We start from the raw sequence: 287,311 nt of genomic DNA, 5'->3' as shown, positions 1-287,311 counted from the left end.
CAGAGACAGCACAGCAAAAGCTGAGCAGTGCTTAGCACTTATTGAGCAGCCACTTATTGGCTCTTCAGGCCAATCAGACACAGAGCCAGACCAGAAAAATGAGGATAAGGTGAGCACTCTTTTCAAGAGTCAGCCCTGCACAGAGGAAAATTTGGCAAACATTTTGGAGATGGTTCAGTGACTGCAACACACAGTACAGCACTGCATTGAGCCATCTGCAAAAATAACCCTAATTACTGGTTAAGGCCTCCTGGGACATGCTTAGAGTAGCAGATGGTGCCATTTCCCAAAAATTTTTATAGACTTGAGCGACTTTGGCAGAGGAACACATCTACTATGGAGTTGCAATGGGTTATAAAGAAGAGCAGGAAAATATTTGTTCTGCAGGACATTTTTGGTGCTAGGGTTTAGAGGGCTATAGCCCAGTGAAAGCTGAGCTTCTGCCTCCACCTCTGGGAGCAGAGGCATCTTAACAGGGAGAGCCAAAATTATAACCAGGACAGTGGAAGGAACTGAACATGCTCCTGAGCATGTCAAATCTATGGCCTATCCTCCTGCCCTGCAGAGAACCAACATGTTTTCAGATCACTTTCCTCTGAAGAATATTAATTCTGAACATACCATTGCTACCACCAGGACAGTTAGGGGTACATAATCAAGGGGCAGATATGGCTGAGTGTCACAGTCTAGCTCAGACTAAAACCATCCCCCATCATGCCCAGAAGCTGCAGCACAAAGGCCTGTCCAAAGCAAGAACCACATGATTCCTCTCCTCCTCATCGACTCTCTAGAAAAATAATGGCTGGAAACTTGAGCCAAAGGTGTTTGGACAAGTCAGGCAAAAGAAATTGCATCCAGTGTTGAGCCTAAAAAAAAAACTGAGAAGCAAACTTTTCTGATAAATTAATATATGTGGTAGATGCACATCATTCTATGCTTTTTCACACCTGTGCTAAAATTTTCATTGCAATAAAAGAGTATTCCCTGTTGACACAGAACAGCCCTCAGCTTCTTCCATATAAAGCTGAGGGAGCTCCATTCCATTGCAGTCAGCCAGTTAATGAAAACAGAAGTAATTAGGAGCAGGGGGGAGGAACAAGATCCAGTAGGTGTCTCAAGTCAGCAGTTTTTGTCAGCTCAGTGAAGCTGAGTGAATTATGTCTTCCATTCTGACTGACAAATGCTTTCCATTCTCTGAAGTTTCTCATTTTCCATTTTAAGAGGCTATAGATTTCCATCTCCTACCCTAGCAACTGTTTTGGTGGCTTATGATTTTTCCAGCCCCTTCTAATTTGCTCAGAAAATACAGATAGGCCATAATAAACTATTGCAGGATGTGCAAAATCTTCACAAGAAATAAACATCTACAATCTCTTCTTGCACCCACAATGAAACATTAAGCATTAAGCAACCTGCCATGTGTGGGTGAGATCTGATTTCTAATCTAAACATCTCTTAAGCTTTCTGAGTGCTGTTTAATAGAACATCAGTTGGCCTCTTCTAGGCATAAAATGTCACTCAGAGACACAGCATTGTTTTGGGATGGCTGAAACCTCCAAAGGATGAGGTCTTGCCTCTCAAAACAAAGTTCCAGTGAACCAAGAGTATAAATTGTGTATTCTACTTTTAAAGACGCGCATGGGCTTTGCTTTTCAGCACTTATTCCTCATCATTTCTCTATTCCCAAAAAGAAGCACTGGAGCCATATTCATCAGCTTATTACACCTGAAACACCCCTAGGCAGCCATCTCCTCTGGCCACTCTCCTGGGAGTTGCCCACTTCATTTGTCAGCAGAACCCATCCTGTCCTGTCAGCCTGATATCCTGCAGACTCCTCATTATACAAATTATCTGTCATTACCAAGCAGATACAAAAATGCAGGCAAATGTTAATAAAAGGCCACATAAAAAAAAGCAAAACACTCCAGATGGACCAACAGCACACTGTTGTCCACCTTTTTGCAACCATTCATGCCAATGCAAAATGATCAGATGGTGTTTCACACAACACTTTGAATGACTTTTAAAGGCTTTTTCTTAAAATCAGCCCCACAGAAAAGCACCCCTGTGATTCAGATGTAAGGGAAGTTGGGAAACATACTAGTGGCTTTGATTTAAGAACTTCTAAACCCAAAGGGCTCCACCACCTGAAGGAAAGTGTGAGACTCACCCAAAACTGCCATGCACCACATTTTCCAATAGTACAACCCATAGCACGTTCAAGCTGAAACTCCTGCAGGAAACTCAGATTAAAGGAAAAAAATAAATTATCTGTTCTGCTAACCTGTTGAAATTGAACCCAACAGACAGGATGATCCTCAACAGCATTCCTCTGCGAGAAATTGCCTCGGCATCTTCCAAGGTGTTGCCAGCCTGGCCAAAAGCAATGACTGTGACGTTACAAATGACAATCAGACATGGCTAAAATCCTCAGAGTTTCTGCTTCTTGCCATGTTTTGGTCGTGCTGAGCTGTTTTAGGGTTCAATGCTTCACCAGGCTTCCAGGATGCAATGTTATTTTGGTGAACAGGCTGATGTTTATAAAAGGAGGAGCAGTCAAGGTTAATGGCCCTCTTCTCTAGAGGAAGCTTTGAACAATAAAAAAGCCCATGTTCATATAATAAATTCTCCATGTGCTCTCTCACAAACATGTAATTCATGATGCAAAACCTTTTCAGGATAGGAGTTGAACATAGAAATAGGAGTGATAATCTGGTAAATATTCTTAAGAAGCACTCTCTCATATCTGCCAGAGAGCAAAGCAAATGCAGCCCTTATTTTTCTCTCCATCCATGAGGAGTCTGTAAACCTCTTAGAAAGAAAGTCAAGCCACAACCATTGCTCAGATTTGTTCAAAGTATATTGAATATTACTGGAGAGACACTGATCAGTAGTTTAGTACCCACACCATGAGAGACTAAGTGCTCTTTTTAACACCTGTCTATTACAAAAAAAAAAAAAAAAAAAAGTAATTCAGTTTGCTAGGGAGCTATGTAAACTTTGGTGTTAAAGGCACAGAGAAAGGGGTACTGTATTAACTAACTACTTGGCCTGGGGAAAGAGACTCAGAGAGTGATGTGGAGAGATTGAAAAAACCCCAAAATAAACCACTTCTAAGTATGTAACTTAACTGGGAATGCCTAGGTTCACTTTCCCCTGTCACCCTGGGAAAGTCACTTATTCCTTGTGTCTATTACCAGCTGTAGGGCCTCTGAAGCAGTAAGTCCCAGCAATGATCTAATGTGGAGAAAGTGTGGTTGTGGAAGCCAGGTAACTCTCAGAAACAAAGCCTCTAGTGCAGGAGAAGTTGGTGGGAAAGGATTGAAAGAAAACAGAAAAACAAGCTGGTTACCAAGCATTAGCGAGCCCATAGTAAATTCCTAGAAGAGATAAGGTGACTGTGTTTTTTACCACAAGATAACTAATGAGGACAACTTGCTCCACTCCACCCATAACTAACCTCACCACCTTCTTCGCTTCACAGGACATGTGGCATTTGCAGTGAGTAACCATATGTAAACTGCAGATAGCATATCCCTAATAGGCTGCTGTGATCTGCATGCTCTTTAACTCAATTATATTAATCTTTTAATTAACATAAAAAGTCTTAACTGATGGTTTTGAAAGCTTCATTTCAAAAGGCTTCATTTTCCTAGGTGTGGATTGGCTCACTTCTCCCATAGACACAGACATACAAAATCAGAACCAGCCTTTGAAATGGCAGATCTCCACTCCCACACACACATTTTCTTAAAAAACGTGAAAACCCAGGGCCGAGCACAGTCTCATTCTCAGCCCCAGCTCCACAGTGGTTTTTCCATATTCTTGAGTCAGTAAGGTCTCACTGGGAGCCTGGTGTCAAAAGGTCGTGCACCACCATTTGCCTGTATGTGGAAGTGGTACAGGCTATGGGGTTTCCCTGTAAGAGCTTGAGAATAGCTTTGCCTATAAGGTTTTCAGGCTTTTTTTAATTTAAAAAAAAAAGGGAAGAAGAAGAAGAACTAAACACCCACTGCTACCAGTTGTGTCATTAATGGGGCCTACCATATCATCTTCTTGTGCTTGAAGCCTGAGGGACAAACCCAGAGCAGAGTTCCTGTGCTGGACCAAGCCCACAAGTGAGGACAGCTCCCCAGGCTTGACTTGTATTTCCCACAGTTCTGCTTCTGCTCCCGCCTGTCCTGCAGGGAGCACTTGTCTGTCTCCTTTCTGGTACGGACACCAGTCTGGACTACCTAAACAATGAGAGGAAAGATTAGTATCATAATTTTGTTTTCAAGTACTAAAAAATATCATGGTATCACAATTCCTTTTTCAAGTGCTAAAAATCCTTCTGAAAGCCATCTGTGTTTTGGCATGGGTGGGGAAGGAGTGTTGTGCACCTCAGCATCCAGGATAGAATTCCCTGTCCCATAGCAAGTTTGACAGAAGGACAGAGAACTTAAGGGTGCCAGGAGCTTCCAGCTCTTCTCATCTATCTTGGAGCTTTCTTGGAGAGCCAGTCCCCAGACCTTGATGGGTGTACCAATCTGACAAGCTGAATTAAGAGGGTAGAGAAAAGTTGCTGTGGTTCAGAGTTGCAGAGAAAAACTCAGGGAAAGAATTCCATGGCACCATTTGTAATTTCTAAAATCCTTTGTGATACTAGGACCTTGCAATTTTGAGTCACAGGACTAACCAGTAAGACAGGACATGTGATTTGGATCACAGATCCTGATGCTGTTTTTGATGTCCAGCAAGACAGCTTGACCAGGTCAAGGTCACCAGAGCCCTGTGCAAGCTCCATTTCCTCCACGACCTGCATCTCACACAGCTCCCTAGCTCAGCCACTCAGGCTGGGAAGCAGCATGAGCTTGTCCTCTCAGAAAGATCTGAACAGCTTTGGAAACCCTGTGTGTTGGACAGGGAAGGCACTGTGGGTGATGCTGGAGGTTCTGCTCTTTGCACAGAGCAGCCAGGCTTGGGTCAGCTGGGGCCAAAGTGGCTGCTACCATGAGAACCAGGACCCTGATTACCTGCTAAAGCTTGACTGGAGCACACACTGCTCCCTCTCCCATCAGCAGCCCTACCTATACTTGAGTCAAGGAACACATCTTTCTCCCTCTCTCTCCTCCTATTCCCATCCCCTGGCCATGGAGCAATCCCCAGGGGCATTTGTCCCTTGGGAAGGTGGGCAGCATGAGAAGAGAAGAGGGATGGCACCAATCCATGAGAGCCTTGGTGCATCCACTTGCCATCAGCAGCAGGTGTCCCACAGCTGGTGTGCCCTGCTCATGGTTCAGCAGATGGGCAATGGGATGTGGCCATGCCCCCTATGGCTGGCTGGCACAGCCACTGTGTGCTGAGAAAAGAAAAATAGAAGAGGTGCTGGAGGTGCTCAGCCAGAGCAGTACCAGGACTTCCCCACCGTGGTCAAAGCTGGGCTGACTGAGGGAGAGGTCACCCTGCAATTTTCCTGGAAGTGACACTGTGACAAGCCTACATCACTTCTGTGGCAGCCCTGGCAGGGGAAAACATGGATTTTCTCATTGCTCAGGTCACAGTGAGGTAGAGAAGGTTCCCTATTTACTGACTGCCAGTTGGAAGAGGACAAGCCACCCGTGATTTACCAGGATCCTTATTTAATGTACCAAATACACATAAACTGTAAACTCAGCCTTGCTGCAGCTCCTAGCTGTGGAACCATAGTTACCACTTCTGCAATTAAGAGAAAAACAGCAGTTTATTAAGCAGAGTTGTGGGAACGTAGTTTCAGTTTTCAGTGGGCTCATCTGAATATTTTTTCCATTTTAGTTCATGTAAGTTCACGCCCTCTGGGTTTCACATAAAGCCGTAGGGTCTGAGAAGCTCAAAAAAATCTCAAAATCAAAATGTCAAGTTGAAACGAAACCATAAAAGGTATTTGGATTTGCATGAAAACGGGCCCAGATTTGCTTCAGGAGTTCCTGAAGCCTGGTAAAGTGTTTGAAGAGCCTAATCTGAGTTTTGTGGTTTCAGTGCAGACAGAAAGCAGTGGAAAAGAGCAGATGGGCTCCTTTCAGGAAGCCAAGGCAGAGGAGAATGATTAAGAAGCTATGAGAACAAGAACCATGGAGCAAGAGGGAAGAGGAGGGGAATCTATAAAAATCTCCAAAACCAGATTGTCAATTGCTGAATGCCTCATATTAGGACCTAAGAGAACATGGGTCAAATAAAGGCACTACAGATAGTGGACAGATCCTGTTTCTGAGGATCAGGCCCTGAATGGGAATACAGAGGTTTGGAGATAAGTCCAGCTACAAAAGTGCCACACACCCTTCTGCCCATACACTGAACATCCCTCTCCCCTCATAAGTAGTCCTCTTCCCACAGTACTCCAGCCACACACGAGGTAGGAAAACAAAAAGAAAATAATCTACCAGGCTTATGCTCTCTGGTTAACACCTATAAACCTGTCCCAACATCAAATATTTTAAATTCTGGCTTTGATCTATTTTTTAAATTAGTTATTTCAATTTCATATGCTCTAAATTTATTCTTATTGCATTCTTTTATTGACATAAAAATAAACATTTCACAGTGACAAGTCAATTTAGTTGCTCCCCTGAAAATATGCAGAATAAATTTAATTGAGAAATTAACTTTTCTTTCCACAAGAAGTCTATACATCTCATTCAATCACACTCTTTACATTAGCATCTTTTACATTGACAGGATGCAGAGGAGGCACTCATTGATTGCTTGAGATTTAGTCTCCTGGCTGAGCAGCTGGGTGTCTTAAAAACAGAAATCTGTCACCATGACCGACATAACAAGGATATACAATGTTATGAACATTGTAAGCAAAACCTGCAACACTTACAAGTATCTTTATTTGAGAGCATTTTTCCTACTAACTACACGAAAATTGAACATCTAACCTGCAAATTAAACTTTCAGTCATCTCTTCCTGCCTTTTCTTGGAAAAAAGATAAAAAGAAATTTTCTTATTTTAACAAAAGAAATTAGAAATTTGGCTGAAACACTGAGTTTTGTTCCCTTCCATCAAAAGGATCCTTACTTTCGTATCTTCTCATGAGTTCATGTTGCCAAAGAAAATAAAATGGCTTTGCATAGCTTCAGCATTTGCTTGAATTCTCATGAACTTGGAGTGCTACTCACATTTTATGTTATACTCCCAGGAGCATGCACTCAGGAGATTTGACACTCCCTGCTGACATTGTCATGCAGCATCACTACAGACTAGCCAGCAGCATTTCCAGCATCTGCCCATTTAATAGCCATGGTTTGCAGAACAGGATAAATCATTACTTTGGTCTCATCTTGCTTTGGTATTTCACCCTCTCACTGGTTTACTTTCATGCAGGCCACTAAACTTATGTAACCTATGAAGCCATTTACTCTCCTTACCCTTTCAGCAGCTTCTTTTGTGATATAAAAGAATTCCCATTGGTTTGGCCTGACCTCACAGCACACACTCTCCCCAGCCCTGTCTCTTTTTGACAATCCATCACAGGTGCTATCTGCGACTGCAGTTCTGCTTTAGATGCCATCTTTCAGACAGGATGTTCTACATCCTCTTAGCTAACACCATACCCTGGCATTCAAAGGATGCTTAGTCAGACCATTTCCATTGAAATCAGTTTTAAGGGCTTAAGAAGGCTTGCAGGCTGGGCCAAACAGTCTTTGTGCCTCATCTAGTAGATCTGAAGACAAACAATACATTCCCACACTGCAAAGATAACGATTAGGTTCATTTGGAAAATTGTAGTAGAGCAGATTTATGATCTGACAACTCAGCCTCAGTTTCAACAATACCCTGGGTCAGGTAATAATGGTTGAAAGGCAAAAGTTTCCATGCCCCAGTCACAGCCAACCAAACTGCTGAGGAATCTTCTTTCCAAATGATGATGTTTCAATACATTTTCTCTTAATTTCATATAAATGGGCTATAGTAAAATATACAACCTTAAGATGCAAACCAAAACCCAAACCATAACAATTTACTTTATCTAAACAAAACTAAGGGGTTTAATTTTCTGTCTTGGCAGGAAAGGTTACAGGAAGTAGTCTGAAGTCTTGTTGTTCGAATAGTTTGGACCTTTGTGCAACAGTTTCAGAAGACACCCCAAATAATAAGAATCCAGATTCCCACAATTTCCACAAGAACACAAGCAGGATTTGAAGGGTCCAGCCTGGCCCTGGGCCAGAGCATGCAGAAGGTGGGCCCAGGCAGCTCTCCACCCTTCATGTCTGGCATCCCAAACAGCTCATTGCCCTCTAGGGTTACTGACCATTTTTTGGTCACTCCTCCCCCTCCAAAGAAGCAGCTGATTCAAAGGAACAGCTGCTGTGGCTTATTTCACAAAATCACGGAATTACTACGTTGGAAGGGACCTACAAGATCATTGAGTCCAACCCAGCATCTCAAGGTCCTTCCCAAACTGAGGGGCCAGAACTGGACACAGCACTCAGGGTGTGGCCCCACCAGTGCCCAGTCCAGGGGAAGGATGACCTCCCTGCTCCTGCTGGCCACACTGTTCCTGACACAGGCCAGGAGCCCTTGGCCTTCTTGGCCAGCAGGGCACACGGCTGGCTCATGTTCATGTCAGCCAGTGCCCCCAGGTCCCTTTCTGCCTGGGCACTGTCCAAACACAGTGTCCCCAGCCTATTGAAGTAGCTTTCACCTGGACTTCAGCCTTTTCCTCAGAGAAAAGAAATAACAAATTGCCCAAAAAGTCAAACTCGTCATTCTATGTCCATGGTCAGCTTGCAGGGTGGAAGAGGAACCACTGCAGATGTTTCTCTCCCTGACGATGTGTATGGACTATGTTAGGGTTACTGAGTGGAAGGGGGCCGTGAGGATGGTCTCAATCATAACTCAATTTTCGCTTCAGAAACTGGGTGACCATTAAACTTGTGACTACAGGGTAGTGAGCAGATGGTTTTGGCAACTTTGCTGCTGGTTTCACAGATTTTCTAGGAGCCATTGCCTTAAAAGCCACCATCCAGATCCCAGCTTCATGTAAATTGTCTTAGCAGCATTGGGTGAAAGAAGAGGTGGTGGTGAAATCTTTAAATCATATTTTAAAAAGAAAAAAAAAAGAATAAAAAGCAGACAAGGAGTCCTTGCATTATCCATCCATCCATCCATCCATCCATCCATCCATCCATCCATCCATCCATCCATCCATCCATCCATCCATCCATCCATCACATTTAAAAGTCACAGCAAAAAAAGAAGGAAATGGGAAATAAAAATATGATACAGGGTAAGGGAAAACACAACAGAACAAAGGTGTGACCCAAAGAGCAGCTGGTCCCCATAAACAGATGCATGCATGAAGCAGTCTTGCTCACTGGCTGGTTGTAGGCGTGGGGAAGACTGCAAGCAGCCAACTGGGCTTGCAGTACTTGCTCTGAAATTTGCCACTGAACCTTGTCCGTGGCCTAAAGCAAAACCAAAAAACAAATAAACAAATAGAAAAGCAGAAAAAGAGTGAAAATGCTACACCACAATGTTATGTAAAAAGAGAAGCACAGCTGGAATCATATAGAGAAGATTTGGGGTTTGTCCTGTGACCAGTTCATCTCTGTGGTTTTTCTCGGTACTAATGCAGTGTGAAAAGTGTACAGCTGTACTTTCCTTCTTAAAAATAAGCATACAGTCCTAAGCAGAAATCACTTCGCACACAAGGGAGCCAATTCTGCCTGATGTTGTCACCTAGCTGTACAGGCAGGAACTTCCCCACAAGTGCCATTACTTTGGTCCCTGTGAGACCACACATAGAAGATGACAGACTGGGATGGTGGGATCTCACCTGGAACTGGGCCATCACACCCTGGGGACAGCTCAGAGCCAGGGAGGCTGGGCCTGAACACAAGACATGAGCCATGGCACCCAAGGAAATGCAGCTCCTGCAGCAGGGTACCAAAATATCTCTGGAGCTCAGCAGTCCAGCAGACACCTAAGCACAGGGCTGGTTTTTCCCATAGCTCAGTACCATGGCCTTTGGAAAATCTGACTCACAACGTTACAAGCAACATCAGCAGCTCAAACCCTGTTATTTATCTGTAGGACAACAATGTCTAGAGGCCCCAGGCGTGGCACAGTATTGCTCTGTCCAGGCACTGCACAATCCTGCTGGCTGTGAGCAGTAGCTCCAGGAGAGCTGACCTGGCACTGGCAACCACCATCAGCTTCCCAGGAAACTTGAGCAGACATGGCTGCCCGCCAGCCGGAAGCCATTCCATTTCTCTTTTCTGATCAATCACAGCACTGCAGAGAGCATTTAGCTTTGAAACCATGGTGCCAGGCTCCAGCAGCTCTGCTGCTGTTGGTGAGGCATCCCAAGCATACATCTCTTGGCTTAACTCCAGCCTATGCAGACTTAGCCCTGCTAGATTTGTACCACAGGCAAGACTGACACAGGCAACCAACATCTTTTTCCAGGGGTCATGTATGTGCTCCCAATCCCTCATCAGCCCTTGGGGGAGAAGCTGCCACTCCCTCCCTGAGCTCATGTTTTCTTCATCAGGAGTTTTCCCCCAGCTTGCACTTAGGAAGGCAGCATGGGTTTTCATCCCTCTTGCTCTCCAAGACTTCCTGAAAAGATCCAGCTGTGACTTCTCCTACACACGGACATTTAATGGGGACTTTGTAAACAAAGCTCATGCCAATGGGGACACAGCCAAAATTCATCTGGCATCAGTTTCATAATGAAAGGAACACAGAGCAAAATAGGGAGGGAGCTTAATCTTTTGGCCAGCACAGGGAGAGGGAGCTGACTGGTAGCCTCCCCTAGCCAGGAGGGGACAGACATGGCTTAGTGACCTGCAACAGTGATTCCACCGTTCAGAAAGCCCCAAGCAGAAAGAAATGCTCTCTGCAAAGGAAGAAGGGAACTTTCTCAAGCAGAGAAGAGATGGAAAGGTGGTGGGTCTGGACCAGTGTAGCATATCAAGATCTAGATTTACTTCTGGTTTTCCCCCCACCCCAAACTTCCCTGTGACTTTAGACAATCTGTCCAAATCTTTGAGAAGTTGTGAGTGTTTTGTGCATGCACAGAAAGGGCCAGGGCTCAGCAGCCTGGCAGACAGGCTGCATGCCCACCTGGTTCCCACTGTTCATGCCAAGGACAGCATGGCACCACAAGGACATGGAAAGGAGCTCTGACCAGAGCAAAACCACAGGCAGAGGCACCTTTTGCCTGAAACATTTCCAAAACCAAAAACATCTCATGTTGCCATCATGAGAGGACTGAAGTCAAGCTCTGAAAACACATAGGAGCTGTCTTTCAGAAATCAAACAGTCCTTCCCCAGTCCCCAAATTTAAATGTACAAGAGAGGAAACTGGTAGCAGTGCTATCAGACATCATAAGTCTTTTCAATCCATCTAGCCCAGAGCAAAATAGACCAGAAGAAGAAAAGCCCTGGCTGAACCATAACTAATAGCATAGCAAATCCCTTTGATCCAGACACGGGCTCTCAGCCCTTTCACCAAAATTATGGGATAGCTCCTTACCCTAATTGAGTCAGCAGGGACATATAGGTTTCTATGGAAAGGAGGAACAGTTCCCAAAGGATAAACATACCTTCATGCTTTTTGGTTAAAAAGTACCAAAATAATAAATACTCATAATAACCTGTTAGCCAGCAACCTGTGCTGGCTATCAAGATATCTGAAAATTGTCCTGCAATTCAACTTTTGGCAGAAAATGAGCAATAGACTAGGTCCTTGTTTCAAACCTACACCTCTAAGACAGGCCTTGGACATTTATTACCAAATGTGAAACTCTTAGCTGAAGCTAAACAATAGAATTAAGGAAGTAATTTGAAGAATTATTTATTATATAAACACTGAAGTTTCAGAATACACAGTTGGGAACAGACACATCTCCAAGGGCTACAGCCTATGGGTAGAGATCCCAAATCAATATTAGCTGTGCACAGCCAGCCACCATCATCTTGCTCATCTTTGCCTTGTGCCCTTCCCAATCTCTAAGGAGCAGACTATAAGAAGAAGCCTGTGCTATCAGATGGAGATTTTTGGCTTCTGTGTTTGGGGGCAGTGAGATTGCCCACCCAACTTCATCTCACTGCAGCACAGGAGCATTTGAAATTTGCTTTTGCCCCACAAACAGGAACAGTTCTCTTCTGATTCACGCTGAAAGCGACAGGGGATTTCAGAATTATCACAACATATCATCACGTCATCTTCCTCTGCTGGCAAGAGGGACTGAAAATGACTGACCTGATTTCATAAAAATATCAGCATGTGTGTGGCGTGTGGTCTGTTACTCTTCCACACTCTTGTGGTTTCTGGGCACACAGCAGCAGCCTGCCTGCTACAGACTGTAAAGCAAAATACAGGTTGGGAAACTGAAAAGGTGGAAGAGGAACAAAACAGAAATGCCTGGACAGATCTGTAGCCACTGTAGAACAGCTAACATTTGAATCAGAACAAAAGTAGTAACTGAATAGGAAAACATTCATTTCCTCTCCTTCTAAAACAGCAATAATGTGAGGCACAGGAAGTACACATGCTCTCATGTTTTGATTTTCAAATAAATGTCAGATGAAATGACATCAAGAAGAGATGGAATAAGTCTGGGAAAGTCCTTTGTTTATTTTTTTTTCCTTTGCTTTCCTTTGCATAGAGGCAAAGTTTTGGCTTATTTCTACATTTGCAGATTCACTGAAATAATTTCAATCGTTCCTGAAATTAAGAATATGTCACTACAGAATATTCAGCAACTGGACTGGAAAATATTTTTATTACTTAAAACCACAGGTTTCTTCAAAATTGAACTGTATCATCTCCTTAGAAGCATTTCAATGAGACAAAAAAATAACCAGTGCAGAGGTATGAATTTCTCCAGTAGAAGCATAAAAATATTTTTTTAAAGTTCTTGTTCCTTACATAATCCACACCCTGCCCTCAGCTCACTTTCATGCTACTGGACCTCAAGGCACCCTTCCAAAGCTCTTCACTACTTTAAAGTGCACTGAATTTAACAGGCTTGGTACAAAGGCATTGTTTTTACATTGTTCCCTTATTTTACTTCAGTTTCTGATTCAGCCTTGGGTGGCTCCCATTTCTTTTCACTCCAATTTAATGTATTCCAGAGTATCATTTCAACTCTAGACATTCAAACGCAGCTTTATGGACCCACTGACCTGTCTCTACTCCACTGTTGGGAAGAGGGAAGGAGCAGAGCCCTCTGGCTGGGAAGGAACCAGCCTTGTGGACAGCAGGCAGTGAATCAGAGGTGAACTCATTCCCAGCAGTTCACACCAAGCAGCAGCTGCTGGAAAGTTTGTTTCACAGGCTTCCTTCTCATGAGTGCTCTGGTCTTGTGGGGTCGTAAGGCTAACACTGAAAAATCCCATTTTGGCACCACGAGGCACAATACAAACACCCCATGGATAGCTGAGGTTGTAACACACATCACCAGAAGCCAGAAATCATCTGATTTATTCCATTCTGCTCAACCTCAGACATATAGCCAGGGTGCACCAAGTGCTCACACTGATAACCATCAGAAAGGATAAGTACAAAAATGTAACACTGATGATAATGTTCCAAAAGTCAGCCTTGCATGTAGAGATCTAGCTCTGCTCAGGAGACACCAGCATTTTGAAGCAAATATTCAGCAGCATCTTGCTCCCTATGTGGACTTCTCTCCAGTGCAGCAGGTTAGGGACCAACTTGTGAAAAACAGATTAAAGGACTCATACCCCAAACCAGGTTCTATCCTAAAAACTAAAACCAAACTCTGGCCAGGTTCACTTTTTGAAAATCAGAATAGGAAATGGGATGGGGCCCATGGTCCTACAGGTTTGTTCCTGGAGAGTTCTTCTCTCTTCCAGGCTGGGGTGGCATCAGTACAGACTGCAGCCAGCCCACACACCAACCAATTTTTCTATCAAAGGATCCCTCTTCAATGTGTTTACTCCCTAGTCAGCACTGAAGCACTGTCAGCTTCTTTACATTCATCAGATGGCAGAGGTGTTATTGCCTTTAAAACTGTGAGCACAGCCCTTGTGCAGGGTTAAAGCCACGGCAGCTCCTCCTGGCCCAGCAGAGCCTTGCAGCAGCAGCAGCCCCGACAATCAGAGTCACTCATCTCTGGGGAAACCCTGATTCATGAACCAGCTATTCTTGAATTACAGTGCAGACACCTTTTGCTTTTAGGAAGCAGCCAAAATGTGCATGTGTCTCACTTATTTCAAGGGACCTTTTTCTGAGTAATTTTTCCCCAAATTAGTTTGCAGCAAGATGTCTCACGAGGGCCTCCTACGTCAGATAGTAGCATGCAGTGATGTCCTTTGTCAGACAGCACTTTCTGTTCTTAGACAGAGAGAAACCAAGAAGATCACTCTCATTCTTCTAAGACACATTTATTGTAAGTGATTTCAGCAGTGTTGTAAGCTAACTTCAGAAAGGCAGGCTGGGTGATTCAACCAAGTATCTTGGTTGTTACTGATTTTCCCTTTGCGCTTGTCACTTCTTCTTTTGGAGGAATTTATTAATTTTAAAAGTGATGGATATTCTTCTATTTTAGAAAGTTGAAGCCAGACAGAATTGTGGTTTTCTTACCCTTTTGTGCAAGTTAAACAGCCTCCAGTGGGTACTGAATTTGAAGAAGCCTGCTGGAGCTGGGGGAAAAAGCATCTTCCAGGAACATGAACATCCTGGTATGAGAGGTGGAACCTGCCTGCACACAAAGCACTTCTCCAGCACATCAAAAACACAAGAGAAAGTGTGAGTTGAAAAGGCAGGGTAAGTGCAATATTGAAAAAATATCCTTGAACCAGTCTCCTTTGGGGTGTACTGCACAGCATCCATAGCAAGGCAGCTGGTGTATGGGCTCTGATCTCTGTCCTTCTCATTTAGGAGCCCATCTAAGCCTTTCAGTGCCTGGCAGTGCCCATATTGGCACCTCACACTCACTCTAGTTCTTCTCCTTCTCCCTGCACTTGCCTGTGTGTCATGCCAGTCTCCTGACCTCAAGCAGAGGCTCGCCAGCAGCCAAGCACTGCCAATGGGACTGACTCAACAGATCTGTGGGGATTGCTCTGCACACCCACAAAAGAACATGGCAAGGCTCATTCCATTGCCAAATCCTGTCTCTCGCTGTCCTCAGCTCAGTGCCTCACTCCTCTCCATGGCAGCACCAAGGAAGTGGCTCTTGTGAGTCAGCAGGCAGCACCTCCAGCACTGGTACAGCAACACAAGCTGGGAGGGAGGATTTGTCACCTCAAGGGTGGAAGCTCCTGCTTGCTATCCACAATGCACCGTGGCAATCTTTTTTTCTAAAAGGAAGTTATAAAAACCCCTTTCCATGCAAGGAAAGAGGAAGAGAAAAGCTTCAAGGTGAGCTGGTAGTTTGAAGCAGGACACAAAGTGACCCTGGTCCACCAGCAGCTCACATGCCAGGCAAAAAGCCAGAGGGTGAAGGGACAGTACTCTACTCCCTGCTCCCACACCATGCAGGTTTCTAGGGCTCCTGGAGCAACTCCAGGCCTTTGTGGGCCTCACTTGACTGCTACTAAAGCAAAGCAGGGGGAAAAAGTGAATAGAAGAGGCCCACAACACCGCTCCTGGGCTTGGGTTGATCTTTCACTTCATGTTGCAGAGGTCTGGCTCCTCTCCCTGCACACCTCCCTGGTGCCACTGTCCTCACCTCATCAGGAGCTGCTACGGCTGCTGCTCCAAGTTTCTCTTCCCTCTCCAGTTATACAACTGCCAAAGCTCTTGAAAAGAGTGTGAAAACTGTTATTGTCTGCCAAACTACTCAGATGTATCTGCTGCAATGATTAAATATTTTGCAAGACCTGATCCCTTTTCTGCGTAAATCTGGTTTAGATGAGAGCATTCTTCACCACCTCTGGGAAGTCAGCAGAACATTCATGGAAACAATTCATCAAGTCAGGGTGAAGTTCTCTGGCCTTACTTCAACCAACGACTCCTGCAAACCACATTATGCATGTCCAGGGAGAGATGAGGTGTCCAACAATCCCACAAACACCATCCCTGTCAGAAACAGTGGAGGGATGAGACTGGTAACCCTCTGGGAATTTTCTTCTTTCCATCCTCTGCTCCTGCCAGAACCCACTCCTCCCTCTCTGCCATGCTGCTGGTACTTCAGCACAGCCTCATGATTCACAGGCACATTGGAGCCACTGAAAGAGCTGTTGAGGGGAATCAAGCCCTGAGCCCTGCTTCAAGGCAGATCTGCATCCAGAGCAGCATGCTGCATTTCAGCCTCTCCACCTGCCAGACTCACAGGTGTGTCTGCAGATTTGGGTGTTTTAGGAGGAAAGTTCATCTTTGAGTCAGAAATTCATTAGGCCAGCGTTGAGATAGTTCAAATTATACCAGTTTGCTATGGCCAGCTTATTTTCTCCCTCAGAAGCAGCCAGGCATGAAAAGTTTTGATTTGAATTCAATTACCAAGGGATATATTTTCCTGCAGTGACAAATGATGACCTTTCATCAAAATGTGCTTTAAAAGTTTGCATTCCAGGCACCTTCTGAAAGGGAAACTCCTTGATATGTGACTTCTGAGTAGAAGACAACAGACTGTAACCATGACATTTTCTGCTGTCTGGAAAGGAATCTCCCACCTGAAGGTTAGTTTCAGATGAGCAAAGAGACCACTGGTTCCTGATTAGCTACTAGCAGAGGGAAATTCCAATGTGCTCCCCTTCTTTGCTCCTGCTAAAACTGAACTGTGAAAGCCTCACCACGAATATCAGTTGGGAGGAAAAGTGCAAGCTGCAGCTGTGGTAGGTCCCAAGTACCTTAGGGTCAGAGAGGGTCAAAGATCAACCCCAGAAATTATATATTCAATAATGAGAAACTACAGACTCTTTGCTCTCCAGCAACACAATTGCTGCTTTCATCACAAACAAGATAAGCAACTCTGAGTTGTGAAACATCTTGTTTGACACCGAAACAAGGAAAATACGTAAGGATCACAGGCAAGAATTAAAATGGCTTTTGTTGGCATTCCTCATAGACTTTTTCACACAGCCCATGGGAATCCAAACATAGACATCAGTGTTGCTTCCCATCAGATGCAAAGTCATTCTGCAAGTTAAAATCTGAAATCTCAGGGTCCTCTTAAACTACCATAGGCACTTGAAGATTTGCTGCCCTTTTTCTCATCCGCCATTTAGAAATAAAAACAGGCACCTTCCTATGGCTGCAGATAGAAGCAGTTTCTCATGTTTCCAGCCCAAAACTGCTTGGGGTACATTCCACTGCTACACACCAGAGTCCACTCTAAGTCTGGAGTATGGAAATACAAGACTTCCATGTCTTGCTGTGTTAGCTCAACAGCCTAGCACTACAACATGCCCATATCCTGCTTTCCTCCTTAACAAACTGCAGCCACAATGGGCTCATTCCAAGAGTTTAAACAGGTAAACAGGGCTGCTTTCATCTCCAGTGGGTTACAGATAACAAGTGGTTTTGCTGGCAGATCAAGTCAGGGCTTCATGTTGTCTTCCTGCCCAGTAGCTTGCCCTGCACCTCATGCTGAGGGCAAGCCCTCAAACCACCAAAGGCAGCTGCTTGCTCCAGGCAGGAAGATTGTGCCTGGGAAATGCTCCCAGGGATCCCACCACGACACACCAGAGAGGGCTGTTGCTCCTGCAGCTTCCCCCCTCTGGCACAGAAGCCAGTGGGCAGGCAAAGGTAATATCTTCCTTTAGCACAGCTGGTTCAAAGTGAACTTGCCTTAAATTATAACTGAGTAAGCAATATTGCTTATCCAGATGTTTTAAGGCAAAAAAGAAGTCTTCCCCTAAGAAGCAATCAATTTATAATCCAGCTCTTTCTTATTCAATTACAGCTTAAAGTTGAGATTAGTAATTTTGAACTTAGAGGTTATTTTGTGCAAGACTGAGATGGAAACACAATATTAGCTTTGAGCTATGAAGTGAATATATTATCTAAGCTAGACAAGACATTGATAAATATCTAAGAGGATGGGGCTTTTGGCAAGCACAATTTCTCTTTTTCCATTGATGCAACAGAAATTGGTTTTAAGTACTGTCTAATATGGTCCAAACTGAACATGCATCTCAGAGCACAATCTTGAGGCACACAGAATAGGTGACCCCTGGTTCCAGGCTTCTCCAGTGATTTGCAGATGCTCCACATGCTCATGACACCCACAAGGTGATCAGTGACTGTCACCAAGTGTGGCATACAAAATTCCATAGTCTCTGCCCTTTGATGAACCATGGGCCAGACTCCACCAGACTCTGTCAGGGAGGCCATTTCAGAGATGTCAGTGCAGGTGGCCAAGTGGCCACCTCCTGAGGCACAGACAGCGCCTAATGTCAGTTCCCCAGGAATGAGCCACTTCACAATACTGACTGCAGGTAAAAAAGCCTTTGCCTGGAAAAAACAGACAACCAAATAAAAAATGTGAGTGAGGGTAAAAAGCAGATGTGTTTGTGAAGGGTTGGGGAGGATCATCACACATTAATCTTGAGCTAATTTTAGGCATCTAATTTAAGTGCTCATATCAGCCCTAGGGAGTCAGCAGAGTATCCAGAAGGTGACTCAGATTGCCAGAACCCATCACAGAGTTGTACCCCCCTGGGTGGTCTGTCTGTCTGCCTGCCTGCACCCCTGGCACAGGGGGCACCTTGGGTGGCTGTGATTCTGCAGAGAAGCTCCCACCCTCTAGAAGAGCATCATGTTAAATGTTGAGGCTGCAGGAAACAACAGGAAAACACCCAGCACCCAGACCCAAAGAAGTTATCATGTGAGCAGACTGGTGACTGCAGACCTAAAAGGCACATTGCTCACAGCCACCTTGTAGCAGAGGATCTGGAAACAGAACCTGGAGTTGCTGAAACCCCTTGAGTCTCTGCTCAGACCCCTCCCTGGCTTGTGCTGGGAGATGTCCTGCTCTGCACTCCACATAGTCTTTCTTTGCTGGCTGGGGACCTCTCCAGGAACGTGCCACCAGCCCATATGTTCAGGTGATTGTCTGAGTGCTGAGACCCTGTTTTCTCAGCAGGGAGCAGCAATACTTGACTCAAAAGCAGCTCCTGGCCAGTCTTGCCCCCTCTGCCAAAGCACAAATGCTCTCATCATGTCGCAGTCTGGAACAAACACTTAAATGGGAGTAGCTTCAGAGGACTACCAGCTACCTGGCTCAACACCTCTTCCAGACACATGAGGTTCTACAGATGGAAAAGTAGCCAAACCAGCATATGCTTCCTCCCAGCTTTACAGGAGGCACTTTTTAGGAGGTGAGACTGAGATATACCTTCATATAACCCCCAGTCACAGTTCCTGTCCAGGATTCACGTGTACCTACCCCAATTTAAGAAACAGTTATCAGATGTTGGACTGCAGCCAGAAAATCATGCTGAAGAGGCTTATTTTCAGGAATAAACATTATTCTCTCTAGGCTGGATTTAAGCTACTCAGTTACAAGAGAGAGATTTATTATCAATGCCCAAAGCACCTACTGGCATGTGCAAGTGTGTTTTTCATCTCTGCTGTGTACACATACACATGGTCACAGCTCCTTTCTCCCACTCCCAGCAGCACCTGCAAGCACAGTTCAGGGGCAGCAGGCACATGCGAGGCAGCTGATCTGTGACTGTCACCCTCAAGCGTGGCACAAAAAAGTGCCACCCCACAGTCTCTGCCATTGGACGAGCCACGAAGCAGACACTGCCAGACTCTGCCAGGGAGAACATTTTAGAGATGTCAATGGAGGTGATCAACTGGCCACCTCCTGAGGCAGACACAGCACTCAGTGTCAGTCACCTTCCCATGGGAAACTCTGCATGGATCCACTGTGTGAGAGAGAGGAGAAGAAGAAAGACATTTGATCTATCTGACTTAGAGACTGTAAGGCAAGAAAGGCTTTTTTGCCATCACAAAGCTGGTCAATGCATGGAAAGCCTTCCTTCCACAGGAAAAACCTCAGCAGAGGTGCAATGCAGGGCTCAGCATTTGGTGTGACTATGAGCCCCAGAGCTCCCTAGTCCAGAGGCAAACTGTTATCCTGACTGGCCTGGACCATCCACACTCTGGGTGAATGTGAAGAGTATGGAAATGCCACAGACCTGCCAGCCCCCTCCCAAAGTGACAGGAAAAAAATTGTGGAGGAACAGTGCACTGATTTGCAACAAGTCACCTGAATTACGCTACAGGCTGCTTAAATAGTGAGATTTCCCCTGGAGCACATGCTGGGTCTCCAAGTGCTCATGAAACAAAAGCCATTGGTGTTTCCTATGTCTTTTGGAACATAGCATGTTCCTGCTGCTATTGTAAAACAAGGGCTGGCAGGAGTCAATGGAGACCTGCCATCTCATATCAGCTGGGAGGAGAGAACCTGAGTTACTGCAGTGCTGTTTTTCTCACATGACTGCTCTATATGATAAAACCTCTAATTAACTGCATAAATGCGATGGGAAGACTCTTTTGCTAATTATTTCTCTGCCTTCAGGCAACAAAATAAAATCAATATGTAGCAAGAAAATGATAGTTAAATAACCTTGGCAACTTGTGCTGCAGGTAAATTAACAGTGTGGCAGCAGATGGGAATGCCTTCACAAATCAGGGTGCTGGTTGAAACCAGGCTTCAGATGTGTGTCACCCACCAAAGCTGCCTCTGCTTCCTTCAGCACAACCTCACAACTCCCTGCAATGGGGTCCTACAGCCCCCTCCTTCACAGCTGCACTGAGGAGCCAAAAGGAGGAGAAATATCTTAGGAGCCATGCAACTGGCACAACATTTCTTCTTATTCCTCACAGGCAAAAATCTTTTGGATTCAGTCATGTTTGTGGAGGGGCTCAAAACAGTGTAATTCTATTACCAGGGCTCAAAACAGTGTAATTCTATTACCCCTTATCAATAGTTACCTCTCCCATATGCAAGAAAAGATGAAATTTTAAGATTTAAACCCAAGGGATTTGTCACTTTGGCCCTCTGTTTTACTGCACTCACTTTCACCATGCTTGAGTGGATCTGTGTTTCCAAGAGCCACTGAAAGTTTACTCAGAGCTGGGCACCCAACCTGAGCACTACGCACATCTGAAAGCTCAAAGCAGAGCAGGCTTCCTACACTTCCTTGTATTGAAAAGTCTATACTACATTTACTTGCTTTAATGCCACCGGAAGAGCCAAAAGGAGAGGAAATATCTTAGGAGCCATGTAACTGGCACAACATTTCTTCTTATTCCTCACAGGCAAAAAAGATTTTGGATTCAGTCATGTTTGTGTAAAACCAGGGCTCAAAACAGTGTAATTCTATTACCCCTCATCAATAGTTACTTCTCCCACATGCAAGGAAAGACAAGATTTTAAGATTTAAACCCAAGGGATTTGTCACTTTGGCCCTCTGCTTTACTGCACCCACTTTCATCATGCTTGAGGGGATCTGTTTCCAGGAGCCACTGAAAGTTTGCTCAGAGCTGGGCACCCGACCTGCCACAGTACGTTAGCTCTGCTTGTCAGCCACAGAGCAGTTCCATGGATCTGGGAGTGAGATAAGGATTTACAAAACAAACCCACAACCACTTGCTAGCTGTGAGTGCCTCCATAGAGGCTGCATTAATTCAGATGTGAGTTAGCCATGGAAATGCAGCCGAGGCACTGGTGCTGCTGGAGCGGCGTTCCCTCGCAGACTGCTCGCATCAAGTCCCATCCTGCCGCATTCCCATGCCAAGCTGGCAGGGCTGGGGCCGGCGGAGCGCGGGAAGGCGCATGCACAGGGCATGCCTGCCAAGCCCTCTCGCATGACTAACGCTGCCTTGCTGCGATAACAGGCTCGGCCACCTACACAACTAGCCCTCGGAACAAACACCGCGCTGCACGGGTTCCCATGAGCGCAGACTGATGGCAGAGCCAGATAAGGCCTCGCTGTCGCTCTCACAAGAGGTTGCTAGGTCTGGGCTATCTTCTGCATCTCACACACAGCTCTCGTAACTCTCTTTGCTATCAGTCATTTTGGTCAGGTCCACTGCTTCACTATCAAGGCACTGCTTTTGTCCATACCAGTATATGGCTCCCAAAAATCCCCCAAGGGCACAAACTGCAGCAGGGCAGACAGGACAGCACAGTGAAACCCCCTCCCATTGAACCACACAAACACATCCAAAAACGTCAGGATCTTAAGCTTGTCAGAGTGACCTCGAGAAGAGTTCGAAAGTCTCTTTTCCCAGCCCGGCACTTGAAGAAGGAGTCAGGGCTCTTCATTTCTCGGTCTCAAGGTTGTTTATTGTTTCTTATGTATAAAATTCTTTCTCCTGGCCTGCTGAGGTCCATCCAGCAGGTTAGTTCCAGGCACACTGCCTGCCCCCGGGGGGGGTTATGTCTTTATACTAAAAACTACATGTACAATGTTTACAATTACTTTCCCATACCTATCACCTATGTTAGACAGTGAGCTTCTACTCTAAACCAGTCTGTAGGTGCCAACATCACAGCAGAAGATGGAGGCCAAGAAGAAGAAGGAGAAAGGCTGGACACCCCCAGTTCCCTCCATCTTGCCTCCTGAACCCCCATACCAGAAACCCCAAAATCTACTTTTTCACCCATGATAACTTGACTATTATTCTACTTAAACCGTTGTGGCTTGCTGGTCTTCGTATAAGGTTGGTAATTTCCTCCACGGGTCATAATCAAAACCACAGGCATTTTGGGCTCTGTGCCAGGGTCTCTGAGACCCCTGGCAAGGGTCTTGGCCGTCCTGGACAGCCAGAGGGATGTTCTGGGTTCCCACATGGTAACTCTGTTTGCTATCAGTCGTTTTGGTCAGGTCCACTGCTTCACTATCAAAGCACTGCTTTTTTCCATACCAGTATATCACTCCCAAAAATCCCCCAAGGGCACAAACTGCAGCAGGGCAGACAGGACAGCGCAGTGAAACCCCCTCCCATTAAACCACACAAACACATCCAAAAAGGCACACAGATTTTTTCAGACCTAGTGCTTAGTGCTCTTCTCTACCTGGTAAATGCATCCTCCCCTTCCATCTTTTCCCTCCTTCCACAATGTCCCATACTGACATATTTTGAAAGGCATATCTCATGAGTTCATACTGTCATTACACACCAGAAAATGCCTTTGCAGCTTCTAAATCTTCAACACCAGAATTTTCTTGGCTTTCAAATATAAGATCTCAGGCTTGTAAACTTAAGAATGAGTTTACATCAAAGCAAGCTGTCAGCAAAATTGCACTAACTGGCACAAATCAGGCACATCCAGCAGTTGGTTTTTCAGTTGGCACCAGTTGTTGCTTCCATTTCCTCCACACTGTGCTCTTGGCAAAGTAAAATTTGTCCCAGGTCCTGAACCCCTTAGGATCATTTCCATAGCCCATGATTGGCTAGCTAGGAATAGCCATGTAAAAATTGCTGCTTCCCACACTGGGGGTCACACCTATGCCAAAGAGGATTTGAAGAGCCCACCCACACCTGATACTGGGAAAGGAAAAAGCAGGGGAGCCCTGCAGAGAGCAAGGATGGAATAAGGAGGAGAGAGGCATTCCATCATCACTGGCATGAAAAGAGCTCGTCCTCCAAAATACATAATGCATTTGGAAAAGCCCACAGGGGTTTGGGACCAGTGGGATCCCAGCATGGACTGGATAGGCAGGAAGATAACCTAAGCAGGGAGACAGATGCAAGGCTGCAGGCAGGGTACACCCAGAAGGACCAGCCCCAGAAAAACTGACTGGTAGAAGGAGATTTTAAGTTGGGTTTTCTAATGCCTGCCATCATTGGGCAATGATTTGCCAGCATCCACTGAGCCGAGGTTCTGTGCAGGAACCAGGGGGACCACCATAAAAATCATGGGCAGTGTTATTTCTCAGGGCCCTGTAAACTAGAATCACTTTTTTTTTTTTTTTTTTTTGAGGAGCCTCCTTGCCCTGATATCTTTAATTAAGAGGGTTGTGTGTTGTTTTTCTTTTACTGTGCGGTAGCTTTTATCTAACAGGTATATGTAAAAAGTGTGCCTGGGGAAAATCATATTCATGGGAACAAACTTAGCAAAGCCACTTTAACCCAGCTGCTTTTTTAAGAAGCACCTGAGGGCAAACCCTTGAAGATATTTATGCTCTATGGTGAGTTAGAGGCTTCTGAAAACTCCCACTAATCCCACTTCCCACTGCTTGTACCCAGGGGAATAAAGGGAAGCGCCACTGTCCCTCTGCTCTCAGTCTAGAACATTCATAAGGAGCTACTTTAAAGCCAGATGATGGGCTCCACCCTATAAATTGCCGAGGGCCCCAGCCCCTCACAGCAAGCTGTGAATGCCCCAGCAGCTCAAGGGGTTTGAATGTGATTGTGAAGCTCATGCAAATCTAAATATCTGCATAAAACATTAATGACAAGCACCTTATGGCTACATCACACAGGCCAGGTACACATCACCAGGCTGGGGGATTTTTGGCCAGAGAAGTTGTCAGTCTGCAGCTGGGATGTCTACATGATGCAACCAGTGCTGGCAAAATGTAGCACAGCCGGTACCAGAGTCACAGAATCACAGGATGGGTAATGTTGGAAGGGACCGCTGGAGGTCATGTGGTCCAACCTCCCTGCTCAATCTGAGTCCCCCGAATGTCTACTCAGGACTGTGTCCAGACACTTGTCCAGCTTTTGAATATCTCCAGTGAGGGAGGCTCCACAACCTCTCTGGTCAACTTCTTCCAGTGCTTGGTCACCCACACAGTGAGGTGAGTTCTTCCTCATATTCAGGTGGAATTTCCTATGTTCCAGTTTCTAACCCTTGCCTCTTGTCCTAGCTTCAAGAGAAACGAAGATTTTTAAATTACAGCTGGAGATTAGAGAAGTACAGGACATTTTTTGCTATGCTTTGTCATTCCCTTTGTGTAATATCAATCTGCAATATCATTTCTAGATTAGACTTTAGTTTTTGTTAAAAAAAACTATACATGCTACCTTAAAAGTTTGATCCAGTTCTTCATTAAGTTCACATGAAAAGGGCTTTCTGAAAGGATCACTCCCTTCCTAAGCAGCTCAGGTCCATGCTTTTGTGGACAAGACCTATCTACATCAAAAGGAGGGGTAGATGTAGTCACAGTGAATAACTCAGTCCTGTTGCCACGTTCACCAGCCTTAAGTATTCAGAAATCAGGGACAAGCCCCCTTCCTCTCACAGCACAGATCTTTCCCACACCAGCTGAAAAAAATCCCCACAAGGCTAGCTTGTAAATTCAGGTCTTCAAGAAAAAAAATTTAGAATAACGAAATCAAAAAAACCAAACATCTGGGCGGTTTACCTCCAGGTGCCTGAGTGTGGGGAGTTTTCCAGCCACAACCCCAAATGCTTTCACCACAAGCCTGGGGGGCCAACAGAGCTCCCACTCAAGAAGCAGAGCAGGGCAGGCAGCTGGTCAGCAGCAGTTCCTGCAGGGTGCCAAAGATGAGCAAACGCAGCCCAGTGCAGCTGCTGTGAACTGTGACCCCATTTACAGAAGCTAGCACAGCTGTGCAGGATGCACCAGCAAGTTTTTTTCCATCTGTGGACAGGAAGCCCTACAGGGAAAGGGAGGGAGAGGGGGAGTCCACTGGGAATTTTTTCTCAGTGGAAGTTGGTGGAGTTAAAAATTGCCAAGAACAGGCCAAAAATAGGGAGGGTTAGGCAACGTAAATTCAGGGTGCATCAGGCAGCAGCTCTGGCACAACCCTCTGTATGGCACTGCCATGGTGTGAGGGCTCCACCAGCCCTGCTGCCATTGGGTTGTACCACCTGCACTGCACCCAGACAGCACAGACCTCAGGAGAAACAGTCCCAAAAGACTTCCAAAAATGCATCCAGGCCCTTGCTGCCAAGCAGGATCACGAGTCTGCCCCATGCCTGTGCCAGCACTAGGCTCAGTGTTCACTGCTGGGGCACGATCCCAATCCACACAAGCCCCACCAGGATAAACTGGCACCTGGCCACAGTACTGGGAGCACAGGGGGAGCAGCAGTGGGGTGCAGGTTGCTCCCTTGAGCTGAGTGTACTGCAGGAGGGGAAGGTTTGACCTCACCATCTTGGTCCCACCACCCCTGCTGTGGGGCTGGGGCAAGTCCCTGAGCCAAGCAAAGCTGTGGTCTGGTCCCTTACACATGTGCCTTGCATTCACATCTCTGGTATAAGACAAGCTCTGATTTTTACATCCCTGCTGAAAATTCCAGGCAGGAACAGGAGTGGTTCCTTCCAGATGACTCCCTTCAGTTGTCTTCTAGTGTCTCCTTTTTCCGTCACCGTGGCACTTTTCCTGCTCTTTCTCTGCTTGTGGCACAGTAAGACTGGAGCAAGAGGGAATGTGCAGAGGTGGGTTTTGCTGCTGACAGGGACACTTCAGACCCTCTCAAGCTGCCAAGTCACTTGGACATGGGCAGGTACCATGCTCTGGCATTCACTCAGTGCATGGCTGCTCTTGCCACATCTGCAGCGCCAACAAAAGCAGAGAAATCCCTGTGCACTGTTGTCATCTCACTGCAAAAGTTCCATACTGCTGTCTCCTATCACAAAAGTTCCATACCTTCTTGGTGTTTCTCATGGGCTGCTCCTCAGAGCACTGACTCCTTCTTCTTCACAAGGCAGCCACTGACTCCAGTTCCCTTCTCAACCAGCCACCCCACTCTTTTATAGCACTCTTCTTCCCACTGGTTACAGCTGTTGTTAAAGTCAGGCCTGCTCCTAATCATTGGTATTTGGCCCAGCTGCAGCTCCTTAGGGGTGAGATTACTTTCTGCACTATCTTTATTTTTCCTATGTTCTATCCCCCCACAATGCACAGTCTGCTTGTGGGAAGTGAGTAGAGGAGCATGAATCTGATAAAATAAAGCCATGGAGCACTCACACTGCTTTCTGTGTCCTCATTTACACTGCAAACATGAACAGCCAAGGCTGGTCTCTTTGACTTTGGATAAGCTAGGAAACAAAAGGAGTCAGGGCCAGAGGCCAAGGGCCAAGGCTTGCTGCCCTGCAGTCAGCCTTCCTCCCCCAGCCAGGAGATTGGGACCCATCTGTGCCACCCTGGGGAACAGCCCCCAAGGATGCACTGCCCCTGCTGCCCCAGGGCCAGGGCTGTTCTCACCAAGGCATCACTCTGGCAGTGAGGCAGGGTGCCTGCCCAGGGGACATGCCCCTGAGCCTCTCTGGCCCTGCTCCTGTGGCTGGTGCAGATATCACTCTTTTCCCTCTGTGTTCGTGCTGGGCATCTCACATAGGAACCTCTGGGGACCACTTTGGGAGCCCTTTGCAGCCTCCATCCCTGTCTGGCAGTTCTGAGCCTGCAGTGTCACCTTTGAGATGATATGCACTTAATTCTTACTGAAACAGGCAGAGTAAAAACTATCCTGTAGACCCCTTTGCATTGCTGACACCAAAGGAAACATCCTGGCAATACAAACAGACTTCACAAGAGGCCTGGAACAACTGCTGATGCCATTCCAGCATCACTTCTCTATGGATTGGACAAGAAGTCTGCTGAGGTTTCCAGACTGGGACACCAAAAGACAAGGATGTGCATATTAACCAGGTTGGGGATTTTGACACAGAAGATGGAACAGGGCTATTTTCATCATTGTTGTAGTTATTGTTTAAAAATTAACCTGTTTCCAGGAGGACTCAGGAGTTTTAGTCTTGCTCTGGACTCTGTATGTGATAGGAGGATGTCCCAAAGAGCTGCTCAGCTCACCCCAGAGCACAAACTAGCAGCTCAAAGTAGCACACATAAAATCACAGCTGCAAGCTTTTGTTTTCTACCCCCAGCCTGGTGAGTCAGGAATGAGCATTGCTGGGCCAAATCTCCTAAAATAGGAACAGGAGCCCTTCTTGAGATGTACTTCTGGTTGCAAACTAAGACGCAGGGGCCTAAATCACATATCCAGGTATATAACACTGTAAAACACCTCCAGCACAATGCTATATGTCAAATGTCAATCCATTGAGAGCTTTCATATCAAAGGGCAAATGCTGATTGAAGAGAAGCAGAGAAGTGCAGCAGAGAAGTAAATAAAAGGAAAGGTCTTAAGAGGCTTACAGCCACCCTGGTATAAAAGAATCATCTTTCAAGCTGATGAAAATATTGTTACATGCTCTGATAAGAATAATCTCTCAGGCTCTGATAAGACTACAATGAGAACAAGCCTTTTACAACACAGCATTAGTGAACCACAACCCCATCCTGCCCAGAAATACCCTTTCTAGTGCCGCTTGGTTTTGTTCTCCAGTGGGGCAAGCACTGAAAAGTGCTACTGTAGCTTTCCTCCCTGTCTAGCAGGGACACAGCCAGGAAAGGACTCTGTGGACTCCACCCTATTGAATATGGAACAATTCACTCCAAAGCAACTAAAGCATGCAAATAATTGCATTGACTTCAAATGAAATTATTCCTGTGTGTAAGTGCTCTACTGAATCAGGGCCAGGGTGCTTAGCACTCTGGAGTATCAAGTCTTAAAAGTTTTGGAAGGCTTTAAGTGAGAGGGAATGGTTTGGGAAATAGGGGGGAGGAAAGTGGATGGGAAGGAGTTCTCCCACTGAATAATAGGTCAATTATCTCTGAAGTCTGTGATGGGTACAACTAGATAGAAGAATGTTGGAAGGTCTGAATCTATTTGGACATTTGTGCTAACCATGACTTAGCATCCCAAATCCACACTGACCCAAAAACTGGCTATATGGTTAGGAATTTGAGTCTGGAAATACATCCTGTCATAGCCTATGCACACAACTTGTCTTCTTTCTTTCCTTATTTCCATCACAATACAAGAACATATCCAGACAGCCTGCTGTTCTTGAAGGCTGGGATGACTTCCACGGCACAAAAAATGGCTGAAGTTCTTCATGTCCCAAGCTGAAGAAGGTAGATACTTTTTCTTGAGTGAAGCTTGAAGTCCATGAAGCTCAATGAAGCCAACTAAGCAGAAGCACCTACTCAGGCACTGTAATGCAGAGGAATAGCTCAACACCTGAGGCCCAGAGCTGTTTTGCTGGGTTAGTCACACTGACAGCAGCAGATACAGGGATGGCTCCCCCAGAGGCGCTGGTTTGGCAGGAGGGAGCAACACAAAAACCCTGTGGAAATGACCTACTGAGCTGAGTGCCAAACAGGCATTTGGCTGCAGATAGCCAAAGCAGCCTGTGGGTAAATTAGGAATAAGGAAAATATGAAGTGAAAATGGAACACCATAACTTGAATTTCCTGCTGAAAGATGAGAAATATTCTTTGCCGTGTTACAGTCATGAAAGGTCTCATCCCAAGAATGTGGACATACCAACCAGTTCATTCCCAAACCTCTCCCAGCATCAGTGGCTTCCTTCTGCCCTAGCAAACACTAGTTGTGTGCACTTCTCAGGTCTGATCCCAGTTTATTCCAAAAACAGCAGATGAAAGGCAGCAAGCATTAAAGTAAATAGGAGTTTTGCTCTCAACCACATTTGGAGCAGAATTTGACCCAGAATTAAGAGGACACTTTTTACTGGGGTTCTAGCAGGTTTCTGATGCTGTTCCAGTAGCTCCAGGAGGCACACCTGCTCTTGGATCTGCATGGCAATTTCTGTGGTTTGGCCACTGAGGAGGGTTTTATATTATTTTTAAACGTTACCATTAAAAACAAGGAGCTATTTTTCTCTTCACTTTTCTTTTTTTTTGAAAAAAAACTTGGACAGGACTGACTAACCACATAGGTGACAAAGCCATACAGAAAATATTCTCAGGGTTGTACACAGAAAATATCTCCCACAGTTGTTCTGGATACTTCACCCAGCCTCAGCCTCTCATGCAAGAGCCCTTCCCTCAGCTGCCTCTCACAACTGACCCCATACAAGCCAACTGCAGCAGAAGACCACTGGTACATCTGGTGTGATTCCAGGGAACCTCCACAGCCTCTGCTCTGTGTTTCTGACTCACTTCTCTCTCATTAATCATGGGAATTGAATGGCAGGTGATGCCAAGCTGATAGACCCCGAAAGCTTTTTAATCCACCCATTTCCATCCCATCTTACATAGGGAGAGCAGGCACAGCCATGTCACAGAGCCAGGCTGGGTAGGGAAGCAAAGGCTGTGGTCTGGTGCTTCCCACCACTAATACCCAGGGTACACCTTATGCTTTGGCCATTGCACAAATGACATGAGATGGCATCTGGTATAAATGACCAAATCAGAAGCGGAAATGTTTATGAAAATGTAGGAAGTGATGTGATACTGAGCTGATAGTGAAGCAGTTTTCCACAAGCGTCACCAATAGTGCAGAAGAAAACTCCAGTTCAATGAGGGCAGCTCACAAGTCCAAGTGAAACAATCTTGCATGATTGATGCTACTGGAGAGTTAGACCAGGAACCTGGACAAAAAGGAGAGTTTTTAAGCTATTTAATATGATTTTAAACAGTTTTGGATAATAGCAGAAGCATGTGAAATTATGCTTAGACAGGCATCCGAAACAATTTCTACGTGAAATGTGGGGGGGGACAAAAAAAGATCCACATATTTAAATCAGAAAAAAAGGCCAGAGCTAAGAGCATTTCACACCAAAAGAAATTAAACCCCCTTTTCAATATAACCTACCTATGGCAGGAGCTCAACACTGGGGGAATTTAGAGGCCTGCCTTTCACCAGGATATGGAGAACAGAAATAGTTGAGCAGGTCATTCCTGCCCGGGAGCCGGCAGCAGGGCTGAAATTGGAGCCAGTCATTTGCGTCATCCTCAAACAATTAGTAACTGCTTCAGGTAACTGGGGCCCCCAGCCAGCGCTTTTGAGAACCTCTGTGACCGGATAAGGACTGTCACATTCCTGATGCCAACACCAAGCCTTTGCAGTGAACTCTGCACCCTCACGTAAGAGCAGCCAGGCTGGTGGACAGAAACACCCTCCCAAAGTAAAGAACTGCTGGTGGAGAGAAACACCCTCCCAAGGCAAAGAACTGCTCCAATCTGTCCTGCTGCCTTAGCAGGGCAGATGTGGGACTGCACAGAAGGAGACGCTGGGCCAGCTCTCTTCCTGCCAGTGTGCAAAGGTTGGGATTTGGTGGGGATTTCCATTGGCAGAGGCTCATAAGGACAGGGAATCACATTCACAGATCAAATCTCCACAGCTTGCTGATGCTCACTTTGGCCAGCAGAAATCATAACACTGGAGGTGCTCCTTTAGCCAGCTTAGTTTTTAGCATTTCACAAATCAAACTTGTTGATAAGCCATTTCTAGAAATGAGGAGAAGAATAACATAGAGAAATTGGTACCAATATGGAAAATACTTTGACATTCTCTGTAATGAGACGTTTTCATGATTCACCCTAGATCCAAAGGGAAAACACTTCCATTATGTGTCACAAGTCAGCCAATTCAAATAGCATCAGTGAGCTGTGACGTGTCTCTCTGCCTCAGCAGCTGTCAGTTATTCATTTCTCCATCATCAGGTAGAGAACCAGAAAAAGCCTGCCAAACCATTGGCTCTGAGGGAGCCATCCCTGCATCTGCTGCTGTCAACATGACAACGAAACATGCAGATCCCAGCTTTAGCCCTACCAAAGAGGCAAGTCTTTCTAAATCATATACCTAGGCAATCTTTTGTACAACTTAAAAAAAAAAAAGGCAGGAAAAGATACTATTACCATCATTTCCATCAGATGTCCCTTTGGAGAGTCTTGGATAGACCAAGTAAGAACCTACCATCTGGACATGGGGAGACATTCAGAGGATTTTAGACTTTTGGCGTGGCAGTGATTTACTACACAGATGCAAAGGCATCACTGTGCATCAAGGACACATGAGACACAGAAGCAGGTGAAGCAGGCTAAGGAGAGCAGCTCTCAGCAGGCTGGATGCAGCAGAATTGACAAACCAGAGCTCTTCAGATATTGCTCTTTTTTGTCCTCAATAACAAAACACCAAATGTTGACTGGTGACTAAATGGTATTTATGTAAAGTTTATTTCACTCCAAATTCACAGTTTTCCATTAAAAATTACATATCACAGGCACTCAGAGATGTTTTGGTGGGAGATAAGAAGCAAAGGATCAACTACCTAGTCCATGTGGATAAAAAGAATAGTCGGAATTACTGCTGTAAAAGCATGGAAGAGTTACTCAGTCTCTGGTTTGGGTCTTATAATAATCCCTATTAGATTATTAGTCATCTGATCTCATAGGCAAGATAATCCCAACTTTCACAGTTTTTGGATTACATCTCTAATAGTTTTTAGGTCCTGGTATCTGCTGTCTTTTTTACAAACAAATCCAAGAAAAAGTGCTCATAAAATATTAAACAAGGCAAAGGAATATAAATACTACAGAGCTGGAAGGAAAACCAACTACTTAGTAACACCACCATTTTCCAGTAATCACTTCCAAATAAAAAAAAAAATTAATAATGTGGACGTATTAATTCCAGATCCCTCATACTTGCAACCCTTAAATGTTTTCTGTGGATTTAGTCCATTGTTGATATAATGGTCTGGAGCCAAGTGGAGCTCACACCTACCATGGTCTGGGTTCCACCTGTTTTAGGTAAACCATGACTTCCTGCTGTTAGGCATATCCGTCTTCCAAGAGCCAGAACAAAAAGATAAACTGTTTGTTTTTATTGCTTTGTCATGGCTGAATTACACTGTCCTAGCACCCAGCCCCAGCTCCAAAAGGCAGCAAAACTGTAGCAAATAGCCTGGGTGGAGAACTGTGGCAACCAGGCTTGCTGGCCCATAGGGTGCAGGTGCAAGAGCATATTTGACAGATAGAAAGGGTGTGTTGTAAGGGTTCAAAAAGTATTTCTGTGCCACATTGGGAAGCTTTAGAGAGAGCAGGGGAGAGAAAGAGAATAGTGAGCTATTGCACTAAGCTATTAGTGCCTTTCTTGCAAGGACCTTGTATCCCTGTTGTTCGCTTCCCATCACAAAAGCCTGTGTTTGGGGAACTCAGAATATAAATCTACATTATTTTCCATCTAAAGAAAAATCTCTCTGCAGGTTAATGGTAGCACTCACCTGCAAGCACAATCTCACAGGGCTCCATGTGTACAAACATCACCTCTAACCCCCAGACTCCCTGGAGTAAAGTGCCACGATAACAGCTAACATAAAGCTGGCTGTAAGAATGAAGTCCATTGCAGCCCTGCCTTGATGCTTGAGACCACTGCAGATGCCTGGAGTCACAAATCAAGGCATTTACAGTAATCAGAGAATACCTATCCAAGCATGGGGAGATCTCTACTTAGCAGGAAGACTTGAGCTGAGCTAATAAAGGGAAATGTATGCCCCTTAGGGAGATCTCTTCAGTAGCAAGTAATGAAATTCATTTGATGCAAATGTAAGCCCCTAGTAAGGAATACAAACCAGACATTGCTTGTGCATTTCCAAAGCAGCACAGCTATTTTTATTTTCATTTTGCATATATCCCCACAGATTTTCAGATGTTTTCAGCTGTCTGGATTTTACTGGTGACTACATCCTTGACATCTTGTCTTTTTATGCATTGATTGGTTTGGTGTCATAAGAAGAAGTACATATGTGCATTCTGCCTCTTCAGGTATACAATGTCTCTATTTTCCATAAGGAACAAATTCCTATTTAACAGTTCAAGCAAACTACCAAGAGAGAAGGATGACCTTCATTTACTCGCAATGTTTTTGCATACTTTCTCTGCTTGCTCTAAGCCGAGAGCTAAGATCTTTCTGGGTAAGTATTTTTCCATCTAAGAAACCTTTTTTTCCATTACAGGGTTACATAAGCTGCTAGCAAACCATGTTTTAATTGGGAATTAAGCCCTGCTGGAAATGAAGAATTGCATGAAATGCTGGGAAAAGGAAGTATCTTTTAAAGGAAAATATCATATCATGAAAAAAAAAATAAAGAAGGGTGAGAGTGGGGGTGGTCAATTGCTTAGCTTAAACTGACTGGAGTACTAGTGAGCATTTGCTGCCTCCTCTTCTACTAGATAAGGTTGCTTACAGACACCAGAGAAAAAGACCATCTAATTGTTTCTCATCAATTTTGTTTTATAGCTCCTGGCCTCAAGGAGGAGGTGGGAGTTAAGGAAAGCAGCAAAATCTTATGGATATCCCACACTGGTGGGCAGAGTGGGCAAAGACCCCCAGAGGTCCCCATCACCTGCACCCAGCATCCATCATCAGGTAGCCAGTAAGAAACAGAAAACAGTGCAATGCCCAGGAGTGGGAATGGGAGCCCACCCAGTGCTCCCTTGACAAGACCTGAAGCACTCCCCAGCCCCACAAACCCTCCCTGTGTGTGGCCCTGGGCCCCCAGCCTGAGCTCTGCCACATGTGAGGCTCCCCGGGGCCAGGCTGTGCACTGGTGTCCAGCCGAAGCCAGCTCTGCCCCCCAGGCAGGGCTGACAACTGTAGCTATGATATTTTCTGAAAAATCTTTTCTTTAAGATTTTTTTTCTCCTGAGAAGCTGAGAGGCCTCAGGAACAAAATGTAAACAATGGTTATCTGCTGCTGTTGAATGCAACAGGTGGATCTGTGATTTGTCTCATGTGGTTGTTTCTAATTAATGGCCAGTCACAGTCAGCTGGCTCGGACTCTCTGTCTGAGACACAAGCCTTTGTTATTCATTCCTTCCTTTTCTATTCTTAGCTAGCCTTCTGATGAAATCCTTTCTTCTATTCTTTTAGTATAGTTTTAATATAATATATATCATAAAATAATAAATCAAGCCTTCTGAAACATGGAGTCAGATCCTCGTCTCTTCTCTCATCCTTGGACCCCTGTGAACACTGTCACAGACCACCACCTTTTCTCTGCTGATGTTGGCTTCCTCATTGCTGGAGCTGAAGTTGTGTATTTGCTACCACTCTTTGTTTCCCAAAAAAACAGAAGCACAGCAATCCAGAAGTTTATATGCTGAAATGGGAAAAAACATAACAAATACAGGAAACAACCAAACAAAAGATCAGTAAAAAAGATAACCAGAAATAGATTGCTCTGTCTTCAGGACAGCAAATGCAAAGAATTAAGTTAAAATCATTACATTTTTATTCTGCAAATAAAAGATCCATTTCTTCCACTTCAGTCCAAACAGTTTATCAAGCCAGCATATCACACACAGTAGCAGCTACACCTCAAGAATTAACAATACAGTTCCACAGATACATGTAAGTGCATATAAACACTTGCATTAGCCAAGGTACAGGTGTAGCTTGGATTATATTGAATTGTGTAATGTTACTTGCTCTTGCTTTCTTTGCCATTCCAGCTGTTAAGCAGAATCCAAATATTTATGTGATTGCATGTTATTTCAGCTAAAGAGCTGTTAGAAACATCCAGCACAGAGCACAGACAGGGCTTCTTTATAATTCATACAAGTTTTTTTTCCCCCGGCTGGAACCCACATGTTGCCCATTTGCAAATGCAGACACTGGATATCAGTTTTGGAAATGGATGTGTAACAAGTTTATCATATTTAAACTCCTAAGGCTCACACTTATTTGTTCTGAATGGGCAGAAATGAGCTAGACTTACACCAGGATAAGAATTCATAAAAGGCATTGATTTGCTTTAAACCAGAGCAATTAGGTCAAACCATCTACTCTCTGATAACTGCATGATCACCCAGCAGCACTGATTTTGACAGTGTGGAAAGAACCTGGGGCAAGATACCATCTGAGCTGTTCAAAACACAGGCTCACTCTGCAAGACAAGGCTGGTGCTTGCACAGCTCCTGCAGCCTGTGATTCACTCCAGCCATGCAGAGTTTCATCTCACACCAAATTATCCTGGCCACCAAATACAACAGTTGTGAACAGCCAGTGGCAGAGCCAACACTGTGACATGACAAAATGGCCTGCCATTGCACTGGTCAGGAGCTCTGGCTTCTGACACAGCTTTATCAAGCCTTAAACTCTCCTGTACATGGCAGGCTTGCTGAGTTTTTCCTGAAAAGCAAAGAGGAAGGCATGCTGATTAGGCAGGAATCCTGCATCTCTAGTCCATGTAAGAACTGGAGCAGGAGATCTCTAAACCTTTAGAAAGCCAAATAGATGCGATTTCCAGCACATTGCCAGGCTGCTTCCTGTCATCCCTCCCAACCTGCAGTGATGTGCCTGCAGACTCATCCAAACTCAGCCTCCACTTGCAGAGGAGCCCTAAGAAAGATGAGTTTGCCACAGCATCAGTATTGAAGTCAGGGAAATACCCAACCTAGCAACAAGAACATCACCCACCTACCAAGAGAAGGATGAATCTCTTACATGAAACCTCCATTGATTTTGACAAGTGGGCTGGGTTCTTCATCTCTGAACAGGCTATGCTGTTCAGGCAAACACCCCCAAGCATCATTTGAGATGTGGAGTGCTGGTGCAGAGCTGCTGAGCTCATTGATGAAAAGGAACTGGCTTCCTCAAGTGTGGTTTTACTCTGAAGAAACTGCCTTGAAAAATTACTATGCCTCCTCAGGCTGTGTCTCTGCAGAGTGAGTCAGAGTGTAATAGATGTCTTGGGTGACCGAGATAACTTTGCATGGCCAGACACAGGCAGCATGCTGAGCACACTCTGCATCCTGAGCTCAGAGCTCAGCCACAGCTGTGGAGCAAGACCACCCACCCAGCCCTGGGACAGGCTCCTTCCTGATGATCCAGGTGGCACAGCTATGCTTCACAGAAGCAGCCTTTCATTTCTGACTACTTTCTATTTAAAGCACCTCCTTCTGGTGCATCCTGATGCTTTTTACCTTGGGACGTTAATCACAAAAGCAGTCACAAACAGCACACCATTAAAATGCAGGAGACCCAATTTCTGCTTCTCACAACACTGGGAAACTAAAATAATTTGTCACTGTGATTCCTTAGGAAGCTGGATGTTCAGTCCTCAAGTGAGAGATTGTAGCAGATATGGAAACACCCTGAGTGTGTCACCTCACATAACTGAGTTATCATGGACTATAAAATTTCCTCTGGTTCTGGTTCCCTCCAGACCCACATCCATGGTCAGTGGCCCCAAGAGATGGATTACTATCACCAAAAGGTATTTTGTTAAAAGCCACCTGGAAGAGGAAGGAAAATGTAAGTTCTCCAGTTAGCTCTTTTTTTGACTTGGATGTCTGGCTCACTTTTCCCCAGAAGGAGAAGTGGTGGGATTCCCCAGCTGGCTTTTGCTGTTAAACACCAGTCTTGTCTGCCACATTTTTTTTCCCTGAAGGCAGCCAAGCTAACAAAAGAAAAAGACTTGCAAAGCAGAAAACAACTGCTTGTTGGAGACCTTGTTTTGCTGCATAGCAAAAATACCTGAAATACTTGGAAAAATGTATTCTTGTTTTAAAAGAAAAAGCTGCAGATTATCCATCAAGGTTCAAGGAAAACTAGTCAATTACTTATTTCTTCATTAAGTTCCTGAACACATTCCAAGGAAATCTACTGATATATGCCGTGTTTTTAATGTAGCCAAGATATGAAAAAGGAGAATACTATCAAGAATAATATCAAGTCAGTAATCTCTTTCTTAAGACAAACTACCACAATCAGGCTGCATCTCAAGAATGTCCTCTTTTATATTTAATTTTAAATTTTAATTAAAGTTACTTTCCTGTAGAATTTCTGAAAGGAAAAGAAATGCTTGAAAGTGGGATGGGGGGATACTCTAAAAGCAGAGGAAAAAGCACTGCTCCAAATTTCCTTCAGATCAAGTCATTCCTCTAAACCCAGATAATCCTGGGTTAATACTGAGCTAGCAAGAGCAGCACTCTCTGTGAAACCATTCACTCTCCATTTATATGTCAGGGTGAGGAAAATGAAATGGGAAAAAAACGCAAGCCTATGTATGAGGTCAGATCTTCTTAAGAAACCAAGAGCTGGGGTGTTTTTTTCCTTTTTTTTGTCTTCCATCTTGCCTTTCTTTTGTTGGGTGCTGCTTTGGAGCACACGTCTACGTTATCCACGCTTGTGGCCCCCACTGGAGGCTCACAAAAATAAATTCAAGCTTTAGTCAATTCACAGATGCAGAGGGAAGCCCAAGCCCATGCTTGAGGGCTTTGATCCATGAAGATTCATCAGCAAGTTCTGTGGCAGTGCCAGATACAGCTGCTGAGCATGCAGATCTCAGGCCTGGAGGAACATCCATCCCTGCAGGAGGGGCAACGAGGGCTTTGGCCAGGGTTTGCACACAGTGCCATGCAGACAGGGGGAAGCCCTGTGAATCAGAATGGGCACTTTCCCAAGGGCTTCTCGGGACATTTACAAGTCTAATTCTAAGTGTAGTTTACTCAAGCATGGCTGCTAGCAGAGCTGCAGGCACACCACTCCCTCGTGCTCCACCTTCCCACGCCTCGGGCCACCATCCCAGCTCCTGGCCATCTCTTGTCCCAGTACACCCACATCCCCAGGCTCCAACCCAGTGCCTCTAAACGCCTCCACTGTCTGGGATCCAGCCCCATCCCTCACTTTTAGGAGCCAGGAGCTGCCCACACAACCCCTTTGCCACCAGCCATGACCCATCTCTGCACCCTGCAAGTGGGGATCTAGTGGAAAGGTAAGATAAAATATAAAATTTGCCCTCGCTTTGTACATGGTGGAAGTGTTGTTGGACCCACCAGTAAGCACATTGATGGACTTCTCTGAGCCACTCGCAATGCTTCAACAGGACTCAACCTTGCTGCCACCCTCTCCTCAGCAGACCAATGTTCCCAGAGCTGCCAAACTCTCAGGAGATAGCTCAGTGCTGTACAGAACTGCAGACAGAGAAAAACATGAGCTCAGAACTACTGGCTGGCACAAAGACAGGTTGGCAATGGTAGGATACCCTGTGCAAGGGGCCCAGCCTGGGCTGTGGGAGGCAAGAGGATGGGGAGAATCCCAAACCAGCACCAGCACATCTACAGGAGAGGGAATCATGGTGCTGAAACCAAGTATCTACATCTTCCACCACAAACTGATCTTCATCAAGAACATTTCTGAGTGAGGAGGAAGTATTCGTATAAAGCATGCTGGTTGGGGAAAAAAATCACCCTGAAAATTTGGGCAGACTAAGCAGAGTATATGAATCTTTTTCTCTGAAAACCCCATCAATGCCATTTGACAGTTTGCTCAGCCCTCCAAATTGTTGCTGACAATTTTGGGTTTTTCAGCAGAATTAATCATGTTGTAAATTGTTGCACTTGAAATGAGAACCACAGTCATCAGTTTATCATACATCTAATTAAAATAAACCTAAGTATTTCACACTATATATACACTGTGGTGTTCATGTGCCAAACATCAAGATACAAAATACTTTGGAGTTCATATTGACGTCAGTTTTCTGCTTCAATCAACATTTACCTTTTAGGTCAATACATGTTTTGTTTGCCATAACAGAAGCTAGAATCAACATGCTTATGCATGTAATTATTTCATTTAACTCTTTCAGTGTTTGAAATAAAGTTTGTAAGGAAAAGGCAAAGCTGAATACAAGTGTGCAGTGGCTCTGCCTGGCCTTTAACTCAGTTAAAATCAGAAAAATACTATTGCAGGGCTGTTATCTGGAAGAATCACCTTGTTCTTTGCCAGTGCTGGCACAAAATATACAATAACATTGCCAGTAATATTAAATACCAGTAATAGCCCACCTGAATAGCCGGGAGACAAACATTCAGTTATTAAAAGCGATGGTACAGAATTGCCTCATTAAGCCCAGTAGCTCACTGTTTACAATGGGCTAGTGCCAAAAGAAGAACACAGTTTTACAGCTTTTATTGCTATTGTTTCAGTGCATTGAAGTATCTGTTTTCAGATAACCTACAAAAAAACCCCAATTTTAATCAACATGAGGTATTTGAACTCTGTGGCCATCATTTGATCCAGCCCTGCTAAGTAGAAGAATGTATACTTATCTGTTTGGTTTATACAACAAGCAAACTACTTATACTCTGCTGCTCTTGCCAGCACTACCAGTGCTGCCTGGAGAGCTGGTGGAGAAAACATCTGCCCAGGGATGGATGATCTGTGTTAAAAGCGCCACAAAGGCTAGCAAACCATGACCACGGGTGCCAATGGCTTCCTCAGCACTGCCATCCCAGCACTGCTTCCTCAGCACTGCCATCTCCAGATAGCCAAGTTTAAAATGGGCTCAGGATAAGAGGAGTGTGTAGGAATGGTATAAAATGTGCAGGCACTAAGTCACATGTGCCCTGCAAGAAGTACACGCACATATTCACATGGGAGGCTTGTTGGCAGGCTCAGTCTCTTGCTTTCTCTCTCACATGTATATGTATATATGCATACATATGTATGTATACATACATATATATGTGTGTGTATGTATATATATTTTTTTTTTCTGGGCCACAAGTCTTCCTGCAAGCCTAGAATTGTCAAACCCCTTTTCACTGGCCTTACTCTAAATTGTTGACAAGAGCAACAGCTGTTCAGGGAAGACATGATCAAAAGACATGTGTGTACAGCAGGGAAGAAAAGGCATTCATGGAGAGAGGGGCAAGAGACCAGAGGAGTTTTCACCCCTCACAGGTAAAGCACATCATTAGGGTTACCCTCTGAACGGGGTAACCAGGAGTTTCTAGGCAGCTCTGCTAGCCTGCCTGCTTTCATTCCAGGAATGGGAACACTCTGCCCAGTTTCTCTCTGCAACGTGGGCACAGGGTGTTTCAGTGGCTGCCCATGTCCAGGACAGAGCCACGAGGCCAACACTGGAACTTCTCTTGTGCAGCACCAGTTCTACACCTCCCTGCACTCATCCCCATCCCAATTACAGCTCCTCAAAGGAGAAGGGAGGAGGAAGGTCAGTGTGCTCCATTGCAGACTGAAAATAAAGATAAAAAAAACATGCAAAATTGTCTATTAGTGCATGAAAGACAAACACTGTTTGCCTCACTCCCCAGTAACTCACTACCTTAATGGCAGAAGATAGACCATTAATGGTGTGGCTTCCGTGTTCAATCACGTTGGGGGCTATGGCTTTAACCCACTTTAAAGAAACTAGGCCAATCATTTTATGAGGCGTGGGAATTGTTAAATTGGGCTACCCCTTCTGCTTTATACAATTGCATGAAGGCTGGTATTGTGGGGAGGCTTTAATGAAAGCCTTATATAGCTCTAGGTCAGGACATTTGCATTTGTGAAGATTACATTGAAGACACAAGAAATGAAACAGCATGAACAAACAGCAGTGTTTTCATCTTAAAAAAAAACAAAAAAAACCCAAAAAACCTCACATTCCATCCGTGGGAATATGGTACAAGGGACTGGGAAACAATAGTTTCTATTTCCAGCTCTGCTGTCAACTTTCAGGAGTCTGACCTTAAGCAAATCATTTTACTCTGGAACCTCATTTATCTGCCTCGGGTGTGTAGAGGCTCATTAGTACTCTTACTAATGAGCTTCATATAATCATATGCAAAGCACAGCATTTTAGTAGATTTTGGAAGAGTAGGATTTGTAAAGCCCTTTGAAATTCATGATGATGTAGATATGTAAAACTCTGCCTCTTGCTTGTTCTCTCTCACATACTCTGTCTCTCTAGGTGATAAAGACAAATTCCATTAAAAAATTTCAATTCCCAAGCACAAACAGTGTAAACCCAAAGTCCAGTTCTTGAAGTTTTATTACTTCTTTGGAATAACAGCACTAACACACTCAGAAGAAACACAAACAACAGCAGGGTACTGGAGCAGTTGATTCTGAGCAAGCAATAAAAACCTATACACAGGTGAACTTTGGATTACATGCCACGTTGAGTTATTGAATTTGACAAGTTAATTTGTTCATTTCTTTGACCTGATTTATACACTCACTGTATACTTGCAGGTCTCCTCTTCTTCAGGTGTTGCTTTTATACTTCTTACCTCATTGTAGCCTCAGTAGTACAGAGGCAGTCACCTGCTCTGAGTGCATGACTGCAAACTGTCTTTTATTAAGCTAATTGGTATAGATAGAAAAAAACCTACTTGTCATGCCTACAGCCCAAAACCAAAGAATTGCCCTATTCCAAAAAGAGTGTCATATTTTTTTGCATTTATAACAGTTGGTTTAATGAAATATTATGTTTTTACCTACAAATCTCATCCATTTTTTGTCCTTTTGTGACAAAATACCAGGATAAAAGCTCTGACTTAGCCTCCTCACTGGAAATCAGAGGTGTACATGTTTTGACTGGGATATTTTCTTCATAGCAGCTCATACAGGGCTGTGTTTCAGATTTGTGACCAAAACAGTGTTGAGAGCACATTAATGTTTTAGTTACAGCTGAGCAGTGTTTACACAGCATCAGGGGCTTTTCTGCTCCTCAGCCTGCCCTGCCCATGAGCGAGCCAGAGGTGTATCAGAAGCTTGGAGGGATCACAGCCAGGACATCTGACTCCAGCTCACCAAAGGGGTGTCCCACACCTTATGCTGCTGTGTGTCCAACACATGGGCACCAAGGAGAGCCAGCTCCACTTCCACTCACTCTCACAGGCAGAGATGAGCCCTTGCTGCTCAGGGAGATGTACTCACACCTAAAATGGAATCCTTTCTTGGGGAAGAAAAAAAAATATTTTCTGTAGGAAAAGTGGCCAGAGCAGCCTTGCATGAGGCCTCAAGGCTCTGGTGAGCCACAGTCACCTTTGCAAGAATATTCCAGCTATTTGAGAGTGAGGAACAGTGCTGGAAGTTAATTGCAATGGTGGGGAAATTGTCCTGGTTTGTTTGGTACAAGCTTGATGCACACTAATTATTTGCTTGGCTGGAGGTTTTGGGTGTTAAAAGTAAAGGGAAATTACATTTTTGAGTGATAGATGAAGCAAAGGTCCCCTTGGCAACTTAGCTTTTGCTAGGGCAAGGAAGCCTCAGGAAGACCACCACTTTGTAGGAGATCAAATCAGGTTTTTATCACTGATCAGTTTTCTACCATTTGTTTTTCATTGAACCTAGTTGCATTACTTTGCATTTATCCTTGGGTAAGGCAAAGTTTAAAAGTAGGCAAGATTCGATTTAACAAAAATTAGGTCAGGCAAGGAGGTTGAAAGGCTTTAATTATAGCCTTGTCTTACCAACTGACTGAGAGTTTTGTTCACCCTCTGCACTTGCTATAACCTCTCAGAAATGCAAGGAAGGCCCTCCACACCCTTCTACAGCCAGTCAAAAACCTCACCTCCCTTCACATCCCCACAAGGCTCTCAGGATTTCACCATATCAGATCTCAAACCACCACCCAGATCCAGCAGGCTTCAGTGCTCCTTGAGCCAGCATCACTTTGCCTTGATGGGCCAAACAATCTCCAGCACAAGCCCCTCACCAAGAAATCTGGGAGAAGGTGACAGCAGCACAGCAGCCATCTTCTTCCACCCATCACCTTCCTCCCTATGCTGCTGCTCTTCCATCCCTATGCTGCAGGGCTTGTGTCTCTTAATAGGACCCCAAAGTTGTCCATGGGATCAAACCTGTGAGCAGACATCGAAGGGGCCCAGGTTAAAAATAACCCCTTAAAAATAAAGTGTGTGGGAAGAGCCACTGAGGCCATTCAACACCTGGCAAAGCCAAGGAGGTGGCAATCAGTGGGAGTGGGCATGAGGAAGGATGGGGCAAACCTTGTGTCTCAACCCTTATCCCTGTCAGAGCAGGGGGTTCATTCCCACCACTTTCTGATGTCGTCTGTCCTCTGGCACCAGTGCTTGGAAGCCTTGGATGGATCAGTGTCAAGCCCTCCTTGGTGGAGAAGGTCTTTCACTAGGGGCTGGGCACTCTGTTCAGAGAAACAGTCTTCAGGACAAGATTTTTTTCTCCCAACCATGTGCAGGCACCTTGCCACCATGTCCCTCCCCAAAACAACACATTATTGACCCACCCCAACACCAGCACCCACAAGAAGCTGTGTATGACTGACACAGCACTGGAGCAGTCACCTGGCGTGCTGCCAAAGGAAGCAGACAAGCCCAAGCATCCAGCACCCAAGAGAGAGGGTGCTGCTGCTTCCAGCACCTCAGCAACCTTTCCCAGAGAGGGAGAGGGGACATGGCAGAGCCTCTGCATCCAGCATTCTGCCAATACTGAGCTACCCCTGCTGTCTGTGGCCTCTCCTGGGAGAGGACTCCCTTACTACATCCATGCCACAAAGGTGACAGCTGATGTCTAAAGAAATGCCAAGAAAGAATTTAAAGGCTCTCATCCCCCCCAGGATAGCTGTGCCAGTGCCACTCCTAATGCTGTAAAATGGATGTGACTGAAATGGAGAGGAGATCACAGCTCCCCTTTGCCCACTGCAGAAAAACATCTCTTTTCTTCCAGACAGGAATGAACCAGTGTGGGGTAGGGCCATCAAAAATCCCCGCATGGCTTGCAATTACCAACACAGTTTTGTTGCCTGCTTCTGGAGCCAGGACTGACGTTGGGGTGTTTCCTAGCTCTCAGGCCCAGACAACAAGCAGGCCCACCCACTCCCTCCTGAAGGGAGGGCTTGTTCCCTGCTGGGTGCATGAGCTGGCTCTGCATGCATTTACATGCCTTCTGATAGCACCCAGAGAGTCACTCTTCCAAAATCCCTACACTAGAGACACTGGGAGTCTGCTGTGATGTGATGATTAACACCAAACTCAGTTCCCATCATGCAGACCTCTATCCCTGTGCCTGCCTCAGGAATTGGCACACAGCTCCAGGCTGGGCTGTGTGTAATGATGAGCTTTCCCTTGCAGAACTAACAGGATGTTTTTGTGTTTTGGCCCTCCCCATGCACTCATGCACACATTTCCATGGACAGCTTTGCAAGAGAGCACTTTGGGATCTGACAGCATCCTCCTGGAGCCAGCATCCCAGGCAAGCTCCTGCATGGACACAGGAAGTGCTTTGCTGCTCCTCTGAGAGTTGGAAAGGGGAAGACAAGAGATTTTAAGAATGAGTCTCTGCTTTCCCCACCGACTAAGATCTCTTTCACTTGCACCACTCTCTCTCCCCCTCCAAAACAAGGTTTGGCTCACCAAAAAGGAAAGAAAAGCAACAAAGAGAATGTGGAACAGGAGCATAGCAGCAGGGAGTGCCAGGGCCCCGGCCTGGCAGGGCAGAAGAGAGCAAGCTGAGCCATGCCACCAAGAGCTCCCAGGTTCCCATCACCTCCCACCTGCTTCCTTGGAGCAGGCGTGCTGCCTGCCCCGCCGCGGTGCCAAGGCCTCTCCCCCCACGCCCGCCCCTCCTGCTCCTCACCCATCCCAGCACACAGCCTGCCAAGGCACAAAGGCACTGGGCTGCAGCCAAACACACATTTTTTGGAGAAAATTCATCCATCTTTTGCTCAGCAGCCCAGTCTCCACTTCTACAGCTAAATGATCAGCCTCACAGCCCATCCTCACCCCAACCAGCACAAGGCACCTCTGGAAAAGGGCACCCTACACTGATGCTATGGGGTTGCTTTCAAGGCTGTTGTGTATCATACAATCAAAATGACCAGGTAGTTCCAAACCTGTTTAGTAGGGACTTATTTTCTGGTTAGGATCTGCCTTGTGGAGAAAAAGCAAAAAGCAATCTTTAACACAGCTGGAGAGCACTGAATGCACTGTGAGAGTGCTGCAGTTGTGCCCTCTGTAAGAGCCAAGCAGGAATTCCTCCCCCACCAGCCCAGGTACTGCCAAGGTGCTATTGAGCTATGCACCAAAAGAGGCTGGTGGTATTAGAAATGGGATACAGGGAAGGCTACAAGAGCTGCAGGGTCCCTCTACATTGCTCTTTCCCTAAGGCACCCTCACTTGGAATGAAATTTCCAGCTGGGTTGACTGACTTGGAAGCTGAACTTCTGTTTAGCAAGAGAATAGGCTAACACAAACTTCCCCACGGGTTTCTGATAAGGACATGACAGTCAGGAGCCACACCTAAGGAAGCTCTTCCCGGGCTTGTTGCAGTCTGCAAGGTCTCTGCCAGCCTTGGCAGAAGATGGTGGCTTTGGGCAGAGAGGGGCTGTGCCACCCCCTCCACAGCAGCACCCTGGGATGTCCCTGGCAACAGCAACCTCCCATCTCCTGGGGTAAGGCTGGGACACCACAGGGAGAGCTGGGCACCACACTCACTCTCAGGCACATTCCTTCACAGAGTGTTTTTCACACGGACATCTTGAGAGCCTGCTGAGATTTATCACTTAGGCACAACACATGGTGCAAGAGGCCCTGTGAGATGTGGCAGGAGCTAGCAGCTGTCATGGCACTATGGAAGGGAAGTCAGAAAGCTGTGTCCCCCATCTGAGGATTCATTCATTCACACAGCATTTCCATACCTTATGTTATGCACCTGATGTGTTTTGAAGGGACAAGCCACCGGCGTACATCCTGGTGATCCAAGATGTTATCACTTTGTTAAGAGAAGGACTGAAGATAGGCAGATATGGACATGCAGGGAATATCTTGCTTTAAAAAAAAAGGAAAGGGGGGGATAAAGTACAACTTTCTGTGGGAAACAGTCTCCCCAGAGGAAGAAGTAGAGGTTTCTTTTAAGTGGGTTCATTATTTTTTTTTTAACATTACAAGAATTTTGTTTTAAAGGAATGGTGTTTCACCTGCAAAACCAGAGTTCATTTTATCTCCTCCCACTCCTCATTAATTAACCTCAAAGAAGGTTTTTACAATAAAGAGATACAATATTAGTTAAACTAATGACTTAGACAGAATCATTCCCGTAATCTTGCCGAATGCTTGGAGCAAGCAGACAGCTCCTGAGAACTGACAGTGCTGGCTGGGGGAAGTGAGACTCTTGAACAAAGATTGCTTTGCAGATGGCTCCCCAGTACCAGCAAAACACCCTGGCCTCACCAGCCTCTGTCAGCTGCATCCATGAGGCACATGGCCTAGGCCATGAAGATGTGGCACAGCAAAGAAAACACTTCCGGGTAAACACAGACAGCATTGGAAATCTTCATGCTCCAGTTTTGGGATAGAAAGGGCAGCACTATGGAAATTGCCGGCCCCTGTGCTGAAAGGCAGGATGGCTGTTCCAGACAAAGCCCCATGTGCAGGAGGGTGAGGTGCAGGCTGTGCCAGTTTTCAACATGGGTGAGCAGAGAGGCACTGGGGCTGCAGGACTTCTGGCACCAGCACATGAGGGAGAGAAGCAGGCACTTGACATTTCAGCAATGGGTTATGAGCAGAGGAATTTGAAAAAGAGACTAAGGTGGGAGAATAGATTAATTCTAGGCTAATTAACAAGGTTTATCTGTTTCTAGGTTTGACCATTTTTCCTTCCTCTTCTCGTCTCCAAAGTTCCAATTCTTTTTCCACAGCAAACACTTTAGTAGTAGCCAACACAAAAGAAATGTGCTGGTGGTGCTACAAAGGAAAGGTGGTAGGATTTGCAGAAGGTAGCAAACAGTCAGGAGAGATGGATAGAGTGGTGATCCTGGAAATGGATTCAGTTCTGCTAACAACAACACAGAGCACAATGCAGAGTGGTGATGGACACTGAATGCTGTAGCAAACTGGTAAACCTAAGCTCCATGGAGGTGGAACACCCAAAGGCACCAGGAGAGGCAGGATCTGACTGCCCAAGCACAGAAACAGTGCTCCAAGCAGGACCCTGAGCAGAAAATGGGAAGAGGTCAGGCTGGATGGGGCTTTGAGCAACTTGCTCTAGTGGAAGTTGTTCTTGCCTATGGCACAGGGGCTGGAACTAGATAATCTTTAAAGTCCCTTCCAACCCAAGCATTCCATAATTATATGGCAAACAAGTACCAGAGCTAGATGTGGTGGACTGAGTACAGTGAGATGGGGGCTTCTGGGAGCTGCTCAACAAAAGGGTCTCCAAAGAGTCACTGGAACTAGCCTTGAGAAAAAACAGTTCTCAAAATAAAGCTTGTCAGCAAAGGGGAGAAGAAAGTTGCAAAGTGCATCCACCAAAGGAATAGGGACACCAGCAGAGAAAAGAAACCAAAACCACTCTCAAAGCAAGAAATAAGAGGGATGAGAGGGATGGGGGAAACTGGACAGACAGATCAAAGAATGCATAAAAGCAAACAGAGAAGAGACAGAAAAAAAAATAAAATAAATTGACCAACATTCTCCAGTGCCCAAAAAAGGATGTAGGTTTTGAAAGAACAAGGCAAGAAGGACCTGGTGGCCAGAGGGTTGCAGTAGGACCATAAAGGCTAACGGGAAAGGACAGGAAAGATGGTCCATAGTATCAATGGAAGATACAAGTGGATGGGGAAGCAGGAGTAAGAAAAGATGAGAGAATCGCCAAGAAAAGCCAGAAGCAAAGCTAATGGATTTAACAAAGGCACAGAAGAGTCTCTACTAGTACGGCAACCCTAATTAAGAGGATGTGGCACCAAGATATGATGGCAGCAAATAATTAAAGGTTGTTAAGAGGAAGTAATTTAAGGCTAATAAGAGACAGTAATTTATCAGGAGCCAACAAGAATAAAGAGTTCAGGAGCAGTAAATACAACAATGGAGTAAAAATAAACAGGCAGAGCAAGAACCAGAGCCACCAGCATGACAACAAGGACAATGCCACAGCAGAGCATCAAGTCTGTACACAAATGGTGAGTGGCTGATGGAGTCCCAGATGGAGCTGTCAGGCCTCCTCCCTCTCCTTATTCAAATCTCCCCCGAACACCCATCTGCACCAGGAGGCCTTTGGGAAGATATCAAGCCAGTGATCAGGGAAGACTCATCTTTTTGAAGTTGGGTCCCTGTTGCACTTGTCCCTGCACCCAGCATCTCAAACAAGAGCTCTTGGGGCAGAGGTTGTCACAAGATCCACACCATATATGGGGTGGACAGAGTGGGAATGGACACAAGGTTGGAGGAGAGCAGCAGCCACCAGTAAATCCCTGAAGCAAAGTGCCATTGTTAGGCTTGCAGAGGGAAGGGCAAGAGGTCTTCATAGCTGCAGCCCCAGCCATGGAGTGACAACCAAGTTCTTGCCTGGGGAGCAAAGGACCATCCTCACATGGGAGCAGGGAAACAGGAGTCCAGGTATCAACCTGGGAGCAGGAAGGCAAAAGGAGCAGGCTACCTTCCCCATAGCTCTTGCTGCATCTTTACACCAGCTTCCTAGAAAGCACACGATGTTTATTAGCCATGTTCCAGGTGCTCCCACTCAGACAAAGAGGAGATGACGGCTACTGTCCCTGCAGCAAGGATACCTCTCACTCACTCATGCCCAGGGTCCAAAGCCAGCCAGACAGAAATGCACACCCATGCCACTGCTCTCCACATCCAAGCAGATCCTGGTCCTGAGCCCAGACTGCTCCACAGGGAGCAAGTGGCCAGCGCCCGCACGCTGGGTTTACTCCAGCGCTCCTTCCCATCGGCTGTCCCGGGCTCAGCCACAGCCCAGCCTGCTCTGCCAGCTGGGGACACGGGGCATGGAAAGGAAGGGCTGGAAAGGAGGGGCTGCCGTGGAACCAAGAGACGCACCTTGAGACATGGATGCAGAGCGTGGGAAAGAGGCTAACGACATTCATGCTCATCAGAAGGCAGATAAAACCACTGCAATAATAAAATTTCATTATGACAGCTAAGGAAGAAGAAACAAAAAGTCTTTGTTTACTGTGTCTATAATAATGTACAAAGGTACCTGCCTTTGCACTACTGGTTGCACAGACAGGTTTCAGCCCTGGGTGAGGACTAGAACTTGCTGGTGCATTCTATGTTGGTTTCCAGGTGGCAGATCAACCCTTTGCAGTGTTAACTAAACACTCTGTGACACAAGGTACATGCAAAACACCTTTCCTGAGGTCCTTCTCCTTATGGTAAAAGAGAGCAGAGATGGCAAGACTTACTATTACACACAAATGTCAAGATTTATGGATTTATCAAGAGGGAGAACATTAGGGTCCTCACAGAGAGCAAAGGAACGAGCTTCATCCTCATTAGGCATAGGAGAGTCTACATTGGCAGTCATTCTCAGGACAGAAAACCATTAGAAACCCAACTTTTATTCTTCATAGAGCTTTGGTTTTCACTAGTGCATTCAATTTGCAAATTTAAGAGAATAGCATGGGAAAAGTTTCTATTTTTAACAAAAGAAGGTAAAAACTTCTAAAGTAATGAATTACTCCTGGATAAAAAGATTCATCTTCTTGAAAGAGTTTTGCTGCCTTATGTACTCCCACACAATACATTTTACATACTTACATTTTGCATGCATATATATACATACAATTCTCCTACAGAATACAAAAATAAATTGATCCATATTATAAACTTACTCTACATATGCATGTATTTTATTCACAGACATGTGTGAGAAAGTTTGAGAAAATGAATAATCATACCAGCCTGAGACTAGAGCCAGGGGCTAGAACAGAAGTGGATAAAAGCTGTGTAAAAATAAACATTTAAAAAAAGAAAAGGATTAAAGCATCCTGTCCTATCTCCTAATTTTTAAATACTTTCTTTCTCCCTCCAATGTTTATTTTTGTTAAGAGAGATCCATCTATCGCAAGCACCAGAGCAGGTGACCCAGTGGCATAGTTATTTCCTGATGAGTCATCCATGTCCTGAGCTCAATCTCCTCACCTCTATCCCAGCAGGAAGACTTGTTTCATATAGCTCCATCACAGCATTCGTGGTGATGTCTTGAACACCATTAAAACCTCAAACCACCAAGACAAATGCTTATTCCTCACTTTGACTCATCTCCCCTTTCATTTTTTAAGAAATCCATTAATGACCAATGATATTTCATGACTAGCTTTTCAAAATTACTTTATGTGATTTTGCCTCACTTAAAAAAGGTTTCCCTAGTTTTGCCTCAAGTGTTCACAAAACGCTCTGAGTCTATTCATGGGTCTAACACAGAGTTCCCTGCCATTGTAGCATACTCAATTTGCTCTGGTGCATTTTTGCCTCATCTGGGTCTGCTTTTTCTCTTCCTGTTCCAGCAATCAGGGCTTAGAAATGTTAAATTTTTCAGGTGAAAAAGCTCATTTTTGAGGCATTGTTCAATGGCTGCTCCAAAAAACCTGGTAATCCTAGCAGCCAGCAAAAGCAGTATCAGAGGCAGGGTCTGCAAAACACAAAACACAAGAACTGAACATGAGTGACCTACAGAAGGATCATGAATAACCAATAGATCAGTCATTACTCATTGTATTATTCGGAAAATTTAGAAAGAGCAGCCATCTAGAAGGATAATTGCAAGCCTGCACAGCCTTTGGATGGAGCTCCTGTGGTTCTTTGAGTCTCTTCAGATGAGCTTCATTCCTTCTCCCTGCTTCAGGTTTCTTATCTAGCCGATGGGACTGGTGATTACTGCTGGCTTTTGAAGCCACCTGGAAATCTACTGATGAATAATGATAATGACACGCTACTATCTTGATGGGTTTTCTCAAACTGCTCCTAAAACACTTCCCCTCAAAATGAGCATGGGCTGGTGACCCAGTTCTTACTCCTACACCATAAATCCAACTGCAGCACAGTGCAAAGGACTCTGTAAGCAGCTCTTGGGATTTTTCATCACTGTGACCTCAAACTTCCAATTCTTCTTATAGAAATGCCAAATTTATTGGCATCACTTACTGGGAAGTTTTTAGTGGAGTGAAAGTCCTTGGGCAAGACCTGTGTTCTGCCTGGGGATAAACAATAAGATGCACATGCTCAGCTCTTCAGGGTTTATTGGCTAGCCATGAATAGCAGTGTTTACAGAGTTCCTGTCCTTTTTTATGGCCAGCCTGGGTCTGAAGATTATGGGGCAGATCTGGGCCTCCCCACAAAAGCCTCAAGATAGACTGAAGGCTATCCTAAGGAGCCATGGACTGAAATGAGCCAAGTTCTATCTCTCTCCCAGGTTGAGTCAATGGGAAGTACTCAGCACTGCTGAAGAAATCTGTTATTTGGGGCCCACAGACAGCATTTGATACCATGACCTACCTTAGGAAAAGATGGTACCCACTGTGGTACCAACAGGTCACCTATGTGGCCCAGATCACCTCAACAGAGCTACAAGCTTTCATTAGGCACGTGCAAAAGCATCTCTGCACTGCCTCCACAAGACAGTTCACTCAGACTCTTCAGTCTGTCTTGCAGCCCAGACACATCTACAGTAGCAATGTGCAACTTCTTTCAATTGTCTGCTCCCTCTTCTAAAACTAAAGCACCACCTTAGTCATCTTCCCCTCAGGCCTTCTGATGAGCAAAGGGGAAGGGAAAAATTTCACCAGAAACTAAGGGGAAAAACACGTGTGAAATACAGGTCAGTTAATACAGCAATCACTTTCTCAAAACACCCTAGATTGCGTTTTCAGAGCTGAGATAAAGAGGTAAAGATTATCAGGTAAAACAAAGATTTATTGAGACAGCCTCAACAACAAAAGCTGAAAACAGACACCAGGAAAACACAGCCCAAGATATTTTACTTTTCTCCAGCAAGACTGAGATAGGTACCTGGAGAAGAAACCAGTGTCTAAATTCCACTATTAGGAGAGACAACCTCGGGTGTAGGACTTCTGCACTAATGTGGTTACCAATTTCATTAGTGCTGCCTTGAGATTTTTTGCTATCAGGAAGCAGATCTAAAGAAATACTGCCAAGAAGAGTCAGGAAATTTTGCCAGGAAAAGAGCTAATCATACAAGCTCTTTCTACAGATGAGCACTTCCTCCCAAGCCATCAGTATCTCAGGCCAAGAATATCACCAAACTCAGGAAAAGTAATAGATATCAATAGAAAGATTTGAATGTGTTGAAATATCAGATCAATTTTTGGCAGATACTTAATTGCAGGAACCTGTTCTTTGTATGTTCACTTTAACCAGCCTCAGCTCTTCCCTTACACAGGAGCATATATATTTTTAAAAGAAAGGCAACCAGACAAGCAAATTGTCAGGTAAGGATTTCATGTTGTATCCTCACAGTCAGTTCTACCACACCCAACCTCTCTAAGAATTAAGTGCTTAGTTCTAAGTACTTCCTGGCTATGTTTTTGTTTCCTGATAAAAATATAAAATGAGCAATAAATGTGGGAAATGCACATTTTCCATCTCCAGAAGCAGAACACATTTCTTGTAAATCATGGATTGCCACCTTCCACAACTCCAGCCAGATGAGTAGCCCACAAAAATCAAGAAGCAGCCCTTTACTGAGGTTTGGCTTACTTAGACAAACAAATCAGAAACATCCTGGGAACAAAGCAGCATGTATCTTAATATTCCTACTTGGAACCAAGCCAGTCTCTTCTGTCTCTACTGCAACCAGTGAAATAAATAGTGAGCCTACATCCACATCAATAAAAGCTATTCAACAGTTCGAAGAATCATAAGTTATCAGGGAAACACTATTAGTGTGCTAAATATTTTGTGTCACTTGGCCTTCAGTAAAAAGGAATTGCTTCGATTAGCTAGTTAAATTGGGTCGGTCAGATATGCCAGACCTTCCCAGGAAAGAAAAATGAGTCAGTTAGAGCAGCTACTGAACTCTCCAGACAATGAAATTACGCTCCAGGCAGATGAAGTAAGTTTTAAACACTAGAGCCTCCCCCTAGGAATTTTCTAACTTGGAGTGCCAGGAGTGCCCCTTCCAGAAGGGCACAAGTGCCACAGAAAGCACCACACTGCTTGCTAAATGCCTCTCACCTACTCTATGCTCAAGCACTGGCTGAACACGTGCCACCCTTACAAGCCCAGGGTATTTGATCCCCATGTGAGATGTCTCAGTCAATGCCACACAGAAAGGAGTGCCAGGCAGTCAGATCAGGCTGATCTGAAGGGCCAGAATATCTCATCAGCAACTCTTTTTCCTGTGTAATCATCTCTTATAAAGAAAATTAAAATTAACTGGAAACAGTACTATCAGGTTCCTTGCACAAATAAAAAATGTTATACCCAAGGGAGGGTCACTTGCAGTGAGAGGTGCAGATGACAGCACCTTCAACACAATCTAGACTCAATTAGCTGTTGACATAGAGGGGCCATTTCACCTTTGCATATCCTAATAAGAAATGCAATTCTGTTTCCTGCTGCCTGTTGTGTGCATGGTACCTTCATCAATAGCTTCCAGCTCTCATGCTGGAAAGGAGAGCGAGTTCATCCCCACTCAGGTTCTCAGGCCTGTTGTGGCTCTGCAGGACTGTCCTCGCTTACTCTGCTGCTCCTTGCAAGGAGGCTCCTCCACACCTCTGGGCCTCTTCAATTCCCACACTTTCACCCTCACCACAAGCAGCAGTAAGGCAGGCTGGCCAGCAGGTTCATAGTTACATAGAAGCCCTCTTGGTTTTCTTCCTTTCCTACAGATCCTAATGCTGCATCCCACTTTCATCTCAACTATTGCCACCTCTCCAGCTCCATCCTCAGTTGGGACAGGCTGTGATGACAGCTCTTGTCCCCCAAAGGGTCACTGCCAGCTCAGAACCACCTCATCACCAGCTGTGAGGCAGATAGCCCATCCCCATGTGTACAGCCCTATTTCCTAACAAAGACTGTCACCTGTGCTAGGGTGACTCTTGTGCCTGAGCTGCCAGAACTGAGGACCAAGGCAGCGAAGTCATGGTGAGACCATAACATTGTCAGAACTGCTATCATTCTTTCCAGTACGCAGGGACACGTGTTCAGGTTCCAACCTGAGGACTATAAATTCAATTTGGGGCACACCTACTCAGTTCCCAGACAACACAAGTGCACAGTGCATGACCCAGAACACCGGCATCAAACAAGAGAAAGAATAACCAGCACAATGGTAAGAATTCATTTCATCTTAGCAAATAGCTTTTCAGCCTTACACTATTACCATGCTAAATCAGTTTTACCTCAAGCTTGACTACATCACTATTTGTATCACACACAGTAACCACCAGAACTGAATGAGCATGTTTATTCAAACACAAGTTACACATAACCCTTCAAGAAATACATTGCAACTAAGCCTTTGCATATCAGATTTTTTCATTTAGCTTGTCTACAAGACATACTTTGCCAAAACAGCATAATCAGACTAATTAAATGGTTACAACAGAGAACTGCATGTGATGAAAAAAAACAGTTTAAGAACAAAGATCATACAGAGAACATATTACTGGATTACAGCCCAGCATGGAACATTCAGAAAAATGACAGGAGGAAGTTTTATCTAACAGAACACAAGTATACAGCATCATTAGTATACATTTTCCATTAATAATTATTAAAAAATAGAAAAACTGTTAACATCAAATATTACTTTGCTAGCCACTATACCTATAAGGTAAAACCATGAATGGACTAACTCTGCTTAGGAGGTGGAAAACTTTAAGTCTCTAGAATTAACTAGAGCCCAATTCAGCAAGCTACTTATGCATGTGCTTAAGCCCCACCAACACTAGGAAGGCTTACACATGTTGAAGTATTATAATTAACATTGAGAGATTTCAGTATGCATCAACAGTGAAGTGCAGCGAAACACTTGCATTGAATCAGGATTAAAAGTACACATTACATACATACTATAAAAATAATGATCCTCCTCTCTCAATCTATTATTCTATCACAAGAAAAACACCTACTGGGTACGAGAAAAACTGACAGTCCCCTGAGGAAGCACAGCTTTTCATGTTTTATTACACAACTCCAAAAGTATGCACAAATCAGTGCCAGGGACAACCTATCATAACTCTACTTTCCAACCTCAGTCTTTTAGAACAACAGAATTAAACCGATGTGCACCAGTGTAGTATTATAACTCTGTATGCAATTTCCAAGTTCAAGATCAAGGAACTTGTTTCTTCAGATCCTTCCCCAAGTGATCAATAGACTCACAGAACTATACAGCTGTACAATAACATCAGTGACTATATACAATCCTGCACAAGATACTGGAACAAAGCCGCAAAGTTACATAAATAAATGTTCAACTTCAAAAATATTTAATTTCTCTTGCATTTAAGTGTTACTAAAAACACAACAACCTCTGCAATTTTGACCTGTATCAGCCCTTGCTAAAATTAAAAGAAAAAAAAACTCCCAAAGAATTGCCCTTGTCTAGAAGTTACCTGTATGGCTGTTTAAATAAAATTAGTCTCACCATAGCTATGAAATACAGAAAATATGGGTAGCCAGGAAAATGTTCCACATACTTGGGAATGAAGCATTCCCTTTTGGTTGGAGGAATTTGATTGCTGGGTTTGGGGCTTTTTTACTCTTATGTAAGCCACTATATAATAGTGAACGAAATACTTTTGTTTCATAGAAACAACTAACATTTGCCCACACCAGGCAAATGCTCTATTTACAGATAGATTAGGACTGCCTGACTGACAGTGAGTGTAAGTTGCTGAACTCCAAGAAACATGGAGTCTAAAACGGCGACACTCTCTGCTGAATCGCCTTCCCTTTGAGGATACGCCTTATCTGGAGAAGAAAGAAAGACAGAAACATCAGTATTCATCATCTTGAAGTAAGTCCTGAAAAAACCCCACCCTAGATCCAGTTTTGCACTCCTTTATCCAAGCCTAGGTCCTGAGTTCAGTCACACCAGAAGTGATCCCACTTTACAGCATTTGAACCAATGAAAGGCAACAGTCAGCAACTCAGCTGTGCTTAAGTTACTAATCTTAGGTCAAGAGTCAGTTTTTTCATCAAGTGGAAAAAAGTGATTTTCTTCCTCTGTTACTCAGGCCTAAGAATTGTCATGACTAATTCTGACAAGAGCAATAAAAGCATGAACTCAGGCCATAGTGAGATGAGCAAGAGAAGGAGTATTGCCTCCAGTACGTTGCAGGGTTACAGAAACAAAGCCTATCTTGACAGGTAAAAGCTTTTAAAATGGAAAAAATAAAAGCTGCACGTGAAACCTAAAATTTCAAGTCTGTATATTCTGCCTGATCTTGGTGTTGAAGCTGAAGATCTAAAGAATAAAATGGTATTTGCTAAATCTTTTCCTTCAAAGCTGCAACTCAAAAGCCCAAAGAAAGTTCTGGAGTGGAACGCAGCTTTTGTGTGGACAGGGACAGAGGGAAGGAGAGGGCTGCTGTCAATTTTTTACCTGTTCCCCTACAAGGCCATCAGGAACCAGATGAACTGGCTGCTCGTTCTCCAGGTTCCTGGCACTGGGATCGGCTCCCTTGCGCATGAGCAGGCGCACGGCATCCAGCTGGCTCACGCGGTACTGCAGGCTGGCCGCCATGTGCAGGGCTGTGTTGCCGTTGTAAGCCTGGGGACCACAAAGCAACTCCATGAAGGAAAAGCGGGGGCATGAGCCTCTCCTTTCTCTATCTGTATTATGGAAAAATCACCATACCTTTGCATTAACAAAAGAGAGATAGTTGGGCAGCTCCAAAAAGAGACGAATGAGCTCCAGGTTTGCTTCTTCTGCTGCCAAATGTAAAGCGGAGCGACCACTTTTGCGATCCTATCAAAAAAAGAAACTGTTTAGTCTTCCCTGCAGGTGCTTCACCTATCCAGGGGGAACATGCAGACAAATAAACATAGAAAGCAAAGTAACTGCAGAGTGTTGAGCAAACATACTTGCACTACAATTCATCAAAAGTGAATCTGAATACATATATTTTAATATCAACATCTATCCAACAATGGAACCTGATCTCATCTGCAAGTAAGCTTACATAATGTAATATTTGATATTTTGGTTAAGTAATGGTCTGGCACGGCACAGACCTGAACTGCACAGGTAAGCAGTTTTTAATTAAAATTTGCAGCTCAAGAACAAGGTGTCATCAGCACCCCACTACTATGGGTACCTCAGAGCGCTCCAAACATACTTTTACAACACTCACTCACTGCAGCCAGCATAGCATCATTCTTAGTCTAGAGATTAGACTGTCAACTCCCTCCTTCCCCAGGTTCGTTTGCATTGATAATACCCTGCTCTGAATAAATGCAGCATGGGAGAAAGGGACACAGTCTGCTTCCACATTCTCTCTGGATCTGGCACTTCAGACCAAGGCCTTTTACTTACTTTCGCTTCAACAGAGGCTCCCATTTGTATCAGGATCTTGATGGTTTCTACCAGGCTCTTGTTTCTCAGCAGAAGCTCCTGGACCTCAGGGGAGTGAGGTGGCTGACAGTTCTGCAGTTCATGCAGCACAGCATTATGGGCCAGAACTGCACAGTGCAATGCTGTCAAACCTAAACATCAAAAAAACACATAAAAATCATCATGAATGAACAAATGCAATACAGAAGTATTGACTGGCTGCTTGTTTCAGAGATTGGATAAAGGAGCTTCTACCCTCATTAAGTCCAGGGGATGGTTCCATATTTGTAGGTGACAGTGACTGGTCTCAAGCAGCTTGAGATCTGGACTGTCCATCAAGAGAACAGTGAGGCAGCAGCCTACTGTGAGCTCTCAGCCAGCAGATGATGAAAGAATCGATTTTTAATATATTTTTGTACAAACTATACATTAGAAAAAGCTATTTTATGGGAAAGGGGTCCAAACAGAAGAGCTTTCTACTGCCAGATTCTGCCTACTGTATCCACTGACACAACGCTGGCACTCCAATGTTTTAACAATGGCCAGTTACAACCTAAGGTCTCCATGCCAAACACAGCAATCACATGGAAGAGGAAAGAGCTCCTGACAGACACAGACTAATCACGTTTTCATCTGACAGATATGTCAACTGCACCTGTAAGTTTCCATCTGAAAAGGAAATATTGCATTTTATTGCATTCCCATCAGTAGCTATAAAACAGTGTACCATCCAGTAACTCTGTAAATCATAAACTCTTAACTACTCACCATCATAGTTTGTTGCCTCAAGGTCCACATACTGATTGCTTCCCATAGCTCCCTTTTGGATTGCCTACAAAAGTGGGAACAGGTACACATTTACATCTTATCCAAATCACATACTGCTTCAAATTTGTTTATTGTCTTACTGCAATAGCTGTTATAAAGTTGCAATAAATAACAGCATCCCTGGAAGTGTTCAAGGCCAGGCTGAATGGGCCTCTGAGCAATCTGGTCTAGTGAAAGGTGTCACTGAGCACAGCAGGGGCATTAAAATCAGAAAATCTGAAGTCCTTTCCAACCCAAACCATTCTATGATCCTATGATTAAGAGGAGACTTACTGTTTTGGTTTGGTAAAATAGAGGATTCCCCCAAAATTACTCAAAAATGTTGATGAGAACCTCATTGAGAAATTCAGTCCCACTTTAAGCTCCATGTGTAGACAGACTCCCAAGGCTACCCAGACAGAAAGATAAAGGAAGGATTTTTTTTGGTGTGGTGGTGTTTCCAGAGTTTCCCCAAGCTAAGGGTAAGAGTCAGTGGCTGGGGCAGAGCTGTGCCTGCCTGGCTCTTACCTGGAGGACCTGGGCATGCCCCTTCTCAGCGCAGACATGCAGCGGCGTCCTGCCCCAGCAGTCTGTGGTGTTCACCTGAGCCCCCAAGCTAACCAGGTCCTGCACAATGAGATGCTGATTGGCAGCCACAGCAACCTGGAAAGCACTCTGCAAACATCAAGAAGAAAATTTAAACTATTAGTCATCTGATCTCTAACAGGAAAGAGCAACTAAAACAAATAAAAACCCCAGCTACCTGGTATTATTTAAGCAGTGATTATGAATACTAGGAAGCCAGGAAAAATGAAGCAGAGCACATAGTTTTACCAGCTCAAGGTGATCCGAAGAAGTATTAATAGCTCAAGGTTAATATTAGTATGCAGGCTAAATCTTGGGGTTAATATTAAATAAGCATTTCACCACATCTTTCCCAGGGTTCAGACATGCAGAAGCACTCAGGTGCAAAAAGCAGGTGCAAAGACTTTTTTCAGAACCTCACCTGGCCATTGTGCTCTTTGATATCCAGCATGTGCAGGGCAGCCATCTTCCTTGCAAGAACATAGGAGAGTGCTCGACGGCCCTGGGCCACAGCAATGTGGAGGAAGCTGCAGAAAAGAGAGGGAACAGAGTTACACCACAAGACACAAACCAGGGCTGAAGACAGCAGAGAACCAAATGTCTAGAAGAGGTACTATGCTGCCAGCTTCAGACCTCCTCTGCATAACTAAGACAGGAACATGGGCATTTTCTTATCAGGGCAATTTAAAGTATCTAAATTAGAATGTTTTACTCCCCTTTTAACCAAGTCTAACAATAAGCTCCTGAAATTAGAAAATACATCTACTCAAATGTGCTGGAGCTCTGCATGGCAGCCATCAGCAACGCCACACCTTTCCCTTGATCAGCCAAACCACTGCACTTGTGACACAAACACAGCTATTGAACTGGTTCACTAAAACCCATAGTCTGCCAAAACCCAAACAGAAACACTCCCCAACCTCCCACAGAAGAAACACCAAGATAAACAGCACTCACGTGTCTCCATCGGCGTCCTTTGCAAGGAGCTGGTCTTGAGAGATGTTAGCCAGTTTGTTCTCCTCCTGTTCCACTTGCCACTGAAAAAATGACTTGCCCAGCTGCGTCGTGCTCCTGGCAACATTTTGGTCAGGCAGCGAGACATTGAGAGTAGCCAGAGAGATGCTGCGCTCCAGACTACCACAGAGGTTGTTGGAGAGCAAGCTGAAATTGGGGGCATGAGGGGCAACCTCAGCCTGGGGGTGGGCACTGCTCAGCGGCTGGAGGGGAGCGGAGATGCTGTCCGAGCCCTCCGAGTCGTTCAGGAGGGAGGAGAAGCTCTGCGACGGGCAGTACGGCAGCTCGTGGCTCTCAAAGGTGCTCTGCTGGTAGGCAGGAGACTGGTCACTGCCAACAAACGGCCTGTAGTCCAGGGAGGAGGCATCTGAGGGATAACTCTGAGGCAAATCTTGGCTCTGGGACGCAGGGAACTGGTAATGCTGTGGTGGATCAAGCATGTGCTGGCTGGTGTGGTCTTGGAATGCTTGGTACTTCTGGGATGGGGAGAACGCCTGTGTTCCCGGGCTGTCCTGGTACTGCTCGGCAGGAGAGCCGTGGCTGGAGACTGAGTGCAACCAGCTCACCTGCACCGTGTTCAGGGAAATGGGGCTCGACTCGTTCTTGATGTTTATAATGTTCTGAAGTAGATCAGAACTGCTCTCGTGCTTTGGGTCAGCTTTATGGGTCTCCTCCATGCTATCCATAGAAGTTGGTGTCTGGGGTGGGGTCTGACAGGTGGGGGAAAAAAACAACACAAGGCAAATCAAAACAAGCCCCAGAAAATTAGAGGTATAATTGTATCTGGTAGTTTATGAGCATACAAAGCAAACTGAAAAATAAAGGCATGGAAAAAAATTACTACAGTCTTACCAGGAGATGAGGGTGAACATTCGCTTGGCGTTTGAAAGGTCCATCAGAAAGGAGTTCAGGAGCCTTCCTTTTGCCACTGTGGCTCAGTATGCTCTTCAGTTCTGATTAAAAGAAAATAAATTCAGAATCCATTTGGAGGTTACTCTTACAATTGATTTAAAATGTTACTGCAGGGTATGTATTAAAAAATGGTCTACCTGTGTATGGTTCGTAGTTCGCCAATCCTCCTTGTGCCTGTTAAGAAAAATCCAAAAACTTCTGTTATTATAGTGTTATTTCTGGGGGAAAACAAACAAACAAATAAACACAAAAAACAATCCACCAAAAAAAACCCCAACAACAACAAGAAGGCAGCCGTGACTTCCTTCTATAAACACAGAATATACCTTAGAATAATTCTAGTACATGGTTGTCTAACCCTAACTTAATTGCTTTTAATTAAGGTTAGAAAATGGAAAGAGTTTAATGAAACTTAAATAAAACCCACTGTTTTTATTTGGGCTTTTCAGGCCATTTGTTATAATACCACAAAATTCCAGAAAATCTAGAGAAATACATTATTCCTTCCAGAGACCAGAGGATTTTTTTGAAACATTAATAACCCAGCCAATTTTACAATTCTTTAATGCCATGAACTTTCCTATGCAAATACCTTCCTCTGAAAACACTTAACTAGGAAGCTTTTAAACACACACTCACAAAAAAGAATCTAATCAAATCAAAAACACTCTTTAATCTTCTCAGAATTTCCTGTAATTTTTTTGTCCTTTCAGACTGAAAGGGTCTACCTTTACACTGTGTGCTTTGCACAGAGAGGCACAACAGTATGACAAACAAATCTGAGAAAAATCCCTAACCCTTCCAATGAATGATCTCATTCCAGCCAACACGGAATTTCTGTGGTTTCGCAACACAAATGTATCTTTATCCAGACTCTCTTTAGAAAATAAAGCTCAGTAAGAACAGGTTTAAATGCTTCCTTCTCTCATGGCAAACCTTCTTTCTGATTTCTTCCCAGCTGCATTTTTCCATTATGCGTTGAAAAGGAAAAACACTGGTTCCATCCACAGCAGATAAAGCTCATTTCTAGCATTACCGCAAAGTGCTTTCTTGCCAGTAACCATTAAAATCAAGCCTGTCAGTGCAGAAAGCTGCCGGTTACCTTGCTTTCCTCGGTGGCAGGACCCGAGGACATCTGCTTGCTGCTCCTGAAGTGCAGCAGGAGCTCTTTCACGGAGTTCTTCACACGGACCCCCTGGAAAGGTCCTCTGTGCTGCTTCCCCCCCCCCATGTGTTGTTCAACTGTGGAGACACGAAAACAGAACCCGAACTTAAGCCACCCGTTTCGTACACGTTTAATAATAAATATAGAAAAAAAGACCCAAACAAACTAGAAGGTCTCGTGGAAAGGCACCTAAAGCCTGGTTTAGCAGAGAGGAGCCAGAGAGCTGCTCCGCGTACCCCTTCGCCATCCCACGGGCGTGCGGCTCCTTCGCTGCCCGGGGACCGCCCTGCCGCTCCCGCTGCCCGGATGGGAGCACCGCGGCACCGGGCACGAAGCGCCGGCCAAACGCGCCCGCCTTTCCCCGCTTCGGCCGCTTATCCCACGCGGGAGGATCGGCGGCCGGCTTCGCCCCCGAGGGGACGGAGCGGGACCCGCGGCTCCGCGCTCTCCCCGCCACCCCCCGGGGCCGGGGCCGCCGCGGGGACCCGCCGTACCTTGCAGAGCGGGGCGGGGGCCGCCCCGGGGGTCCCTCCGGCCGCCGCCGCGGCTGCTCACCGAGAGGTCCGAGTCGGATCCCGGCGAGCCCGGGGCGGAGGAGTGCGCCGGCGAGCAGCTGCCCTCGCTGGAGTGGGGCGAGGCCCCGTAGAAGTAGGCGAGGTTGATGGGGCTGCTGAGGGCGCCGCCGTCGCCGCCATCGGGCGCCGCGTCGCGGCTGCTCTCCACGATCATGGCGGTGCGGCGCGGCGGGCGGCGGCGCGGGGCGGCGGGTGGCGGAGCGAGCGCGGGTACGGCCAGGGCTGGGCGGGCGGCGCGGCGGCTCTGGGGGCGCGGGGCCGCGGCCGCGCTTATACCGGGTCCGCCCCCCGCGGGAGGGGCCCGCCGGGCGGGGCCGCGCTTCCCGTCAGGGCGGCGGGAGGAGCCTGCCCGTGAGGGCCCGGCGCGGAGTCACGGTCCGGGGTGCCGTCGCCTCACGCCTTGTCCGCCAAGCTTCCCCCCGTGGGCTTCGCGGGATAACAGGCTATCCTGAGTTGGAAAAGCTCCATCGGGACCATCGAGTCCGACTCCTGGCCCTGCCCAGGACACCCCAAGAATCCCATTGAGCCTGAGAGCGTTGTCCAGATGCAGCCTGGGCAACCCTCGCTCACAACGCATGCAACCGCAAATTACTACCCGCTTATGGAGCTGCAGAGGTGGGAATGAGCAGAATCTCCCTCGGCCTCCCACCGCTGCTGATGCCACCTCATGTCCCCATTGGAGGCATCCCTCACACTTCTGCTCCAATCCTGCCAGTCCTTGGCTCCAGGATGCAGGTGTGGAAGAACAGAGACTTTTTGGTCATGTGCATCCCATAAGCAGCATCCAGCGAGAAGGGGAGCGTGAGCAGTTACTCACAATTGAGATGAGTCATCTGTGTTGCTCTTACCCGGTGTGGAGTAGGCAGGGGCAGACAGGGAGTGATTTTGGTTGTAGCTTGCACCATAATGTGGTGGCAAGAGCCTCTCTGTCGAGGCCACCTCAACCTTCTTCTTGGGGAGAAGCGGGAAAGCAACACAATGCCAAAACAAAAAGTGGGCGAAACTGTGAGATTACTGTTAACATCACTGAGTTATTACCGATGTTCTCAGGAAGACTTCCTGGGTTTCTACTTTTCAAACAAATATTTCTGCTTTCCCATTTCCACTGAAGTCACCATCTTCTAAAGTACAAGTGAGCAATTTTGCTCACAAGGTTGAGATTAGGATGTTTTTAGCACTGTGGCTGCTCCAATAAATATGTAGTAGAACAACATGGTCTTACATGGTCTTTCTAAAGTATATTATGCAAACTGGAGGTCTATAATTTATATGTTTTAATTGTATTGAATAGCACAGGTCAAGTGCAATATGAAATTATATTAATCAGCCCACGAGGAGGCAGGAGGGAATTGCTTTATATTATTCAAATATTTCTCCCACCATCAAGTGAACAAAGAGTTTTGCTGAGAACTGTCTTGGCCGGTTTCTACTCCAAAAACTGTTGTTTTACACCATAGATTGAATCTATGCAGCCGGAGTGAAATTTGTAAGTAGAACCCATAAAACAAAATCAGATGCCAAGTAGTGGCAGAAATACCCCAATAGAGGTAAAAATTTATTTGCTCCCTGAGCAGAAACTCACCCCCAAGCACACCTTCTCCCTCATTTAACAAAGCATTTTACACACGTGAGGATTTATTAAACCAGGCTGTGTGTTTTAAGCAAGGAGAGGGTTTGATGTTAAGCCTTAGACCTCAGTTATGATACCTTAACCTTAAGCAGATGCTTTTCTCCTCACTGAAAAGCACTTGGTGCTCAGAGATCCTGGAGCCCACAAATGCTCTTTGCACATTCAGTGGCTGTGAGGAGGACCCACAACTCAGCTTTCCAAAGTGGATGCAACTGATGGACTTTTGTGTTCTCGTCCCTACCAGGAAGCCCAGAAAGCCACTCATTTCAATCTCACAGGAGGCTCTGCAAGTCCTACAAAATGCATCTTGTCTTTCAACAAGTGGATGGTAATGCAAATCTGAGAAGTTGATAACCCAGAAAATTAGATTTGTCATCCTTGTTTCCTGCCATTCCCTTTAAAATGTCAAGAGTAAAAGAGATTTCAAACCAAAAGTGATTTTGTCTCATTGCAGTTCTTCTGTGTCGTAGAAGGTTCCTAAACCACATGCAGGCAGGGACAGGCAGCACCTTTATCCTTGCTATTCAATAACAATTTTGGAATGGATTTAATTGGAGATTAGTCTCTACATATGAATGAAAACTCTTCTATAAAACAATTTAATGAGTTTGTGTTTGGTTTTTTCCCTAAAGAGGGCATAGAATTTCTTTTTCTCTTCCACTCCAAACTCTCTACTCCCCTGAAGGTTGAATTGTTGACTTGCTCTCCTTTTACCGAGCAAAATCCATTTCAGGCAACAATTTGATACCTGAGCTCATACTTGTTTCATCAGTGACATCTTATTTATCAGGTCTCCTGGCATAAATCTACTCCCAGGCAAAGCAGATTAAGACAAGTCTAATTCCACCAAGCTCCATAACAAAAGGCTCTTTCAAAAATATACACACACCCATTGGTTGCACAAGATGTGCTGGCTCACAGCAGCCCTGTGTTCTCAAACTGCTTCTCTGAGAGTTACTGGTAAATTATTTCCACATCCACAAGCTGTAATTATTAATGCTGCAGACCTTGAGCATTAATGGGTTTTGGATTTTGGCCCAAACACTACATAACATCTGTGGTGACCAAAACCCTGTGAGGCATCTTCAACCAAAGTAAGTTCCTCTGGGGCAGGGTGGTGACCAAAGAAAAAAGCACTTGTCACCTCTTCTCCTTGGGAAGGCATCCAGCTGGTTTCAGCCTTCTTTGGCCGAGCTGTAATTCAGTGTAACCCACCAACCTCAGATCTGGAGAAGGCTGCGAGGTGAGCACAAGGCAGCCACCTCAGCTCCCCGATGTGCTGTCGGCCCATGTTTTTATTGCACCAGCTCCCTACTGGGATGTATCAATAATGCCAACTAGTGGCCGTCAGCAGCAGCATTTGTCCTGAAACCACTTTTCTATAGACCTGCAAAAAGTGAGATAAACCTATCTTGGTATCTCAAATAACAACAGAAAGGAAACAGAATGCACTTGTTTCTGAAAACTCCATCTCTTCCCTCTCTTCAGAGCACAGCCCAGTATTGTAGCATTAAAAGCAATCAGTCTTGGTTTAGATTAATCCAATATATTTGATTAATGAAATAACTTTTGAGAGTGTGACTTGTGCACACCCATGAACTACTTCATGGGATCTGGAAAAAACTTTTGTTAAGAACAAAACCAAAATCCAGTTGTCTTCAAGCTTGTGCTTGCTGGGTAGGGGTCTCATTAGAGAAAGCAAAGAGGCTGAATACCAGCACCTTAGACTTCAACCACCTGCTAAACATCTAGGCTAACCAAGGTCATGTTTATCCCCTTTGCCATCCTAATCAGAACAAGCACAGAGAAAAGATGCAGTGTGCCTGCACTGCTTGGTCCCCGGGGCACCTACTGGGGTGAGTGCTATAGGGAATGTAGGCTTTAAAGAAATAAATGAATGAATAAAGCAAGCCCAGTAAGTGGAGCTTTGTCTTCCCTGTGGAGCAGCACGTAGTCACTCTGCCAGGCACACTGTACAAGCTCCCTGTGTGAGTGAGGAACATACCAGCTCTCAGAGCAGGCCTTGGTTTGGCAGGTTTGGGAGCAGAATAAATCTCTCCCCTCACTCTGTCTCCTGAGCAGCAGCATGGAGTAAGGGACAGCTTCTAGGTGAAGTGTCAGGGCACAAACTGCTAGAAACAAGAACTTGGTTTTGCAACACATTTCTGGAGCAGCATGACCTTCGTGGTATTTCTTAAACTTGACATAAAAATGGTAGTTTACAACCCAGTTGCTTAATGCAAGTGAATATTTGCTGTGTTGATGTCAAACATGCCCTATCCTCTACTGGGTGTAATTGAGGCTCCTGCTGCACGCTGCGAGCTGAGGTGTGCAAACAGCACTGCCACACCTCTGCACCCCAGCAGCATTTCCAACAGCACACACCTCCCAAACCATGCAGCACAACATTCACCTTGCTTCTAGACTGGCATTGAGAAAAGCAGAGGTAAAATCTCAGGAACTATTTCACTCCTAGAGAGCATCCGGGGTCTGTACCTGCATTTGCTTTAAGGGTTCTGGAGAGCACTTGTCAGCAGGTTGGAAGTGGTCCATGACACGGTTTAACTCTAAAAGCTGGTACAGAGGAGTTAGTGTTTCTCCCCTCTTTGCTATACTTGTATTGCTACATTTTTCCTAGACTTTGGTCTCCAAGACTGACATTCTGGGATTAATCTGAACATCAAAAGGGGGCATGTATAATTCTTCATATTAAGGAAAAACTTAGACTTCTTATTTAACATATTTCTTTTGGGCCTTACTCCTTTGATCCAGAGAATACACTCAATTCGGCTTTTTTTTCTCTCAAGCCATCTGATATTAAAAAAAAAAAAGTAAATTAAAAAAAAAAAAGTAAATTTAAAAAAAAGTGGGTTGCTCCTAAGTAGATCTTTCAACACTGTGTATGTAAACCAGCTGAAATCAGTACAGAAGAAAAGAAACCCTAAACCCAGCAAGTGTTTCAAAGCTGGCAGAGAGGACCTGAGTTCTGTGAAAGCAGTTTCCTTGTATATATACCTCGTGTCTGGGGACATTCTTCCCAACATACTCACTACCCTGGTTAGTCATGTTTTCTCAGCAGCTTACCTGTCTCATTATTCATTAGTGCCTTACACACACCACTGATGTCACAGCGTGTAAACAAGGAGCAGGAGGCCATTTCCCCATAGCAAAGGGCAACGTCATATGTCACCTATCCTAAAGGATACTGTGTGTGCATAGATGAGGTAGAGAGTGCATCTTCTTGCCTCAAAGTATGTGGTTTGTTGTGGTATTCCAGTTTAGAAAGGGAGTTGGCACAGTTTCTCAGTGCTGCTAGGGAGACAGTGTAGGTTTGGAAGGGTCAGCATCAGTTTTCCTTGTTGCTCATGCTGAAGACATTTTTCTTCCTAACCCAGGTGATCCACCTGGGCCAAAATCTGACATTCATAGCTCACATTAATTTCATGTTTTGCTGTCAGATGCAGGAGCATGTGCTGCAAGCACGGTAGATGAACTGGGCTCTAGTGTACTTTGATTTCAATGTTCCTGCCTTCCACAAACAAGGACCACTTCAACCACCTGTAAAACAAAACCACTTTCTAACAGGGACTGCAGAGCTGTCCCAATGCACATTGCAACACTTCAGCACAAGAGTGGGAGGAAAAAAATCTCAAAGTGAGATTTGAACCTAGAAAAACATGATTTTTTGAACTGTTCTCTACCCAGACACTTGCATTCCTAGACTCAGTTTGTGTGTAGTGGCAGGTAACCTATCTAAGATTAAGGTTGCCATATATCCAGGTTTCTCAAACATGCATTTTTCCACTCAAAAACATTGTCTAAGCAGATTTTGAAAATTTGTGCTCTTCTTGGACATGGCAAACCAGTCACATCTACCAGACAGCAGGTCTAACAGCTGACCAGTCCAGAAACCCCAGGCACAATCTCAGTATTTCTACAGCCCGCCTGTGCAGCACTTGCGTGGCGGGATCAACACCTGCAGGAAGCCTCAGCACTGATTTGCACAATCCTACACATCCTGTGTGCATACCATCAGCTCAAGGGTGCAGATTAACGAGAAGGAAAGTCCAGGCAGAAGCAAGACAACCAGTAAAAAACACTTGTAGCATGTTGACGCTGTAGAGTTCATTGAAGGGAATGCCCTCATCTAATGTCTTGAGCTTATTTCACTGTGTTTTCCAGCTGATAGAGTTTAAATGCTTTCAGTTCAGACATCCATTCATTAGAGAAATCCCAGCTTTCAAAATACATGTCTACCTGACCATTGGGAAAGTCCTGAAACTCAGCTATAGAGCTGTCCTCCAGTAGTCAGACAAAAACTCAATGAACAGGAAATTTTCTCATTGAAAAAAGCACCTAATTCAAGGCAGAATAATAAAATTTTGTCATAGTAGGGAAAATGTTAGGTCCCTTCCAAACAGTGACACAAAATTTTTTTTGGTGCTTAGGATGAACTGCATCTACTAAGGCAGGTTTTATCTTCAGTTAAAGTGTGCTGGAACAGCTGGGACAATACCTCTCCTCCCATGGGTCAGAATTTGCTGTCACACAAGTCTCAATCCCAGATGTCTACATAAAATATACAAATATCACAGAAAGGATCCAAATACTCTGTTCTTTCTATTGACTTAACAGCCACCTGCTACAGGTTTAGAAAGAAATCCATGACAGTAATGACAACTTCACAGTAATATGTAAATCGTGCACGAGTTAGCATAAAACATCAAGAAAGCTGGAAATAAACTCTTTGATTTGGTGGGGCACTGTGCAGAGCTCTGTTCCCAGGCGTTGGCTCCCTCCTCCAGTTCCCAGCTGGGAAGAGACACCTTCCAAAGCCAGACACATCCTGTCTGACAGGACGCTGCTCTCCACAGAAGCCAGCCCATGGATGTTTAAGTTTCCTTTTAATTTCCTGCCAATTTCTCAAGAAGAAAGCAAAAGTAAAAGCAGCTCCTTTTTCTGTCTTGCACGTTTTGTCTCAGAAGTTTGTGACTGGCAACACATAAAGTCACACAGGGGTTTCTTAGCAGGGTTTCTTAGCAGCACCACCAGGACTGAGTTTTGCTACTCTTGAAAGTCCAGATGAGTAGCAAAGCCAGGTCAGAGCACCGGGGCAGGAAGCAAAGGGATGGGATTGTTCCTGCCACTCTGCTGCTCTGAGCAGCCCAGGGATGGGAAAGGAAGCTCCCCAGTGCCCAGGACTGCTGCTGCAGACCTGTTCCCAGCAACTGAAGATGACAATGATGATGATGATGATGATGATGATGATGATGATGATGATGATGATGATGATGATGATGATGATATCCCAACCACGACCTCCAGGGTGGCAGGCTACAAGGCTGCCCCAAGCAGCCCAGGGCTTGGCTGGTGCTTGCCCCCCGTGACAGAGGGTATTTCCTCCCTGCACACACCCTGCTCCCACCCTCTGCCACCAAATACAACAGGAAATGTGGCTTGCTGCAAAGAAAGCAAATAGAAGTCTAACGAGCAAAAATAAAAAATCACTTGCTGGAACGTGATCACAGAGCTGATACTGGAGTTTTGTTTGGAGCAGAAATATGACCCCTAGGTGACATTTGTCCCTGACTGCTGGTCACCCAGTCTGGCAGAGGGAGAGCCCAGGGTGTCTCCCTTTCCCTGCCCTCTGTGTGCCTCCAGCAAACCTCCTCGTCTCAGCTGAAATCCCCTGGCTTCCATCTGAAGCACGCGCGAGCTACCCACCCCCAGTAGCACACACATCTCCAATGTCATCACGGCACACACCTGCCCCCAAACATTTGGGGTCTGAAAAGCAGACCCCATTTTATCCTCTGCAAGACTCTTCCTGCTGAGCTGCCCTCGTTGCCTGCTAGAGATGGGCACGGTTAATGAACCGGGTGCTGCATAATCAGCCCCGTGTGGTAAACCAGGGAAACCCTCGCCAGGTGATGAAAAGGAGTTTATGGTTTGGTTTAATAAACCCCGTAGCATAACAAAATTTAAAGTGAATTTTAAGCTCATTAAACTTAATTCTTTTCATTCCCACCGTTTGTTTTTTTTTTTCAATTACAAGAAAGTAGGTGTAGATTCCTATTTTTATATGGTTCCCTGTGTTGTCTCACACTGCACCATGACAGTGTACTCCTGTCCTGTTAAAGCTGACAGGCTGATATGCTGATGGTGCTCTGCTATCCCAAAATTACTGATGAGCTGCCAGGAAAGGATTGTAATTGTAATCAAGATTATACAAAACACCTTTTTCCACTAACAATGTTTCTTCCATTCAATACTCTCCAAGTTAGCTTTCCATCCGTCCATCCATCCATCCATCCATCCATCCATCCATCCATCCTCTGGAAAGCTATTACACCCTCCCCTAAAAATGCAGATTGTTTCAGAGAGAGTCACCCAGAACAGCTAAGCTATTTAGGAGTATTTTGCCACCAGATTCACCAAGGGTTTTCAAAAATCACACCATTCTTTGTGGTTTCTTTGCTCTTGGCTGGCACCCATTACCTTCCCAGAAGCCAACCATTCTTCCATACTCAACCCCAAAACACACAGATTATTACAGCACAAGCCACTTGCAAAGTTATTACAAATTTTAAAAAACTTATTAGAAACCAATATTGTTTCAATCAATTAGGTTTTCTAAGCAATAAATCAAATAAAATTATACCAGCATACCTTCATGTTGGAGTGAAGTTAGGAATAGTTCTATGGAAAACGAGCCAGTTCTTGGCACCCCATTGGCAACTGATCATTCCTTATGGCCATGCCCGTGTGAATGACTGAGAAGTTCCTCTGAGGTTTAAAGGTGTGAAACAGAGAAGCAGTGGTAAGGAAATTTTTCTTCCCCTCCCTCACAAAAGTCCTGCTTACTTTGGCTTTCTGTTCGCAAAAAAAAAAAAAAAAAAAAAAAAAAAAAAAAAGAAGAAAAAAACCACCCCAAAACCCTAAACAACACCCCACAAGTTTCTTTCAGCTTCTGGCTGAGTACCCACAGGGCACCTTTAGTGCAGTGGCTTGCACACCACTTATCTTTTGGCTCTGGTTGACAGGAAGCAGGGATGTTGTGACATGTGAGAGGAAGCAGGGTGGAGGAGGACAGTGGCGCGAGCATGGCTCCCTGGACTTTTTCTGCACGGTGGAATTTCCCAGGTGGGGTAAGCCCTGGTTGAGGACATTCCCCTGCCAAAGAGGCTGGCAGGAAATCCCAGGCTGGTGTAATACTGCCAAAAAAGGGTCTAGAAAATACTGATATGAGATAAGAATAATGAAAAAGTGCTGGGCAACAATTGGGTGAAGAGAAACCTGCAGGTTTCCCAGTGGGGTTTCCTGCCTGCCAGGGTCAGGTTCTCATTGCCCACCTCCTGCCTGCAATGCTGCCTGTGTGGCCACAGGCACTGAGCTGCATCTCACTATCCCTTTTCTGTCTTGGCTAAACTGGATAAGCATAGCATTCACAGAGGAAAAAAGAGAGATCCAGTGTCTCACAGGAAAAAAAATAGCTCCAGCCTTTGGTAGGTGGTGCAGGACAAACACCTCTCCTTGGCAAATGGCTGGCTTTCAGCAGGACTTTGCCCTCAGAAAGGTTGGAATGAGTTTCACAGGGTGTCAGTGTCAAAGCTCCATACAGCCAGGAGCCTGCTTAAAATGGGAAGGGGGTTATATGTAAAATAAAAAAAATAGAAAGGAAAAAAAATTAGTCTCATTTTTCACAGATGTATTAGGTGTGAAATAGTCACCTGCTACAGTAGATAAAAACAACCTTCAGTATAAAAAAGTTGTCCTGGATTTTCCTAAAATGTGAGTAGATCCATCTTAATCATAATCCCTTTTCCTTTCTTCTTTCAGCAGTGGCATGGGCCAGGACTCACCATGCATATCAAACATGGTGAGCAAGGACAGGACACCCAAATCTTTCCAGAGCAAACACCTGTCACTTTCAGTGCCTTGTGCTGCCCCTTCCCAATGCAGCTAACTGATACAATTTCCAGCAGCTGGCACCAACAAGGCAAAAGCACCGGACCACTGGTTCCTCTGCCTGTTGTGTGCCCAGTGCCTCCTGCACTGGAACATAGATGTTAAAAACAAACAGAACATCCTCAGACTTTATCCCCACCCTTGTCCTGCCCCAGCAAGCTGCAGGAGGGAGGTGGGAGAGAACATCTCCATCCCAAAGGTGATACATTCAAAACCTTCCCCCCGCCCCGCAGGCAGGAAACTCTGCGTGGGCTCCATCTTCCTGTTGGCAGATGCATTGTATCACTGGAACATGTTCAACTGATAATCTTGATGGGCTGATACTTCTGTTTGAAATCAGGATGGTTTGTTCCAGCTGGGGCTGCTATTTGTTTGCTCTCTGAAGGCCCGTGCTGCCCTCAGTCTTGTCTAACACGGGTCAGGGCGGGGCCTCATCCAGACCCTTGCCCTGCTCTCTCCTGCAGCAGCTGGGAAGCAAAACCTGCTGCCTTTAGGGACTGAGGGGCTTCTGAGCGCCTCCACAAGGGGTCAAGATCTCTCTTTGCAAAGAGGGGAGGCTGCAGCCCCAAAGAGGCACAGATGGCCCAACACCACAGGCAGTAGGAGCAGCACCTGAAGCACCACGGAGCTCATCCATTCTCCCAGGTGTCACTGCCTTTGGAGTTAGGGCAGCTCAGGTGCTTTGACTCCAGAAATCACAGGGTGTCACAGACATATTTTATGAAAAATCCTTTTGCCAGGATCTTTTCTCCTGAGAAGCTTCAGCTTCTCCATGTTTTGCTGCTTTGGAATGTGATTTGGAGAATTGTTTACCCAGCATGTGAAATAGTTTTTACTTGATGACCAGTGACAGCCACTTGTGTCAAGGCTGTGAGCAGTCACAAGATTTTATTATCATTCCATTCCTTTCCTTTGCTACCCTTTTGATGTCTCCTTTCTCTTTTCTTTTAGTGTAGTCTTAGTATATCATTTTCTTTTAATATAATAGATATCATAAAATAATAAATCAGACTTCTGAAACATGGAGTCAAGATTCTCATCTCTTCCCTCGTCCTGGGACCCCTGTGAACACTGCCACATTTGGTGACCCCGAGTGAGTTGCCACAACAGGGGACATTTTTATGAGCTGAATATGTGATGGAGGTCAGCCCCCTCCTGTGCAAAGAGGTGAGTACCTGCTGCAAAGAAAAGGAAAATCCAAGTCTGACAAGAAAAGAAAGATGTGTAAAATTGCCATGGCTGATGTGTGGCAGGGCAGGATGAAAAGTCATGACTCCAGCCCCAAATGAAAATATCTACTTGTAACAATGTTTGTTGTGCACAAGAACATGGGCAACAGGACATCAGGAAGAAATGTGTTAACACAGGGAACCTACATTTCAACCAGCAGATATGAAACTTCTGGGGTTGGAAGATACACATATGTTGAACACATTTTACAACAATGCAAAGTAATTATAATATCACCTTGTTACTGGAGCACCTGATATTTTTCATTGGATTTTTAAGACAGGGTATTTTTTCAGTAAAGTAACTTTCTTTTTCTAATTTTACTTAGCAAGGGCAAAAGCAAGGCACAGAAAAAGCAAATAATAATAATACTACACAGGGGAAAATACACAAATGTGGAGCAGAAAGATATGAAACCATTAGAAGGAAGAAACAGCTAGAGACAGAAATAGCTGCCTTGCCAAGAGCAAGCGACAATTCCCTGAGAGAAGCTGACTCAGAAAAGAGGGCAGGCAGGACTGGAAAGCATGACTCACCCAGCTCAGGGAAAACCAAAGGGTAGGAAGGAGTGGAAAGAACTGACTGCAGGATGGCAAGAGGGGAAAAACCCTGTAATTTGTCATGGTTCTTTCACTGCAGGTCCTCCTTGTGCCATGCCTCTCACCTACTGCACTCCCACAGGCATGTCCCACCTGGACGCTCTTCCATGAGGTCCTTCAGAGGGAGCTGCCACCCCACAGCAGAGGAATATCATATAAATACTCCTGGTCACTGCAAACAGCCTGCAGCAGAGATTTAGGGAGCAAAGGGACAGCCTTGTACCAAACTGAACCAAAAAACAACAGGTGCCTCCAGAGGGCCCAAGAGCAAGGACAAAGGGTGAAAAGCACTTGTCCATTTTCAGAACTGACCAGGGAAGAAGAGAGTAAAAATTGGAGGGGACAAAATGTTTAATGGATGGCTGACCCAGAGAACACTGACTGCTACAGCATGTCTTGCTCTCAGACCACAGACACTGCTTAATGTTGCGGAAAGAAGTAACTTGAGATATACTATTCTAGACTGGTAAAGTTTACTCCTCTTGATCCTTTTGTGGCTTAGGATAAAAAATCAGATTTAAAATAATATTTTGGGGGAAAAAAATTATCCTCTTCAATCTAAGAGTTATCAAATCTATGTCATTAACTGATTTCACTCACGAACTTCAAATAAAAGAGCCTCAGTGGTATTTGTGACATTTGTTTTCAAAACACAAACTATGGAGGAGTTAGAAAACAAACCACCACCAAGACAAATATGTTGTGGCTTATGTTTTTCATTTGAGAGTCATCCCAGACTCTTTTTCAGTGCCTCAAAGCCCTCTTCTGGCCACATTCATTAAGGGATTAATCTATTAAGCCCAAGCTGACAGAGTTGGGATGTGGGGGAGGGCACATTGCACTTTCACTTAGCTTTAGTGACTTACTCACTCTGCATCTGGGGCTCACAGAAAGTAACTCACACACTCAATTCTCCAGCATTCCCCCACAAAATCCCTCTTTCCCCTTCCAAGCAGAGAAGCTCCTGTACAATTCACCATGATAGACACACAGAGCAGACCAGAAGGTTACTGAATATGCCCACAAGAGGCTAGTAACACCAACAGTGAAGGACACAGTAATTAGGACAGGATTTTGGAATCACTGCCCAAATATAAGCTAGGTTCCCTTACATGAGAGTTCAGATGCAGGTGACAAGCACTGTGATGAATTAAGAATTCAGGAAGACTCAAAGATCCAGGTTCAAGGACATAAAACATTTCCCTGGTTTCAAACACATTGATCTTGCACCGTAAATAGAACAGCTAACATTAAAAGTTGCGTTATATGCTGCTAATATGCAGGGCTAAACCATGGGATGAACACAAGAAACCCCATTCCAACCAGATCAGAAACCATGTAGCTTTGGCTTTTTGCCAGCCCTGGTGAACCTCCTTTCTCTGTGTCTGATGGATGAGGCTCAAGCCCCTGCTCTTGCCAAGCAACCTATGCCATCTCAGGCAAGTTTCATGCCTCTCTGAGTCACCGCAGCCCTGAGGAGCACTTGGCACACAATGAAAACCTGCCTGTGCACTCCTCCTTAGCTTGATTACAAATTCTTTGGGTTTCTTTTAAAAAGTTCCCCAGCTATGATATCTGTCACATCCACAGTCATGTGAGAACATGGTACACATGGCTTCAAACCAACTGCAGGCAGAGTTTGGAACTGTACCTAACATGATTGCTGTGTCATCGCTGTCAGGGGCATAGAGGAAGAGGTGGGTGAGCAGCCTAGGTGGGAAGAACTGTTCCTTTTTTAAAGCATGTGGGACAACACATCTATGTGTATTCTCAGAGGAGTGAGTGTGTCCCACACAATTGTGGTTTCCAAAGGCAATACATCTCCACATGACCAAATCCCTGACCTTCTTCCTCTCCTTGGTGTCACAAAGCAAGACCTTTGTGCGTTGTTTTTCCTTAACTACATCCTACTTTTTTGCTTCCCCTCTCTGTCCTACTCATCACTCTCACTTCCTCTCTGAAGAAGCCTGGGGCCTAACCTAACACCACACTGAAAAACAGCTCATACTTTGCAGCCTCTCACATTCATTTTTGGCTGAGTGAAGGCTGATGTAGGTTGGACATGATGGCAGCACTCTTCAGTACAGTTTCCAGAGCTAAATGCTGGGAAGAAGCTGCTTTGCCTTTGCCCTGTCCCCTCGGGGCTGTTGGGACTGGCCAGAGCAGGCTGGGCCATGGCCCCAGCTCTGTGCTCAGCAGGAAGGTGAGAGCAGCACCCAGATCACACCCCTGGCCCTTGCCCGACCCTGCCCCCTTCAGCAGTCAGCACGGAATGAGAGGGGAACAAAAAGCCGGAACCAATACTTGGCAATACTGCCTCAGCATTCTCTCCTGGCTGTCAGGACTTTGTCATTCAGGGATTTTTAGCCTGCTCAAACAGGATATTTTTGGCTATCTACGTCAGGAATCTGCACAAAGGGCATTGTGCCCTGCTTGCTGCTTTCCCAGCTGCGAACCCTGGCTGCAAGCTAACTCCAAGGCAAGCCAATGGACATCCCCCAAATCCTCCACCCTTGGGCCATCCCAGAGACTCCCCAGTCTGTGCCAGGCAGCCACTCTCTCCCTCTGCCATGACCCTGCACACACAGCCCTTGGGCTCACAGGGCAGTGGACTCACAGCCACCACTGTAGGATGCCCTACAGCTCTTGAACACTCCGACTGACTCACAGGACACATCTCTCCTCATTTTTTCTTCCATTATTTAAGTAAAAACTGTTCATAAGATAGAGAAGCAATGACCATGCTTTATCTGTCTTCACTCTTTTTTTTAAATGAAGTGGTTTAAGGATGTCCTGTGGGTCAATTGGGCTGCAAAAACCCTCAAAGAAGGAAGCCTGGATTGTGTACGAGCTTTTATTGTATGTCAGGCCTGACACACCAACAGAGATAAACATCAGGGTGCTTTAGTGCTAGGTCTCATGTCAGGCACAGATCACCCCTCTCCAAATATAAATAACATTAAAAAATTACTTAGAGTGAATTTAATCTATAAACCATAGCATGAAACTCCTACCTAACACACAACAAAAAATATATGTAAAACTAAGGGAATGCAGCTATAAAAATATAAAGGATGTGTGGTTACAGCAAACAAGATAAACCGAGACTAAATCAGATTAAATGGTTCAAGTAAACTTGCCCTCTTTATTAGGAACTTTTCATTCTCTGAGCTTTTTGGCTATTTAAATTGTTTTTCTGATCGCATCAGGAAACAAGACAGTAGAGCCTTCTGTATATTGTAAGCATTACAATAACATATATATATTAGAAAAAAACAAGTTCTTTCTCTAATATACAGAGTTCCTCACTGCTCCCAACAGAGAGTAAGAGCCTTCCAAACAGTCTAAATATACATTAAATTATCTAGACTTAAGGAGTAAGTGCTTTATACATGAAAAACACATTTGTGACTGAAGTTTTTTGCTATTACTTAAACTGTCATGAATGGAAGAATGTTCTAACCCACACTTCTGCAACAAAACCAAAGCAAAACCCCAGTATCCTCCACCCCTCTAGAAGGCAACATCAAACCTTTGTCTTTGTCATGTACCCATGAAATTGTCACTTGCAGTACATAAAAAGTTGTACAGACACTTGTGGTAAGCTAAGTTTCCATGTTTAATTGCTTACCTATAACAAGTAAAGCAATGAAAAATGGTAATTTAAATCTCATGAAGCAGTGCTACATTTGCAGATGAAATTAGAAGCAACTGAAAACTTGAAAAAAGGGAAGCTTTTGCTTTTCATCCTCCCTTCTCATCAACAATTCAACTAACATTTTTACTAAATTTCTAGAAGGAAGAAATCAGCCTAAGAATATACACATGAAAAACAAGATTCAAAATATTACAGTGCAACACTAATACATATAAAATGGAGTTTACTTACATTATAAATAAATTACTCTGAAATCATCTAATAAAAACAATAAAAGTAGTTTCTTTTACTGAAATTTGAGAGAGCTGGATTTTGAATGAAGAAATTAAAAAATAAATATCTAATAAAGGATTAATAATCAAAATTATCAGTACAAGAATGAAAATATAAAAAATAATACAATGGCTTCCTTTCAAAGGAAGAAAATGCAAAGAAAAGGAAGACAAGGCTTTGAAAACCTTGTGAATTAATTTTTTATATGTTGAGAAAGATACTTAACAGATGCTGAGAAATTCTTTTCCAGTCCTGTTTCACATTAAGTAATTCCAAAAATAACCAACACCTTAACCTAAGTCCCTATTGAAATCCATTTAGAAGTTTAAAGAAACTGATTTAAAAATATTTTATTGCTTCTGTGTTTGCATATCCCATACATAAACAACTGGTAACACGAGGAGATAGATGGTAACAAGATGAGAAGAGAAATGAAAAACCATTAATAGATCACCTGAATGACATCTAAAAGCACAGTGTCCCCAAACACAGGTAAATCCTCAGATTCTTCATTTCTCTTCCCTCTCTATTTCAGAGCCCAAAAAATAAAATCTTGAGCCTCATTCTAAACCAACTGGCAATTTCCCTGAAGTTCATTACCAATAAGTTAATTCATCTGTTGTTAAAAAATTAATCTAATTAATCTAAAGGATGAGGTTCTACCAGAAGGCAATTCAACACCTTTTCTAATAGCAGTTCTGTTCTATTTTGCTCAACTGTCAAAGCACTCAAAATAATATTTTCTTCTCTCTCTGTGCTGGTAGCTAACAGTGATATAAAGCTGCTGTTGAGGAGCAGTAGCAAGCACTACAACACCCAGAGAAGACACATGCAGCCACAACATTTTCACACACAATATGGCTTTATGAGTTAAACCTAATGGTCAGTCCACAAATTCAGTAGTTTCCTTCAAAGAAGTCTGAAGTCCTATTTCCATGAGTATTATTAGGATAGAGTTGTTATTCAGGATGAAAGCCTTTACCTGTTATAAAAATCACAACTGGAAAAGATGAAAGTTCATTTTTCATTGTGGTAGTTTACTTTCCCAGACCTGAATTGGTGTGGCCTCTTTTTAGCAGAGGATAAATTGCCATTACCATATTAAAGTAAGCAACAGTCACCTAACACTAATGTATGGGCAGATGCTGTGTGAGGCAGTTGTCAGTAGGAACCAGCAAATTGGACCTCTTAATTGCTGATTTGAAAAGCTAAGAATGGGTGCCATTTCAGTGTACACAATTCCTCCAGACATGTTTAAACATTTTTAAATTGTAAAGTTTATAGATGGATAGTACTGATGCCTTTTACATGCTAAAATCATTTATACTTGTTTTTAAACCACTTCTCAGATGCTGTTTAAAATGAACACAATAAGAAACACTGTTGCTGTAGCTGGCAGCATTGGTTCACAGGGCTCTGGCAATAGGAGAGCAGCAAACCTAACAAGGAGTGAAACTTTTCTAACATAAAAGATATTTTGATAATTTCACTCTGTGCAACCTGCCAATTTGCCTTATTAACCATCTCAGTTTGCTCACAAAGACTCAACTTGGTTTTGACACAAGCCAGTGTCAAAACTGGCTTTGGCCTGAGTGGGACCAAAGATAAGACAGCATGGAACACTTCTCTGCTGTTTAATTTGGGAGTCGACTTTATCACAAACTGTTTTCAAAGTGCTTCTAGTTAAAACTGTAGACAGGCTCAATCAAGTAAGCAGCAGCAAATGCCAGGCCAGGAGGCAGAGAGCCACCAGCTGTCAGCCCAGCAAACCTGGGTCTGTGCCAAGCAGATACATGAAGGCAACCCTGGGCACGCTCAGCTTTTGGGTGCAGGGTGTGCCACCTTTTATACTTTTATACTGGCAGCAGTGAAGTTCATGAAGAAATGACAGAACTGCCAGACCCTGAAGAGGAGTCATTGTGTAGCCACTGCCAAAGCACACCAGGGGCCCTCGGGTCACTTGGCTCCCTGTCCAGATTCGGGGTATGAAGGACACAGCAGAGGGCAGCCCACCTTTGCAGGACCATAAGGGAATGGCTGCAGCTGGCAGGCAATGGAAACACTTTCATTGGCAAATGAAACCCTTTCACTGGTAAATGAAACACTTTCACTGCCAAATGCTTTAAGCTTCAAGTAGGCAAGCCTGCAACTTGAACTTGCAGAAACTGCCTGAAACAGTGTTTTCGCTGAGGTCATAAAACACACATATCCTCACTAATGATAAATCAAGGAGTAGACAGTTTATCCAAGCTCAAAAGAAACTCAGTAGTACAAGAAACCAAACTAAAATACTGGCTATTTGCACTATTTAGCAGCCATCTGTAAACAACAAAGGTACCTAACTAGAGTGCTCAATTAGATTTCAGCAAATTCTTCATTACTTAATTCTACAGATATTGTGATTGTGCTTCTTTATTGGTGACTTTGGTACACACCCTTTACGTTTCTAATTAGGACTTTGAAACAAGACACTGTGTTTCTCTGACACACAGCTGGAGGAGACATCCCTTAAGCTCTGGAATGCTGAGAGAAAGACCATTCCCAAAATCCTTCCCAGGTTTCACACACTATTCTGAGCAACAAGATCCAGGCAACAGAATCAGTGTCACACAGATTAAATTAGGCATACAGTGCAGATAACTAGTAAAGCTAATAACCCAAATATCTCTTATTGAATCCTGCCAATTTAATTTAAGGTGCTCTCTAATAATCTCAGGTATGAATGATAAGCTTGAAGGAATCAACCCTGCAGGAAGATATGGCCTGAAGAGTCAACTCCTCTTTACCACCCTTTCACAGCTACCCAGACTTTAAGGCCACTCTACTTATCCTGCATGCAAGTACAGTACCCAGAGTTCCTCCATATCATCCAGCCTCATTCCACAGCTCAAAAGAGCAGCTGTACTTGGGCTATAGCAAAAGGCGACATAGGGATACCCATTTGTGCTAAGTTTGCAGAGGGCACACATAAGATAAAAACGCATCTATTTGATTCTTAACAATTATTTCATTAGGGTGCAGGTTATGCGGCAAGTAATGAGCCACAGACATCTCCCAAGCATCCACAAAGTGCACAGCAATTCCTGAGAACATTTTCCTCATGACAGAATCAAGCTGAAAGGAATACCAGTCACTGTTGAAGAGGCTCACTTCCGGCCCAAGCTCCTGAACGTTGGCCGTTCTGATGACGATCGCGGTCTTGGGGCTGCGGTCCAGCAGCTGCAGAACGGCCCTGCGGATGTTCCTGAGGCGGCGGATGTACACCTCCACGGGGAAGGTGCTGAAGTGGGACCAGATGGTGATGGCAATGACGGTGTTCCTGCCGCCCACGATGCTGTTGAGCTCGTTGGCGATGTAGCGCAGCTCGCTGCTGAACACAGTGGAGAAGCGGATGGGCGGCCCGTGGCAGCGGAACTTCAGCAGGATGTTGTGCTTCAGGTCCACCGACATGAAAGGGCCCACGTTCTTCGGGCTGCCCAGGTTAAATTCCACCAGATCTGAAAGGCCAGGAGCAAGCGTTAGCAAAAGACTAAGTGTTGTAGTGCGTTTTTATATTTTGTAATACTTTGAAGTAGCTTTGTTTTGTATCCTCATATTTTTCCCAAATAGTTTATCCCAGACTGTACACCCCTCCCTTTACCTGTGTTATCCCTCTCCCGGGATGAGATCATCCCCAAACCCCCACCCTGGCTCTCTGTCAATCACTCAGCCTCCCATCCCTCCATCCAGAAGTTTCAGTCCAAGTTGTCGAGTGATTAGCCAGAGGCCAGGGGTCAGCCCCCCAAGCCTTGCCCCATATGCTGTCCTATATGTCTATCCCCCAGTACCCATCCCTTAGAGTTACTTATTGGTTGGTAAAATGTTATCTACTTTTGGTTTCCACCTCCCTTTAAATGTGACCTTGGCACATCTCCCGTGGCTCTGGGCAGGAGGCCCCCTGAGGTGCAGGAGCTCCTTTGGGACTCCTAATAAAACCTTGGATTAACCCCTGCTAAGAGTCGGCCCTTTCTCTTCTACCGATGTCTCTGGTGTCTCTTGTGCTGCAAAGGCGCCCAGCCCAGGTGCCCTCAGCACCCTCGGGGCACACACAGAGAGTGTCTGCCCCCAGCCCAGGTGCCCTCAGCACCCTCGGGGCACACACAGAGAGTGTCTCCCTGCCAGCCCAGGTGCCTCAGCACCCTCGGGGCACACACAGAGAGTGTCTCCCCCCAGCCCAGGTGCCCTCAGCACCCTCGGGGCACACACAGAGAGTGTCTCCCCGCTGTCAGCCCAGGTGCCCTCAGTACCCTCGGGGCACACACACAGAGTGTCTCCTGTCAGCCCAGGTGCCCTCAGTACCCTCGGGGCACAGACAGTGTCTCCCTGCCAGCCCAGGTGCCCTCAGCACCCTCGGGGCACACACAGAGAGTGTCTCCCTGCTGTCAGCCAGCCCAGGTGCCCTCAGTACCCTCGGGGCACACACAGAGAGTGTCTCCCTGCCAGCCCAGGTGCCCTCAGTACCCTCGGGGCACACACAGAGAGTGTCTCCCTGCCAGCCCAGGTGCCCTCAGTACCCTCGGGGCACACACAGAGAGTGTCTCCCTGCCAGCCCAGGTGCCCTCAGCACCCTCGGGGCACACACAGTGAGTGTCTCCCTGCTGTCGGGGCCGTGTCGGGGCTGTCCCCGGTGTCTGCTGACTCGGGACTGGCCCAGGGCTCCTGAGAGGCTCACAGAGAGACCGAGACAACTAAGAACTTCAAGCTGTCAACAAGATGCTTGGACCACAGGGCAAAGCAGAAGTAGACAAGGAAACCTGAACATATTTCAAAGAACTCTAAAACTAAACAGAAGGTGAGCATCATTTTTCAGAGTGGAGTTCATGGGTGTTGAAATCTGTAGGACAGCATATTTGGATTTCATAAGGCTGTCAATGCCTTTTCCAAGTTTCCCAAACTATTTCCTTCTCTCTAGCAAAAAATAAATTTTCCAAATACTCATTGTTACTCTTTGAATCCAGGGTTCACAAGAACCCTTCTAGCAATTTTAGGACTCCATTAAATTTAAAGACTATTTCAAGTTGTAGGAATTAAGGCAGCTCAAAGACTGTATTCCAACACAACTGAAGTGGTTCAGAGGAAAGGGATGAGCGAGGCAGAAATATTTAATTTTCTACTGAAATTCTTCTACTTAAGTAACTTGAATAATGAAAAGGGCCCCAAAACCTATAAATAGCAAGGGAGGTAATTTGCTGCTTCATTCAAAAATCTCTCCTGTGACTGGGATGCTGCAAGACCTTACAGAGGCTACCCAAGTGATTTCCTGCTGCCTTAACTCACGAGCACAGCAGCAGTCCTGTTACAAGGACAACTTTGCAGATACCTGGTGGCCCTAGTTACAAGGCCTACATGTTTTCAGTGTCTGCTCAAACATTTGGCTGTCTGCCAGGGCTTCTGATGAGTTTTTGTCTCTCCTCTTCCTTTGTTTTTGTCACTGTCACTCAGTAAAACCAGCTCTGTGTCTGAGATGTGAGAAATAAGGCTTTGTAAAGGCCCTTAAAGCTAAATAACAAAAAATTACCTGGAACAAATGCTGTCAAATATTCAAACCACTGCCTTATTGTAGAGTCTCCAAACAAGTGGATTACTTTTCCTTGTAAGCACTCAGTTATATCCTCTGATTTGTTAAAATTATGGATCCAATGTGTTCTGGACCTCCACTGGTCTTCATAATAATAACCAGAAGGGGAAGCTGTGGGATCTTCAGCTCTCCCCATACTGCTTGAATCTGGAAGAGAAAAATCCTTTGAAATTAATATGCAACCAAAACAGCCTCCATAATCTTCACTGACATGTAGTCAGTGACTGCTGACAAGAGCTGGGTGGCCAATTATAGTTCAACTTGGTTTAAATTAAATGGTATCTCTGCCCCTAATGTAAAAACGTGTCTGCCACCTTTCTCTGCACACTGGAAGCGCTCAGTGGCGTGTGTTTGCCCGGCAGAAGGAGCGGAGGCAGGGGCCCGGCGGAGCATCCTCCCCGTCCCGCCGCAGAAGGAGCGGAGGCAGGAGCCCGGCGGAGCATCCTCCCCGTCCCGCTGCGGATCCAGCGCGGAGGCAGGAGCCCCGCGGAGCATCCTCCCCGTCCCGCCGCAGAAGGAGCGGAGGCAGGAGCCCGGCGGAGCATCCTCCCCGTCCCGCCGCAGAAGGAGCGGAGGCAGGAGCCCGGCGGAGCATCCTCCCCGTCCCGCCGCAGAAGGAGCGGAGGCAGGAGCCCGGCGGAGCATCCTCCCCGTCCCGCCGCAGAAGGAGCGGAGGCAGGAGCCCGGCGGAGCATCCTCCCCGTCCCGCCGCAGAAGGAGCGGAGGCAGGAGCCCGGCGGAGCATCCTCCCCGTCCCGCCGCAGAAGGAGCGGAGGCAGGAGCCCGGCGGAGCATCCTCCCCGTCCCGCCGCAGAAGGAGCGGAGGCAGGAGCCCGGCGGAGCATCCTCCCCGTCCCGCCGCAGAAGGAGCGGAGGCAGGAGCCCGGCGGAGCATCCTCCCCGTCCCGCCGCAGAAGGAGCGGAGGCAGGAGCCCGGCGGAGCATCCTCCCCGTCCCGCCGCAGAAGGAGCGGAGGCAGGAGCCCGGCGGAGCATCCTCCCCGTCCCGCCGCAGAAGGAGCGGAGGCCGCCCTGCCGCGGCGCGCTGCTGCCCTCCAGCGGCCGGTCCGCGCACGGCAGCGCTGCTCGGCGGGGACACCGACCCGCGGGGACAGCCTGGCAACACCCAGAGAAACATCCAACAAACCCGAAACAAACCCACAAAACCCCCAAACAGACCGAAACAAACCCCAGAAAAACTACTCCTACGAAATAACACATACCTCGGCACTCTAGAAGAGCTAAGTCTGAACCATAAGGCCTCCAAAGCTAGAAAATGCCAGAATTGCAGCTATGACCAAAAATGGTGTATGTGCCATTTGAATAGGATAACTAAGAGAGTCCCTAATTCCGTGGATTTCGTATTTTATCTCTGCTATCCAGCCCCCTCCCCATTTACTGCATGGGACAGGCAGCTCCCTGAGGGGCAACTACACATCAGGGAATCTCTGCTCCATAGGATGCCCTTTTAACTTGCAGAAGTTGAGCAATACCTTGCAAAGGTATCAGGATTACAGGAGATTACAGAAAGAGAAACTGCAATCTCATGGTTATGTCAGCCAAATATTGCCATATTTCTCTTAGTAACCAGAGTGATATTGATACCTCAAAGTTCTGTAAGGCTGTTTCAGGTTCCTCCTTTGCCATTTGTGTATTTAAATACCTCAGCTGAACAAGCATGGAGATCTTCCCTGGCACAAACACCAGCTGCATGGAGCAGATACTTCCAGCTGTTTAAACACTTCTACTCACCTTGGTGTGGGGACTGCTAAGAACAGTCCAAGCCCTGTCATAACTTACAGCTGTTTGATAAAGCACACCTTGCCATGGCCAAAATCATGCCAGGGACTGTTTGAATGATGCAAAAGTACAACCACTGGAATTCCAGGGCCCAAAAGCATCCTCTGATAGATCCTTCATTATAACACAGGTAGACCCAACCATAACCATCTTTCCTAATAAGCATTTTTAATTGCTCTTTTTCTATTCAATATCCTCTGCATGTTGTGTTAGAGGATGTTAACCTCCTTAGACCTCACAGGGACACTAAAAAGCAAACTACTATGCAATTACATTTGTATAACACAAATAATATAATCACAATTACCACAGAACAAAGTCATCAGAAAATTCTATCTCTGGATGATTCTTTAAATCTGACCGAAGGAACAAGGAAGAAAACAAACCCCTAGCTAATAATGTGAACTCATCTAATATTTATTAACAGGTGAAAGGAAAAAAAAAAGCCTTCACATGATCATGTAGTTAAAGACTAACTCATAATGTGAATTCCCAACTTGAGTTTGTTAGATTCTAAGCTTTGATGCAAAAGCAATTCAATTATTTACCTTTTAGATGGATACTTTTATATATATAAGAGTGGTACTAGAACAACTTGTTGGTGCCCCATAGTAAATCAAGTCTGTGTATAGTATCATACCAGTTTTGGCCCAGAATTCAGAATTGGTCCTTATTTTATAAAAGAGAACAAAAGCTCCAATCTGAAGTTAAAAAACAAAGATAGAAATAAAAACTTGTATTTCAGAAAAAGAAATGTTTTTAAAAACTTGATTTACATTTACCACCGTACAGAAAAACCTGTACAAAAAGAACACACAAATTCTTTGTTCTGCTGTTGTATCATCAGTCCTAACCAATCCACACATTCACAAACATTATACCAATGAGTTCAGTTTATTTATTCAGAGACTGCTGTACTTGGAAGGAATTTCCCTGAGGAAATGTGCTATGCCTATCAACACTTTTTAACCCAGCATTAATTGTCAGGACATTATAAGCAGGCTTTGATCATTCTTAGCTCCTGGAAGAAGGGTGACAATCAAATTTTGAATTTGCAGCAGTTTCTGCCAGGAACCATACAGGATGAAAAAAGCAACAGAAACATATCAGCTAAAGGATCTGGACAAAGAAAAGAGGTGGAGGGTAAAATGCTGCAAACCTAGTAGCAGAACTGTATTTTTTTAGTGAACAGTAAAACTAAAAGCAAGAAATGCTCTAAGTCGCCTTCTGTTCAGACTTTATTGCTCAGGTCAGTAACTCTACCTTAAAAGTCTCTTATGACCTTATGAAAAACAAATATGAAAAGTTTTCATTTAAGAAATAATTCACTGTGTATCACATTTTATGCAGACTTTTTAGAAGCATGAAAATCTTGCCTTTGGATATGAATGAGATAAAATCTGAGTTAATTTTAGTACAGACTGCCTTTGTTCTGTTCTTAGAAAGGGCACAGAACAATTAAGTTCTGGTACAGAACTGTAAATTCTGACATCCTGTGGTAACACAAATTATAATAATACCTAAATGCAAGTTATCAAAATCTGTTCGACAACATTCTTAACAAAGAAAGAAATTAAGAAACACCACACAGCTGTTTTCATTAGATTGAGAGTTTGGTAAGCAGTTACTCTAAGACATTTTACACTGTGAGTAAATGCTAGGAGAAATAAAAGACATTTTTGGCAAGAGAACAAAGTTCTCTCTTCTTTTGATTTCTTCTTTTGCTAATAATCCCATTTATGTATGTAATTTCAGAAAAAAAAAATCACTATTTCTGAACTTGTATTAAAGTTAACACCCAAAAGCCTTCATCATCTCAATAGAAATCTGATACTGACTTTTTTGCCATGCTAAAAAAACCCCAAATTATTATTTGATGCCTGTCGTTCTTTTTATAAATTTAATTATGAATTACCAAAAAGAATCTTAAGCAGTTCACCTTACCTGTAAATGCCTTGGGCTTTACAATGACTGAATCAGGTCCACTGGAGAGTATTGGCCTTTTGATATTCACGTCACTTCAACAAAAAATGAACACAGCAATATTTGTAAAAGTTACTGTGAAACTTGGAGGTAATATTAATCTTTTTTTTTTCTTACTCCACTTCAAATAAGCACACAGTACTATGAATTTTTACTCTAAGTTTACTCTACTTCCTACAGCTGAATTCATTCCACATTTATTTTGAGACTACCGTTGCTATTCTCGATCCAAATTCAAAATTTCATGGCACTGACACAAATCTTGTGCAAGCTTGTACTGACACAAATCTCAATAAAGCAATCAAGCTGTCAGAGGTCTGCAGGAAGCTTTTGGGGATTTGCCCCAAAGATGTTCCCAGCTTGCAGAACTTGTGGGGACAAACCACTGCAAGGGTACAGGGCTACAGCAGCAGCTCCCAGCTGACTAATACTGAGATTTTGTTCTGTCTTTTGCTACTGTTTTGAAGAGAATCCTTGTCTATTTTTTTCCCTCCATTTAAGAAATAAATTTTTTGGAATTTCTTTAAGCCACTTCAGTCAAGGATCTCAGAGCTGAATGAAACAAACAAACAAATAAACAATCAAAACTAAACCAAGAAAAACACCTTTTCCATTCCCATATGGAAACATCGCCATAATAAATATAAGCTATATTTTACAGATGGATTGGCAGAGACACAAAGTCAAAAGACTCATTTACAAACTTGATATGGAAGAGCCAAAAAAACCCCCACTGATGCTTACTTTTTATTTCTGGTCTTGGTTATGAACATGCACACATACTTTCCTAAATTACACTATTTGGAGCTGCTACCCTAAAATCTTTCCCAATTTAGACATCAAGTGAACATAGTGCCAAAAGACTTCCCTACAACATCTTTGTTGGAGAGCAAGGCATTAGCCTACATCTACAACTCTGACACTACCCAGTAACTAACTATCTAAATCCAGCTGTGCAATTTCATACAGAAGCAGTTCTGTCACACGCAGGCAATAAGAGATGGTTTGAGGTTTTTTTTAATGCTGAATGCAGAAATAAAATATGACTGTGAAACTAATTTAGTTTGACACTTGAAATAACATGCACAGATCATTTCCATTTGCATGGGTATTGCTCAGCAATTTGTTCTACCAGGTGTTTCCTTTATGAAAATTGTTTATAAGATTTGAAAGTTATATTGAGTGACAAGGAACACATTTAAGACAATTTTTGATCAGGACAAAAACAATTGGTAATTTCTGTAAAAATGAGCCTAAAACCCAGATCCTTTTTGGATAGTTTAGATGTGGACAAAAATACTTCTCAAAGCATTGTTTTTAATATTGTAAGTGCAGGTATGGAAACAGAAAATAAGGAAACAGTCCCCCAGCTGTTTCCACCAGCTTTAGACAGCATGCTCTTGTGAAAGGTTGAATTCAAAGCACAGAAAGAGAACTACATGCCAAGTTTAAGATTGCTGTCTAAGATTCTTGCACTGCTGAATGGAGGGGAACAGACTATTCAACAACTAACACCAAACACCTGGTCCTGCAGTTACACTCCTTCTCTAAGGCAATGTGTCATATTTAAGCAATAGGCTAACATTTGTATGAAAAAAAACAAACAAAACTACTTGACTGAATATATATAAATCCAACAACATACAAACCTTTGGAAAAAGAGACTTTCCTCTTGTGTCAGAAGACCTTTCAGATATCCACCTTTGGCATGGTTGATTCGGCTGGCACAGGACAGTTTCCGAGGCTTGTAACAGAACCATGGCTCACCCGTGTAGAGATCTGTGAAGTTACAGACTGGGAGACCTGCAGGCAAGCAAACGTTGCACTCTGTAGTCTCTGAATACCTCCCAGACTTGAAGGAGCTTTTGAAATAGACTCTGTCCGGCCTTTCCTCTCGCAAACGCAGGAGGACTTGGATGGCTTCACTCGGATGGACAAGTGACACAGAAACTTTGACCTCTCCTGGCCAAAGCAAGGTAAAGAAGACTTTGTAAAGGCCATTGTGGCAATCTACAATCCTTCCTGCTGCTCCAGCTTTCAGGCCAGGAGAGTGAATTCGTGCTTGTAAATAGTCTCCACCATACTGCTTGGGTTTTCCTTGGAAGTCCTTCATACGAACGAGTACCTCCAACTGATCACCCACCTTGAAGAACTTGCTGGGTTTCACAATGACAAAGTCACTCTGTGTGGGATCAGTGCTCTGTGCAAAGGGGATTTTACCATCAGGGGGCTTTGGCCACTGTATTGCAGCAAGCAAGGATTCCTGCTCTGCTTGTTCCCGTTTGGACAAGGTCTGCTCCGTGTACCCACAGTAAGGCTTCCTGGTGGTTTTGGCTGTCTGGGACAGAGAATGCTGGACATTGTTTTCTGTTATCCAATTCGATCCTGAAACTGTGTCATCATCCAGGTGCTGGGGAGAAAAAGATTACCTGAAGCTGTGCTGTGAAATGAAACACTGGGAATAATGGATGCTTTGTTGGGAAATGGTCCCAAGAACTGCTTTACAGAGCTTTGAAGCTGACCAAATGAATCAACTTCACTAGAAGACCCAAGTCTGGTACTTTGACCATGAGATTTCTTAGCTGTAGTTATCCTGCTTTGGCAAACAAGCATTTAAAGAGCATACATCCAATGCATGGCAGTGCTTCAGCTACCAGTACACTCTCCAAATATCAGCAATGTGAAAAAAAATGACAAAAGGTGTCACAGACACATTTTATGAAAAATCCTTTTGCTAGGATTTTTTTCTTCTGAGAAGCTGAGAGGCCTCAGAAATGACATGTAAACAATAATTATCTGCTGCTGTGGAATGCAACAGGTGCATCTGTGATTGGTCCATGTGGTTGTTTTTAATTAATGGCCAACCACAGTCAGCTGGCTCAGACTCTCTGAAAGTCATGAGCTTTTATTATTCATTCCTTTCTATTCCTTGCTAGCCTTCTGATGAAATCCTTTCTTCTATTCTTTTAGTATAGTTCTAATATATAATTTTCTTTTAATATAATATATATAATAAAATAATAAATTAGCCTTCTGAAACATGGAGTCAAGATTCTCATCTCTTCCCTCATCCTGGACCCTGTGAACACTCCCACAAAAATAAATTATAACTCATGTTTCCTTTTCTTCTGCAGTAACATTTTAGCCTTGGAGCACCATGGGTTCTAATAGCTGCTCCATGTAATGCAGGGAAATAGGTTTTCTTTGAGATGTTACACTGCAGGTTAAGCTGATGCACCCCTGCACATGCCTTCCAGAGAGGTTTGCTGCATGTGGCAGCTGCACTCATTTATCTGATCACTCTCACATCTCTTCTTGGCTAATTATCTGAAGTGCATGTTTCCCCATTGTGTACACATTAAAAGAAATAAAAGAACAAAAGCCAGATCCTCCAGGGACAATGAATTCATGAGCCAGTTGGCAAGTAGAATAGTGCAGGACAAGCTAGGACTAAACAGGCAAAAAACCTGCTTGTTTATTTAGAAGAGTTTAAAATCTATATACAGCTGCTTCTAGCACCAAATGAAACAGCAAGCAAAGCATCCCCTAATCACACAAGAGTTTATAAATTAAAATACTCAAATACAAATCTAAACTAAGAGAGGGGGCCTGTGCTGCAACTTGATAAAACTGTATTTTGTGCAAAAATATCTGTGTCCAAAGCTGTATTTGCATGCAAATGACTGCAAATACCATCTTCTTTATGATATCACATAATTTTGCAGGTTTGCATTAGGAAAATTTTAAAAATAGCACAGTCTAAGACTCCAGAGGTACCCTAACTTCTAATCAGAAAATTAAGAAAAACTCCTTCAAATACACACAAAATCAGCAGTCAATGACCAATTAATTACCAGGTATATGTAGTAGAACTTATCCATAGTTCTATTTCATAAAGAAGGAAAATAGTCTTTCAAGCAAAGATTAAAATTATATATACAGTGTACCATTCACACAGCATCAGATGATATGCTCATTTAGATTTGAAAGATTGCTAAAAAATCCAAACTACATTATTTGAAATCTTTAAAAATATCATTGTACTTACCAATACCTCAGTGTTTTCCATTTACTTCCTCCTTAACTAACTACTCACCACTAACTACTTTTAAATGTCTTGTACTAAAATCACAACACTCATATTAAAGCCTTATTCATTGTTATAAACCTTTCTTAGGCCATGGAAATATCAGCAGTGTCTTAAAACCATTTGAACCACACAGAGATTCAACATACTTATTCAGAAGAAAGGTAAACCTAACAAGTAATAAAAACATACAGGCTTTTGAAGTCTGTGACATAAATTGGTTTTGATCAGCTTTAGAGCAAAGAGGATGAGCACAGGAGGATGTAGGATGGGTACACAAAAATCTTTGTTTGATATCCAAGTTAACTATAGAACCTGAAACTGTAAATTGCTACACTGTAGCTCTAAAACATAAATTGACATATACCCATCTATACACTAGATGTTAACATCACAATAGAAGCTTTTGCTTCTGTTTTATAGTCCCACCCAGGATTTAATAAATTTTCCCTGAAGGCCATAATTCATAATTATTTTTGTTTTCCATCACAGCAAGTCAAGCTGCAGCAAGCCAAGCTGCAGATATATGGTGCACATTACTTTTATTAGTCCTGTAAATTTCAGCCAAAGCTGAGAGTGAATCTCAGGCACAGTTCTACTTTAAATCTTGCCTACATGCACTCTTGAATTAAGCCAAGTTTCTATTTTTGGATACCTTCACAACTTCTTCCCTTCACTTGCTCATGCATAAATATATACACATATATATATAACAGAAAATACTGCATGGAAATATTTTTAAAAGTTTGCTATATATTTTGATGCATCCAATAAGCCAGCAACAATGTCTCAGCAAAAATATTTATGTATTTTCCTAAAGAGGAGTGGAAAGGGAGAATATGTGTTAGGATTAATTGTTGTTTTCAGTGTAAGTTCCCAAGAGAGAAAGTTTCTGGTTTTCAGTTGGTTTTTCAATGGTTGGTACTTTGGGTTGGCAGACATGGGAAAAACAAATCCTTTCAAATTAAGAAGAGATGGTCATCTAAGACAGCTTAAAAACTGATGTATCCCTAATTTTAATCTTCCATAAATTTCCTCAGGGCTTTTAACCCAGTCTTTCTGTCAGAGACGTAGAGATGCCATTTCTGGCCCAGCTAGGCTTTCTGAAGTCTTTCCAAATGCATACCCATATCTTTCAGTGAGAGAGGGTGCAGAGAACACCAAGCCAAGAAACTCATTCAGAAAACAGAATATGGTTTGATGGCTCCAAATCAGTCCACCTACACAGACTTTTAGCAGAGCATAAGGCCAAAGCTCTTCACTTGTATGCAGCTGAGAACAAGGACATGCACTGTCACTTCAACATCTCCAGGTTATGTCCCCCTAAGCAGAATAGATCATACCACAAATACTTCCTCAGTCTATCTTCAAAGGGCCTGAGGGGGAAGCTCCATGAAGGTAAAAGCAGAGCATCAGCACCCTGAGGAGCATTCTTTCTCCAGCATCTTTGTTCATCTTTACAGCCCTCTTTCAAGCCTAACCAGGACCCTGTATTGTTGCAGAATTATAAGCTTATGTGTGAAAATAACCTAGACCATGTATGCTATTCACAGAATAAAATATTGCACAGATTCTCCCTGCCAGTAAAGGCAGAAAAAGCCTCAGAGTCAATTAATACACCAAAGATCCCTGACTGGAATATAAAAGCTTTCCAAACCATCTTCCTTTCTTAAGTGCTTCCCAGGCTCAGCTCCAAACAAGTACTTAAGTTCTCCAGCCCCTACGGATACACAAGGCCTGCTCTGAGGTAAATAATTAGCTGAGTTTGTCCCCACTTCATTTCCTACTCCCTCTTGGCATTTCCAAGTCTCTCTGGCTCCTCTCTGTCATCATACTGAGACTGTGCAGAATGGAGGGCTTTCTATTGTAGTTAGTAGCTAAACTAAACAAAATTCCTTTATGAAAAGCAGATAGAGAGGATTTCTCAAGAGTGCTCTTCCTTTATGACACATTCTTTTAGTGTTGATTACAGGCTCCATGTTGGATAACATCTGCTTTGCTTATTTCCATGTATACCCCATTCAAGGTGTCATGTATTTTAAGTGCAAACCCATTGTTTGTTGGGTTTGAGCGGTTTTTGTGTGGGAGGAGTTTGTTTAGGTTTTTTGGTTTTTTGGGGATTTTTCCTACCTATCTTTTTTTTTTTTTTTAATTTACTGCATTTTGAAGCTAAGCAGAACCCAAATGTGACCACAAAGTAATTTAATGGCTATCTGCCAAGTAACACAGGCAGGACAGAAGAGATTACATGTCAGTTAAGCACAAATAAATCCACTAGCAGTTCCTGCATTAGAGATGTCATAAAAGGGGAAAAAAAGAAAATGTATTTTTATGAGAATTAATGGAAGTTTCAGCTCATCTCCTCAGCTTTTGGCATTCTCACCATCAACTAATCAAACATTAGGTACACCATATAGATTAACCCAGGCAATAATGCTCTCAAAGATACTCTAGATGAGTCACAGAGTACTTGGGAAGATCTGCAATCAACACCTGTCCTTAGTTAAACACCACAGTGTAGGTGGCTGATGAAAACATTGAGTATTTCCACGGCTGCTGAAAAAGGGGAACTCCCCCTCAAATCCCAGTATCTTCCACCAGCTGTTAACTCCTGCTTTGGCCTCAACAGCTGCTGGAAACCTGCCTAAATCACTGTCACTAGAACAGGAAACAACACAGGAGATTCCCAGGCAACAGGCACAGTGGGGAAATAAAAGCTCCAGTAGACAGCATCTGAATCTGAACAAATACCAATTCCTGAAAGGTCAGTCATCTTATATTCAGTAATTTTATACTCCAGGTACTTTATTTGTTGTCTATGACAGATATGAAATCAGTTCTCTATCATTACCATCTCACAGCACTGAAGGGCTGCTAAACTACTCTAAGTGTCAAAGCCAGTCCTCAAAAGCCATCACCTGACAGTCAAATGTTCCAGAAATAATTGGAATAAGATAAAGTTATCTTCTGTAGGCACCTGCAGTTTAGCAGCAAGAATTTAAAACTTTGTTACACAGTCTTTTGCTCACTTTCAGCTATCTGATTTCATACTCTGTCCTGGCAAGAAACTTACCTTCTCCTCTCTCTTCTAGGTGCTTGTAAGTAAAATAGCACTCACAACCAATCCCAAAGTGGTTCTGTCACCCCAAAGGTCACTGGTACAAATACAGAATCCCTCCTGCATCCTGAGAGCATGATGTTTGGGCAACATCCTGATACTTCACAAAAAATTACTGCACATTTTATCTGTCTGGCTATATTCACAGAAAAAAAATCTAATAAAATAAACACACATTTCTTCTGGTACTGTATGATCAACTATGTGACCTCAAGGAAATAGTTATTCCATTTAAAAAAGCAAAGTAAATAATCAGCAGGCTACCAAACTTTTTGTGGACAGCTTGTTGGGTTTTATAAACACAAGAAAAGTAAAAATCTGACATGGGTATGACTATTGGGAGGATGTCATTAGTAGTTTAAGAAATTAAGAGGAAACATTCCAACATGAAAATATATAAAATCCTAAAACAAAACAGAAGGAAACTAGCTGACAATTGCCTTAGATCTTGAGCTTTAACCAGCTAGGATGATTTAGGGATGAGAAGTATATCTGATGCATTTACAAACACATTCTCAACAGTAACCAACAATAAGCTCTCCTTCCAAAGCCTGAACAGATTTGGTTACAGATATTCTGTGAAAGTGTTATAAGATTTTTTCTGGCTTTGATCTCTGACTGAAAAGAATCAGCATAAATGCCTATATTAGACTGCCTGGAAAACTGAGCCAAGACAAATACAGGAGCAGGTCCATTCAGAAAAGTCATGTCAACAGAAGGGGTTAGAGTTGCATGTTATAGTGTAAAGATTTATCAGGAACACAATACTTAACTGAGGTTAGAATAGCAGATACGTAAAGGGCAGCAAAGCCACAAAGAAACTTATCATGGATAATGGCCAGAAAAAGCACAGAGTGAACACCCAACCTGCATTTTCCATTTCACTCTCAAAGCACTGCCAGACCACTTTTCTCTAAGAAATGTAATTTTAAAATGGAAAGAAAACAGTTTAAGATTCTAAATATCAACACTCCTCAGGCAACATCCTAGGTCAAAACCCAAAACAAAATAAAACCACAAAAAGAAAAAACAAAAGCTACCTCCTACAAACAAAATGGATCATGCTAACTTGAACCGAAAGTCCATCAAACACAATATTTTGATTGCCAATAGTTTCCAACAGCAGGTATATGGGAAAAGAAAACAAACTGAACATGCTCTGCCATTTCCTCCTGTAGACTTAACACACTTTTTAGCCCTTTATGGTTCAGATTTCTTAAACACTAGGGTAAATATCTTAAGATCTAGTACCCCCAATGGAATTTTCTTCTGTGCATTCATCCAGTTTTTGAATATATGCATTTAGTAACTACAAAGACTTACTGCAAAAGCTTCTGCAGCTTTGCTGCAATCCTTAAAAAAATATCCCTGCTTCCTTTAAAATCAGCTGTGGCAGTTTCTATTTAATGTGCCCACAAGTACTGGAATATGTAACACTCATTCTTCAGTTATTGATCCTGAATCACTTGTGGTTTTAGACTTCCCAAACATCTTCCTTACCCTCACATGATCCTCTTCCAATTCAACTGTATTTTGTGTGGAGTGAGGGGGCTTTACAGCCCCTCTTTTGGATCATTTCATTTGGACATCACCAGCCAGGAGGAAGGAAGATTCTGCACACAGCATATACACAACTTAAAAGCATAAAGCACTTACTGACTGGCTGGCATGCATGAAGGACAGCTATAATTTAACAAGGTGTTACCTAATTACCATGCTCATCCACCAAATGCAGCACTGGAATGCCTGGCCATGCAGGCAGCCAGAGGGCAGGGTCAGCCTCCAGGGCTCCTGAAGACAGATCCTCATCCTCCTTGACTTTAATCTGGAGTTACTGACTAAGCAGTTTGAAAGTACCTCTGCACTGAAGCGAGAAGTAAAATGAAGAAATATGCAAGACAGATACAGCAGAGGGGAAAAAGGGAAAGGTAAACAAAAATTGCATCAGACAGGCCGGAGATGAACAAGCTAGTAACAGCTCTGCAGAAAAGACCTAGGGATTCCAGGAGACAGCAAACTCACTGTGTGTCAGCAGCACAGCATTGTGGCAAAGAATTAACAAGTTCCTAACCAGATGATTGAGCAAGGTTAGAGTTCTCCTCAACTTGACCATGGTGAAGCCACACCTAGAACACTGTGTCTGGCTTTTGGACAACCCATGCCAGAGTAAAGCTGGCAAGACTAGTGAAGAACCCTTGAGATGCTTAGGGAACTGGAATGACATTAAGGGAACCAAAGCATCTTTTTTTAATTCTAGAGAAGACCAAAAGGGAACCTAACTGCAGTCTTTCACTAACCACAGGGGAGTCACAGAGGAACTGGAGTTACATTCTAATAGGATAAAAGGTTGCACTTAAGGCAAACATTCTTCCCTCTAAGAGTGATGCAGCATTGCAACAGGCTGCCTAGGTAGGTTGTGAAATATGAGTGTCTTTGAATATGGTCAAAAGTCAAAATACCCTGTTGCAATCCAAGCTAACTCTGATGCCAGTCTGTTTAGGAGGGTGTTGAATTAAATACCTCCAGACATGCCTTCAACTATGAATTTTCTGTGATTCCTATTTATAGCTAAGTGCTGTCAGTCAGACAATTCTAACCTCACACTCAAAAGCCCATAATGTTTCTCAAGCCATCTTGGAGAAGAAACAGGTTCCACTTACCTCTAACTGAAAAAAGTTATGGACCAGCACCACAACAGCCAGCACTGCCATGAGCAGGCAGAAGAGCTGCAGCCTGAACGAGTCACGCCACATGGTCCATCCGTGCCTTTCCCTCCCATGTTACACATTGCCATGGCCTCCATTCGCCGCAAACGTGAATGTCATTTCGTCTCAGCAGGGCACGAGAGAATTCAGCTGGCTTCCACTTCATTCCTGCAAGTGCATTTACAAAACCTGTACTAAGTCTCAGAAAGTTACTAGAACTAGTCAAGTTTTGCACTGAAAGTTTACAAATGGTGGGGCAATAACTAGTACAACAGAACAGTCAACACAGATTATTTTTGTGGAACTACTATGAACAGCATTATCTATCATGTTACATAATTTTCTTGGATCTGCCAAAGCAAACCCTTATCATAAAGCTGGTCTCACCTGCAGTGGATACCAAAAAAAAAGGGCAAAAGAAGAGTGCAAGATTTCATTCTGGCAATCAAAAAGACTAAAACAAATTACCACGATCCTATTTATCTCTTAGGCCACACCATCATCGTCCAGACTGAAACAGAAATTTGTGGGTTTGGACATTTCACATTAACTTTTATAGCAGAAACTTGTGGGTTTAGACTTCTCTCATTTACCTGTTTACATATTCCATTAAGTTGTTATTAAACACTGGTGTCTGAAACAAATTTGGATAAGCAAGGTAAAACTTACTTCCTCCACTTTTCTGCTTGGGAAGAGGGGGAAAATAAATCAACTGTAGCATTAAAGAGGAGATACCTAAGAGATCGAAAGCACTAAAATTTAACTTCATGCACCATCTATAACATTACATTGCATCTTCCCTGTTTTGCTTTTTTATCATTGCTTTTATCTCAGGCACTCTAAAAAATAAAAAAATAAACTTTTGGAAAGAATACAATGTGTTGGGATTTGGTGTTTCTGGTTCTTTAAATCTAATAATAGCACTGTCTTTCATAAACTTTAACTTTCATACAATATCATTCCTTTAAGGTTGCTTGATGACTTATCTGCTATAAAATCACAGACTTTACAGCCACTGATAAAGTTCTCAATGCTTGCTCAGATTGACTCTTAAACCTTCCTTTCTTTCTGAGAAGGACAATTTTGATGCAGTATTTTTGCAAACAAAAAGGGTACTGTTCTTGCAGAAGCTCTAAACTTGGAAACAGAAAACAGATGGCAAGGAGAGACACTCAAAAGACACCAATCTCTCCAAACCAAACATCCTCAAAGCAGCATTACTCATACAACCATGCACCAAGTGCAACAACATAATCAAATGATTACATAAACTGGGTATAACTTTCCATTAATAGTATAACTGAGAATTTATACAATTAAGATATAATACATAGTACCTATAGTTTAAAGACTATATGAAAAATATAGTGTAAATTTAAATGAAACACAATAATACATTAAATATAAAGATTAAAAAATTATTTATCAAATGAATACAGGCTAGAAAACTGAAATACATTACTGGTACAACCAGGACAGCCTCAAAATAGACCACACATCAAATTGCTTTACAAGGATTATAGGGATTATAACTTCAAATGCTTTGCTGAGAATTAGAGAGATTGCATTTCTGACCAATGAACTAGCATTGAAAGAGCAAGACATCTGTTAAAGTGAAAGTATCAAAATGCCAAAAAAAATGCAGCTTTGTTGGAACAGTTCTGCACTAATATGAAATTTGCATAAAACAGCAGCTTGGGTCATAAATTGATACTAAATATACCTAGAGTACATGAAAATGCTAATTTAAGGACATATATGTCCATTTGAGGAAGAAAAACAAATACAATAGACAAAACCAGAATTTTCAATTCTGTTGCTGAGAATTCTTTCCACATGACTGAAAAGCACAAGACATTGAAAATGTAATGTAATTTCATATGCCTAAAATTTCAGATGTAATTTCAGATGCCTAAAAATACCACAAATGCTGTTCCATATATTTTTTCAATATTTTCTCTATTCTGTAGATGCCACATGCCCTAAAACATTTAAATGTACACGTTTAGAGCTTTCTTTATGCTAAAGGCTTACTATACTGCCAGTTTCATCACAGTTGGTGAACAGTTGATCCCGTCCATTTTTTGTATAAGGGAAGCCCATAAATACACCAAAAAGCCTTAGGACTTACCCTACTCCTGAAATGTTCCCTGAAGCCATCCACACAAAAGGCCAACAACCTTGGAAACAATACATTGAAAAATAAATATATTTATAGAAACGCACACAAATATTTCTTAGTAAAATTTATACATTGGTGATTTGCTTACAGTGGCAAAAAATAAAATGGCAGTTACAACTCTTTACCTGTAAAATCACTTTAGTTTCTACAATTACCCAAGGATTTTGTCGAAGTATTTTATTCTATTAAACTTCAATGCTGTGCACTTGAATTTTCTGCTATTTATTGCTAAGTATTACTTCTCTCAGCTTTGTTCCATGTTACCACAAGCCCCATTTTACCCAATGTTAAAAACAAAAACCGATTTAATGACATTTTTATGAATACGTCATTAAATTACGCCGCATGCTCCATTACAGGATTGTTACTTTGGGTTTTTTTACAAGTTGTCAATTACTGTCAGCTCTCTATCCCCACAGCTCTCTATCCAGCAGCGTTACAAACGCAGGTATGAGTGCAACCTCTCCAAATTCTGCCACGCAAATCTCCAAGGCACAGAGGAGCCGCTACCTCTGGCGATGCCCAAACCATATGTCACTGGAGCACAGGGGTTGATGCTCGCCTGGCTGCCAGCACGGAAAAGCAGATTTGCTGCTGTTTTCCGCAGATTCCGCCCTGGTCCCCGGGGCGCGGGGAGCTGGTGGCGGCCAGCGCCGCAGCCCCCGCGGAACACGGGACCGGACACGCACCCCCGGGCCAGGGACGGGGGCAGCGAGCAGGAAGCACCGCTGCCGCCAGTGCGAACCGTACAGCTCCGCTTTATTGCTTCAAAGGTACTTTTAGGATGCCGCGGGACGGGCATCCCAGGGAGCGGCACAAGGCAGTCCCGGCGTGCCCGGGGAGCGGCACAAGGCAGCCCCGGACCGGCAGGAAGCTCCTTCAGCCGCCGCCTCGCTGCGCCCTGAACGGCGCGGGCAGCGCGGCCCTGCGGGCGGGCGGACCCGGCCGCGGCCACGGGGGATCGGAGAAGGGCATCCGTCAACCCCGGGACCCCGCACCCGCCTCCCGCCCCGGGCCTCCCCCAGCGGCCCCGAGCCCGCCGCCCTCCGGCTGCCCCGCCGGGCTTTCCTCCCCCCCGCTCCCCAGACGAGCCGCGCCAGGCCGCGCCGCCCGCGCCCCCTCACCGCAGCCCCAGGCGCTCCCCCGGGCCAGGCGGCGGCCTCGCCCCCGGCCCGGAGGCGCTGGCTGTAAAAGCCCGGCTCCCGCCGCCCCTCCCTCCAGCCCGCCCCTCACACAGCGGCAGCGGCCGCCACGCCTCCTCCCGGCCCGCCCCGATAGCGGCGCTGGCCCCGCCGCAGCTGCCGCAGCCTCTGTGCCGAGAAGGGTAAATGGAAAGGGAAACAGACACAAAACCCAACAAAAACAACGCCACCGTCCCTGTTATTTCGTGGCCACGGCAGGTGGAGCCTAGGAAAGCAGGATGTGGGAGGGTGGCGCGGAGCCAAGCGCTGTGGCCTGGGTACCATCACCACGGTCCCCAGCCAAGGGAGAGAGAAGGCTCTGACACGAACCATCGCAGCTCAAACGCTGCCGGGCCTGCAGGAGAACGGAGCAGGAAGCAGCAGAGGCGGCGTCTTGGACAGAGAGAAGGTTGTGAAAGGAGAGCCTGGACCTAGAGCAGCTGCAGGGGCTGAGCGGGGGATGCAGGCACGGCCCAGCACAGCCGAACTGGGCAAACGCAGCTGCATTGGGGCAGGACTTGACGATGCTTGACGAGGACATGACACAGTCAGGGCTGAGCTTTGCACCCTGCACCAGAGCCGGATGGCACCTTCAATCTGCAGGACATCTGCAATTAGTTCTGTAAACGCTTGTAAACACTGCATAAGTTTGGGAATGCCAAAATATTCACATGCCAGAAGTTCTTTGTATGAGTACAGCTTAAGGGCTTAAGCTTATTTTTACTAAGGAATATGTGGGTTGCTTAAAACCAGAAACAAGACAGAGCAGCTGAAATATTCTTGTGAACACAGTATTTTAGCCATTAGAAAATGCCGACTTCTGTCTTCTACCCCAGCCATAGCTAATTTGAAGTGATTTTACCTCTATTTTTCTCCTTTCTGCATCTTACAACAGTGGTTACCTGGTAGAGATAGAAAGCAAAATCTCAACAGGCACCAGCTTTTATTTCTATTATACACTGTAGGTCAAGAATTGAAAGCCATCTGGCTGTACAAGCAGAACACATTAAAAAGACAGTATTTTGAAAGATAATTGGTACTGATTTTTTTCCCCTCTCAATACACAAAGTCTATCAGTTCTACAGCAGTCTCATTTCTCTCCACTCTTCCTTCCCGAGCCATGCAGTGGATCAGATTCCCTACAAACTCTGCAGCTCAAAGTGCAACCTAAGGCAAAACTTGTGTGCCAAATGCCAAGCATTATCCATCTCTTAATATATCTGGAGTGATGTTGGGGGTGAAGGTATGGAAGGTGACAACAGTGAGAAAAACTGTCACTTCTAAGGAAATAGGTACTGCTGTGCTATCTTTTGCCACATTTCACCTCCCCTCAGAGATGGGAAGTGATCCCCATATTATTTCTCTCTAGAAATTCTTCAGTTACCATTATAGTTAGTCTTGATAAAGGCCTAATAATGAATTAAAAATGCCTTTCTAATCTCTAACATGGTAAGTCCTTTTGCACAGAGGCCAGAAAACAATTACTCTGTGTTTGCCCCCATGCTCTACAAAAAGCCCCATATAAAAGGCTGTTTGTGTTGAGAGTCAATGGCATTAGTGAGGTTTGTTCCACCTCATCACCATGCAACATCTAAATGTCATTAGTGCCAAAAGAAGTACAGCTTAAGCAGCTGTTGCTCACCTTACATCCCTCCTTGTTTATCACACCAGAAACACTTGCCAGTTATTTTGATTTGAGCACAGAAAACTGGATAATGAAAAACAATCAGATTTCCTTTTTTTTTTTCAGAAGTATATGCAGTAAGATGAAGTTATGCTGGGCCCTTGGCCCCATTGCTCTTCTCTCTCTCATCTACAAAAATTAATCAATAAAACAGAGTATTCTTGATAATATATATGGGACTACTGAACCCATTCTTGATTATAGGCAAGTGTTGAGGAATGTTTTGGTTTGCTCCCTGAGGCAAATTAAAACACACTTTTGTGCTGAAGTATGGTGAGATTTAACAAACAATGCACTGGACAGTCTGCAAAGAGCCCAACCCACACTGTTCCCTTTCTATAGACACCTTTGATCTGTCTCCTTTTGCTACATTACCCTTGTATCACTTCTCCAATCTTTTTTCCCTTCCACAATCATCCAGGTCTTGTACTTCTGCAGTCCTTAGAACAGCAAGTTTCACTCTCACCTTGCACACAAGTTCAGCATGGCCCCTGGTTTCAGGCAGAACTGAAATTTAACTGTTGGAAAAACTCTTTTGCTGACCTGGTGCCATCCAGATGGTTTTCACCTCATCTAATGCTTTAAAGGGATAACGCTTTTGTTAGAAGAATCATCTTGCAGCTTCCTCAAGTCCTTTTCTAAAAGGTTACAGAGAAGATTTCCTATAGCTATCATGAACCTACCCCAAGCAGCTGTGCTGCATTCCCACTCCCAGGGACAGGCAGGAAGGAACACAGGCTTCCATTTCTTCCAGGTGGCTCTGCTTACCTTTGGGACTAGGAGGAAGTCTTCCTGGTCTTTTTTTCTACTTCTCCACCAGACAATGGACATGGCCACAGCCATCTCAGCCACAGGCTGCCCAGAATAGATTCTGCCAGTTTAACACTGACACTGCTACACCAAAAGAAGGAAAGCATCAAGCAGCTAGGAATATGAGAAAGCAGGAGAGATAAAGGCAGCTTATCTGTCCTACTAGTAAAATAATACTTAGTTCATCTGTGAGTAAAGCCAAAGAATCAGAGACCAACAGGGAAGCCAATCTGCTGTAAAGCTACTGAGCCTGGGAATGAGCAAGCTGCAATGAGGAGAGGACAAGTGCATCTCTATCCTGGAGAGCTCAACAGTACAAGACAGCTGAAGAGCCAGTCTGGGAAACATAGGCTCCAATGCCACATGCATTTGCCCCAAACTTCAGGTTGAAGAGGCTGTAGGAACTGCTGTTGGAAAGAAGAAAAGTGAATCCTGGTTGTGGAGTTTCTCAGTGTCTCCTGTTTCTCCCCAGGTCCCACAGACTCTAAGGCATAAGCAGCAGTAAGCTGCTCAGCACACCTTCCATGCACTTCCCACACCAGAAAATATGCTGCTAATGCTCAGGGGACTGCATAACTTCAGCTGGTGTAACAAGGGATAGGAAGAGATTTCCCAAAGGCTGCTGCTTGAATGCAGTTTAGCACAATGCTAAGCAAACATCCCTGACTGCTAGACTGCTCAGTACATTGTATGAGAATTGTTTAGGCTTTTCTAATGGTTTATGGCTTTCAGTCCAACACATGAGCACTTTAAACACAATGTGCCAGATTTTACATTTTCCAGAGCATTCTTTATGATCATGGGCTTCTCAATTTTCACAGTTTAAAGCATCTTAGAAGTCAGAGGCAACTTGTTTGATTTGGGCATCCTGAGCACAATTTTCTGATATTCCTTCCCTTGGTGAATATCATCTTGCACACATCAGAAGGAGCAGCTATACTGGTTGTGGATGGAATGGAGGTAATTTTCTTCACAGTGGCTATGGTAGGGCTGTGTTTGACTGTGCTAGAAACAGTGTGGGAACATAGGGCAGTTTTAGCTACTGCTGAGCAGTGCTTACAGAGTCAAGGGCTTTCCTGCTTCTCACACCACCCTACCAATGAGTGGGCTGGGTGCTCCTAGCATAGATAAGGATTTCAACCCATAAAAATAAAAGTAACTATTTCCATTTGATCAAAATGGGCCCACCCACTAGTCATCCCTTTATTTTCCAAATCTAGCCAAAGATTTTAAGGTCTGATCTTATTACAAATCTAAATAAAAGCCAGGGACAAGAGCGAACTTCAACCTGAGTCCCTGAAGTGCTACGGTGACTATCTCTACAACACACAGCATTTAAAACTTACTAGTACAGCTTTAAGGCCTTTAAAAGAGAAGGACACTGCTCTTCTCTTTTCAGACCTGAAGTGGAGTTACTTTAGCTATGCCTATTCTTGTTTTTTAAATAGAGTCCTAGAATGAGGTGGAAGAGAGCTTAAAGATCACCTAGCTCCCACTCCCTTACCATGGGCAGGGGCATTCCTGCCCATGGCAGAAACCAGACCAGATTGCTCAATGCCCCATCCAATCTGGCCTTGAACACTTCCAGGGGTGGGGTATTAATTTCTCTGGACAATCTGTTCCAGTGCCTCACCACCCTAACAGTAAATATAGAAAAGTCCCACTTAAAAAAAAAAAAATCTTTTCTTTGGTGTCATGAAGTAGAAACACATAGTAAAGAGTTTAAAATGTCTACAAACCTCCACGTTTTACAAGTTGAGTGAAAACAAAGTTAGCTATGTTGTTTCAGTTTTGTTATTGTTGTATTTTTTTTTTACCTTTCAGAGAATTGTGTTGCAGTAAAACATGACTTTCATGTATATCTGAACTCCTCAACTGTTTCTTTTTGTTAAAGCCTAAAAGATGTTTAATTAGCCTTCATTTGTTTAAGAAGAGAGCAGGTATCTGACCAAACCAAGAGAGGCAACACCACACATTGCAATTGTGTTTCCTAATTCTCTCTCTAGAAAACTCTGTACAGAATACTGCCACATCTTTGAATTCAAACACAGCAGGTAATTAAGAACACAAAAGAGGGCCAGCACTGGAACCAAAGGGCTGCAAATCATAAAGACCAATTTCAGAGCTGTTGGTGAACTCATTTCATGTACCCTACTACACTCTTACTGTCCTAGGCACTGGAACAGTGGACATCAGATGTCTCAGCTGTGCTGAGGAAAGAATGCCAATGCTTATCTTGTCATCACTTGCTTTATATCCCTGAGCTTCCCATGTCCAGAAGAGCTCTCCAATTGTAAGATTATGACTATAGCCATAAAAGTCAATATAAGGTACACCTTAAAATTTTCAATAAATGTACAAATCATTTATTTAAAATTCAAAACTCAGCAATACAAACAAAATACTTAAACAATAAATTCAAAATGTAAACACTTATAGAAAATATATGAACTGTACCAATTTAACCACCCACCATTCTTCACAGAAAACAGCAAGAAATAGAGAGACAAACCAGTACCCAATTGTTCTTTTCTTCTCAAATTCTAGTTTAGAGGTAGAATACCACTGTGAAGTCTCAAAAAAATTAATTCAGTAGAATTATGCTACAAATAAATTTGGCCCATATACTTATAAATGTAATGAAGCCAGAAAAAGATTCTTACTGAGAGCTCTTGCACAATAAAATTTGGCATGGCACTTTTCAAGAGATAAAGCACCTTTCCTGATAAATACTGGTTTATGTTCTTGCAAGAAAGGGATCCTGTGCTTTTTCCATTACTGACAAAGAAAACATTTAAAAATAGACAGACCAACTTTTTGGTAGGCATATAGAAAGCAAGTGTTTCTCAGTAACTTGTCCTAGAAAGCTAATCTGGGAAAAAAAGAAGTGTAACTATTAAAAGAAGACATTTTGAAAGACTTTATGAATACTTGATGCATACTCATTTGGGTGGCACGTCCTCAAGGGGGAAGGGGGGAAAGTTAATACAACAGGAGAGGAAAAACAAAAAGGAAGTGTCTTTTCCACTAGCAGGGAACTGACCGGTTTTTACGGTTTTTTGTCATTTAGTCAGTTTCCCCTAACTGCTACAATTTTATCCTCTCAGGAAAAAGTGTATCTATGTGAGACACACAAGAACATCAAGTGCAGTAAAAGTTACCCAGGTAATCTCAAAGGAACATATATTCCATTTTTGTTCATCAGATAACCTGCTACAAGTAGAAACAAAAATTGAAATTCTTCAGACAATATATACAAATTCATAAAAAAAACCAGGAACAGTTTTGCAAGCTCAAATACAAACATTATTCAGAAAAAACCCAACTTTTTAATATAGAGACTGGCTGCTAAGTGCATTATTTAAACTGATGCATGCAAATAGTGGAATCTATGGTTGTTTAAGAAACTTAACTATCAACAACTGTTAGGCTTCTGCAATTTAGTTTAGCAAGGATTTTCTCAAGTATTTGCTGAAGGACATTTGTGGTTTAGAAGCAGCAAAATAAAATTTGCAGTCTTAATGTCTTCTTGCTTTATGGTATATAGAACTACTTGTCCCAGCCTTCAGAAAAAGAGGAAAAAGAGTCCTTTCTACCACAGACTAGCTGAAAACAGGCTTTCATGTGCCAGCTACCTCATTTGGGGCAAAACTATTTGTGTGGTGCAGTTTAAATAGCCTAAGCTATATTTATCTGATTTTTCTGAAGCAAATTTAAGAAGCATTTCAACTGTACTCACAGCAGAGCTCGCAACATCACCTGGCAAATAACCAAGTGATCTCTCCCACTAACACTGGAGGATCAGCCCAGGACAAAACACAAGAGATAAGCTTTTCTTCTACAAAGCGCATTCTTCTGCTGATCATGAAGCCTTTCAAAAGGAAAGAATACAATATTAACACAGGAAAGTTTCAGATGTATTTTAGGCCTTCCAATTTCTTTATGAAATTTCCATCACCTCCAAAGAAAAACTGTGCATCCCTATCCAGCTAAAAGAATATTGCACACCTAGATTAAGGAAACTTACTTAAACAAAGATGAGTAAATGCTAAGCCATATATTAAACTATGATACTTCCACATCATGATTTTTTGAGAGTTCAAAACAGGGCTGAAAGAAGACAATTTTAAGTATACATTCAGTTTTACTCCTTATTTTTCCACTGTATCCCTCATTATGTCTTTCCCTGTATGTATTTTAATGGTCGGGATGAAAATATTTTCTGTATATACAAACTAATTACATTTAACCCTGTAAAAACTAATCCAAAAACTTCACCATTCTTTGATTTCTCTATATTTAGGCAACTCATCTTCTACACATGCAAGATACTTTTCAGAACATTAGAAAAACATTTTCTAGTATTTCACTGTTTCCCAAAAAAAAGTAAGATAAAGCTGAATATTTGTCGGTACATGCTTCGCTGTACCTGCATAAAACCATTTTTGTATACACAGGTTACACATTAATAAGGACAACAGTTGACCTCAGCATTAGTTAAAGCAAGTTGTCTTGTCTTTGTGCTTGCAAGTTCTAATAACAAAAGGAAATATCAAGAAACATCTAGGGCTTCCATAAAAAATTTACTTGCACCAAGTTTTCCCCCTCTGACAACTCCAAAAGTTTCACCTCTAACTGTGCAGCAAAAGGGACAATCCAAAACAGAAAAATACATGCGCTCCCTTAGTGTCTCCAGTAAGAGAAACATTGTTATCCAGGCAGTGGTCTAGTTTCTTCCAGGTCTTGCAATAAAGCACTCTGCCATGGAAGAGAATTTACACCTGGCCACTGCCTCCAGAGTGCAAGATCCAGAGCTGCTTCAAACACTGAAATAATTCCTCTCTCAATATGCAATTTGACATTTGGGGTTTTAGATAACATACTGGCATTCAAAGAGCTAAGTCCTATGAACTGCAGATCCCCAGGCATGGCAGATTTAAAGCCAAGTTCAGCACCTTCAGAGGACAAGGGTATGATCCTGTGGACTCCACAGTGCTTTGCCCAGGTAATCAGGCACTGTGATACACTAATGCACCTGTACCATTTTCAATACCCAAGCACAACTGTGCTCCAAGATCTAATTATGAATATGGTCATGCTACCAATGTGCTGTGACTACATTCAGCTAGAAAGACAGCACATTAAGAACCTACCACCTCTGCTGTTCTGGGTTTTCTTTAATGCTCCCACATATGCAAGGCACAGTCAAAGGTCAGCCTGACTGCAGAGACAGCTCTTTGGAGAAGTTGGTGCCCTAGAACTTTTGTGGGGTGGAAGAAAAAGAGATGATGGCTACTCTATACACAGAGGCAAGCTTTATTCTTCCAAGGTGAACTTCACCACTGGGAAGATGGCTGGTACAAGTCCAAAACACCATTTATGTTCTAAATAAAGGATATTTTGATGCCTCAAGCAGATACTAGCCTCATACCAAATTCCTGAGTAGTGGCAAATTTCAGCTTGGAACCAAAAGCAGACATGCAACCAAAGCTTTCACAAAAACTAAATTATTTTACATGGTAACGTGGCCATGAGAGTCCTTTTAAAAGAGTGTTAGTTGGTTTTAGTGATACCATAGCATCAGAAGTTAACCTGTGGATCCAGAGAATTACAATAAGCATGTGTCTTTGTAACTGAGAAGTAAACATTAGCAAGCTACTGCAACACTGGGCTTCCAGTACATGTTGCAAAATGCAACTGACCCCTGTAAATCACAACATCAACTTTTATTTCACTATTATCACAAATCACATGGCAAAACAGGTTTCCCTTGTCACTGTTGAAGTATACTAAGATACCTGACTGTTTTCCATTGAAAAACCCAACACAGCAATGGCTGGGTAAGATAAACACTAGGAAAGCAGCAGGGTTTGTAAGTGGAAAGCATAGCCTAGGTATCTCAGCATATTTACTAACAGGGAAGAAATACAACTTTTTATCCACATTTAATTAAAATGTCAACTAGTGGACATACTGGGGGAAAAAAACCAACCAAAAAACCCAACAGAGATATCAGGAAATAGTTAAGTCATGGCATTTGCTTTTAGTATTTATACATGTAGATAGAAGTAGTTGTGATCCATCAAACTCACTGATGTCCTGAAAGCCACTCAAATCCAAATCCCACATGGACATTAGCATCCTAGTGGAGCAAAACATACACCACCAAATCTGCTGCTGTAACCCAGAGAGCAGTCCTGGAAATGATGTTCCCAAATCATATGCCCTTCTGCAATTCTTCCTTAGTCCTGGCTGCTACTGGTTCCATTTTGAGTCTTACCTGAGAAGGCAGGGAAATTCAACCCGAGGGCAAACAAAGGTCAAAGCTTGTTTGAAGCTCCCTGAGGTCTCTCTCCTGTAAGTCCTTGTTTCAGTGTGTATGTAAATGATCTAATTCCTTGCCAGCAGCTTCAAGTTATTTACAAAAAAGTCACTGACTTGGACACTGTTTTTCTGGAATGCATCTTTGATACACTGACCAAGTTACTCTTGTTTCAGTCAAAAGAAGTCTGAAAAGCAACTTTTCATCTTTCTCAGGAGGCTGTATCCTGCCTATGACAGGATATACTACCTGTATTGACACAATTTCTTCCCATATTGTTTTCTTCTCTTTGCAAAATAAGAATTTAATCTTTCTTTGCAGGAAAAAACCAAATACTTACTAACACATTCACCAAAGTGAATTTACGGCAAACACTACCACCACCACCATCCACCCACCAATCTTCAGAATTAATTTAATGGAGGCCAGTTATTAGGATACCAGTTTTATGTTTGAAAATAAAGTGCATAATGATTGTCACTGAGAACTTTGCTGATTTCAGGTTAGCACAGTTAGTATCCATCCTCAGCAACATCAATAAAATAGTAATTACAACATAAATTCATAACATGAGTCAGAATCTGAAACAGCACACATGAAAAGTAAGTTTTGTATAAACAGGAAGAGGAAAGAGAAAGTGAAATGGAATCCTTAGTCTTTTGTGGAAACGATCCTATTATACAGCTATCCCAACATGCAGCATCTGAAACGAAGAATCACAGTCTGTTTGCTTCCCTTCTACTATTCCTGAATTCAGTTTGTAGCTTTCTGGTGGTATCTGGCAGATTTCACCTCGCACAGGGGAAGATGTGTCTTGAGGGAGCTCTACAGAGACAGTGTCAGAGGAAGAATCTTGGCTTTCTGCTGACACAGACACTTGTAGACAGCTGCCCTCCATTTCCTCATTGCAATCTGTGTCTTCATCAGCCTCTTCCAGCTGCTGAACAGATTTTAAATACTGTTCTATCAGTCTGTTGTCCTGCACATTACTAGAGCTCTCTTTACTTTGCCCACCCTCCCCAGGGCCATCCTCTCCATCTGAACAACATGCTGAAACACAATTGCCATATTGTTTGATGGTTTCCATTGAAAGGGAGCTCTCACTTCCTTCAGCTAAGCTCTTTGCAGAGCTGCACAGTTCACTGGCACGAGTCTGATCAGCTGCAGAAGAATGAAAGCCAGAATCTGGGAACTGCAACGAAGACTTTTCCTGAAGATGATCCTCACTAGCTGGAGCTAACAAAGCAGAACTAACAGCTGGTGGGGTTTCTTGCTCCACTGTGGATGACTGAAGAGGTGGTTTGGATAAACATAAAGTATTGGCTGAAGGGATCCCAGCACCACCTAAATTCTGCATCACTGAAAGCTGCCATTGTTGAAGGGATTTAACCTGTACAGAGAAAAATTTATTATGAAATGCAGATAAATGTATTTTGATTTCTAGTGGATTTCTTGCATTCAGCAACCAAGCTCTAGTATAAAATCCAAGACCAAGTGACAAACAAAAGGTTTCCTATATCATTAGGGAAATTTTGTTCTTCTCACATGAAATCATGGCTTTTAAACCTACATGTCAAACACTGACAGAACACACAAGCTCCCAATTCAAATACCCCAAAAAAAAGCAATCTGTTCTTAAAGCCAGAAAGGATTTATCCATTTTTAAGAAAACAACCTTATTGTTGGAAGAAGAACTTATTAAAAGGTGTATTAACAACTTTCCTGCCTCAAAAATGAGTTGCTCACAAGCAACGCAGCTTGATACCATTTCGTTTGCCATGGGCATTTACCAGTCACATACTTCTTCACAGTCCTGCTTATGTTTATTTAGCTTGTCTTGCATTTTGTCTTCCTTCTCACACCAGGCCACTATTTAGTCTTTAGTAGTAAAACCAGTGTTGTTGCACTAATGTTCTGAGGGTTATTTCCCCCCACCAAATCAGTATAGCAGACAACACAGCAGTAAGACTCTATTAAACCACTCAAATCATTGGAAAAACTGAACCATATTGACTGTCTCTTCAGGATCTACAGTAAGAAATAATGCTAATTCACATATAGGCAGATTCAAATTCGAATTCCAAATTCACATTTAAGCAGAAAAACAAGAGGACTAAAATTACTTACCTGGTTCCAAAGAAATTTGATAGCTTCCTCCTGTACAAGCCTTTGCATTTCATCTTCCTCTCTTTCTTTCCTCAGTCTGCAAGAACACACATCCAAAATTTATGCAGCTTAAATAAGCAACATTTGGGTAACAAGAGCAACAAGAATACGTAAAAATGCCTACTTATATAACAGCACTTTTGAAAGATACAACAGAGCCTAACATTAAGAAATTACTGCAGTCTGGCTTGCCATAAATACCCAGCTGCTGACTTCAAGTTTCTTTTTCAGTTACATTTAAATTCTGCTTCCTTTTACTGCAGCACATTTGTTGGCTCAGTAAGAATGTGTCTTTTTGTAAATTGAACCCAAGCTCTTATTTTTTCCTGCACAACTATCAGCCACCCACACACCAAATAGTACTTCTTCATTTCAAATTATGCTGTCCCACTGATATATGGATGGAGTATGATGTGTAAGCATTGGGAGTTTCTAAAGGTTCACTGAGCACTCAACTTGATTTACAGAGCTTTTGTCACTTGTGAGAGTGAAGAAAAAGAGCATATCAAACTGACTGATCCAGGCTGATCCAGAAAGATATTAAGTAAATCCAGAATTTTTGGCTTACAAATTGAGGAATTTCGACCATGATCTTCTCCAAACATGAATTCACAGGATCAAAAATTAAAACAGAACCAAACATAGAGTCACATTTTAAAATTCTATCGTACAAGGTAGAGGAAATTCTTCTTTTTACCAGCAACAGAATAATGACTCCCAGTATGGACACTTGATTTATAGACTCTAATTGTGAGGAGACAAATAAAAAAAAAAATCCCACACAGCAATTTCTATTTTGAAATATGCAAGTCCTGCTAAAATAGCAACAGAAAAATGTGTTCTAACCCAATCCACTTATAGAAGGCACTTTGAGAGTATGAATAGCTATGTGCAAAACTGTGCTTACCTTACAGGAAGTGATCCTGTAATGTAATCAGTTTTATGTTTCTGATGCTATGTTTTACTGTGAGTAGTTATATCATCTATATCTGTTCTGAAATACTCTGGAATGATGGTTATATTCAGACAGACTTGCAAATACACAGCATGACCTCAACTTACTTTTCTATTTCAGCTGTTAAATAAATGATGTGCTGCTGCATTCTGTGTAGGCGAATTTCATTCCGCACTTCTTTGGCTTGAGGATGGTGGTTCCTGGTGTAAAACCCTCTCCAGGAAGCCTGGAGCTTGGTAGCTGCTTCAGTCATCCTTTGCAGTTCAGCTGCACCTCGATCAGATGGTGCTGCACCTTGCCCAGCCAGTGAACCAGACCTTTCTTCTGTCATCTGGTCAGGACAAAGAATTTTTACTCCTGATTCAGCACCTAGCAAGGTGCTGGGGTGACTGTGCCGAACCTGGCCTTCAGAGGACCCCAAATAGTTGCCAGTCCTTGCAGCCAGGCCAGCTGTTACCAGATCAGGAGCAGGCACATGCAGGATTTCTTTGATATTCTCTTGTGTTTCCACACTTCCTGTTGCTCTATTGGGGTGCTCTCCTGTAACAGACGAAGCTTCTTGCTTTTTAGTTGTTTCCCTACGATTAATATCTCTCACACCTTCAATCACTGTATCATCATCATCTTCAAGGCCCAAATTGATTCCATGTAGCTTCAGGTCTGAAGCAGGAGACACTGGAGACAATCCTGAAGCAACTGGCATGAAAGTAGACTCTGAGGATAAAAGGCTGCTGTTAAGTTTGTCTTCATCTGTCTGTACATCTTCGAGGTGTAGCTCCTTGGGAAAGCTTCTTTCATGAAGAAAAGTGTTCTTTACTGCATAGGAATGATCATTGTTTGCACTTGGTCCAACCCAAGAATTTCTCTGGATAACAGGCTCTAAATAGGCAGAAAGACACATTATAGTGTTAGAGTATTTCAGTAATATTAATAGTTTGTTTAATTCATAGGGATTCCCAGTTTGGTTTTGACAGTTAGCACCTGGGTGGGCAAGATGATCTAACATGTTAGTAACAATGAGCATTATTTCTGTATCAGGACTATATTTACTACAGTAACACCCAAACTTGGCAAACACTGGGTACAAGAAATGGCAAACTGCACTTCCTTGGAGAATAAACTTGTATAAAATGCAAAAGTCAAAGTAGTAACTCTTATTTTGTTGGATTGGGTTTTTTGCCTAACCAGCCTACTAGCATTTCAAGACTCAAATAAGCATGGACTAGATGTTTTTTTAGAAACAATATACAACTTCAGTTGAGAAAATAGAAGATCAATAAAATAAAATAATAACAGGGCCTTGTTCTGAAATTCCTTCCATAAAGTTACTTATGCTCAAAAGAAAAGTATTTATTTCCACAGGAGTAGATAAGCTACTTACCCTTCTCAAGAACCATCTGTGATGGCTGGGCCAGGGCACTGTGTTCATGAGCAATTGGCACTGTTTTGCTGGGAGCAGAAAATGTACGTGGTTCCTCATTTTGGTTTTCATGCATCAACTGCCTCTGGTGGAGTCTAAGCACAGAGTGCCAAAAATAGATTTTGTGCTTTATTTAAACTTTCTTTTGTACAGAAAACATCTAAAAGAAACTATGAACTATTTCAAAAGAAACATTCATGATCAAAACATGCTAAAGGAGAGGCGTGTTATGCAGACTCCTACAAACACAAGACACTACCAGGACTACTCACAAAGTAGGAAATTGCAGTCTTTTCCTGCTCCCCTTCCTTCAGCCCCTCTTTCTTCATTACCTGCTAAATAAAACCCCAAAACAAAACCCACCAAACAAACAAAAAACCCCCAAAAAAGCCCAAAACCCAACCAAATAAAAACGAGAAAAAGCCCAACATGCAATTCTGACTATAAACTGAAAACCATGAGGTATTTCTACACACAAAGAAGGCCTGCAAATATTTTAAGTTTCGGAAGTGGAATACATTATGTGTGTAGGAATAGAGGAGTTTGAGGAATGGTGGGAGTATCTTTTACATTTCAAAGTGAATGAATCAAGGAACAGGTGCTCCTGTTACTAACAGCCGGAAATCGTAGTACTAATCAACAAATATTGCCACAAAAACAAACAAACAAAAAACCCCAAAACAAAACAACAACAAAAAAAAACCCCACAAAAAAAAAAAAAACCAAAACAAACCAAAAAAAAAAAAAAAAAAAAAACAAACCCCAAAAAAACAATAAAAAAAAAAACCCAAAAAATCATGCTTTACAAACTCAGAGAACACAGGTTGTTTCAGCCCAGCTAAATTAGAAGCTCAGGAGATAGAGGACAAAGTTAAACTGTCCTTGTCCTATAAATCATACATGCATGTGCATATATAATACAGGTGAAGATTAGGGGGAATTGCTTTTTCTACTAGGGCTTTTTTGGCTTGGTTTTTGAGGGTTTTTTTTCATTTTGGAAGAGTTATCTTTAGCAGAACAACTTCCTTTATTTTCCCCAGAAACACGTGAATGCTAGAGCACTTAGCTAGAGATTCCAAGGTCAAGATGCCTTGACTGCACCTTCTCCTCAAAAATAGCTAAAACATTTCCATCATCTCCTCCTGGAGATCAATCTACACTTGCAAAGTGGGAAGTAACTCCTTCCAGATGCTCCCAAGTTTCTGGCCCTTTTGATGAGACACCCTTCTGCTAACTACAACACTTTTGTTGCTCAGCTTTTTAACCACACTATGCCACTTAGGTAGCCTGCTCCTGGGAGTTGAATTTTCTGCTCTTTCTGCAAGAAAAAGTTTGTCAAGAGGTCCTGGGGAATAGAACAACCTGTATTGCTTTGTTTTCTGGCTTCTAACCAAAATGAGCTCACCTTTACATGTACAAGAAACTCACCATGATAACTCTACTCATCTATTTGCACAGACCTTAGCAACACAGCTACCAGAACCAGCAGGCTCTCCAGAGGCCTCTGCTGACAGACCTCAGATGCCAGATACAGATGGACAAATGCATCACTGGGAACAGTGCCCCCCAAAGGACAACTAACTTTAAAACCAAGAAAGAACATCTCAGCAATAAAAGAGTGGCTAAAACACCAGTGTACCACAACAGTCCTAATTTACAATTAGAACAGAAGCTAAGCTCCTTTTTGAAGTTTTCATCATTTTTTTGTGTGGCAATAAAAAAAAAATCCCAGTTCATATTTATTTTAATCACAGTTCTAACACGAATTACTTTCAGTGTCCTACAAAGCAGAGACTGAAAAATACAAAGGAATTTTCCCCTAGATGGCCCAGAAAGCATGAAAACACTCCTGCTGCTGCTGCCTTGCCTCTCATTCCCATCTAGGACACATCCTGTACTTTCATGGCACTTTGCATCTCCAGCCCTCACTGTTACTTTGAAATACTTAAAATGAAATCTTACTACATCTAACACATCAGATATATAATTATGTTCTCAATTACATTCTCTAAGAAAGAAACTAGTTTCTCACCTTTGCTTACTCAGTATTTTTTCCAGTTTGGCATCCTCTTCAGTCTGGAGTCCATATGCAGATGTGAGAGGACAAACAGTAGCCAAGTACTGAACTAGTTGAACATGCTGCCCAGGTCGAAATGACCTTCCTTTCCCTTGACTGTAGAGCCATTCTGCTTTCAAGCTGTTAGGAAGGGGGAAAATGGTTTAATAAATGGCACCTTTAATAAACAGCACAGAAACAGTAACTCTGTTTTCACTACAGCTCTTCTAGCGAGTGCTGAAGAGCTAATCTACAAATCTAAGCAAGACTTGGAACATGTGCAATGTCATTATCAGAACAATTAATAATGTACTAATTCACTTAAGCATCAATGAAACACAAAAAAAAACAAAAAACAAACCCACTTGTCCAAAACTCTGCAGTCTCTGCTTTGTGTGCAGTCTTTGAGCACTGAAAGCACATTTGTCTCAATGAACTTATCAGCAAAGCTTTCACAGAAACAGAGAAGTTCACAAAAACATGCAAAACAGACAGAGAGCACATATTGCTAAGAAGTATTCAACAAGTTTGTTTTTCAAATTAATTTCTGCCTGAGATTATTTAATACATCTACATGTAATAATATAGTTAATACAGATCATCCCATTAGTAATGAAAAAGAAGTCTAGAATTCCAACTGGCAACTTTCCTGGAAAGTAGAAATAGAATTGGTTCACCTCTGACCAAAAGAAGGGCACCTTTTTATTTTAATAACAGGTAAAAAGGACATTAGTGTCCTAGGCTATGTTAGTGTCCTGGACTGGAATGTGCTTATACTGGATAATATTTATGCTTGGACTGATGTCAAGAACTTTGTCATGCAGATATCACAGTGATATAATGAGCACAGTGATACAGTAACAAGGGATTTGAGCAAAATAATATTTAACTAATTGATAACAAAAAAAAGCCAAATCTAGAAATGAAAACACAAATCATGCTTATATAAGGGCAAGTTTAAGCTTCCCCCAAGACAACAGCTTTAACTCCTGCTGGTTGTCACATTCTGCAAAGTCAAAGAGGCTGTAAAGAAAGGATACCAGACCACTGATCAACTGCTGCCACAGTTTTGCTTTGTAGAAGTGCTTCTGTGATTTGAACAACTAAACAAAAGCTTAACTTCGTACTTGTAAGCTAACTAAATAATAATTGCAGTGTAACAGATGAAAACTTTAGCTATAGCAATTTTAGCTTAGCCAAACTTGATGTAATAATTTTAGAGATTTAATAATACTATTATGTCACCTTTCCTTCTGAGAAATCACATATCCATCAAGAACTTTAAGGTTCAGACACCAGCTGACAATATAAGGCCTGTAGTCAAAGCCAGGGACAGAAGGTGTGGCCATCACACAAGGATTGTTCATAATTGACAGCTGTTCCAAGTGGTGAAGAGAGGCCAGGAAAGAAACCTTGAGAAAACAAAATACATTTGTTAACTGAGAAAAACATTTCACACTTCTCCTAACTACAGCTGGACAGCTTGTATAAAACAACAGAATGACAAATCAAAAATCACATTAGATTTTTGAACACAAAGGGCTACAAAGGACCTTCTATCAGCTACTGCCATTTCCCAATGATTCTCCTGTATATGCTATTAGTCCTTGGAAAGTATTACCTTCTCTTAAAATTTGGGAATGGGGCTTTATGTATAGAAAGGTGTAGTATCTAACAACTTTACTACAACAGCTGTTGATTTTGAAAACAAACAAAGGGAAAAAAAAAAAAAAGGGGGCAAGCCAAAAAGCTGGAGAACCCTGCCCTGTTTTGAAGAGAAATTATTATCAAAAAATTTTCTTCCGACATGAAATCCCAACCAAGAGTTTTGGCTGCTACTTAAAATAAACCAAACAAACAAAACAATAAAGACAAAAGTCACAGGCAGATTATTTGTTTCTCTTACACAGTTTGAAAAATAGGTCAGTGGCAACAAGTGCAATTCAAACCCCTGTTCTAATCCCAGCAGCTGCAGAAGCTCTCTGCAGCATTTAGTCAGCTCAGCTTTCAACTTGCAGACAACTAGAAAAGGTAGGGCCTAAAAGTTACATCCTTGAATAACAAAAACATAACAGAAAAAAGGCAAATTTCATTCCAGACTAAATTTTAAAAGACACCACTAGCTTGTGCAGCTAATGCAAATATGGTTATTACATATAAACAATTAAACTATTACAAGTTGGGTTGTTTCAAAGAAGAGAGGCCATTTTCAGTTACAACCTCAAAAAATTGTTCAACTTCCTTCCTTCAGTCTACCTAAAGACAAGGTGATCTATCTTCTATATCTTACCTCATTTAAGTCTCTGATTTCATTTTCTGCCAAAGAGAAAACAGTCAAACTCTGAGGTAGGCAAGCAGGGGCAGTGCGAAGTGAAGTTATAATATTTCCATGTAGCAACAGAGTCTATAAAATAAAAACACATGATGAACACATGATGAAATGAATGCTTGATCAAAACCCACGGATTTCTTTTTCAGGCATCACCTGACAAAAACACATTGCAAAAGAAGGATAAGTAAGACTTTCTGGTCACAGTTACCAAAAAAAGTATTTGGAAACGTTTTTCTCTACAGTGTGCATGTTGGAAGAGTTAGAAGTATGTTTTGTTTTGATTCATTCATAGAAAAATCACAGCCTAGCTCCTCCAACTTCAAAACAAGGAAGAAAATATTCACAGGCTTCCCACTAGAAATTACAGTTAATGAATTAAAATGCTCTAAGAGCTAGTGTTCAAAGAGTGAATGTCTAAAGGCAGCAATTTTCAAAGCCAATTTCTTTGTGTTTAGAATGCATTAAAAACAGAGCTGGAACATCTACCTTCAGTGAGGTAAGCTTGGAGAGATCCCCTAATTGAGCTATGTTATTGTCTGACAGATCAAGATGCTGAAGAGACAGACAGGAATTGATTTGTTCGATGGCCTATAAAAATAAAGAAATCAGTTACTCACAGTAACCTTTTTTAGCTACTAAATAAAACCAGGTATCAATAATTATAAATTCTTTTGAAAGTTAAAAAACCCACTAGCTAAGTAACACAAAATAAAAACCATGTTTTAATACAGTTGTATTTTAAAGATAAGAATTTTGGAGACTACTTCCTTACTTTCATTTCATTTTGATATTAAACCTTTTATTTTTTCCTAGACAACTCAATTCCAAAAGCTGCCGTCTTCTATTTCATAAGCCAGTAGACACAAAATATTAACATTGTTCCAATCAAAGCAAATTCAGATTTCTTTGCAGCATTTTCCAAATTTCTATAACACAACATTCTGGTAAATGCAACAGACTAAATACCTCACCTTAATGTTATTTCCTGCCAAATTCAGCCATTCCAGGTGCACCAAATCCTTCAGCCCTTCCACGTACCCAATACTATTATGAGGCAAGTTGAGCACTCGGAGCTTGGTCAGTTTTGCCACACCCATCATTCGCACCAAGCGGTTGTTGGCTACAGAGAGCTACAGATGGACACACAAAAGAAACAATTTTAACTATGCAGACAGAGTAAGATCTTCTAGTAGTTAAAAATCTACTCCAACAGATACTTGTTCAATCTACGGATTTCATTTTCAAGTAAATGACACAGACAAAAAAAACCTGCAAGAGCCAGGAAATAAATTACTGTTCAAAGAACATGAGTCCTCACAGCTCACTCCACAAACTTAAGAGGAATTTCTCCTAGCAACAGCTAAATAAAGGAAAAAGAATGAGGAATTGTGTCATATGAAAATAAGGTTGTAATATCAGAATTGCCAATTCATTGTGCAAATTGTTGCCCCATTCCTGGTGTAAAATTGCACTTACTGTCAATATGGCAGAGCATAAAATGTATTTCACACAATTCTCAAACAGGTTCTGTGCTAATAGGACTGTAAACCACAAACTTTTTAAAGTGTGTGTCCTGACTAGACACACACTTCAGTAACATGATCACCAAGCTGGCAGTGTGGTGAAGGTTTGTTGTAGCAACAAACCCCACCTCTGCCAACTCAGCCTAAGCTGGTCTGTAAAAGTTATCAGGCAGCTTCGAGTCTATCCAGAAGGACTTTAAGTGATAATACAAAGTTATTTTTAAGGCTACAAAGCTCATGTACTCAAAAGCTAAGAAGTATCAAAATTTGAGTTATCAGTGACTTTTCTAAGTGTTCTTACCATGTCCCTCCCCCATTAGGATTTATTTAGCTCATTTTTAGTTACAGCCCCCTCCACTATCAACTGCAGACCTCCACTGAAAGCAAAGCTTTCTACTTTAGCCAGCCATCATTTATTTTCCTGTGAAGACAGTAACTGCTAGCTTACTTCAATAACATAATATTGCCTGAAGGCAGAAGATGCTAACATCATAGCACCATTATTTGATAACAATTTCAAATCAAGCAATACTGACCTGCATCAGATTCCTGCATTTTTCCAAGTGTTCCAATTTAATTATCTGATTTTTGTCCAGAATCAGAGTCTGAGTATCAGCATCACAGGGCAAGGTTGGACCCAGTTTTTGCAATCCTTGACCTGAGCAGTTGACTATCAAGCCTTAGAATAAAAAGGAGAAAAAAACAACAAAAAAAGCACCACAAAGTTTATATATGAGAACATGTACTGGAAAAGCAATGCAAAATAAAAAGATTTGTTTTATAATAGATGCAGATAATTTGGAAAAACAGATTAACTTTCTTTTCCATGTAAAACTGAAGCAAATTACTTCCGCTTGAACACTTTAAGAGTAACTGATGCAGTTACTGGAAGATATACATACCAGACACTGTCCCAGTTAGGAACTCTGGCAGAATTCTGGGAAAGTCACAACAGATCCTTTGAAGTGAAATGCAGCAAAATTCTGGTAGCTAAATTTAAAGGTGTGATCCTCAAAACCCCAAATTTCAGAAGAAACTAAATTTAAAAATTCTTCGGAGAATTTAAGTTTTGAGCAGCTTGACAACTAACTATGTGTAAGCATTCTATCTAAACTAAGAAGCCACTCGTGCAGCCATACTACAGTACTGGGGACATTGGGAGGAACAAACTGTAAATGGGCTAGCACACTATTTACTTAATGCAACACACAATTCAAATGTTCCATGCAAAAAGGGTCACTACATAAAGTTAAAAGGCAAACATTTGCCATCTACAGGGAGCTTGAATCACTGGGTACCCAAAGTGACACCCGATAATTGTAATAATTTTCATACATTGAGCCTCTGCTGTGCATTTGATGTACAAACATCACTGTAGTGCTTCTTGTTCTTAGTATCTGTTCAGTAAATAATGTTTCCTTTTTCAGCAACATATCCCAAATAGTGGTCTCACCCTAATATGATGCACATATTACTATGACAGTTTATAGGTTTTTAGGGTTTAGTTACACTATGGATGAAGACAAACATTTTTTGTGTACCATTTTTTCAGCTAGAGAACAGGCATTTCTAAAAAAGATGTCTGATGACATTTATTATATTCCCATCATTTTTTCAAATCTATGGTTGCCCCAAGAGCTTTGGAGAGCAGCAAGACAGAGCCAGCAACCATCACATTCCTGTCTTTGCACATTCAGGGAGACAGTACCTCTTGTTTCTCACTCAAGCAGTCACTTCTGCAACTGCTTGGTCACTTTAATTGACCAGACAAACTTTGCATCTGCTCATTTATCCAAGAGTTTGTTACAAAAATTCACAACTTGCCCCTCCAATCTAGGAGAGAGGCAAAGACCCACAGTACTGAATTGCAAGAGTAATCCTTTTATTCACGCACATGAGGTGTCCCATTCAAACTGGGGCTCAGAATGTGGCTTTACACATGGTTCTCATAGATTTCCAACATTCAAGTATAACGTGATCCAACTGCTACTTAACATACACAACTATTTGCAAAGAACCTGTATTTCTATGGCAACATCATCCACCTGCTTTGCTATTGAACTAGACATCCCTGCAATCAGACTTGCTAGAATCACTTCTCCATGATGCTGACAAAGGAAGGTTTTCACAGAGGTGTTAAACGACCTGGGGTGCTGGTGTTATCTCCCTGCTGGGGGTATCCTTTATGAGCACCTTCAAGATTCAGAGAAGCCTAGGTCCCTCTTTCAACATCATTTGTCCTCCTCTTTCCATCAAGCTTTACTTTGCTTGCTTAAGCATGGCAGTTCAGTATACAGCATGAATTATATATACACGTGGAACTCAACCAAATTAATATGATTCCATTCTATAAAGACTCATTGATATAATACCTGGGGAAGGAGATTTTCCTAATAGGCTTTCAGGACCCAGGAAAACATTTCAAAATTGCTTATTTCTCGTATGGCAGGAACCAATGAACTACACCCTCAGAAGTGGCGCTGTCCCCAAGACCTCTCAGCCCTCCCCTCTAGGGAAACGGGCCCTATATCGTTCAGAGCCTGGCCTATAAAGGTTCTAAGAGGCGGCGGGACCCTCCAGCACGATGGACAGTGCTCCGTCCTGCCCCGAGCCACAGGCGCTCCTCAGGGCGGGAAGCGGTGCCCGCGGCGCCCCCCTCGCTCCGCGCTGCCCCGGCCGCTTCCAGCCCGCGGGGCCCTCAGGGGCCGCCTGAGAGCGGGGGCACCGGAGCGGCCGAGCTGGCCCCTCGCCCCGAAAGGAGGGGGCGCCGCCGCCTCCACAGCGCCGAGCCCCCCACACCCCTCCGAGCATCCACAGCGCTTTTCGGGACCCGCAGCCCCCAACATCGCGGCCCCCGGCACCTGTCCGGGGCTGCCCTTACCCGCTCCGGCCGCCTCATCCCCCGCCCCGGCCGCAGCGCCGGCTGCCGCCATGCCCCGCGCTTGACAACACCGCCAGGCAACGGAGCGCCGATGGGCCGGGCCGCTCCGCTACGGGAGCACCGTGCCCTTTATGCTGGCTAGAGCGGCGGGTCCCGCGTCCGGGGTTGCACCGGGGGAGCCCGGCCGGGCGAGCGCTCCGTGAAGCCGCCGCGGTGCGGCCGGGGCGGGGCGGTGCTGCCGGCCCGGCCCTGCCCTTCCCGCTCCGCTCCCGTCGGGCCCCGCGCGCCGCTCCCGACACCGCCTCCCGGCGTCCCCTCCGCCTCTCCGGCCCCTCGCAGCCGCCGCCATCATGAAGTGAGCGCCCTGTCCGCCGCTATCCGCGCCCATCCGCCGCGGGGAGGCCGCCGCGGGGCCCCGGCCGCCTCCCCCGGCCACCCGCGCCTTCCCCTAACTCTTCTCTCCCGCGCAGGGTCGAGCTGTGCAGCTTCAGCGGGTACAAGATCTACCCGGGCCATGGCCGCCGCTACGCCCGCACGGACGGGAAGGTGAGGCCGGGGCGAGCCCCGCGGGCGGGAGCGGGCCCTGCGGATCGGAGGGCCCTGCGGACGGGAGGGCGGCCGGGCGGCGCGCGGGGAGCCGAGGCCGCGCCTTTGGGATTGTCCGGAGACTCCGGTAGTGTTGATGTGGCCCATGCCCGAGTCGTTCGTACCGAGCTGTGTGAAAACAGCATCGATGTGCAGTTGCCGTGGCTGCTCCGCAGGAGATCCGTGCTATAGGTTGGGGCTGAGTTTTAGAATGCAGCTTTTAAAGGGAGTCTTAAAGCAGCCGGTGTAAAGTACCAAAGTTGTGTAGACGTCCTGCATCAAATGCTAAGATTCGCTGGAGCTAAAAGCTGGTCTCCCAAATTAATTGAGTAGAAATCTTTGAGGTAAAATAGGGTGGAGAGCCCGTTCAAGCTGTCATGTCATACGCAGACAGGATTTGTCCCTACCTGTGAAAGGATGGCTTGGCTTTTGAGTATCCCAGTATAGTCATCTTTCTCTGTGGAATTCCCGGCTAAATAACCAGGAGATAGACTGGCTGAATCCTTGTGAGTGAATCCCGGCAATAAGGTCGTACTTTCAATGAATTATATAGCTAATAACAAACCGGCTTGCACGTTCTGCCTGTTGTTTTAGACAAACAGGTTAGTGTCACTAGGCAGGGGGGAGTCGGGTGGAGCATTGGTCTCCCTGTGTTCCCTAGGCCAAGTTTTGAGTCACTCCCACATACAGGAAGTACATTGTTGCTTGAGGACAGACACTTGGGAAGCATGATGCCCGACACAGCTATTCAGGCTGTGCCTGAAATACACGGCAGCACTGGATGCAAGTGGTAATTTGAACTTTTTCCAGAAAAATTAAGATAATTCAGAATGCCTTGCAATACATCTGTTTGACCAATGTAACAAAATACAAAACTTGAGATTTCTTGAATTATCTTCTAAAATTTTGAATAGTCAGAGCTGTGTTTAAGAATTCCAAAAACATCAAGGTTGAAAAACACTGACTTAAAGAATACTTAATGCAAACTGTATTATGGGGCACTCAGAATGTGGCTTTACACATGGTTCTCATAGATTTCCAACATTCAAGTATATGTCTTTCATGGAAAGAAAGCTTACACAAAACATTTTGCCTTCCCAGGTTTTTCAGTTTTTGAATGCAAAATGTGAGTCTGCATTCCTTTCCAAGAGAAACCCTCGTCAGATCAACTGGACTGTTCTGTACAGGCGTAAGCACAAGAAGGGACAGTCAGTAAGTACATACCAGCCAATGGCACTGGAAGGTGGTGACCAAAGGATACGGTCACTGCTCTGTCAGAGGTCACTTAAGTGTGCCAGTGTTCAGCAGAAGCATGACTCAAGTTACCAGGATGAAGAGTAGTTAATAATGGTGAAGACATGAGTGCAGCTACATGAGTTTATACACCACTTCAACAAAAGCAGTGTATTGTGTTGTAGCACTTCTTTGAGAGACCACTCAGAGCCACAGTATGTTCAGCAGATCTTAATAATTGTAGGAATGGCTTGTTTTTAAAAGTTAGTTTTAGGGAAGGTAGGTAATGCTGTTTAATATGCAGACTTTGTAAAAGTTTGGTCTTGTAAACTTCCTCAGTGATGACAGCATAGGGAGCTGATTTTGGGGTTAGAGGGGCAGGGATGACTCTCCTAATATACTCTCCTTGAAAACTTTGGGCTGTAGCATGAGGTCTTTCCCTATGTAGCTGTCATTGCATGAGAAGGATAAATCATGAAACACGTAGCATGAGGTATGGTGCAGTGCTCTTGTTTAAACTTGCACAGCAGAGAGGAGTTTTGAGAAAGGCTTACATCAGTGCAGTAAGTCAGTGTTCTTGCCAGTTTGGTTGAAGATGGCTTATACTGCTCCCCAGCACCTGATCCACTTGAATAGGTGTGGAGTGTTTTCCTTTCAGAAGACACCATCAAAGGTTTATCCTTCTGCCCTCTTTTCTTCTGGGAGTTACAGATGGCTGAACTTCTAACATTCTTTCAAAATATTTTTTTTTTTTGTACTTTGCTGTAGAAGCATAGAAGATACAGGGTGTAATATGTGTGTCTCCAACACTGATAGCTGGACAGCTGAGGAGTTAACCAAGGATTGTTGGTAGTAACACACGATGAAAAGTACAGGATGTGGCTGGAGAAGGGGCCATGTGGAGGTAGGGCAGCACTTCTCTGTACCCAACAGAAGGATTCTCTAAAGCGAGGAGTAAAATTCTACTATAGTGTACAGTTTTAAATAGCTTCAATTTTGAGTAGCAGCTTGTTTCCATAATTGTCTTTAGGCACGTATTTAGTGTCTTGTGATGCTAATTGTCTGTGTTTGTCTCCTGCCCTCTTAGGAAGAGGTCCAGAAGAAGCGCACACGCCGTGCTGTGAAGTTTCAGAGAGCCATCACTGGTGCCTCTCTAGCTGAGATCATGGCCAAGCGGAACCAGAAGCCCGAAGTACGAAAGGCACAGAGGGAACAAGCTATTAGGTGAGAAGCCAGATCAGTGGAGCTATCCCAAGCTTTTCAAAAATTACAGTACTTTTCATATAAAAGCTTAAACTCTAGCTGGGCTCTGTGTTTACAAGATTTTCTGTGGTATTTTTGTTTGCTTTTAATCTGTATATTTGTATGTAATACTGAGTAATTTTGGCAAGAGATAGTAGCAGCAGAGAAGGATCTCTCCTTGCCTTTTCCCTTTGTATTTTTATCACTCACAGTTCTGCTGTCTCTATAGAAATTCCTTCAGGGGATAGTGAATATAGAGGAGAAATCTGCAGTAATGCATTCCACAACACAGAAGCTCTTGGGAAACAGCTTGGGAAGCTCTTTTAGTGCTGAAACAAGGAAACAGTGAACCAGACAGATGGCAGACATGGTTAACTTCCACTTTTTCTTTGAATTAACAGGGCTGCAAAGGAAGCCAAGAAGGCTAAGCAGGCAACCAAGAAAACAGCTGTTTCTGCTGCAAAGGTGAGATGCAATAGGCAAATAGAAATTATAAAATGGAATACACCATGTTGTAACATGACATACAACGTTCTACTGTGGCTCTTAATTGGAAGTTTCTGTTTTGAGGAAGCATGTTTGTAGCTTTCTGATGTGAAAGCTCCTTGACTGGACTTTAGTACAAAAGTTAAACGTACCCAAACAGCTGCATAGAATGAATCTTTTTTACAGAATAAGTAAATATTACAGGACATAATTCTCTGACATAATATCAGAGATAATTATTAGTTAAAACTTGTCTGAATGTGACATCTTCACTATCTAGGAACTTGGTAACAATATATTGATGAGTGCTACCCTGTGTTTCATTATCACTTCTAAATTAATACCATATGTTGGCTTAGTGTTATGTGTGTAAACTAATGTTAGCGTGATCCCAGTATTACAGTTTGCAATTCTAGTCTGATCTGATTTCTGTCAAGAGTACATACAGGGACACTTTTAGAACTGCAGATAAATAGCTTCTTTTCACTCATACTTCATTATTTCTCTACAGGCCCCTACAAAGGCAGCACCTAAGCAGAAGATTGTGAAACCAGTCAAGGTTTCTGCTCCCCGTGTTGGTGGAAAGCGCTAACTTGCCAAACTGTTGCTCATGCTGAATAAACATCTGATGGAATTCCATTATTTGTGCCATGGCCTGCTCAGCTGTTTGAGATACACTGAAGGGAATGAATCTGTGAAATGACCATGTCTGGGTTTTGCAGACTGAAAAGTATCTTCCTGCCATAAAACACTTTGTTTCTTAGACAGTCTGCTGTATTAGCACACACTTACCCAGTCTTCACTGAGTGGCTCAGATAGCAGGGAAGATGGAGCAGGTATTTGAGAAGTGTTCTTGCCTGAAGGACAGAACAGCACCTAAGTTTATTCTGCATCTATGACAAATGACATAAAAAGTGGTTCCTAAGATCAGAGGTACATACAAGCTAAAAGGGGGTGTGAAGCAATATAATCTGTCAATTACTTTAAAAGGTCCTGTGTTGTGGAATGCATGTAGCAACATACAGAGAATCAAATGTGGAGAAGGTTAAAAAAAGGGAATGGATGGTTTCACAGACTGCATGGCTCTTAGACACAAAGATTCAGATGCAACTTCTGGGTCAGGAAGTTACAAAACTGAATTGCTGGAAGCTGTTGTCAGGAAAAGGAAGCCTGTGAAGATTGAATGAGTTTCAAATGCAGCTGATGTTACACAGTTAAAGCTCATTTAGGTTCATATTTAACTTACTGAATGCATATAGAGGTTCCCTTAGTAATTTTCCACCCTCCCACCGCTAGAGGGATTGAAATTCCTCATGGGAGTTCCTCTGCCTATGTAACTGCACTGTGCAGGCAGCGTGCCCAGCAACGGCCTTGGCAAAGCAATGTCCTGATTTACCAGAACCAAAACAGAAACCAAACCTTCGCTATGTTCTGGATCAGTTACTTTTCTGTTGATACTTTGAGGACTTGATTTGTTATCTTACACCAGTCAAGAAGACAGCTGTGTTTTAACTTCCTGCAGTCCTGGGCTTCAAAAACAATGGCTGTAATGGGCACTGTGGGTTATGGGCTATATTTACACCTTTTTTGAGTTTTAGTATAATAGATAGGGGTCTGGATGAAGGCAACCCATAAAAAAGGTTTAGCTTGATTATATTAATTGAATTTGCACTGTGATCTTCCAAACAAGACTGCTTTTTGATATTAAAAAAAAAAAAAAACCAAAAAACAGAGCTGCTCATGTTCAGAAAAAAATTGAAGGCTTTTAAACTAGTTAACATTTGAAAGTGAAGGAACCAGAAACTGGAGGGGAGAAGAGAGGAAGGAAAATTGCCTGTAGGAAAAGAATTTTTAATAATTTAAAACTGAAGGCTGAAAACACCTCTAAATATTGCATGTGCTAGTGGGGATTATACAAATCACATCAGTGTCTTGCACACGGCACCTGGTACCCCAAATGTGCCCTTGTGAATGTTTTCAGCTAAGAAGCTGAAAATAAAGATGAGCTTTTACCATCTGCTTGAAATACCATTAATAATATATACAGATACTGACTGGCAGATATGACAAATTAATAAGTTATTATTTGTTAATACTTTGAAGTTTGCAGGCTTTGGCCTGCAAACTTCCTGCCTGGTGTCATGGAAGTGGTGCACAGAAGTGCTTCACGATTACTCTTCCTTGATGTTTATTCCTGAATTCTGACTGATATGGTGAGAAGTAAAGAATAACAGCCCATCAGGTTACTCCTCTTACAAGCTATGCATTAGGTGAGACAGGCTGTTCAGAGCAGGGTGTAACAGCACTTTATTCACCTCAAACATGGTTGTAATAGAATGAATTATGGAATTTAAATAAGCCCTTGTGTTTACCTAATGTAATGTAATTGATCCTCTATCAAGTATTTGTCAGAAGAAATTGAGTACCTAAGTTTGTCACAGACCCACAAAATAATTTGGGTTAAAAAGAACCTCCAGAGGACATCCACTCCAACTCTTTGTTCAAAATGTGTATGTTTAGAGGAGATTGCTTAGTATGCAGCTGAGTCTTGAACACAACTCCAAGGACAGAGATTCCACAACCTCCTAGGGCCACCTGTTCCAGTATTCCACACTGCCATTGTTAAACGGGAAACCTAAATACGGAACCCTTTTTCTATATAAATAGCGCCTTTGGCCGGTCCCGCTCCTTCAGGTCGGTATCTCGGTGTTTGGGGATCCCTGCTCCAGGTGCATCCCGCAGGTACCGAGCGCAGGGGAAGAAGGATCGCTGCTGCTGCTGCGCTGTCCTGGGCACGGCAGCCCCCGGCTCCCGCCTCGCGTGTCTCTGTCACGGGTGTAACAGCCAGCGCAGAGCTCGGACACGCAAAACGCGCAGTTCACTTTCCTTTCTTGCCCCCTACAAACAGTACAGCGCGCACAGAGCCCCGAGGCGAGGCTGCCCCGCCCGCGCTGGTGCTGCTCCTGCTCCTGATGGGCACGAATGACTCCGCTACTCTCCTCGCAGCTCTACCCCCGAGGCGGTTCTGGAGGGGAAGCCGCTACAGTTTCGCAGCCGGGGCTGCGCTGGGATTCTCCCGGGAGCGTCGCCGGCTCCCGCCGCCACGGCCGCGCCCCGCAGGAGGCTTTGCCCGGCTCCAACATGGCGGCCCTGCCCTTGCGCCTGGGCTCTCCCCTGCCCGCTTCCAAGATGGCGGCCCCGCTCCCCCGGGCGCTCCCCCGCGCCCCCGCCCCTTCCCGGGCCCTCCTGCGCGCGCGCGGCCCCACCTCACTTCCGCTTGTGCAGCAGCCATTTTGTCTTTCCGCCGCCGCTGCTGCCCGAGCTTCTCCCTCCCTCCCGCCGCCGCGGGCCGCGACACTCCAGTTCCCCCCCCGGGCGCGGCTCCCGCCGGGCCGGGGCCGATCCCGAACCCCCTTCCCTTATCCCGGGAGGCTCCTCCGCAGCCCGGGCGCGGGGGCGGCTCCCGCGCTCCTGCCGCGCGATGTCCAGCGAGGAGAGCTACCTGGCCATCCTGCGGTACCTGACGAACGAGCGGGAGCCGTACGCGCCGGGCACGGAGGGCAACGCCAAGCGGAAGATCCGCAAGGCCGCCGCCTGCTACGTGGTGCGCGGCGGCACCCTGTACTACCAGCGGCGGCAGCGCGACCAGCAGCGCTTCGCCGAGCTGGAGGTGGTGCTGCAGGCCGAGCGCCGCGCCCGCCTCATCCGCGCCGCGCACCTGGCGCCCGACGGCGCGCACCGCACCCGGCTGCAGACCTGGCAGGGGCTCTCGCAGAAGTACTGGTGGAGAGGTGAGCGCCGGGGCGGGGGCGGCCGCGGGGCACCGAGACACCGAACCGCGGCTGGAAGGGACGCGGTGGGTCCCGGGGTCATCCCAGGCATGGCACAGGACCGCGTCCCGGCGGTTCTTGAGTGTCTCCCCCGATGGAGACTCACAGCCTCTCGGGGCAGCCCGTGCCGGCGCACAGTCACCTTTACAATTTGTCCTCGTGTTCACGTGGAACTTCCCGTGCATTAGTTTCTTTCTTTCTGCTCGTTTCCTCTTGTGTCATTGCTTGCCACTACCGGGACCTTGCTCCATGCTCCTGACACCTCTGTTTAGCTGTTTATACACATTAATGCGGTCCCCTGTCAGTCGTCTCGTCTCAAGGCTGAAGAAAAATGGCCTGTAGTTAGGTGCAGTTCCCTCAGCCTTTCCTTGTAAAAGAGATGATTAGTCCCTTAATCATCTTTGTTGCACTCCTGTACCTGCTCCGGGAGTTCCATGTCTCCCTTCTGCTGAAGGGATGTCCGTGTGCCCTCCCTGGCGGGAGCAGGAGGAGACTGTCACTTACCGAGTGACCAGTGCCTTTAAACGCCACCTCGAGCACGTGGTCTGTGGGCAGTGACATTGTGTCACACCCCGAGAGGCAGGGCTCGCTCTGCACGGTACCTCTTGGTCGGCAAATTGTCCAGGGCTTCTCATCTGGTGGTGGTACCTTGAATATCTGCAAACACAGAGTATAGCTGAGCCCTCCAGGTCTTGCACACAGCCCAGGTAAGACAGTGACATCTCAATTGTGCCCTTGGGATAGGGTGATAGTCCGGTCCACATGAGCTGGGTTAGCTTTGGGCCTCATTCATGCATATACTGGTGTTCACATTAAAGTACTACAGCTGCCAGTGGTGGCAGTCCTGGTACTCATTGTTTTATTTGTCTCTTACTTGCAATGAGAAGCTGAAAAGACCAGATTAATTCTCAGCTGGGTCCTGAGTAATGCCACAGCTGTTACAAATGGTGGTGCCTGAACAGCAGTAATTCCCAATTGGGACTTTCTTTTGCCTGAGGGAATGACTTGATATCTTGTTCCCTTTGCATTTGGTGTTCTACTTTTAGCCCTAGGTATCCATTAAACAAATAGCTTACTTTTCACTTGCCATGGGCCCAGTGTGTATCTGCATTGCTTCTCTTGTTCTGCTCTCTTCATCCACCAGCAAGTCTGTAATTCCAGCTTTAGTTTTCCCTATTTTCAGTTAGAGGGATTTTGCTTTAGCTGCAGCCAATCCCTCCAGTCCAGATCTCAATGACTTGAAGATCTTTTCATGTGAAGAAAAGATATATCAAAGCTGATATACCCTTTCTGGATGGTGGTTTCCTTGCCTTTATCTGCATTCTCATTGTCTGCCCACCATTCTACTGTTCTGGCATCTACTCTCATCCTGTGCTGAAACTTCCTCCATGGGTCTCAGTGTAGCTTCTGCTTGTCAGGAGAAGGCATTCTGTGTCCTTTTGATCTTACTGGTTACCTTTATTTGCACACCCTAAATCCTCTCGCTTCTCTTACACTGAGAATACTAAAATTCGTTTCATGCCTTCAGTTCAAGTTTTATGTTTCTTACATGTGTTCTCCCAATGTTTTTCCTGCCATTACAGTATTCTCTGGCTGCTCTGGACAGCAGCTTTGGCCCAGCTGTCAGCCTGAGATGGACATCAGCCTGGTGTGTGTTCTCTAACTGCAAGGCCATGGGCTGGAGAATGCCTCAGGGGCCAGGAAGGGTGTTGGGGATGTGATTTGCAGGCCAGAGACCTCCTGTCTATTTCAGATGAAATCAAGGGGATGTACAAATTGTTGAAATGGGCATTAATATCTTAGGCTGCCTTAAGTCTCTGTTTTCCTGATCCTTGCAGAGATAGGTATTTAATGATAGTGCAAGTCATGCTCTGAGGAGATGTGAGCAAGCAAGTCTAAGTCTGTGTCAGCAAAGTTTTGAGCTGTGCTGGATTTTAAACCATAGAGGCCCAGCTGCTTTATATGCTTTTATATTGTCCTAGTGAAGAGAACAAATTTGGATTGAAAGCCGTGCATGGAAAATGCCGTGGGATCCAGAAGGGGACCCTGAGCTTAGGACCTGTTGAGTATCTGAAATTATTTACAGAATTGCAGAATGTGCTGAGCTGGAAGGGACTCACAAGGATCACTGAATACAACTCCTGGCCTTGCACAGGACCATCCCCAGAAGTCACAAGAGTCATTCCTGAGAGCACTGTCCAAACACTTCTTGAACTCTGTCAGGCTTGGTGCTGTGATTGCTTCCTTGGGGAGCCTGCTCCTAAAATCCTACCTAAACCTCCCCTGACACAAATTCAGGCTATTTCCTCAGGTCCTGTCTTTTGTATTTACTTCCGTTGGTTAAAGTACGGGTGGGAAATTGATTTATTTAAATTCCAAAATCATAAGCAATTGATTTAAATCAGTGTTAATAGGACCTACCAGTGTCATTTCATATAGCACAGTTGATCCCAATTTTGCAAAAGCTCATAAGTGAGCCTTCCAATTTTTGTCCTCTTCAGGAGGAACAAGCCATTTGTGTGGGCTAAATACAGGATTATATTACATTTGTCATTGATGTGGGATGATGAGACTAAATGACTAAATGTCTAAGTATCTTTTTTTTTTTTTAGCCTTAATAGTCTTTCTAGGAGGGTTTGCTTGATGTAGTGACATTCTAAATGTTCTGTCTCAAAGTAGCAGTAGAGACTATCATGCAGTGGTGTGAGAAAATCAGAATTGGTAATATCGCAGCAGAGAGGGAGAGTGTAGGTGACTGACTTTATTTTTCTTGGTTAGTATGTAAAATTTTTGATTATTAATTATTGATGTTTAGCTAATTTTCTATATAGTTGTTTATAGTAAATTGAATTAAGATTAGAAGCTTAATCAAGCTCCATTAATTTTTCTTAGGTATTCTTAAGCAGGTTAAAGATTACATTAAAGAATGCAGCAAGTGCCAGGAAAAGCTAGACCGCTCTAGATCTCTCTCAGATCCTTCTGAAATGCTGGAGGAGCTAGGACTGGATGCAAAATCTCATGAAGACAGTAATGAAACAGATGATGAATTGAGTAACACAGCATCAATCCCAGCAGCATCTCCAAAGCCTCTGAAGAAGAAACCAATAGCAAAGCATGAGCTTGTGTTTGTAAGTACCATTGTTTACATCTGAATGGATTTGCATTTTCTATTACTGCATTCTTGGTCATGGACTTCTTTTCCATTGTTGCGATAATCTTGTAACAATAAGACCATACATTTTGCCAAAGATATTGAATGTGTAGAAATGGGATACTGGTGTATATGTCATGAAATTAATTATAGGACATCATTGCTGGGAAATATAATCATGCTATATATTATGCATATAGAATCTAAGATAAAATGAATGGCAAAATTGCCATTGCTTACAATTGCCATCACATACAAGATTCTTATATCTTATTCTTATCTTATATTCTTATTCTTTCCCTAATAAATTATGATATCCTGATGTATAAAATTCTTGTTCATAACTGTAGGTTCGCATACACATAAAGACATTTGAATTTAGAGACTTTTTCAGACTGTAGCCTAGAAAAATACAGTCACAGAGCACTTTGAATGTGTCTTCCCATTTTTCCAGTCTGTTTTAATTGTGTTTGGAGGGAGGGTAAAACTTAAAGAAAGAAAACAAAGTAGTAAAGTTAAACTCTATATTCTGCAGACTTGAACTGATTGTATGGTTGCAGCAAATAATCCTTTTCTGTGTTTCAGTGTGAATGCTTGAAAAGGCACAATCTAAATGTAATGAAGTTCTCAAATGTTGTTTATGACAGGTTGACAGTAAGGGCCTTGTGAAGCAGTCATCTTCCAAACATTGTCTGTCAGTCTTAAACCAACTGAATCAGCAGAGGCTTTCCAATCAGTTCTGTGATGTGACTTTGCTGATTGAAGGAGAGGAGTACAAAGCTCACAAATCTGTCTTGGCAGCCAACAGCGAGTACTTCCGAGAGCTCTTCATTGAAAAGGGAGCTGTCACTAGTCATGAAGCTGTAGTGGATCTGTCAGGTGAATTGCTGTGGGTTTCAAAGCTAGAAATTATAATATCCTAAGTAAGGTGTACAGTATTTAATTCAGTCTTTTTTGAGTGTTGAAGACAACCAAATTGTCTCTGTTTTAATCTAAAAGTTTTTTGTGTGGATCATAATGCAAAAGTGATCACTCTGATTTTTGCCTAATATGATTTTCCATGGACTGTGGTATTTAATCTTAAAATTTCTGAGAAGCTTTTGATGGATTTTTACCTTGCTTAGGTGTGTTTCCTCCTTGACTTAGTCACAAACGTTAAAAAGGGAACAAAATCAAATGCTTGAGTACATCAGGCAGGGATGCTGACAAGCTGCTTGGAGAGTTGTTTAGCTTAACAAATGCTAAATTATTTCTTATTTCTGTGAAGCAGAATTATACCTGTCTACTTATTTTTCAGACCTGGTACATGCAAGACAAGAGCTAAAATATATGTTCTAAAAATAGCTTTGTAGTGATGAAGAGTAGTGTACAAAACACAAGCCTTCTGCATTGCTTTCTCATTTATTAACTGTCTCTGCATGAATAATAGGCGTGCATGGACAATAATTTTCTCATAGGATGGTCCAGAAGGTTCCCCACATTAAATATTTGATTTATTAGTTATGCAACTGTGGACAGTTATACCAAATTCTTATATTTCAGCATTTCTATTTATATAGCCATATTTTTATTGTTTTCAATAGCTACTTCGTTATTTTTCAGCCACATGGCTTGTTACTTAAGACCTGAGTACTTTCTGAATGTAGCAGATTCAGAAAGACTTTGGTTCAATTAATCTCCTCCAAAAGTATTGTGGCTCTCCCAGCATCTTGAAATATTCCTCAAAGAATTTTATTGTGAAACTCTTTAAGTACTACTTAGTTATTGGAAAAGTTTTCTGAGCTTACCCCACACATAGAAACTACATGAGGAGGAAGCTGTAGTGTAAATGACAATTAATTGAGTGCCAGTGATGGGCTTGTTATTTCCAAGTGTGTTTTGCTTTAAATTTCAGGCTTAACTGTATCAAAGGTGAACTGTTGTATTTATCATGGGATATTTTGGGGTAATTTCAGGTTATCATTATTTGCTCTAATATCTTGTTTTATTCCTGGTAGGTTTCTGCAAGTCCAGTTTCCTGCCTTTATTGGAATTTGCTTATACTTCAGAATTAACATTTGACTTCTGTAGTATGGCAGAAGTGGCCATGCTCGCCCGGCATCTCTTCATGTCAGAGGTCCTTGAAATCTGTGAGAACGTGCACAAACAGATGGAAGAGAAACAAATTACAGTGTACCAAAAGGGAGATATTCAAACAGTAGAGTCAACACAAAATCTAGCAGAGCAGGCTGAAGTGCAGGTGCAGCCCATGGATGGTGTTGAGCAACCTAAACTCACAGCCAGTGAAGTGCCAGTAGCTGTGAATGGAGCTCCTCCCTCTGCTGGGACAGAGGAGGCAGCAGCCCCCCAGCCTGACCTCCTGCACCCAGAGCCTCTGGAGGCCACTGCAGGTGATCCTTCCAAGCCTGTGGAACGGTGTGAAACAACTGAAAATTACATCAAGATCCAGCTGGTGGAGGGCTTTTCAAACAGCCTCTACAACAGACTCAGCACCGAGCCATCAGCTGTGGAAGCCATGGACACACAGAGCCAAGAGAAAGCTGAGGCAGTTCAAAATCAGAGTGATAAAGCACATGTGGACTCTGCTTCTGAAGACTCCTCAGAGACACTCAGGCAAAAAAGTGACGAGCAGAGCAGCTCCATTTCCCAGCCAGAGAGCCTCGCTTCCAGCCAGGATGATACTTACAAAAGCAAGCTTCGCCAGCGTTCTGTCACTGAGGGGGGATACATCAGGCTGCATAAAGGAATTGAAAAAAAGCTGCAGAATAGAAAGACAAATCCTAAATCTGCAGTGCAGCAGGTATTCTGTCTGTCATTAGACCTTGTAGTTACCAGAGTAATTTCTAAGCTGTGACAGCTGGGCGAACAAAATCCCAAAAAGCATTGACTTGGCATCACTATTCCTTCCATATTGAAGGTCCTTAGAATGCTCGGTGGCCACAGTCTAGGTTGAGTATATTCTCACAACTTCTTATGGTTGGACAGAAGTTGTATCAGCTCCCCAAAATCCTTAATAATCTGTGAATTTAATTCTAAGCTAGCTCATGTGTATGTCAGTCATAGATACATACATTTATCTATTAGAGAAGTGATTTATCTATTACATTTATTCAGACTTGACAAGAGCATTGGGAATGAAAAATTTTACATCCCATGTAGATCTTCAGATGTAGTCATGAGTCACAGTAATGCATTCCTGCTACCTTCTGATTGGGGTCAATGAAGAGAAAGGTTCAAAGAGCACTGCTGTTAAAAACTCTAGCATCTGAACATAGGAAATGTTAAGTGATTGAGCTAGTTCCAATTACAATTTTTTTTTTTTTAATGAAATGGTCTTATTACTCTTTCCCCTTTGAGAGCCTTTCCTCTTTCAGTGCCTTTGGATAGTTGGCAATCAGCTCACTGGACATGATGCATTTAGTTTGTGACAGAGTACACTTCACTGCATGTTGGTCCAGTCTTCTGAAGAGCTGTTAATTTCCAAAGGAGTCCTGAGAGTTTTGTGTACCAGAGCCACCAGTCCCACACACAGGACAATAACTTGTTATCATTACAGCAGCCTAGTAGAAACAGTAGAATTAGTTCTTTTTACAGATGGACAGCTTAAAGCCCAGATGCTAAAAGTAGCACAATCAAAATACTTGAGCAACCTATTTATGCTGGTTGGAGAGCACCACAGTTTTGTTCTCTTTTTGGAAGGGGGATATTTACTTTTGGGAATAGTTCCTGTTAATGTATTTTGCAGTTTTTAAATCCAGCTCCTTGACAGATGAAGTGCACCTATAGAAAGAGACCTATATAAAAGAAATTAGTTTGGATGATTGCTCAGGATTGGGCTCAGGAATAGATTTCTGCTTTCCTAACTTGTTTTGTAGCCTTGTTTTTTGCATCCCTCAACTCCCCCTATGGCATGGGATGTCATATAAGCTTTGGGAAGGAGACACTCTCCTGAGTTCCCAATTTTGATGCTGGGAGAATAACAGGAAAGAGATTGCAGGAAAAATGCTTCTGGTTTAAATTACAGTACTTGCACCTGGCACGGAGACATAGGGGATGAGGTGTGCTTTGTAGGAATTATTCACATAACTTATTTTATACAGGTTTCATAGACCTCATATTTGACTCCCATTGGTTAGTAGTTCTCTTGCCACCTAATTCATTGGTTAGTAAATAGTATTTTACTTGTCTATCAAATCTCTATTCTTGGTTTGTTTACATACTTTTCTGCTGGTTCTCATTGGACAAATCCCTTGTTATTGTAGGTGCATTTGTTTTTCACGCTCAGAACAGATTATGTTAACAAATGTCTCATTCTCAAAATGGCTTCATATGGGAACTTGCAAACTGCTTGATAGCTGCACTTAGAAGAAGTAATAGGGCTGCTTTGGCAATTTTGCAAAGTGAGGCCTTGAGTTCATACGGCCTTTCTTTTATAATTCTTCTGCCTGTCTACAACAGTTGGGAGAACAGGATGAAGAAATTGGGATGCCTGTGCTTCCTTCCCTTGCCTTATTCTCAGGAAACCAAAGGGGACACAGCTGATACAGGACATTTCAACCTGATCGCTTAGAATTTGGTTTCTAAAGAATTTGGCAGCAAGTTTCTACAAAGGAAGATGAGATTATCAGCTCCAGGTAGCACTGCAAATATCACATAAAAAACCCACTAGTGCCTTAGATAAAAATCTCTAAGAAAGCTGGAATGCTCTCAACTTGATAGAAATCCTGACTGGCAGTATGCTGTGATTTTTCTGTAACTATCCCATAGTTGTCACTTAGGCAGTTACTCAGGGCTGGAGAGTTCATTGTCCCTGAACTGGTAAGTCACTGTGTGGCCATCATCATAGTAAGTTTATGGTTTTTAAAAAAGAATGGTTTTTCACTCATCTTGAGATCTGTAGTTTTATAGTGAGCTGAAACAAGGTAACTTTCAAGCAGCTAAGTCAGCTGAGCAAAATTAAGAGGTATTACAGAAAAACAGAATGTCAACTTTTAGTAGAAACTTTCAGAAGGTATGAAGTACAATGCAGTAAAATTCATTAATAGGTTCTGTTTTTCCAACTTAGGTTGCCATGAAGCTGGTACAAAGAGGGAAAAAAATGAAACAGCCCAAAAGAGAGACCACGGAAAATAACGAAGTGGAAGCGCAGCACAAATGCACTGACTGTGGAATGGTGTTCCAGCGGCGCTATGCACTTATAATGCACACACTGAAACACGAAAGATCTAAAGAATATAAATGCCCAGTAAGTTGAGGGGTTGGGTTTGGTTTTTTTTTTTTCTGTGTAAATCTTTCTCCTTATGAAAATTAATTCTGTAATTATATTAGTAATTATATTGGTTGCCTTTTTTGGTATAAATATTTATTTTAGTTACCAATTTCAGAGTTGGATATAGCCTTGATCTAGATGGGGTGAGGTAGAATGGAGTGCAGCCACTTGGCCTGACAGTAGTGTCTGACTTGCTGCTCAAGACTGTGTTAGCATGGGATTTGCTTTTAACCCTACCAGTAAATTTGTATTTAGTCTAGACTGGAAGTTAGTCTCACTGGGAAGTGATCAGTGGTTCTGTCAGTGGCCATAAAATAAAAATTTACAACTATTAACCTCAGGAGTTGGGTTATGGATTTAACTCATCATATTACTGTACTTAAAACATTTTAAAAACACGTTTGTTTTTTTTAATACTTATGCAAAGTGAGGTTGTAATATTTTCTGTCCCAGCTGTGTAAGAAGGAATTCCAGTACGGTGCCTCGCTGCGGGCGCACCTGGTGCGGCACACGCGGAAGACGGAAGGCAGCGCTGCAGCCGGTGGTGCCGAGGGGACCGGCGTGTCCTCGGTTAAAGGGAGAACCAAACGGGAATTCGTGTGTGACATCTGTGGAAGAACTCTGCCCAAGCTCTATTCCCTCAGAATACATATGCTTAAACATACAGGTGTCAAACCCCATGCGTGCAAGGTAAAGTCCTTTTGCTCTCTAATCAGATTTGCAATGTTCTCTATTACCAATGTTTTGGTATTGATGCTCTGCCCTAAAATCTGTGTTAATCTTGGTCACTTCACAATAGGGAAAACTAGTATAACATTCATGATGAAATTGCTTGCAGTCCAAGAGTGAGAAAACTAGAATGAATATGAGTGGTGCAAGTTCATATTCTTGTGACTAGAAGAATGTCTTCCTTTGATTATTCCTTTTTTTAAATAGACCAGTTCTGTCACTGGTGCAAAATCGCAGGCTTGGCCATCCTAGTTCCCAAGAAATACAGGAGGTTTTTTTCTGTCTGAAGTTGAGCACCTATTACATAATTAGTTTTATTTGTCCTATTCCATCATGTGTGGATTTCTTTAGGTTTGTGGAAAGACCTTTACGTATAAGCATGGATTGAAAATGCACTTAGCTCTCCATGAAGTACAGAAACAGTTCAAGTGTGACTTGTGTGAAAAGTCTTTTGTCACAAAAAGAAGTCTTCAGGAGCACATGAGCATTCATACAGGTAAGTGATGAGAAAGGGAATCCTTTTCCTTTGTTTAGGTATTTTATGCTGCTGAACTTAATGTTGTTCTTCAGTGTCAAAAGAAACTGTTTAAAAAAATAAATGGTAGTTTGTTCTTTTTCTTCTAGTCAGGCAGCCGAGATAGAGGTAAGTGGTCATTTTTTTGAGCTAAACCATAGTTTAGTGTTATTATGCAGATGTTCTATACAAGAATGGGGAATTGTGGTTGGTCTGTTCCTGTGGTTTTGTGTACATATTTAATACCTGTGTCATGTCAATTCAACAGGAAATAGGCAACAGGCTGGAATGTTCTAATGCACTTCATCTCCCAGCCTGACCTTTTACAGGAAAACATGCTAAGTTAAATCTCTCAGAATCCCCATATATATTTTACAAGATGTTCTGTACTAACACTGACATTTTGTAAAGCCTAGTGTTTTGAAAATCTTAGATGTGAAAGATGGCAATATAATAATTCAATACAAGCAGAGTTTTAAAATTGTAATTTATAAAGGTTGTCTGTGTTTCTGGTTTTTGGGGCTGAGCAGAATCAAGAGAGATACTCAGAATAAGTTGTTCCTGAAATTATGGAATTTGTATTAGTAGTCATCACTCCTGTGTTGATGAAATGGAGCAAAAACTTTTTATTTTAAGGTGTTTTTCCACAAATGCAAGATATAAGCAATAGTCCATAAGCAGTGCTGTATTTCTGAAGAAGTTGCATAATACATAAGCACAGGCAGTTGTGGTTTTTTTCACACAAGAAGACAAGTTTTTAGACTGCTCACTTTTCCTCACGAAATCATAGTTGCAGCAAAATACCTATGTTTAAAAACATGAAATAAACTAATTTAGCATTGCTACTCCCCCCTTTTGTATTATTACATTAGCACATACAAAATAAACTTAAAAATTCCATCAGTGTGTAATTAAATAAATTCCACTTTGTAGTACTGCTCTGATTACTTAAGGTAAGTTATATATGAATTAAAAACCTGTCTCACAAAGCACTCCAGAGAAATGGAGGCATGGCTTGGTAACATGTTTTGTTTTGTTTTTGCTAGGAGAATCCAAATATCTTTGCTCCATCTGCGGAAAATCTTTCCACAGGGCATCAGGACTCAGTAAACACATAAAGAAACATCAGCCAAAGCCTGAAGTTCGTGGATATCAGTGTACTCAGTAAGTCAGGTGATGGGTGGTTTTAGTGGGCTTTTTTCTTAGTATTAATGATCCTAGTCATTTTCAAGATTAAAAGCAGCTCCTTGTTGTAGCATAAAACCGTTCCACTGGCCTGGGATGAGACTTGGAAAGCATGAGAATAAAAATGCATTTTTGTAAATACATATTGGAGAGCAAAGGCTTGGTTTTAAGTTGTTACCTAGCTCTAGTTTCTTGCAGCTCTTCTCTGATGACTTTGCACTGTAATTGGTGCTATAATCAGTAGCTGTGTGGGTATACAGCTTTTTTGTAGGACAGAGAAAAGAGTGTAAGGTTGTAAGAGACCAAGGGCCTTCAGCTTGGTTTGCCCTCTTGTAGTGTGATAGTGGATTTCAGTTGGATTTGAAGCTGTAGAGTCTGCAATGTCCTGCACTTGTGTTCAGTGTTTGCTGAAACATGGCTGTGTTTAGGAACATTGCAGACTGAGACTCACTGACAGTTGCAGTTCTCTTCATTATAAAACATAAATGACCACTTCAATATTGCAATAAATTACATTTGTTTTTATTATTAATGGCATTTATTATTATTTACATGCCAACATTGTGGACTTTAGCAAAGCAGAAACTGTAACTGGAAAGTGTGATCTAAGTGCATTAGCAAAACATGGATACTTTTTCCATGACCAAGCAGACTATAGGGAACTTTTTAAGTGCCCTGCAGAAGGACAAATAATGTTTAATTTTGGAACTCACAATGATTCCCTGAGAAGCTCTGTCAGATATTAAGAGGAATGGTGCAATTTATATTATTGCCTGTAGCAACTTAAGGTTTTAAAGAAAGTAATAATCTAAAGAGTTGTTTAAAGTATCTCATTGCTGCTGCATACTAGCAAAAATTATATTTTCTAAATTATGAAAACTTATTTCAGTTCTGTCAACAATGTTTATATTTAGTGATTTTTAATACTAAAAGCATTAATTCCAAAAATACAAAGAACAGAGCTAATAGGGGGTGCACAGACACTGTTTCATGAAACATACTATGGAAGGGAGTTTTAGTTTTGAGGGTGAAGTATATTTATAAAAAAAAATTTTTTTACTCAAGGCAGTAGGGCCATGGATGCAAGAGGTCACCTTGACAGAGAAGATATTTTGACTCCCCAGCTTCTTCAAAACAGACACAGTCCTTGCTGCTTCTCCAGCAAAGGTCTCTGCTAAGGATATAATTCATGTTGTCACCAGTGGTTTAGACAGCTTCGCTAAGCAATAACCAGACTTCAGTTTTTAGTTTGGTGGCTTGGAATGGAAACCTCCCCGTCAGGCTTCAGTCTGAACTTCTGGCCCAGTTGAGCAAAGCTGACCATGAATTATTTTCTTAAAACGTTCCTGGAAGTTTTGCAGTGAAGTATGTGTTTGGTTAAACTTCAGTAACGCATGACAACGTATGGTGGTTGCTTGAGTTTTTTACTACTCTAATGGCTTTTCCAAATACACAGTCCTTGGGGAGAGAGCAGCAAGTGCCAACCCCATTCAAGCCCCTGAGGGGTCTTTCTGGTACTATTTTATGTGGATGTGCAAACTGAGGATCCCTGAGAGCCCCATTTGAACTGGAGTGGTGAGACTTTCCAGTCTAGGAGGAGGTTGTTTGTGTGGCTCAATGACTGTTACTTTTTTTTTTCCCCTCCCTCAAAAGCAAAGTCAACTTTTCTTTCTCTCCAGAATGCTCATTATTCAGGCAATGTTATATCAAATGTTCTGTTGCTGTATGGAAGCTTTTCTCATTTTCAGATTCCCTCATTCCAGTGGTTGATACTGTAGAAGTTGAATCAGCCACCTTTGCTTGCTGACACTGCTCTGCCTCTGTCCTTTCTTGAGTCATACAGCTGTATGTTGTTACATGAAGAGAGAGAGAGAGATGAGCAGCAGAATTTCTTTCAAAGGGAGAAACCATGTTTTTGATTAGATCAGACTCTGTAGTCTTCATACCAAGAGGAGCTGTATAGTCATACTATGGCAAAGTATAAGTGAAGGAAAACGCTAAGTTAGCCTGGGTTCAGATGTGTACAAGCAGCAAGCTAAAGAATAAGTATTGATACTTTCAGATGCTTTCTTGCAGGATTATGAATTTGGGATTTTTTTATTTTCTAAAAAACCCCCTACATTTGAGCATTAAAAACAACAAATTCTAGTTATCTTTGTGTCAGTCCTCTTTGGTTAAAGAAAGAAGCAGCTGTTACTGCCCTCATACGTTCATATGGTATAATACAAAATTCTGATGTCTCCCAGTTGGTTTGCCTTTGAATATTCACCATTAAATCTGCAGAAAGAATATAGTTACTCAATAACAGACAAGGGGGTTTCAGAGGTCCTCAAGTTTTATTCCAGGCTTTCAAATAAGATGGTGTTCTTTTAAATTTTTCCAAGTTTAGAATGGGATTGTGTTTTAAATAAATACTGATGATGCAGTAGGTGTTCTCAGTCTTCAGTTGCTGTTAAAGAAGAGGGTCCCAGTGCCTTTCTTGTATGGGATGCTAAAACATTTGCTGTTACAGGTGTGACAAGAGCTTCTATGAAGCTCGGGATCTTCGGCAGCATATGAATAAACATTTAGGTGTGAAGCCATTTCAGTGTCAGTTCTGTGGAAAATGTTACAGCTGGAAGAAAGACTGGTATTCTCATGTGAAGTCTCATTCTGTCACAGACCCTTATAGGTAAGAGGAAATTAATTTAACAACTGAAAGGTACTAATCAAAGTGAGGCTATAGAGATCCACAGCCTGTCAACAAGGCACTGCCTAGTCCACTTTTGAGGTACCAATGGATTGATGGTGATTAGGCTCTTGAATATTTGAGGATGCTTTACATTGCATGGGTTGGCTTCTAACTTGGGACACAGTGCTGGAAGTAAGACATGAAGTTGTAAGAGGATAAATACAATCAGTGCAGTTAGAAACTTATGTGATCTCACTTCTCTAGAAGGGTAAGTGGATGCTTTGTGGCTGTGGATAAGAGGAAATGTAGTTCAGTCCAACAATATTACTTCTAATAATGGAACTACTTACCATATAAGACATTATTGCCCTTAACCTTTGCCTACCCTAAAAAAAGTGCATTTTGGCTTAAAACACATAAGTGTACAATAATGGTTTTAATAGATTTCTCACATTAACACATTTTAGGTGTAATGTATGTGGAAAAGAATTTTATGAGAAAGCTTTGTACAGAAGACATGTAAAGAAAGCCACACATGGTAAAAAAGGAAGAGCAAAACAAAATCTGGAACGAGTGTGCGAGCACTGTGGAAGAAAATTCACACAGCTCCGGGAATATAGGAGACACATGAACAATCATGAAGGTATGTAGAACACAAATAGTCATTACATCCCTCAACCCCTAAAAACACAATGTGCAAGGGGTAATTGTTTCTTTGAGTCTGTGTCCTGTCTGGCAAAACATGGAAGAGTTTTTACAGATTCTCCAGTTCAATGTGAATCCTGGCTTGGTAACTTGCTGTCAGTGATTCCCAGAAGTTGCTTTTGGGGGTCTTTCTAAAGCTCCAGCCACACACAGGGACTGTGCCAATTTGTCCTCTGTACCTGAATAGAAGAGGAACATTTTTACAAGTGACTAAGAGGGGTAAATCTGGCAAAGAAGTGGATGCACTATAACATTCTCCATTTTCAAAAGCACACACAGTTAACAAACTACTCTTCAGATAGGATAATGATTGGCCTAAATTTAAAAAGAAAAAAAGAACCAATGTTGGAAATGGATCAACTTCTTAATTTATGACAAGTGATAAATTGTATGATGTTTGGAGAAAATATGAAAACTTTTTTTTTCTTGTTAAAGAATTATGTGCATTTTTACTTTAGATGTAAAGTATGAAATTGATTTTTGAGTATTTGGTTCTTTCAGCTGTGTTGGGAGTCTATATTCTCCTGTCCCAGGGCAAAACCCACTTTTTTTTGAAGCATGTCTTCTTTTTAAGAGCTCTTAAGAGTAAATCTGACAGCTGTATAACTATTGAAATAGAGATTTTGTGTTTGTTTCTAAACAGCAAAAGTGTCCTGTAGTGGGTACCTAGCCTAAATCTACAGCAAGTGTCACAGAGGAAAAGACAGTAGTGAGATGATATTTGTCACCGCCACAGAACTCAGATGTTACGAGGGAAAATAAGATCATACAAACATCAGGTGCTGTATTTGAACATAGGCAGTGAAGAGGAGGGTAAAGCTGTAGGTGTACAGAGGGATTGGCAGAAGCAAAAGATGACTAGAAATGGAAGTGGCAAATTCTGTGAAGTAAAACATGGCTTCAGAAATGCATCAAAATTATCAGAATTCCATTAAGCATTGTGCACTTAACATCACAGAATTGCTGTGGGATCTCTTTCTTACGTGGCAAACATCACAGGATTGCTGTGGGATCTCTTTTCTTACGTGGCAAACATCACAGGATTGCTGTGGGATCTCTTTTCTTACACGGCAAACATCACAGCATTGCTGTGTTCTCCCCCCTGCTGCTCTCCCTGTGGCTGCTGCTCCTGCTGTGACCTTTGCTTGCTCTGCCCCGCAGGTGTGAAGCCCTTCGAGTGCCTGACATGCGGCGTGGCGTGGGCGGACGCGCGCTCCCTGAAGCGCCACGTGCGCACGCACACGGGCGAGCGGCCCTACGTGTGCCCCGTGTGCAACGAGGCCTACATCGACGCGCGCACCCTCCGCAAGCACATGACCAAGCTCCACAGGGACTACATCCCCTGCAAAATCATGCTGGAGAAAGACACCCTGCAGTTTCACAACCAGGGGACGCAGGTGGAACACGCCATCAGCATTTTAGCCTCAGACATACAGGAGCAAGAAACCGAGATCAGCTTTGGCGCTGGCGAGGGTGAGACTGTGGTGGTGACAGGAGAGACGCTGGAAGCCATCGAAGCAGTTGCGGCTACTGAGGAGTGCACGTCAGTCTCCACCCTTTCTGACCAAAGCATCATGCAGGTGGTAAATTATGTACTGGCACAACAGCAGGGACAGAAAATGGCTGAAGTGACGCAGGCCATTGAAACTGTAGAAGTAGAAGTGGCCCATGTAACAACAACGGAGTCGATTTAGTGTATGAGAAAGCAAGAAGGGTGAGGTTGTGTATCTGTGAGAGGCAAGTGTAAAATGGGTTACCTGAGGCTTTCAGTGATGCCTGTTTTCAAATGGTTAATCCTCAGTACTGAATGTTGTGATGACAGAATACTGCACCACGCATTAGATGGAAAAAGTACCAATACTCCAGTGTGGGCCAAGGCTTTGAAAGCTAAGATTTCTATAGTGGCTGTAACTTTAAACAAAACAGAAAGGTTAAAATAATGTTTTTTGTCTCATGAAGTATCATACTGTAACTTTGAAAAATTAAAAAGAAAAATATATAAAAAGGCTGCACTAAACACTAGAAATGCACAGCTGTTGGTAGTTTTTTTGTTTGTTTTGATGTGCATTTCATCAAGTTTGTGAGCAAATTTCCTGTATTGGATGCTGTCTGTTTACTCCCAAGACAAGGGAGGTGGTAGACTGCTCTGTGTAGGCTTGTGCTTCATGTGGCATACAGAAAAAGTGAAGCTTTTTTCTCTGGGCAAATGCACCATTGGTAGTTAGTGAAACCCAATTCTGAAGAACTTACTTAAATTCCAGGTGTGAGGGTGGCTGGTCCAAGGTTCAGCAAAATGCTGTAAAATGTTTTATAGATAATGGGCAGGTAGATGGTTGTGATCTGGTTCTCCAAGATGGTTGTGAATTGAAGTTGAGCAGAGGACAGCCCACCACAGGGAGGCTACTTAGAGAAGTAAACTCCTTTTCTTTGTGAGGAAGGAGTTTGCACCGCAGCCTCTGTGCACAGCCACGCTTAGCTCCATGTTTGCTTGGAAGCTATTGCCAGCACTGATGTGTGACCCCAGTGCAGGCAGCCTCATGAGGGATGCTTCTGTTTTTGCTTTACATTTGATGTAGAAACTGTCAAAGGAAAAAGGTCTAATGGCACACTTTTTCAGGAACTAAGGAAGTCCAGGTGGTTATGGACTGATCTTGTATTGTATTCAAAGGAGGAGCCCTGCTAATTCCCAAGCAGGACACATGACAGTATCAGGGTAGGGAAATATGAGTATCTTGGCATGGGGTAAAAATTAAATGGTCTCAAAATTACCAGAATCTCTAGAAGACCTTATTACTGCTGCTTTAAGAGAAATACTTCTAGATCCAGTTGATAGCTGATGTTACACCACATAGTTGGAAAAATCCTTACTGGGTGTTCCTGCAAGTAAGTGTGAATGACAGCTGTGCTTGGCCCAGGTTTCTGTGTCCCTGGTTCAATACCACAAACATGGCACAGCTTAATCTGTACAAGTGTAGGTTCCTTTGTCGCTGCATGGCTTTTTTAAGCAAGCAGCATGTCTGTCAAGGAAACTGAAAGTGCTTTGCTTGTGAACAATCACAGCTGTAGTCTTTAAATTCTTCTCAGTCTATAGTGGTATCAAGTTTCCTAACCTGGACAGCAGTAAGACACCCGAGCGACCAGAAACTTTTAATATTGCAGGGTAAATTTCATAAATAGACATGCATATAACTGCTACCTGTGAAACAGATCACTGAACAAAATTTCAGCAAACCCTGTGGCAAAGTAACCACCTCATTTGAATTAGTATTTCTACTTTTCATCTTATTTAACTATGTGGATATCTGTCTACTAAGCTACAGAATGGACTGTTCTTTTTATACTTTGCAATTCTGTAGATAAGCAGTTGTTGAAATTTTTTTATGTTTGAGTCTTGGATCCAAATTAATTTGTAGATGCCTATTTCAAAAGTCAGGGTCTTATTTCAGAGAAATAATGTAGTTATTTATATATCCTGCACCCCTTTACAATTGTATTATTTTCTAATTACCAAATGGAGTAAAACTAAAATGAATATTAAAAAAAAAATTACTGCTAGCTGTAACTTGAATTTTTGTATGGTAAAGAATCTGGAGATAGCCATCCTGCTTAAAATTAAAATACTGCCATTATGATGGAAAAAGATTTAAAAGCACTAGATAAACTTGAAAGCTTACTTCAATGTTTGTATCCTAAAAATAATTATGTATTACTAAAGTGAAAAAGTGTTCAAGGAAAAATAGCTGTAAATAGTGCTAGAACATTATTTGTATATTTAGTGTGTTACCTTACAAAAAAGAATATTACCAGCACCTTAGTTTAATCTTTGGTGCATTTATTTATTTGCCCAACCTATGGAAGAAGCAAAAGTGAATCTGAATTTTGGAGCCTTCTTATCCACTGTCAGAATGCTTTTACTGACTCAATGATCTGCTGTTTAAAAACAACCACCAACCAAACTAATAACAGAAGGTTGTTTTCTAAACGAGAATCAGCCAGGAATGTCAAAGCTGAATGTTGTGGCACCCCTTTCTTAACATGCTGTGCCTTACCTTTTCAGAACGGTGTGAGGTAAGTGGGGAGTGTCACTCTTGGCTTTGCTGTTCTCATCTCTGTGGGGTTGCCTTATGTTTTTCTTTGGACTTCAGCACTTAAGACATTCACTACCCTCCTGCAAAAGTCAGACTGCAAATATGCAGTTGGTATTTGATTTTTTTTTAAATAAAGTTAATGAGAAGTGTCTGTTCATTAAGTATTCCTAGTGAATTCCTGTACATAATGAAACAGATTTGTACATTCTGCTGTTTTTATTTAGTGTTAAATGTATAAAGTTATGGCTATTTCTGTCATCAAATAAATTGAGCTCTGCCATGAATTGCTCTTTCAAGAAACTTTTTCTCTGGGGAAAGAAGGTGTTGCAGATTCCTCTGCTGTATTTCACTTTCCATATACAGACAGATTCTGGCCTGGATAGTTCTACTAACACCTGCTTTTTAATTCTTGCTTAAGGCCCAAAGAGTTACATGGTCTGGGGAAAGGAAACACACTGCCCTCCTGAATTGTGTCAGAACATGGCTGTACAAGAGCACAGTGCTGATGAAACACCGTGTATATTGATACTGAAATTGCTTTGGCTGCAAGTCCTTGGGTGGATGAGGTATCTCCTCAGCCCCTGGTACCCAGCTGTAACCATTCTGGTTTCTTTCAGACAGTATTTCTCTTGACTTGGGCGTACAACACTGCACCCCAAAGCAAGCGCTTCCATCTTGGCTCTGCCCTGGGATGGGTATTTGAGAAGGGATTGTGGTGTGGAGGTTGTCCTCCAGTGGCACTCTCCTGGCTGAGGGATGAGCTGTACAGCTGCCTCCAGGTCTGGGAGCAGTGTCCTGTGCCTTTTCCTTTTCTGTTATAGGAGCTTCAAGGCAGCACTGATGTTGCAGAAAGCCTGATTATCTTCTGTGGTTCATCCTAAGGGAACGCTAGGATCTTTTAACTTCTCTGTGAGCCCCTGTGAGTAACCAAGCTAAGTCTATAATTAAAGAAAAGTGGGGGTTTCAAAAGGCTGAGTGCTGAAGGAGTCAGGTAGGCTCTGTGGAACAACTACTCCTCCACAGGGATGCAACTACAGATGCACAGCAGCCAAGTGATGCGTGGATAATCTTTTGCCCCTCTTTGTTTCCACGGGAGTTACAATCATGTCATTCCTTGCTGTTGAAGGGAGCGCCATGAATTTCTGCAGCACCAGTGTATAATGCTAACACTCAGGAGACACTCTTACAGCTGTGGCCAACAATGTGGTGGAACCCCCCAGCATCTCTGGAGCAGCTCTTAACTGAGGCCTATGCTCCTGCAGAAAAATTCCAGCTGCTGCAGGCAGAGGCCCTGGTCACTGTTGTCACCCTCCAGTGCAGGGCTGTTGGGGAGACCCTTACAATCTCCAGGGACTTAGCAGAAAGGAAGTTTTTCTTGTTCCCCTAGGAAAAGTTCTGTGCTGCAGGCTTTGTCTCTCCTCAGGGGCCAAGTGCCCTGCCTCCCAGCATTGCTGAGTTAGGTGGTGCTTTTAGATGTGGAGTATTGCAAGCTCTTCTTGTCATGGCTTTAAATTTCACATGTGAACAGGATTGCCACACCAGCACCTGAGTAACAGAACTAAAGCCCCCCTTTAGGCCCTTGTTTCACAGTTATCTGTTCAGTGCCTGCAGCTGTAGAGATGGCAGCTGCTGTGAGTGGGGACACTTCTGTCACCGAAGCACTGCTGTGATTCTGTAACATCAGCCAACACCTTACATGCAACAACCATCTTTACAAATTAGGGGATGCTGGGGGAGAAAAGGAGAGATGATTACATTTGTAATATAACTTGCATTAACTTTAGATTAATAACTTGTACTCCCAGGGAAACATCAATATGGGCTCATGACTTCAAGTTTCAGTGGAGCTCTTGCTACAGAACCACAGGGACTTTCTGCATATGCATCTCATCAGGAAATCCAATCCCAAGAAACAAATTTAAGAACTGAGCCACGTGCCAAGCAGAGGTTTTCCAGACCACGTTCCATGCATCAGGAAGTCCATGCTCTGATTACCAGCCACTCCTGCCTCCTCCTTACGCAGCCTGAGGGGCAGCTGGCATTGGAGTGCCCAGACCTCACAAAGCTGCAGAGGTTTGGGCAGTAAATCTTGGGCTCCCACCACTGCAGACTGCTAAATGCAAGTTTGCAAACAAACTGAACGTGCTGTGTCCAGAGTTAAAGTGTAACAGTTGATGTTGCCTGTTTTTAATTCCATGGATAACTATGCACCTACCCCCAAGCAATGGCTCCACATTATTAGACATGAGCAGCTTTCCTAAGTAAGCACTATGTAAGATGCCAGTATTTCAAAATTAGACAACAGTAGATCTTTTTGCTAATGAAACCAGAAGAAATAAGGAATGTGCTAATAGGATAAAGTAAAAAAGCTGTTAATTATCCAATATTTATAGTGTTCTAGTGAGTCATGACAGAGACACTAGACAACAAATTATGGTGAGTTTAGAACATAACCTTCCCTTTTGTAGCTTAAGAGTAGAACTACTCAGCATTCCTCAGCTTGTAGTTATAGAAGGAATTCAAAAAAACCAAACCTCTTTGCAGAACACCCTTTAAGGCTACCAAATAGACAAACAGCTTTCTTAAAACCCTGTAATTTCTTCAAACAGATTTACCTTATCTTACAGCAACCTATTCAGAGTTCTAGTGACACCAGTGAATTCCAATACTTTAAAACCTGTTTGCCTCTTCAGGAAACGAAGTTGCCATTTTCTCAAAAGCTGACTTTTCCTCCCAAGTCTCTTTGGAAAGCCAGCTTTGGTAAAGCCACTGGCAGCACACGGAGCTCAGCAGAATCCAGTGAGTTCTGACAAAGGGGTGCTCTACAAACCTGGCAGCCGTGGAAATGAAGCTCACCAGGCCTGATGCTCACCTGTGGCTGCTGCCTTGGTGCTCCCAGGAGGACCACAGCTACTTTTGCCAAAGCTCAATGAATTCCAGGATTGGGTCATCTCCAATAGGGCACAAGCTGGGAACTGGCACTACCTCAGGTACCAGACACCCTTAGAGACAGGCTGGGGACTCCTTCCTGCTGATAAAATCTTCATTCTGAGAAGCCTTAAAGGAATGGAATTAGGTGAAGGGCGACACCCAGCACTGCCTGAAACACGGCCATGAGCAGCTCACTGCAGTGTTTGGTAGGGCTGTTTTGGTTTGGGTTTTTGGGAGGGGATTTTTCTTGCCTTTTGTTTTTTGTTTGGTTTTTTTGAGGGGAGGAGATTTTTGGGCTTTTTTATTAATACAATTAGATGAGTTTGGATCCGTTTGCAAGCCAGCAGGCTCAGAACAGCCCAGCTGCAGGGTAGCACAGAGGTTACTGGGTAACTGCTCACACCTTCCCCTTGTGTCATCAATGTTCTGCAGGCTGCTCAGGTGCCAATTTCTGCTAAGCAAGCAGGAGCTCCATGGGACAAACCACACAAGCTGGCATTTCAACCACTGACAGGCACACACAGAGTGCTGGACTAAGCAGTTCAAAGTCTCAGCATACCTCCTGGAAGCACTTCAGCTAAATCAGATTATTTATCACGAGTTTCAGGATTCTTGGAACATACTTACAAAAAAAAAAGCCAAGTCAACTAACAAAGGGAAAAAAAAATCACACCAAGAACAACAAAAAAAGGGATCTCTGCATGCAAAAACATGACTACTCTAACAAAAGCCTACAGCTCCAAGTTAATCCCAGCTAACATTCACCTTGATGATATTGTGATATTGTTCAGATCAGTCAGTTTGTTCTTGCAAGTGTCAGACATTAAACAGCAGCAGACAAATCCAGCTTGTTTGGCACCGAGTCCTGAGGAGACTGAGGCCATCCTGATGGATTTGCTCCCAAGCCCAGAGAAGGAAGAGAACACTTGCACCGGGTGAGGCAGGATCACTGCTCACCTTCAGCTGAGATACAGAAGTTTCTGCAGTCTATCACAGGGTCCAGGATTATTTACTGACTATGGAACTAAGAAGATAATTTTTGCTCTCTCAGTTGCATGGAAGGTATTTCATAGCATGTCTGCTCTTCTGCCTAGCAATTTCCTAAATGATTCTGAAGTACAAGGAGATTCTGGGTATGAACATCTACTTCAGACAAAGATGTGAAAGAAAGTAGTGGTAGGTTAATTAAAACAAGGAATAGATCTCTGAGTCATTCTTATTTGAAGTTCTGTTTTGCTTTGTTCCTATACAAGTGATTGATATAGCATGAACCAGCTACTGAGGAGCACAAGAAAATAGCTATTCACTATGGATTACCACTATCTTAAAGGGATTTATTTAGACAAACATAACCACATGTGATGAAAATAACTGAAAAGTTTGTCTTGCCTAGTTCCAGTAATGCCCAAATTGGTTTTGGAAGTCCTGAAAATCAGTTTTGAAAGTGTGTTTTAAATAAACCAAGTATTTCTGCTATGGAAGAAAAATAATGTATACATTTTTATGTTAAGTTTATAACAAGGCTTTTAAAAGAAAACAGTTACAGGTATTCAACTGCATCAGACTTCAAAAGAAAAGAGATTACACATACAATACAAAAATACAAAAAAATATTTTTAGAACTTACAAACTCAAAAGTCTACGTGGTCAGAGCTTTCCTAAAATAATAATAATAATAATAATAAAAAAATACATTTCAAGATGCACTTTCCTTTCTGCACTTGCAAGTTCAACTTTAGCAAGAAGACAGTTTTAGAGGCAGGATGAAAGCAACTAATGTATTGAATGCTACAACCATTTTCCAGCTGAAATTAATTTAGTGTTGACACTATCAGGTATTGGAGTTTAAAAAGAACCTTATGCTTATTTGGGGTATGGGAGGTGCTGCTGGTGGGGCAGGTGGTGGTATTGCTGTTCATAATGTTCTATTTAAGCAGTTCTGTTAATAAAATGTTTTTACAAATACACAATCTAAATTAGACTGAAATTTAGATGGCCATTACTAGCACCGAAATCCTTCAGCACTGTCCTGCAGTATGGAAGCTAAGACATAAACTGACCAGATTCATGTCACTGCTGAAAATCACTGCAAAAGGAAGACAGGCAGGAAAAGGTCAAGTTTTTATTTCTGAAGCTGATACTTGTCAGGAACATCAGGACTACAGCATTCTTCAACCTGATAGTGTCCACTGAGGTCACAGGCATCAAGGCATTTTGTCTTAAATGGCAAGACAGGGAAAGTGCATCTTAGATTTTTCATACTTAAGCAGTGAGTTACTGATTTTTGGTGTGGCTTTTATTCCTTCTAGGCATAGTAAAGAAAAATATTTCAATCAAAGGTGAAGCTTAATGTACATTAGCTTGTATTTTTGGTGGTGGCTTTTGTGTACCACTAGGAAATGCTAACAAGCACTACTCAAGGCTAATGATTTAAAAGGAGCACACTGAAAATACTGATTTACCTTTGTAATGAATATTCTTTACAGACTGTATCTAATATACAGACAAGGCCCATTTCCTTAGGACAGAACAGGCCACTGAAGGTTACACACCCTACATGAAATTTTAAACAAAATCAGAGCTAAGTTACCAGAGCCACTCAGAGCAACATAATTCCTAGTTTGCAGAGACTTAACAAAAGGTGACTGCAGGGAGAAAAAAAATCCAAGTTCTTACTATTTCCTGTGTAAGATTATATTCGAAGTAATAGTCCAGTAACACCTCTAGTACAAGACAATGCTCACTCTCTTTAGCAGAATTCATGGAGTCAATTGCTTCTCCTGTTATGAAGAGGGAGCCAGAAGTGAGAATGCAAGAGCATTCAATTTTAACCTGATTAAAGAGACAGTAACCTTTTTCATCCACCTTATTTAATCACTGACAAAAAAAATTATCTTAAAAAGGTACCACTCCAATTTCTTTATTATCTGTAACCTTTTGAAACTAATCACATGAACTACAAAATTAGCAAATGCCTTGAAATCTGTATACAAAACATAAATTACCTCTAATTTCAAACTCATTTATTAGTGTACCACTCAAAGTCTTAAAAAAGTGGCTCCAAAGATAGTCTCATACCATTCTTAAAAAAGGAAACTGTTCCTTCAATGTTACACCCTCCCTCCCCCCAAAACACCCAACTTGTAATCCACATCATTTAGTTATTTTCTTGGTCATGGACATTTCCAAGATGAGATTTTATATTTCGTTCCCATAGCTTCTGGTTGTCAGAAAATCCATGCTTTCCTTTATTGAATGAATTTGGTCCTGCTGAGGTTGGTGTATCCCTGTGAAAAGTAAAACAAGGGCAGTTGAGAAAGCCAGCTCAACTATAGTAGACTGCGCCATGTCACACTGAAAATGCCAATTTCAAGCCCAGTCTGCCCTCTACCACACAAATTTCCTTCTGTGACATCAGAGCCCTCACTATTAGCTGCTGTAAGCTGGCCACAGAACTGATCCGTACACAGTATGTCAAAATATAGCAATGAGATGGGGCAAAAGAGGACGTGGCAATGGCAGTAATTGCTGCCAGCTTCTAAGATTAAGAAACTGAGGATCTAAATTTGTTACTGGAGAAAAAAGAAAAACCACTAAACTAGAGAACTTTCAGAGTGACTGACTTTAAAAGCAGTCTATCATGATTAACACCTCTGAAATACAAATTCTCAAAATTCATCCCTAATTTAAGTGAAGCCTCCTCTGAAAAGATCCCTACTCAATTTAGAACTGGTCCCCTACCATCTCAAATCTGTGACAAGTAGAAGAATTACATGATTTATTATAAAGTAAAGAAGCAATTCTTTGTCTTTCTGAGAGATGATTAGGTGATTCTTATCTTCAACTTGCACATGAGTTTAAAAATGTGATCAGACTACCTACTTCAAGGCAATTTATAAAAGGGAGAACCAGAAAATACAAGGTAGAGACAAACAGGAATTCCTACCTATTACTCTTCTTCTTCTACTTAATGCAGACTCAATTTCTTCCTCAAAAATGTAAATAAGATTCAAAGTTCAAATGCAAATGTAGTACTTTTAGCCTGCGGATGACAGGCTAAAATTCGGAAATCTTGTTTCTGGAGAAATGCTTCTTTAACCTATTCTGCCTCCTTGTATTCTCAAGCCATCCTCAAGATCTGCCCTGAGCTGGGCAGGTGTTCCACACTGGCCCTTGTCCAAAGCAGAGCTCAAAGCTGCCCTACCTTCCGATGTTCTTCATGCGCATCTTGGCTTCGGGGGGCATCTCCTCGGGTTCGCTCTGCAGGGACAAAGGAGGTCAGAGCGGGGCTGGGCCCGCCTTGCACACTTCCCACGCCTGACAAGACAGATAAAGGCTGCACTACAGCCCTACAGGACAGCAAAGGGACTCTGCACACAATGCAGGTCCTACACGGTTACAGAACAAAATACAAATTCCTTTGTTCAACTCCATGAAAGGAGGAGCAGTAATATGATAACAAAATATTTAGCAAACCAGAAGCACAACTTTCCTTTGCCTCCCCCTAATCAAGAGAAAGCAAGTATTAATTCAAATTATACTGTGCATCTTATTTTCAGGGAGAAGTTATCAACATTTTAATGATTTCTTGAACCTACACAGAGCTATTGTGTGTTCTTAATCAGAGCCAAAAGAGATGCTTCGAGGTTGAAAACTCCTGACATTTATGTTAAGAACCATAAATAACCCACTCTCCCTGCCTACCACACCAATGATATTTTGTGCTCATCACTGGCTTATTACTCACATCTTCATCTTCGTTGAAAGCTGCTGCTACAGAAAGGGTTTTTGGAGCCAGGGTTGGAACAGGCTCTTTAGGCTTCTGGAAAAGACAAAATGCACAAGTAACATCAGTCTACTAATTCAAAAGAGCTACCCTTGGCTTTTTAAGTATTTTGGTAAAATTAAATCAAAGATCTTCACTGAAATGGGCAACCAGGGGAAAAGTTTTTGTCTGAATCAAGCACATAAAGGATTCTCTAATGACAAAGGAAAATGACTGCTCATTTATGTGTGATCACTCTGAGCAGCAAGCTGAGCTCTCTCATATTACAACTCCCCACATGCAGGTCTTAACTTTCTAGCACACTGCAGGGGTACTCAGCCACTGGGGCATGACATGAACAATTAAAACAGAACCTGAACAACTTGTGGTATTCAAAATTTTATTATGTCACTATTTCCATTATTCTTTTGGGATATTCTTATCCATCAATGTCAGAAAAAAAAGAATATGTTTATTTTCTTCTATTTTAACAATGTGACAGCTTTCTGGCTTAAAACAATTCAATGCTTTTAAACTACTATCAGTATCTAGCATACAGTCTGATTAATATAAGTTCCTTTAAAGAGTATTTATTTTTTTTTTATTCCTCTATTTAAAGTGGAGGAAGCTGTCAAACTCACAACTGTTACATGTGCTACAACAGTGGTACCAAGAGTTACTTCAACACCACTGAGAAAAAAAACAAATAACTAGTATCAGATTGCTACGATAGTACTAAATCAATCATATACAGTGCTTTCTCCATTTTACTGGTAATTCTTTAATACACACTCCTAGAAGCTGGTACTGCAGCAGAGCCATTATGCAACTGCCTACAGCTGTTCTTCACTGATACTGCACAACATAGAAATACCACGCCATTTTTAAAGCATCTGTGCCCAAGGAATGGGGAATGTAATAGGGGAGCAAAAATGACTGAAGAGAAACAGGTAAATTTCAGCACTGTCACCCACTAAGTTGAGTGAACCAGAAATCCTGAGCCAAATTTATTGCCACTTTGGACATGAGAAACTGAAGCATGCTAGAAGCCCAGAGAAGAAAGCCTTGTCCATTTTCCTAAAGTCTGAGTTGACCTGGCTGCATTTATACCTTAGAATGCTGTCGGCCCACATCTCCTTTCCATGTCAAAATAACAGAGCACCCTTTTAATCCTCTGCAGGTTTCTAAAATGCTGGCATTGCGGGTGCAAGCCTTTCATGATCACAGTTTGAATTTGGTGCAGACAGCTACTTACAACATATCCATCACAGTGACAGGTGGGAAATGTAAATGAACTGTATAAAACAGAGAGGCAGCCCCTGGCTTGTCCTTGGCCAAGCCAGGGGAGGACTACTCTGGAAGTACAGAGAGTCACCAGATGTCCATCTGAACAAGCACAAGGATACCTTGTGCTGGACAATCAAGGGGATCAGAATTCTTAGAAACCTATGTAACAAAGCCCCATCACTTGCATTTAACACAAATAAATCATACTGACCTTGCAAAGAACAGGCAAAGTCATGGAAATATGTTACAATTCCCCATGCTAAAATAAGATCTTTGGAGTGGAAGACAACCTATTAAGCCATCTAGATGCTTTCTTCTAGCTTTAAGCATCCTATGCAACGAAGCTCCCAGCACTCATTTCAAAGTAGCCTGAACAGCTTAACAAGTCTCCTCATTTCCCTCAGGAAATTACTGCAGACTTATCAAATCTCATTATAAAATTATTCTGCATGTTCAAAGATCTACAGTTCATTTCAATCAAGTCTTATGATTCCTGAGACTACTGACCTGTTATTAATCACCTTGAAGTACTTACACATGCACTAGCGGGCCCTGCAACGCCTGCTTAAGCTTTACCCAAGTTACCCTCAGGGGAATTCAAGGTTTCCTCTGCAAGGAAGCCTCCTCAAAGTACTTCCCTTTTCCCTCAGTTTCCCTAAAATTAAAAGCCCTCAGTAAACTTACATTTGCTCCCAGTTTGATGGATATTGCAGATGCCTTCTTTGTTGTCTGACTGCCTATGGAAAATCCAAACTTGGACATTTTGGCAGGAGCAGGCTTTGTGGTGAAGTCTTCAGCTTCTTCATTAGCTGCCCGTTTCTCTGCGCTGCGACTCGAACTTTCTCCTCCATTACTGGAAGAAACAGTCTTAGTTTTCACAGGTTTTTCTGCCTCTTCTTCAGGTCCTGGTGAAGTCGAAACAACTTACCAAGATGAGCTACTTTTACTGAGCAGATTGATGGGAGCAGCAACCTCAAAAAGCATTATACTTTGGGTGCAATAGGTAAGATGTTTTTAGTGACAGCAGTTTCCACCAATGTATATTTAGTGGACAGCAAAACACAAAGAGGAGAAGAAACTGAAAGCACTCCACTACTTGTAAAGAACTTCTTGTATGAGCCAGGAAAACAATCTTGAAGCACCATCTCTTTATTTAGTATGGAAGTCAAAGTTCATGTAGTAAATTAAATGTAGATGACTAAATCTTTTTAAGTTTTTTAAGTTGCCACAGATAAGCTTTCATAATTGGCATCCCAATTCCAAATCTAGAGTGGATAATCTAAGTTAAAATTAATTCTACTAAACTTCTACAAAATCATGTCCATGCCAGTCTCTAGGCTTGTCTGGCACAACTCTAAAATCATGGGAGTGACTACAGTGAGGCCGGCTGTCTCAATCATCTTTCAAGTCACTGCTTGTCCACATCTCATTTGTAATAAATCTGCCAAGCTCTGCTTGAGGAAGAAATCAGCACTAAAAAAGCATATATATAGATTTCATCTTTTCTGGTGCTGTATAGTCATGGAAAACACAGCAGCTGAACAGTGATCCACAGAGAAAAAACATTCAAGTAACACTTCCATTCCTATAAAATCAGCTTCTTCAGCTACACCAAGAGACAAAGGTGTCCTTGGAAAACTCACACTGAACAGAGTAAACGCTTCAGCAAAAAGACACTTCCCTGCCGCTGCAATAAGCAAACCACTGCAGCAGCAGAAGGGGGGAAAAACAAACACACATTAAGGAATGGCCAGGGAAGTGCTCACAGCAGCAGTTTAAAACAACTGGAGCTAGCACAAGTTCCTCATCACATCAAATGGAGAAGAGCACCTTCCATGCACAGCAAATTCCGACCATCAGGGGATAAAGCTCTTTGTACTGCTAATGCAAAAAGCTACTAGGTAAGATGAAGCAATGGGAGAGAAGAAAGTCTGAACTGGGGGTCAACAAGATTGTAGCTCTGAGAAAAAAAACAAAGAAGCAAACAACATCAGGAAAGAGAAAAACTAGGGACTCAAATCTATATATATATATTCTCTGCTATTTCCCAAATCAGAAGCAGCAGAATATACCACTTCTACCCCATTCTTCCAGGTATCAATAAGTGATTGAAACCAAAATGGATTTATCATTCACCTTCAGAAATATGGCAGATCACCAAAAAATTGTAACTTTAATCAGTTTCACTGTATTAAAAAATGCTACTAGAAATTTGATCCAGAAAATATAGATATAAAAATGAAAAACAAAGGAGAAAGGAGAAACAATCAAAATTTACACAAGTGACCTTGGGTACTGGTACCTGTCTTAGCAGAGTTTACCAAACAGCAGTCTGCAGAGACTGTGAGAGCATCCTTATAGTTAGTGCATAAAATCACATTGAACAATGCTCCAAGTGCTGCCTCAGTACACTAGAGACTGATTCAAGGGTAGGTAGAAGATTCACTGGCCTTAAGAGCGCTGGAATTGTAGAGCTAAGTCTTTTTCATAATACACAAAATCCATAGCAACCCAAAAATCAGGGCACAGGGAACCAGTGCCTAGACTAGTGCTAGCTTGAAGGTTATTACACTACTGCTTACGCCTTACTTCTTTAAAGTGCAAATTCTCAAATACTGCTAAGCACAAGACGAAGCTAATGCAATCTAACCACATCTGTCTTCTCACCAAACCCTACAGAGCATCTCTCTCAGAATCAGCTCCTATCAGCACTGCATTCTGAGTGTTATTTCTACTGGGCTTGCCAAAGGATGGACACCAGACTGCTGACAGAAACACTCCTGCTTGATGAGAAAGCTGTAAGGGGCACAGGACAATTGGGGAAGGTGGGGAGGGAGCTGTTGTGCTGTTTGATTTCTGCAGGAAACAGAAATGCAGGCATATTAACCATTAAAGGTCTCTACCATTTCCCATGCCAGTCCATATACATATTCCAAGATCTCAAGGCCTTTCCTTTCCTCAAGGACCTCCTTTCCTGGAGGTCATACTTCACCTCCAGAAAACACCAGCACTATTTCCAAAGCAGACTGGCTAGTGCCTTTTCCATGGATTGCAGACATAAGCTGTCCTCCTTCACAGCCAGGTTTTACTCATGTGAATCGACAAGCCACACGAGTGGACACCTTCCACAGCCCAGGTGGCTGAGGTGACAAGAGTGACAGTGCCAGCTGCACAGCACTTCAGGATCGGCTGTCCCTGGGAACCACTGGGGCATGTGGGAACAAACCAGTCACAGCTAAATTAATTTTAAGATAAGCCCCAAAAGCTAAGAACTGCAAATTGCTTTCCAAAATCCTCAGGGAACACCTATTCTTCCTTAGGGCCAAGGTACCTCAATGCATTCAGATCATCTTTCAGCACACAAAACAGCACACAAGACAGTAATTCCTACTGTCTTGTAGGATGTGCTGATGCTGTCCAGGTACTGTATTACTAATGCAAAAAAAACCAATACCACCACCAAAAAATAAAAACCAAAAAGTCACCAAAGCCCAAGAGAGAACCAAGAGTCAAGGAACTACCTAAAATCAATACTCTTCAAATGTCAGTGATTATGAGAAATAACATTCACTGTTGAGGCTATCCTGATTGGTTTACAAGCCTGATTTAATTTTTCAACAGATCTAAGAAGTGCCCTCTCCCTACAGATATATGAAAACAAAACAAAAAAAACCACTAAAATCCAACTAAAACAAAAAAAAGAAAATATACCAAGAAAGAAAAGCTTTATCGTTGCAAAGACACTGTCCTCTCAACTTTAAGGGAAGAAAGAAGAAATATACAATTAAAGTTTTCGAACCAAATACTGCAGAAATTACAGGAATGTCCAGTCATAATTCAAATACTATAGGACCAAACAGCAAACTTACAGATTGTTGCCAAGCAAAAAATCCCCAAATGCTTAAAACAGCAATTAAAGAATATTCACTAAGAGTAAATATTAATTTATAAAAAAGGTACCATAATTGTTGAAAGTTAATCTTTAAGGCTCTATCTTCATCCTTGCAGACAGCAACAGTGGTATTTCTCTCAGAACACGGCGTAAGTACTCCGTGTATTTTTACGAGAGAGAAATAGCGCATTTGCACGGACAAGGAGAAGCTGGTGTGTTTTTACAAAAGCGCCGGTAGAGCTGAGCACAGCAGGCGCGACTGGCCTCTCCCCCAGCGCAGTCCCCTCAGGCCCAGGCCACCCACTCTCCCCGCAGGGCCGGGCACCGCACGGCCCGGCCCGGGCAACTCACGGCCGGGTGAGGCACACCTGGACCGCCCCACCCGAGCTGGACCAGCCCAGAGCCCGTTCCCACCCCACAGCTCCGCGGCGAGAGGCGCTACATGTTCACCTCCTGCGGGCTGCGGCCGCTTCGCCTTCTCCCCCTCGGCTCTGCCGTCCGCCATTTTCCCCCGCCTCCTGCGCCGCCTCACGCGCCGCGCACGCGCGCCGCTCGGGCCCGCCCCCGCGAGGCCCCGCTCGCGGCCAGGCCGGCCCCGCCCCTGCGGCGCGCGGGGATGGCGCGGCGGGAACCGCGGGACCGCGCTGGGGGCAGCGGGAGCGCGCCGAGCGGTGCCCATCTGAATGATGCTCGTCCGGAGCCGCCGCGCACGTGGGCACGGCTTCCATTTCCTCCCCCGGGGAAAGCGGGGAGATCACAGCCACCCCCCCGGCACTGCCGGCATCGCACCCTGAGCCTCTGCGTCTCGGGGGTGCGAAGGAAGCGCGTCCGCTGCCGCGCCCTCCTCAGTGCGCGTGGTTTAACGATACCTCCCGTGATTCACAAATAGCATTGCCTCACTGCCTCCTCGGTGGGTATAAATAGCTAAACTGAGTGGAGGTGGTGCGCCAAGAAGGATCTGGTGGTGCCAAGCAATGGGACAAGAGGCAACGGGCAGAAACTGATGCACAGACGTTCCACCTGAATATGAGGAAGAAATTCTTACCTGTGCAGTGACCGAGCGCTGGGCAGGTTGCCCAGAGGGGGTATGGAGTCTCCCTTACTGGAGATACTCAAGAGTCATTCAGATGCAACCCTGTGCCATGTGCTCTGGGATGACCCTGCTTGATTTGGGAAGTTGGACCAGATGACCACTGTGGCCCTTTCCAACCTACCCAGTCTGTGATTCTGTGACACAGAGTTCCAGTGAGCAGTGACACCACCTCCCCCATGCCACTGTGCAAGCCAGTTTGCAGATCAGAAGAGGCTGTGTGTAAGGAGGAAGAGCAAATGACAGAAGGGGCATGGTACTCAGCCCATGGCAGGGGTTGGATCTAGATGAGGCCCCTTCCATCTAGAAGCCCAAACCATTCCACAGTTCTATGGCATGCAGCAGCACGTAGCTCCATTGTTGTCTTCCCCCCCTGAGGAAAGAGAGTCTGCCTGAGTGAGGCAGACGCACTCACACAGCCTGTCCTTGCACTTCAGGCCTTCCCAGGCAGCTGAAGGCAGCTCTCAAGCATCACCTGGAACACCACCCTCGGGTGAAGCTTTGTGTACTTCCCAACCACACACAACTGAAAGGAACCAGGTCTTTCCCTGTACCAGAGCTGATCCATGCCTGCAGGCCCCTGCCCCTCACAACAGGCAGTGAAGAGCAGTGTCAGGGTAGTGAATCTTCCAATCCCCACCTTAGAACAGCATGTAGGAGGAGGTCACCACGGAGTGGGTGACCACCAACTCATCATCTGCCATCACTGACTTTAAGCATCCCTCACAAAGAAAGCCCTCCTCATCCCACAGACAGCAGACCTGTATTTAGCTGCCCATGGCAGCTCTGCAGCCTGAACACAGACTTCCAGAGAGACACCAATGTATTTTGAGCTGTAAGAAATATTGAAAGGCTCTCTGCTCCTCTAAGTACTTACTAATAGGACAGTTTACCAACTCAGAAGTTCCAGCACTTTGGGAAATCTACATTACATGTCCTGAAAACATAGGCACTCTGGGTTAAAAGTCTTACCCAAAAGTAGGTAAGATTAATTTTTTTTTTCAGCACAGTCAAGAAATTTGCCTGATTCCTTCCAAACAAGGACTTTATTTGTGCCAGATAGAACATCCAGAAATAAATTGTGCAGTTCCCCAAACTCACGCAAGGTTTTAACCATTTAGTTCAGCTATCAAAGTCAATTCATTTGCACACAAGAGGATTCAGGAAGTAATGGGAGAGGTGTCTTCTACTTCATCTTAGTGATCTTACAGAATAAAAGGCTGTAGACAGCCTCCAAAGCAGTGAGCTCTGAAGACCTTTGCATTCAGTAACAATCACCCTTGCCCAAGCACAGTTCAATGGAACAGACTGATAGTCTTCATGTAGAGTTATATTTTTTTACAACAGATTATCTCATTTCTCTTACATAATTTCAATAATGTGTGAATAAATTTAAACAGCTGGACTACTTAAGTAATTAAAAAAACCCAACTCTTAATGATGGTAATTTCAAACATAAGCAACAAAACATGTTCTGAGATTAAAAGCTGAACAGAGCACCAAGAAGTCGGCACAGTTTGTGTGTAAAAAATTCATTTTCCTCCCCATCACTCTACTTTTGCTTTAGTTTATAGCTCTTGGGGTAGTTTTTGGCAAATTGCTTTTCTACTTTTTCCCGTCCCTTTCCAAGTTTGAGTGTGCTGATCAGGTCTAATGTTTTTTTCAATTCCTTTACAGGCTTGTTTACAAAGTCACAGTATTTCCTTTTTGGAACAAATTCCAGAGCCTTCTTCCAGTCACCTGTATCTTTCAAGGTTAATAAAATATGCATCATTTGGTCCAGTGTGAGATTTTTGGCACCAGCACTCCACAGCAAATACTTATCCAGTGGAAGGGCTGCAGTCTCCAGCCCTAATCGCTTTGCCCGTGCTAAAGAGACTCCTCTTTTTATGCTCTTGTCAACCATTGACCCAACAATATAGATCTTATCGTGATCAAATGCTTTCATTACTTTGGGAGAATCGGCTGTCAGATAGATGAGCTTATCCTTTGGAAAGATTTCTGTGTAGCACTGGTCTGTCACTGTGATAAGCAGTTTGTCCCACGCCTCTCTATAATTCTTGATAAATTCCCTGTGATAGAGGCTATCATCTTTGAAGTTACAGAAGTGGATGTGGAATGGATCCACAGATCTCCGATTGCTGCTTTCACTCATTACTATCTGTCTCACTGTGTTTGAGACTTCTCGGACAGACATCTCTTTTTCATAAGACATGTCAAATACTAGAGGCTGGCCAAAGATCATGGACTGAGCAGCCCTCCAATTGTATGCTTTGTCCATAGTGCGGGACCATAAACATACAAATGGACTCTTTTTGGTCTCGTCTGTTTTTGAATCTTGATCTTGTGCTTCCAGCCTCCTTTCTCTTTTCTCATCCATCTTTCTCTTGTCATTTTTCTTGTAAAGTTCTTTGAGATGCAAATATTTTAAATACTTCTTTTTGGCTGACTTAGAAGGACACTCCATAAAGGTTTTTAGCTGTTCTTCACTCATATTTTCTGGAACTGCTCTGCCAGCTAGCCTCCACATCTCCAAAGTCTCACGTGCAGCAGCCAAACTGGAAAGCTCCTTTGGCTCTGAGACCATCTCACTGACCTCTTCTTGCAACCCGGATTTCATTACCTTCTTCCACTCATCTAAATCCAGTTTTTCTGAGGGTTCACATGACTTGTCCTGCTTCAGACAAAGTGATAAACTCAGAGTTCTACTGAGCAGAAACAAATCCTTTTTCATCCCATGTTGTGTGGCAAATGGAAGGACAGAACCTCTTACAATTCTTCTCAGAAGCATATTAGCAGACCGCATACTTAGGTATGTGCTGTGTTGCAACACTTATCTGCAAAACTCCAATAAGAGGGGAAAAAACTTGTCAGAAATCACAAAGAACACACATACAGATTTTTATCCTTAGTAACACTGACAGACAATAGGTTACTTCTTGAAGGATGCTAGAAATTCCTCCTTCTACTATGAATTTTTTACTGCTTCCTAAATAAAAACAGCTTAAACCAGCTATACTTACTGCAATTTAAAATGCAGTCAAACAACCTTCAAGAACTGTCCAAGATCTCTTCAAGTTATCTGTATCATATGATGAGCCTTCACAACCAAAGTCAGTGAAATGCTGCATGCAAACCAGAAGTATTTTTATATAATTTATCTATCCTGTGAAAATAGAAAGAAGAGTGGGAAGAATAACAATTAGTACAAGAAAAGACCATCTTTTTTCTTTTTGCTAAATTGTCTGTGAAGCTGGCATAGGCAGATGAAGCTGAGGACATAAATCCCCCCAGTCTCATTAATTTTATCTACATTTGTATTGAAATATGAAAGGTCTGCAGAAAGAAAAAACACACCCAAGAACATTTAATAGTTTCCTTGGCCTACGCACACTACTCAACTAAGCATCAGTGGAGTTTCAGTCCTTGAGGAAACATGATTTGGACAAAACCAGAATTAATTCCAAATTAAAAAAAAAAAAATTCATAATCTTCCTAATAAACTGAAAATAATGTGATATACAGAACAAGAAGTTAGATCTAATATTGGGTTTGTAAACATGTGCCTCAGATTAGAGGCACAGAAGGAGCAGTGTATTATTTAGAAAAGTTATATAACCTGGCATGTGTTTTACTACACAGTAATTGATCAAATGGGTGGCTGACCTCTCATGTTCTGCCATCTTTAAGATAAAAGAAACAAGAACAACCAAGCAACCTTATAATGTGAAAATTTGTAAGTGCTACAATGGAAGCACAATTATTACTTTTGCCAGTAATTAAATCCTTCAATGTAAAATTGAAGGATTTAACTACTGGCAAAAGTAATACTCAAAGAAGCATGGAGAAATCAAGCGATCAGTTCCTCAATTAACTTACATTACTGGAGCTCCATTTAAGTCAATACTGAGCACCAGACTTACACCATCAGAATACTTGATGACAGCTTTTGATAGAGCCAAGCTACCTTGCAGTGTGTCATTCAAGCTAACACCACTACCACAAGAATCCATCTAAGGCTCTTTGAAGAATTTGTAGCACTGAAAGTATTTTTCTTTTTTTCAATAACAGAAAGACTCTCCACTGATATTTCAGAGACTGCATAACTTGCCTTACTTCTCCAGCCTAGCTGCCCACTCAGAATCACAGACAGAGTAAGGTTGGAAGGGGCCAAAATGGATCTGGTCCAACTCCTCTGCTCAAGCAGGGCCATCCTAGAGCACATGGAACAGGGTTGCGTCTACACAGGTCTGGAATATCTCCAGTAAGGGAGACTCCACAACCCCTCTGGGCAACCTGTTCAGTGCACAACCGCCTGCACAGTAAAGAAATTGCTCCTCACGTTCAGGTGGAACTTCTGTGCCTCTTAATCTGCCCATTGCTTCTTGTCCCATGGCTTGGCACCACGGGCAAGAGCCTGGATCCATACTCTCGGCACTCCCTTTAGACACTCACCGATGAGGCCGGCTGCAGGGGAGTAGCACTGCACTGCACGTGTTTAACAACTTTTAAACCAGCCCACGAGCACCCGAGCCGCTGAGCGCAGGCCCACAGCCCCGCGCTGTGCCCCCCAGCCCTCCCGGGGCACCACTCCCCGGAGAAGCACCTGTCGGACTCCGGCCGCGCCCCCCCGCAACGGGGCTCGGTCAGGGCAGGGCCGGGCCGGGTCGACCCCGAGCTCACCGCCAGCCCCGGCCGCGCCGCCACTGCCGCTCACCTCATGGAGCCGCTGCGCCTGCGCGGGGCGGGCCCGCGGTGCTCCCCTCGGCTGTCCCCGGCGCTCCGCGGCTGCACCGCCACGTTCCGGGCTGTCTGCGCCCCCACGGCGGGAGCTGCGCCCTCGCGGCGGCGGGCGGTGATCCGAACTCTCCCGTATTCCACTCCCGGAGAGCCCCCGGGCACTGAGGGGGCTGCTGGTGGGTGCTGCCGCCGACCCTGGTGCGGGACAGGGTCTGTCCTCGCCGCCGCGCTGGGCTGGGCGTGAGGCGGTCGGCTGGGGCCGAGGGGTTTGTCAGCCCGGCCTGTTGATCTGTGATCTCTCTCTTGCTCTCTTCTCTCCCCTCCCCGCCTTTTTTCCTTTAAAAAAAATGTAATAGAGAAGTTTTGCTTCTTTTTGGCCTGCAGGTTGCTGTTGTTTGATGGTGCGTTGTTTTGTTGTTTTTTCCCCTAACTGTAAGGCTGGGATTTTAGTGGAGACCGTGATCTGTCGCGATGAGTTTTCTGCTGCCCAAACTGACCTGTAAGAGGGAAGTGGATCAAGCAATTAAAAGCGTCGCTGAGAAGGTTTTGGTTCTCCGTTTTGGAAGAGATAATGATGCTGTTTGTCTGCAGCTCGATGATATTGTAAGACCTTTTCCTTTTTTTTTTTAACCGACTGTACAAGTGTATTTGTACATAGAAGAGAATGTTTTTGCTAAGATAGGCACTCATGGAAAGTTTGGTGACCAATATAGAATGAAATTACACGATATTTATAAAAAGGTTTGAAAAGTAAGCATCTGTGTTACTACTGTAGTGGCTGAACAAAGTGTTTGAGGTAGACAAGATGTGATATTCTATACCTGCTTAAGCTGGTAACACATAAGAGAAACAAGCTTTATAAAGCTTGCCGCCCTCTTGTTCTCGTTTCTCAGTCTATTTGTCATCTGCCTTTCTCACTCTTTGCAGCTTGCAAAAACAGCTCATGACCTAAGTAAAATGGCAGTCATTTACTTAGTGGATGTGAACAACGTCCCAGTGTACACCCAGTATTTTGACATCAGTTATATTCCATCTACTGTATTTTTCTTCAATGGACAGCACATGAAGGTTGATTATGGGTAAGTCATCCTACCATTGTCTATTATGTCTGTAAGAATTATCAGTCTTTTTCTATGTTATCATGTCTGGGGAAGGTAACATTTGAAAACTATCATGTTGTTACCAGCATCTGCTTTGAGAATTCTGAAGGAAGCCAGAGGGATGTAAATAGGGAAGTAATTTGAAATATGCCCTGATGCAATAAGTAGGTGAAATATATCTGACTCTGCAAAAAATAGTAAGACATTATTAAAATCTTAGACATAACACTGTACCTGTTTGACCTTTGGAGTCACAGCATATTCCTGACTTGATTATGTAATTATAGAGTTAGTTCATTCTTTCAGAATGACGAGATCAGAACTCCTTATCTCATTTGGGCATATTTTCACATTTTTAGGTGGTTTTTCTCTGAATCCTTTAATGTTACAATTCTACCTTTGTCTTATGCTTATATTTAGGTCTCCAGATCACACCAAATTTGTGGGAAGCTTCAAAACAAAGCAAGACTTTATAGATCTGATTGAAGTGATCTACCGTGGAGCAATGCGGGGAAAGCTCATTGTCAGAAGTCCTATTGATCCCAATAACATTCCTAAATACGACCTTCTCTACCAAGGAATTTAATGGGTTAATCTGAGAAAATAATTACACAAATGGATGATGTTGTAGATCCCTTTTTCCTTTAAACATTTTTGGCCTCCTCTGACATTGTGGGACAGTTTGAACTTTTATCCTGAAGGATCATATTGGTCTCCTTCTGAAGACAGATATTCTGTCACCTCATGCTTCTCTCATAAATAAAGCTACATTTTCATGCACAGAGTTCTTTGAGTTGTGTGCTGACAGCCCTTAGAAAACAGGCAGGCTGTGTGCATCCTCAGCTGTGGCATTTCCAGTGCAATCTTCTTCAGGGAACCAAGGCACGCTGGTAGTTGTCTGTTTAGTACCATTTTCATTCAGATGTAATAACAGCAAATGTGACATTAATAAAAAAAGCTGTGCTTGCTCTCAAGAACATTCAATTGAATGTGCCTTTCCTATGAAGAATGTTACTTTTTACCCATTGCTGCATAACAGGACAGAAGTTTTTTCTGAGAGATGATGACTGAAATCTGAAATGGATATAAACACAAAGGCAAGTTGATGCTCTCTTCTCTCTGATACCCATTATTACTGTTCAACAGCTTTTTTGACTGAGATTGGAATGTTCTAACCTTGTAGGAGAAGGTTTTGTCATCTTTCAAAGGATCCTTTTTTGTGGCCATTGAACACTTGATTCCCATGGGTTTGAACTGGAAATTAAGAATAATTCTTTTGTTTATATTCACTTTAAAGATTATTTGACCTTCTGCTTGTACACATTGCAAGCCTTGAGTATGTAAATTTAAAAACTGTTATTTCCCACCTCTGTCTAAAGTTAAACAGCTGAGAGGAAGCAGCAGTGTCATTCCTTTGCATCAGTTTGGTCACTGCAGGTTGCCTGACTAGTCTATCTCTATAGCAGCTCATGTCCAGTATTCTCACTGGCTTAGTTGGCTTTAAAATGGAAATTATTTTACCTCCATGTGTCATGTTTGGGGCACACCAGCTCTGACTGGAGGGAAGGTAGTAGTGTGTACTGAAGCATTGTTCAGCTTAACAGTAAATGTTTCAAGGAGAAAGGTGGATGTTCCAGCTCTTGAAAGATTTTAAACAATATATGGTACATAGGAGGAAACAGATTGTTTATAGATGATTTTGCTATTCCAGATTTGGCCTTCTAATGAAGCTAAGCACTTAAGCAAATGTTTTCCTGATTGTTTAGTCTGATTATAGAGCCAAAACTATAGAATGTTTATTATAGAAAATGATAGATGAGAGTTAGTATACCTTAACATCTTTAATTCAATTTTAAATTTCACAGCTAGCCAAAGGGTTGTGGCTTAAGGCTTTCAACAATGCATATCTTTCCTAATAGTTAACTTTTGTGTTTTTCTTCTCTGACAGAACTCAGTACATCCCTCTGGGTGTCCAGAGTTGCTGAGGACCCTGCCGGGGGGCTTGGAGACCCTGGCATGCTGCCCAGAACACCTGGTGATTTGATTTTGACCCTTGGAGCAAGTTGCCAACTTTGTATGAGGACATGAAAGTCACACAGGTTTGAATAGTGTAATAACAAAATGATCACAGGGTGAAAAAGTAGATTTTAGGATTTTTGGTATGGGGGTTATGGGGACAAGATAGAGGAATCTGGGTGTGTCTAGCCTTTCTTCTTCTTCTTCTTCCTGTTCTCCATTTTCTGCAGTGGTGTTGGCACTTTGGGATTGGTTTAGAGTAGAAGTGCACTGTCTAACATGGGTGATAGGTACTGGGAATTAAGTGTAAATATGGTATACGTAGTTTGTAGTATAAAAGGACAACACCACCTCGGGGGCAGTCAAGAGTGCTCATGGCTGCCCTGCATAGCGGATCTCCACTGGGCAGAAATAAAATTTTATAGATAAGAATTAATAAACAACCTCAAGACCAAAAAGTGAAGAGTCCAGACTCGTTCTTCAGTTGCGCGGGCCCAAGCAGAGACATCCTACGCATCTCGGGGCAGCAATTATCAACAGCAACCCAAGAACTGGAGTCCCTGGCTGGGCACGTTCCAAGGGGGCACTGCTAAACCTCTTGGGAAGCAGCCAGGACAGCGCGAGAAGCAGCAGCCACTCTCAAGACCATCCAGAGAGCTTCTGCTGAAGAGACTCGTAGCAGAGCAGTCCCGAGCGCAGCCAGAAAGCACGCCTGGATCCACTCTCCTGTGACCTGCTGGCCGCTTTCCAGTTGGACCGTCACACTGCCCTGACGACTCGGATTTGGTAAGAAGGTCAAAATTAAGAACATGGGGGGAACATGTTCCCAGGAACAGTTGAGGATTTTGTCAGCCTTACAAGGCGTGGCAGAGGCACACCCGATGGAAATTTCAAAGAAAGAACTTAAAGATCTTTTGCTATGGGTACACTGTAATTATCCATACTCAGAGACACATCTATTGTTTGAAGTGGGATTCTGGCAAGAAATCAACAGACATCTTTATCATTCGGCCACAAGAAAAGATGAAACGGCCATGAAACTTTTACCACCTGCACGGGTGATGCTGGAAGCAACCTCAGCAAAATCTGGGAAGGTTGCCAAACAGCAGGTTGCTAAAACTCCCACAGGGGCAGAGGGAGGGGAGTAAAGCCAGAAGCGGAGGGCGGCTCTTGTTCCAATTGTCCCAGAGGAAACAGAAATAGCTCCCAAAGAAGGGGAGCAGGAGGGAACTTCATCACCTCCGATTCCCTCATCACCCCAAAAGCCCACGGGATCTCCAAAGCGTCCGAAAACCCCAGATACTTCAGGGTTATCGGGCTCAGACTCAGACACCCTCTCACTCCCGGGAGATCTCAGGGCTGAAATGTCTCCAAGCGAATTCAAGGAATCGGACTGTGCCATTTTAGAGGCGTGTCCTCCCGATTCGCAGGAGCCAAAGGGACGTAGGGGAGGGAAAACAGCAGACTCGGGAAGGGGCGCCAAAGTGGGCCCAGAGGGGGAGGGGGAAAAATTCTCTCGTGGTCGCGCGGGCGGCCAGCGGCGGCAGCCTCAGGCGGCGGCGGGGCCAGCCGGCGAGGGAGGGGCGGAGGCGGTGGGAGACATGGGAGTCTCCAGTCCCGGGGAGACACACACGTATCCAATCTCAACTGCTAGCTCAGTCAAAAATCGCACAGTCTCGGTCTCACTCAAAATTGCGAATGCTGCAGTCAGCCGAACAGGAGCCGATCGCGGTCGCGCCCCCAGCACGGTCAACCACGCGGGCGACAGCGCCGCCTTGTGGTGGGGTCACCACATTGCAGGACATGCCAGACCTGGTCGGCCAAGCCACAGCGCCGTCTGGTGGCGGGACTGCAACATTGCAACATTTTTTCCCAACTACATACGAAAGGAAATCTAAATCAACGACAAGTACAACACAGCAAATGGAGTATTCATCAGCTTCTGAATGTCATGAAGCTCAAGACACTTCTGATGAGGCACAACCAACAGGATGATACAATATGCATTACTGCCTCAGAGGGTGTTCCAGCATGGATGTTTTCAGCAGCAAAAGCAGCCAGTTCTTCAGGCCAGAAGCCAACAATCACTGTACCAAGGAGTGCAGCCAAATACCTTCTACAATATTTAAGCACGGCCATGGGAACACAAGCACGAGAATTTCAGATTCCTGTTCCGGATTTAGGAGCAAGGCTGAAGACTTCATCAAAACGAGGAATGCGGATTCCAGAGACACCAATGACTTCTACAACTCCACTGTACATGCAGATACCCATGGAGATGCAGGTTCCAGAAGAAGAGGAAGTTGAAACAACAGATTGGACAGATATTAGAAAATAATTAGGAAAATAAAAAGACTTATTGCAAGGTTCAGGAGACATCACAATGCCAGTGACATACAATGCACAGGGTCAGAATCCAAGGTGGGATAGACTGGATCACGAGGTAGTCAAAGAATTAGCTAAAGCCATCAGAGACAATGGACTGAATTCACAATATTTTAAGCAGCTTCTGAAGGGAACTTTCAACATGTATGACTTTACACCTTAAGACATCAGATGCCTTGTGTCAACGATTCTCACCAACACACAGAATCTCGTGTGGGACACGAGATGAAGATCTCTCGCCGAGCTGGGGCTCAGATACCAAGGTGGACCAAATGCAAACCTCACAGTGGCACAGTTAGCAGGTGATCCTCCAGATGACAATCCAACAAAACAAGCAGCGAGGCTTCCAAGACGAGTGCTGAATGACATCAAGGAAGCAGCACAAAAAGCAATCCTGCAGATTGCTCCAGGAGCACAAGATATCCCATTCACAAATGTCAGACAAGGTCCCACTGAACCTTTTTCCTCATTCACAGATCGACTCACACAAGCTGTGGATTGACAAGTGACTGATGATGCGGTGAAACCACATCTCATCGAAAGTCTTGCCTATGCCAGTGCCAATGCAGATTGCCAACATGTCATCAGTGCAATGCCCGGATGACCTTCTTTGGCAGAAATGGTAGAGGCATGCAGCAAAGTGGGAACACCTCAGCACGTTGCATCCATCGTGAAGCAGGAATTCTGAGGAGAGTTGGAAGAACAACTGGGAGGACAGTTGGAGAAAAAATGGAAAGAATACTTCATTTGCAGAATGAGAAGATCGACAAGATGGACAAAGTTCTAGCAAGCATTGAAAAGAAGAGCAGCTCATCTGGCGGACAATGCTACAGGTGTGGAGCATTTGGACACATGAAGAAGAACTGCCCGCAAGTGCAAGTGCCAAAGACAGAAAGGCCACTCTGTCCAAGATGCAGGAGAGGAAGACATCTTGCGAATTAATGTTATTCTCAAACGGATGTGGATGGAAAACCTCTACAGTGTCTGGGAAATGCCAAAAAGACCACGCAACATCGTCAGCACGTGCCGACACAAGTGATGGCGATGACACAAGAGCAGACAGGACAATCATCGGAGAACGTTGGACAGATTCCCTCCGCAAAGTCATCAGCAGAATCCCCAGTGACCCAGAACTCCTCCCACCAGGAGCGCAGTGCACATTGGCAGCTTCCTAGTTAACATGCTTCTTGGATGGAAGTCACACAGTGATATCAACAGGTGTCAACGGGACTTCACCCAAGAGACAAGATTTCTTGATAATTGGTAAAGACAGAAGCATTACCCTCGGGCTTGTCATTTATCCTTCAATCATTTCAGCAAATCGAAACGAAGAGTTGACGGTTTTAGCCAAGGCTCTTCAACCACCATTGATTGTGGCAGAAAACACCCTGGTAGTAAAAACTATTGCTTTGCCACCACACGCCACAGAGCAGGTCATGCCATTGTTTGATGAAGAAGGATTTCCTTCAAAGGAACACGTGGAAGTACATACTTCCTGGATGAAACATATAGGCCGAGATTGACCCACTGTCACTTGTCAGTTGACCTGTGGAGAAAGAACAATCGTCGTCAGAGGAATGCTCGACACAGGGGCAGACGTCACAGTTATATCCTACATCTTTTGGCCTCGAGAATGGAGTTTGATTGCGCCCTTGGGTTCCCTCACAGGCACAGGGGGAAGTTCTCTGTGCCTGCAGAGTAAGAATTCCATTGTTGTCACAGAACCAGGAAACAAGACAGCGATCATTCGTCCCTTTGTTGTGCAGAAGCCCATCAGTATGGGGAAGAGACCTTTTAGCACAATGGGGCACGAAGTTGGAGGTGGATTTTTAGTGGGGGTCACTGCGGCACTCGCCACTGAAGTTAACCTGGAAGATAGATGATCCAGTTTGAGTGGATCAGTGGCCCCTTGAGCAAAAAAAGTTGAGTGCATTGAAAAACCTAGTCCAAGAACAACTGCAAAAGGGACACATCAAGCCAACAAATAGTCCATGGAACTCTCCAGTGTTCGTCATCTGAAAGAAAGCATCAGGCACGTGGAGACTGTTGCACGACCTCAGGAAGATCAATGAAGTCCTCAAAGACATGAGACCACTTCAACTGGGACTTCCCTCAGTCTCAACGATTCCCAGAGATTGGCCGCTTGTGGTCATTGACCTCAAGGACTGTTTCTTCAGCATTCTGCTACATCCAGATGATGCTCCAAGACTTGCCTTCTCCGTTCCAAGCATCAACAAGGAAACGCCTCTGCAGCAGTACCATTGGGTGCTCCTTGTTGTTGTTCAAACAACCTCTCAATCTGATCACAGATTCTGCATATGTTGCGGGTGTGGTCAAATGGTTGGAAGGTTCACTTTTGAAAAAAACCAGCAATGAAATTTTATATTCATACTTGTCAGGCATGAAAATATTGCTAGAAAACAGAGAACATAAATACTTCATCACTCACATCAGAGCACACACATTGCTTCCAGGATTCTAGCAGAAGGGAATGCCCTGGCAGACAGGTTGACAATGCCCATTTCACAAACCCTACCAGACATTTTTGAGCAGGCAAGATTAAGCCACGCATTTTTTCATCAGAATGCACAGGCACTGTTGGAATCCTTTAGTCTTTCAAAGAGCCAGGTGAGGGAAATCATTAGTGCTTCTCCAGACTGTCAGCTTGTGCAGCCACCTGCTTCCACAGGAGCAGTCAATCCACAGGGACTGCAAAGTCTTCAACTGTGGCAAGCTGATGTCACAAAATATCCATCATTTGGAAAGCTCAAAAATGTTCATGTTTCAGTAGACACATTTTCAGGAGCAGTCTTTGCATCAGCACATACAGGAGAAACAGCAGAACATGCCTGTCGACAGCATTTGCATCATTAAGTGTACCTCAAGAGATAAAAACAGACAATGGCCCAACATACGCAGGGAAGGTGCTTGACAAATTCCTGAAAAAGTGGGGTGTCAGACACATATTTGGTATTCCATATTCCCCCACGGGTCAAGCAATCATTGAAAGAACACATCATACTCTGAAATCCCTTTTGGATAGACAAAAAAGGGGGGAGCCAGAGGCGACGCCTCACATGAGGTTGAAGAAGGCATTGTATGTGTTGAATTTTCTCAACAGCTCCTCTTCAGAGCCCAATCCACCGATTTTAAGACACTTTTCAAACAGCTCTCAGGCAAAACTAAGGGAGAATCCTTTAGTTTTGATCAGAAACCCAGAGACAGGACAAATAGAAGGTCCCTTCAAATTAATTACATGGGGCAAGGGTTTTGCTTGTGTTTCCACAGGGCGAGGTCTGAAGTGGGTGTCAGCACGACACGTGAAGCCATATCGGACTCGAGAGCAAGAAGACACTGATCCTGGAAACAGAGAAGCGAGCACGCAGACGGAAGAGAACCAGACTCCAGACATTGACTCAGAAAAGACATAAAAGAACAAGGACTTGGGGGTTTCTTTTGGGGTTTGGGTGTCAAAAACATGGCAAAGCTTCTCATGAAGGGTGAAGCCATGAGCTTGGTAATGCTCGTATGCCTCATTCTTCCACCTATTGCTTTAAGCAATGGGGTGGATTTGCCCATTGTCCAACCAAAACAGAACATTTGGGAAGCTTTGTCTCAGGCAGCAAATCTAGACAGCATTTGCTTGACACACTCAACGCCAGGGAGACCATTTTCAACATGCATGGCTGGATTGCCAGTGGACGAATGGCCGGTTCCAAAACACACTCCTGTAAAAGTCTCACAGGTCATTATGGATCCTATGAATGAGTGGTGTTCTTGGACAAAACTCCTTCCTGCGGCTTCCTCTGAACCTCAGGAAGTGGAAATTTTTGGGTCCACGACAATGGAACTTTGCATGAAATTCGAAATTTCGGATGTGACAAAAGCAAAAAATAAGACCATTGATGTCACTTTGAATCATGCCTTTTACAAAAATGCATCGGCTTGGTGCAAATACACCAAGACGACAACCAAAGCATTGCCCCAAGTTCCAGCACAATTGCCACAGGGGATCTTTTTCATTTGTGGGGACAGAATTTGGCATAGCATCCCTGCAAATGTCAAAGGCAGTCCATGCAGCATTGGAAAAATTTCATTGTTGTCACCTGATTCGAAATCATTGAAAGAGCAAAAGCATAAAGGGAAAAGATCATTGGAACAGTACAGTCCAAATTGTGATGATGAGGTAAACACTTGGGACAAGGCTCGGAGAATTGCCGTTGCAATTTTCTCACCTCAGACAGCGTCAGGGGTGGCCTTGACTCAATGGGACCACATGGGTTGTTGGTTGAGCAAACATGCTCGAGCCGTTTCTCTTGCGCTGAGTGACATGTTAAAAGACATTGACAGTGTGAGACGGGCAACTCTTCAAAATAGAGCAGCAATCGATTATGTGCTGCTGGCACATGGACACGGATGTGAGGAATTTGAGGGAATGTGCTACATGAACCTGACAGATCACTCAAAGTGAATTCATGAGAACATCAAAAAGATAGAGGAAAGTATAAAAAAGCTTGGGGAGATCACTGGATCTTGGATCGATGATGTTGTTGGATTTTTTGATCTTTCTCCATCGTGGAAAGAGCTTCTAAAAATAGGGTTTTATATTTTAGTAGGACTTTTGGTTCTCATGTTCATTGGGCCATGCATCTTTTGTGTGTGCAGCGGGTCATGAATTGAGTCACCAAAGAGGTGTTTTTGGTGCAAACAGAAAGGGGAGACTTCTCAAAACCAAACATAGTTTCAAACTTAGAACTGTGATTTTCTCCACAGTGAGATGAAGGTGCTTAAGTGACTGAAACGTGCAGAGGCACTTATGAAAGGAAGAGACCACTATCAAGAACAAACCAGTGTACCTTTATTAATTGCCTGTCTTCTTTCTTGTGCTGCTTCTGGTTTCAACAGGTGAATTCCTCAAGGCTCTTGTGATCTTGGCTTTCAGCATGCTCTTCAAGTACTTAAAGATGGGTTGTAAACAGCAGGAGGGTGCTAAACCATACTTTTCTGTTCCAGCAGAGAAAGTAGGACAATTTACTCTCATGAGAAAGTGCACAGTTTTATTTAGGGGTTTGCTGTTTGACACCCATTCTCGGCAGTTTTTGTGTATCCATTCCTGTATTTCTGGATCGTGTCTGCTCTGATGCTGTATGTTGTGTGTGGAGTCAATGAATGCCACAGAGTACACTTTATTCATCACCTCACGTTTTCTCTGCACCAGCAGATCAACAAACACCAACCCACCATAGCCATGGGCAATGAAGGCCACGTTGCTGGCTGCACTCTTTGCAATGAAATGATCCCATACATACACAGTGTGCTCTTCGGGGCTGCTGCTACCCCTCTTGGGGATCGAACAGGCAGACTGTCTGACAGAAAATCTCTCCTTTTCAGTGTTCATATCAGTGAAATTGTCATTGGGGTTCAGTACAATCACTTCCCAGTGGCTCTGCAGGGCCATTTTGATGAATGGTATTTGTGTTCCATGTTTCAAGCCCTCACTGACAATTGCCCTTTGCCCCCACTGTCCAGCACAAAAAGCTCCATGGTCTTGAAGAAAGATAATTAGGCTAGAGGAAGTTGTTAATGCATCCTTGCTCATGAAAAAGAAGCTTCTTGGTTCATCCTCTGTAGCATCTGTAGGAATATAAACCTTCTGCAGCATGCAGACTCTTTCCAGGAGCTCATAAACATACTGGGTAATAGAATGTCCCAGAACTTCGTAGCGTTCATGATTCTGCTCATGTCCATTCTTGTAGTAATTGAAAACAAAGGACTCATTTGTATCCAGGTGCCTCAGTTCCCCTTTTCTATTGAAGTCATATTTTAGTTCCTCTTGATACTTGGAACCCTCTGTTAGTTTCCTCAAACTGAGTTCACGCTGTATTTGTAACCACTACAAATTAAGAAGACTATTATTGTCTTCTTAAGTAGTGATAGACCTCCACACAACACCTGTCTCCCCACCCCTCCCTGCATTAGAATTTAGATTTAAAAACTGTTACAAATTAAATACTTGTTAAACCAGAGTATTTCATGGTGATGTATAGCAAACCAGCTGCTTCTAAAACCTCTTAGAGATGTCAGTTTCAAAGTTCCAACAGCAGTAACTCCTCTGCCTTTATTACACCTTATTTCAGTTTGGTAGTTAAAAATTTGTAAGGAGCATGTTTATTTAAAGATCTGTTAAGGTAGTTTGAATTAAGGGCTTTAAGAAGGAGGCACATGTACATGGCTCATTGTTCACTTGAACAACTTTTATTGTGCTGTCTCCTAGCCATTATCTTGGAACTCCACTGAGTTTCAAGGCCACCTTTGAAATACAGGCCTAGGCAGCTGGACATAGTCCAAGCGTCATAACTGCATCCTGAGCTTTTAAAGAAAATAAGCTGTGCTTACTACGGACTTAAACCTTCCTGTTGCTTGTGTACCAGCATACTCTCCATGTTGTTCTACCTTCAGCTGCACTAGAACAGATAATAATGAGGTGCTTGCTTTCTGCTAATCACTCTAATGAGTCATTCATCTTTGCAAGAACTTGCCACATGGAAATAGAGGAATGGATGACAGAATAAAGTAGCCACTGAGGAGCAGGAGAAAAGAAAGTCCAGGCAGCAAACTATCATGAGGTTGGCCTGAGATCTCCAAATTCAGATTATCTCTTATGACTGAAATGAATTATACCAGAAAGTGATTTTTGAGCAGCCGAAAAATTAAGTTTAGCATAACCTTCTATTTTCCTAGTAATTCTTCAATCTACTACTGACTGTCACTGGCTGTAGAACAGCAAACAGGGTATAACCTTTGGTGTGGTCAGAATCCTACCTTTACAGGAGTTTAGCCCTAATACAGTAATTTTTTTTTCCTGTAAACGGTCTGAATCAAGTCACATTTGGCAAGTTAGACTGTATACCTTTAAGTTTTTCTTGCTGAACTAAAAGAAGTTTTATAGAACACAGTAAATTACATTCTATATTAAAAGTCACTGTACCATTTGATAAAGCCAGTTACTAGGACAAAAAGGGATCTGAATATTTTCATGTAAGCGACTTGATTTGGAACCCAACTCTTTCAAGGAATGCAAGTTTCCTTGAGGTAAGGTGCTTAGCAAAATTATTTCTTACACTCCTAAATTAAAAAAAAAAAAAAAAAAAAACAAAAAACCCCAAACAAAACCAAACAAAAACATTTTTGCTTTTCAACACATAAAACACCATATGTATTTTCTTTTTAAGTAATCTCCACTGGGCCAGTGTTATTAAGTCCTCTCTTCATGGTCATTCCTGTCTTCTAAATAATAGAGAGCAGGCTAGAAAATTATGCCTTCTCCTTTTTTACCTCATATAATCAGTACACATAGAAAAAGGGGAAAAATCATATGCTATGATATATAGTCCATTTATTACTCTCTTGCCAGTTTCTTGAAATGGAAACAGCACAAAGAAAATGCAAGGGCACCCATTCATCTATGATTTTTTCATTCTGCAGGAAGGCATGAAAGACACAAAGGAGATGGGAAAACAGTCTGTTTGCTATACTACTGAAATATGGGCAATTAATGCAAAAGAGATAATACTTAGTGGGAAAGAAACTACCGATATTCCAATTGTTGTTCCCATGAGACCAACTGGGTGAAAAATGGGCATATTTTAAGGAAAGATGCATTTGAAGAAAGGCAGAAAGCTTTCTGTAAGAATTAGAAATAGGTAGGTGCCTTTTCCTTGGAGTGGCATGCCGGGGACCACCTCTCAGTCCCTTTCCCTCCTCACCCCTAAAAGATTGGAGAGACTAATTTCCCAGCATACTCTGAACAGGAGATTACTATTCTTTTACTTCAGCTACTAACAGCAACATTTTTTTTCCAGTTCCAAAACAAGGATGTGTGATTCCAAATTAAACCCTGAACATCTACTTTACAAAGCATTGTGAATGGTTGCTGAAGATTTCAGGAAGCACAAACAAACAAACACAGTTTTACATGAAGTGCACATATGACTTTCCTTCCTAAAATTGCCTTCAGGATACAAAATGAAAAGTTTTGAGGCAATTAATGATAGGTTATCATTTTGGAGTTTACTTAAATAGTAGCTTAGAATTATATACTTATTAGCCCAGAGAACTGATTTTATTGTAGTAACACAATTAATTATAGAATTAAAAAGTAGCAATTACAGGTTGTTCCAGATACAGCTGCATAATGCATGCACTTCTTTGTTGTAAGTCTGCATTCTAAATCAGCATTGATAGCTGTTTGTATTTCACTGTCTATATATATAAATGCAATATTCAAGGTTTTATATGCTAGTATATAAAATCTTGAATATTGCATTTACAATGGCCTTGACAATTGCTACCTTAGTTTTAAAAATTTGCTTTTGGGGAAAAATAATCCCTCTTTCCCTTCCTCCCACTTTTCTAGTCAGATTCTAAAATGCTTCAGATGTAAATTCAGCTGGTACTTGTTGCAGCATTTAGCATATTGTAAACACCAATGCAGTATAAGTACTACATAAGATCCATAAAGATTACTTTGTTTTCCATTTAAAACCACTTCATTCTAGTAAAGCCCAATATTACCATATGCTCTTCTGTAAAATCTGTCATCATCATAGATGGAAATCTTTTTCACTCTGGGAGTCTAGACAAGTCCTCTGTATGAAAAAAAATAACCCAAATCATGGTTTCAGTTTTCATTACTGGGGCATACATCTACAAGATCTGTCAGTAGCTGATGGTTTGTGGCCACCTAAAGCATCCCAGTAGTTCCAAGTTACAAACTAACCCCTCATGTTTGTAATTCACACCTGACAGTAAGCTAGAGCTACACCTCGAGTATGAAACCAAATATTCATCCACACCAGTTACAACTCCCACTACCACGGAGAAAACAAAGCAGAAAGCACCACAGAAAACTTACAATTCTGAAGCTGCCCTGAAAAAAACACAGCAAAAAAACCCCACCCAACAAATCTTCCTCTCGCCTTGGTTGCAGGAGGATTTCAAAGGGCAGCGGCTGCAAACCACGACCAGCAGGGTTATAAGGGCTCTCCCCGGCTGTGCATTCCCCCCCCGGTAGGGCGTTAATTTGATTAATTTGGCGGGGTCTGCCCTCAGCTGAGGGAAATGTCATTAGCAAGGTACAACTTAAACCTGGGCTAGCCTAGGTTCATTATTGCTCCTTTACAAGTAATGCAGCTCCTCGGCTCTTTAGTGGCTTTCAGCGGGTCAGTACGGAGCTCATCCCGAGCAGATTAAAGCTCGGAGGGCCTGAGGGGCCGCGGCCGGGCGGTGGCTCCGGCACGGCCCAGCGGGGCGGTGCCCGGCCCGGAAGTAGCCGGGGAAGCTGCGCAGGCGGCGGCGCGGCGGCGGGGCCGGCCCGGGTAAACAGCTCCGGAGTGGCGGTGAGTGCCGGGGCTGATACTGGGGCCGTTCCCTCCCGCCCGCTGCCGGCCCTTCGGCGGGGGAGGGGGGAGGAAGGCAGGGCTACAGCCCGCCGGCAGCGTTCTGGGGGAGGCCGCGGTGTCTGCCCCGAACTAGCGGAGCCGGCAGCGCGGTTGAGCGGAGGGCACCGAGGGACGGAGGGAGGGCTGGTGGCGGCGTTGCTGCGTCTCTGGGAGAAGCCTGAGGAGAGAGTGTGAAAAGGTGGAATTGCTGGCTCAGGCCGTCGGGATTTGCGGGTTTGCCAGAGGGAAGCTGTTCCCTTCCCAGCGGGGGGAGCCGGGGTGCGGAGCTCGGGGCCCGGTGCCGGGCCGGGCTCAGGCGGTGCAGCTCGCTCGCTGCCGCTCCTGGGGGTGCCGCTCCCCCGAGCCGTCAGGCGGGCCCCGTGCGTCCGCGCTTCCTCCTCGCAGGCGTCGGAACAGGCACTGCTTTGGCTTTTCTTTATCGGTCCCTTCCCCACCCTGCGGGCCTATGGCTCTTAACTTAAAAAAACCTCCGAGATAAGTAAAAGTCCCCGAACTTGCCTTCTCGAGAGACTGCAAACTAGCTGTAATCTTTTGAGGTCTTATGCCAGTGTCATATAGAATATGTATAAAGAGAATACCTATAAATGCTGGAATCTCTGAGGCTGTGTTCTTTTAGTGATGAAGTTTGTAGGTTTAACAGGATTCCTTGTCTATTACTTATTCTAGGAGCCCTTGCAGTGGTACAGATGTCCTCTTTTACTCCTTTTCACTCTATAGTCTAAGTGTGAACTTCTTATTAGTTGTGTGCCTGCAGCAAGGAGTTAATCAGTAAATGTCATAACTAAGGATAGATTCTAGGACAATTTCATTAAAAATTTAGTCTATACTAACAATCCAGAGCCTTGCCCAGGTGTATTGCTGTCAATTACTTATTACCAAGGCCTGTAGTGACAGGGCAAGATGGAGTGGTCATAAATTGAAAGAGGGTAGGTGTAGATTGATTTTTTACAATGTGAATGGTGAGACTGGAACAGGTTGCCCAGAGAAGCAGTGGATGTCCCATCCCTGGGAGTCTTCAAGGTCAGGTTGAATAGGCTTTGGGCAACCTGATCCATGTTATGAATGTGGTTTCTTTGTTCTAGATTGCTGAAAAATTATTTTTTTGTTCTTTCTTAGTGCCTACTACTGTGGTTCTACTTGCCTCTTAATCAATAAACCAGAAATTGTTAAGTTTCTTTTTTTTTCTTCGTATTTTTTTTCCAGTAGAGAAAACCATGTCAGGAAGAACATCATCGTCAAGTCATGTCAATGTAAGTGTTCCTGAAATTTTCAACGTTTTATTTTGAGGCTGTGGATATCCTAGGGTGTTCTGATGTGTTTGCACAACTAAATTGATTCTTCACTTTGTTGGATCATGCTTGCTTGGGAAACTGTTTATTGTGGTAGTAGTCAATACTAATGTCTACTATTGTACATTTATTAATACATTATAGGCTTAGCATTTGATTACACATAAACAGGATGTTTTCCAAGTTATTTTAAGACCAAGGCTACCACCTAAAATTTTAGAGTAATTTGAAGTAAGTAGAACAGCTGCAAAACTCTGTAAAAGTTGGTTATCTGCAGAGATGTACACTGCTAGAAACTGCTTCTAACAGGGATATTTTAGGAAAAAATACACACTAGCATAAGAAGCCTCTTCTAGCAGTGGGAGTACTGGAGAGAACAAATGGTAGACATAGGAACAGGTATGATTGGGTGAGGTCTGGGGGATCTAGTGGTTTAGAAATGAGCTGTTTCCAGCGCTGTGTTTATGCACTTTCTCTGGCCCTTGCTTTTACAGGTGGGAACCTTCAGGAAAGTATTGCTGATTTAGATGAGGCTGACGAGTGTGTACGCACATGTATGTGTAGAGTTAGTCACCTTTTACTTGGGAAAAGCTGAGGCAACTGCATACCTTGTGTTTAGCGTAGATTCAGGCCTCTCTTTGCCTGTTGACTTTGTGCTTGGTCTGTAAGTTAATTGTGGGTGCTGTAAACCAACATCTTCTTATGAGTGCAAGCATTGGGAAGATGCTGTGTGGTGAGCTGAAAATGTTGCTGGTTAATGTATCTTGTGCTTTTTATCCCTTTCTGTCAGTTGTCTCTTCTTTTTACTGAGTCTGACTTTATCTGTTCTTAATGTTGTCTCTTACGTCATTACAGAAGTTATCAGAACCTCTTTAATTTTAAATGTATGTTAAAATTCTAGATAACTGTGTGATCTTTGGAATCTCATAACAGAAGCTGCTAGTCAGGCAGCAGGTGGAGGTCTGAAGTAAGAAACGTGTTCCTAGCTGTTACAGTGCAGATCAGAAATATGCATTCTGACTGATAAACGTGTTTATAGGCCCCTTCTAAAACAAAACCAAATAAAACAAATTTGAAACAATCTACTTGTAGGAGCTGCTGAATAAGAAAATGTCTTGTTTCAATCCTTCCATGTTGATTGAAAAGGGAGGTAATCGTCTGAGAAGTTGTTACCTGTGCGTGACATCTGTATCCTTTAGACTTTGAAGAAACTGTTATTAAAGGAGTGTTTGACCATCAAAGGCAGCCTGAGATACTGTATAGAAATTTGGGTCTAATTACAAAAAACTTTAATCTTAGTTTCAAAGAAATGTAGAGAAGGAGTAAGAGCACTCAGGATTTAGACTGAAGGACTGAAATATTATCTCATTATGGTACAGCATACTTCCTTATGGTCTGTCTGAAGGACTACCTGCTGAGCTAATGAATGTAGTTAAGGTGCTAATAATTAGGTTGTTGGAGTCACTGTTCTGGAATCCCTGCTTTTAATTTCATGTTACAATGCAAGGCATCTGGTGGCTTGCAAATCAAGTTCATAGGATGCTTTACACTGTCCATCATATGGAGTAGCTTCAGCTTTTTCCTGCCTGAGCTAGATTCAGAGATGTGTAAATGTTGCATTCCCTCTCTGATACATTATCATCTGGTTATATTTGTAATGTAAGGTTTTGCTTCTCAGGATGCCTGGAGAAATAACAATGCTTGCACTTTTATTCTTTCAGTTGACACTTAAACTGGTTTAATTAACTGATAGAAAATATCATCCTGTTTCCTTGTCTTAAGAACTAGTACAAATTTAGTTTGGTTATTTTTTTGATTTTCAATGAACAAACCTTCTTTCCTACATATATTTTTTTTCTGAACGGGTGAATTCATGTCGATTGCTAACTGCTTTCTCTTTCAATAAATACTTTCAAAATGCTGTCTCCATTTCTGTGGGAGTTGGCAATAACAATAGCTGATACCATTTTGAAAACATTAAAGCCCAATGCTAAATTATCATACCAAAATACTTGTACTATTATAAGATGTAATTGTTCTTCATCCTGAATTTTTTCTTTTGAGAAAGCAAACCTGGTCATGACATTCAGCTATTTAGTTTTCTCTTTATCATTCTCTAAGCTGAGACAGTTAACCTGGAGTGTAAACAAATCAGAATGAACCAAGAAGACGGTGCCAGTGGATTGGTTGTCACCTTTTTGTCACCTTGGAAGATATAAAGTTAATGAAATAGAACTTTTTCAGATGGTTTCATGTGTTAAAACTAGCTTATCATGTGGTATGACACATGATTTGGGATCAGACATTAATGAGGAATGCATTTCAAGTAAAATCACAAGTCAGGGCTTCCCTTACAACTTTATTTTTCCCAGTTAAGACAACATTGTACATGGAGGCATGTCAGCTCATAGCACCAGTGGATAATTTAGTTTTACCATGTGTAACATCATCTATTTTCAGTTTCGTATACCAAAGAAGAAAACAAACACCAAGTCAGAGGATGTCCAGGTTCAGTCCCCTTTGGCAAGGCTCCCAGGCTCCCACCATTGTGACTGCCCTTTAAAAGAGGTAAAGAGAAGTTCTTCAGAGTGTAAAGTGTGTAGGAGAATGTTACATGAGGTTTTGGAGGCTGGTTTTTTTTCACAAGGCAACCAAGTGTTGCCCTGTGACCAATAACTAATCCAGACTGTCTTGAGAGAGGCAAGTGTATTAGTCTGAAATCTGTTTGCAAGCATACATTTACAGACATGGGAGTCTTAGTCTAAATCATGAAAAGCAGTTTGTCTTTGAGTGTAGTTTGAAATTATCTTGAAAATCGTTAATATAAAGGTAAATATGATATTTAATATATTTTAGTTGATTGTCTTCTGACTGCTGAACTTTTAGGTTATATTCAGATCACTTACCAAACTTTTTGTTATATAGAAATAACTTTTACATTAAGTTTTCAGTTATGCAGGAGCTTAAGCTTTTAAGAGAATATATGAAGCACTCTATGCCTCTTGACAGAATTTTAGGTGCTAATACAGAAATAACTGTATTAAGACCAAAAGACTGTAAGAGTCTTATGGCATTTATCATAACTGATTGTCTGGATCATCTCAGTCACATACAGAAACAAATATTTGCCTCTATAAATCTTTTCCAAATTTCGTAAGCATTTCAAATGTCAAGTGTTGGAAACATACTTTGCTGCTCTTGTTTCCTTCAGCTCAGCATCCAGAGTTTGTTGCTGGCTTTAGTGCTTTCAGAATCATGGGCCTGGACAAACAGACCTCCTCCCCCTCAGAGGAGGTTGAAAGGTGTAGTGAAGGAAGGTAGGAATTTCTCCTGACTTAGAGTAGTGGTAATGTGACCCAGGTCTCTTGGTAGGCCAGGACATTTGAGAATGCTGCAGTAGAGACTCGCTGTGGGGTTGTGTTCTGTACTGGTAATGCTTTCAGTGAGCAGAGCCTCCAGTTGCAGTCAGGTTTTGAAATGGGAGGTGGTGTCTCCTGTGGCTACAAGCAGCAACCTGTCTGCCTCTACAAAAATTATGATTTGAATGGTGAATTGAAAAATTCTTTATTTCCTGGATGTTGTCTGATTTTCTGTTTCTTATTTTTCCTACCTATATCTAGATATATTTCAAACTTTCCCATGTATCAGGGGATTTCAAATGCTTTAAATACTGGCTAGTTTTTATGTTCTACTTTAAAAAACTTGGTCGTGAGTTGTTAGAGTTTGCACCATGTTTGAGAAACTTTGTGTGGTTTTTAGTGATTTGGATGTACAGGTCTCTCCTGTGCTTGAACACCCAGTGGTATGAGGTGAACTAGATGGTGTTGGAAGGCAGGAAGAGGGGAGAACCCAGTCAAGTCAATTTTTTGCTGCCAACTTTAATAATGGGTTATTTTGCATTAGAGTTAATCCCTATGGTAGTGAACAGTTTGATTTGGGATGTGCCTTCCAGACTTCATTAAAGTTTGTAGAATATGCATGGGCATGAACTTTCCAGATGCCCTTTCAAACCACACTTAGTCAAAAATTAGGATAAGTTTGTCTGCTTTCAGCCTGAGTGCCATAATTTTCAAGCATCTCTTGGGTTTATTATATTTTGAATTTTAAGAAATGAGGAAGATTAGAAGGGGGGTTGGAGGGCTGGATGTTTCTGGAATTGCAACAATAACTGTGTTTTGGTGGGGCTTCTTTTACTTAATTTGAAAATATAAGTACTTTCTGGTAAGGTAAGGGAATGTGGAAAAAAATCAAGTCTTGCTGTTCTGGGGTTTGCCACCTAAGTTCCAAACCTTCAAATTGCTTTTCCTCCTCAGAATTTTGTATATTTTATATCCATATTGTAGCCTGGAAAATTTGCCTAAATTCACAGCGTTAGCCTCTACTTTCTGCATCTTGTGTATTTCTGATTATGTGGAACAGGCCTAATATTTAAGTCTGTGTTTGTTAAAGTCCCTCTTGAAATAGGGAAGCAATGGAATTGTCCTGTATAGTTCTTCAGGAGAAAAAAAGTTCTGTTCAATATCAGGTGGTATATGGATTCTTTAAATCAAGCAAATTAATTACTTGCAAAATTGCTGTGTATGCTCCTCATAACTTTGATATATTTAGTCGGTTGCATTGTTGCAGTGCTCCATTTTTCTAGTGCATTATCCTTTACGATATAATCAGGTTTTTTGAAATCTGCCAATTTTGTTTTGTTTTAGTGGAAATTAAGTGCCAATAACAGAAAGCCTTCCACAAAAGGAAAAAGGCAAAGGGAATACAACAGACACAGCTCTAATGATGAAGAATCAATTGGGTAAGAAGTCATCTCAAAATTAGTTTATCTCTGTTTGCATAATCAGGGTTTCACATCTTTCTTGAAGATGAGTGTCTCTGGTCTCTAGCTAATTATTTGTGTCATGCAGAGATGGTTTTCAAGCTGTTGGGTGGCTCACCTTCAGAGAATCATGCTTCAGTGGTCTAATGGCAGCTGTAACCTTTCCTTTGTGGAATATCAGCACAAGATCTGTGACATTAGAGTGAGAGTGCTTACTAGAGGAATTACTGCTTGTTAACCTGCTTGGAGTCCTGAAAGGTGTTCATTGCTCTCTAAGTGTAAACTGTCATTCTAGCCCTAGATATCTTTAGATCTGTAATAAGCTCCCCAGAATTCTTTTTCTCATCCTTTTTGTTCTGTAGCCCACACTTATTAGCCGAGGCTTTATCAACTCTTTAAAATAATCAAAATATCCCTTAAACAATATGGTAATTAGTAGTGGAAGGAAGTAAAAAAAAATGGGAGCTTTTCCACCTCTGTGTTAGTGTCAAGGTGCTTAAATTATTAAGACTGCTGATGTGCCACTTCTTTCTCTGTTGCCAAGAGCAAATATCTTGGTTTCTTTGAGATTATGGCAAATTATTTATATGCTATTATAAGATAAAATTGCCATCTTCAGAGTTATCAGCTAGGTAATTGTTTTATCCAAGAAAATTTTGAAGCTGTTTTTTCTGCAGTTGACAAATGGAAATAAAAATGTAGAACTAGATTTATTAGCAGGAGCTTGGAAACATAATCACTTTGTGACAAAATGAATATGTTTGCCATAATGAAACAGTTGTTATTCCCTAAATCACTTAATTCTAAATAAATTAATAAGCATTCTCTGCTCTGTTTTCTGACTGCAACTAAACTTGCCCATAAGTGGTTTCTTATCAGGAGAGGCTGTTAAAAAGAAAGTGCACAAGTAATGAAAATGCAGGAGATTTTGGCACTGCTGGGTTCTGTAGGTTTGTGGTTTATGAATAGTCATTGTTTAGCCTGGTCTGTATATTCAGAATGCTTCAAAGTGTTGCAAGGAAGAGCTGAAATTGTAAAAGATGCTGAGTTTATTTTTCATATCTCCTCAGAGGCATAGCTGTCAGTTTACATGCACTTATCTCAAAAAGCTTCTGTCAGTAACTTTTAACTGAGGGAGCAGCTCACAGGGTCAACCTAACAGAATTTAATTGCAGTTTCCTGAATTTTATTTATGTTTTGACATGGTTGATGTGTGATGTCAAGATATCAATCTCTAAAAGTCTCTCAATAAACTTTGAACTGATCTTTAAACATTGAGAAGTTTGGTTTCTTTAAAGCTACCTTTAGATCTGTTGTGTATTAATTTTCTGTTTATTTCAATATGTAAGAGACTTTCAAATAGCATTTATAGGTGTTCCATAATTTTTACACAAATTGTTACTAGCACAATAGTGAGAAATTACTTAGACTGCAAAGAGACAGCAAGTATTTAGACATTAAACCTGTACATTTTTCAGTCCCTTGAAAAAAGATATGTTTCTAGAGACTAGCTGGAGCCTCTCTGTGAAGTAAATTTACTCTCCTGTCTGCAATGAAGCTCGTACTAAGTGTTCCACTTGGGTACTCAGTGTTTTTCAGTAAGTCAGAATCAACATGGGGACTTCATTGCATAATAAATGGAAAGAGCACCCAGGTTCTAAAGAGGTGGTGTTTGTTGAGCAAGAGTCTCTGAGAACTGACAAAACTGTAAAGAGGAAGGAGTGAACTTGTGTGCTGCAAGTCTTTCTGATGCAATAGTGTTTATTCCCAGTGAGGAATTTTTCATTTGCATTACAGAGTAGGAAATAAGTCTTAATTACAAACTCCTATTAGCTCCTGGTATTTTAAAAGCAATCTACTTTATTGATAGGAGCCAATTTTTTAGCTCCTGGTATTTTAAAAGCAATCTACTTTATTGATAGGAGCCAATCTCAGGTGTTTAGGGAGATGAGTTGCTTCAGGACTGTTACTGCCAGCAAATTTTAGTCATAAAGGACAAAGGAGATATATTAGCACAAACCTACAAATTCACATGGGGCTTTTTTAACTTCTGGATTACCAAATTTGGTAGTAATTTCTTACAACTTCTGTCAGTTGTGCTGTGGTGTGAGATCATGGGCGTCTGTAGCAGCAACTGCAGCTGCTCTCACTTGTACAGCTCTGCTCCTGGGCTTGTGAAAGGTGAGTGTCAGGGGGTTTGTCTGGGATCCCAGAGAGGGCTCCTGGGGTGGGTTAGTTCCCTAGTTAGGGGGGAGGGTGGAAGGAGTACTGAAATAAGATGTGTGCAGTTCCTTCAGGTCAAATGAAATTTGGCATTTCTTTAAATGTTCAGTGAAACATGTGTTACAGCTGAATCAGGTACTGACCCCATAGCAGTCAAGTTTTTGTGGCAATGATTTACATACTGATCCCCCTTGCCCTGACAAGTGCATTTGTTCAGTAATAACATCCTAGTCCAGCAAAGCAAGGAGGTTCATAGGGATGTTCATGTTTGTGGGTCACTGACTTCTCATCAGTTGGTGAAAGGACAGGACCTTGAAGCTGAAGGAGAACAATCAAAAGGTTTCCTCACAACAGAGTGTTGTCAGTGAATGCATCAATCAGAGATTCCCATTAATGATAGTGTGTCATGTTATTCCTTTGGGCTCAGAAAGGTCAGGGGGCTCCTGGGCTGTGCATGTGCTGCAGAAGCTCAGCTAACTGAATATACATCAGGTCTATCAGTGGCTTTATTCTGTAAACACAGGACAGACCCTCAGCTTGTATGAGAGCTGAGGGAACAACCCTCAAACAGTACGTGACATCCCACTGCCAAAATATTTATTTCCCAGAACTTGGGTTTACTAGTAAAAGAATATAGCCATGAAGACAGTGGTGTAGACAATTAATAGTAATTTAGTCCCAAATGAGCCAATAGTCTCCTTGTCTCATTTTGATCACTTTTTAATACAAATTTGAATGAATTGCAGACAGCAGTTCCAGCACTGGTGTGTGTACACAATATGAACGTTGGGTAGGGAACTATATCAAGCAGCTGTGACTATTGTGTGAAATGAGGTCAAACATTTTTCCTCAAAGAGGTATAAACAATAAGTTTTGTTCCTGTGGTTTATAAGGTAGGATATTTTTTTATTGCCAGTGAAAAGCAAAATGAGACTTGTCAGGAGCAGCTAACAGCATTTTTCTTAATATGTTTTTTGTTTATTCCATCATTACATGTTTTCATTACCTTTGCTTTTGTATTTTTTTCAGTTTTTGGGAGGTAGATGAGAGACTATGGTAGGTACTTGTTTTGGAAACTAAAATAATTGTCTTTGGTTTTCCTTCACCAAGATGCCTCCAGTGTTACTGTTACGCAAATTACTTGCTGGGTCTGCTTGTGGGACTTGCTTTTAATGTATACTTTGCTTCTTTCTGTTTGACACTTACTTTAATCTTTTGAAATGTCTTTTGCTTGAGTTGCTCACTTTATTCTGTGGACAGTTTAACAAATAATTTAGGGATTTGTGTCACAACCATTGTTTACAGATGTACAGGCTGGCTTAGGTTTAGGCTTTCCCTGAATCTATTGTACTCCCAGTCTTAGTGACATGATTTTCAAGAAACACTGCCAGAGGCCATACTCCTTTTAGAAAGGGAAACCATTGAAAGCTCTTATGCTCCTTTTCTGCTCTGAAGGTTTGGTCATAACTGGTTCAAAACCTTCAGTCAAAACCTGGTGCCAGATAAGAAGTGATGCCTTGGCCTGGCACTGATGAGTGTATACCATTGACATCCTTGTTTGTTAAAGGTTCCTCTCCTTTGTATAGATTTCCAGTGCAAAGCTTGCTTCATTTTAGGTGCAAGCATGTCTGTCCTTCAGCAACAAAAGTTTCCAGGCCATAGCTGTATTTGCCCCTGGTACCATGTAACCAGGCTGCTGATCTGAAGGCAGCATGTGAGTGGGACAATTACAGCTGCTTGCAGATGTAAACTCACTGAGGAATAGCAGCCTTTTGCTTAAGAAATGTTACTGTAGCGTGTGTGTAACAGCTATGTGAGTAGTAAGGTTTTTTTCCCTAGCTATTAAAAAGAGACTTACTCTACAGTGAGAACAATTTTTTTTGCTATGCAGGACATGCAGTAGGAAAAACCCAATTCTTGCTTCAGTAATCTTTAAAACCCAAAAAATTAGCCTGAACTTCAGTGTCTTCATAGGACCAGCTCTTGGAAAACAAGTCTAGTTCTCAGAGGTTTGAAAATAAAATAAATCCTGACAAATCATCTATGATCTACAATGCTTATCAGCTTATAAATTCAATAAGTTGGAATTGAAGTCCTGCCATTAGGTCGCCACCACCTTCTGCAGCACTACAGGCTGGGGAAAGAGGGGCTGGAAAGATGCCTGGTGGAAAAGGCCTTAGTGGTGTTGGTCAACCGCAGGTGAAAATGAGCCAGAGTTTGCCCAGGTGGTCAAGAAGGCCAGTGGCACCTGGCCTGTGTCAGCAGTATTGTGGCCAGCAGGAGCAGGGCAGTGATTGTCCCCCTGTGAAGGCCACACCTTGAGTGCTGTGTCCAATTCTGGGCCCCTCATTTAATGAAAGATGTTGAGGTGTTAGAGCAAGTCCACAGAAGGGCAGCGGAGCTGCTGAAGGATCTGGAACATAAGTCCTATGAGGAGCAGCTGAGGGAACTGGGCTTGTTCAGTCTGAAGAAAAGAAGGCTGAAGGAAGATCTTATTACCCTCTAGAACTGCATGAAAAGAGGCCGTGGCAAGGTGGGTGTTGGTCTCTTCTCCAAGACAACAGGACAAAGGGACATAAGTTGTGCCAGGGAGGTTCAGGCTGGATATCAGGAAAAATTTATTCACTGAAAGGAGTGGTTCAGCACTGCCCAGGGAGGTGGTGGAGTCACCATCCCTGAAAGTGTTTAAAACCAAGTAGACATGGCACTTTGCAGTATGATTTAGTGGGCATGGTGGTATTCAGTTGAAGACTTGTTATCTTGGAGATCTTTTCCAATCCTTATGATGCTGTAAGAAAACTGTCCAAGTTACTGGCTATAATGCAGATTAATTCTTTGTGTGAAGACTTCAGTGCCAATCTAGCAGAACTACCAAAGTATAGATACTTTTTTAACTTCAGTAGGGCATTTTTACTGACTTTGTAATTCATAATTCCAAGTAATTTTTTTAGTGAAATTGAATAGAAATAGTTGGAGCTTCAGAACTGGGAATTTAACTGCAGTGCTTTTCTAAGAGGAGATACCAAGGTGTATTTTCACTGTTACTGCTTTAGACTACTCATGAAAATAGGAAAATTGGCATAAATGATCAGAAGAAAACCATATCAAGTCTAGTATCTTCTTTGCAGCCCTGCAAGCAATGGTCAATTGTAGATGTTCAGGGAAAAGTATGGCTAGAGTGAATGCTTTATTCTCTGGATTTTCTGTTGAGCTTCTGATAACAGTTTAGGGGCTTCCTTTTTGGAGGTTACATCCAGTCTACATGTTCTTCAGTATTAGAATTTTCATCTTTAAGTTGTATCTCTTAATTGTTTATCTCCTGTGGGTCTCTGCAATTGTGTCTGGAAGGCAGCCTCTTGATGAAAAGCAAATTGATATCTTGCAAGAGGAGATCTGAGTGCTCTCCAGACATCACAGCATCTGTGCTGGAGTGTGCTCTGTGGATAAACACAGACAACAGGAGAATTATGCAGTCAATACTCAAAAGGCCGTGTTGTTCAAAACACATTCAAAAAGGCCATAGCCTTACAACCTAATCCAAAATAAATTGCAATGGAAGTGGTAGCATTTAAATCCCAGTCTGAGAAAGGAAGTGGATATGGGCTATAGAACAAGCTGGCTGCTGTGACATTGTATGAAATAAGTTGAGCTGCTCTTACACATTGTGTGCATGTTCAAGTAGGAATTGCATCTTTATATTTCTGCTTGGCTTCTTTTTGATGCTTTTCTGTTTTAACACCTGCAGGTATTTTTCTGGGTCTTGCAATACTGTAGAGTGCTACCCCATATTTGAGGAGTGGAATAAAATCTAATGCTACCTTTTGTGTGCATGCTAGTTTTCTACCTGTTCACTAGGTGCTTTAGAAAATATGCTCTGTTTTACTGGAGGCTTCTTGTTCACGGGAAAATCAAGATTGTTTGTTCCAGAGTTCTGACAAATGTGTACAGATACTACATGAAAGCTGTTTAGAGAGAAATATTTACCAGTTTTTAAACTGCAGGATATGTTAGCCAGTTACTATGCACACTGCATTGCCTCTAAGGTAAAATTATAAAATTACATGGCTAGTTTTCTTACCTTTTGTGTTTACCTGTTTTCCTTGCACTTTAATGGGATTTTTTTTGCCTCTAAGGTACTAAAAATATTGATGTTTAATTATCAAGCCTGTAGGATACATGAATTTAACAAGAAGCTTGTTTCTCTAGATTGCAGTGCAGTACTTATGGTTTACTGTTATATGTATGGCAGGCAACCCAAAGTTATCTTGACGAACGTCCTGAGTACGAAAATTGGAAGAAAGTACATAGACAGCCACGTAATAATTGATGCAAATTTACCTGCTGCAGACAAATTGCAATCGGGTCAACTCCCCTCATCAGCTGTTGCCAGCCTACAGACATGTCAAATATTAAGTTCTCCTCATGAAAGTTCTTTTCTTTCTGAAAGGTATGTTACTCACTGCTGATTTTGCCAGTCTTCCTGAAATGACATAACTTCACAATGGAAAAGAATTTCCCTGAAACAGCTTTTGTTCTACTCTTTTCTTGAATCAGGAGATCAGTTTCCTGAGTGCAAATTAGCATGCTTCTCCAATGAGACATTTTAACATTGCATTTGTTCTGGTTTGCTGGACCTGGTGTTAAAAGGCTACTTTTCTTTCTTAGAAGGAGTTTCTGTTTGCAGTGATTGCACTGCTTTGATTTGGGAAGAAACACAAGTAGTTCTAACACATCTAAGTTTGTTTTGTGTCCAGAAGCAAAATCTCATTTTCTTGTTGGTGTTGCTGTGTTCTAGCATGATTTCAAATAACTTGTTTTGCAAAATATCTCCAAATTCCTCTCTGTGATAATTAATTTCTTTTCACATTAACCCACTGGTGGTGTCAGTATTCCTAACAGGGTGACATTGTTTAAGGGCTATGTGTGTCCTCCTACCACTTAACATCTATTTTTCATCTTTTCCTATATTTAGGTTGACTGAGCATCACAGTAATGTTTGACAAATAAAACTAGCAGAAATCAGGTATTAGAATTAGACAACACCTGTTTTGGTTTAAGGTGGCTGTTGCATTCAAAGCAAGCTGCCTCTGTTTGTCTGTTATGGCTACAGCAGCAAATTTTCCACAGGGAAAAAGAGTAGGAAATTCTGAGGAGGATGGTGGAAAGATGAAGAAGAGAATAATGATGTGAGGTTTTTTTTGAAGGCAGGAGTAATTAAAAGTTCCCAGGTTAAAACTGAGAAAAGTCAGTCATATTCCTCATTCTGATACATCAACATCTTAGAGAACTGAAATTAATAGCAATTTTTTTTTTTCCTATGGAATTGCCCATTGCTGCTTACATTAACCTGACAAAGCTGCAATTTAAATGAGATTTAGAGAGAACCATTTATTAGGCTGTCTCATTCTAAAATATCATATTTTTTACTAATAATTTTCTGTGACTTAAGGCTGGCTGAAGTGTGGGGTGTTCATTTGGATTGTTGTGCGTTTAGGTTTTTGGGGGTTTTTTTGTTTTATTGCAAAATAAGACTAATTTTTTAGTATCCAATTTTTTAACTTTGTAAAGTTTAGATGATAGGAGGTAGTGGAATTATAGAGAGAAAAACATGAACTCTTGTACTTAATGCTCTAAATCTGAGGGTACATCTTGTGTATTTTTTCTGGCTCATATCTGGAGCACAATATTCTATATTAAGTACAATAATGGTTTGAGCTAGTAATTTTTTTAGTAGTTGTGAACTCAACTTGCTTTAGATTTGGAGTGCTTCATTGTTTGAATGATTAATATTCTCTACCTGTTGCATGGTTTTCAAATGTATTGTGTAAAAACTTGTTATCAGGAACCAACATTAGGATGACTTTTCACTCTTCCCCAGTGACTAGCACTTTAGTGCCATTTGTAATAGATACAATATGGGAAATGGAGAATTGGGGAGTTATTTCAACAAAGTCATGGCTTGATCCTGGTCACCTGTCTGTAAGTAAAGTCAGTGCATCACATACCCTTGGCACTGATTCCTTTGGGGTCTCTTCTTTGGAGGAGAATAATAAAAGCTCCCCCCGTGTAAGTGTTATGCATATATATGCACATGATCATACAGAGAGTCTTTTGTACCATCAGAGTAGCCAGAATGCATGCTGAAAATTGTGCTAGTTTTGTACTATGGAAATTTCAGATCAAGTTAAAGAATTGTGTGTCATCAGAACAGGATGGTAATAAATTAACTTATCTCTACCAGCTAGAACTTACTGCCAGCTCCCCCTTTCCATTCTTGCCCTTTGTATTACAGAATTGGTGGATTTTTGTTGCTTTACTGCAACCCAGTGTGAAATGCACTTATTTAAGTGAGCACTGACCTGTCAGTATAACTAATGAATTTGAGGTAGGTTTTAAATATAAAGAAACCCAGGGTTTTAAAGTGTTTACAGTATTTGTTTCTCCTGGTTTTTAAGGACACTTTACAATATATATTGCCATAGCTTCATAGGTGTTGCATATTAAGGGGTTAAGGGGTGCATTTTAAACTGACTTATCAGCAAAGCTGGCATTGAAAATAAAACGTGCAGAATTTATACATAAAGCAAATATGTTTAGGAAAATCTATTAGCTGAAACAGCCCTATTCAGGTGCTTTCTGCTGTTAAAATCCCTGAATTGTGATGTTGGTGTAAAACAAATGCTGAAAAACACTTGATGGTTTTGTATGGTCTTTTAAGACAGTCAATGCTATACAGCTGTTATGCATACAAATATTTTAGTTGAGAGAGAAGTGTGGGTTCCAAAATCAGGTTTTCTATAGTGGTCTGCCTAGTTTATGTAAGACTGTCTTGTTCCATATACAGAATGAACAATAGCATTTACTGGAAACTACTTCTGTATCTGGTCCAATTTGTGATTCTTTATGAATGGAAAGATAATCAGTAATTTTTTCACAATGCTCATCACTGTAGGATTGGAGCACTCCAGAAATCTTTGTCTGTACAGAATTCCCAAAGAGCACTGATACTCCAATTTACAGATAAATCACTAAAGAGTAGTCACCTGTTCAAAAAGTGTTTGACAGTTTTGGTTGAGTGGTTAGAGATGTCAAGAGTCTTTTTTGCCATGGTGGGTGATGATTTTTAGGAATCGAAGCTTGGCTGTCAGTGATATCAGGCTTTGTGATGATCACTTAGCTGTTTGAAAATCTGAGACCACAACGTTGAGTTGAACACATTATAAAAGGATAAACACAAAATCCATTTGGATTAAGTACTGTAATTCTTTTCTGTTTCTTTCTTTCGATGTCCTATCCCTCTCCACCACCTTTAAAGTTACTGTTTCACACCCTTTTGAGCAGGAATTTCTATTTCAAATAATTCCACGTTTCAGGATCTTACTCATTGGATTTCATCTCTAGCTCTGAATCTAAGTTAAAAATATACTACACTCACTGTATTTTGTTACAAAGGCAATGTCAACTGACCGTTCTCTCTTTTTTTCTTGTGTTCTTGTTGCAATCATTCCTTAAAGCAAAATAATGTTTCAGTGTCTGATCTCAAGCATGTCAGATTCTCATACTGTGCTTTTTAGAAGCATCTGTTTCATTTATAATGTTAGAGTATCTGTATTGCCACAACTGGACTGAATTAATTTGTGTTTCATTTGGTAAGGTCTGCGTGTTTATGGGAGAGACCGAAGTTTGAAGTCTGATCAACTCTTGTTTTTGTTGGGATTTTTATTCAGTATTATTTCAAAATTAAAGATAAGTCATAGTTAATATTATTTACAGGTCTGAACGTTGCCTGAGAAAGACAGATGATGAACTGTGTAAATTGACCAAGGCTTCTAAGGAACCAGAAAAAATCAATGCTGTCACTTTCAGAAGACGAGAGCTGCAGAAGAAAGGTTTGTAGTTAGCAGTCATCTGGTAGTTAAGTATGAATTTTGGAGGTTGTTGGGATATTTTCCTTTTTTAATCTAGTATTATGAGAGGAGCACAGAAATAAATTGAGGTGTCGCACGCAGTGTCTGTGTTTCCATACAGTAAAAATATATCAGATGCCTGGTTTTAAATGATAATAAAACTATGGTGAATCAAATCTGTGGAAGAAAAATTAGACTGAGTACCGCCTCACTGCACTGTTATAATCTTGATTTTCCAAAAAAGTCTTATTATAAAAGAATGTAATCTATTAAGAATGCTCAGATAGTTTGTGAACCCTGCTAAAATATTCATGCTAGATGATATTTATTTTCACTGCTGAAGAATTATGACCTCTATGCACATTCTCCAGGGATAATGTGCTGTCTTTTTATGCTGGCTACTAATATTTGCAGATTAGAACAGGAAATTGAGAATATTGCAATTGGCAGAAGATAAAGAAAGATTGTGGAGTATAAAGTGCTAAATCTTGTTTGGAAGGGATCTATGAATTTGGTTATACCCCTGACTAATTATGCAAAACAAACAAAAAAAAAGAATATATTTTGGCAGCCATATACAATTAAAAAAGGAAAGAGCTTACTGTGGAAAACTTATTATACCTGCTTCCATGCATTTTATATAAGACATAAACAATATGAAGAAATGTAAAGGTTTTTAAGGATAATATGTTAAGTTACTTTTTTTTTTTACACAGAAAACAAGCACTGTGGTGAACTGGAGAAGAGGAGCAGACACATGAACAGCTCTACTCTTAGTCAGAAGGAATCAGGTTCTTTTGTTTCTGAGAAAAGGAAAAGAAAATACAGTGGCCATATTTCTGATGATTGTAATGCACACATTCCACAAAAGTCACTTGCATTCTCTGTAAGTTGCACTTAATTTTAGCACATATTCACACATACTAACATAGCAGCAGTAGCAACATCCCAAATAAAAGGATTATGCCATAAATAGGATTTATCATACAGGTATATTAGCAGATATTACCTGTTGAGGTAAATTAGTTCAGTGATGCATCACAAGGAGTGAATCAATGTTCTTCTGTCCACATCATCACATTCTGCTTATTGTAGCAGAAAGGTTGAGAAAGATGAATGACAGTGTTTCCTTCAGGCAGGAGCATAGATTCAAACAATTTTGAAAATAAGGCATCTAGCTTCTTAAGTGAAGATTCTTTCACAGATGATCTAGAATTTGGGACTAATTAGGGGCATTAACAGCAAAACTGCCAAATATACCTAAGGTTATTGAAATCTTGCAGATGTCATCTTTTTGCTTCCTCCTTAGTCTATTGTACTTTTCCCTGAAGTTTTGTTCTTACCCATCCTTAGGATTTGAAAAAAAACAACAAATAAGACTGAGGGAATCAGTCAAGTACAAAGTGGATTTATATTCAAGCATTTGAATATAAACAATAAAGACGTCTCTGTAGCCTTCTGATTTAAACCCTACAGAGACAGGCAGTTATCAAACCTGTAAAACCCAGTTTCCAAGTCATACTTTTGGAAAGTAAGGAAAGCACAGATTATTGGCCTCTCCATGTCTGACACTGACAGAGCTGCTAAAAATCAGAAATAGTTCCTTGTTCAGTTTGAATAGGGGTCACTGTAGCCTTTTAAAAGATTGTAATAATGCTCTTTGGAATATGAGGGGGGAGAAATTATCCTGAATTGAGCATTTAATGTCACTGTGTTAAGCTATAATTATTTTTTCTATCACATAGCTAATATCAGTGATCACTGATCTGAACCATCTAGAAATGTCAAGTAATAAACTTACATCCTGTCTCTGATGAATCCTGTTTCTAGGAAAAGAAAAGTTTGAGTTCAGCTCAGTCTCCTGGCTGCAGAATACCCTGTGAGGATGGACAAGACCACAGATCTAATCCTATTCTGGTGCCAGACTGTCCAGCAGAGAGAGATGCTAAAGACACTTCCACCCACAACCACTTAAGGCCTGCTCACTGCCACACAGAGGACTCTGCCTCAGAGTCTCCTTCCAGAAATGTGTCAAAGATACAGCTTTCTGCCACCAGTGGGGATGTGCTTTCCTCACAAGCTGGTACCATCAGGAAATTAAAGCTGGACAAATCAGAGTACCTGAGCAAGCTGCGGAACAGAATCTGCAGGGGTAATCAGCACCTTGTTTCCATTGACCCAAGTATGTACTGTGTCTGTGCTGGTGACAATTCCTGATGGTACACTTAGCTGCTAAACTCGAGCATAACTGGCTAGTTGAGACAGAGGGAACACAAGACTGAAGACTGCCATCCTGTTTTTAATGCATTGTGCAGGTTAGAGAACAGTGCCTAGTGTCAGAATCTTGTATCTGAGAAACAGGATGGACAGCAAGATTCTTGAATTCCAATCCTCTTTTTCCAGCTGATTTTGTGGCTATGGAAAAACCCAGCTTTTACTTTTTAATGATGCTAAAACTGAGAAAAATTACTGTCTTCTTTGAAGCAGCTGTGCTGTGTCCATTTCATTTAATAGCCAAATCATTTTGAGGACCTGGTACAAAAGATACAGAGCACTACTTGTTGCATACAATTCCATGCATGCAGATCTTGACTGGTTTGAGCAGTGTACTTTGATATCATGTACTGCAAGTCAGAATTCTTTACTTGTCTGAAATCCACAAGGAATGAAATATTCACAAGCCTGCACTTTGTAGTATACGTATACTTCTTTTTTCCTTTTTAGTTATCCTTTCCAGTGATGATGAAGATGGACCTTCTGAACCACAATGCACAGAGCTGATGAAGGATAATATCACTGAAAATAAAGAAACGCAGTCTGACTTCTGTTTCTCAGCTAAGCAATTAGAAGACAAGACAAAAAGTCACACAGAGCAGGTAGTCCAGTTTTTGGCTGATGTATTGTTATGCCAATTTATTTCTGTAATGTTTGTTATAGAAAATGATTGTTTATTATTGTCCCAGCCATAAGCATAAGCTGCAGAAATTTATTTCACAGATAGAATACTGGACAGTCTTCAGAGAATTTCTCTGGTTCTGAAATTCCTCTGGTTCTCTTGGGTGTTTTTACTACACACAATGTATTTCCTATTTTGATAATAAACATTTGGAAATATTTAATTTCAGAAAACAGGAAGATCAAATAGTAACCTGAGGTAGAAACAGACATGATAAAGATACATCTGTGGAAGAATTTGTTTCCACACACTGTTCTACGGTGATCATAGATTTTTGTCATCCAATCCTCTGTTCTAATTCAGGGCTTAGAGAAGTTTCAGGATCTTTGTTGTCAGCAGGCAGAGATAAAGTGAAGTTCCCCTTCCTGTTGGGCTAGCTGTAGAACTTGAATTTAAAAGTAGCCATAAAGGTTGTTTGCCCTATTTTGGACTTGATTAGTCTTTGGCTGCTTGCTTTGACCTGGATATGGGTTATCTGTGTAATCCTGAAACAAGTCAGAAGAGCCATTGCTGCCTCTTCTCACAGGTGAATCAATTCAATCATAAGCACTGAATTGGATCCTGAAGGTCTGCTGTGAAGCAGAGCTGTTGCTCTGTTGTTTGAGTTTTTACTAATTTGGAACCAAATGAGAGATTGTGTCTTGGTAATGGAGGTGAAGCAATGTACTGTTAGACCCTTAAGGAAATTGTCAGTAATGAGTGTAATAACACTTGGAGCTTTTTAAAATTATTTTTCTATGTGGAAGCTGGCTTTGGGAGTCAATTCTTACAACCATGAAGAAAGGTATTCCTGAAGTTACAAGAGGGGCATATCTAACAAATACAAATTTTTTCCAGTTTTTAACAGAGTCAGTTGAAGATAAATATCCTCTCAGGTTACCTTCTAGAAGCACACCTAAAAAGCAGACAAACCTGGCACTGGATGTTGAATTTGATAGACTACACATTGGGAAATTTAAGTGTTTATCAACCGGTCCTGCTAGGGTAAGATGTTCTATTATGCTATTTTGTGAATATTTAAAACTTAAAATTCTGGTTAAACAAAGTCATTCATACTTAGTGTAGAAGCACAGAGCTTTTATTACTGTTGCATTAAATTCCTTTGGCTAAACAATGGAGTATGTGGCCTTGTGCATTTGGATTGCTGTCAGTAGAAAAGCTGACTATGATTTGCTGTGGCCACAGTTTTCATGTGTAAAGGTTCTGTATAAATGCTGTACTGGAACACAAGTCATACTGAGGAAGTTTTTAATGAATTCTAACAGAAAACAAGGGCCATATTAATGGCCAATTAATGTCACTTAAAATAAAGACCAATTACTTTACTCAGAAATAGTAGTTGTGTTCTAATAAAGTAATCCATAATGATCAGAGTTCAGATATATACTATGCTCTTTCCTTTTAAACAGAAAATTGTTTGCTTTGTGGCTTCAGAGAGCATAAAAACAATACTAAAAGCTTTAGTGTGTAGCCAATAAGCTACTCACAGGGTGTAGAAACATAAATGAAGATGTTCTTTAAATGGAGCACCAGCTCCTGGAGTTTCAACCAGTCTTTGACCAGGTTCTTTCTGTATATTGCAACTGAAAAAGATGTTTGAACCTACATATCTTTTGCCTTCAGTAAGACATTGTGAAATCTTGGATTGTAATAACAATTTCAGCATCTCACAAAACAGCAGTTACAAAAACATTTCATGGAAATTTTCTAAATTAATAATTTGAAGGATGAGTTGAAATAAATTTATGATCAATGCTCTTAAGTAGTAATTTTCCTTGGGAAACACAACTTTGTGCCTACTGTGGTGCCACAGGGGAAATATGTTAATATGTATAACCTTTTGTCAAAGTGACCATAAAGCATTTTTCATTTAGCAAAGTCTCTTTAATGTAGCAGCAGTGCAAGTGGAATCTTTAAAGGCCTTTAATTCAAAGATTAGTGTAAAGAAATAGCAGCATAAAGTTGAACCACTTCTCTCATGCCCTTACTGCAAGTGGTGCATCTGACAGCTTCTCATATGTTGCTTTACCTCCTTCTGTCCCAAGTGATCATCTTTTCTTTTTAAGGAGCCTATAGGCAGTTTGCAACTTTCTGCTTATTTCTCAGTGCCTCTCATCTCTGAAAGTTACCTGCTGTCATTTAGGTTCTGCAATGCCTTTAAGAATGTTTTTTAAGTGATATAGGCAATGTGAAGTCTCAAACTTCACAACGCATATTTGACTTTAGCTTAATGGTGTTTTACAAACTGAATGATTCTATTATATTATTTTCAGTTTATTTCAGTGTAAGGAAAGATGTGCAGATGTTTAAAAATACATATATTGTTTTAATCATTTTGTAAAATGCAAACTAATTTATATTTTTTTAAAATCTTATTTCAGTTTACACTGAAAAATATTGTGATCCCATTTCAGGGTAAGAGAATTTTCTTTAACCTTTTCTTAATTGTATCTTTATAGTATTGCATTAAAACAGTAAGTGTATTTCTGTTATCAATAAATTATAATCTTTCACAAACATATTAGTTTTTAATTTTTTATGTTTTTCAGTAAATAAAAGTTTAGGTGTCTATAGTGTAGGCATTAACAACTTAGCAGCTTCTTGTACTTTTAAGGTGAATTTGTAGTTTTAATGGCATGCCTCCCATATTCCTGCATATTTTAGGTGTTGAACTGTAGTAGATATGACTATGCCTATTTTTGAGGTGAAACGTTGAACTTTTCAAATTAGCATTGTAGATCCTTAGGTTTACAAAAAATTATGAGTAGACTAAAGCTAAGAGAAATAAAATGATGGATTTGCATTCAGTTGATTTTCCAAGATGATGTGTGGTAGGAAAAGGTTAATGAGCATTTTTAAGTTGACTTGACTTAAAGCAAATGGGAATTAATGATTTGCAGTATTTTTTCCATAGTTGTAGGCATTAACTGTGGTTATTTTGACAAAAAACCCAATTTTTTTTCCAGGAAGAATCCTGCATGCAGGTGTTTAGATTTTTGCGTTACAGTTTGATAGCTTTGTTTTACACAGCTTGATGTAGCTGACTTAAATATTGAATTCTCAGTATATGATGTAATGCAAGGAATAAAATCTATAAATATTGTGTTAATACACTCCAGTCATACCTCTCAGCATGTAATTACTGTGACATGTATTACTCTATCTGTGGCTGTTAAAAGTATGGTTTTTTTGAATTCTCTTTTCTACAGTGTCTCTTAAGAACATTCAGCTTACACTGGATACACTGGATCTGAGAAGACTTGGCTGGTGGAAAAGTGGTGGTGGCTGTTCTTCAACAATTATTTTTCTTTGGTTATCTGTGGATTATGTAGAAAAGATTGAAACCCAGATGGGAAAGTTAGTTACCAGCCAGCCATGTGAGTAATTGCTTTCCTTAAGTGCAATGAAAAGGTCATGTCAGTAACGTGGTTGTTTTACAGCTGTGTTTTTTGAATGCAGAGGAAAGCCTATAGTGTTTTAAAGATCACAGAATGAGAAAATACACTGAGTTGGAAGGATCATTGAGTCCAGCTCCTGTCCCTGCACAGCACCATCCCCAGGAATCATACCATGTGCCTGACAGCATTGTCAAAATGCTCCTTGAACTCTGTCAGGATGGTGCTCAGACCACTTCCCAGGGGAGCCTGTTCCAGAGCCCAGCCACCCTATGGGCGAAGAGCTTTTTTCTAATATCCAACCCTCCCCTGATACAACTTCAGGCTATTCCTGTGGGTCCTGTCCCTGGTCACCACAGAGAAGAGATCAGTGTCTGCCCCTCCTCTTCCTCGCATAAGGGAGTTGTAACTGCAATGAGGTCTCCCCTGTTTCCCCTTCTGCATGCTGAACAAGCCAAGTGATCTCAGCTGCTTCTGGTAGGACTTCCCCTCAAGACCCTTTACCATCTTTGTGGCCCTCCTCTGGATGCTCTCTAATAGCTTAATGTCATTTTTGTATTGTGATGCCTAGAATTGCATACATATACTCAAGGTGAGGCTGTACCAGTGTAGATAAGTGGGTTACTTCTGCATTTCTAAAATGCTTCACTGTACTTTTATTTGGAAGAAAAAACCCTAATATTATGTGATTCAAAATTACTGCTACTTAATAAACTACTGCTGCTTAATAAAAACACATCAAAGCAATTTAATCGTAGTCTCTGTCAGAAGGCCTTCTGAAAATAGACTTGAGTACAAAGCATCTTTCCTTTAAAATATATGGATGTGTTAAATATCCTTACTCTTGAATATTGTCTGTGCTATACAAAAGGCTTGGCAAGTAAAGATTGACTTGACCTTTGACAAGACTGCAGTGAGCCATTGGTTGTTATTGAAGAAAATTTCCACAAAAGGCCAAATGGGCTGTTTAATCTTTGGGTATTATTGACTCCTTGTATTTGGTTTTCCAGCATGAAGATCTGTAAAAAAATAGAGCATGCTCTGTAAAACATAGAGTATAACTTTGGCTCACACATTCAGAGTGGCACAATCATACAAGGTTATTTTCATAGATGCAACGATTTTGCTTACATAAAATAGGATGTCACCATTGTCTGTGTGACATTTAATAGTCACCTCCTCTATGAAGAAAAATGATGAGTAATGGCAGCTTTACATAAGGAGTACAAGTAGTTTGGAGCAAAATACTAAATAAAATTTTAGCAGAGAGCTCCCTTTAGTTGATGCAAGTTTATTGAAGCTACTGGTACCTTTTGTAGATACAGTTCCCAGTGAAATGAATGGAATGTGAGTATGAAGATGCGAGGCATCTTTTACTATTACGTTTATTTGCACTAGTTACATTCTTGTTGGAGAAACCATGAGGAATTTTTATTAAATTTGTTTGATTGTTTTACACCTTTTAATTTTACATAGTAATGTGAATGTTTTGAAGTGTTTTTAGAGACTTGTTGAAAAAATCAGTCGTGGTTTTGTAGATTGTGGAAATGGTTACTATGGTTCTGCTCTGCTGCAAATATATTTGGAAAATGTATTGTGGTGCATCTGACAGCCTGAGAGGTGTCAGAGTAGTTTCTCACCCAGGAGAGTTAGAAAGGACTTGAATAAGAAGACAGGACAGGCTGTGCTGGTCTATGTTCATGGTATAGCCAGTCAAGTGCACTGACCAGCAAAGTGTTTAAATGTGACTGGTCCTTCTTATGCCCTTAACCTTTTCTTTGCCCATACTGCTTCTTCCTTAAATTACCTGAATGTCCCTCTTTGCTGCCTTTAGGTCTTTCCTTAAACAATCCTTTGGGATTCCTGTGCAATCCCAGAATACTCTTCCCCTGCATCCCATCATGTGTGCTGTACACCTCAGCAGCAACCCCCTTTCAGTCCAAAAAGTGCTCTGGCACTGACTTATGGTGATGGGTTTTGGGTCTGGACCCTTGGGCTGAGACTCACCTGGGACAGCTCTGGGACAGCCCTGATTGTCTGTCTCTTGCTCAGCCTGTAATTTGGGTTCTTACCTGCCATTTTGCTATGCTCCTCTGTGGAAAGTGGGACTGTGGGCTGTGAAAGTGGGACTTCTGCGGGCTGATGGCTCCTGTGATGAACCTGGCAGGGCATTGTTTGGGCTTCCCCTCTTGCCATTGTCTCTCTTAGTTCCTTTGTGGGTGTTCAGATAAGTTTCTATCATTTAATCTAATAGTTAATATTATCCATTCTCTCCCTTTTCCAGCCAAATCCAATGAATTTGTATTTTTGGAAATGTCTCAGCCACTCACAGAATGGGAAGAAGAGAGGCTGACTGAACTGATTACAGGTGTCAGCAAGAGGAACAGAGCACCAGATCTTGCTGAGTTTTTGTCTTTGAAACAAGCATTACCCTTGTTTAAGGATCTTTCTCCTGAAGAAAGCTCTTTTGTGAGTTGCAATAAGGATCTACTAAAGCAATGGCTGCCAAAAGAGAATACCTCAGATGCTCATGAGCCTGTAATTCAGGTGAGTGGATAGCTGCTGCTTTATTCATCACCACTGCTTGGCATTCACACATTTGAGTAAATTTTAGGTCAGCCTTCTTCCATAATTCATATCAAAAATCCCAGTCAGGATTACTCCAAAATTTGCAGTCTGCTAGATTGTGCTCACAGAGGGATAGTCTATAGACCTCATCAGTAAGTGGCAAGTACCAGTGCTTTAGATCTGTTCATGGTTGTGTAAATTTAGAACCACAGGGGTGTTCTGCCCTTGTGGTGTCTCTAGGGCAGCAAGCAGGAAGTTAATCAAATACTGAGTAATGGAACCATTTTTTTTGGTTGAACTGGAAGTGCAGCAGAGCAGGAGCTGTGTAGGTGGCCCTCCAGACACCTTTAGATGTATTCCACAGCTTGAAAATGCTGAATTATTCCTCAGACTGCTGGGGAGATGAGTCTGTACAAGTTAATGTGTTGTCTTGGTTTAATCTCTTGAGGAACTGTCTAAACCCAGCCCCACGTCATTGTCACACAGAAATTACATATCTTTGTTGGCACCAGTAAAAAGCCAAGAGATAGCAGATCAATCTGCAAGGTCCATGAAATTGGGACTTTAAAAGGAAGCCAGCCAGCTCAAATATGTATTGTTTTTAGGCAAATTCTTCAAGGACTAGATTTTCAAATCTTCCAGGCATATACAGATCCTGGAAAGACAGTCTGACACTTGTCACCATTCTTTTATGTTTCTTCTCCAAAACCATTCCTGGTTCACTTGGCTAAATAATACTTGAATAGTTTTAGAGAGATTATTATGAACTAAGATCTGTCATTATTTTTAAAATATTCATAACTTTTTATTTGTCTGAACAGTGGCATGTTTGCCCAAATATCAAAGTTTATACTATGGATCTCCAGCAAGAATCCTCTTCAGTGATGCAGGGTACTCCTCTGGTTTTTAGGCTTGGGTTTTGTGTCTTGTGTTTTATGTATCAAGCTGTATAATGCTTTTTACAATTGTTTGTGTTTTTCTGGTAGGAATCAAAGCTAAAAGTGATCAGGCCCAGTTATGCTCTTGCAAATAAGCAGAATAGTGGCTGCTATTGTATCTCTTTGTCCTCTGCACTGAATGAAGAATGGAAAGAAGTAAGAGAAATGGGAGCAGTTAAGAAGTAAGTGTATTTCATATGAATGAGAAAGGGAAAACACAAGAATTTGAATAAATTAATTACTGGAATAAAAGCCCTTACTTATCTGCCATTCTCTAGGTCATTTGAAAGTGTTGTATGAAAGTCACTCTTCAAATTGAAAATATCAGCAAATATCAGTGTAGTTACCTGTTAAAAGACATTATGGATGTGTTATAGCATGAAATTTGAGCAAATCTGCTTTATGACTACAAGGTCATATCATGAGTGCATCAACAGAGAGTGGGGATCTCACGGGTTCTGTCAGTATCCATTTAAGTCTATCTTAGCAAAACTTACTAATTTAAGCCAGCTTTTTATAAAATCTGAACAAAGTGTTCTTTTACTGTTCTGTCACACTCAATCTTTTTATAACCATTTGTCCTCTAGTATTTCTTCACATTTTGTATAGAGATTTTTCAAATACTTTGATCAAAAATAGAAAAACAGGATGAAGGCAGAAAATAGTCTGCTTTCAAAAGTTTTTATCAAAATTTCAGGGTGCTTTGGGGTGATATTTGTTTTGTAACACCTAAATATTGGAGGAGGAAATGGTAAAGGTTTTAGAACTACTGTTTTCTAGAAAATCTTCTGCATATAAGACAGAGCAATGTCACACAAATTCAGAGCAATGTCACATAAAACAGTTTGTCACTGTTATATGATACGATTTGTTTTCTAGTTTAATTGTTTATCCACCCCCACCTGCAAAAGGAGGACTGGGAGTCACAAGAGAAGACCTAGAGTGCTTAGAATATGGAGAGTTTCTCAATGATGTCATCATTGATTTCTATCTTAAGTAAGTAATCTCAGCCTTTCTTGTATCCTTCACACTCCCTGGGGCATGTTGTGGACTTGAATGTACTGGAAATGTTGGTCACTAAGAACAACAATTTCAGAAGTAACAATGTGATGAATTGGACATTGGACTTTTTTAAAAAGATTTTTTGTTCTTAGCAGTTTCATTTGTTTTAATTTCATTGGTTTTGTCCCTCTGAAGGGCTGTGATAAAATCCAGACAGAATAACAGGAGGAAAAAAGCTTCTTGGTGACCTTACAGAAGAGAAAGTGCCATGTAGGCAGTTGAAAAAAGTAGGGGGTCTGTAGTACTGTTTTATTTACTAAGTTTGCATGAAGTGGAGCATCCCCTGCTATGCTGTGCAATTTCAGGTATTCTTCTGATGCTGATCTGCAGAAAGGAACACAGCTTAAGGAGGTTGTGCTTGGCTTAGCTTCTCCAAGCCCTCCTGCTAAAGTTGCTTGTGAAAGCAATTTTTCAAGAACTGGCCTTGTATCCACCAGTCCCTAAAGCTGTGTTTTATTTTCACGCTGCTGACTTAGGTCTAAGAAGAATTCTGGTTCTTTTGAAGCTTGTCAGCAGGAATTGCATTTCACTTGGCATCCAGATGGGTGTAAGAACTGTGAGTAATAGGAAGACTTGTCTAGAAGATAGGAAAAGGAATTGCATAACATTGTTTCAATGGGGTTTTACAGCAAAGCCCTTCCTATTTTGCTCTAAACTAGAACTAAATAATGCATCATGGTCTTCTGAATAGTTGTAGCTTCTCAACAGAAATGGAAGATTTCAAAAAAATGACTTAATGCAATTGTTGTAGAAATCCCTCTGCTTTTATAATTTGTTAAGACTTCCCACATTCTGTTTTTATTCTTTTGCAAGCAATGTCATGTATGACTGTGTTGCCCAATTCATCAAGTGAAGCTGGAGGTACCTTTTGTAGGATAACTGCAATTATGAGGGCTTTGGCTTTCTAGAGTGACAGAATAAATTCTTAAGGTGATGTTTATTATAAAATTATCAGCAGTGAAGTAATAGGTACTTAGCTTTCACATGCATAACCTTCAAAAGTGAAATGGACAATTTAACTGACCTGTTCCATGCTTTTTGAATATGCACAAGTATAGCATTCCATAGGTTTATATTTGGTTAGGTTTTCAAGTCTCTCTTAATTGTAAGGACTAGGTACCTAACTTTCAAAATAAAGTCAGAAGTCTGAATACTGGAGAAAAAAATCAGGGACAAAAAATAACTGCATTCTTAGTAGGTGCTTGGCTGTTACATACTCTGATGATGTGAATAGTTAAAATAGAAAGGTCTGGTGTGATTACTGGCTGTGAAGGCAACTGATTCTAAGCATAACCTGAATATGACAAGTCATTAGAATAACTGCCCTTTTTTTTAGCAGTAACGGTACTTTCTAGAAAAATAATTTAATAATTTGGGTTTCTTCTTTGGTAGGTATCTGTTATTGGAGAAGGCACCAAAACATGTTGCTGACCGTACACACATTTTTAGCAGTTTCTTCTACAAGTGCCTGACCAGGACAGAAAAAAACTCGGAGGGGGATGTCAAAGTTTCGTAAGTTCATTACAGATGCCATTATGACCAGAAGCAATCTATCTATTGGTACCACTTTGAAGTTTTGGAGATCATCTACTAATCAGCACATAAAATAGTTTTTGGTGTTTTCCAAGAGATTAGTGATTAAATATTGTAACTCACAATTTAAACATACTGGTGTTTTTCCTTAAAATCAATGTGTTTCATACTGAATATGAATGAAAATATTATCACCTTTCTCCAGCTTTTTCTGAATATTTACTTCAGGCAATTATTTACTTGATATTTTTATCATAAATCCACAGTTTTGCAAGACATGCATAATTTAAAGAAATTATATTACTAACAATATTTTTATACTTACTGTATATTTCATTTTACATATTGGTAAAAAATTATTGACCAGAGTTTTAGTAAGAAAATTTTATTGCACACCAAGCTTACGCATTTGTTTTTTAACACATGAGCTCACTGGATTGGAGAGTCTCCCAAAAAGATATTTTTAGCAGCCCAGGAGCCCTGTATCATGTTATGTTTCCTGCTAACTGCCTAAATGGTAGAAGCATTCTTAACTCACTTCCAGTTTCTTCTCAACACTGATGTTTGAGAGCAAAGCCACCAACATTCATTCTTTTTTCACAGAGCCGCAGAATCTATTAGGTTGGAAAAGACCTCTAAGATTGTTATATATATTAATAATTGTTAAATAACAATTATTACCCAGCACTACCAAGTCCATCACTAAACCATGACCCCAAATGCCACATCTACGAGTCTTTTAAGTACCCCCAGGTGACTCAGCCACTTCCATGGGCCTGTTCCAGTCCTTAGAAAACATTTTGGTGAAGAAATCTTCCTAATATCCAATCTAAACGTTCCCTGGCACAACTTGAGCCTGTTGGCTCTTGTCCTGTTTCTTGTTGCCTGGGAGAAGAGAATGACACCCACCTCACTAAAACCATCCAGGTCGTTAGAGAGATCAATAAGCATCATCATTCAGTTTATTGAAGGCTTTTTTGTTTCTCTCTGAAGTGATTATTTTTTTTTCTTCTGTTATCCCTGAAGTCCCCAGATTTTTCATTCTTCTGGCAAACGAGGCCAGCTGCACAGAGAGGTGTGTGTGCCATCTTGTTTAGGGGACAGTCACTGCTGGGTGAAAGCTGTGTTGAAGGGAAGAAAAGTGAGATTTCTGTAATATTCTCAAAGATGTCTTGAAAATTCATGTATCTCTGTTTGAAAGAACATCTTCCATGATTTTACTGTCTTCTGACTTTGAATGTTCTGAGGTGAGGACAAAATTATCCATGATAAGAATGCTGTTGTGCCTTGATCTGATTGCTTTTACAAGGCTGGACTGTCCATAATCTTCTGGAGGAACAGGAATGGCACTCTTAGTTTATCATATTTCAAGGACTGTGGCTTTTCTGGACAAGGAGATAGCTTTGGAAATTCTAGTTTTGTGTTTGGGCTTAGATACCTGGTGACTGCAGATAGTTTGGGATGTTAGTTTGTTTCAGTGGGTTTTTTTCTTTTTGATAAATGGCTAGTGAAAATCCTGGCTATTTACTGTTGTAAATTAAATTAATCCCAACAGATGTGACTACTTAAAGACCCTTTGCTTCACTTTGCTCACACAGCTCAGGCACTGGATTGAGAAAGTTGCTTTTATAGGTGCTTTCCCAAGTTATAAACAGGCCTTCCCTTTGAAGTTCCCAGTGCTGCTACAGTCAGGTAGCAGAGGAAGCTTGCAGCAAGTCTTTACTTAAAGCTGGCCCATGCAGAGCCCTACACCAGCCTGTTTTACCACTCCTTACTCATTTCCTCCAGTTCCTACTACTCTGAAGTTGTGTTTCTTAATCAAAGATGAGGATGGAATCACAATGATAATAAGGATGTCTGCTGAGTAGAGTGAATTATACTTTCATAGTGGAGCAAAGTTCTGTGAAATGTTGGTTTCTATTTCAACTTGTGCAACCTAGGCTGAAAATCCGAACTTAAATATCTTCTCTGTTTTTCTTGTTCTCCTCGTATTTGTCCTCATGCTTTTTCTGTAGAGCTGGAAATGAAGTGTGGTGCAGCATTTAAATCTCGGGATTGGAAGGCATGTGTTTCACCTCTGTGTTTGCTGCAGGTGTGCTGCATGACCCTGTGCAAGGCATTTAGCTTTTTCCCTTCAAAAACAGTTGTTCAGATAGGCCTTCAGAAGTGGTATTGTGAAGCTTAATTAGTGGACATTTTAAATTATAGATCTGTTTTTACACTGACTGGTATTTAGATGAGGTTTTTGCATTTAGTGCAGTAAACAATAATTGCAAGAAATCCATTCAAATCTATGAATGATTGTGGTTTTTTTTTTTTCAAGAAGAGCTTAAAATGGTTCAGAAATGGCTCATTAGTCACTTGTGCTCAATGGTGTGCTGATTTATTTTTAACCTGTCTAGGAAATTTCTAGAAGAAATGGAAAACCCATTGAGGGACGGGGGAGGAGATACAGGAGTGCTAATCCCTATGCCTTGCCTTAAGTGAAAGGAACAAAACCAAACAACAATTGTAATTTGTTTTTTTCAGAGCAGCACAGAGAAGACACAGAAGAGTAAGAACATGGACTCGCCATATAAATATCTTCAATAAAGATTATATTTTTGTGCCTGTGAATGAGGAGTAAGTCTATGTTTTCAACACATTTTCTGCTATTTAAAGATTTCGGTTGTGGTGGTAAAATTTTATGGCTGATCATTGCCCATGATAGATTAGATTTTGAAGAAGTAATACAAGTGGAAGGAGTAATTTTTGAAAACTGTTCAAAAGATAAAATGCTTCTTCAGCTGTTAACTTTGTACCTTTGGTATTTGTTTTACTGAAAATTACTGTTAGGTATTTTTCAGAATAATTTGTGTGTCATTGTGGTGATTCCTGTGCACTTCAGCAATATTTCTATAAAGAAATCACAGCAACTCATAGTGTCAATAGATAAAAGTAGAACTTCCATAATCTGTGCCTTGGCCTGGTTAAATAACCGACCTGTACATGGAAACTCCTGTAAAATTTAATCATCATTGAAGGGTGCATAATGGAAAACATCTGTGGAAGGGTGCCACATCTTCAGCTATATTCAAAACTGGGATCACCATCACTGATTATTAGTGTTTTTTTATTTTGGATTTTAGTTGAAGTGTGGAATGGGTTCTCAAATTGATAAATTGCTGTGGTGGGTTTCTTGGGGTTTTTAAAGGAATTGATACTTATTTTTTCTGTTATGCCACAATGCAAAGTAAATAATGAGGGAGAGGATTAGTATGAGAAGCCATGAAAAGAACATGGCAATGATGATTGTGTGTCACAGAACAGTTGTCCATGAGCTCTCAATATTATTAAAGCTTTTCATAGCCTTTTCAGAACCAAATGTTCAGAATTCTGACATCTTTTCCTCCCTCTCCCCACTGCTGGGTGCAGGTCTCATTGGTACATGGCAGTTATCTGTTTTCCTTGGTTGGAAGAAGCTGTGTATGAGGAGTGTCCCCAGCAGAATTCACCGTCCCCCCGGCCTCGGCAGTCTCCCCTGGAGCCACAGAGCGAGAGCACCAGAGCTGGCTCAGTGCTCTGCAGGGATGAAGAAGAGGGGGATGGTAGCAGAAGTTTATTCTCTAAAGGTATGTAATCTAGGAGAAAGTTAAGTTGAGCCATGAACAGTTCTAGGTGTCTTAGTCCTTGGAAGAGGGAAATTATGTGAAAGATGATTTCTAAAATTTCCAGACCAATGTTTTTATGTACCCATGAGTAGTAAGGGCTGCAAGATTTCTGCAACTCTGGAAAATACTGGAAGAAACATGGAAAATCAGGAGTGATTGGAAATTTTGGTTTCAGTAAGAATTTATCAAGAGGGAAGACCTTTGGTAATTGCTATTTTAGGATTCAGAAGGGAATGTTAAAAATTGGTTTATAAACTGTTTTGTTACTTTCATATTTGAATGTATTTGAATACTAATAATCATGAACTTGAAAATAAAAATACCTTGCTTAGGCATTATTTTCTTAAATTATTTTTATTTGTTCTTTTGTACTAGGACACAATGAAATTGCTGCTTCTGCTTCAGTTCTATATTCAGCTATTTCTAAAGTAAGTGCCTTTTTGTATTGGCAGAGAAAATATATTACTGAATTTCTGAAGGCTATGAGACTTGACCAAGGGATATTGCATCATCATTTTTGCAGTAGTTATTGATGTTTGTCTAGCCTGCAGCATGTACAATGCATTTTGAATTAGCATTGTCCTACTGTGCTTATCTATTTGCTCTGCTGTGATTTCACCCGTTTTTAAAATTAATTTATCAGTTTCTACTTATGAGATGTATGAGACCTTCTCTAACTTTAAATTTATGAAGATCTTAGAGTTTATGATTGATGTTGGCTTTTTAAGATTTATTTTTATTTTTCCCTTGTCTCAGATCTCCCTAAGTAATTCCAAAAAGCAGATTTGTAAAAGGTATGTTTCTGTTTTCTTTCTGATATTGTAACATTAAATTATGGAATTCTGTTGTAATTCAGGTGTTGTTATAAAACCACAGCTGTAGGTGCTTCTCAATTTTTACCACATTGGTTAAAATATTGATATATTTGGGTAGGCTGGATGCAAACAAAATACTTCCTTCAGGTGTGTTGGTGATGAAAAACTGCAATGACTTGTTTTTGTTTTTGTTGTGTACAGGCCTTGTATACTCATCTTAGATTCCCTGAAAGCATGTTCTGTGCAGAAAACTGTTCAGGTTTTGAGAGAGTAAGTAACTACAGTTTGTATCTTTTAGTAATAGATGCTGCTGGTCATATTTTTATATACAAAGTACTTTTGTCTAGAAAGGTGTATATTTCTAATGCTAAAGGAAAATACATGAAGAGTCATGACTAAGGAAACACTAATTATAATACAGAGGCCTCCATGAAAAGCTTTTCTATGTTTTGCAACCCACATATGATGCAAAAACTGTAAAGTGGAGAGTGGAGAAAAAAAAATAGAGAGGTTTTTGCTGGTGTTGTTTTTGTGGGGGGAGGATTTGTCCCATCTAGTCTAGCAACTGAAGGTGTTTTTAAGGGTATAAAAACACTTAAAATGAATACTTTGAAATCTGAACAATAATTTTCTAGGGGACTGATGTTCAATTTTTGATGACACTAACAGAATTAGTGTTAAATACATTCCTATGTACAAAAATGCAGAAACTAGACTGAAGCTGTCTAAAAGCTTTATGTGTCAGTAGAGTTATAGTGGGATAGTATTTCTTCTGAAAAGTGTAAAAATATATTCAATTTTGTACGTGGTAAGTATGTCAGTATTCGAAGAATGTAATAAAAACTTTCAGTACTTTTACACACTCCTGATGATTTTAATGTCTATCAACAACTTTAAAAAAATGTTAAATATCTGAAGATAAATGCAATTGTTCTTTGTGTTCTCTGAGCTATTCCTGTCACTGAAAGGTACAAAAATCTGTAAACTAAATAGCACCACCTTCTTGTAAAAGTAAATTCTTCAAAATGCTATGTAAAGTTTAGATGAGATTTAGAAATTTTTGTGAAACCATCTTTTCCCTAAATAGAGAGATCTCCCTGCCATGTGTCTTGGGAGAAAGAATGAAATAGCAACTTCTCTTTATTTATTTATTGATAAAATCTCTGTGGGATGTATTATTTTAGTGCGCTATTCTTTGAGCTACTCCTGAGGTTGAAATTCCAGAGTGTGGTTTCTTGGAGTTTAGAGAGATGTCACAAAAAGTCAGAAAACAATGGGAGACCTAGGGAGCTGTGAGATAAGGGGAGTTTGGGAAGCAAACCTCTTATTCCTTCAATTTCCAGTTACACCCTGGAAGCAGAAGTTTAAGGAAATTGATGCAGGTATTCTATGGCATCTTCTTTTCCCTGAATTGATTTTTGTTGTGTTTTGGGCAGGTGTCAGGCTCAAACAAACCAATTAGAAAGTCTACAGTCATAGGTTCTTGCAGTTTCTATAAAGTGTGCTTCACTGAAATGTCGTCATCTTTGAATTATTTCATATTTGGTGCCTTTCCACAGTTGCCATTTTCTCCAAAAGCTGCTTAAGTGTTCTGTATGTATTTTTATTCTCATGACTGCAAGGACTTGGGACTTGTAGAAATCAAACACAAGGTCTGACTTAATGCATATATTTATTCTCTTAAGTCAGACCTTATTTTTGCTTTTCAGAAGCCCTTAGACTTTGTAAGTCTAACTAAAGCCAGGAGAAGAATATAGGTAACTACTGCCTTTGAAAACCAGACCCTTAGGTTTTCCATCCCATCCCTAAAATCAGCAGCCAACCCTGAATGTGGAGTCAGTGAGTTGCTACTGAAGCATGAGAACAATAGAAAACCTGATAACAAACAAATTCTAATCACTATAGAAAAGCTTTCCTAAGGTTTTCATCAAGTCTTTAAATACCTTGTACACTGTTGGGATTGCAAGGGTTATATTGGTGGAATTATTACTGAAGTTTTTTGTAAAGTGAGGTTTAAGGGGGTTTTAATTAGAAAATTATTCCTTTAATTAAGGTATAAAAATGTCCAGGTATCCTAATTGCTTAGAGAAACTCTGCACAAATAGCTGATTTTAAATTATATCATGCATATTTGTTTTGTGTATTTCCCATTATGTTTTGTATATTGCCTATTATGTAGAAATGCCTGTGAGTGCAATAGAATATTGGATATTTGGAACAATGTTGAGTAGTGTCCCAAAAGGTACTGAGCTTGGGAGTTATTCCTCAAGTATTTCCACTGTTTACTTTCTTTTGTAGGTACCTTGAAGTGGAATGGGAAGCAAAACGAAAAACACATCGGGAATTCAGTAAATCAACAATGATTGACCTATGTCCCAGAGTGCCTAAACAAGATAACAGCAGTGATTGTGGGGTCTACTTGCTGCAGTATGTGGAAAGCTTCTTCCAGGTACAAATGCCAACTACCTTCCCCTTTCCCCCAAATTATCTTAAACCACAAAAACCCATTTTCTGAGCAAAATAGCCAGACACAAAAAAGCTGTCAAGTGTCAAAATTGTCAAAACAATTTGAGAAAGAGGAGATGAAACCCATTCTTAAGTAATGGCAGAGGTCTTTCTGTCTGGTGTCTCATATGTGTCTATCCTCAAATGTTTCTGACCTTGTAGTTAAGTGTTGCTTTTCTATTGACACATGCAGTATCCCTGACTACTTGCATGTATTTGGAACCCATTAGTGTATGCACTGCTGCCCTACAGATGTTACAGAAGTATCTTTGCATCTCTGCTTGCAGTATCTAAAACTTTGTCAGCTTGTGCATTGGTCTTTGAGTGGTCTGTTTCTGTAGAGTCAGTTTCTGTAGAGAGAGGAAGAGGGGAAATTGTTAAAAGGGAATGTGTAGAGCTAAGGGAGCCTCTTTTTCTTTTCCAGCACATACATTTAAATATCTGCAGATCCTGGGCTTCAGGCACTATTTTTTAGGGTGTCCCCAAGTCTTCCTCCCCCTGATCAGCACACTGCCCTTTGCTCTGTCCTTTGAATGGCTTCTTCTTGTTTGATGCTTGATGCATGTTGTTGTATTCTCCTGAGATTGCTGTGCATGCAGAGCCTTGTATGAGGCCTTGAGCAGTGGACAGGCTTCTCTGCTGTAGGAGAACAGATCAGATTGCCATTCCAAAGCACCTGTACACAGGTACACCCACTGGGGGAGGGTGGGGAGATTGGAGCTCTGTGTGCAGATGCAGGCTGTGATCTTGTCCAGGTCATGGGGATGTTGTTGGATGCATCATGTGGGATGTACATCTGTAGCAGGAGTGCTGTGGATGGATATGGGCTCTTTGGAAAGCACAGGCATAGAGCACAAGGAGGTAGAGCTGTCCTTCATGTGGGTCAGCTGGAATGCAGGGATCTATGCCTAGGGATGGATTAGGAGCTGAGAGGTTCTGAGAGCAGAGCACCTTGGGTGACATAGCAGTGGGCATCTGCTGTCAGCCACCTGATCAAGAACAACAAGTGCACGAGGCCCCTTTGGACAGGTAAAAGCAGCTTCATATTCACAGACCCTGGACCCTTGGGGTGACTTTAACCTGACAGCCGTCTGGAGAGTTCCTGACCTGAGTGATAGGTGACCCAATGAGGAGAGGTGCTCTGCTGGAAGCCAGGAAGGTCTGGCAGGGGATACAAAACTCCAGAATTTCCTTCAACCCCCAACCATTCTGTGGTTCTCTAATAGATGGGTTGAGCTCTTGTGTAGGGGGAAAAGGAAATTACTTACCAAAGCTTTTGAACTGCCCATTCTCTAACAAGGGGGTCTTGTTCTTCTTTAAGAAGCAAGGTTTGAGACAAGGTCTTTGTAAATTGTCCGAAAGACTCATAGACTGCAAATCATGATGTGTTCTTAAGTTTACTGTTTCAATTTATCATATATTAATTTATTCAAAGGAAGGAGGAGGTAAAATATAAGCATGGCAAAAGACTGAAGAGGGAAAGAAGAAAAGAAATTGGTTTTGGCAAATCAGATGTGATATTGTAGTCTTAACTACCAAATCTGACAGCACCTTTCATCTATTTCATTTTGCTATTCTCTTTTGTTCCAAATTCTCCCCTTCTCATGTCCTGCTAAAACTGTTATCAGTATTCTTACTTTTTGTTGTCCTGTCAGAAGACCTGCTTACGACAGAAAAACCACATGCTTGAGATAGCAAAATCTCAGGATTCTCGACCACATGAGATTGATTCTTTGCTATAGTTTGCTGTAGTTGCTATATATTTGTCAAAATACATGAAATCTGCCTTTAATATGAGTTAATACTGATGAATCTTTAAGAGAAGTGATGATAACCTGTTTGGTGTTTACCATGAGTACCTTTTGGCAAGGGCACATATATGTGTGACTATGATGAAGGAACTGCAATTTGATTTTAAAGGCTGGCAGTCTTGTATGGAAACTTGTTTGTGCCTCCTTAATCTCAGTAGCAGTGGAAGGGTTTGAAATCCTTTCTGAAGCTTGTGTTAGGAAATTCATACCATAAACATTCCTTTTTCTCTTACCAGAATCCCATAGTTAATTTTGAACAACCACTGCATCTGGAGAATTGGTTCCCTCGTCAGCTGATCAGAAACAAAAGAGAAGAAATTCGAGACCTGATCTTGCAACTGCACTTTCAACAGCAGAGTGGCAGCAGCAGCTAATAAATCTAATAAGGCAGTCCTGGCAAAGGATACTGCTGTATAAAATAACTGGAACTCTGCTTACTTTGGTCTCTTCCTGTCTTGCAGAGAAGAAGAAAAAAAAGGCACAAGGAGTACTTTTTGCTCAGCATGTATTTATTTAAAGTTTTTTTTTTCACTGGTGTTGTGTGGTCTAAAGATGCTGGAAGGGGGAAAGGAGAAGGTTGTAGATAAGAATGTAAATATGATACGTTAAAGCTAATGCATATGAATTCCTAGTTGGTTCTTGGAATATGAAAGCTGCTTACAGGTATGTGTCAAGGATGTAAAAATACTTTTGTCTTTTGGAGCCTGTTCTTTTTAATTCTATATAAACAGGGATGGTTGAAGCGGTCCAGCTGGAGAAAGACTGATTGTCCTTCTCGGACGTCCCGGCTGGCTATCCAGCACCGCTAGCAGTACAGGGGCACTATCCCAATCTCCGTGGTTTGGGACACCACCTAAGGCAAACGCTCTGTGCTATGACAGCAGCGTGACCTTGTGGTAGGACATGGCTTGGCTTATGGCTACAGTCAGCAGAAATAAGAATAGAGCGCTCTCCAGCTGTGGTGAATCCAGGTTTATTGAGTCCCAGGGGAACCGACAGCCAAAGACGAAGAGGGAGAAGTTGCAGCAGCTTATAAGGAGGGAGGGACACAGGGGAGGAGTCAGTCCTTGGACAAATAGGGTTTCAGAGAGGAGTGGGATACAAAAGATTGACTTAGGGAAAACCCCAATGGGGATAACTTGAGGGTGGGGCCCCGGCCCCTGAGGCAATCACTTGATGCTCTAGCCGGAAGTTTCTAGAGAGTTCTAGAGAGAAGGGTGAAAGCACTGAGTGATGGACAGGGCACTGGGGAGGGATTTGAGAAAGGATACATTAATCTCCAAGGCAACTGGGGAGGAGTTGGGATAACTGGCAGCATAAAGGAGGGAAGGGAGAACCAGGGCAGAACCATTGCATGATAGGGGGGAACAGAACAGTCCAACTTATACAGACAGAACACAACAGATGGTCATGTAGCAGTCAGGCCTGAAGAAGGGATCTGGGTCTTGTATTATGTCTCTTGATTTGCAGCTGATGCAGATAGAATGAATACTATGTATTTTTTTACTTTAAGGATTTAATGTTGACTCTCTTTAGAGATGTATTTTTTGTTTTGTTTCTGATTATATACAGAAGTAATCTGCATGTTTCAGAAAATTCTGCCAAGATTTGAGGCTCATAAGTTTTGATGATTTTTTAAAAAGAATTATTTCCCCCCTTCCTAGCATTTTCATAAAAGTGTGTTTCCACAAGGGGAAGACATTTGTTTGAGAGTGACTGTTGAAATACTTCAAAGTTGGGAGTGTGTTTTCTTTTAAGGTTTTTTTTTCTTATCAGATTTTAGAAGCAAACTTGCTCTCAAAGTAGATACCAGTACAGTATGTGTAGGCAGTAGATTTTTAATGCTGTTCACCTGATTTTGGGGAATAATTCCTGCAAATCTTAAGGCATCACCTGCATTAGCAAGGCAAGCAGGCTGTGGCCTAACAACCTCAAAAGTCTGAGGCGTTTTACTGAGAAATAAGGTCTTTAAGATATGGGATTTACATATAAGACAAACAGGATTTTTACCTTGCTTAGGAGAGGATTGAGTAAAGATGACTGAATATTGAGTGTTTGAATTCAGACTTGATTTGATAAACTAGGACAAGTTCATCATTGTCTTAATTTGTATTGATGTAGCTTTTCCTTGAACAGTGATCGCATTTTGATGTGTGCACTTTTTCTGTACTCACTGCACATTAGAAGGTGACTGTTCTAAAAGGATGCTTTCTCCTGTTCCCCACTGTAACCTCACTGAAGTGTCATCTTACCCTTCAGAAGGACTGTGTGTCAGATAACCAACAAAACCACTTGTGTCATAAAATAGTCTACAAAACCAGAGCTCTTAAAGCTGGAAATACAACAGAGAGTTAAAATAAAAATTGAGGGCAACCCAAAGATGCAAGCATTTTTGTCATTGCAGAATTCTCAGGGCCCCTTCCCTCAAGACAACTCTAAAACCTGGCTTCTGAAAAATCCAGTTATTATTTTAGGTTCTGTACAGTCATCCAACACCCCTCCACTCCCCCTTTGTCGCAGACATATTTTTGTGAAAATCTTTTCTTAGGATTTTCTCTCTTCTGAGAAGCTGAGGCCTCAGAAACAAAATGTTAACAATGGTTATCTGCTGCTGTGGAATGCATCAGGTGTGTCTGTGATTGGGCCATTTTGAATGTTTACAATTAATGGCCAACCACAGACCAGATAGCTTGGACTCTCTGTTCGAGACACAAACCTTTGTTATCATTCATTCTATTCTATTCTTAGCTGGCTTCTGAGGAAACCTTTCCTTCTATTTCTTTTTAGTATAGTTATAATGTAATATATATATATAATAAAATAGTAAATCAAGCCTTCTGAACATGGAGTCAACATTCTCATCTCTTGCCTCATCCAAGAACCCCTGTGAACACTGTCACACCCCTTATTTGTTTTTCAAACCAGAAAGCATTCTTTCTGTGGGGGAGAGAATTTTAAAACAATTTGCTGAGCACAGTTACCTTCTGTATAGCTGTGAGCAGCCTTGTGCAATGACTGTATGTTTTTTGTCTTTGTTTCTAGTTTAATTCTGTAGTTTGGCACTACCCCTTCTTTCCCTGCCGCCCAACATCTTTTCTTCCCATCCCAGAGTTGTGTCTTTCAGCACCTAAATCACAACACCAGCATTACTTACAAGAATAATCTGTGTATTTATTGTAAAACAAAAGATACAATGCAGAAATGTGTTCCCTTTCTCTACACCTTTCTTAATTGAATAATGTTTTCAGTGCTCCCTTATGAAAAACAATTTGGGCTTTTCCTTATGGTAAAGTTAGATTTTATCACCAAGCAATTGGTTCTTTTTTAGATTGACTGGTTTATAGATATTTAAAAGCAAAATAATGTATGCAATTTTCTAAATTGATTTTATAACACAAAAGGATTGCCTTTTTAGATTTCTTACATATGTACTATGAGAATGCCAATGCATTTGATATTAAAATTATCTCCCGAAGTTGCTGACTGTGGTTGTTACCATTCTTTTCCCAGCTGCTACAATTAACCCACAAGTTCAGAGTAACACAGAGTAACACAGGCCATCTGACTGCTTTTAAGGTACATACACAGTACGTGTGTCTCGGGTTTGTTGTTGCTGAAATGGCTCCTGAGGTATTACAGAGTCTTTTTTCCCAGCCCTGCGCTTGAAGAAGTTGAGATTCCTCAACTCTGGTTCTCAAGGTAGTTTATTTTCTCTGTTATCTAATACATTCTCTTTTGGACCTGCAGAGGTCTGTCTGGCAGGTCGGTTCATGGCACACTAACTGCCTTTGGGGTGGTGTTACTTTTTTATACTAAATACTATGTGTACTTTATTTACAATAATTTCCCAATACCTATCATCTATGTTAGACAGTCTGTCTCTACCCTAAACCAATCCAAAAGTTCCACCATCACAGCAGAAGATGGAGGACAAGAAGAAGAAGGAGAAAGACAGGACACATCCAGATTCCTCCATCTTGCCTCTTGAACCCCTATTCTAAATCCCCAAAATTCTACTTTTTCACCCTGTGATAAATTCCCTATCATTCTATTCAAACCCTTGTGGCTTGTAACTCTTTGCACAAAGTTGGTAATTGTTTCCATGGGTTAAAATCGAAGGCACAGGAGTTTTTGACTTTGTGCCAAGGTCTCTGAGCCCCCTGCCAGGGTCTCAAGTCCTCCAGGGCAGTCAGAGGAATGTCCTGGGTTCCGACACGTGTGTCTTAACCCAAATGTCTCACCCAGTGATTTATGGGGCCAACAGCCACAACCCACCCCATTTCCAGCCATTTGCATTTATCAGGTATGTGGTAAATGCTAGGAAGTGTCTCTGTGGACGAAGCTGCATTCCAGGTACCTTCATGCTTCCTTTTTGCTTGCTGGAACTCCCCAAAGTAAACTTTTTAACCAGACTGACTCAGAGACCTTTTTGCACATCTCTTGTATTTCTATTCCCTATATAAAGCCCTGTTTAACTGAAATAGTGGAGTGGCAGGGTATTTCAAAGCAAACCAGTCTCTATAAGGCTCTTTACCCAAAGCTGTGTAATTTTTGTTTTAAGGCAATCAGTTGTACCCAAATGTACCCATCAGTTTCTTTAAAAGAAACTGCTGCATTCTGTCTGTGGGACCAGAAAATTGCTTCCATGAAGACATCATGGAGATCTGTTTAAGGTACTGCACAACACGAGAAGTAAGGTAGAAGAGAAGTAACTTGTAGGAACTAAATCTGCTAGGAAAAATACAAAAATAGACACTTAGTTTTCATTAAGACCTGGAGCAGCAAATCTGCAAGTAGGTCTTTTGGGGTTGTTGTTCATTTTTTAAGTATGAGGGGACTGCTTGGAATAATTGCAGTTCATCTGGGCTTTTGTGGTACTCACCTCCTGGAACTTGACCCTGACATGTGCTTGCAGTGCTCTGGACGTACTACACCTTAGAAAATAATAAAAACTTGAGAGCCACACTAGAACACTTCCATCTTGGTTCGGACAGAGAAGCAGAATACTGCTTCTGGCACCCATCCCCCACTCCACAAAAAAAAGAAACCCAAACAAGCAAAAAGAAGACAACTGTTCTCCAGATGGAAAAGCAGGAGTTGCAGCATGAGAGTTGAAAAACCTCAGAATTGAAATGTATTGAATAAAACCAAGACTAACAGTAATAATTCTGCCCAACCAAGCTGAAGTTGGAAATTGAAGTTCAAAGAGAAGCACAGACACAGGGATCATCTTTGATGTTAAACAAGGTAAGAAATTTCTGGTCAGCAGTTCAGAAAAAGAGGAATGCTGGGAATAGGTTTACATTACATGGACAGCATTGATAAGCGTGAGATTAATTTGGTTGACCTCACTTCCTAATTCTTTCTGATTCTGTATGATGGAAGAGGTGGCAGTACAACAGGCTATGGTGGGCTGAATTTCATCAGCTGGAAGTTTAACCAGCATCAGAATTTGTTTATTCCTGGGTGGTGTTTGCCAGAGCACAAGCAAAAAGTGACAATGGTGAATGCTTGGCCACAGCAACCATAGAAACTGAGCAAGTGAAGAAGTTTTCTCTGACCTAATTATCTCTGCTAAACTGACTGGGAATTTTGTTGGTGAATCCTGTTAAATGCCATAAAGCCATCTTTTTTGTACAGTCAGGGAGACAATTTAGATTCTGGATAGTAAACCTCATGAGTTTGGTGATAGTGGGTATAGGCCATGGTGTGGCTGTTTATTAAAGGCATTTTCATTGATGTAATCTTTTATTGGACATTTTTTTTAGTTACAGGTAGATTCAGCTTTTTGAAGAAATTGCATTTGAAAAACAGGGACATTATTTAGAATGGTATGTGTGCTGTAGCAGTATTTCAGTGAGCATTGCTCTGTAGAAAACTGTAATTCAGCTAATCACATTTGCTATATGAAATATACATGTTTCTTCTCAGAAATGCAAACTGTCAGAAAACTGTCATTATTTTTGGAGGTACTGGGATGACTTGGTGTGTTGTGTCACTAGAATTGCACTTCCCTTTTCCTCTTATTCAGCAAGAGTGCTTTGCGTGAATACTTTTGAAGAGATGCAACTTGGATGCTGAAAACGAACAATTATGTTTTCTGATACAAAGTATTACTGTAAAGGCTTTTGTCAAACCAAGGAAGGAGTTAATTTTCCACAATTATTTTGGAAATCGAATGCAAGAGTTGTTTTTCTTATTTTAAGAAACTTTAAAAGATTATGCTTTTAGATATACCTTTTGCTATAATAAATGTATGAGATTTTCAGCTGTTGCAAGTCTACATTTCAGTGCTGAAATCACTTGAATATAAAATCAATAGCAAACAAATATTAATAAAACTGAATTTACACTTTTAAAATATTTTATTTCACAGAAACTGACATAACCATACCATAGAAAACAAATTTTGACAGAAATGATTCTTATACTCTTCACATTCTGAGTACCTTTGAGTACTTTATTGATGACAGAAACAACAATACTGTTAATCTAAAAAACTCTCCAAGAAAACTTTTAACTGGGTTTCATATTTTTACTGAAGTATGTGTGTTCTGTAAAGGGATGAGTTGTTACATGTTCTGGAGGTAAGATAGCTTTTGCCTTTATAAGGGTGTGTAGCATTTCTAACCTTGATCCAATTGCATTTGTGCAGGGTAATGCAAGCAAAAGCATTCATGACATTGAAAGCATAAGTTTCTATAGAGGATTAAAAAATAAAGCTTCTCTGTGTTGGATCCAGGGTCACAGTAAAGATACCTAAGCTAGCCTCAGAAGTTGCTGTCTCTACCCAGACATGCTGAATAGAACTTTGAAGCAGTTTCTGGGCACCAGTGCAGTGTTGTCTCTGTGTTGTTCCGTGTATAGCTCCAGCATAGTGCTGCCAGCATCATGGTGAGCCAGACTAGGTCTGATAGTGATGGTTTGATAGATCCAAAATGTCTGATTCTAAGAAAACTGGGGGTGTTAAAGCAGCTCAGTGGTTAAGCTTTAAGTGTAATTTAATAATTTTGGGGCAGAGGGGAGAACTAAAGAAAGTATGTTGCTGTTTTGAAAAATATCAGCTAGAGTCTGTTAGATGTCAGAGACAGAGGATAAAAACAAAGGTCATTTTATTTGATTCCTGTGAGTGTTGTATGTGTAATACTGCTGATAATTCCTGATAAGTGAATTGCTGGCAGTTCAGTAGAGCAGCTAGAAGAGAGAAGTGAGCATTGTACTGCCTAAGGAGCTCTGTGTAAAAGCTTTGCAGGCAGACACCTGGGAATCCAGCTTTGAAATACTTATACAAAATCACTACCAAAAATAGTCACTATAGCCAAATCAGGAGTTTGTTCAGAGTGATCTGAACACAGTAACCAGGAAGCCCTGAGTAACACCATGCAGAAGACAGCCCTGAAGGAGATTTCCTAGGGGTCTGAATACAGTCTGCCATAGCAAGGCAGCTTCCATACATGTTTCTACAGTAAGCTGACTGTGGAAGGGAACTGAGAGTGCTGCTGCTTTCCTGTGCTCTGTCCTTTCTGTAGTTTCCTTGGCTGATCATCAGCTACCTGTAATCACTTTTTGCTGCTGCTCATGTCAGGTAATACCTGAACAGAAATGAAAGAATCATGACTTGCCCTGGCTTTATGTTTGGAGGAAGCACTGCTTTTGGGGTGCAAGGGATAGTGGTGGAACAGCACAAGACTTTCTCCTTTAGCACAGACTTGACAGCAGCCCTGCAACCAGAGGAAACAGTCCCACAGAGAGGTTGCTTCAGTGTTTACATATACCATGGTGCTTAAGGAGTCATGTATTTATATATGTGTTTATATTTGTACAAGCAGAAGACAAAACACACAAGATTTTCTACTGGAGATTAGTGTGCTCCCCCTGATGTTTTGTGGCCAGCAGGACTTTTAAAAAGTGCAGAAATTGAAAGGCCAGTGAAAAAGCGTGGTTAATTAAATGTGAAAGGTGCTGTCCTTGTTTGGACTGTCTGTTAATGGTATGACAAGCCCTGGTAAAGAGCTTAGCTGGCCAGATTAAAATTAAAAAATTGTGTCAGTCCATCTGCTAGCTCCAAGGAGTCTACTTCAATCACCTTTTCTTGTTTCTTCACTAAAGCAGAATACTGTCTTTGAAAAGAGCGGAGCCAGGATGTATTGGTTGACTTTTTTTACCTAATGCTTTCTCCAAAGATAATATGTGACATCAAGACATTTTCAAGAAGTGCAATGCTCTTGGTTGGGTCAAGGCTACAGTAAAGACAACAGCTCTTTTGCTAAAAGGAATTGGGATTATTTTGCTTTTATATTATTTTTTTAATTACACTAATAAGTATGTTTGGCTTCATGTGGAAAATCTTTCTTTGCCTTCCGGGAATGATTAACACAGATCTTCAAATAGTTGCAGGTAATGCAGACATCTTTCTTATGTTCTTGTTTACAAATTAGCTATGGCAGTGGATAGAATTAGAAATACCTCTCTGATTTAATTGTAGCAAAGTTGGCTAATACATAGAAATGTTTGGTCAAATCTGTGCTGTGATAGCAGTGTAAATATGGAATACTTAGACTGATTTCCAGGTGGCATAATTGCACATTTGTCTTGCTCTGAGTGTAGAAGTAATTGGAGTAGAAGTATAGGAGGCAATTTTTTTCACTTTGAGACATTAAATGCTGGTAATTTTTTCACTTTTCTTTTTCCCTTATTAATTTTGTATTAAATCTTAAAAAGTAAGGTTCTATCTTCTACATATGGACACTGAACAGGTGTCAGTTTGGGTAAAGATTGGCGGTTTGCCTTAGACTGAACATGTGTCAGTTTGGGTAAAGATTGGCGGTTTGCCTTAGAGACCTTTTTTGATGTTCTTTCTGCCTCTGCTGTACCATCTGGTGATCTTCTGCAACAGAGCTGATTATGAATACACCATCAAAATAACCATGCCTTTCATCTTTCAGTCATAAAAGTCAAAGGTCTACTGACTATGAAGCTGCAGAATAAACCCATAATCTATTGGATGACAAATGCCATAGAGTTATTACTATTCTTTGTCTGATAAGTGATTGGTTGTGATTGTTTCTCAGGCATGTTTTCCAGGAAAAAGTGAAAGAAATTGAGCTAAATAATTTCAGGTCAACTGACTTTAAAGGGTGGAAAATTAGATTGTCAGACTAAGTCTCAATATACATGTTCTTACCTCAGCTGTTTTCTCAAGTTTCCTCTGGAATGATGTGGAACATCTAATATAAGAGGGAATTAAAAACAAAACACACATGCACACACAAAAAAAAAAACACCAACAAAAAACCAAAAACCAAAAAAAACACCACCAAAAAAACCACCACCAAAAAAACCCCAACATAAAGCTGATGAGGCCTTTTATTCCTCTTTTTTCCCCTCTTCTGGTTTAAAGTAGAGACCTGTCTCTACTGATGAAGTTTAAGTGTCAATTCAAGCAGCTTTCTTTTTGCAAGGTATAAAAATCTGTTATGGAAAGAAAGTATGGAGTAGGATTATTTCTCAATTGTTTCTTTGACTTCGGAAAAGCCCTGAAAGCTTCCAAATACTTGTGTGTTCACAAATATAGTCCCATTGCCTTAAGCCTAATGGCAGATGGAAAGTTAAAAACAAGGCATTAGAATTCAAAGGGTTAGAGACTTGTGCTATTTTACCATTTGATGGGATATTGTAAAGAGCTTAAGGTTGTTTATAACATCACAGTCAGGGACAGGTTCTGTTAACAGAAAAAAAAACACAGCAATCTCCTTCAGAGACCACAGAAGTGGCATGAAGATAGGGATGGTTGCATCATTATCTCATCTGAGAAATTTTGTGTGGTTTAATTTCACAGCTGCAGGAGGAGGACAGGCTAAAGATGTTTCACCAGTCCCTCAGCTCAGTGACTGGCAGTTGGCAAACCCTTCTCTGCCTCCTGGCTTGAAAAAGCCTAATGGCATCATGGATGCTGAGCAGTTCCACAGGCACGTGCAGTTACGGAGGAAGCGATCCATTCTCTTTCCCAGTGGAGTTAAGATCTGCCCTGATGAATCTGTTGAGCAGGCTATTGCTAACCATCTCAAGTATTTCAGGCTCAGAGGTAAGTACATCTCATGGGTAATTGATAAAGAACATTCACTTATTAAACACTAGTTCAAGCTTTTAAACATAATACATACCAGGCCATAGGAAATATATTATCACTGGTGAAACTAATTTTTCTGTGATAATCTTGCTTATGAGAGCTGTTCTGGGCTAAAACCCCACCACTATCTGTCTACACTCATATATCATAAGAACTCTTGCTCCCTGAAACCACATTGTTTACTAAAATAATCCTTTCTCAGAGCAATTTGAATGCTAAGAAAAATAGGTGCTACATACAGAGTAGCCAAATAACAGAATTTTTTTGGTTTGTTGAGTGTTCTTAAAGTGCCAGTAGAATTCATTGAGGGGCCAATCAGAAAAGTTAAATCTGAGACACTGGCACTTCAGCCATGTGACTTCTGGCTATGGCTGGTTGTACAAAGTGTGCAATCTCTGTTTGTCAGGCTGTAGTGTAATAGACAAGCAACCTTTCTTTTAAGATGTGGGAGTTGGCATGGTACAGCTTTCTCTGCAGAGCTGCCATATTCCTGCTAACATCTTCTTTCACTTGGTGAAATATTACAGTGACATGATGTGTTTCAAACCCTCTGTCTGACTGCATTGGAATGGGGCATCACAGTCATGCAGCATTTCTGCTCTTTGTCTCATAGCATTCAAACAATTTGTAGCTATCTTAATGTGTCTGTAGAAAACTGGCAAAATGACAGAGTTGCTGTCAGAGTAGAAGGAAGGGTGTTCAGAGACTCATGTTTGATGAGATTTGATTGCCTATAGAGAAACTCTCACTGGTGACAGTTTATTTACTTAGACAAGTGAAAGACACTGACAACCACAAATTGCTTAGTGTTTGCATAAAAATAAACATAACAATGTATTTGGAGAACAAAGTGGAATTATATGGGGTTTTACAGCCTCATTCAAATATGAATTGTGCCCAGCTTGCAAGGGATGTTGACACTGATGGTGATGCTGATGGTTTGACAGGCTTTGCTAGTTTCTTATTTCCATCCAGGAGGACTCAACCATTCTTTGTTTGTTCAAAGTGATCCATACATACTATGGGCTTTAACTGCAGTCACTCTCAGTTATCTGTGGTAGGGGTATATTAGGACAATACCAACTAAGCAAAGGTGTGAGTGATAATAAAGAAGAAAGACATCTGTAAATTAGGTTGCAAAAGTATATTTAGGTCTTAAGAACCCTAGGCTGAACCAAAAATCCACCTAGTCCATCTGTTTCCTTACTGGATTTAACAGCTTTCACAATCACAAGGTTTTCTTGAGCAGAGAGGCTGTGATTACCATTAGTGCTTTTAAATTAAAACTTTTGAAAAAGATCTCTGAAATTATAGAGGCGACTAATTAGCAGCAAGTCACACAAGGTCTGGTTCAAGCAACTTGTCATTTTCATTCTGCAGCTGCTGCATTCTGTAAGCACCCAAGATGCTGCTTGGGTGGTGTCTAATGATGTCCTGAGTAGGCACCTGAGGTCATGAGAGTTCATGTGCTGTGTATTGGGTTTGTGTGGCAAAACTTTGGTGGCAGGGGGCTACAAGGGTGGCTTCTCTGAGAAGCTGCCAGAAGCTTCTATACCAACAGAGCCAAGGACAACCAGCTCCACTGGTCAAGGCCAATCCCATCAGCAACAGTGCTAGCACCTCTGGGGTAAAATATTTGAGAAGGAAAAAGTTACACAGCAGCAATTGCAGTTGAAAGAGAAGAGTGAAAATAAAAGAGAGAAACAGCTTTTCAGACACAAACTGAGTGAAGGAGGAGGAGGAGGTGCTGCAGGTGCCAGAGCAGGGGTTCCCCTGCAGCCTGTGGTGCAGACCATGGCGTTCAATGGAACTGCAGAGATCCACCTGCAGCCCATGCAGGACCCCATGCCAGAGCAGAGGGATGCCCATAGGAGGCTGGGAGCCCATGGGAAGCCCACACTGCAGCAGGCATTTGGCAGGAGCTGTGGCCCCCACAAAGAGAGGAGCCCACACTGGAGCAGGTTTGCTGGCAGGACTTGTGACCCTATGGGATTCTGATCCTGAAGGACTTGCACCCCATGGGAAGAACCCACACTGGAGCAGCCTGTGAAAACTGCAGCCCATGGAAAGGACTGATATTGGGGAAGTTAGGAAAGAACTGTTTCCCATGGGAGAGGCCTCACACTGGAGCAGGGGAAGAGTGTGAGGAGTCCTCCCCCTGAGGGGGAAGTAGTTGCAGAGACTGCAGTGATGAACTGACCACAGCCCCACTCCCCCATTCCCCTGCACCACTGTAGGTGAGGAGTTAGAGAAAACCAGGAGTGAAGTTAAGCCTGGGAAGAAGGGAGGGGCGAGGGGAAGGTGTCTCATGATTTGGTTTCATTTCTCCTTGTCCCTCCTCCTTGTCCAATTTGATTGGTTACAAATTCAAGGACTATCCCCACGTTGAGCCTGTCTTGACAGAATGTGGTGAGTGATCTCTCACTGTCCTTATCTCAACCCATGAGCCTTTTGTTACATTTTCTCTCCTTTGTCCAGCTGAAGAGTGGAGTGATGAAGCAGGTTTGACAATGTCTGAATTCAGTGTTACTGAATTATGTGCAAAGTTTTTAGTAGCCATCCAGATAGCCACAGTCCACTGTCAACAAAATAATCCTAGGAAAAAGTATAGTCACTGTTTAACACTCAGAGACCAGCTACTATGGGTCGCTAGGAAAACAACTGACCCCAGAAGGGAATAAATATAAATGTACACAGAACCTGCTGATTTTTCAATCTCAGTGTGTATTGCTAGAATTTTTTTTTTAAATTCTGTATATGTTGAAGTAAGAAAAGACTTCAATATCAATATATACTTTCTCTGGAAAGGATGGTTCTAAAGTCTATTCTTTCCTTGGTTTTACTGTACTGCCAGCAATACCATGGCACTACGTTGGAAGGAAAGGCAGATTGTATTGTGATGTAAGAGCTTGTTAGAAAATAAGAAAAGGTTTGCATGTGCTGATTATCCAGACTGTCTGTTCTATCTGTGTCTACCTTAGAAGGAAACAGGTGGGAATATAATTATCTGTCTGTAGCTCCTATATCTTTATTTACTTTTGCTAGCTAGAAAAAGCCTCTTTAAGTATCAGAGACTGACAGATGAACATTCCTGTCATGGGCTTTAAGGAAATGCTTCTGTCCTATTGCTGTAAGCTTAACAGTGGGGTTTTTTTGTTGTTTTTTTTTTTTTTTCTGCCTACAAGATCTGGATTTTTTGAGCCTTAAAAAGCTACAAGATGAAGAATATGATAAATACATAATAAACCATTAAAAAATATCAAAGTGCAACAAAATACAGGGATCCGGAGAAAAAATGATTACTTTCTAAACCAGCAGTATCCCACTTCAACATATGAAAGTCTAATTAATCGTATGATGATTGGTGGTCATTTTATTACTGTGGTATTCACAAGCAGCAGCTTGGAATGGGGTGGGTTGTACTTGCTTTTCTACACTTGCAGTCTACAAGACAAATTTCTGAAGTGCTGCTGTATTCCTACAGTCAGAATAGAGTTTTGCAGTAGCAGATGATGCTATTTTCACTCTTTTGAGACAAATCCTGTATTATGATTGTTTCTGTACTGCCCTGTCTCTGTATCTGCTGTAGCTGTGTATGGAGGTTGCTGCCATTGGGTGACTTTGTATTTCATTTTTTGGAATGTGGGGATGGAAATCAGTCATAAATGTTTTACAGACTGGGTACTGTAGGCCTGTAGGCTGGGTCTTAGAGTGCTTTTGAGTGGTGTCCTTTTAAATGGTGTAACGCTATGGTTGCTGATGGAAGAGTCATGTGGTTGGTTCATTGCTGGACTGTTGTGACAAACGCAAAGTGTGTCCAATGGCAGCTGGAGATTCTACAAAAAATATGTTGTGGAAATCTAATAGTGGGATTTCAGACAGTGAGTGGGCTGTACATGTTAGCGTCTGCTATGATGTTCTTTACTGCTGACAGGGAAACGGTAGCCTGAACAATAGATAAATAAAATTTATTACAGAAAAACAGGCACACCCACTCAGACCAAGCCTTTTGTGACCAGTTACTTTATGTGCACAATTCAGTGAATTTGTCCATTCTCTCTTGGGTAAGTTGTTGGTAGAGGATTGTAGTAGTTGAATTAGCATGTAAAACAGAAACAGTTTAAGGATTACAAGATGGGTAAGCAGTACAAGCCATGCTATCCCATGCCTCTTAATTGGGCTGCTGGATTTTATCACCACGGCTCAGGGTAATATGCTTCTTTGCCACTCTGAGATGTAATTACTCTGGTGGCTACCTTACTAAATTCTCAATTCTACAATTTTACCCTACTGTGAACCTCTGTCTTAAACTATTCAGTATATGTTTTGAGCACTTTTTTGGTTTTTTGGTTTTTTTTTTGTGGGCACTGATCTTTTCACATGAGTAGATCAGATAGTCTCTCTGCCAGAACTGTTCTTGTCAGCCAGAGCTTCAGATAAAGCCAAACATCTAAGCATAGCTTTTAAAGACACTGACCGAACAAGGAAATAGATGATATTGCAGTGAGCCATAGCTGATGAGACACATGGATGTTTTTGAACTTTGGAAAGAATTCCTGTTTCTAGGGAATTAAATTCTATGCATGAATGTAATCCCTAGATTGGGCATAGCACTATGCCTGCTCATTTCCCCCTTTCTTTGGTCCCTTAAAATCTGTTTACTGAAGTATTAGAAATAATGGTGTTATTTTCTGCATGTGAACATAGTCAAGAGTAAAGTTTCAAATGAAGATAGTTAAGAGTAAAGTTTCAATTTGATACTGAAATCATAATGTTACAAGTTTTTCAGATTTTGCTAATAATGATGAAAGCAAAGAGCAAAAAGTCATGAAAAGTACCTGGCTAAAAGCCATACATTAATAAAGAATCTGTCTGAGTGAGCCTTTTTTCCATTTCCCCTGCATCTCTGGCACATATTACATATACCTCATACGCAGCAATGAATTTCTGAAGTTTATTTGTAGAAGGTCTGTCTCCTCTACATTTGAATTTTTAGATACCAGCACATGCTTCTAAGAAACTTGACTTTTTCCATGGAGGACACTTGTTAGTTTTTACTGAAATATTGTTGGTGAGAATAATTTATGTGCTAGAGTTTAGTATGTGAGTGTTCAAATCTAAAATCTTTGATGTGAATTAACTAATTTGCATTCAATTATTTTCTCAATTTAAACCCCTTGTTTGTTTTGTATATTTTTAAGGGATGCAGGCCTTGTGTTACAGGCCATACACAGCAGCATTCCAGCAATAGATGAGTGATTTCTCTGCATGTGTATGTTAATTTGTTTAACAAATACTAACAAAGCCTTTGCAGCAATGACCTCTTAGGAGGGGTCTGTCCCTATGATTGCATTCTTCATCAAACCCCTCTGCAATTAAGTTCTTCGGTTGTACAGAAATTGTTAGAGAGGATGGGGAGTTGGTCTCACATTGCCTCAAAATAGAATATTTAGCCTGATTCAGTGCTCCTAGCTACCACAGACGATTCAACTCTTAAGAAGCACTAATGAGATTTAATTGGGATTAAGCTCCAGCACTGCCCACTTACACAAATGGCCAGAAAGCCACCCTACCCCCTACAGGGTGCTCAGTGCTGTCATGTGGTGCCCCCTCTGTTAACCTCAGAAATCCCTGAGCACACACTGAGTGTAATAGGCTAATTCCCTCTCCTTGGAGAGATAAATGCATCCCCAGTGGTACAGCTTGAGCCACCAGGATGCTGTATCCTACCCAGGTGCATGAGGGGTAGCCAGACTGGAGAATTTCACAGCAAGAGAAAGGTCATCTAATCACATCATAGATCTTAGCTGGAGGTTTTGAAAACAGTGACCATGCCTCTAGGAAAGGAAGCTTCAAATAAACTTTTTTTCACTCATTTCTGTAGATTAGTAGGACTGAAAAGAGCATGTGTCTGTGTATGAGGAATTTTTTGGGTTGAAACACAATTATCTTAAGCTTTTCAGGGTATTTGCTATTAGTTTTGAGTATTACTTGAGCACAGGCACTGCATTTGAAGTAGATAAGCTCCCAATGGCTGGGCTTTTCTGCTTTTGAAGCAGATAGGCTGATAGACAGATCTCATTGGAAATGTCTTATGACATGTCTGGCTTTCTGAAGCATCCTTTGAAACTCAATTTGGCCTTTAAATGTTAAGACATTGCTTACTTCAGGTGTCTGTGACACTTGGCCCAGTAGAAGTTTGAACAAGGGCATGGACCAAAAGTGTCCATCTTTTAATTTTTTTCCTAGCCCTTCTTTCACATTGAAGATTATTATCTCAGTGATAAGTTAAGTGACTTGGAAAATGTAGTATATGCATGCAAAACATACTTTGGAGTAACTGCAACCAAACTGTGTGATTTGCATTCTTGGTTTGAATTCTGGTTTATTGTGCCAATCAGTTACATGACTTCAGCATAACAATTCCTTTTCCTGTAGTCAGCTGGACCCGATCAGCTCACCCGATCACAGCTCTTGTAGCGGGGAGCTTCCCTTCTCATAAGCCTTCATTCTTTTTTTTAACATTTGAATTCTTTGGAGGAAAATTGCAAGGTATCTGAGAAGTCAACTAACTTAAAAATACAAGTTATTTATTACTGCAGCCATGGAATGAAAGAAACAATTTTCCAGGGGAGCTTACCTTCCCACTCACATGTAGCTTCAAGACTCTTAGCTCACTGCCTTAAAAGATTGATCTCGATGTTATGATGCTTTTAATCAGTATTGTTTGCTGGGGATTAGAGGCCTCACCACAAATCCTGTCTCCTCCAGGGCCTGGTGTGGCTAATGCTGTCCCACATATCTGTGCCCCTTTAGCAGCCCAGTGAAAGTTCGGAGTGAGATCCAGGCGTGAAGAGCAGCTCTTCGCACATGGCCTGAGGGCTGAGCTGCCCTTCAGGTGGCAGTGGCAGTGCTGCTGGGTTGTTGGAATTTAGGACATCCCTCTGGCTGTCCTGGCTTGCCAAGACCCCTCCTGGGGGGCTCGGAGACCCTGGCACAGAGCCCAAGACCCCTTTGCCTTTGATCTTGACCCATGGAGGAAATTACCAACCTTATATGAAGATCTGCAAGCCACTACAGTATAAGTAGAATGACAGTGAATTTATCATGGGGTGAAAAATAGATTTTTAGAGTTTTTAGAATGGGGATTCAGGATGGAGGAATCTGAGCATGTCCAGCCTTCCTCCTTCTTCTTCTTCTTGGCCTCCATCTTCTGGGTGATGATGGCACTTTTAGATTGGTTTAGAGTAGAAGCTCACTGTCTAACACAGGTAATCAGTATGGGAAAGTAGTTGTAAATATTGTACACGTAGTTTTTAGTATAAAAAGATAACACCGCCCCAGGGGCAGGCAGAATGCCTCTGTCTGTCTTGCTGAGCGGACCTCGGCAGGCCAGGAGAAAGAATTTTATAGATAAGAAACAATAAACAACCTTGAGACCGAGAAATAAAGAGCTCTGACTCCTTCTTTGAACGCCGGGCTGGGAAAAGAGACTTTCTAACATCTCAGGGTCACTCTGACCAGCTAAAGTCCCGAGACTGGGTCTGCTCAGCAGTTCTTCCTCATGCTGGCAGGACTGCCTGCTTTGTTGTTTTTTAAGGATTTTGTAGCTAGTCTTTGAAAACTAAATCCTGGAAAGATCATAATGCAAAACCTGCCCAGCAGCTTCAGTTGTAACTCTGGATAATTGGGCTCATGACAATTTATTATAAGCTCTCATGCAACAATTTTTTCCCATTCTCTATCTCCTTTAAAAGCTTTATATTTAAAACTCAGAGTAGCATTTCTAGTTGAAAAGCTCAGTGGTCAACTTTTTGGTCCCCCTGCCTCTCATTTTGTTTCATTTTCTGTTTAGGTGTGAAGGAGCTGCTATTTTAAATCTTAGCCAAAAGTTGTTTCATTTATTGTCAGCATATCTAGGTAATGTATTTGACACAGACACTGGCAAGTTTCTGGAAGGATAGAAAGGAAAGACAGGGAATTACTTTAAAAAGTAAGTTATAGTTATTACCTGAAACAGTCAAGTCCTGTTTCACTTTGGTTTTGTGCCTTCAACTTTTGTCTACAGTGTCAGAATGCTTAAAATCTAGTTAATGAAAAACACATTTTTCTTTATGGGAGTTCTCCAGAATTTGAGAAACTTTGTAAAACTTCCCTTACCTACAGATGGCTGAAAACCATCACAGGGTGGGCTCCACCTTCAAGAAGAAGAAGGTCAATCACACTTTTTAGCCAACTTAAATGCACTGCGAGACTGGTGTCTTCAGTTCCTTGGATAGCCATGTCAAGATGAGAATTGGCTCCCTTTTTGACATTCCTGAAGGAGATGTGGAACACAGTATTGTGCTTGTCTCTTTCTTTACATGTGTGTGATTTGAACCCCACTGAATAGATTGTGTTGCTCTCTCTCTCTCTCTATGAAATGGCAACTCTCCTCTAACTGTAAAAGAATGAAGATATTTATGAGAAAGAGAGAGAACAGTTTTGGTTCAGTCTTTCTTAGCCAATCCATTAATTTACTGTTGAGCACCCTATAGGTAAGGACGTCTGAGGATGGTTCTTGCATTGAGCCCTTACAGCCTGGATTTGTTATCCTGCAAAGCAATCCCCTGCTTTACAAACTGGCCAGTGACAAGATGGACTGTGTGTCAACAAGGTGGTGCAGGGGGACTGTGTTGGCAAGCAGCTCACCAAGGCTGAGGGTGTGGTTTCCTGGACAGAGCTGACAGAAGTGTTCAAATGGCAGTTGTGGTAGATGTTTGATTGGAGTTTTTACTCCCTCCCTGTGTGTCAGAGCTACTACACTCTGTGTGTATGGAAGAGAATATAGAAGGAATTTGCATTGTGTTGTCCAACTTGTTGCTCACCTCAGTGGAAGCAGCTAGATAGGAGAGGCTAGAGAGGACAAAATGTGACTCCTTATCCCCATCTCATTTCCTCCTTTTGCAGAATACATGCCTGTGTTGACAGCTTAGGTCTAATTAATGGGCTTGGAGCCCACAGATGGCACAAAGCCTTTGCTACTGGAATTCAGTGGGGTGTCTAATTCCAAATGAAAGGACACTCAGAAAATCCTTAATCTATTGGGAGCCGATTGGAACAACTGTTTGTATGGGAGCAGCTTGTATTCAGGCAAGACACTGTCTCATCACATTTATTTTAAACTTGTTTAAGAGCATTAAGAAAAATTACCTTCAATTACTTGCAACTGGAAAGCCAGTCCTTTGCCTGTTGGTATTTGAAAACTCTAGGATTAGACAGTGTCCCTGCAATGTATTTGCAAGCTATTGCTGTGGCTTCAGTGGTTACTGAGAGTGTGCTGAGGACTTACCCCAGCCACAGGGAGTAATCTCATTGCAGGATTGTTGCTCCACAATGTGGTACCTGGAGTGAAGGGTAGGTAGGATACAAGTACCACCAAAAGAAACATGAGCAAGTGGCATTCCTTAGCATAGGCTTCTGGATTTGAAACCAGACTTCAGTCTTTTCCTGGATGCCTAGCTCTTACAAGTGGAATGGTAGAGAGAATATTACACATGTTATTCTGCTTCAGGAAGCTTATTAGTTCTCCTGCAGGAACCAGAAATCCCAGAGCAGGATTATGGCTCCATTGCCTGAGGTTTGTGCAGAGGCCAGATGAAAATGTGGTCTCTGCCTCAAAGTGTTTGCAAGTGAAACTTGAGGGGGGAATGTGAGATGGTGCATGGATGTTTGTCAATTTGGCTATTTGTTTCTGATTAATAGAGATGCGTACACAGATCGGAAACATGGACAATACTTTCCAAATCAGTGTGTTTTACAGATAAAGTTAACTGCCCAGATGCTGAAGGGGTGCTAGAACAGTGATATACTACTGACAGTTAATTATGCAGAGTTTGGGGACTTTATTGTTCTCTGGTTGTGCATACCATGCACATGGAGCTACAATGCTCCATGTCATAACCCTGGGAGCATGGCATGGAAATGAGAAATGTCTTTGTATCTGTAGAATTCCGCAATAGAGAAATGGTCTCAACTGCTCTGATAAACTAAAATTCAGGGTGAAGAAAAGGACTTTTTCTGCATGATTCTATCCAGTGTGCCAGAGTCAGCTCAGCTTTAAGGCTGATGCTGCATAGGAAACTATTCCTTAAGGCTGTTATTTGTAATACCTTTGTGTAGAGAGCTTTTTGGATAATTGGTTAGCTGAGAAAGGACATTTCGATGTGATACTAATAGATAAGGATAGGGGAAACAAGCTGAGAACTGAGCAACCAGTGTCCAATCACTGACAAAGGTCACAGTGACCTTCTCTGAAATGGGAAGACGGGGGAGAAAATCGCTTGCCAGAAAATGTAGTTATCTTAGGTAGAGAAGTTAGAAGAATGCAAATATAGAAGCAAAATAATTGTTAGAAGATAAGAGTAGGTGTAGTTGATCTAAGTGTGCTTTAACCAATGATGAGCTCAGCTTTTGCAATATGTATAAACTTCATTAACACCAATATAAATATGTGTAAGCTTTCAATAAACTTCGAGATTTGCTATTCACGCATATGGTGTGTCGCATTTCTCCCGCCGTTCACGACACCTTTGCATTTAAGAAAAATGTCGATCTCTTGGTTGAATAAAAATGTTTCCATATGTGATCTATGTGTTAAGTTTTACATATGTACATTTCAACAACTTTGGAATTTGGAAAACAAATCATAGAGAAGAAATAACAGCAAGGTACTGCAAGGTACTGGGTTTGGCAGCCCAGAGCTAACTTTAAAGCTGATTGAAGAAAGTAGCTTTTAGAGATACTTTCTTTCCTGCAAGGGCTTGCTTGTGATATCAGGACTTTCCCGGAATGCAAAGCATTTCTCTGCTGAACTGTGTGTCTAAGTAGTGAAATCAGATTAGGCCAAAAAGCAGGTGTTTCTGCTACTCTACCAGGATGGCATTTGGTATGAATGATTTTGAGAGTTTGCCTTTTAACATTGCTCTTTTCCAGGACACAAGGAAAATCCTATAAGTCGTTCTCTCTTTGAGTTATCCTGGGTCACAGAGTTGTTCTTTCTGGAGCATCATGTGACCAACTGCTCTGACTGGCAAAAAGAGCCTGTGCAAGGTTGGGAGGTTAAAGTAGGCAGTGTAGTGTATGATATTAGACCTTAATTCTCAGGCTGACTGTTCAGAGCTGTCCAGTTCTTTCTCAGTGAACATGTACAGTACAGTTAGAGCTTGACTTATTTAGTAGCATATTTTTTTGTCATCATCCTGCCTTGTTTTTTGAATTATGAATGCAGTTTTAATTTCTGAAATGTATCTTAAATTCTGTGTAAAGGTGAATCTGAAGGAATTGTTACTGACTGAGCTTACTGAACTTTCATCAGTGCCACCCTCTTTCTTACAACTTAAGCTTCAGCTCTACTTCCTGTGGGACATTTGCCATAGTATTTCAGTTTTCTAGGTTTTCTAAAAATTCAGTTCATTGACCAAATGGCAGTTTCATTCAGTGGAAATACTGTTGTTCAGGGAGAGAGGTAATATGAGTGTGGAAGATCGATCCCATCTTCGTTTCAGTCGCTTCAGTGCTTTCCCCAATTCCATGCAGATGTCAGGTTGCTGTTTTCTGTGTTGATGTGCTGACAAGCTCACAACATTGGGACAATAATAACCTGGCCACCTGTGCCACAGAAGCACTCCTGTTGTACTAACACCAGATCTTTCTTGTGCCTTCAGTGTGCCAGGAAACAGTCTGGGAGGTCTTCAAGACATTTTGGGACAGACTGCCGGAGCGTGAAGAATATAACACGTGGATGAGCCTGTGTGAGGAGGGCACGATGAGCATCTTTGAGATGGGCACCAACTTCAGCCAGTCTGAGGAGCACCGGAGCCTGATTGTGAAGGTGGGTGCAGCAGCTGCTTGGCAAACTAGTCTGTGATAAGAGAGACCAAATGCTGTCACCTCTTTGCTCCACAAAATGTCACAAATCTCCCTGTTCTCATGGGCAAGGGGACTGTGTCCCACTGCAATGTGCACCTTGGGCATATGGCCTTTGGCAGTGATGGACAGAGGCCTCAAACAGGTAGGAGCGGGTATTCCAGCTCTGGGATTTGTAGCTCTGAGATCAGTTCCAAAACAAAGAGAAAAGCAGCAATGAAGAAGAGATGTTGTTGTCAGTAGAGGTGTTCCTGACAAGTAGATGGTATTTAGACCCACAATGTCAGCCAGGCTGTAGTGCCTTTTCCCCTGGGGTGTGTAGCAGCCTCCCTGCTCTGAGCTGCACATTGAGGTGTCTTTAGCACAAATGGCACTTGGGAGCAGGAAGTTCCAGCTGTAGTTCTACCAAGCCCTATGGCACAGCTGCCTGTTGGCTACAGGTGCACAGGTCTGTGATGTCTGTGCACTGCTGCCTGGCTGAAATGAGTGTAGTTATAAATAAAGTAGGACACCAAAGTAAAAACTTTGAAGGTAATTGTGGCAATTTGCAGGCAGTCCTGACATGGGAAGAGATAAGAATCTTGACTCCATGTTTCAGAAGGCTGGTTTATTATTTTATGATATATATATTATATTAAAAGATAATGATATACTAAAACTATAACAAAAGAATAGAAGAAAGGATTTCATCAGAAGGCTTGAAAGGAAAGAAGTGGAATGGAATGATAATAAAATCTTGTGAATGACCAGAGTCTGAGACAGCTGGACTGTGATTGGCCATTAATTAGAAAGAACCACATGAGACCAATCACAGATGCACCTGTTGCATTCCACAGCAGCAGATAATAATTCTTTACATTTTGTTCCTGAGGCCTCTCAGCTTCTCAGGAGAAAAATCCTGGCAAAGGGATTTTTCAGAAAATATTATGGCTACGGGTAATAAATAACATTAGGTAACTTGCAATGGGAAGCTGCAAGTTAAAATCAGTGTACAACAAGTGTAAAACGAGTCAAAAAATGCAGAATATCTTGGTATATTTTCTGTTGATTCAAGTTTATTTTAGCTTAAAGAAAATAAAAGAAATAGTAAGTCAAACTAAAAAAAGCCTGTCTCAAATGAAATACAAAGATGTAGTTTCAGGAGTTTGTGAATTTTAAAATAGAGTGCTTAACTTTGAATTCATCTAAGGTACAGTAGATATCTTAATTTCTCTGGATAAAAGGCTTCTTAAAATGTGTGGTGCCTTATGTATCTTCTTTAAGATTATTTTTGCAAACTAATAGATGAATAGTTTTATGAAACTTGTAAGTCTTAAATATGTAACTCCCTAGAAACAGTAAGTTTTGTCAGTGTGGATGCACTGTTTTTTTTCCCCTCCTGCTTTTTTATTGGACTTCTATGCTAGGAATGTGCACTAAGAAAGATGAATATGGAAACTGTTATGGATAATGGAGAGAAGGTTTTTTTCCCTGAGCCTGTATGTTAGTCTTCCCAGGAGATGCTAGCCAAAGTTTGCTTCTGTGAAGTCTGATGATGCTGTTACCCTTAGAAGAGTTTGCAAAAAGATAGAGAGAAATAAAATTAATGTGATTTTTTTAATGCACACAGTGCATGTAACTCCTTTGTGTTCAATTTTCACAGTAAGATAATCTATAGTGGGAGTTTAAAAGAAATCAAAATTACTCTTGGAAACAAGGTGATGCATCTAATTTCCCACTGCTGCTCTCCCCTTTTGGGTATGGCTCTGCAGCATTTCAGTGGAATCCGATAAAGTGCTCTGGGTTTGATCTTTCCAGAAGGTTTATATTTATTTAGGTTTCCTTTCTGCTTTTCTGATGGGAAGGATGAAAGTTTGACAAGAAAGTTTAACAGATATGTATGCTTGGCAGAAAGATTTTTGAATGTAGCACCTGAGAGTGAAATAGAGAGCAAAGGATAAACCCACCTCAAACAAGATGTTTCTACCAAGCAGAAAGATAGCACAGGCAAACAAGTCTGCCAATGCTGCAAGTAGAAAAAAGGTCTCAGAATTCTCCACTGCAAGAAAACTGAAGAACAACTTCTAGCTTAAACTGTAACATACTAACTTTTAGTGACTGGAGAATAGTAACATGAATATGGTAATTACAGTAGTTATGATAGGCTATAGGTAAAAGTTAAGGTATAGATTGGTTCTTCTGTATTAAGATGCTCAGCAAAGAAAAGTATCTAATGCATTGTAACCAAAACCAAAGGGTGTCCAGGCCTGCCTGCAGCTGGAGCTGACAGCTGCAGGCACAGGCTCTGTCACCCACGACCCTGGACTGCTGTAACATCTTGGATACAATAAACTGCATTTTGGAGAGCAGCCTGGAGTCCTGCATCCCTCATTCAGGCTCTTAAACTTTTCTTTTTGTATACATTGGCTGTTATTGTCACAGCACTGCTCTGCTGCCTCTTTTGTATAGGCATGTTGGCAGATTCTGGCAATATTATTTCAAAGTGTATTTCTGTATTACTTTTTGGTAGATTGCAACATGAAATTTAACTGTTAGAAATGCTGCATGTGCTGAATTTCACCCTTCCCCCCCCCTCAAAAGAAGTTCAGGGTATCTGAAAATTGGAGAAATTAAATCTGTGGGGTTTGCATTTAATAAACAGTAATTCAGCAAAATTATTGCTTTCATGATGCTTTTGTTGTAGTGTGGAGGGTCTGTTACCAGCAGTGTAATTAAATGCCATCTTATTAGCCTTCCTCCTTGGTTTTCTTCCTTATCCTTTCCTCTAATCCCCAGTAATCACTGTCACACTCCCATGGATGCTGAAATGTCTGCTCCATCCTAACTTAGTTCATGTTGAGAAAAATTCTCTTTCTCTTATTTTTAACATACTTTCTTACTGGATATCAGTTTAGGCTTAGACCAGTTTTGTCTCAGCTTTCATACTTTTTTTTTGTCTTGGAGATGTGAGGTCCGCCCTTTGTGGGTCTCCCTGTAACATTTCCATGTATATACATGCATGCTCTGTATGGGCTAATGCAGAATATATCCTGAGTTTCTTTAAGCAGATTACTTGCCAGGTTTTCAGAATGAGCAGGTGGATGTATTCATGCCCAGCATAAAAAAAATATTTAAAATATCTTTTTTTCTCTCTTGAATTTTTCATTTTAATTTGTGTGTTCATGTTAACTGACAGTACCTTACATAGAAATAATACTATCCCAATTAATTTCTTTGGATATTAAGTAGATTTACAAATTGTGAGATTGTTAACCCATCTCTTTTTTCAATTCCTGAATGAAATGCAAATGGAGAAGGTAATTCCAATCCATAGGGTGGGTTTTTTTCCAGTATAAATCTTCATGTAAACATTCCTATCTATAAATTAACTTGGCTTGTGTTCCTTACTGTGTAGCTGTATTCAGTTCATAGAATGTGACATTCATCTATACTTTGAGACATATATGTTTGGAATTCCAGTATTGCCAAATTTGCCCTGACTCTGCCCTGTGGTTGTGGCCATGTTCCCACTTGTCCTAGAAAATTTTTGGAAAATCCAAGTGAGGAGAAACGCAAGCAAAAGTAAATATTGCTTTCCCAAGAACCATGGATGACTTGCTATGAGATTGAAACACTGCTGCCAAAGCAGCACAACCTGTGCTGCTCATAGGAGAATTTACAGCTGGCATACAGGACTCCTTCCCAAGTCCATAGCAAAAAGCAGCTTAAAGCCTGATCCTGCAGGGCTTTCAGTGTAAAGTTTTGTCTGCATCCTGCATTTCCAATGTGGGCATGTAATACATATAATAATTTCAATTTCTTCAGATTTCAATCAAATTTCAGAAAATAAAGTTTTAAGGAGCTGCAGTTCCTTACAGGTCTGATAACAATCTACAATGACAAGAGATGTTGAGAAAAGCTGTTATGAGAAATGAAGCCTTAAAGGAACCCATGCAATTTAATCTGTTGAGCAAATTCTCAACCATACCTGCTGAGGGCTCCTGTACAAGCCCGCATCTTTGATAAAGTGTATCTGACAGTGTTGGGCAGATGGGACCACAGGAACTAGGTTATGAATCCTTTCCAAAGGAAGCAGGTCTGTAAGATTTTTTTGGTTGCTGGTGAGAGGGAAATATGTGCTCTGCCCACGCTGGTGGGCCTGAGAGTCAAGAGTTAAGCTGAGATTTAGCATTGGAAAGGAATTTGCAGCACAGCTTTCCCTGAGAATCAAAAGGCAGACAATTTCCCCAGCAATCCCCAAAACTGTGATGGGAGGTGCTAACCTACCAAAAGAGCAACTTGAAAAGTTCCTGAGACAAGATACAAACCCTTCAAAGTGTTGACTTAGCAGTACTTTTGTGTAGCATTGACTTTCCAGCCCATGAGCAGCTCCATCTTCTTTGCTGTGTTTGCACCACAAAGTGCTCACTGACAGATTAGGGTGAGAGTGGAGAAGGCAACCCTGCCTGAGGGCACCCGGATGGGTGGCTAACAAAACACCTCTTAGCACGTTGAAATGGATACTTAGCAATGTAAAATGAGTGATTTTGCCTCATTTTCTGAATTCTGAATATTCAAAGGTGGGATGGAGCATCCCAATGATATGAATTATTTGTAACCGCTTACTCCCAGTACTGCTGTTTGAATACTTCACAGAGGCAGATTATTTTGTATTTCTCAGGTTCACGTGGAAGATCTCTTCTGCTGTCTCCTCTTCCCCTGTTGTGTGACCTTCTGTGCTAACCATTGTCTTTCTCTGTTTAATTAAATGTTCTAACCACTCTTTCCAGTTCTTGACATTATTTTCTTTGCATAGAGCACCTCCTTTAGTTTCTTCTAAATCTGGAAAAAAGCAGATTATATCTCCTCTTTCACATACCCCATCCCCTTCTATGCATGCAAAAAATAAAAATTTCACTTGCCCTCCTTTCAGCCATAGTCTCAGATTTCCTTTACCCCTTTTCTTATCCATGCAATTAGTGTTCTCTTATTGACTTTAATTCTTCCCATTTCAAGTTTTAGCCTCCTCTAGTTTAAAAAGAAAACCCTTTGCCATATATATATATATCTATATCTATATATATATATATAGTGTTCAAGTTGCACGTAGTTGAAACAATATCTGTTTCACTGAGCTGCTCCTGCTATTTCTCTAAATCACTGTAGACAGTATTTTTACCTAACCTGTCAGAGATGTTCCTCAAAGCAGTGCTCCCTACTCTGGCCTTTCTCTATAGCTTCAGTTCTGGCCATTGTCCTCATTTCCCTGAATCATCCCCAGTGCTGTGGCCTTGCCTCCATGACAGCGTGGCTCTGCCATGCACCGCGGTGGGGAATCAGGACAGGCACATAGAGAATCATTTCTTGGTATCACTTTGTTGTTGTAAATGAGGTGTGTTGGTGGGTTAAATCAAATATACTTTGTACAGTACTACACAGATGGAATTAACTAATATGGGATTATTTCGGATCTCCTTGACATTTCCTTTGCCTTTTTCTCCTGCCTGGGATTACCCTCAGGATATTTTGTCTTCTGTGTATAATGATAGTCTCTTAGGATCAGGCAAGAAAGTCCTATATAATTGCTTTTCTGCAAGATCATGAGTTGATAGAAGCTCATTTGGTTGGTACACGTGATTTGCTGCATTGTGTAGGCTGTGTTTAATGTATTTGTATTAATTCATGATAACTTCCCATTATGTAAAATAACTGTTGAGGAAGGTGTGCACCAGAGCAACGGACACAAAACTCAGCTTCCAGCATCAGCAGAATTGGTGCAATAACATCAAGAAAGTCTCACTTCAAGAGAATTAATTTGGTATAAAGCACCTGCCAGAGATAGCTTCAGTGAATAAAAGCACCCCTTAGATTTGGTGTGGCTGCTGCTGTTATGGAAAACTATTTATAGATCTCTTCAAGTATTGAAAGGGTGAAGACATTAAATAATCTTTGCAGTCTGTGTGCAGTAGGTCAATTTCTAACTCCATCTTAATGAAGGAACTGAGTCAGAGAGATGAGGTGTTTTGACAAAGGCTATTATGTCCTAAATGATTAAACAAGCCAGTATTAGAACTCTAGAGCCCTTGGCTTCTAATTAGAGGGAAAAGGGGATGTTTACCAAGGAGTTCAAATATGTCATCGCTCACCCTCACCCCAGGCTGGAAAGCAAATTGAACGATTAAGAGAGAGAAAGAGAGTCACACTACATTCTATTGCAATAGGGGCTGCTAGTTTACTATGAAATTATATGAGAATTAAGTAATTTGATGCCCTACTAAAAATGTGGATGTGGAGACTGTGTTGTGTTTCTTATTCTAGACTTTGGCCATTAAAATAATAATTTGGAATTTCAGGTTTGGTTCTTATAAGTTCTCCTTATGATTTGTTGAATAGGTGACTTGGAAATAATAAGACATATTGGTTAAGTCCAGGGACCCTGACTCAGGGAACTTGGGAGCCACCAGCTCCTCAGGCTACCCTGCAACAGTTTTGGCCCAGGCACCCCTCAATGGGATGTCCCTCTTCCTTTCTCTAGAAGTCAGGTCTGCACTGAGCTCTGGTCTCAGGGGCCTTTGAGGAGCAGTGAGTAAAGCTGCTGGGTACAGACTAGAACTAAGTATTGAAAATATGTCTAAGGCCTGTAATACTTGGGGTTGGTTTTAATAGCACCTACAAATCATCCTGGCTGGCTGAGTGTGGAAGAACATCTCCTTTGCTAATGAACAAACACTTTTTACTGAGCTACTACTTGCAGATAACTTTCCAAAACCTTGTAGAGAGGGAATCAATCTCTAGATTGATTCCTTGTAGATGCCAGTGCACTAGGAGTGAATATACAGGCACTGTATAGATCAGCACAATGAGCCCTTAATAAAACTACCAGCCCTTAATAAAACTACCAAGTCCAACACAGCTGTAGTGGCCCCAAGTTAGTTTCCACTGTTGACTACTGGTTTTCTTTGTTTGCCACTTAAAATTAGTCTTGCTGTGTCTTAGTTTTTCATACTAAAGAATCTCTAAATGCCTCATAAAATGGAGTTGTATAATAAATTTTGGTCAAAGAACATGCTGAAAGGCAAGCTGACTGAAATTAGTATTTTAGCAAGCCCTGCTGGGGCTGATATGCAGGCTGACTGCCCTTCTAGCTGTGATCACAATGCCCTCATGTTCTAGAAAGAAGAGACGGCTACTCACTGACATGGCTCCAAGTCAATAACAGCTGAATTTCTTCACTTTCCTTGAAGCACAGGAAAACACAGGTGAAGAGAGAGAGCAGGCTAACCTGCTCAAAAACTTTTTTTTGCCTTTTCAACCCTTCTTCACAAGAAGAACCATCAGGATAGCTTAGTGGCAATCCTTAGGTCACTGAATACATATGGGTGTTTTTCAGAGAAGTTTGCAAAGTGAAAATAGTATGTTTAAAGCTAATTTCAATTTAATTTCAAAGGAGATACTTGAGTTGATTCACCTCCTGTTGTTTTTACTGAAAAATATGCCTGCATTGATTATACAAAGAAAACCAGCCCAATAAGCAGTCCACCAAATAATTCCTTTTTGATCCCCTAAAGCAGAGAAGCAGGAATTTTGCAGATAGACATTAATTTTCTGTAAGTATTTGCTATTCTCTTTACATTGGTACAACAGCAGCATCCAGTGTTATTTCTCAACAGCTCCCATTATTTCTCAGGACCTCCTCCACTTCTTGCAGTGTTCCTCACAGGAGCATCTCTGACTTGCCTCTAGAACTAATGGCAGTACTACCTTGAGAATTTTAATGAAAAAAATGTGAACTGTGTAGCCCTTCTTAGTCTTTTTACACCAATACATGTAAAACATCATCCCTGCCACTTGTGTAGCCGTAAACAAAGTCATCAGATTAATCTTGCTGTGGTACTTTAAGCTGTAGTTTTACTTTGAAAAGATGCTCTTAAATCTATAGGCAATTAGCAGAAGTAATACTGAATTTTTGAAGACTGCTTGCTTAAAAGCTTCTTATTGTTGGCATCCTCTAACGTGGGAGAGCGTGGTACCTGCAGAGCACTGTAGGAAATGTAGAGCACCTCTGACAAACCTAATGCTCTTTGCACTATCTGATGTCGAGTTTCAGTTGTATTTTGGAAATGTCAGACATATTTCCTTTTCAGCAGGGACTTTGTTAATAAGTCCTTTTGAACTTAGCAAATGACAGTACAGAGAATATAATTATTTCAGCAGGCAGAAGGAAATAAAGTGGTATAAACTGCATTTCAATTTCTTTCACTTTACATTACTCAAATATATTTCGGATTTCTTTTTGTTTTCCAGAAACTGGCCTATTCAAAGGAGGCAATGGGCAGGTGAGTATCTGTGTTCTCCTTGCATTTTATTCTCTCTGGAGATAACAACGGGGCTGAGCTGTGACATTTTGTAACCTTTTCTCTCTTTTTCTTGTCAGTTCCTGTGCTGATTGGTCATGTGGGTAAGTAATTTTCCCTTTCTAAAGGCTAGTGGTAGTTCCTTTCTCTGGTTCTTGCTGCTGCTGGCATTGATTGGTGTACTGAAGATGGACAGCATTCACCTTTGTGCAAAATACGTACAGAAAAGTGTGGTGGAGAAATCTGGTGGTTCTTGCACGTGAACCTCTGTCCTGGCATGCTTGGCATGCTCAAAATATCTCAGCCAATCTGAGGCTTGTACTTCTGCTTAAGTGTGTCATCTCCCTGTTGGCTGTCAGGCACAGACCCAGGCTATTTACCTGAAGAGGTTTAGTAGGGGAAATCTATTCTGGGAAGGAGGTGTGTCCATAGTTACTTGTGTTAGTGTTCTGGTTCCCTTGAAAATCTTTCCCAAAGGGTTTCAGGTAGTCCTGGTCATCGTTACAGAAACAAAAAGAAACTGGAACATATTGAAATGCTATTTTGAAAGACTTTCAGGAGATGTGTTCCATAAACAGGTACAAGGGAACTGGCTGTTTGGGCTCCACTTCTAACAAGGCAATGAAACTGGAAACTGATTTGTGGCATCTTTGTAGCAAAGCAAACCTGAACTTGACCTTTATTGTCATGTCTTTTATTGAATTCAAAGCAAGTTCAAATTATTATGGCTCCACTGCTACTCAGAACATAATCTAAGCTGTTATTTTTAGGGTAATTCAAACCCAGACAATCTGGTGCTGAAATCCTCTGAAAAACTGGCAGGTTCAATTCTCTGCTGTACAGGACACATAAAGCTATGCTAAATATGAGTAATTAAAATACCAGGAAGAGTAATCATTTAGAAGACTTCTTAGAAAAGCCTCCAACTTCTCAAATCAGGTATCCTCATTGTGATTTCACAATCACAGCATAAGTTAAAATTTATAATGTGAGCTGATAATGGCAAATGTATTTCCTGAAAGGTTGGTTTCTCTCAGTCCTGTGGAGCTGAGTGCTCCTTTGTCAAGAGCACTCCCTGAAGCCTCCAGGTCAGCAGGGTAGTGTCCATCTGTTCTGAAGAAGTTTGAGTTTGAAAACCTACGGTATCCCTCTGTGTGATCATTCAGGAAACCTAGTAAATGTAGAGATACATGAGAAGAATTGGAATCAATGTATCTAGAGTCTGCATGTACTGGGCTAAGCAGAGGAACAGTGCAAAAAGACCAGCTTTTGATTGAAAGGTGGATCAGAGTGATAAATGTTGTACTTGTCCAAAAGCCATCCTATGAATTGTTTAATGGCAACATTAAAGGGGTTCCAGTAGACAAATGGCGAACTTTGCCAAACTCAGTTCACCATGGGGCTGTGCTGCATCTGTCTCAAAAATACACTGCTTTTATTTCAGTATGTATTGCTTCAGATTGTTTATAGCTTCAGGTTGGGATCTTTGTTATTGCCATCAGTTTAAACTTTGGGTTTACGATATCTTTTCTTCTATAATTTGTTGATGTCTTGTGCTTGGAAATTGTAGTGTTTTATAGCATAAAGAGGGTGATAGAGGACCGAAGCAGTGACAGAAACAGGTAGACTTGCTCTGGGTAATGGAACATCAGGAGAAATTAGTAGAAATAATTTTTTACATTGTAAAATCCAAACTTACTCTAAGACCATTCTGGACATCTTAGAGCATTTATGGTTTAAGATGTGAAGTTTGTAAGCCAGAGTCCTATAAAACACAAAGCTATGATTTTCTGTCATGGGTAGAAGATATCTAACTCCAGATGTCTTGTCCCATCTCAATAACGCCAACAGCCAACTTTATTCCCTGAAAAATTACCCACACCTCCCAGTAAAGATCAGAATAAATGTTCTTCTAAAAATATTCTGTAAGAAATTTGCATAAGTACCCAACCCAGGACCCCCATCAGCCTCTAATGTGCAGGATGATAAATCCAATGTACAGTCCTTCCTGCAGGAAGGAAAAGTGAGTGCAATTCTACCCTCTCCTGGGCATTGCTGTTCTCACCTGCTGACCCAATTGTGCAGGGAGAGGCTGGGTCAGTGCAGGGCAGTGCTAGGATCTGAGCATTGTCACCCAGCTGTGTCACCTGTGTCAAAATGGACAACTGTTCTGGTCTTGTCTTGAGGGAAGGCAGGACTGTCCTCAGTATGTAGATGAGATGTTCAGGTGAGTTTCCCACACTGCCAGGGAAGAGCAGTCTTCTCCAGATGGTGCCTTGAAGTGAGGGTCTAGCTGAAGTCTCTGATGTGTTCTGTGGTGAGATCCAGTGTCTCTGATGACTGTGCAGAAGCAGCCATTTCACTTTGGAGGCCTGGCACTGGGTATATTTCTCTGTGTATTTTCCCACTGATAACAAGAGAAATTTTGCCATAGGTTCTAGAGCATAGCCTTCACACAAGAAACTATTCCATAAGCTTTGACAATCTCTTTTCTGTGAAACATTTTTTTTCTTTGAAACTATTCATTAATTTGGGGTTGATCTGGAATGGAAGACAGGCCCTTGATATCTGTTAGTTATTTTAACTATACTACCTCTCTAAATCAAATCAAAACTGTGCTGAAAGCTGTAAACAGCTGTAGAATAGAAACTGTGACTTGAGTAGTTTGATACAACTCATACAATCCTACCTTGATGTCAATATGGTGTCCCCCTCCAGCTGGAAAAAGCTGACTTCATCTAGTTAAATGCTGGGATAGTTTTAAAGCGGCCTATGGAATTGTGCCTTGTGCTCTTGTGGTTTAGTTCCTGGAATAACTCCCAATCCGGCATTACTGACAGTGGCGTAACAGCGGGATGGAGGTTTGTTCCCGTAAGGTTTAGAGCATGCATTCACGTAGGTTAAATGCCCAGCTAGCCTGGCCTTTCAGGAACTGAGGATTAAACTAAGTACCACCAAGGAGAAAGCCTCAAAAGGAAAAGCAATATATGGGACACAATCCACATGTGTACACAGCAGCACAGCTGACATTGTAGACTTTTTGCCCCAGGTGGAAGTGTCAGAGCACTACCTCAGCTGATTGCTTTATTCAGTAGGCCACTGGCACTTCACACTATGAAGTTCTATCTCTTAATATTGGAGTCTGTCTCTTGACAATAGGACAGTTCTTTTGTCTGATTCCTGGGGGATCAAAAGCCAGATCTTGAGAATCAGCTGCAAGCAAACAGGTAACACAAAATTGTTGCAGTAGAAAACAAGAGCTTTTATGTCATAACCTTGCTTGAGTGCTGTATGCACAACAGCATACTGAGGAAAAGATAAAGAGGATAGGATAAATGAAAAGGAGGAATGTAACACACTACTTTTTCACTTCTTCGTGAGCATTTTTAATGTAAAATGAAATATGTAGAGGCACCTGTCCTTTCTGATGGTACTTGCTGATTCTAACCTCACTGAAATTAGTTGCAGTAAATCTTGTCCAGACCTCCTGTGTTCTGTCCATGTTCTCTACCTTGGCAAATCTGGAATCCGTATTTTATCAGCTGTGGTAGCAATGGATGATGATGTATCAAATTTGGCTTTTGCACTATTTATCTAAATGTGCTTTATGAAAGAGTAAGAAGTTTGTCTTCTATGCTGGGATCATTTGCTTAGTTCAGCAGTTCTGTCTGCAGTGATGTAAAAACCTACCTGAGTTTCTCTACTGTTTGCATGTGGACTTGGCAGTGATATTCCTTATTTCAGACATTTTTTTATCATCTGCACAGCTTTACCACATGTGAAGAGTTCCACACTGTTCCTTTTCAGTTTTATATTTTCTTTTGTGCTCCCTACTGTCTGGTAGCAAGTATGAAAGGTTTGTCCTATTTTAATTAGAACCAAAAGAGATGAAAATTCAAGAAGAATTTTAGAAGAATAAATGAAGATTAAGATAAATGCATGAAAATAGTAAAAGGAAGAGAATATGAATACAAGGCTTTGTCTTGCATTCTGAAATTGCATAAAAATACTTCCTAAATTTTGTGCTAGTGTGATTAAAATGAATTTAAAAATGAGAAAATCAGACCATAAATTTTTCTCACCTTTGTGCAACATGAGAATTGAAGTAATATTGTTCAAGAAAAAGAAAAGCTTGACATAGCCAGTTAGACTTTAGAACATTCAAACTGACCAACAATCTTATAAATAATGGATAAACTGGTGGATGTCCAGAACATGTAATACAAATTTGAAGATGTTACTTTATTCAACCACAGAGTTGGGTTTGTCTTAAACCTTGAAGAGAAATGTAGAGAAAAATCTAACTAGTACCTTAATAGAACTTCATGGAGAGCTGTGAAATGGTATCACTGATGGCCCATTTGACACGTCCAGAGTGTTGCTTCTCCTTAATAACACAGTGTGGCTGCACATAAAGAACCAGTTCAGGCCTCTGAATCAGTGGAACTCTGTTTATGCTTTGGTGGACTGGAACTTGTCATGTCTTTTGACATGACTGATGTCACACAGAAGTACATACCATGGGCCTTGACAAAAAGAGGAATGTAGGCTGTATTTGTGAGCTGTGATTGCTGCTGTGATATGCATAGGCTGTCCATAAGCACTGTTTGCTTCAGATCAGCTTCCTAGGCCCTTATGGATCTTGCCTTACACCTGCCCAGATCCTGGTGTCTAACAGAGCTGTGTGATCTGAAACCGCTTGTTTCTGCAAGGAAACACAAGTGCAGTGTTGTTTGTTCTGGTGCTTAGACATCTGCTTCTCCATATTCCTTCCTGCCTCTCCATACATATGTGTATGTTTTTATATTTTGCTTACTGCTCAGCCAAGATGATCCAGGGAATCATTCATGCAGGTAGGACAATGGAAATTACATTTCATGTGTCTGTGTCTCAAAGTCACAATAAGCTCCTGTTGGAATACAGTCCCTCTACCTGGAGTGGCTTGCTTGTGTAGGTAGAATTAAAAATCAAGTGTGGGCCTTGGATTAATCCTGGGGCAAAACCATAAAAACTCCTGTGTATTTTAAGTGGTGCAAGTGAGTGCAAATTTGAATCTATGTTTACCTTGAAAAGTGATGTGTTCAGATGTGTTCCAGTATATGCATTGCCATGTGCATTTTGAGTGACTTCATTAGAGGTGCCCAGTACAATTGATGCATTTTTAGGTGATCAATAAAGTAGGCATTTGAAAAATGTTAAGGGGAAGTAGAAGGCAAAAAGAAAGAAAACTTCATTGTTCTGGTAAGGCAATGAAAAAACAATGTTGTGCGTAAAGTGAGCTTGGTTACAGCATAGTGTCCTTAAAACTATATTTTCATCCTCTTGAAAAAAAGTGGTAGCTGATCATTTGACCAAATTTGGTGCTTGGCTGGTTTGGTTAGATTTATAAGGGTTTTAGTTGGTGATGTTTAAGTGCTTGGTTTTTAATTTTCAGCCAGCTGTGCACTGGAATTCTGTCAGAAAATTTGGTAGCTCCTGAGGGCTTGTATTTAAAAGCTGGTAAGAATATATTACCTGGCCTTAGTGCCGGTAAGAATATATTACCTGGCCTTGACAAAGAGTGTGGTCTTTGTTGACAAAGAGTTGTTGCTTAAGGAGCTGGGTTTGCTTAACTTAACTCTTAACACAACCTTAACTCTCCCCTTGACACTGGTCTTACTCTCACCTCACATTTCTGCGCTATCCTGGCTGCCCCAAGGCCTGGCTTGGGCTGTGGTTGTCACCATGAGGCTAAACCAGTGCCTAAAGTGACACTTGTGACAGAAGCACCTTGTTGGAGAGCTGCCATTTGTTGGGTCAATGACAGTGAAAGTCCTCTTGGACTTTTGAAACTTGGAGAACTTCACTTTGATGTGTCTGTGACCAGTAATCTGACCTAGAAGTAGATATTGAGAAAGATATTAGGCTTTTCCATTTGTAAACTGCTCCTCTTTTGAAAGTGTGATTAATGCATATTGTTTGGGGTTTCTTGTCCACTTTGAGGATTTTTCCTGTAAAAGCTCAAGCAACTTAGTTCATGGGGGGGTCCTGTCTGGGTGGGTCTGGGCCTGCCCTGGGGTGGTTCCAGACAGCTTTGATGGGCAGGGCTGAGCCCTACACTGGGGGCAGTGGCAGCTCAGGGAAAGCCTGTCTGAGAAAGGGCAAAAACATGGCACAGGGAGAGGAAGAGGGAGCAAAAAGAATAAGATACAGTGGTGTGTGGAATGCCAAGGCCAAAGGCACCACACCATGGCGAATCATTTATTCCCTGCAGCTGAGGGAGGACTCAGACTGGAACAAGCAGACCTTTCCTGAAGGAACTGCTGCCCCTGCAGAGTGTGCACTGGGTAGAGGAGTCCAGAGTGAAGTTGAGCCGGGGAAAGGGTGAAAAGAAGTGGTGTTTTAATGTTAGTCTACTTTTCACTACCCAAATGTACTCAAATATGCAATAAATTAGTTTTCCCTGAGCGGAGTCTGATTTTTCCCGTGGAAGTAATTGGTGAATAATCTTCCTGGCTTTATTTCAACCAAGAAGCTTTTCATCATATTTCCTCCCATCTTATGGAGATGGACGGAGTGAGAGAGTGGCTGGGTGGGTGTTTGGCCCTTGGCCAAGGCCAATCCACCTCAGAACTGGGTTCTCAGTTGGTCAAATAGTGATTTTGGTCCTTTTGAGATGCCCTGAGTTGCAGCACAGGTGTGCAGAAGGCTGGCAGGGACAATGTGGGATGCACGGGTGACCTGTGCCTTGTGGGGCAGTAGCTGGAGGTCAGGAGTGCCTGGAGGCCCCTCAAAGGATACTGGGCACCAACCTGTGGCCACCTGGATCAAGTCCCACAAGTCTCAGGTTGGGATCGGGGCTTCCCACAGCAAATCATGTCTGTGGTTGTCTTCTTCTTTAGAAAAGGGGGAGGATACAAGACTCATCTAGTAGCTAGATTTAAACAGACCAGAACATTAAAAATCCCGTAGCAGAGTTTTTACTATTCATCACTTTCCTTTTGATGAGTTTCTATTCTGACCCTACTTACACTGAACAGTTTGTAAGAAATAAAATCCCAAACTGGTTCACCTCTCCTGAAAAGTAGAGTCATTCTTGCTTCTGAACATTAAACATGATGCACTAAAATGCTCTGATGCTGTAATTTGGTGACGCTCCATTATAAATGTAATATACTTCCTATTGAAACTGGTAAAAGAGGCATCTTGAACTTAGATGAAGTTAATTGGAAAATGTTTCATCAGACCAATTAATAATTAAGCAATAGTTTTTATTGCTGTTCTAAGATGACAAATGAGTAAAGACACTAAATCCCTCCAAACCATAACCAGCATTCTCAAGAAAATATCTTTAAAAGAGGCTATCTTGTCTAAATTACACTTTTTAGTAAAATTTTCCAGTTTTGGAAATGATTCAAAGATTTACTTGGCAAACTCAGAAGCAGTCTTGCACTGTGCTGGCTGAAAACAGGTACCAGTGTCCATGAGGTGGAAGCAGGCACAACTGCACTTCAAAGTTTGCATGGAGTTCATTGATTTTATTTGTGCAAGAAAATACATGAAGGTGCTGTTTAAATTCTTGAATAAGTATTTTCTGATTTTTTCATGTAGAAGTTTGTATTTTTTGTTAATATTTTAGAATTGATGTGGAGATCTCACCCTGTCAGTTTAACATTCCCTGAACTATGTTTTGGTATAGTTAATTATTTTGTGGAGGATGGACTGTGCCTTCTGGGATCTGCAGAATGTAACTGTGAGTCTGTTTGTCTGGCTGGTGCTGGAAGCCTTTTTTGGAGTAACACAAAGACTGACTATACAGCCTGAAGGAGGCAAGATATCAACTATGAGTGGAGTTTTGCTTGAGGATAGGATGGACTGCAAGACCAGTGGTAGAGTATGGGAATCATAAAACAAACCTGGCAAGGCCAGGAAGCATGGCTGACATTGCATATTGCTGCACATACTCACTGCAGTGGCTGTTTCATGGCACAAGTATGATCACCAATAAAAAAGGAGATCCTTTAGAAGTAAGAGAAATGTCTCAATACAATGAACTTCAGTAATGTTCATGTTCAGTTTCTCCCCAGCAGTTAAACCTCCAGTCTTACCACTTGTGCTGTATATAGTAACAATATGGCAAACTCAAAAAATAATTTTCTCTTCATCCAGGAAGGGATGTCAGAGCATGTCTCCACTCTTGGTAACTTGACAGTTTGCTCCAGGCTTTTACAGAATTGGCTCCAGGCAGCTTGGGTTTACTATAAGAGTTGCCAAAGCTGTTCATTTTTCTTCTGGCTGACAGTCTTCATGTGATTGTTCTTCTTTTCACATCTGGCCCAGAGTCGCTTTATATGCGTGTGTGAATCCTATAACTGGGTTTGGAAACTGATGTGTTTTGAAGATTTCCAAACAAGCAGAGTAAAATTAATTATGGAAAGAACCCATCTTCTTGCAGTGATTTCAGTGCAGTTATGGTGTTTTAGTGCACTGGGGGAGGATTTTAAAAACTGAGTGGTTTATAGGGTATTACCAGTTATCTTTGCAGTTTATCTCTTTGCATTTTCTTTCTTTACAGAACTAGAAGGCAAAATGTATTTTTGTATGGGACTCCAGGTCATTTGGGATATAAGAGGCTTAACAACAGAGACACACATGATGTGTTGTATGATGCAAGTGACCCAAAATCTAAGTTGCAAAATATAACTGAAATACCCTTAAGTCTAATTTTAATGAAGTTATGAGCAAAATAGAGCCATGAAAAATTTCTTCTGCACATGTGCTTCTTGGTGTGGTATCAGAATCACAGAAATATCAAAACCTACTACATTTCTCTTACCATATCCAGCTTCAATTTCTGATTTTTTTTATCTAGTGGGACTCCTACTCCACCTTCGGATGCTGATGTTACCACACTGAGAGGTTAGTTTTTATCTAACTGCTGTTAAGGCTGATTCTGAATTACCAGAAAATTGAGGAATTCATGTGTTAGGATTTCAGAAAGAGCTCTGAATTTTCACACCTCTCTAATGCCATTTGTAATCTGGACATCATGTTATGTGCTGACATTTTTTTATTTCATGAATCATGAAAATCCTACTCAAGAAATTAGTTCTGTGCCAGTTTTACTGCACCTAAGTTCATGTTTCCAAAAATACATCTGCTTAGCAGAATGTCAGCATCTTATAGTGATTGATGTATTTGATACTTTTCCTCAGGCTTTTCATGTGTCTCCTATGCTTTTGCTGTCATGATGATGGGAATAGGAATCAAATTTGACTATTGGTTTATGCTTGCTGAACTGCTTCTGTGGGTGTATAGAGAAAGAAAAACAACAAACAAACCCAAACAAAATAACACTGCTCTCTTTCAAACTCAGATGCAGCTGCCAATGTTCCTCCCCCTCATGAGGTCTCCATCGAGAGTCCTGCAGGTGAAACCATCCATGAGCGTGACAATGTGGACACCACTGTGAGTGGGTTTTTTTTCATTTGGTTCAACATGATATTGTTTATGGTCATTTACACTTTAGTAGCAATTAAAGGTGTTGTTAATATGGTGTGTTAACACAAACTAGGATTTCCTAGTTTTCTTGGTTCTAAAATTAAAGAGCCAGACACGGTTAAGGGATAAAGAGTTTTTTACCTCAGTATTTAATAAGGATTCTTATGGTGCAGCAATTTGCCAAGGTGGAATACTCTGAAATGCACACTCATGGTAGATCACATATACAATCTTACAGACCTTGCAAATTAGTACATCAACTAGGATGTTCCTTGTTGGCTTGAATGAACAGTGTGACATCCCCCTATCCCCAAGTGTTCTCCTCTAGATGGGTCTAATCCTGATCTACAGGATGTGTTCTAGAAGGGGCCTTGGTTTCTCAAGATAGTGTAAGGCTTTCTGGCTTCCAGCTGTGAGGTCTTGAAGGTGTTTGGTCTCCTGGCCTAACAGAATACCAGGACTATGCTAAGGTATCAGACTTAAGGAATTAAAAGTATGCACGCTAAGGGTACTGAGAATGCATAAGAGGTATATTAAAAAAAAAGGCAAAAAATCATCACAGCATCAATAAAATTGGGTGTGAATTTCTAAAGTTTTAAGACATTTTCCTGAGCAGATATTTTTTTCCATTTGGAGAGGCTTTGAAATACCTCTTCCCCCCCAGTGGGAGATATCAGTTGAACTATCAGGTGAGGTTTTTGCTAGTGTCATAGGACTAGAGAGGGAATGCCTAGTGGCTCTGAAAGCTCCAAGAAGAGTGTGGAACACTATTATTCCTATGGAAGCGCAATATTCCTTAGGTTGCTGTAGTAGAGTTTCAAGGGTCTGTGGAGTACAATTGTGTAGGACGGGGGAGAGGTGACCTGGACAGCCTTGAAGACTCTGATACTCTGCTCTTTTTCCTCTGTTGATGTAGGTGAACTTGTATTTAACATCTTACAAGCTACTCTTTCTGTGATATTTAACCAAAGCTCACAACACAGGGAAGTCTAGACCCCATATTTAAAACATCTCTCTAGAAGTGAGCTGACCACCACATAGGTCCCAGGGCAGTATTTGCTTCTAGGAAACAGGTCCTCCAGATGAAATTTTAATTCCACACTCTAGAATCCAATTGCAGTATTCATGGGCCAACATGACCAAAGAAAATTTTGTAAACCAGTGTAATCAATCAGCTGGCTTTTTTTTTTTTTTCTTATAAAAATGAAGCTCTCAGTGGATCGCAGAGGAGCTTACAAAGTTTCACATGCTGATTTATTGTGCTGGGATTAACTGGGCCATACTGTTCAATAACCTAGTGTGGCCCTAGAAACAAAGTTGAACCAAACTGTGCTTTCTTCTAGAGCTTTCAGTGCTGACTGGAGCTCTGATGTTGGAATAAATACAGAATATGGAACAGACAGCTTCTGACTCAAGTGCAGGGTCTGGCCTTATGTTATGTACCAAGAACACTTGTGGTTTAGTCCCAACAACAGCATTATTCTTCTTTTGAAACAGAACTTCCTGGAATATTTCTGCTGGAGCAGAGAATAGGACCACTCAGTAAATGGGAAAGGAACCAGAATTAGATTGCTGCTGCTACAGCATTTTTACTCTGTACAGTTACATCCCACCTCATTGTTCTTAGCAGCCAAAATACATTGTTGATTACAAGGCCAAGAGTGAGAAAAGATCATCTTCTGCACTTTGTATGCTGACTATACCAGGTTTTGGGGGGCTGATAAATTATTTAAACTACACAGTGTTGCAAACAGCCAAATCATAGCACTATATATATGCCTGCTAAATGTGGATCCCTCAAATGCTAACTAACTTTAAGTAATGTACCAGTCCTTATGGTCTTTGGGCAGAGTTATCCAGTGAAAAAGGAATGTGAGGGGCTGGAAAGAGAATTTAACTAAAAAAATTTAGAGGGTTCCTAAACAATGTAGAAGTTGCTTACTGATGGCAGATAAATTTTCTGGAGAAAGTTTTTTTCCATTTCCTGCCTGATGCGTAAGTTAAGACTGCAGCTTCATTGAAAAAAACTGTTTTTCTGGCTCTCTATTTTTCCTTTTTAATAGGAAAAAACCAGAAAATATGTATGTAAATAGTCAAAGACAAAACCTCTAGCAAAAGACATTTGTCTAAAGTTAACAAGCCAGCCTTCTCTTCCCTCCCAGACAAATCTCTATTAAAAAAAAAAAAATTCTGGTGTCTTTCAGTATACCACAAGGAATAGTATGTTATTTTAAAAATACTAGGGAAGTAAGGAGAAAGCATGCTCAGCCATTCAAATTGGATTAAAACTTGGCATTCACTGCTGCCTGTGGCATCCATGATGGCTCCATGCATCCCTGATGCACTGCAGAGCCACTGCTCTGGGGCTTTTTGAAATAAATACAAAAATGAGTAGACATTTTTGTAGACAGAGCAGTTGAAGCCCACTGCTTTAGCTCAGCAGAGCTCTCATTCCCAGTGCCCACTGTATATCTGGGGGGATTCTTCACCTCCTGAGGCTGAGCAACACAGAGTGTTATTCCAAAGGTAGAACTTGGCAAAGGCAGCTTGTCTTCCAGCTGGAAGAGTGAGTAGGAGCCTTGTGATAAATGAGTAAATTTTGGGTAAATCAGCCTACACTGGCTGGGCTCAAATGAGATGTTTGAGTAGCCATTGTTGCACTTTAAATTGCTTCATGAACTTCCCACACATCTGTATTTCACTTTGTACCTAAGGTCAATGAGATGGAATTACACTAAAGGTGTCCAAATGGAAAACAGAATTATCTTAAATATTTGAATTCTCAGGAAGTTCTCTTGCTTAGTAAACTTCCTTATTAGTGCTGCCTCTGTCCCTGAGGCTTCACAAGCACTCCATGTTAGTGCCAGGTAAACAAGTGTGCTGGTGGCTCCAGCACTGCACACGCTGTGCTCTGGACTGCAGCATTCACCTGCCATTAAGTGTGTCTCTTCCTTCCCTTCCAGATCAATAATGAGATAAAGAAGCAGGATGAGAAGATAGTCAGACCTGTAACTGAGCAGATGATTGAGTTCAACATTTTGATTGTTGGTGAACAGTACAGTGAGGAGCTGAAGGACCCATCTGCTGCTGAGTATCAACTGCTGTCTGAACGATTCATTTCTGAGGTGATTCCCTTCCCTAACTCCATTTTTCCTTTTGCTGGCTCTGCAAAGCAATAGCAGCAAAAAGCATCTGTTTCATGGCTGCTGATTTTTGTCTTCCTATGGTTTCCAGTATTTGTTTTTGTTTTTTTTTTTTTGTCCATGACGGTGGTAATTATATTGCCATCATATTTTGGGAGCTGGGTGTGTGTCTGCCTTTTCTCTTTGGAGAGGCATCTAAGTTGTCATATGGCTGCTTATCATGAGCCTTATCTTTTCTCTAGCTTTGCTTCCTTCATAGCCCCATTTAGTTTGGGTTGGTTTTCTGAATCCTTTTTACTGGGCCTAACTCTGTGCCAGATCCTGTGCCAAATGGGAAAGAAATGTATTCTTCACTGCAGCCAAAAAGCATCACCATGACTTTCACGAGTTGCTAGCATAGGCTAGACATCTTAGTTTTCCTAGTTGTGAGTCCCAGTAGCAATGCCATGGTATGTGTGTGTGTAAAAAATGTTGGATGGGACAGAATCCACCTTGGCACCATGGATATCCCACTCCTTTGATCCCTTGCCTGGTTTTCTCTGAGTTTGAATAAAGAAGTCTCGAAAAAAAAGTCAGCAGCACTGTGATTGTTTAAGTCTCACCAGAGACAGTTTAAAAATAGGGAGATGGGGGAGAGGAACAAGAATTTACAGAGTAAAAAATAATCCTCAACTGGCAAGGATCTTTGGAAGCTAAAAAACTTTCTAAACCAGCATGAACTTTCAGTATTCTCTGTCTTGGTTTTGTCTCCTGTAGCACAGTTGATTATCTTGGTAGTCTCTTTCCATTTCTCCCTTTGGAATGTTTCTATGCAGTTCTTGGGGAACGCTGGATGTTGTTCTTCATACTTTTTATTTCCCCTTTTTCTAATAACGAAACGATGTCACCAAAACTACTCTTCCATAAAGAAAGGAATATTTAACTGTTTTTCACCTATTAGATATGACAGCTCAGATACATTTTTTGACAATGTTAGAAACACTTCCTAATTTTTTACCGCATGAGCAGAAGTGAACAGAATCTCTGTTAATTTTTTTGTTTTTCTGTCAAAATAGATTAAAAGTGTATTTGAAGGACTACCTGGATACAAAAGCATCCATATCCTGGATTACAGGTAAAAAGATCCTGATGCATATATGGTGATTGAACCTGATCATGTAGGATGGTGCAATGAGCTGACACGATGCTTGGCAGGATGTCAGGCGTGTGTGTGGGAACTCCTGGGATGTATTAACTGACTGCTCTCATATTTGGTACCTCCATATATGCAACTGAAATAGAAATACAGAACTGATTTTTTTCCTTCTGGCATTCTTCCCATGAAATGCTTGCTGTGATTTTAAGACAAGGCATTATCGTTCAAGATTCTATCCTAAAATGAAAAGATATATTAGTATCTGCTACTTCTAATCTATCCAAGTATTAAACAGGGAAGGACACAGAAATCCTTTTGGAAAAAAAGTGGTGTATTTAAATTTCTTTTTCAAATTCTGAATGTTAATTTGGGATGGCTCTAAAGGTTAGTGTTTAGGATATGTAAAGGCCTCTAACTCTTGGATCAAAAAAAGAGGTGGGGGATAGTTTGATAAATGATGTTGAATGTTTTAACTCTCTGTATTCGGAGAAATATACTTTTAAATCCATTTGTGCTTCAAAGTGACATTTAAAGTTAATTTGTTAAGTTAATGAATCAAATGTAAAATGTCTGGCTTGGAGTACAGACATTACCCAAATTGTAATTTTTCTTGAATGGACTGGATACGACTTTCAGAATCTAATGAGTGTTTTCATGAGTTAATTTAAATTGTGTTTTCTTTGAGATTGTAAGCTGTATTTCTTAGAATTTATTGTCTGGACTATTTTAATTAGCATACATGTAGGTAACAAAGCAACGGTAGTGAGAGAGGTCTTGTGGTTGGAACCCTAGGCTACATCCAGTTTTCAGCCTGGAAGGTAGCAAAACCTTCCATCTTGGTATTTGCAGTCCAGTAGGTTTGCAAGCACTAGATTCATTTGAGAAGACAAATAAAAGGCTGATATTTCTGGCAAAGTCTGCTCTCTGCTGTGCATGACAAAAACCCATTGGTTGTAATTTAAACCTTTAGGTAGAATAAGTGAACTTGATCTTCTTGATACTGACAGCAATTTACCTGCATTATTTACAATAATCTGAGATGGCTCTGCTCTGCTGATTCCTTGGGATCAATAGAAAATATCTCAGTTCACTAAAAGCAGAACAATTTGTTATGTAACTGAATAACTATGAGTAACTATGCAACTAAAAAGGATTTTCCTGTACGTGTTTTCAAATGGTTATGCTCTGTAGAATACCAAAGCAAATGTGTTAAATTTTTAATACTTAAAGGAAGTTATGACATTAATTTAACGAGTTCTGCTGTTCTGTTTTTGTTTTTATAATCAGCCCTTCCGAGGAAGACAGGTAAAGACAACTTTTTCATAGATATTGTCATAATACAGATGGGAAAAACATGTTTAGCTGGAGGGCATTGTTTTTTGGAATTTGTATTTTAGTTATTTAACATAAATATTGTGAGAGAAGGTTCTACCTGAAACTGCAAGTAACTGATCTGTTTCAATTAAGGATAAACCTAATTTGCTTATTTAAGTCATAATGAGAAAAAAAAATTCCTCAGGAAAAGTCATTCTAAACACAAGTCAGCTACGGGGGTAACTTGTGTATAAGAATCTCTTTTATGAAGAAAACAAAATTGCTGAACAATGACTCAAAGTCTTCATACTTTGCAGCAAAGTCTTGAATAGATATGGGATTATTATTATTATTACTGAAATTGAAGTAGATAAGAACCCCACAGTTCTCCAGCAAAGGCAGTTGGCTTAGCTTCAAGGCCAGAGGTGCTGCAGATCTTAGCAGAACTTTAATAAATATTCTTTAGCAGAACATGGGATTAGTCTGGACTTGTTTTACATCAGACATATGCAAGTGAGGAATCCAGAATTTTCCTTCTTTAGTATGTTAAGAAAGTCACAAGACAGAAAAAGAACTGCAGCCTTAATTTACTAAATGTATTAATTTGTTCTCTGTGTGTCTCAGCATAGCCAGTTTCCATGAACAAGTTAAAAGAGAATGAGCATTCTAACTTTTCAAAAAAGGTTAGAAACACAAATCTCTTTACAAACTATATGCAACTGTTCACAAGGGCTATGTTCCAGGCACCAGATGGTCAACCCTTTCCAGAAAGAGGATGGTGTTTAGTTATTTACTAGGCATTATGAATGGCAGCACAGTTGTATTAAACCTAAATGTTATGTTTGAGGAGCACACTCTGTTCCATCTTTCCTGTGCCTTTTCACTACTGTTGTCCTTTTTAATCTCCTCTGCTGACAGTCAGTGCCCATGGTGGGCTCATGTCAATGATAGAGCCAGCAGCAAAACCCCAGGCTCCTGGGTTTAGTCAGTGTGTTTGTGAATTTTCTCTGTTGTATCTGGAACTGGGGTTTTAAAGACTTCTCTGAACAGAGACATTGTTTTAGAGATCCAATCCAGCTCTGTGGAATCGGGAGAACCTGCATTCAGAGCACATGTTTCTAATGCTTCAGAGGTTACTTAATTTTTCTTGCTGTGTTCTGACTACAGCCAAAATGTGCTGTATCTTGTAAAGTTCCCTTGTGCTTATGCCCAGTGTATGGTAAATCTGATTGCAGCCTAATCTGTTGTGTGGAAAAGGACATCCAGATGTATTAAGGAAATGAAAATTAAGAAAATGGAGAGAGAGGAGGAAAATGGAGGAGAGTTTATATTAAAAAACCCCTAAAATGTACACAGATACAAAACTGAATTATAGAATACATGATCAAATGAGTCTAGATAAATTTTCCCAATTTGATGAATTAAATACTATTTTATTGCCATTAAAAACATTCTTTCAAGCAGGTTAACATTGCACAGTGACAGAGATTAGGGGTCTCACTTGCTACTATAGATTGCAATATGTTTTTGTGTATATTTTCATACCTCAGAGCCTTTCGTATTACTGGTATGATCTTAAAATCACTACTCTCACCACTGCATGCTGATGGACCCACTAATAATGCTTGCAGAAAGTCAGTGCTTTGGTCTGCTTGTGGTCTGTCTGCCATTCACTAGTAGAAATGTGGGAGTGGGACCAGACCAGATGTCAGTTTTGGGTAGCATTTCCCTTGAGAACTTTGTGAAAAGAATCAAGTCATTTTTATTCATCCTTTAAAGCTGTGTATTTTTATATTAAGAAGGGTATTGACATGGGCCCTTGTGAAAAATATATAGTGATTGTTTGCTTAGGAAAACCTTGAATTTCTCATCTGTATTCTTTCTCTTTGTACAACTGAAGTGGGGTGGAAGTTCACTATGCTGTCACATTTGATGGAAAAGCCATCAGCAATGCCACCTGGGACTTGATTAACCTTCATTCAAACAAGGTGGAGGACAACTCCTTCATGGGCATAGAGGATAATCCAACAGTTGTGTACACCATCAGTGATTTCCGAGATTATATTGCTGAGATCCTCCAGAAACATGCTCTGCTTGAAAATGCTTCCATCTCTTTAGACCCAAACTCTCTTCAGCTTACTAATGGTGGGTATTAATTGTGATGCACTGGTGTGCCACACATCTGACTTCTTATAAAATAAATCTCAGATGAGTGAATTATTCAGCTGTCCTCTGAAAAATTAAACAGAACAAAATGAACTATATTATAGCCTGTTTTGCTCTGATCTTAACCAGGTCAAGTCATTAGCAGTAGCATCCTATTCTTGATCCATTAGCCTAGCCCCCTATTTTATTTTAATTTTTATTTTTAAACTGAGGTTTGTGGTGTGCAGTTTCAGTAATACTTTCAAAAATTAATAGGAATAGAAGGGAGAAATGTGGTTCACATGGTGCACATTGCATCACGGTGACCTTCAATTTAGTAGCTCTCTGTTGGCCTTAGGCAGCACAAAGGGAATACCCAGATTATTGTTGAATATTCAGTGATCCTGCTAGAGGTGTTGAAAGAGTGCTGACACCCCTTTGTTCTTATCTTTCCCCTTCACTTCCTGTCAGTGATTTGGAGGCATTTCCAGAAACAAAATCTCTCTGGCAAAATTTTAGACAAGATTTTACTTACAAATCTGAAACCAGAGAGGATTTTTAGTCGGTCTTCCAAAACAACTTCCTCACACTGTGACTGCAGCCTTTAGATCCCAAGTGTTTCTATTTCCACAGTGAAGGAAATACTGCACCCCACATCAGAGGACTCATCCTGGATTACTGAGCACCCAGTCGTGCTGGAGCGCCCGGAGTTTGATGTGAGTATGGTTCTGAGCAGTGGCCTTTGGACATATCTGAACAACTTAGGTCAGCAAGGTAGAATTGTAGCCAACACTCAGAGCTTCTCTATCCTGTTGTTCCTGCAGAGTAAGTACTAATGAAGGCACACCTTATATTGGAGTAAAAACTGGTGAAACCTCTCATGTGATAATTCTAGTGTCTGCTGCCCAATAGTTTGCTGTGATCATCTTATTTTGATTATAAACATCTCTAAAGAGGTGATTCTTCCTTCCATGATACTGCCTTTCTTTGGAAAGAAGAAATAGATGTAAATCCTACAGCTGGCTGCTAGAAGAGATAAAATGCTAAGTTTCATAAGCTCCTTTTGTCACTGTATTTATTTCAAAGAAAGTTTTCAATTTGGTTTTTAAATTATGTCCATCTTCCTAATACCAGGAGAGGAAAATGACACTGACACTAGTTCTGTTGTTTTTTTTTTTTTTTTGTCTCTTGTAATTGTCTCCTCTGACTCCCTCTGGAATAATCCAAGGCACAGACTAGAGTTCCATATTGGACAGACTTGGTGTCCCTGACCATGTCTGTGCAAAGGGACTTTAGCAAAGACACTGAGTTAGGTGCCAGCAATGCTGAGATCAAGTCAGTCAGTTCTGCCAACAGAGAGATCTTCTGAGTGCTGAATCATTGTCTGGGCGGTTGGTTTCTGCTCTCCACTCTGTTCTGTAACACAGATGTGCTTTCAACAAAAAATGACCTCAGATCACGCCCTAAAATCCAGACCCACTTGTGCTGGATGGAAGGTTCTCACTCAGTCCATCATGAGATAATGTTATGAACACAGACACATTTAATTTTAGCCAGCTTCTGAAATGTTTATGTAAGCAAAATTTATTTTCACAGAATGCAAATATTGTTAGAATGGATGTAGGTATAATGTCCTTAATTTCATGACAGTTTTTGCTGAGTCTTAAAAACTACTCACTGATGTCTAAAATGAAAACTCATGTGGATTTGCCATAATGGATTAGACATGGTGTAGATAAAAAATACTTTAAGCTGGCTTTCAGAAAAGGGCTTTCTCTTTACTGGAGACATCTTATTGGAGACCTCTAACTAGTCTAAAATGTTGTAGATGTTTATTTTAGTAAGACAAATAATTACCAGTTTTTGGAAATGTTATTATGACAAAAAATTGTGGAAGTAATAGTTCTCTAATCATGACTGTGAATAAAGGCTTCTGTAGCTTCAGTCAAAAACTCTGATTATGTAAAAGGTATTAAGTATATCCGCAAACCAGCTGTGTACAACCTACAATACACAGGTAATTTGCAAAGTAGCTTCAGATAAATATAAGAAAATCCTAAATATTATTTCTTAAATAAGAAATCCTAAATATGTTTAAACACTACACAATCAATCAATTATTTCTACAGATGTTAAACCTTTATGGTTCAAGTAGCTGCTTTCAAGTAGAAATGTTACCTATGGAAAAGAACTTTGCTATAGTTTTCCCCAGGGGATTTGAGAATAAGCTGGATTTATATTAACTTACCAATATCATGACATTACATGGGATTGTCATGATTTCACCATCCAATTGCTACAAGATGGTACAACTAATTCTTTTGAGTTTTGCAGCTCTCTTTAAAAGTAAAGCAAAAATCAGGTCTGATTTTTGAAATCTGTATTTTCTTGTTTATGTTGAGTTGTAAAAGGTAGAACACTCTGGCTTGAGGAAAGGACAATGCCTTTCTGGCAGCAGAAAATGAAAAATCGGGGAGAAGGGTTCTGTGTTTACAGCCATCTATCATATTTGTAAGCCTTTTACATTGGTGAAAACCAGAAGTAGCCAATATGATATTATTGTTAGTATAATATATTGCCCTGCAACAAGAATCTTTGAATACTGTTAGTTGCCATAGGAGCATTTATCCACATTCAAATAAATGATGAGGTGCAATCCCTGGCAACTAAATGCTTACATTAAATAAATGTATTGAGGAGAAATTGCTGGTAGTCCTAATTCATTCTTTCTGGAATTTATATGTGTAATTTATTTCTAATTTTGTACAGTAACTCTTTTTACAGCTTTATTTATAGTGGCTAGTCTTGCCAAAAATAAAATTGCTGGAGCACATGTCTCTATGGTATATATACTTTTCAACCGATTGTCACCATATAATTAAAAAAATTTGATGAGACTGTGGTGGCATAACAACTGGCATTTTTAAATATGATCATTACATGCAAACAAGTAATTTAAGAAAAAAAAGTACTTTTACTGGTCTGTTTCCAAAGCATTCAAATGCAGTTTGAATTAAGCTGAAAATTTAATTCACCCTTATTTCAGCCTGGAGTAAAATTTCAAATTGAAAAGTATTTGGCTTCTTCCTGTTATTCCTGCTGATCAAGCAACAGAAAGATATTTGACAGCAATGGTGAGCTACAGAAATTCTTACAGTGGTTTTGAACTAAAATTACAGAAACCTGTGTCCACTGTAACTTTACTTAACTTTACTTGGCACCATTGGCAGTTTGTTAGCCCTTAGCAAATTGCTGCTTCTTGAAATTGCTTGGCAGTGTTTCATACACTACAGGGTTTTTGGTCCATATCCCACTGCTGCACAGCATTTATATGGGGGCAGGTATCCATGTAGAACACTAATTCCTGAGTTTTAGGCTATCAGCTTGCTTTCGTAGCCTTGACCAAATAACTTATTATCTTTATTGCCTTTTTCTAATATAATTACCTCATCAGACACCATAGTAGGAGATTAATAGTCAAAGATGAAATATGCTAACTACTTTAACTGTAAACCAACTAATGATTGGGACATGGAATAGTAAGTAAACGTTGTGGAAATTGGAGATGTAACAACAATTTTTTTTTTCACATTTCAAATAATTCACAAATTCATTCTGCATGCACTTTGTTCTTCATCATTATTGCTGATAGATTTTTTTTTTTTTTCTGGGCAGGTATCTTGGCTTTGAGACTTTATTATTCCAGGTTCTAAATGCTCTTCATTACGTTCTGGTCTCTGTTATTCTCCTGGGTTCTCATACCCACAAACTAAAAGATATCAATAAATGATAACTGGGCATGCATCCATTGAAGTTCACTTTCTACACTGTTTCATGTATCATAGTAACTGAAATATTAGAATTACTGTGTGTGGCTGATGAATAACAGCTGTTAGAACCTCATCATGCTTTAGGAAGGCAGAAAACATTTATCTTTGATTTAGTTGAAGATGGACAGATTGATTTTTTCAGCACAGGAAAAGAGATGGGGTTGGACATAGATGGTAAATCTCTTAATACCCTAAGGGGTTCTGCACTCCAAGCAATCAGAATGGCTCCTTTCCCTTTTTGGTGGACATGACTGGACATGCCATTTGTCAGATGGATGTGCATCTTACATGTCTATTGCACAAGATTAGCGGGGGTCTGTATTTGCCCCTCATCCTGCTGCTGTGCATTGCTCCCTCAGAGGCAGTAGTCTGAGTTCACTTGGCCCCTGCCTGCTGTTAACCCCTTCTGTGTGTCCAGCCCAGTGCAGACAGTCAGTGTTTCCCCTGTAATAGTGGAAATATTAACAGTGGCTTTGTGTTCCAGGACAGCACCTTTTTAGCTGAACGTCCTTCTGCAGATGAGTCAACTGTCAGCAACGCCTTGCCCTTTGATCACATCAAACCAGATTCCAGCTCAGACAGTGAGCAGGCCAGTGACAATGAAATCCAGCCAAGACCAGAGAACATTGACCATGAGGCTGGTTTGGCACCTGAAGCTCCACTTTCCTCAGAGGCTGATGTCACTTCTTTGCCTGATGGGCAGAATTTAGAGACTAGTCATTTAGTCACTGTACCAGCGTTAGAGCATGATTCTGTGGACTCTCTGGAATGGCTTTCAGCCCCCAGTTCTTTAGATGGTAAGTTAATGCTATTGACTGAAGCTTAAATTTGGATACAAGTATTTCCTGATACTCCCCAAATTATAGTTCACTGAAATGAGTTTTCAGAAAGGTCTGAAAATTGAGTATCTTTCTCTGCCAGTTTTTACCTTTTGTGTGTGCATGTATCCAAGAGCTATTTACCAAGGTAAAATGCTTGTAATAGCTAATAATACCTGTTTCTCTCTTCTGGAAATGGTACATACATGGCACTTGTTAAATAGCATAGAAGTAATTTTCTATGTCTTGACTTGGCCCATAGAATATCTGAATGGAAAGTGGAAGAGGTTAACAGGGGTCCTTATGACTTTGGCATACAAAGGCCGGGATATATTATGGAAAATGTGGAACACAGGTCTATGGACAATAAAATTAGTGAAACTTGACACTTTTTATCACAAACAACATCTAATTGTCAATTTGTTTTTAATTTTAATGTTTGAAGATACTGGACTATCTGAAGATCTTTTGCCTTTAAGTCCTTCTCACCTTGTGCCTGAAGAATCTCCATCTACCGATGACTATGGAGTCCCTCTGCTTTCTGCACCAACAGTGGCCTCTTCATCAGTTGTAGAGACTGATATTAAAGAGAAGGAAGAGACTGATATTAAAATCCAAGGTAGTCCTGAGGGCAGTGACAGTGCAGACTCTGTGGAAGAAATTCCTTTTCCCTTAGAAGTGCCCCCTATGGAAGACGAAACTGATATATTTCTTGGAGATAGAGTTATATATGATGATGGGTCTGGTTCAGCTTTTGATGGTTCAGGAAAAGAAATGGAATCAAGTATCTGGCCTTGGGAAGAAGCAACTCTGGAACCAGTTTTCTACCCTGGTCCTGATAGCTGGCTTGAAGATGACAATGAGTCTTTATTAATCAAAACTGAGGATATTCCTGAAGGCATGATTTTAGACTATATTCTTAACTCTGGTAATAAATTAGATTATGATCTTTCCAAAGATGAGAATGAAGGGATAGTCAATATAAAAGATTTCCTTGATGAGTCTGAAATATTTGTCTTTCCAGAGACTACAACTCTGCAAGTACCTCTGTTACAGACAGAAGAGCCATCGTCTGTGGGACCATCTACACAGACAGAAACTCTGGGCATGTATGATTCCTCTTTTGTCATGCCAACTGGAGAGGCCCCTGTCTCACCACCACATATAGATCTGTCTGTGGAAGATAGTGTCCATACATCTATAGGGACTGTCAGTATTGAGCAGCCCGAGGAGTCCAGTGTAGGCCAGAACATAATCCCTGAAGGAGTTGAACACCAAAGTGAAGACAGGGCAGTGGTAGAAGAACTATTCACAGTGAAGCAGCCGGATGTAATGGAAGCTGCTACAATAGGACACTTGGACACAATCTCTTCAGAAACCCTTCTGACTGCAGATCCTTCTGTGGTAAAACTTGATGCTTCCACAGAAGAGCAGCAAGCCCTAGATTCATCACTGGCAGACCAAGACACCCATGGATCAGCAGTGAAGGAACCAGCTGATGTTTGGCCTACTGACAGGGCACTAGAAACCTCCTTAGACCAGACAGTGCAACCAGCAATGCCAGCAATGGTTACTCAAGGTTCAGCTGCAGCTCCTTCTGCAGTAGATCACACCCCTGCCCTAGAGGGCTTTGCTGGACAGGATGATATAGACCATGGCACACATATTTCCATGAGCTTCAGCACTGTTATGGATTATCAAACAGTGAGTATAACAACAAGCACCGTTGAGCTTCCATCCCACCTCCCTCCTGTGGGATCCACGCCATCATTGTCTGTGGCTACCTCAACAAAGCTGGGAGATGAAACAACAAGAGTCCTGGATGTTTCAGTAGACCTGGGTCATGTTAGCACTGCCCAATTTTCTCCTGAGCAGACTGAGGAGGGAAGGACAATGACTGAAAGTCACATTGAGCTAACCACTCGTGTCCAGTCCACAGAGATGGCCAGTGTGGCTTGGGCCACGCATGAAACTCACTACAGCAGCACCGTCCCATCCCGAGCCCTTGTTGTGTTCTTCAGCCTTCGGGTCACCAACATGATGTTTTCAGAGGACCTGTTTAATAAAAACTCCCCTGAATACAAAGCCTTGGAGCAGCGATTCCTGGAGCTGGTAAGAGTCACTTCTGTGATAAATGTCCATTACCAGATAGACAAAAACTGTTGGTAAATTATATTTAGTCATCCTTCACACAGAGCAACTCAAAACTGGTGTTTACATATAGGACTTGTGTCCCTCTGTGGGGAAAGTTCCTTCTGGAAATGGATGATGGGATGCTGTTCATCTCTTATTCAGATAATAGTCTCTCTCTGTTGGTGTCAATGAATACAGCAGTGCAGTTGAAGTCACTACTACACTCCTCCTACTTGCTTCCAGAGTGCTCTGTATTTAGTGTATAGGGAGGAACATGCAAGAAAACTGGGCTGTGAGCAGGTAACTTTTCTGAAACACATTCAACCTGTCCTAAGTAAGAGGTAGCTCAGAGAATTAAGCAGTTCCTAACCTGACTGATGACTTGGAAAGCCTCACAGGAGTAACACAGCAATAACTGCCAAATTTTAATGGGGGAATTCCCCTCTTCTGAGTGAAACAAACATTCTCTTGTGGGAGATGAAGGAAGAAAAGCAGAGAGAGGGAAGGGGGACATGCTTGAAGGAAAACCCCTGTGAAATGGCAAGTATTCCAGGTACTTAGATCAAGGGAGAACACATATGTCCTGAGAACTGTGCAAATTGCTATACTCTTAAGAATTGCCTGAAGTACTCAGGCTCCTGGCAGGCTGCCAGCACAGACTTCAGCTGGGTAAAGATTAATGCCCTTGATGTAGGATTTGGATAACATCATTCAGACTCTAATTGTCTGCTGCAGTAACAGTACAACTGGCTCAAGTAGAGAGAGACTCAAATATTCAGCTTTTCTGTCATATCCTCTGTGTTGCAGCTGGTGCCCTACCTTCAGTCAAATCTGACAGGATTCCAGAATCTGGAAATCCTGAACTTCAGAAATGGCAGCATTGTGGTGAACAGTCGAATGAAATTTGCCAAACCTGTGCCTCGGAATGTCACCAATGCTGTGTACATGATCCTGGAAGATTTCTGCAACACCGCATATCACACCATGAACCTGGCCATCGATAAATACTCCCTGGATGTTGAATCGGGTAAGGACAGCAGGAAAATGCAGCTTAAAGCAAGGGATCCAGAAAAATTTCTGGCGTAAGTGCTAAGGATCCCAGCAGCTCAGAGGCTGCCCACTGCTCTTCACAGGCTGGGCTTTAGAAAGACAGTCTTTCATAGAGTAAAAACAAACAAATGAAAATCTGCTCTGGGACTAAAGAAATGAACGTCAAAGTGGGACCCAGACAGAGAAAGCTGTATGGGGTCCATATAGATTTATGGAGAAAAAATAACTCATGGAATACTCTGCATGATGCCCCTGTATTTAACCTGGGGAGTGGAGGAGGAGAACTGCTCAGGGAGAACAGTGGTGCCCATCTCTCTTGTGCTTACTTGCATGTGTGGTTTGAACTTACTCCACATGGTTATTCCCACAGGTGGTAGCCAGTTTACCTGCCAGGTGGGCATCTGCACAGGTAACAGTTGCTGCCTCATGCTTGGGGTAAGGTCTTGGTTGCACTAAAAAGTCACAGGCCCTCTTGCTTCACTTCTCTGATACAGGGAGAAGGTCATTTTGGTTTTTTCCCCTGTCCAAGCCAGTGCTTTACCACATAAGCAACCCAGAAATATCTCCTGTTTTGAGGTTAGAGAAAAATAAGAGTGCTGACCTGTTGGCATATGGTAGCTGTTCTTCCCAGATAGGTCTCTTATAATGATGGTCTAATTAGCATGGCAAATGTTCTGATATCGATTGCTTAACTGTATACCAGCCTCTTAAGCCTGATACAAGTGAGATGTTTTGAATGCTACAAGCTCATGCTCCTTGCAGACAAAAGGGCAAATCCCCTTACAGCAGATGGTGAGTGCCTGAAATCCCACTGCCCTTCCCCATATGCTGCCTAGGTGTTCCATAGCAAGAAATACTGGAGATCACCTGTGGTTTACTCATTTGTAAGGGAGAGTTCCAGCAGACAGAGAAAATAGGAGGTAATGTCTGTTCCAGTATGGAAAAGATTACTTTATACTTGCTTTTTTGACTGTTTTTGGGTGGTCTTAGCCATGCCACTGGCATGTGCAGACAGAGGAATGTTTGCTAGTGCTCGTTCACCTCAGCAGAACCTTTTGTTAATCACGAAAGGTGCACGCTGGATTTTTGTGGATTATCAAGAGACCATTAGAGAAGATGGCAGCCAGCACCTTGTCTCAGTTAAGGCTCTCCCCTTTCATTAACAGCTTTTGCTCTGTGTATTGTCAGGTGAGCAAGCAGATCCCTGCAAGTTCCAGGCCTGCAACGAGTTCTCTGAATGCTTGGTAAATCGCTGGAGTGGGGAAGCTGAATGTGTCTGCAACCCTGGCTACCTCAGCATCGATGGGCTGCCCTGCAACAGCATTTGTGACCTGCAGCCAAACTTCTGCCTGAACGATGGCAAGTGTGACATAAGCCCTGGGCAAGGGGCCATCTGCAGGTAGGTCACCCTGCTGCTGGAAGTTGTGCTTCCTGGATGAAAACTCCCTCTGTTGTAGCATTCCATAAGATTTGTCCAAAATTCTGTGCAATACTGTGTAACAAGTGAGTAGATTATGATTATCATTCATGTTGTGCTGTTCAGTGCAAGTCGCAGTACTAACACTAGTTTTCCTATGTATATATAATAAATGAGACAGTAAGAAATTAATAGAACAGAAGCATCAGAAAATAAAACTAACAAGGGATAGAGGTTGTAACAGAACACACTCAGTTGTTCAAATCACTTTTATTGGCCTTTGGGGACAGAATTCACCTCCAGAGGTTTTCTCAAGTAGCAAAGTGTTTGATAGTGTCATGTCACCTATGAGAGGTAATTCCATAACAGAAATTTATATCTGAACATCACATTGATAGTGCATAAATACATTAAATATACCACTTTTGGTCTGGAAAAAAGCATAAAAGTAAATCATTGTACATTTGAGAAAAATCATGTGGGTTCATAAAAGGATGAAGGAACAGGCCCCAGATATTTGCTTAAAAAAAAGATACAGGATTGCTGTATTTTGCAGTAATCAAAAAGACTTTGTGCAAGATGAAGACATGTTGGTGATGCCCCTGACACAGCACTTTACTTTTTACTTTTCAGACAATGTAATAGTCTATTTTTCAAAAATAAAATGTGCCTATCAACAAAAATTAAGAAAATGACCACAAACAATAGTATTACTACTAGTAGTTATTTATGTTTCTTCATGTGATTTTGTTTTTAAAGTTCACCTAGAACTTTAAAAACTTCTCTAAAGTCAATCTTAGACTGTTAACAGAAGAAATAAAAATGGTTTTAAAACGTTAAAATTGAATATTATCATAGATGCATCATACATTTAAATATTTGTGTGATAGTGTTAATCAGAAGCAGATAAGTATCTGAAACCAAGCCTGTTCCAGTTCTACCTTTGCAGTGGTATATCACATACCAGGCTCAATCAGGGCAGTTTTTCCTCAGTCTAAACACCTTCCAGTTTTAACACCTCACAGGGTACTGTAAATTTCATAAAGCACAGGTGTTTTCTCCCACAAAAGAATTACCCGTTTGCTATTTTTCCTACTTTCATTCAATTCCATTATTGGGGTATTTATCCTGGAGAAGAGAAGGCTCCTGGGAGACCCTTTCTGTGGCCTTCCCATACCTAAAGGGGGCTTGAAACAAACCCTTTGGCAGGCTCTGTTGTGATAGGCCAAGGCTTAATGATTTTAAACTAAAAGAAGGTAGATTGAGACTACATGTAAGGAAGAAATTTTTTACAGTGGTGGTGGTGAAACACTGGAACTGGTTATCCAGAGAGATGGTAGATGCCCCTGGATTGGATGGGACTCTGAGCAACCTGATCTAGTTGAAGACATCCCTCCTCCTTACAGGGGACTAGGTGACCATTAAAGGTCTCTTTCAACTCAAGCTGTTACATGATTATCTACCAAAAAGTATGTCCATAATAATAACAATAATAAAGAAAATTAGTGATTGGACAATGCAAAGACATTTATTTGGGGTGATTTAACTGAGGGCACATCATAACAGCCACTTAAATACATTAACCAAAGCTTTTGCTGGTGGGTAATTTCCCTGTGTTTCTTTGTGGCAGGTGCCGTGTGGGAGAGAACTGGTGGTACAGAGGGGAGCACTGTGAGGAATACGTGTCTGAGCCACTGGTTGTGGGTATTGCAATTGCTTCTGTGGCAGGATTCCTTCTTGTGGCGTCTGCTGTCATCTTCTTCTTGGCCAGGACCCTTCGAGATCAGTACACAAAGAGTGATACTGGGGACTCCCAGGGGTAGGTGACACCATCTAATATTTTAAAACACACCGGCTACAATGAGGATAATTCTGTCCTAAGTCTTATATCACACAGTTTGCAAGCACCAGGACGTACAGGCACCTCCAAATGCCAGGTTTCCTTAGTCTATCTGCTGCCCTGCCAGGCTGCAGAGAAGCTCACAGTGTGTTTATTGCTCCCCCAGGCAGGGTGACAGCCTCTCGTCCATTGAGAATGCAGTTAAATACAACCCCATGTATGAAAGTGACACGACTGGCTACAGCCATTATTACCGGAGATATCCGCAGCTCACGTCCTACAGTTCCACCAGTGCAGAGACATCCACAGACTACAGCAGTGAAGAGATCAGGCACATTTATGAAAACAGTGAGCTTACTAAGGAGGTAAATGACCTTGTTTTCATAGTAGTATGGGAAAGATCATGGAAACAGTAAGCTTATTCCACACTTCTAACCTCAGAGGTGGGCCCGATCTTTCCCCAGTGTCTATGCTCCAGATAAAAAGTTTGCAGCTGCTGCAACTACTTAAAAGAAGACAGAAAAGCTTGCTTTCCCTGCTTGCTTTTAGAGAAAGTTATGGTTTTGTTCTGACCTGTAATGAATTTCACATAATAAAGGAGCTGACCCCTTAGGTAACTTCATGGGAGCTGGGGAGGTTTGATGTATTACTTGACACAACACTTACCTTTTAAAGCAAACTCTCTTATGTAAGAGAAGTTGCACAGTGAAAAATTGGTACATCCAGGCCTTTTCACTGGATGCTTTTGTTTTGGGTGTCTTCTGATTGTTTTTAAAGTTTAAGTCTTTCTATAACCTGCAAGTTAGATCACATCTCATTTCTTCCTGTATACACAGTATCCAAGGTTTATTCTAGGAGGCTAAAGAGAAGGGATTTACATCCCAGAACTAACCACAGATCCTTAAGCAACTGTGAGAGGCATGAATCCAGTACAGAGCTGGTAGGCTGAATGGTAGGCAAAGTATCTCTGAGAGACAAATGGTTTTGTGAAAGCCTGTTGAAATGCTACACTCTGTCCAAACCCTGGTTTTGTTTTGAAAGTGAGGTATTACTGAAGTCAAATAAGTGCTTCACTTATTTTTTTTTTTCAATTGGAAAAATTATAATAAAATAAAGAAAATAAAGAAGAATTTTAGCATTGGAGTGCCCAATTTCAAGCTCCACTCTTTGAAATAGCAACACCTAGGAGCTTTATTTCCCAAAACCCAGAAATCAGTTATTTCTGTAGCATTCTGATTTCAGTTATGTACTTACAATTATTTTTATTGTGTTACAGGAAATTCAGGACAGAATTCGAATTATAGAGCTCTACGCTAAAGACCGCCAGTTTGCAGAGTTTGTCAGGCAGCATCAAATGTGAGTGAAATGTCTTCTCTGGATAACTAACTCCTTTGATGTTTTGTCCTGTGGCCTTTACATTACTGTATTATTTTTTAAGGTTCTAGAAATACTAGGACACTAGAGACTAAAATTTCAACATTATTTTCGAAGAGGTTCGACCCTTTTACAGTATTTAACAATCCCAGAAGTCCCAGGGGGTAAAAAAAAAAGGCAGTGAAGAGGAATCCCAGAGTTAATGGGTGTCAGAGCTCTGACATCAATTCAGGTCTGTGAAAGCACAGACAGAATCTTATTAATTCTTCTGGTGTAATTCTCATTGCCCTGTGCTTTGTTTAAAACCAGAAATTTTAAAAGGCCTAAATAAAGATGCTAGGTTGTCTTGAGTTCTCAAGATTTGTCAACTGACCAGCGCCAGACAGATCATTGGTACAGTCATGTCTGGTATGGTGGGCACCAGCTGTAACAGAAACTTTACAATTCCAAACAATTAACCAATCTGAGCTGTGTGCTTTGATGAAAGCTAAGCACAAGGAAGGTCCTCAAAGACTGAATTGTTAGCATGAACTGTATTCCTGCTGTAGGAAGCAGCAAACCACAACTTGCTGGGTCACTTTGAACAATACTGGAGTACAGTTCCTTGGCTTCCTATTAAAAATATATACAGTAGCCAAATCTCATGTTCCCAGATCTTCAGCAATATTTTTTTTTTAATTGAAAGGAACAGCAGTTCCCATTTTTCCATGTCAGTGGTTAATTTTTTCATCTTGAAAAGGATCAGCATCTAGATTTTCCACAGCTGGAAAGCAGTAAGGGCTGCCTTGTATAAGCCTTGAATCCAATGTTTGAAAGAGATGAACTTAACCACTGCTTTTCTGTTTTTCATTTTAGGAAGCTGCTTTAAGAAAAAAAGAAATTGATAGAATACACGTGGGAGATAAATGCTACCTTGCTGCCCCAGCAACGGGCTCAGATGTAACTGCAAAGTTACTTACAGTCTTAACATTGCATGGATGGATACAGATGTTTTCTACATGAATGGCTAAAATGTACAGATGTCTGTCTGTCTCAATTTCTTCTGGCTTTTCCGTGTAAACTGACACTTATAAGAGGTAATCAGAAGTGGCAGAGGTTACAAAAATTCCTTTTTCTTTAACTTCAAAATGGACATTGAAAGATTTTGTATACAAAGGCAAAACGAAATCTCCCTGGATAAGACAAGATACATGCACAACCAAAATAAAATGCATATTGGAAATCCCTGCCTGGCATTTTATCCCCTCACTGGTGCTTCCAGTGGAAATTCTATGGATATAAAACACTAGCAGAAGGAAATATTTGATTTGCAAAGGAATGAGTTGTAGGGGAGAACTATTGTGCTAGAGTTATGTTAGCATGATTTTAAAGCATTTGCAAAATTTTAAAGCAGGCACGAACAAAACCTCGTTGGAAAAGCTTTTCTTCTGTACAGCTGCCTGATGTACATTTTGCTACCTGGCATTAGCAAAGCAGAGGATAGCACTGAGCCTGCAGCCCCCTGAGGGCTCTCCCTGGGACACAGGGAGCCTTGGCCAGGCAAGACAGTGCTTCTGCAGCACACTGCAGTGTCTTTAAAGCCAGGATGGGTGATTCTCCAGCTCGTTCTGGCAGACACACAAGCTGGGGCACAAGAGGGGCTTCTATTGTACAAATGTTCTGTGAAGCTTAAGTGGCTAACACTGATTTTTACTTTTTTTTTTATGTAGACATTTTGTTTCATATTTTGTAAGTTAATTGCATTATTTATGTGTTGTGTGTTTCCTTCCCAGCTTGTTTTCATAATGGATTTAGTTGTTGAAATAGAAAGATGACTAGTTTTAATAATTAAATACTATGCTGGCATTTGTGCCCATTCTTTTATATCTATATTATATTTAGTGTTCACTCAGTGTTGAATTCAGCCCAACTAATATTTGAAATTACTGAACTGGGCAGTAGCCTGCCATGAGCTCCCTTTCAAAATCAGGTACTTAAGTCCATGCACATTTGGTAGATGTCAGCACTTTCCTGTGGGGAAGGGAAAAACTGAAATTATTCTTAGTTTATTGGGAAACAGCATAGAATCCCTTAAACGGAAGAAGCCTAAAGCATTTTGAAATAGCTGAATTGAGAGGGGGACTTCCAAATCAAGAAATGGAATTTTATCTTCAAGTTATGAAGAGAGTTCTGACTATATGTTAAGCTGTGTTGGGACTCTGTTCAGTCCCCCAAAGTCTGTTAAAGTCATTAACACAGCTGTCAGGGTTAGGCCATCAATTACAACCACATTAGCTTGTGCTAGCAAAAAAGGCCAAGTGATTTATTTCTATAACATCTGTAGTTCTCGGCCCCCATGTGCCAACAGCCACCTGATACTTTCTAGAGTTAAGTGACAGTGAGAATTACTTGGTTTTCTTTAGGCAGCTTAGCTAAACAACAGAATATTTCAATGCAATTTTTCTGCGTGTCCTGGAGAACCTCACTGGATCACTTGTGTAGTACCTTCTTGCCTTGAGTGGCAGGGGATGGGTATTAGAGCCACACATCTGTCAAAGAAATGCTTATATAAACCACTGAAAGCCAAATAATGCCAGACAGCAGGAAATATTATGGTGCTGCTGAACACTGTGAGCAGATGTTATGAGGCAGAGTTCTGCTGGCAGGCCCGGGGGCTGTCAGAGTCTGAGGCACAGCCCACTCCTTGTGGCCCTGCAACACGATGGCTGAGCCATCCCATAACTCCAGGGCCTGTGATCCCAGCAAGGATTCCTGGGCTCAGGGTGGGCAGCAGCCTGGGACTTGTTTCTGTGCAGCTCAGCTTCCAGCCCTGGGAGATTTGGTGCTGCTCCTGCTGGGTGCAGCAGGGGATGGCAGCTGGGATCACGGAGGTTTTCAAGGTGTTTTTCTGAGCACAAGCTGATATGAGGCTTGGTTACACTGAGTGTGAGGTGTTTCAGTGAATATACAGTGATATTTTCTTTGTGTGTGTGTATACATATGAACATGATGGTATGTTTTCACTACAATAAAAAATTATTTCCAAAATATCTTTTCTATAACATTCATGTAGAGACTATGAGTTTGACATGGAGAAGGTGTCTTAGCCATGAGCATTTGTGTGCATGTAAGATCCGAAAATTGTTTTGTTTTAACAGAGTTGGCTAAGCTGTTAAACTCCTTTGCTAACAAATGTGCCAAATATAGTTCATTAACATTTGCAAGGTTATAGACTGAAAATTCATGCTGGAAAGCACATACCTGGGTCTTTTGAAGGTGTTTCATCCCTAATCAAGTAACCAAGAACTTAATGAATGATTGACTTTCTTTGATACTTTCCGGATCCAAGGCAAAGATAAAGAACTCTAAATATCCTAAGAGAATAAACAAAAACAAAAAACAACCCCAAACCCCCAAAACAACAAAAAAGCCAACCACCACCCAACCAGCTCTGTGTACAAGTCTATCAATCTATTATTAGTGAGCATGCACTTTTTCACTAGATAAAAGTAATGACTTGAATGACTTGGCTTAATTTAAGAGCATGGAAAAAAGCAGGTATTGTTTACCAAATGCTGACAGGTCTATCAGCATCTGTGGCTCCCCTCAAGGCTGGCAACATGGGAGAAAGTGAGGTTCCCCAGGATGCTTCCAGCTGCCCCTTTAACAGAGGATCTCAAACACACATCAGCCCAGGCTGGATCTCTCAAGGCCTCATTTTTAAACCTCAAGGCACTAATCCACAGTGGCAGAATTCTACCAGGGCCAGAAATTCTAAGAGAAAACAAGTGTTCAGAGCTGCAAGTCTAGCACACAAGCCTTTCAGGAATTGTGTGCTCGCCCTGTATTTGCTCTTTCGCAGAGCACAGAGCCTTTTCCAGCAAGAAGCTAAAAGATACCAAGTAACTGAGTCTCTATTCCATGAAGCCCAAGACTGTGAGCTTCCTGTACTGCTGGATAACAGTTTAGTTCCAGAAATAAAGGCTTTTTCAGGTTCTCAGAGACTGCTGAAACTACACATTTCTCTTATCTCCTCCAAACCAAGGAAGTGCATGAATAAACTTTTTAGGTTTTAAGAACTTACAGCTTAAATGTTAGAATGAAAAAAGCCTTTAATAATCAAGAATTTCTTTCACACTTCTCATCAGGCCTGCAGGAATTGGTCCTTATTCTAAAGGGCTGCAGGAGTATGAGAGGACTTTGAGCCCTCTGCCCCATGAATTCTGTGAAGAGAGGCACATAAAGATGCTAGAGCATAGGGACAGTCATCTCATCCTATAAAACACAAAACAAAAATATTCACCAATCCCAATTTATTTGTCTATCTGTAAGCATTGCAGGACAGACACAGACTGACTCTATACAGCAAAGGAAATGGGTCAGGGCATTGTTACTGTTTTAAATATTAGTAAAAAACTCACAGGGCTTTTGTGGTGTTTGTTTGGTTTATTTGAAGAGTACTACAGCACTAGCAGCATTTCTGTCTTATCCTTCTGCTCCTTGATCCAGTTTGGGAATGGATGCATCATCTTCTATATAACATTGATCCCTTTGCTTTGGTTTTGCAGCTGGAAAAAAATTCCAAAGCTATTCCTGTGCCAGGATTTTTTTCATTTGTCAGACCAAGTGGCTTTTTTTCTTTTTTTGTCCTTTATTATTTATTATTTAATTTTTTTATTAAAAAATTAAACCAAAACAACCAGAAACAACAACAACAATGACAACAAAAATCAACAAAACCTTCCCACACTTATTTTTAGTGTTTGCCCCCCTTAGGCATGGAGGCAAACCCACAGCCATGGTGGGAAGGCAGTGTGGTCTACAGAACTCTTCCACATGGAATTCTCACTTTGCTCTTCTTCCCACCACAGTAACATTTATAAAGTCAGCACGTGAATATCTGTTAAAAAACCCATAAAGTTTCAAAAACAATCCCACACTGGAATGTCCTCCCAGGGCTGGCAAGGAATGTGAATGGGAGCCTCATAACCACAGAGACTGACCCTAAAACCTTTAGCATTGCACAGATAGCTCCTGATGGGACATGCCTAATGCACCGCTGAATACACCAAGCTAACAAAAGCAGAAGCAGTGGCTATGTGACTTTAGAGTAAGGTGGATGGTAAATGCTTTGGGGTTTTCTCTAAGAACATTGATGCTACCATGGACATTTTTCAAACAGCAAAGCACATGAGAGCTTTTCACTTATCTGCTAAGAAAAGAAAGGAAATAGAAGCTCCTGGTAAGGTTTTCAAAGTTGAGAACCAGTCCACAGTTTTCAGGCAGACCAAACTAGTCTCTAAAAGGGAATCATTTAGCCTGGAAAGATGGAATAAAGTCATGTCAGCAGGAAAAAAGTAAACAAAGAGGTTATATTTTAAAGGTTTTTTTCCCTATATAAGGAAGAGGAGAAATACCCCACAACCATTATGATTTGATAAACCTTCTAGTCAAGTCAAGCTTTTATGTAATTATCCTTAATATTGCTTTGCAAAGGGGAGGCCAGAACTCTGAGAATTTTGCCCAGTCAGGCCCTCTGCAGCCTTCTCTGCACACAGAGATGAGCAGGGAGGAAGGATTAAGTATGCTGTGTGCATCTGTCCTTGGAGGTTGCATGGAAAATTTTACTTCTGAAATATTAGTGAGGGATGTGCATAACCCTGTAGAGCAGAGGTTCTGCAGCTTCACTGCTCAGCACCTATTCAAGAACTGCCTTGTGTAAGGTACTCTCAGCTGCCTGTGAACAAACCTGTGAACTGTGCACTGTTCCTCTCCAGATGGAGCACTGCAGCACCCCTTGTCATCATATAAAAACCTGATGAGCTGTGATGACCAGTATGTTTCAGAAGCACTTAAAAAACTTCCCACTCTTTAATTACTTGTATGCAAAACCCAGGTGATTTTATAACAGGAGAAACTTGATCATGGGGGAAAAACCCTGTAACCCAGCAAATATAGCAGAGCTGTTCAGTCCTGTAATATAGAAAACCAAAGATGAGAATTCTCCAACACTCATGTGAACCTCTCATGAACATTTCTTAAAGCAGTTCTAGTTAACTAAGCCTCCTGACACACAATGGTTGTGCCCTGTCTCCATTCTACTCTGGGAAAAGGGAAATCTCAAATTTAGTAGAGATCAGTCATCAGAGGATGCATTCAGGAACCAGATCTGAAAAAATCAGAAGTATTTATTCAGCTTTAAATGAAAGATCATGAAAAATCCTACAGAAAATTAATGCTGAAAAACAGAACTGGTACATCAAAATGCCATTACTTTGGCTGCACTTTATAAGACCATCAGCTGTCTCAACCATCTGGGATTATTTGATCATTTCAGGACATCTGCTTATCTCTAGGGTGCTTGCCTCAAAACCCTGCCACTCTGAGCTTTCTTCCCTCTAGTTAGTATTAAAGAGCTTCAGCTTGGAAAGGCCTAATCAAAACTTGGTTCAAATTAAAGAAGCAGCCCACCCCAGTAGCAACAGCAATACTAACTGCTCTACACCCTTAGCAACCGGATCCCACTTTGGAGGGCTTTTGAGGCTGGGAGGAAGGAGCAAAAGATGGGGGGAAAAACAGAGAAAAGACAAAGCTACAGTCTGATTCAGCAACAACAGCTCAGATACAAGCCTATGTGAAACTGCAGAAATGGAAAGAAGTCTCATCCACCTGTGTTGATAGGGCCTTTCCAAGGGCAGGACAAAGAGCTGATGTCAACCTACTCTAGTTAAAAGGTTTTTGGTTGATTCCAACTGATTACATCTCATTTGCAGCTGCTTTCAAAATAAGTTCTGGACAAGCAGGGTTCTCCTGAGCATCAGCAAGAAGACAAAAGTAACTACAGCCTACCAAGCAAGTGTCAGCCCAGTAAAGCTGCCATAAAACATGCAGACCACAAAAAGATATCGTACTACGAGGGAAGATTGCCAGCTTAGCTTGGTTCAGGGCAGTAGTCTAGAGATAAAGATCCTGTGCAGGGTAGCACAAACTGAAGTTCAGTGAAGGCCAATTTGTCCTCTTGGGTAAGCTATTCGACATGGACTGTAAGGTTGCTCAGGTTGCTGCCAGACTAGGGGACCTCACAGAACACACAAGTGATGGTTTGAACAGTGCTGCCTTGATCAGCAACTGAGCACTGGAAAAGCAGGTTAGCTGCAGCTGGCAACTGCTGGCCTGGACAGGCTCATCCCATGGGGCAGCCCACATCACCCTGGTCATTTCACCTGCACTGATGGCAGCTGTCCTCTCAGCAGGACCCCTATCCACACCTTCCCATGGGTAGGGAGGCCAAGCTCCCTCCCCAGAGATGGCAGGGCAGTTCAGTTTGGCCAAGAAGAGTGTCCTGGCTTTGGTGGGTGCTCACATCTGGCACACACAGCACTGTATTGGTTCTCCAAATGGTACAGGCTGGAAGGGTGCTCCCTGCCAAGGGTGGAAAC

The 287,311-nt window shown here is 41.8% G+C and overlaps 11 protein-coding genes across 14 annotated transcripts; 5 read left to right on the top strand and 6 right to left on the bottom strand.

The window, feature by feature from the left end:
* Positions 1-54,659: 54,659 nt before the first annotated feature.
* Positions 54,660-62,893, bottom strand: NFKBIZ (NFKB inhibitor zeta). The gene is made up of 12 exons (XM_066568752.1): positions 62,821-62,893; positions 62,203-62,342; positions 61,238-61,274; positions 61,041-61,141; positions 60,132-60,898; positions 59,596-59,701; positions 59,118-59,264; positions 58,551-58,614; positions 57,765-57,934; positions 57,087-57,197; positions 56,832-56,999; positions 54,660-56,197 (listed from the first exon to the last, which is right to left on the bottom strand). Exons 2-12 carry the CDS (start codon positions 62,329-62,331, stop codon positions 56,144-56,146), a joined length of 1,854 nt encoding a protein of 617 aa, XP_066424849.1. The 5' UTR covers positions 62,332-62,342; positions 62,821-62,893; the 3' UTR covers positions 54,660-56,143.
* A 14,491-nt stretch (positions 62,894-77,384) lies between these two features.
* On the bottom strand, positions 77,385-100,898 carry NXPE3 (neurexophilin and PC-esterase domain family member 3). The gene is made up of 7 exons (XM_066572017.1): positions 100,814-100,898; positions 99,639-99,687; positions 97,463-97,675; positions 89,247-90,007; positions 87,559-87,632; positions 83,756-83,962; positions 77,385-81,695 (listed from the first exon to the last, which is right to left on the bottom strand). Exons 3-7 carry the CDS (start codon positions 97,553-97,555, stop codon positions 81,145-81,147), a joined length of 1,686 nt encoding a protein of 561 aa, XP_066428114.1. The 5' UTR covers positions 97,556-97,675; positions 99,639-99,687; positions 100,814-100,898; the 3' UTR covers positions 77,385-81,144.
* A 4,806-nt stretch (positions 100,899-105,704) lies between these two features.
* On the bottom strand, positions 105,705-123,096 carry CEP97 (centrosomal protein 97). The gene is made up of 11 exons (XM_066572014.1): positions 123,020-123,096; positions 120,675-120,817; positions 119,587-119,745; positions 119,102-119,203; positions 118,574-118,687; positions 117,529-117,695; positions 116,260-116,424; positions 114,189-114,322; positions 112,915-113,686; positions 111,814-111,889; positions 105,705-111,076 (listed from the first exon to the last, which is right to left on the bottom strand). The coding sequence occupies exons 1-11, from the start codon at positions 123,069-123,071 to the stop codon at positions 110,363-110,365; spliced, it is 2,598 nt and encodes an 865-aa protein (XP_066428111.1). The 5' UTR covers positions 123,072-123,096; the 3' UTR covers positions 105,705-110,362.
* Positions 123,097-123,299: 203 nt separating this feature from the next.
* Positions 123,300-127,204, top strand: RPL24 (ribosomal protein L24). Its single transcript, XM_066568738.1, has 6 exons — positions 123,300-123,374; positions 123,490-123,565; positions 124,706-124,816; positions 125,925-126,061; positions 126,481-126,544; positions 127,077-127,204. The coding sequence occupies exons 1-6, from the start codon at positions 123,370-123,372 to the stop codon at positions 127,155-127,157; spliced, it is 474 nt and encodes a 157-aa protein (XP_066424835.1). The 5' UTR covers positions 123,300-123,369; the 3' UTR covers positions 127,158-127,204.
* Positions 127,205-129,963: 2,759 nt separating this feature from the next.
* Positions 129,964-148,991, top strand: ZBTB11 (zinc finger and BTB domain containing 11). The gene is made up of 11 exons (XM_066572013.1): positions 129,964-130,356; positions 133,288-133,523; positions 134,194-134,425; positions 135,544-136,346; positions 138,612-138,791; positions 139,269-139,505; positions 139,896-140,040; positions 141,105-141,222; positions 143,756-143,914; positions 144,382-144,557; positions 145,781-148,991. Exons 1-11 carry the CDS (start codon positions 130,047-130,049, stop codon positions 146,311-146,313), a joined length of 3,129 nt encoding a protein of 1,042 aa, XP_066428110.1. The 5' UTR covers positions 129,964-130,046; the 3' UTR covers positions 146,314-148,991.
* Positions 148,992-152,951: 3,960 nt separating this feature from the next.
* On the bottom strand, positions 152,952-162,132 carry PCNP (PEST proteolytic signal containing nuclear protein). Of its 2 annotated transcripts, none has more exons than XM_066572011.1 (5): positions 162,033-162,132; positions 158,375-158,595; positions 156,386-156,460; positions 155,843-155,898; positions 152,952-154,925 (listed from the first exon to the last, which is right to left on the bottom strand). In XM_066572011.1, the coding sequence occupies exons 1-5, from the start codon at positions 162,085-162,087 to the stop codon at positions 154,796-154,798; spliced, it is 537 nt and encodes a 178-aa protein (XP_066428108.1). In that variant the 5' UTR covers positions 162,088-162,132; the 3' UTR covers positions 152,952-154,795. The 2 variants fall into 2 exon arrangements, with proteins under 2 accessions (XP_066428108.1, XP_066428109.1); XM_066572012.1 differs by lacking the exon at positions 162,033-162,132 and adding an exon at positions 158,619-159,622 and having other exon boundaries at positions 158,375-158,543.
* Positions 162,133-163,699: 1,567 nt separating this feature from the next.
* TRMT10C (tRNA methyltransferase 10C, mitochondrial RNase P subunit) lies at positions 163,700-167,427 on the bottom strand. Of its 3 annotated transcripts, none has more exons than XM_066572008.1 (3): positions 167,390-167,427; positions 165,696-165,838; positions 163,700-165,517 (listed from the first exon to the last, which is right to left on the bottom strand). In XM_066572008.1, exon 3 carries the CDS (start codon positions 165,476-165,478, stop codon positions 164,225-164,227), a length of 1,254 nt encoding a protein of 417 aa, XP_066428105.1. In that variant the 5' UTR covers positions 165,479-165,517; positions 165,696-165,838; positions 167,390-167,427; the 3' UTR covers positions 163,700-164,224. The 3 variants fall into 3 exon arrangements, with proteins under 3 accessions (XP_066428105.1, XP_066428104.1, XP_066428106.1); XM_066572007.1 differs by lacking the exon at positions 167,390-167,427 and adding an exon at positions 167,279-167,383; XM_066572009.1 differs by lacking the exon at positions 167,390-167,427 and adding an exon at positions 167,128-167,144.
* A 32-nt stretch (positions 167,428-167,459) lies between these two features.
* TXNL4B (thioredoxin like 4B) lies at positions 167,460-169,292 on the top strand. Its single transcript, XM_066572010.1, has 4 exons — positions 167,460-167,588; positions 167,850-168,015; positions 168,340-168,491; positions 168,933-169,292. The coding sequence occupies exons 2-4, from the start codon at positions 167,884-167,886 to the stop codon at positions 169,096-169,098; spliced, it is 450 nt and encodes a 149-aa protein (XP_066428107.1). The 5' UTR covers positions 167,460-167,588; positions 167,850-167,883; the 3' UTR covers positions 169,099-169,292.
* Positions 169,293-177,751: 8,459 nt separating this feature from the next.
* LOC136568053 (putative protein ARB2BP) lies at positions 177,752-183,429 on the bottom strand. The gene is made up of 3 exons (XM_066567898.1): positions 183,251-183,429; positions 182,143-182,809; positions 177,752-178,806 (listed from the first exon to the last, which is right to left on the bottom strand). The coding sequence occupies exons 1-3, from the start codon at positions 183,427-183,429 to the stop codon at positions 177,775-177,777; spliced, it is 1,878 nt and encodes a 625-aa protein (XP_066423995.1). The 3' UTR covers positions 177,752-177,774.
* Positions 182,271-223,320, top strand: SENP7 (SUMO specific peptidase 7). The gene is made up of 23 exons (XM_066572006.1): positions 182,271-182,311; positions 183,578-183,624; positions 186,124-186,231; positions 188,367-188,461; positions 194,955-195,152; positions 198,479-198,594; positions 199,329-199,498; positions 200,443-200,794; positions 201,337-201,488; positions 202,406-202,552; positions 203,950-203,983; positions 204,778-204,945; positions 207,248-207,510; positions 208,518-208,651; positions 209,349-209,465; positions 210,924-211,043; positions 213,594-213,686; positions 214,479-214,675; positions 215,090-215,142; positions 215,471-215,508; positions 215,731-215,799; positions 217,828-217,978; positions 220,082-223,320. Exons 2-23 carry the CDS (start codon positions 183,589-183,591, stop codon positions 220,217-220,219), a joined length of 2,949 nt encoding a protein of 982 aa, XP_066428103.1. The 5' UTR covers positions 182,271-182,311; positions 183,578-183,588; the 3' UTR covers positions 220,220-223,320.
* A 4,849-nt stretch (positions 223,321-228,169) lies between these two features.
* On the top strand, positions 228,170-281,115 carry IMPG2 (interphotoreceptor matrix proteoglycan 2). The gene is given in 20 exon segments (XM_066572005.1): positions 228,170-228,242; positions 229,684-229,929; positions 241,680-241,846; positions 250,165-250,196; positions 250,295-250,318; positions 259,039-259,112; positions 259,570-259,661; positions 262,658-262,819; positions 263,893-263,951; positions 265,260-265,277; positions 267,187-267,431; positions 268,065-268,147; positions 271,746-272,058; positions 272,516-274,191; positions 275,020-275,239; positions 276,451-276,661; positions 278,310-278,498; positions 278,686-278,884; positions 279,796-279,875; positions 280,749-281,115. Coding segments are annotated over 20 exon segments (4,176 nt in total). The 3' UTR covers positions 280,762-281,115.
* Positions 281,116-287,311: the final 6,196 nt, after the last annotated feature.

The sequence above is a fragment of the Molothrus aeneus genome, chromosome 2 (assembly GCF_037042795.1).
Source record: "Molothrus aeneus isolate 106 chromosome 2, BPBGC_Maene_1.0, whole genome shotgun sequence".
Classification (NCBI taxonomy): Eukaryota; Metazoa; Chordata; class Aves; order Passeriformes; family Icteridae; genus Molothrus; species Molothrus aeneus.
Note: the sequence above shows the minus strand (reverse complement) of the source record. Positions and strands in the feature narration are given on the sequence as shown.

Coding starts and splice junctions, on each gene's coding strand:
- NFKBIZ (XM_066568752.1), bottom strand. CDS start 62,331: ATGGGGGGGGGGAAGCAGCACAGAGGACCTTTCCAGGGGGTCCGTGTG. Junction 57,935..58,550: donor TGAGGCAACAAACTATGATG/GTGAGTAGTTAA, acceptor TTTGATGTTTAG/GTTTGACAGCATTGCACTGT. Junction 57,198..57,764: donor GAGCCTCTGTTGAAGCGAAA/GTAAGTAAAAGG, acceptor TTTTTTTGATAG/GATCGCAAAAGTGGTCGCTC.
- NXPE3 (XM_066572017.1), bottom strand. CDS start 97,555: ATGTGGCGTGACTCGTTCAGGCTGCAGCTCTTCTGCCTGCTCATGGCA. Junction 90,008..97,462: donor ATAACTTTTTTCAGTTAGAG/GTAAGTGGAACC, acceptor TTTTCTCCCCAG/CACCTGGATGATGACACAGT. Junction 87,633..89,246: donor GAAAGTCTCTTTTTCCAAAG/GTTTGTATGTTG, acceptor TTTTTGTTGAAG/TGACGTGAATATCAAAAGGC.
- CEP97 (XM_066572014.1), bottom strand. CDS start 123,071: ATGGCGGCAGCCGGCGCTGCGGCCGGGGCGGGGGATGAGGCGGCCGGA. Junction 118,688..119,101: donor CCAAGCTTACCTCACTGAAG/GTAGATGTTCCA, acceptor TTTATTTTATAG/ACTCTGTTGCTACATGGAAA. Junction 114,323..116,259: donor AAAATACTGAGTAAGCAAAG/GTGAGAAACTAG, acceptor CTCTGTGCTTAG/ACTCCACCAGAGGCAGTTGA.
- RPL24 (XM_066568738.1), top strand. Junction 126,062..126,480: donor CAGAGGGAACAAGCTATTAG/GTGAGAAGCCAG, acceptor TTGAATTAACAG/GGCTGCAAAGGAAGCCAAGA. Junction 126,545..127,076: donor CAGCTGTTTCTGCTGCAAAG/GTGAGATGCAAT, acceptor ATTTCTCTACAG/GCCCCTACAAAGGCAGCACC.
- ZBTB11 (XM_066572013.1), top strand. CDS start 130,047: ATGTCCAGCGAGGAGAGCTACCTGGCCATCCTGCGGTACCTGACGAAC. Junction 139,506..139,895: donor TCAAACCCCATGCGTGCAAG/GTAAAGTCCTTT, acceptor GGATTTCTTTAG/GTTTGTGGAAAGACCTTTAC. Junction 143,915..144,381: donor TCTGTCACAGACCCTTATAG/GTAAGAGGAAAT, acceptor AACACATTTTAG/GTGTAATGTATGTGGAAAAG.
- PCNP (XM_066572011.1), bottom strand. CDS start 162,087: ATGGCGGACGGCAGAGCCGAGGGGGAGAAGGCGAAGCGGCCGCAGCCC. Junction 158,596..162,032: donor GCGGCCGCAGCCCGCAGGAG/GTGAACATGTAG, acceptor CGACTTCACCAG/GACCTGAAGAAGAGGCAGAA. Junction 154,926..155,842: donor CGCATGAAGAACATCGGAAG/GTAGGGCAGCTT, acceptor TACTTTTCACAG/GGATACACCAACCTCAGCAG.
- TRMT10C (XM_066572008.1), bottom strand. CDS start 165,478: ATGCGGTCTGCTAATATGCTTCTGAGAAGAATTGTAAGAGGTTCTGTC.
- TXNL4B (XM_066572010.1), top strand. CDS start 167,884: ATGAGTTTTCTGCTGCCCAAACTGACCTGTAAGAGGGAAGTGGATCAA. Junction 168,016..168,339: donor GTCTGCAGCTCGATGATATT/GTAAGACCTTTT, acceptor CACTCTTTGCAG/CTTGCAAAAACAGCTCATGA. Junction 168,492..168,932: donor CACATGAAGGTTGATTATGG/GTAAGTCATCCT, acceptor GCTTATATTTAG/GTCTCCAGATCACACCAAAT.
- LOC136568053 (XM_066567898.1), bottom strand. CDS start 183,429: ATGGATCAGGTTGCCCAAAGCCTATTCAACCTGACCTTGAAGACTCCC. Junction 182,810..183,250: donor CCCTGTCACTACAGGCCTTG/GTAATAAGTAAT, acceptor ATAGGCCCGCAG/GGTGGGGAAGGGACCGATAA. Junction 178,807..182,142: donor ATCTGCTCGGGATGAGCTCC/GTACTGACCCGC, acceptor CTTAATTTGTAG/TGGTTACAAATACAGCGTGA.
- SENP7 (XM_066572006.1), top strand. CDS start 183,589: ATGTCAGGAAGAACATCATCGTCAAGTCATGTCAAT. Junction 183,625..186,123: donor CATCGTCAAGTCATGTCAAT/GTAAGTGTTCCT, acceptor ATCTATTTTCAG/TTTCGTATACCAAAGAAGAA. Junction 200,795..201,336: donor CCTTGTTTCCATTGACCCAA/GTATGTACTGTG, acceptor TTTCCTTTTTAG/TTATCCTTTCCAGTGATGAT.